The 288,358-nt window shown below is 36.8% G+C and overlaps 1 protein-coding gene and 1 pseudogene across 1 annotated transcript; both read left to right on the top strand.

Moving 5' to 3' along the window:
• Positions 1–106,745: 106,745 nt before the first annotated feature.
• KIF21A (kinesin family member 21A) lies at positions 106,746–187,791 on the top strand. Its single transcript, XM_047066342.1, has 38 exons — positions 106,746–106,792; positions 117,047–117,269; positions 117,404–117,586; positions 118,985–119,134; positions 119,825–119,959; positions 120,771–120,938; positions 123,286–123,401; positions 127,407–127,602; positions 127,999–128,188; positions 128,561–128,624; positions 133,647–133,850; positions 139,416–139,454; positions 143,524–143,614; positions 144,025–144,142; positions 144,537–144,725; positions 145,149–145,348; positions 146,414–146,521; positions 150,353–150,421; positions 150,516–150,730; positions 150,882–151,035; positions 151,566–151,760; positions 152,430–152,531; positions 153,316–153,481; positions 153,957–153,977; positions 158,670–158,730; positions 159,085–159,139; positions 161,834–162,048; positions 164,604–164,708; positions 166,105–166,233; positions 168,550–168,588; positions 169,284–169,295; positions 172,705–172,841; positions 174,777–174,957; positions 176,909–177,073; positions 179,117–179,234; positions 180,683–180,853; positions 182,147–182,346; positions 187,698–187,791. The coding sequence occupies exons 1-38, from the start codon at positions 106,746–106,748 to the stop codon at positions 187,789–187,791; spliced, it is 5,025 nt and encodes a 1,674-aa protein (XP_046922298.1).
• Positions 187,792–210,071: 22,280 nt separating this feature from the next.
• LOC124501883 (60S ribosomal protein L23a-like) lies at positions 210,072–210,519 on the top strand (annotated as a pseudogene).
• The last annotated feature ends 77,839 nt before the right edge of the window (positions 210,520–288,358 follow it).

Genomic DNA, 288,358 nt, shown 5'->3' with positions numbered 1-288,358 from the left:
TTTTTAATGTTTATTCATTTTTGAGAGACAGAGAGACAGACCATGGGTGGGGGAGGGGCGGAGAGAGAGAGAGAGACAGACAGACAGACAGAATCCAAAGCAGGCTCCAGGCTCTGAGCTGTCAGCACAGAGCCTGACAAGGGGCCCAGACCCATGGATGAGATCATGACCTGAGATGAAGTCAGTGGCTTAGCCAACTGAGCCACCTAGGCACCCCCAGTTCGTGCTTTTTTGAATGTTGTTTAAGAAATTCTTCCCTGAGACCATGAATATTACCTTCTATATTATCTTCTAAAAATGTCCATAATTTTGCCTTTTATATTTACGTCTTTAAGACACCTGGATTTATTACTATTATTTTTAGTATGATGTGACATAACAATCCACTTTCACATTTTTTCTTATTCACAGTTTTCGTAGTACTTTTTATGGGAAATTCCTCCTTTCTCCACTCATCTCCACTGTCATTTCTGTCACAGATTAAAGGCCTACAAATTGTGGGTCTTTCTTTGAAGTTTGTAATCATATGTTTCTTTCTCCTCAACAAAAAATTGTGTCTGTTTATTGCCTATATACACAGATGAAATTGGCTTTTTTTTTTTATTTTTTTTTTAAAATTTTTTTTTTCAACGTTTATTTATTTTTGGGACAGAGAGAGACAGAGCATGAACGGGGGAGGGGCAGAGAGAGAGGGAGACACAGAATCGGAAACAGGCTCCAGGCTCTGAGCCATCAGCCCAGAGCCCGACGCGGGGCTCGAACTCACAGACTGCGAGATCGTGACCTGGCTGAAGTCGGACGCTTAACCGACTGCGCCACCCAGGCGCCCCTGAAATTGGCTTTTTTAAAAAAAAAAATTAACATATGTTTTCACTCTCATGTGGATCCTGAGAAATTTAACAGAAACCCATGGGGGAGGGGAAGAAAAAAAAAAAAAGAGGTTAGAGTGGGAGAGAGCCAAAGCATAAGAGACTCTTAAAAACTGAGAACAGGAGGAAGGGAAGATGGCGGCGTAGGAGGACGCTGGGCTCACCGCGCGTCCTGCTGATCACTTAGATTCCACCTACACCTGCCTAAATAACCCAGAAAACCGCCAGAGGATTAGCAGAACGGAGTCACCAGACCCAAGCGCAGAGGAGAGGCCCACGGAAGAGGGTAGGAAGGGCGGCGAGGCGGTGCGCGCTCCACGGACTGGCGGGAGGGAGCCAGGGCGGAGGGGCGGCTCGCCGGCCAAGCAGAGCCCCCGAGTCCGGCTTGCAAAAGCGGAGGGGCCTGACGGACTGTGTTCCGACAGCAAGCGCGACTTAGTGTCTGGGAGGTCATAAGTTAACAGCTCTGCTCCGAAAGCGGGAAGGCTGGAGGACAAAGGGAGGGAGAGCTGCGGAGCCCCCAACGAGAGAGCTCAGTTTGGTGGGGAACAAAGGCGCTCGCCAGCGCCATCTCCCCGGCCCATCCCCCAGCCAAAATCCCAAGGGAACCGGTTCCTGCCAGGGAAATTGCTCGCTCCGCGCAAACACCCAACTCTGTGCTTCTGCAGAGCCAAACCTCCGGCAGCGGATCTGACTCCCTCCGGCTGCCACAGGGCCCCTCCTGAAGTGGATCACCTAAGGAGAAGTGAGCTAAGCCTGCCCCCCCTGCCGCCGTGCACCTTGCCTACCCACCCCAGCTAATACGCCAGATCCCCAGCATCACAAGCCTGGCAGTGTGCAAGTAGCCCAGACGGGCCACGCCACCCCACAGTGAATCCCGCCCCTAGGAGAGGGGAAGAGAAGGCACACACCAGTCTGACTGTGGCCCCAGCGGTGGGCTGGGGGCAGACATCAGGACTGACTGCGGCCCCGCCCACCAACTCCAGTTATACACCACAGCACAGGGGAAGTGCCCTGCAGGTCCTCACCACACCAGGGACTATCCAAAATGACCAAGCGGAAGAATTCCCCTCAGAAGAATCTCCAGGAAATAACAACAGCTAATGAGCTGATCAAAAAGGATTTAAATAATATAACAGAAAGTGAATTTAGAATAATAGTCATAAAATTAATCGCTGGGCTTGAAAACAGTATACAGGACAGCAGAGAATCTCTTGCTACAGAGATCAAGGGACTAAGGAACAGTCACAAGGAGCTGAAAAACGCTTTAAATGAAATGCAAAACAAAATGCAAACCACCACGGCTCGGATGGAAGAGGCAGAGGAGAGAATAGGTGAACTAGAAGATAAAGTTATGGAAAAAGAGGAAGCTGAGAAAAAGAGAGATAAAAAAATCCAGGAGTATGAGGGGAAAATTAGAGAACTCAGTGATACACTAAAAAGAAATAATATACGCATAATTGGTATCCCAGAGGAGGAAGAGAGAGGGAAAGGTGCTGAAGGGGTACTTGAAGAAATCATAGCTGAGAACTTCCCTGAACTGGGGAAGGAAAAAGGCATTGAAATCCAAGAGGCACAGAGAACTCCCTTCAGACGTAACTTGAATCGATCTTCTGCACGACATATCATAGTGAAACTGGCAAAATACAAGGATAAAGAGAAAATTCTGAAAGCAGCAAGGGGTAAACGTGCCCTCACATATAAAGGGAGACCTATAAGACTCGTGACTGATCTCTCTTTTGAAACTTGGCAGGCCAGAAAGAATTGGCACGAGATTTTCAGTGTGCTAGACAGAAAAAATATGCAGCCGAGAATCCTTTATCCAGCAAGTCTGTCATTTAGAATAGAAGGAGAGATAAAGGTCTTCCCAAACAAACAAAAACTGAAGGAATTTGTCACCACTAAACCAGCCCTACAAGAGATCCTAAGGGGGACCCTGTGAGACAAAGTACCAGAGACATCACTACAAGCATAAAACATGCAGACATCACAATGACTCTAAACCCGTATCTTTCTATAATAACACTGAATGTAAATGGATTAAATGCGCCAACCAAAAGACATAGGGTATCAGAATGGATAAAAAAACAAGACCCATCTATTTGCTGTCTACAAGAGACTCATTTTAGACCTGAGGACACCTTTAGATTGAGAGTGAGGGGATGGAGAACTATTTATCATGCTACTGGAAGCCAGAAGAAAGCTGGAGTAGCCATACTTATATCAGACAAACTAGACTTTAAATTAAAGGCTGTAACAAGAGATGAAGAAGGACATTATATAATAGTTACAGGGTCTATCCATCAGGAAGAGCTAACAATTATAAATGTCTATGCGCCGAATACCGGAGCCCCCAAATATATAAAACAATTACTCATAAACAGAAGCAACCTTATTGATAAGAATGTGGTAATTGCAGGGGACTTTAACACCCCACTTACAGAAAAGGATAGATCATCTAGATACACGGTCAATAAAGAAACAAGGGCCCTGAATGAGACATTGGATCAGATGGACTTGACAGATATATTTAGAACTCTGCATCCCAAAGCAACAGAATATACTTTCTTCTCGAGTGCACATGGAACATTCTCCAAGGTAGATCATATACTGGGTCACAAAACAGCCCTTCATAAGTTTACAAGAATTGAAATTATACCATGCATACTTTCAGACCACAATGCTATGAAGCTTGAAATCAACCACAGGAAAAAGTCTGGAAAACCTCCAAAAGCATGGAGGTTAAAGAACACCCTACTAACGAATGAGTGGGTCAACCAGGCAATTAGAGAAGAAATTAAAAAATATATGGAAACAAACGAAAATGAAAATACAACAATCCAAACGCTTTGGGACGCAGCGAAGGCAGTCCTAAGAGGAAAATACATTGCAATCCAGGCCTATCTCAAGAAACAAGAAAAATCCCAAATACAAAATCTAACAGTACACCTAAAGGAAATAGAAGCAGAACAGCAAAGGCAGCCTAAACCCAGCAGAAGAAGAGAAATAATAAAGATCAGAGCAGAAATAAACAATATAGAATCTAAAAAACCTGTAGAGCAGATCAACGAAACCAAGAGTTGGTTTTTTGAAAAAATAAACAAAATTGACAAACTGCTAGCCAGGCTTCTCAAGAAGAAAAGGGAGATGACCCAAATAGATAAAATCATGAATGAAAATGGAATGATTACAACCAATCCCTCAGAGATACAAACAATTATCAGGGAATACTATGAAAAATTATATGCCAACAAATTGGACAACCTGGAAGAAATGGACAAATTCCTGAACACCCACACTCTTCCAAAACTCAATCAGGAGGAAATAGAAAGCTTGAACAGACCCATAACCAGCGAAGAAATGGAATCGGTTATCAAAAATCTCCCAACAAATAAGAGTCCAGGACCAGATGGCTTCCCAGGGGAGTTCTACCAGACGTTTAAAGCAGAGATAATACCTATCCTTCTCAAGCTATTCCAAGAAATAGAAAGGGAAGGAAAACTTCCAGACTCATTCTATGAAGCCAGTATTACTCTGATTCCTAAACCAGACAGAGACCCAGTAAAAAAAGAGAACTACAGGCCAATATCCCTGATGAATATGGATGCCAAAATTCTCAATAAGATACTAGCAAATCTAATTCAACAGCATATAAAAAGAATGATTCACCATGATCAAGTGGGATTCATTCCTGGGATGCAGGGCTGGTTCAACATTCGCAAATCAATCAACGTGATACATCACATTAACAAAAAAAAAGAGAAGAACCATATGATCCTGTGAATCGATGCAGAAAAGGCCTTTGACAAAATCCAGCACCCTTTCTTAATAAAAACCCTTGAGAAAGTCGGGATAGAAGGAACATACTTAAAGATCATAAAAGCCATTTATGAAAAGCCCACAGCTAACATCATCCTCAATGGGGAAAAACTGAGAGCTTTTCCCCTGAGATCAGGAACACGACAGGGATGCCCACTCTCACCGCTGTTGTTTAACATAGTGCTGGAAGTTCTAGCATCAGCAATCAGACAACAAAAGAAAATCAAAGGCATCAAAATTGGCAAAGATGAAGTCAAGCTTTCGCTTTTTGCAGATGACATGATATTATACATGGAAAATCCGATAGACTCCACCAAAAGTCTGCTAGAACTGATACATGAATTCAGCAAAGTTGCAGGATACAAAATCAATGTACAGAAATCAGTTGCATTCTTATACACTAACAACGAAGCAACAGAAAGACAAATAAAGAAACTGATCCCATTCACAATTGCACCAAGAAGCATAAAATACCTAGGAATAAATCTAACCAAAGATGTAAAGGATCTGTATGCTGAAAACTATAGAAAGCTTATGAAGGTAATTGAAGAAGATTTAAAGAAATGGAAAGACATTCCCTGCTCATGGATTGGAAAAATAAATATTGTCAAAATGTCAATACTACCCAAAGCTATCTACACATTCAATGCAATCCCAATCAAAATTGCACCAGCATTCTTCTCGAAACTAGAACAAGCAATCCTAAAATTCATATGGAACCACAAAAGGCCCCGAATAGCCAAAGGAATTTTGAAGAAGAAGACAAAAGCAGGAGGCATCACAATCCCAGACTTCAGCCTCTACTACAAAGCTGTCATCATCAAGACAGCATGGTATTGGCACAAAAACAGACACACAGACCAATGGAATAGAATAGAAACCCCAGAACTAGACCCACAAACGTATGGCCAACTCATCTTTGACAAAGCAGGAAAGAACATCCAATGGAAAAAAGACAGCCTCTTTAACAAATGGTGCTGGGAGAACTGGACAGCAACATGCAGAAGGTTGAAACTAGACCACTTTCTCACACCATTTACAAAAATAAACTCAAAATGGATAAAGGACCTAAATGTGAGACAGGAAACCATCAAAACCTTAGAGGAGAAAGCAGGAAAAGACCTCTCTGACCTCAGCTGTAGCAATCTCTTACTCGACACATCCCCAATGGCAAGGGAATTAAAAGCAAAAGTGAATTACTGGGACCTTATGAAGATAAAAAGCTTCTGCACAGCAAAGGAAACAACCAACAAAACTAAAAGGCAACCAACGGAATGGGAAAAGATATTTGCAAATGACATATCGGACAAAGGGCTAGTATCCAAAATCTATAAAGAGCTCACCAAACTCCACACCCGAAAAACAAATAACCCAGTGAAGAAATGGGCAGAAAACATGAATAGACACTTCTCTAAAGAAGACATCCAGATGGCCAACAGGCACATGAAAAGATGTTCAGCGTCGCTCCTTATCAGGGAAATACAAATCAAAACCACACTCAGGTATCACCTCACGCCAGTCAGAGTGGCCAAAATGAACAAATCAAGAGACTATAGATGCTGGAGAGGATGTGGAGAAACGGGAACCCTCTTGCACTGTTGGTGGGAATGCAAATTGGTGCAGCCGCTCTGGAAAGCAGTGTGGAGGTTCCTCAGAAAATTAAAAATAGACCTACCCTATGACCCAGCAATAGCACTGCTAGGAATTTACCCAAGGGATACAGGAGTACTGATTCATAGGGGCACTTGTACCCCAATGTTCATAGCAGCACTCTCAACAATAGCCAAATTATGGAAAGAGCCTAAATGTCCATCAACTGATGAATGGATAAAGAAATTGTGGTTTATATACACAATGGAATACTACATAGCAATGAGAAAAAATGAAATATGGCCTTTTGTAGCAACGTGGATGGAACTGGAGAGTGTGATGCTAAGTGAAATAAGCCATACAGAGAAAGACAGATACCATATGGTTTCACTCTTATGTGGATCCTGAGAAACTCAACAGGAACCCATGGGGGAGGGGAAGGAAAAAAAAAAAAGACATTAGAGTGGGAGAGAGCCAAAGCATAAGAGACTGTTAAAAACTGAGAACAAACTGAGGGTTGATGGGGGGTGGGAGGGAGGGGAGGGTGGGTGATGGGTATTGAGGAGGGCACCTTTTGGGATGAGCACTGGGTGTTGTATCGAAACCAATTTGTCAATAAATTTCATATATATATATAAAAAAATAAAGAGAATGAACAATAAAAAAAAAAACTGAGAACAAACTGAGGGTTGATGGGGGGTGGGAGGGAGGGGAGGGTGGGTGATGGGTATTGAGGAGGGCACCTTTTGGGATGAGCACTGGGTGTTGTATGGAAACCAATGTGACAATAAATTTCATATATTGAAAAAAAAATTTTTTTAAATTAACATTTATTTATTTTTTGAGCGACAGAGGAAGAAAGAGCATGAGCAGGGGAGTGGCAAAGAGAGAGGGGGACACAGAATCTGAGGCAGGCTCCAGGCTCTGAGCTGTCAGCACAGAACCCAATGTGGGGCTCGAACCCACGAACCATGAGACCATGACCTGAGTCGAACTCAGATGCTTCACTGAGCCACCCAGGTGCCCCTGTAATTGACTTTTTAATAATGATTTCTAACTAGCAAACTTATAATAACAATTTTTTGTATAGATCATTTTATGTTTTCAATAGTGACAATCATCCACAAATGATAACAGTTTTATTTCTTTCTTTCCAATCTTGATACATTTTATTTCTTTTTCTGGCCAGATTGCAGTGACTATAACCTCCAGGACCATGCTGAAAAGAGCCAGCAATGGGAATCCTTTCCTGTTTCTCATCTAGCACCATTAAGTAGGACACTAATTGTATTTTGTGTGTTTTGTGGAAATCTGTAGATATATTTCATATTATGTAAGCTCCTTTCTCTTCCTAGTTTATTAACAACTTTTATAAAAAATGATTGTTACATGTTATATAATGCTTTTTTAAAGCTACTGTGCTGAGTAAGTTTTTCTTCATTAAAATTTTAATATAAATAATTAGATATTCTAATATTGAATGAACTTTCTATTCCTATAATAAAATCAACTTTGACTTGATATATCAACCTTAATAATATATTGTAGGTCTAAATTTGCTAATATCTCATTTAGGATTGATTCTTTAGTCAGGAGGGAAATACAGGCTATAATTTCTCTCTCTCTCTCTCTTTTTTTTTTTTTTTTTGCATTCTTCTCTGAATTTGGTATCAAGTTCATACCATTTTCATTAAAGAGGTTAGAGAATGTTCCATTTTTTCTACTTTCTGAAAAGTTACGAATAATCAAAATTTTTTTAATGTTTGATAGGACTTTTAAAACTATCTGGGTCTAGAGTTTTCTTTATGAGACTATTTTGATCCAGTGATTGGATTTCTTTCATTGCTACATGATCATACACATGTTCTGTCTTGTTCCAATATAACTATAGAGATTTCTAATTTAGATTGGTAATTATATTTTTCTAGAGATTTGTCTATTTTATATGTATTTCAACTTTTGTGCCATAAGGTTGTTTAGAATATTTAAAAATATCTGGTATTATGTTTTATTTTGTTCATTTATTCATTCCTAATACTTTTAAGTTATGCTCTTTATCTATTTTTTTAGTTTTTTAAATTTTAATTCCTATTAGTTAACATACAGTGTTATATTAGTTTCAGGTATATAATGTAGTAATTCAACAATTCCATACATAACCTGGTGCTCATCACAAGTGCACTGCTTAATCCCCAATCACCTATTTAACCCATTGGCCCACCCATCTCCCCTCTGGTAATTTCAGTTTGTTGTGTGTTATTAAAAGTCTATTTTTTGGTTTGTCTCTCTCTCTCTCTTTTCCCTTTGCTTGTTTTGTTTCTTAAATTCCACATATGAATAAAATCATATGGTATTTGTTTTCCTCTGACTTATTCAGCTAGTATTATACTCTCTAGCTCCATCCATGTTCTTGCAAATGGCAAGAGTTCATTTTTTATGGCTGAATAATATTCTATTGTGTGTATATGCCACCTCTCCCTTATCCATTCATCAGTAGATGGACACTTGGGCTGCTTCCATACTCGGTGTTGTAAATAATGCTGTTATAAACATAGGGGTGCATGTATCCCTTTGAATTAGTGTTTTTGTAAATACCCAGTGGTGCGTGCGATTGCTGGATCGTAGGGTAGCTGCATATTTAACTTTTTGAGGAGCTTCCATACTGTTTTCAACAGTGGCTCTGCCAGTTTGCATTCCCACCAACAGTGCAAGAGTGTTCCTTTTTCTTCATATCCTCACCAATACTGTTTTTTTCTTGTATTATTGATTTTAGCCATTCTGACAGGTGTGAGGTGGTTATCTCCTGGTGGTTTGATTTGCATTTCCCTGATGGTAAGTGACAATGAATATCTTTTCATGTGTCTCTTGGCCATCTGTATGTCTTCTTTATTTTATTTATTTTTTTAATATTTACATTTTTTTTTAATTTTTTTAACTTTTATTTATTTTTGAGACAGAGAGAGACAGAGCATGAACGGGGGAGGGTCAGAAAGAGGGAGACACATAATCTAAAACAGGTTCCAGGCTCTGAGTTGCCAGCACAGAGCCCGACGCGGGGCTCGAACTCACGGACCGCGAGATCACGACCTGAGCCAAAGTCGGCCGCTTAACCGACTGAGCCACCCGGGCGCCCCATGTATGTCTTCTTTAGAGAAATGTCTGTTCATGTCTTCTGCTCTTTTTTTTTTATTATTATTATTAAAAAAAAACAAACCAAAAAAAACCAGGCACCTGTGTGGCTCAGTCGGTTAAGCAACCAACTCTTGATTTTGGCTCAGGTCATGATCTCATGGTTTTGTGAATTGAGCCCTGAATCAGGTTCTGCATGCTGACCATGTGCAGAATCTGCTTGGGATTCTCTCCCCCTCCCCTGCTCACACTCTCTGTCTCTCTCAAAATTAATAAACTTAATTTTTTTTAATTTTTAAAAAATATTTGAGAGAGAAAGATAGTGCAAGTGGGGAGAGGGGCAGAAGGAAAGAGAGAGAATCTCAAGCAGGTTCCACGCTGAGCATGGAGCCCACTGCAGGCTTGATCCCACAATCCTGGGATCATGACTTGAGTCAAAATCAAGAGACGGATGCTCAACTGATTGAGCTCCCCCCTGTGCCCCTCTTCTGCCCATTTTTAATTGGATCATTTGTTTTCTGGGTGTTGAGTTGTATAAATTCTTTATATGTTTTGAATACTAACTATTGGATACATCATTTGCAGATAATCTTCTCCCATTCTGTAGGTTTCCTTTAGTTTTGTTGATTGTTTCCTTTGCTGTACAGAAGCTTTTTGTTTTGGTGTAGTCCCAATAGTTTATTTTTGTTTTTGTTTCTCTTGCCTCAGGAGACACATCTAGAAAAAAGCTCGCTATGGCTGATGTCAAAGAGGCTACTGCCTGTGTTCTCTTCTAGGTTTTTTATGGTTTCAGGTCTCACATTTAGGTCTTTAATCCATTTCAAATTTATTTTTTTGTATGATAGAAGATCTGGTTCAGTTTCATTATTTTGCATGTAGCTGTCCAGTTTTCCCAACACCATTCGTTGAAGAGACTGTTCTTTTCCCATTGGATATTCTTTCCTGCTTTAGCAAAGATTAATTCACCATATAGTCATGGGTTTATTTCTGGGGTCTCTATTCTGTTCTGTTGATCTATGTGTCTATTTTTGTGCCAGTTCCATGCTGTTGTGATCACTACAGCTTTGTAATATAACTTGAAGTCTGAAATTGTGATGCCTCCATTTTTGCTTTTCTTTTTCAAGGTTTGCTTTCATGGTCTTTTGTGGCTCCATACAAATTTTAGGATTGTTTGTTCTAGCTCTGTGAAAAAATGCTGGTGGTATTTTGATAGGGATTACATTAAATATGTAGATTGCTTTGGGTAGTACAGACATTTTAATAATATTTATTCTTCTAATCCATGAACGTGGAATATCTATTTCTTTGTGTCAAATTCAATTTCTTTCATCAATATTTTATAGTTTTCAGAGTACAAGCCTTTTACCTATTTGGTTAGGTTTACTCCTAGGTATCTTATGGGTTTTGCTGCAATTGTAAATGGGATTCTCTTCTTAATTTATCTTTCTGCTTCTTCATTATTGGTGTATAGAAATGCAGCAGATTTCTGCAACAGATTTTCAGGATATGTTGATTTTGTATCCTGCAATCATACTGAATTATCAGTTCTAGCAATGTTTTGATGGACTCTTTCAGATTTTCTATATATAATATCATGCTATCTGCAAATAGTGAAAGTTTTACTTTTTTCTTGCTGATTTGGATGCCTTTTATTTCTTTTGGTTGTGTGGCCCTTTATCTTTTTGAGTAGAGCTTGTCAGTTGTATTAATCATTCCAATTTTGTGCCTAGCTGTCTCAGTCATTGGAGCATGTGACTCTTTTTTTTTTTTTTTTTTTAAATTTTTTTTTTCAATGTTTATTTATTTTTGGGACAGAGAGAGACAGAGCATGAACGGGGGAGGGGCAGAGAGAGAGGGAGACACAGAATCGGAAACAGGCTCCAGGCTCTGAGCCATCAGCCCAGAGCCCCACGCGGGGCTCGAACCCACGGACCGCGAGATCGTGACCTGGCTGAAGTCGGACGCTTAACCGACTACGCCACCCAGGCGCCCCTGGAGCATGTGACTCTTGATGTTAGGATTGTAAGCTTGAGACCCATGTTGGGTGTATAGATTACTTAAAAATAAAATCTTAGGGGCACCTGGGTTGCTCAGTCGGCTTAGGTCATGATCTCACGGTTTGTGAGTTCGAGCCCCGCGTCAGGCTCTGTGCTGACAGCCCAGCGCCTGGAGCCTGCTTCAGATTCTGTGTCTCCCTCTCTCTCTGTTGCTCCCCCACTCATGTTCTGTCTCTGTCTCTCTGTCTCTCTCTCTCTCTGTCTCTTTCAAAAATGAAAATAAAGATTAAAAAAATTCTTTAAAAAATAAAAATAAACAAAATCTCAAAAAAATCATTCCAATTTTCTCTTTGTTGATACTATTTTGTTTTCTATTTTCATTTGTCTATTCTTCACTGTATTCTTACTTTTACCTTGAGTTTACTATGTTCTTTTTTCTTACTTTTACCTTGAGTTTACTATGTTCTTTTTTCTAATTAGTTAAATTAGAAATGCTTAGAAAATTGCTTTTAAAACTTAATTTTCAAATTTTCTTCATCTTAACAAGCATTTAAGACTATAAATGTACAAGTTCTGATAAGTAGTTTTTATATTATTCTTCTCTTTTCATTATAATATTTCCAAATATCTATTAGAAGATTTTTTTAATTTATAAAAGTTTCATATTATTTAAATTATAACTTTGCTATTATTTTCTTCTCAATTGAATAATAATATAAAAATGGGGTATAAGATTTTAATTCTATCTTGGTTTCTTAAAATGGCATTAATTGAACAATTTATTATTTTTTTTTAGCTTTAATTATGTTTATTTTTTTCTTTGCTCACCATTCTTCTTGTATCTCAAATATTTCTGGGATCATTTTCCTCTCTCAAGTTTATTTACTGAGTTTCGGTAGAATAACAAAGACAAACAGATGATATTAAAAGTAGAGGAAAGAAAATCCAGCAAACTTAGAAAGGAATGACCATTAGATTGACATCTGTCCCAAGAGTGATACAAAAACCAAAGGATATTGGAATGATATCTTCAAAATGTCAAGAAGAAACTTCTAGCAAATTCAAAGTTCTGTATCTCAGTGGAAATATCTTTTAAAAGTAAGAAAAAAGACAAAGACATTTCAAACCAAAACTGAAAAAAAATTACTATAAACAGAGTCAAGATAACGGCTGAACATTTCTGTTAATTATTAAAAGTCATACATTTTCAGGTCCAGGAACCAAAAGAGCATAAGCAACATAAATCAAAATCGATCCAAAACTTTCTCATTCTTTCTAATCATTCTAGGTCCTAGAATGGAGCATATACAAGCCTTTTTCACTCTAAACTTCACATCTCTTAAGATATCTTTAACTATATTTCATCTCTTTGTCTCCCATGCTACGTTTGTGTTATTCTTTTAGATCAATTTTTCCAAGTCTAACCTTTCTTCAGCTAGGCATAACTTACTATTTGATCTATCCACTGTGTTTTCAATGTTAATTATAAAAACTTACATTTCTAGAGTTTCTGTGTTTGCTCCCTTTCAAATCTCACTAGCCATTTTCAAGTCTTTTTTTCTTCTTGTCTCCTATTTTCATTTGTTTGCTATTTCTTGAAGTATATCAAGCATGGTTATTTTGTATTCTGTGTCTGATAATTCTGTAACTGCAATTATTGCATATCGGATTTTTTTTTAATTGTTGGCTTAGAGTATTATGGATCATATAGGTGGAGCTCAAGTTTATAATTAGGAAATTTCAGGTGAGATACATATTTTTTCCCATTCTATTTAGATCCAAAGATAAAACATGTACAGATGGTCACAATCTCACATTGTGTGATGAGTATCATTCTTTCCAGATCTTGCTTTTAGGCAGAGTTTTCTCCTATCTAATATTTCTCTGTACTCAGACTCCAGATTTCCCTCTTGTTCCTCATACAGATGGGTTACTAAACCCAGGTCTGTCCATGGTAATAGACAGATAGTCTTAGGGCCAATACCACCTCCAGTTCTCTTTTATGCCCACAGATTGAAACTTTGTTTCTGGCCTCAGTTCAACCCTACATTTAAGTTTAAAAAATTTTAAATACAGGTTTTTTTAAAGGCTTTATATTTTTACTTATTTATTTTTTAAATATTTATTTTTGAGAGAGAGAGCAGGGACGGGGCACAGAGAGAGGGAGACACAGAATCTGAAGCAGGCTCCAGGCTCTGAGCTGTCAGCACAGAGCCCAATGAGGGGCTTGAACTCATGAACCATGAGACCATGACCTGAGCTGAAGTAGGATGCTCAACAGACTGAGCCACCCAGGTGCCCCAAGGCTTTATATTTTTAGAGCAGTTTTAGTTTCACAGCAAAATTGAGGTACAGAGATTTCCCATATATCCTTTACATCCATACATGCATAGCCTTCCCTAGTATCAACATCCCACATGAGAGTGGTGCATTTGTTACAACTGATGAACCTACAAGAACACATCATTACCACCCATATTCCATAGTTTGTATTAGGGTCCACTCTTGATGTTGTACATTCTAAGAGTTTGGGCAAATTTATAATTACATGTATCCACCACTATAATACCATACAGAGTATTTTCACTGTTCTAAAAATCCTCTGTACTCTGCTTATTCATCCTTCCCTATCCCCAACCCCTAGAAACTATGATCATTAATGTCTCCATAGTTTTGCCTTTCCCACAAAGTTATGAAGTTGGAAATGTACATTATGTAGCCTTTTCAAATTGGCTTCTTTTACTTAGTAACATCCATTTAAGTTTCCTCCATGTCTTTTCATGGCTTGATAGCTCATTTCTTTTTAGCACTGAATAATATTCCATTGTCTGGATTTACCACTGTTTATCCATCCATCCATCCACTTAAAGACATCTTAGTTTCTTCCAAGTTTTGGCAATTATGAATAAAGCTGCTATAATATCTGTATACAGATTTCTGTGTGCACATAAGTTCTCAATTCCTTTGTGTAAATACCAAGGAGTACAACTGCTGGATCACATGAGTGAGAGTATGTTTAGTTTTAAGAAACCACCAGACTGTCTTTCTAAGTGGCTCTACCATTTTGCATTCCCTCAAGCAATGAATGAGAGCGCCTGTTGCTCCACATCCTTGCCAGCCTTGCCGTTGTCCGTGTTCTGGATTCTGGCTATTCTAGTAGGCGTGTAGTGGTATCTCATTGTTTTCATTTGCATTTTCCTGATGACATGTGATTTAGATCATCTTTTCCTATGCTTATTTGCCATCCGTATACTGTACCTTCCTTGGTGAGGTGTCTGTTAAGGTTTTTGACTATTTTTTAAATTGGGTTTTTTTTCATTTTGTCGAGTGTTAAGAGTTCTTTATATATTTTAAATTAACAGTCCTTTATCAGATGTGTCTTTTGCAAATATTTCCACCTGATCTATGGCTTGTCTTCTCATTTTCTTTATGTTATCTTTCACAGAACACAAATTTTTCATTTTAATGCAGCCTAACTTATCAATAATTTATTTCATGGTCACATCTTTGTTCTTTATCTCTATGTAAGTTTTTAGGATGTTTGATTTTTCCGAATGGGGATTTATCAGAGGTTTATCACTGAACTTCTAGTACACCATACAGCCAGAAACATAAATCCTCCTGACTGGATTTTTCTAGGTAAAGTCAAACACTTGGCTCTGTTTACATTAATTCTAGTGGGCAATAGTCAACTTCTCTCATTTCTATCACCAAGCTCTACTCCTGTCCTGTAACACTTGTTCAGCAGGTTTCTGTAGCTCAGTAAGTATCAAAGTAGGCAGGTGAGGAGGAAAGGGAAAAAGACTATATAGCATGTAGGTCCTTCTCCTGCAAGACACCCCTATTCTCAAAAATTACATTTCTTGATGCACTTCTTATTTGGCTTGTTATAAGACAGAAGTATACATAGTATTAATGCTCTTAAAAGAAACCTTCACTTTCCAATTTCTCTAGCCTTCTCATATATAGGCTGGAAATAGGAGATGGCTATAGAACTACCTAACCATAATCTACATAGCACATTGCTTTCGATCACTTATATTTTTCACCTGTGATTCTCAGCTTTGGGGCCCTAGTAGAAACCAGGAGAAGAACCTTTCAAGGTAAAATATATATGCATTCACACAGCAGTATGAGTATATATGTATAGCTCATCTCTGAAAGTCAAAACATAAAACAGATAATTGTGGCTATCTCTGGGAAATGTGAATACTGAGTTGATAGGAAGGGCTATTGCTTTCCATCATATCATTTTACATTGCTTAATTTTTTTTACCATGAGCATCTTTCAAGTTTATTATTTAAAATGTCTTGAAGAAGACTCAACTTTTAAAAATTATTATTTATGAAGAAATGGGTCAGTTTTATCAAGAATTGTGAGAAGTAAAAGGAGATATGTTTTATTTATAAAAGTTCATTTACCAGACAGTTATTGTCCATTTACTTATGTGTTAAACACTGGGAAATGTAAAGATAAATAAGTCCCACAAAGACAACTTACAATTTAGTATAGGAATTAGACTTGTACGTAAATAATTCAAGGGAGTCAACCACTGCATTGAAAATGTGAAAAGTGAGTGTGTCTGAGATTTCAAATTAGAAAATATGTCTGTTCTGCACTGGAAATTCTATTCCACAGGTAAACCTTCTGTGTCATAAAGATGTTGAAGGATGGCACAAAAACAGACACATAGACCAATGGAATAGAATAGAAACCCCAGAACTAGACCCACAAAAGTATGGCCAACTCATCTTTGACAAAGCAGGAAAGAACATCCAATGGAAAAAAGACAGTCTCTTTAACAAATGGTGCTGGGAGAGCTGGACAGCAACATACAGAAGAATGAAACTAGACCACTTTCTTACATCATTCACAAAAATAAACTCAAAATGTATAAAGGACCTGAATGTGAGACAGGAAACCATCAAAACCCTAGAGGAGAAAGAAGGAAAAGACCTCTCTGACCTCAGCCGCAGCAATTTCTTACTTGACACATCCCCAAAGGCAAGGGAATTAAAAGCAAAAATGAACTATTGGGACCTCATGAAGATAAAAAGCTTCTGCACAGCAAAGGAAACAATCAACAAAACTAAAAGGCAACCAACAGAATGGGAAAAGATATTTGCAGATGACATATCGGACAAAGGGTTAGTATCCAAAATCTATAAAGAGCTCACCAAACTCCACACGCGAAAAACAAATAATCCAGTGAAGAAATGGGCAGAAAACATGAATAGACACTTCTCTAAAGAAGACATCCGGATGACCAACAGGCACATGAAAAGATGCTCAACGTCGTTCCTCATCAGGGAAATACAAATCAAAACTACACTCAGATATCACCTCACGCCAGTCAGAGTGGCCAAAATGAACAAATCAGGAGACTATAGATGCTGGAGAGGATGTGGAGAAACGGGAACCCTCTTGCACTGTTGGTGGGAATGCAAATTGGTGCAGCCGCTCTGGAAAACAGTGTGGAGGTTCCTCAAAAAACTAAAAATAGACCTACCGTATGACCCAGCAATAGCACTGCTAGGAATTTACCCAAGGGATACAGGAGTACTGATGCATAGGGGCACTTGTACCCAATGTTTATAGCAGCACTCTCAACAATAGGCAAATTGTGGAAAAAGCCTAAATGTCCATCAACTGATGAATGGATAAAGAAATTGTGGTTTATATACACAATGGAGTACTATGCGGCAATGAGAAAGAATGAAATATGGCCCTTTGTAGCAATGTGGATGGAACTGGAGAGTGTGATGCTAAGTGAAATAAGCCATACAGAGAAAGACAGATACCATATGGTTTCACTCTTATGTGGATCCTGAGAAACTCAACAGAAACCCATGGGGGAGGGGAAGGAAAAAAAAAAAGGTTAGAGTGGGAGAGAGAGCCAAAGCATAATAGACTCTGAAAAACTGAGAACAAACTGAGGGTTGATGGGGGGTGGGAGGGAGGGGATGGTGGGTGATGGGTATTGAGGAGAGCACCTTTTGGGATGAATCCTGGGTGTTGTATGGAAACCAATTTGACAATAAACTTCATATATTGAAAAAAAAAACAAAGTAAAGGTCACTTAATACCAATATCACCACAAAGAGAGATAATATATGGCTGAATGAAATCATTGCTGTAGAGTATTGAGTGAAATTATATATAGAATACAAACCAAATGTTGACATCTGTATGGCACATATATGAAGGAGAAGGGCTTGACAATTTTATTTTGTTACAGAAAATCTATGCCATTAATGGATTTCCCTTTTATTGTACAAAGAGTCCTTCAACATCTTTTTTTTATGCTTGTTTTCTCTTTTCCATTGATTTTATTTATTTATTATTATTATTATTTTGCAAATATCTTTTCTACTTTGTTCTTTATAAAATAATTTGCTGGTAGTTCAGTGCTTCTTATACCTGATTTCATAGGTTTCTTAGCCAAGATGTGGCTTATAAATATTTACTTAAAAAAAAGGAAACTTTAGGGGCACCTGGGTGGCTCAGTTAGTTTACGTCCGACTTTAGCTTAGGTCATGATCTCATGGCTTGTGGGCTCCAGGCCCACGTTGAGCTCTGAGCTGATAGCTCAGAGCCTGGAGCCTGCTTCAGATTCTGTGTCTCCCTCTCTCTCTCCGTCCCTTCCCTGCCCGCACTTTGTCTCTCTCTCCCTCCCTCCCTCCCTCTCTCTCTCTCAAAAAAAAAAAAAAAAAAAAAAAAAAGGCAACTTTATGGAGAAGGTAAATCTTTGGAGATGGTTTAAAGTGGGAGAGAGCCAAAGCATAAGAGACTGTTAAAAACTGAGAACAAACTGAGGGTTGATGGGGGGTGGGAGGGAGGAGAGGGTGGGTGATGGGTATTGAAGAGGGCACCTTTTGGGATGAACACTGGGTGTTGCATGGAAACCAATTTGACAATAAATTTCATATATAAAATAAAAAAAAATTTAAAAAAATAAAAAATAAAAAAAATAAAAAGATCAATAGTGGGGCGCCTGGGTGGCTCAGTCGGTTAAGCATCCGACTTCAGCTCAGGTCATGATCTCGTGGTCCGTGAGTTCGAGCTCCGCGTCGGGCTCTGGGCTGATGGCTCAGAGCCTGGAGCCTGCTTCCGATTCTGTGAAACCCTCTCTCTCTGCCCCTCCCCCGTTCATACTCTGTCTCTCTCTGTCTCAAAAATAAACTTAAAAAAAAATAAAATAAAAAGATCAGTAGTTGTCAGGGGTCAGGGAGAAGAAAGGAGCAATAAATAGGGGAAGAATGGGAGTTTTAGGCCAGTTAAACTATTCTGAATGATACTGTCATTATACATTTCTCAGAACAAAGAATGTACAATACAAATGATCCCTAATGTAAACTCTGGACTTTGGTTAGTAATAACGTATCAATATTGTCTCATTGATTGTAACAAATGTTCCAAGCTAGTGCAAGATATTAACAATAAGGGAAACTGTGGAGGGTGGAGGAGGTGTATGGGAACTCTACTTTCCACTCAATTTTTCTGTAACATAAAACTATTCAAAGAATAAAATCAATTAATTAAAAAAAATAAAAGGCAACTTTAAATTTAAGTTGTCCCTGAAGTGTTGTGTGCTGCTTTAGATACAAATGCTTCCATTTAATAATAAAAGGCATCAATGTTGCCTTTTTCTGCGCAAACCTGATTGTATTTTAAACAGAAAGGCTGCCAATCTCTTCTGAAAGTTTGATAAAGTGTATAACAACTTTTGCGCTGGTATCTAGATGTAAATGGATAGCTAGAGCAATACAATTTACTTTTCCTATATGCAGCATCAAAATTCCTATTCTCGGGGCGCCTGGGTGGCTCAGTCGGTTGAGCATCCTACTTCAGCTCGGGTCATGATCTCACAGTTTGTGAGTTCGAGCCCCAAGTCGGGCTCTGTGCTGACAGCTCAGAGCCTGGAGCCTGTTTCAGATTCTGTGTTTCTCTCTCTCTCTGCCCCTCCCCTGTTCATGCTCTGTCTCTCCCTGTCTCAAAAATAAATAAACGTTAAAAAAAAAATTTAAAAAAATTGCTATTCTCACATTTGAAGTTTAGCTACTGGTATAGTCACCACACTCAAATTCATTTGTCCCAGCATGTAAAAATTCCCATTCTAAAGAGACTATTTTGGAAGATGTCATTTTCACTTTTTCTCCCATAAAGCCTGTTGGAAACACATTTCTTCTAAAAAATCTTCTCTGACACCACACTTTACTCAATCACTACCTGACTTTCTGAATAGTCCTTACTCTTCTCTTATTTCTGACTTCTCTTTGCAACTAGAAATAATAGCACAAATCCCTTACAGGAATACTCGCTTTTTTTTTTTTCCCAAATTTTTTTTAACGTTTATTTTTGAGACAGAGAGAGACAGAGCATGAACAGGGGAGGGTCAGAGAGAGAGGGAGACACAGAATCCGAAACAGGCTCCAGGCTCTGAGCTGTCAGCACAGAGCCCGACGCGGGGCTCGAACTCACGGACCGCGAGATCGTGACCTGAGCCGAAGTCGGACGCTCAACCGACTGAGCCACCCAGGCGCCCCAGGAATACTTGCTTTATTATGCTTCACAGATTTTTTTTTTCTTCACAGATTTGTTTTACAAATTGAAGCTTTGTGTCAATCCTGCATCAACCAAGACTAATGCTGCCATTTTTTCCCAACAGCATTTGCTCACTTCATGCTTCTGTGTCACATTTTGGTAACTCTAAGCATATTTCCAACTTTTATATTTTTACACTTGTAATGGTGATTTGTGATCAGCGATCTTTGATGTTACTATTGTAATTGGTTTAGGATGTCCCAAATTGCACACGTATAAGACAGCAAACATAAGAAATGTGTGTGTTCTAACTGCTCCATATTCCCTGAGACACAACAATATGGAAATTAGGACAATTAATAACCCTACAACGGCCTCTCCGTGTTCAGGCAAAAGAGTCACACGTCTCACTTTAAACCAAAAGCTCCAAATGATTAAGCTCAGTGAGGAAGGCACGTCAAGAACTGAGACAGGCTGAAAGCCAGGCCTCTTGTGATGAACGGATAGCCAAGTTATGAATGTAAAGGAAAAGTTCTTGAAGGAAGTTAAAAGTGCTACTCCAGTGAACACAAGAATGATAAGAAAGTGAAACAGCCCTATTGCTGACATGGAGAAAGTTTGAGCGGTCTGGATAGACGACCAAACTAGCCATAACATTCCCTTCAAAGGCCAAAGCCTAATCCACAGCAAGGCCCTGGCTCTTCAATTCTGAGAGCTGAGAGAGTTAAGAAGCCGCAGAAGAAAAGTTGGAAGCTAGTAGACGTTAGTTAATGAAATTTAAGGAAAGCCATGTCTGTAACAGAAAAATGCGAAGTGAAGTAGCAAGTACTGATGTAGAAGCTGCAGCAACATTGAGACAAGACCCTCCACCAGCAAAAAGGTTATGTGTGGCTCACTGAAAGTTCAGAGGATGGTTAGCATTTTTTAGCAGCAAATAAAGTATTTTAAAATCAAGGTTTATACATTGGTTTTTAGGCATAATGCTATTGCATGGTTAACAGTATAGTGTAAACACAGATTTTATACATACTGGGAAACAAAAGAAAATCATTTCACTGGCTTTATTGCAATATTTGCTTTATTGCAGTGGTCTGGAACTGAACCACAGTAACTCCAAAGTATGCCTGTACTTTGTGCCAGACCCTCTGTGTGCTAAGCATTTTACTTACATTAATTTAATCTTCAAGGTGACCCTTCCTAGTAGGTAGTGTGATTTCTAATTTACTAAAACTGAAGAAAGCCAGGACTATGAAATAGGTTTTGTACAACACTATCAGTCTTCTGCTTTCAAGGACTTTAGTGTAATTTTGTGTTTGGCTTGTACTATTTTAATGCGAACCCCCTTATATGTTGTTGTACTATATTGTAAATTTAAATCCCTGCCTATGTGCATGTTGTATAACTCCAAGAAAATGGTCAAGTCTGAAGATAAAGCACGGCGAATCCTTTTTCTCTTACCTAAAGCTTCCCTTCTCCAATGAATTCCCAGCCTTGTATTTAGTCCTCAACAAATACTGACAACCATCTCTCAAACCATTTTTTAAAGTGTTTATTTATTTATTTTGAGGGAGGGGGTAGGGGCAGAGAGAAGGGGAGAGAGAATCCTGAGCAAGCTCTGCACTGTCAGCCCAGAGCCCAATTCAGGGCTTGATCTCATCAACCATGAGATCATGACCTAAGTTGAAACCAGGAGTTGGATGCTTAACCACTTAACCAGCTGAGCCACCCAGGTGCCCCTCTAAAACCATTTTTTTAGTGCTGAGCACTATTCATGACTTGGCGCTTTGTGTGTCTGTGTGCTCATTTAAAATTTGTCATTGCAGCCAAATTGCCTTCCAGAGAGGTTGCTATCAATTTATAGGTAGTATAGTGTAATGGTTAAAAGCATTGACTTGGGAGTCACTAAATGTGCAACCTTGGTATAAATCACTAGATTGTGCTGTCCTTCAATTCAACTGTAAAATGTGAATGACAATATAGCAGCTACCCACAGGGTTACTGGGATGATTAAGGGAGTTAACATGTATGAAGACTACTTGGCACATTACAAGAAGTGTATAAGAGCAACTAAACCATTGTTGGCACTTGAGATTCTATCAGAATGTCATTATTGTTATTAACAACCTGATGGGTATAAAATTCTGTTGACTTATTTTTTTTTGAAATTATTATGCAATGTATTTAAACAAAAAGATCTAGTAATTGTTTTATTTATTTACTTATTTTTTATTATTTAAAAATTGTTTTAAATTTTTTTTAATTTATTTTTGAGAGACAGAGACAGAGCATGAGCAGGGGAGGAGCAAAGAGACAGGGAGACACAGAATCCGAAGCAGGCTCCAGGCTCAGAGCTGTCGGCACAGAGCCCGATGTGGGGCTCAAACTCAGGAATCATGATCTGAAACAAGATGCTTAACCAACTGGGCCACCCAGGCGCCCCAAGTAATTGTTTTATTTTGCATTTTCCTAATTACTAGTAAGGTTGAGCATCTTGTGGTTTTTTGTTCGTTTCTTTGTTTCTATTCTGTGAATGATCAGTTCAGAGCCTTTGCTCATTTTGTAAAACATGTTTTATGTTTTCATACTGATTTGTGTTTTAGAATACATTTGGGGTACTAATCCTTTGTAATAAATATAGCAGTATTTTTCTTTAGTTGTTACTTATCTTTCAACTTTGTTCAAGATGTCTTTTTGTTTGCAGTTTTAAAATTTTATGTACTTACGTTAGTTAAACTTTTCCTTCAGGGTTTTCAATTCATGTCATATATTTTATGTTTTCTTCAATATTTACACAACATGGTTTTTTATATGTGGGTATTTAATACCCTAGGAATTTTTGTGAATGGGGAGAGGGAGGCCCCAGCCTCCCCGCCCCCACCCAAATGGTTAAGTATTTCCACATGAATGATCTGGAATTTGACCATCTGTCCAGGCTTGAGTGCTTGCATTCCTCATCCCTCAAAATCTGCTCTATTGCTTCTGTAGTGACTTCTTCAAAAAAGTAGGGTAGATAATCTTATCAATTCTTTCTTGGCTTTAGTTTTCCACCTTGCATATGGAAACTGACCTTGAGGAAGGTTGTGAACATCAAGCTGAGTACCATTGAAAGGCAGCTTGAGATGGGAAGGTGGTGAGTAAGTAGGCAAACAAGTCATTGTTTTAGCTTTGCTCCCATAAGAAAGTGCATAGATCAGGAGGTTTAAATAACCGTAGTTTATTTCTCACATTTCTGGAGGCTGGGCAATCCATGATCAAGGTGCTGGCCAATTTGAGTGCCTGATGAGAACTCTCTTTCTGGCTTGTAGTTGGCTGCCTTCTTGCTGTGACTTCTTTGTGCACAATGGGAGAGAGAGAGAGCAAGCTCTCTGGTGTCTTCTTCTTCTTCTTCTTCTTTTTTTTTAAGTTTATTTATCTATTTTTAGAGAGAGAGCATGAGCACACAAGCAAGTGGGGAATGGTAGATAGAGAGAGGAAGAGAGAGAATCCCAAGCAGGCTCTGTGCTGTCAGTGCACAACCCAACACGGGGCTCAGTCTTACCAACTGTGAGATCGTGACCTGAGCTGAAATCAAGAGTTGGACACTTAACCAACTGAGCCACCCAGGTACCCCTCTGGTGTCTTTTCTTATAAGGACACTAATACCATCATGAGAGGCCTACCCTCTAAACCTAATTATCTTTCAAAGCCTCCATCTCCAAATGCTATTACACAGGGGGTTAGGACTTCAATATATGAATTTGGTGGTGGTGGGGGGAGGGGTAGATATAAACTTTCAGGCCATAACAGTCATTCTTACAGGTCAGTGGGTCACCTGTTGGTCATACCTTTCTATCTCAGACAGCCTTCAAGGCTGGGTTGATTTCAAAGGAGGGAATGAATGTCCTCTTGACATTTCAGAGAAACCTCACACAGACTGGAGATGCTGCCATTCTCTTAGCCCATCAGAAAATAGAAGGTGTGCTACTTCTGTGTGCCCACAGTAATTGGCCCAGTGTAGACAGCATCACCTTAGTGGATTTGGCATTGCCACGAGGCTCCACTTTCCAGCAGGAATGGCATATGGCATAGTGCCCATTATGGCTGGGATATCAAGGAGCATCATACCCATTGTCATTCACAGGTACCAGCTGGATTTCCCTCTCAATGTCCATCTCCTCCAGCATCAGATTCATGCTGAATACCACACACTCTGGTGACACAGTAGGAGCTTCATACACATGGTCTGGGCACTACCATCCTGGCCTTGGCCTCCACCTCAGGCATGGAGTCCCACAGGAAGGTGGGGGGCCCCAGCCTGTAAAGATATTACATTTTAAAATTATCCACCGACCAGTAAAAACAAAACAAACTAATTTGGTATTTAGATTCATTAAGAAATTAAAATAATTACGGGAGCCTGGGTGGCGCAGTCGGTTAAGCGTCCGACTTCAGCCAGGTCACGATCTCGCGGTCCGTGAGTTCGAGCCCCGCGTCAGGCTCTGGGCTGATGGCTCAGAGCCTGGAGCCTGTTTCCGATTCTGTGTCTCCCTCTCTCTCTGCCCCTCGCCCGTTCATGCTCTGTCTCTCTCTGTCCCAAAAAATAAAATAAAAACGTTGAAAAAAAAATTAAAGAAATTAAAATAATTAGAAAATATTATTACTGATGTATGATGTTGCCAAATGAAAACATCACATATGCATTAAGTAGGAGTATAAGGAGCTATAAGGAGCAACAAAAGATAGTAACATATTATGGTTCATATGTTAGCACTCTTTTCTGTGTAAACTCATGAAATTTTATTTATATTTAGCATTTGCTTCTAAATCTAAACTCTCAGGTCAGAATATGATAGGTATTTGGTGTGGTGAAATTTTCCAACTCTTTTTTGTATGTTATGCTGAATTGTTTCCTAAATTTAAACATAGCAGAATCAAAATAAAACCCATGGGCACATCTGCATACCCTGTGCATGCAGTAAAGGCTACTGCAACTTAATTGATAAAGCCATGCTCCAAGAAGAGCGGCTAGTGTTTCCTTAACTGAAGTTCATGTTCATTAATATTTGGGTTTAAGCAAAGTACCATTCATTCATCCTTTTGCTCAGTGAATACTTATTGAGCATCTACTTCATGCCATTGCACCATAGCAGGCATTGGGCACAAAGCAGTGTACAATATACATGGTCCATGACCATAGTCAAGTCTGTGGAATTTTCAGCCAAATAGGAAAGAACAAACACGCGTAAAGAAGACATGGACTTTTACAATACGATTTCACTCATATGTTGAATTTAAGAAACGAAACAAATGAACAAAATAAAAAAGACAAACCAAAAAACAGTCTCCTAACTAAAGAGAACAGACTAGTTACCAGAGGGGAGGTGGGTAGGAGGATAGGTGAAATCGGTGATGGGGATTAAAGAGTGCACTTATCATGATGAGTACTGAGTAATGTATAGAATTGTTGAATCACTATGTTGTACACCTGAAACTGATATAATAATTATACTGGAATTAAAATTTTAAAAAGTATTTTAATTAAAAGATGACATGGATTTGTTAAAGAATAGGATTGTGAATGTGATCTAGGTGAAAGCAAATTTGTACAGAAGGCTTAAACTGTATCAGGGTAAAGTAATACTGAAAAGGACACAGAAATTTCTGGTATGGAGATGGCAAATAGGGTGTCTTAGAAACATAGATATCAAAGTATTCTTTAAATTTAATTTGGAAACCACACTATGCTGTGGAATCCTTTTCAGGTTAATACAAGTAGTAAAAAACATTGTTTTTGCAAGAGATTTTTTAGGAAAATGCATGCGTATATAGCTCATGACAATTGTTTAATTTTTATTTTTTAAAGTTTATTTATTTATTTTGAGAGAGGGAAATCCCAAACAGGCTATGCACTGTCACTGCAGAGCCTGATGTGGGGCTTGAACTCAAGAATCATGGTATCATGACCTAAGTCAAATTCCAGAGTCAGGCACTTAACTGCCTGGTTTTGTTTTGTTTTGTTTTGTTTAAACCAAACACTCAGGTGCCTGGGTGGCTTACTGGGTTAAGCATCTGACTCTGGAATTCAGCTCAGGTCATAATCTCAGGGACATGGGTTCAAGCTCTGTGCTAGGCTCCGTGCTTACAACGTGGGGCCTGCTTGGGATTCTCTCTCTGCCCTTCTCTGTCTGCCCCTCCCCCACTCATACTTTCTCTCTCAAAAAATAAATAAATAAACCCCAAAACAAACAAACCAAACACTTAGGTAAGTATTTACAAAATATCAATGTTATAAAAAGGATTTACAGATAATTTGGTAGCTGTTCTGGTGTTTAGACACTGACGTCGAGATGAATTGAAGAAAGGCAGACTGGAATCAGAGATACCATTTGGGAAGAAAATATAATAGGTTTGACAATTGCTTGATGTTTGAGTTAATAGTTTTCTTTATGTCTTATAAATACATAATTTATATATTTATATTTTAATATTTAATAACCAAAATATGTGGGCACTTCAAAAATTTTACTAAAGTTTATGTTCTTTTAAAAAATCATATGAGTGCCTGGGTAGCTCAGTTGGGTAAGCATCCGACTCTTGATTTTGACTTAGGTCATGATCTTATGGTGGTAAAATCAAGCCCCTCATGGGGCTCCATGCTGGGAGTGGAGCCTACTTAAGATTCTCTCTCTTCCTCTCCCTCTGGTCCTCCCACCGTGTGTATGTGCATGTACATGTGCTCTCTCTCTCAAAAAAAAACAAAAACAAACAAACAAAAAAAAACCCCAAAAATAAATAACATTAACAAATAAATAAAAAATCATAACTTATTTTTAGGCGTGCCTGGCTGGCTTAGTCAGTAGAGCACGGATGGAACTCTTGATCTTGGGGTCGTGAGTTCGAGCTCCACATGGGTATAGAGATTACTTAAAAAAATAACTTTTTTGAAAAACTCATGACTTGTTTTTAGTAGAATACTTCCCATATGTAGTATTCTATGGTTTACAATATATGAGATATTAGTAACACAGTAACTTTTCACCCTGTCAGGAATATACATCAGGAAAGGCAAGCATTGTCTTTCTTCCCTCCTGCCTTCCCTCCTTTTTCTTTCTTCTTCTTTTTCTAATGGCTTATAACCCATAGAATAAAATAAATATCCATAAGTCCATGCCTATATAAATAAATAATGAAAGAAAGAAATTAATGGGGCAAGCGGGCAGCTTTTCCTTCTAGTAGAATTCCAATTAATAAAAATAGAAGGAAAGATGGAAATAGAAAATCACTATTAGGCAAATATCCTAGTGATTATTGTAGATAAGAATCATTGACAGATTTTAAAATTAGTGGATGAAAGTATAAGAAAAAAGATGATCATACTGTCAACACATCTTCCCATATTTATAATCACAAAGACAAAATAATAATTTTACGGTGAAGAAATCCAGCAGACAACCACCTCAACCACATGATCAAAGTCAACATCAAAGTGGTGCTGTGGACTGAACTGCATCCCCCACAAATTCGTATGTTGAACCCTAAACCCCACTATGACTGTATTTGGAGATAGAATCTTTACTGAAGTACTTAAGATTAAAGGAAATTCTAAGAGTAGGGCCTTGATCTGATGGAATTAGTGTCATTAAAAGAAGAGATATCAGAGAGTTTATCTCTACACAGCACAAAGGCAGGTGTCTATAAGCCAGGAAGAGAGTCCTTACCAGAAAATGATCCTGTCAGACCTTGATTTGGGACTTTTAGCCTCCAAAACCATAACAAAACCAAAGTCTGCTGTTGAAGCTGCTGGGTCTATGGTATTTTGTTAGCACAGATTAAGACATATTGATAAAACATATTGGCATCATGCACCTCCTGATAGGATGTACTGTGAAGGCCACAACATCACTTCTCTGGTATTATTAAAGTGTCATTTTTCTTTAATAATAAACTCAATCAAGTCTTGAGAAAACATTAGACATACCCAAATTGAAGAACATTCTACAAAATGCGTGTGTGTGTGTGTGTGTGTGTGTGTGTGTGTTTATCTTCAGAAATCTACCACTTCTCACTACCTTTATTGCTGAGCCTGGCCCAAGTCACATCATTTCCTGCTGAGATCATGGTCATAGCCACCTAACCATCTCCCTCTTTCCAATCTCTAGCTTCCCTAAGTTTATTTCCAACCCAGTGGTCAGAGTGATCCTACTAAAACATAGTTAGCTATGTCACTACTTAGTTCAATATAATCCACTGGCATCCTATCCCACTCACCAATTTTATGCCTTGAAAGGTCTGCCCTCGATGATAATCTGGTGATCATCTGGCCTTTTCTTCCCTGTACTAACCCCTCCCTTCTACTTCTCTAACATCATCTCTCAGTGTTTTTTTCCTGGCTCACTTTGCTGCAGCCATATTACCCACTTGGTTGTTCCTTAAACAGGGTCAGGTGTGTTTTCACCTGAAGGTTTTTGCATTTGCTGTTTCTTCTACCAGGGATGCCTTTCCTCCAGTTCCCCCATGGATCATTTCTTCACTTCTTTCAGGTTTTTCTCATGGATGCCTATTCATTCATACCTTTTCTGATTATTTTCTTTAAAATACAAAACATTCCTACTACCCAAGCATTGTGTATACTCCTTTTCTTCCTATAGCATTAGTCACCATTAAGTATGTGTTACATTTTACTGATATTGTTTTATCTTTCTCTCTTCTAAAAATGAGGGCAAAAGTTTTTGCCCACTTTGTTTTCTGCTAGATCTCCAGTGCCTGAAATAGTGTTGCACATAGTTATTGAATAAATGGTTGCATAGATGGGTAATAATTGCCATCTAGATTGAATTTAAGCCATGAGGGAAAGTGTAAAAAGGAAAGGAAAGAGGACCTTGCAACATGAATTGGGAGTTTGAAGATTTAGAGATCAGGAAGTGAAGGCCTGAAAAAAAAAGTCTAAAATACCTGAATGAGTGGCCTAGCAATAGAGAGTATCTCTGGGAAACAAACAAACAAATGAAAAAAAAAAAAGCAGTTAACTCTTAATTGCTATTTGGAATTCAAGGGCAATGTTTCCAGAAGACAGATTTTGGTCATCCATAAACATTTACACACTATCAAATCATATGCACACAGTATCTACTTTTTAAAAACTTACAATCTAATGGGAAAGACATCTTTAAAACATAAATTCAAAGTAAATTAATAACCTTAATTATGCCTATGTACAATGTGAGTGTATAAAAGGGGCCCTTGGTCTAATCTAAGTGTGAGAGCATAAAGAAAAGAGTCTAGGGGTGCCCAGCTGGCTCAGTTGGTATTGTGTGCAACTCTTGATCTCAGAGTTGTGAGTTCAAGCCCCATGTTGGGTGTAGAGAGTATTTAAAAATAAAAGAGTCTAAGACACTTTCAAGATTGGGTAGTTCTTCCAAATAAACAGGGGTAAAATGGAGATAAAATGATGAAAGTTTTTAAATACAGTGTCATTTAGGCACTAAAACACTTGTTGAACTGATGTAATGACTTACAAGTGGAAATGGAACTTAGGTTGAATCCTTTTTGCATCTTCATTATGAACTTCTCAAAGACGTAAATTATCCCCTTGCCTTCCCATCACCAATTCTTAGTTCCCTGGACACCTAGCTTTTCTTTCCCCTCTTCTACCACAATTATTCTCTATGGTTACAATTAGTTGTGTTGACCTGATAGATCCATTGATTCTTCTTCTGTCCTCGTTCCCTTTGGTTCCTCCCATATCTCCATTCCCATGTTCTACCTACCCTTTGACAATCACTTTATCACATTACTTCAGCCCAAATTCTCTTTCTTCTCCCAAAATGAACTCTCCCTTCCTTCCACCCAACTTGCCTATTTCAGCTAATAGTACTATTCTCTCAATTGTCTAGATTTAGGGATATTTTGGAAAACCACTTTATAAATTCATAATCTCTGATTGGAAGGACCCTCTAAGACCTTTTATTTTATTTTTTTATATTATTTATTATTAAAATTTTTTAAGTTTATTTATTTTTGAGAGAGAGAGAGTGCGTGCGCGAGCCTGAGCACGAGTGGGGGAGGGGCAGAGTGAATAGGAGAGAGAGAATCCCAAGCAGGTTCTGCACTGTCAGCATGGAACCAATGTGGGACTCGAACTCACAAACCTTGAGATCATGACCTGAGTCGAAATCAAGAGTCGGACACTTAACTGAGCCACGCAGGCATCCCCTACGTTACATATTTTATGTTTATTTATTTTTGGGAGACAGAGAGAGAGTGTGAGCGAGCAGGAGAGGGACAGAGAGAGAGAGGCAGACACAGAATCTGAAGCAGGCTCCAGGCTCTGAGCCATCAGCACAGAGCCTGATGCGGGCAGGGCTCAACCCACAAGCTGTGAGATCATGACCTGAGCTGAAGTCGGAGGCTCAACCTACTGAACCACCCAGGCGCCCCATGCTATATATTTTTAAATACTACCTTTGTCTTATCACTCTTTCACTCACAAAGTTTAAATGGTTTCCTATTTTTTATCAATCAAACCCTTCTGCTTTCAAGATTCTACTCACCTTATTTCTCTTGGTGTTGCAACACACCTTCTTTGTGGTGTATGCATAAGCAAGTGTGTTTAGTGCTGCCATTATCTTTTGCTAATTTAATGCACACTGACACCTTAGTGTGTCCATATCTCTTTTTATCTTTATTCTTGACATCAGTAGAAAGAAGTAATTTACTTACGTATTTATTTTAAAGTTTGTTTATTTATTTTAAAAGAGAAAGAAAATTCCAGGCAGGCTCCAGGCTGTCAATGCAGAGCCTGACATGGGGCTCAATCCCACAAACGGTGAGATCATGACCTGAACCAAAATTAAGAGTCAGGCACTTAATCAACTGAACCACCCAGGTGCCCCCAAAGAAGTCCTTTAAATAGTAATTTTGAGATGTCTTTGGAGTAAAACTTGAGTTTAACAACTATTTTCCTGTCAGAAATAGTTCCTAACAACTATTTTCCTATTTCCCTTTGGACTTCTGCAAAAATTGGAGGAGTAGCTTGGGATCATAAAACAAACACAAATGTCACCAGTTCCTTCTGTCTGAGGGGGGTCTTTCCTGGTGGAGTCCACTGTGAAATAACTGTTATCAGATTAGATCAAGGAAATGAGAGTCAAGTTATATACTGATTTAGGCAAAGCATCTTACAACGTAACCTGTGTGTTTTTACCTAAAAACCACTGATTCTACCAAATAGATATCTGTATAAGGAAAATTGAGAGATCTACATGTAAAGACTTTGTATTCTCTTATTTAATGTGTTGTTGTTTTGAGGGGAGATAAATCTAAGCACATGTTCATTGCAGAAGTTGGTGAAATACTTATCATATAATTGTAGATTATAATTAATTTTAACTTCATATTTTGCTATAGGTTTTCTGAAATACAGTAAGAATGAAAAACCTAGAGCTTCATTAATCTTTTGGTTTCAGGGTATCCAGAGCCATGAGAATTTGAAAAATATCCAAGTGGAGGTCACACGAAAAGAAAATGGTGAGAAAATAGAAAATGAAAGCAGCAAATTCAGTTAAGAGATATGAAAAAAAAGTGGTGGTATTGATGGATAAATAAAAGAGGAGGGGTAGTAAATGGTGAAATGTTCTCATATAAAAATAACTAATAAATTATCTTTCAGTGATTCATTTCTATAATATTCCCCCCCCCAAAAAAAACCCCACAAAAACACAAAGAATGAATGACTATCCCAAAATGCTTATCAAGTTGAGTCCTGCACAGTTAGAAAAAAAAAAAAAAAACACACTCCTCTTAACGAACTTGGCTCAAGACTTTGGCTCAAGACCAGCATGACTTAATAGCTGTAATTTGCATTTGAATGCAATTAACTGGGCCAGTACTTTGGGGTAATCAAGCTGTGTGCAATACGCGTAAGCTGCAAGCTCAACAAAAGTCCAAAGCACTGGAGAGAAATCTTTACTCTTTGAATTTCCCTTAGATTTGGAATCCTGGTGCAAGCCCTTAAACACAGTTTTAGATTTCAGAACTCTGATTTTAAGTGTGGACACAGAAATTTAACTTTTCTCTACCTGTTTATTCTTAATGAAAAGAAATTTAGATACTCGCCATTAGTTTTCCTTAGAAGAAGAATTTCACTATTTTTATAAAAGTGATTGATGTTACATTTTAAGAATTTCAAGCAATATTAAAAGGTACAAAGAAGGAAATGAAAAAATCCCTCAAACCCACCCAGAAATGACTCCCAGTACTCAAAATAAACATAAATGAGAAAAATGTGAAGAAAATGTGTAGTTAGTTAAAACTTTGATTTTTCTAGTAATGTTATGAGTCATTAAAAAATAAATTTACAAGATGTGAACAAACTCCTTTTATCATGAGGTTAACTACTGTAAGTATTTAAGCTCACCTTGTGTTACTTTGCAGTATATGTTCTTCGTATGCAAACACTTGTACTGTAGGCTGAGATTTTCTAAGCCTAAAGAATAAAAAGTATAGTGAAATTAACAGTGAAGAACAAAGAACCCAGAATAGGGAGTCGAGATATCTAGATTTTAAATGACCTCTGCCAATTGGGTAGTGTACGTGTGCGTATTGGGGCAGGTTGGGTGTGGGGGTGGGGAGAAAGACAGTGGGGGAAGGGGCGGCAGCTGGAGGTAGTGAGCGATTCTTCTCTCAGGAACTGTTTCCCTGTCTGTAAAATGGAAGGGGTGTACTAATTGTAAAATGTTCTCCATCGCCAAAGTTATAGAGCCTAGCTTACATTCGCCACTTTACAGAAACTCAGGCGCTCTGGTTTTCTTCCTGATAGTTTGAATGTAACCTTTAATAGACACTACAGTTTGGAAATAGTCTCTCTGAGAACTATAACCAGTAGGCAGCAGACTATCTACAATGAAAACTTGTTCTGTGTTGAAATCAAAGCATAGCATACCCTTCCGGGAATCACTTATTTGTTGAACAAATAAGTACTGGCTGCACTCTTGAATTTTCCACAGATTCTGCCCTTTTAGTAATTTACAGTCTAGTTGAGGAGTTAAAAAGTGATCATAACAATAACAAAGACATTAATGAAATGTGATGAAGATCTGAAAGAGGAAAAAATCATACATCTGGTGCAGAGGCAGAGTGAAATCACAAATAGGTTGAAGAAAGGGTGATTTTTGAGTTGGGCCTGAACTATAGATAAGATTTTGACAGATAGTTGTTTGTTGAGAAGGCTTCTGTTTCCTCATATGTTACATGGAGGTGATAACTGTACTCAGCCTCTAACGATGAAAGAATTATGTAAAATAATGCATGTTAGTCACTTCACACATTACAATGGCATGGTATGAGAGTCTCATAAACGCTTTCCATTGTTATTAATGAGGAAAATCAATAAAACAAAAAGAATCACTAAAGGAAAATTGGTATTTCTGATTGTGGTATTAAGGGTTGGTTTCCTAGAGACTGTTTTCAAAAAGATTTCTGAGGAGATGGCTGTCTAGGCATGCTCTTCCAAAGCTGGTTGTTTGCACATAAAGTTGTAATCAGAACTTTTTCTTTTAATCTTTCTGCTAGCAGCAAAAAGGAAGAAGCAAATAACTTTTAATGACTGATTAGAATGTGAAAACCAGAAAAACACTGGGTAGATGGCCTAGAGGGAAAAAACTGGTGAGACAGTTGCTCTAATGCATGTTGTAGCTTCTTTTTGGCTGTTTACTGTGTGCTAGAATCTTTCTTCTGAATGTACCTTAGACAGGTGCAGCTGCAGCATCTGTATCTGTTTCTTAAAACACTTCGTATTACAAAGATATTTACCATAAAATTAGCTAGTTTTACAGGGCACTTATTGTGAGTTAGTGCTGTGATTAACATACGATACAACTCTTTCAATCTCCAAAACAACTCTATAAGGTGAAAAATACATTGCCTACGTATAAGAAGCTGAGACTTAGGTCCCATATCTTGCCCAAAGTCACTTAGTCATTCAGCTTATCTTTAATGATCCATATTATGTGTCAGACACTGTTGTGGGACCTACAAATACATGAGTGAATAAAACAGAAAAGAGGGGTGCCTGGGTGGTTCAGTTGGTTAAGTGGCTGACTTTGGCTCAGGTCATGAATTCAAGGTTCATGGGTTAAGATTCTCTCTCTCTCTTCCTGCTCTGCTGTCAGCACAGAGCCCACTTTGGATCCTCTGTACCCTTCTTTCTCTGCCCCTCCCAGCTGGTTCTCTCTCTCTTTTAAAAATAAACATTAAAAAACACATTAAAAACATTAAAAAAAAAAAACCCAGAAAGGTCTCTGCTATCTTGAAGCTCATATTCAAATGGAGGCAGACAGCAATACAAAAAAATTATCAACAAGAAAATATAACCTAGTGAAAAGGGCTATGAAGAAATAAAATAGTGATATGATAGTGAATAACTGGGGGTACACAGTGCTGGCTTCATGGGTGAATGGTTAGTGCCCTCACACAAGGCCCTGGGCTTAGAGGGCCTTTGCTATTAATTTAATGCTCTACTATCACTGTCTTTTTTAAAAAATATATATATAGTTTTTTTTAAGATTATGTATTTATCTCTCTAAGAGAGAGAGAGTGCATGCACATGCAAGAGCAAGGGAGGAGCAGAGAGAGAGGGAGAGAGAATATTTCATGAAGGGGTCCAAGCCATGAACTATGAGATCATGACCTGAGCTGAAACCAAGAGTTAAACACTAAACTCACTGAGCCACCCAGGCACACTATCTACTACCACTGTCTTAAAATGCTTAATAATTTTATCTTTGGATTTGTGTTTCATGAGGGAGATCTATCTGATAAAAGACTAGTGCATCTGGGTAAGTAGAGGACATAAGGCAATATCCATGTCCTCCATTCTTTGTGGCACCATTCTCCTATAGCTTTTGTGACGTCCTGTGAGCATAGAAATCTGGTTGATCTATAATGTGTGGGAGTTTGGTGGGATTCAAAGCCAGTATGAGTATGAGGTAAACATGTTTTGTGTGTATAAGCAGGGATGCTGATACTGTGAGAGGCTATGCTTCCCTTGGACCAGAACTTGCTTCAAATAAAAAAAAGAAAGCAGTGGCATTCTAAGAAATACACTGACCAAAGAACCCTATCATATTCTTTCTTAGTCATCACTTCCCTGTGGCTACTATTAATGATGATGTAAAAGGAAAACAAAGACAGGGAAAAGTAGTTCCTCTTCCTTTCAGTTCTTCCTTACTCATCTGTAAGCCAAAGGTAGAAAGTGTTAGTAGAATATAGATGTATCAACAAGTGAAATAAAAAAAGTTGAGTTCGTTTTGTGCAATGTTTTCACAGTTAAGAATGAAATTCATATGCATGTATGTACTACACAATAGGAACTGTATAATTTTGATAATTCCACATGTGAGTTAATTGCTCTATTCATAGTTAAAGCTTTACATTGCACAATGTAAAGATGAATGGTAAAATTAATGTTAATAATTAAAAATTTTAAACTTTTCTTTGTGGAAAGTAACATCAAATAGCAAATAAATACCATGACAAGTTGAGCAAGAGCTCAGAAGAAAGAGCTTTATATTTTAACATCTTTTTTTTTAAGTTTATTTATTTTGACAGTGAGAGAGAGAGATAGAGAGAGAGAGAATGCATGAGCTGAAGAGAGGCAGAGAGAGGGAGAGACAGAATCCCAAGCAGGCTCCACACTGTCAACACAGAGCCCAACATGGGGCTTGAACCCATGAACTATGAGATCTTTACCAGAGCTGAAATCAAGAGTCAGACACTCAACCAACTGATCCACCAAGGCTCCCCTGTATTTCAGCATCTTTTTTTATTTTTTAAATGTTTTTATTTATTTTTGAGACAGAGAGAAACAGAGCATGAGCAGGGGAGGGGCAGAGAGAAGGAGACACAGAATCTGAAACAGGCTCCAGGCTCTGAGCTGTCAGCACAGAGCCTGATGCAGGGCTCGAACTCACAGACTGTGAGATCATGACCTGAGCTGAAGTCGGACGCTTAACCGACTGAGCCACCCAGGTGCCCCAAGTATTTTAGCATCTTTAACAGAATTTTTATATTGCTTTTCTAACAAGATGCTCTTCATTTTCATTTTGCATTGGGACATGCAAATCATGTAGCTGGCCCTTGTGGGGGTGCTACCTCAGATGGGATGATCAGGAGAGGTCTCTCTGAGGAGAAAAATTTAAGTTGATACCTAAAAGTTCAAAAGGAGCCTACCATGGGAATATTTGGGGAAAGAGCATTACAGGTAGAGGAAATTAGCTACCGCAAAGTCTCTAAGGCAGGAGAGAATTCTTTGTGTTGAAGAAACAGAATGAAGGCCAGTATCACCACAATGTAGTAGTTACAACTTAGAGTAACAACCGATAATGTTAGGGGTGCATGGTTGGCTCAGTTGGTAGAGCATGAGACTCCTGATCTTGGAGGTTCTGAGTTCAAGCCCCATATTGGACATGGAGATAACTTAAAAAGTTTTTTGTTTTGTTTTTTAAAACCCACTGATTAAAGAGAAAGAAAGAAAGAAAGAAAGAAAGAAAGAAAGAAAGAAAGAAAAAAGTAAAAAGATAAGGCTAGAATCTGGAGAGGCCAGAGTGTGAAGTGTCCTAAAGTCTAGAAGAACTTACTCTATTTCTGTTACGTAGCTCTTGGAAGGTTTCAGGCAGGGGAATGCTATAAATGACATATATTTTATTTTATTTATTTATTTTTTTTTTCAACGTTTATTTATTTTTGGGACAGAGAGAGACAGAGCATGAACAGGGGAGGGGCAGAGAGAGAGGGAGACACAGAATCGGAAACAGGCTCCAGGCTCTGAGCCATCAGCCCAGAGCCCCACGCGGGGCTCGAACTCCCGGACCGCGAGATCGTGACCTGGCTGAAGTCGGACGCTTAACCGACTGCGCCACCCAGGCGCCCCTAAATGACATAGATTTTAAAAGATCACTCTTTCTGCAGTGTGGAAGTGAGAGTGGGCTCAGGGAGACCATCCTGAGTGATCTATATCTGAAGAATTCCTCACCCTTGCAGAAAAAACTCATCATACTTTTGTTACAATTTCTATTATCGCACTTATGGATTTCCAAATTTGTTTTCTTGAACTAGACTGTAAGATCCTGGTAGACCTGACTGCCTGTGCTCCTCGTAGACACTACTTTCCACTATTGCTGGCATATAGCTTTACCACTAATTCTGTCTACAGGCATTTATTAAATATTAGTTGAGTAACTGAAATAGGATTTAAACTATACTATGGTAAACAGCTCTTCCCTTAGAGTTTTCTTCAACTTAAGATAATAAATTAGGTGAGCTAAGATGTAAGGGGTTAGATAGCAGCTAGAAAAGAATCTAAATTAAATACAAAGATAATTTACAAATTTGGAAATTTTGGGGAAATGACTCAATCCTCAAAGGAAATTTTAATTTTTATACTGCTTTTTCCTGAAACAGAGCAGAAAGCTACAGCTGTTACTGGTGCTACTGTTTTGGCCAGAAATTCTAGCCTGATGGGTTGGAACTGAAGCTGGGTTAATACATATTTTGATTGGTTTGCATGCTATGTAAATGTGGTGCTGAATTTGTTGTTGATGCTGTGAACTAAGGAGTTTTCACATAAAGGTCTGATTTTTCCTTATCTCTTGAGAAGTAACAAACATACAAACAAAAAGCTTGGCAGCATTGGGTCTGCATTCCAGCAGGCCAGAGCTGGTGATGGCCACTGTCTTTGTAAGAGGCCTGGTGTTCTCTATTTTATCAGTCCTTACTCTGCCTGCTCAGACTCATGTTAAGTGACCTGCCTGGCTATTGCTTGGTAGAATTTGTGTTTGTGACATCTCCTACTGAGACTTATGTAAGCTGGTGCTATTTTAATTTATTTTTTAATGTTTACTTACTTTTGAGAGAGAGAGAGAGAGACAGACAGACAGACAGACAGAGCATGAGTGAGGAAGGGGCAGAGAGAGAGGGAGACACAGAATCCAAAGCAGGCTCCAGGTTCTGAGCTGTCAGCACAGTTCCCTCCGCGGCCAATGGGAAGCTCGAACTCATGAACCCGGAGATCATGACTTGAGCTGAAGTCATGGGGTTAACTGAGTGAGCCACCCAGGCGCCCCTTAAATAAGATCTTTTGGGGTGCTTGCATGGCTCTGTCCGTTAAATACCTGACTCTGGATTTTGGATCAGATCATGATCTCATGGTGGTGAGATCCAGCGCGGTGTCAAGCTGGGCTCTATGTTGGGTGTGGAGCCTGCTTAAGATTGTCTCTCTCTCCCTGTACAGCTTCCGTGCTTATGTGTGTGCATGCTCTCTCTCTCTCTCTCTCACACACACACACACACAATAAAGAAATAAGATTCTTCTAAAAGGTCTTACATTATTTATATTTCTCTTTAGTTTTCTTGCTAAATTTGCTTGGCTTTAGTTGCCTTCCTTTGCAGCGTTTATCAATCCAAGAAGCAAGGAAGCCAATCGAGAGCCACCCAGTCCCACCTGGGACTGCCAGGGCTGGAGGAAATGGTGCTCTGGTTTGTTAATAGATACTGAGGGGAGGACAGGCTCTCTGGAGGGCAGAGGAGAGCTTTGCCACTAATTTAGTCTACAGAAGGATACTCCCTATCTCTGCTCTCTTTACCTCCTAGCCTTGTGTCTGTTAAGACTCAGGGGTATGGAGGTTTAGGGACAGAATACCTTTTCAAACTATACACAATGATATATCACACAGGCCTTCATTTAAGGCCATTACACGCGTCTTGTTTGTCCCAGAGTGTGCTGCCTCCTCTGACCCTTGCTGCTGGATCTCTGCTGGCTAGGGTGACTGGGTGTGCGAATTTAGGATGTCAGTACTTGGGGCTGTGTCTTTACTGGGAAGGTGCCATTTAATCTATTACACTGTTTTGTACGAACCCGCATGTTTATTTAGAGAAATGTATGGGGCAGTCCACAAAAGATACTCTGTGGCGAAGCTAATAAAGGCTGTTGCTACAGAGCTATCTCAAGGCATGTGGAAGCACAATAGTCACAAGCAGAAACCACAAAGGCTCAATGTTGATAGAATCCCGGGATTGGGAGGTGCTTTTTGAAGGCCAGGAAGGGGAGAAAAAAAAAAAAAAAGGCAGCGTGTGAGGATTTACTACACAGCAGGTCTTGGTGGATATTCAGTTCTGGGAACACTTGGTACCAGGGTGCAGTTCATTTACTAGCGTGCACATGACTTAACAGAAACGCATTCAGGAGTCTCGGAGTAAATCGTTTCCATATTCCACGCGGGCTGGTAAACGGCCGACGGACTGCAGAAGAGCCCAGCTGCCCAGACAGTGGCCAAACCGGGGAGCCGGTTTAGCACGAACGACTGACTCCCGGGAGAGAGGGCGATCCGCGGGGGGCTGGGGAAGGGGGTCAAAGTCCAAGCTGGAGAGAGGACAATAAGCCTAAGGGTGGAAACAAAGCGGCCCCAGGGTGGCAGCTGACCGATTCCCGGCGCTGCGCTGCTGCTCCAAGCTCAGACTTTTAGCAAAGGCGCAGGGCGAGCACCCGCAGCTGCGTTCTCCCAGAAGAGCCTAGAAGGGCGCACGGGCTCGTCGCCCTCGGGCGTGGGCAGCCCGCGGCCGGCATCCCTCCCCCCGCGCGCCTCCCTGCCCAGCAGCGCCAGGCAGTGCCCGCCGAGGGCAGGGCGGGGCGCAGGCCGGGGGAGGGCGAGCTGGGGCCGGGCCGTGCGGCCGCCGCTGACGCAGTGCGGGGCCGGAGCCCTGAGCGCCCAGGCGGGCGTGGAGCGTTTTAGCCCGGCCGCCCGCAGGCCGCGTCCCCACCGGAGGGGGCAGGGCGCACTTACCGGCCGTCAGGAAGCCGCGGGCGGCCTGCTGGCTCCGCCGCCGCCGCCGCCGCCGCCGCGCTCGCCTTTCAAGCGCGCCTCGTCCCCGCCCCAGATCCTGGGGGGTGAACGGGGGAGAAGGGGCGGGCGTCCGCCAGTCGCGAATCACCTCCTCCTCCTCCTGCCTCAGCGCCGCCGCCACCTTTCCATTCAGTCGCCCAACATGGCTGGAGCGCGGCGGAGGTGAGCCGGTCGCCCCCTGCCGCTCCAGTCTGCGAAGCCCGAGCGCCGCGGCTCCGGCGGTGCGTCGGCTCTACGGTGCAGAGGCCCAGGGGCCCTGCTGTCGCCGGCCGCCAGCATGTGGGGCGCCCCGGACGAGAGCTCGGTGCGGGTGGCTGTCAGGTGAGGACCGACGCGGCGGCGGGAGGGCTGCGGGTTGGCGGGCTGAGGGCGCGGCGAGGACGCGCTCTCGTCCAGGGCAGCCGTGGCCGCGGTGCCGAGACCTGAGGGGGCGGTCTGGCGGGAGGCCGGCGTTTGGGTAAACTGAGGCTGCGTATCCCCGCCGGCAAGGCGCGCGCGGGGAGACCCTGCAGCCCCCGCGCCGGCGGCCTTTGCAGGTAGCGGGCGGCTGCGCGACGCCGGGTCCCCGGGGCGCCCAGACTGCGCGGGGGTGGAAGCCGTCGCCGCCCGCCCCCGCCGGTCCCGCACCAGGGGAACAACCGCCTCAGGTGGGGCCGCCTTGGGCGACGGCCTGGCCGGCTTCGCCCGGAGGAGCTGCCTCGGGGCTGGGCTGCGGTGTTCTTTTTATTATTTAGAGAATGTCTGTCCTACGTGTACGTGCAACTCCGGCCTTCTGAGGCTGGAGACAAAGCATCAGACTGACAGCGCTTCCGACGCAGGGTTCTAGATGCCCGAGCAGATGGAAGTCTCGTCAAGCATCACGGAGACACGCGTAGCACAAGCGTGTGGGTGTAGGAGACACATCTGGCTGGCCTGTTTGGCGTTGGAATGGGAATTCTCTGTAAGAATTACATTTCTTGGTGTCAGGCCTGTAGAGGGAAGAAAACTCTTCAGCAAGTGGAATACATGGGTGACTGGGTGTAACAGCCTGACGTTAGGCAGGGTGGATACAACACAGCATTATACACGCCTGGGTGTGAGCTTTGAAATACCAGATACATCAAAATTGTATTTTGGTCAACGACAGATGCACGAGTATCGAATATAATTTAGACTGTTTTGATACATATCAAGAGGCAGCGCTCTGACAGTTGCTCACGGAAAATTGCAACATCATCACTGAAATATTAATGAAGCATTCATGGTAAAATAAGTGCGTTGCTTTCACAGCTCTCTGATGGTCTACTGTGAATCCACTTCTCTTTATACTTTGAGGGATTATAAAAATTTTTAAACTTTGAGGGATTAAAAAAATTTTCCTCGGAAAATTAATTGAAACAAAATCTGCCATTCATGGAGCCTTTCTGGAAAGTTATTTTAAAAATGCTGTCATGTCAGCATTATTATTTTAGTGGCAAATCTTGGTTAGGCATAGAAATGGCAGTTTTATACACTTTGTGTCTTTAATCAATTTACAGAATAACATGTATTTTTATTTTATTTTATTTTATTTTATTTTATTTTATTTTATTTTAGTTATCTCTACACCCAACATGGGGCTCAGACTCATGACCCCGGAGATCTAGTGTCATGCTCTTCCAACTGAGCCAGCCAGGAGCCTGAGAATAACATGAATTTTAAAGATTTTTTTTTTTTTCTCTTACAGATCAGGAAATGATCACCCATGGAGGTGACAGTTTTATGACTGTTTAGAATCACCTGTTTTAAAGCTTTTGGAGTTTTAATTTGGCATTTTTGGTTATTCTGGGACTACTTATCCAATTGTTGGATTAGTTTATTTCTCCTAAATACTGCTGCTACCTCTCTTTTGGCCTTTTAATACTCATTAATGACTGTACCATGGCAGAAACCCAATAAAAGGCAGTTTTGTTAGCAGAGCTGGTGGAAGAGGTGAAGAAGGAGCATAAAATAGTAATGAAAACAGAAAATTAGGGTGTAAGAGAAACCATTTTTAGAGATTTAAGGTTTTTGTCTGAATTCTCTAAAATATCATAGGGCGGGTTATTTGCCATGCTATTAAATCTGCCGCTTGCACTGGAGGTGAGCAGTCACGGGTGACCCTAAAATACAGTTGACAGATAAATAATTTATATTTGATTTTGGTATGTATGTTTGCACTTTTTAAGTGGTAAGCATGGGTCTGTTTGGGAAAGGTTTATAAAAATGTTAACAACTTGGTAAGCTGCATTGTGAAGGTCCTTTTGTTTCTTTTTTCCATTAAAAACACTGAATAGATCCACTCTCTAAACTTATTTTGCATAGGGTAAAAATAACTTATGTTTTTATAGCACTTTGGTATTTATAAAGTGCTTGGAGACATATATTTTCATTTACAGCAAATATTTGTTGAATGCATATCCTTATCTCTGATTATCCTGATTCTGAGCTAAAAACAGGAATAATTCTTGGACACATACCATGTGCTAGGGTCAGTGCTGTTAAGATGTTTTATATCATGTAAAATTTCATTTATTTGCCATAACAGTCTTTGATTTGGGTTCTGTTATTATGACCATTTTACAGATGAGACACAGAAAGATTAAGAAACCTGCTTAAACTAGTAGCTACTGATGGAACCAGCATTCCAAGCCAGACAGCTTGTCTCTACAGCCCAAATTCTTAGCCATTAAACCCATATAGGTGAAAGGCAAGAACATACTTCACAAAGCTTTATTTAGCTTGAGGTCCGTTGCCTTTTTTGGGTTCTAGTTCAATTACAAATGAGTGGCTTTGACGAGTTATGCATACCTTGATATTGCTGGAAAAGATAAAACTCAAAAAGAGAGGACCTGAACTTAGTTAAAATATTTCCCCAGATTGTCTTTAATCTTTACAGTGTCCTCCAATCCTACCCTAGTTTGTGACAGACTTCAGCAGCAGGATAAGTAAATCAACACACAGACAAAAATCAACAGACATTTGACCTGCTTTTCCTCTTCAATGAATAATGTAATAACAGGTATAGGAGACTGACTCTACTGTGAAATGCAGAAAGTGTCCTAGAGGTTCTTGTGTTTTGTTAGAGGAAGAGACTTATCAGTATGTTAAAGCTGATGACTCTATTTTAAGATTTCTCATAGTAAGTGCAAGGGTCCTATAAAAATTTGGGGAAAGGAAATGCAAAAGAAAGTTTCTTATTTAGGGAGAATATTTTTTATTCAATTTCTGAAAATGGCTTTTACCTTCTGAGGTATTTTGCAGGGTATCTTTCATTGTGGTGGATATAGATTCAGATAACAGCCCTACTATTCAACCCATGTGGCTTTTGAGCACTTGAATCATGAGTAATGCTACTCAGGAACTATCATTTTCTTAAAATTAAAGAAAAAAATTACCTGAGAGAGAGAGCGCGCATGTGGGCATGCACATGCAATTGGGGGAGGGGCAGAGAGAGGAAAGAGAGAATCCAGAGCAGGCTCTGCATTGCCAGTCTGGAGCCTGATGGGGAGTTCGAACTCACAAACCAGGAGATCATAACCTGAGCCGAAGTCGGATGCTTAAACCAACTGAGACACCCAAGGCACCCCATTTTTAAACTTAAAAAAATTGGTCCTTGATTTAGTTTTTGGGTAACTTTTGAATATTCTTTTTTTTTAATGTTTTAATTTATTTTTGGGAGAGAAAGACAGGTGTGAACAAGGGAGGGGAGAGAAAGAGGGAGACACAGAATCCAAAGCAGGTCCACAGAATCTGAGCTGTTGGCTCTGAGCTGTCAGCACAGAGCCTGATATGGGGCTTGAACCCACGAATTGTGAGATCATGACCTGAACTTAAGTGAGTTGCCCAACTGACTGAGCCATCCAGGCCCCCCTTGAATATTCTTGAAACAACTTGGTTATATGGATCTACTTTTTTAACTTTAAGTTTGTATAATTTAAATACTTACAAAATATTTCTGGTAAAAATTTAGTGTCATAATGACATATGGTATAAGTATAATATATACACTGGATTTAAAAGATTTAGGGGCGCCTGGGTGGCGCAGTCGGTTAAGCGTCCAACTTCAGCCAGGTCACGATCTCGCGGTCCGTGAGTTCGAGCCCCGCGTCGGGCTCTGGGCTGATGGCTCAGAGCCTGGAGCCTGTTTCCGATTCTGTGTCTCCCTCTCTCTCTGCCCCTCCCCCGTTCATGCTCTGTCTCTCTCTGTCCCAAAAATAAATAAACGTTGAAAAAAAAAAGATTTAGTAAGAAAAAATGAATGCAAATATGTCAATAATCTTTGATTACATATTAAAATTATATTTTGATATATTGAGTTTTTAAAATTAATTTATTTGGAGAGAGCCTTGCGATTGGGTGGGGGGGAACAAGGAGAGGGAGAGACAGAATCCCAAGCAGGCTCTGTGCTGTCAGCACAGAGCTCTATGTGGGGCTTGAACTCACCAACCATGAGACCATGACCTGAGCCAAGATCAAGAGTCCGATGCTTAACCAACTGAGCTGCCCAGGTGCCCCAATATATTGAGTTAAATAAAATATTATTAAAATTAATTTCATCCTGGGGTGCCTGGTGGCTCAGTTGGTTAAGTGTTCGAGTTTGGCTCAGGTTCTGATCATGTAGTTTGTGAGTTTGAGCCCAATTGGGCTCTCTGCCGTTAGCACAGTGCCTGCTTTGGATCCTCTGTTCCCATCTCTCTCCACCCCCTGCCCCTCAAAAATAAATAGACATTAAAAAAAAAGAATTAATTTTATTTATTTATTTTTCCTTTAAAAAAATGTGGCTCCTAGAAAATTTAAAATTAAATAAATGTTGTGCTCGCTTCGGCAGCACATATACTAAAATTAAGTAAATGTTGCTCACATTAAATTTCTGTTGGAGGCGTGACTGAGTGACACAGTTGGTTAAGCATCTGACTTTGGCTCAGATCATGATCTCACAGTTCAAATGTTCGAGCCCTGCATTGGGCTCTGTGCTGACAGCTCAGAGCCTGGAGCCTGCTTCAGATTCTGTGTCTTCCTTTCTCTCTCCCCCCCCCCCCCCACTCAGGCTCTGTCTCTCTCTCTCTCTCTCAAAAATAAATAAACACTAAACCATTAAAAAAAATTTCTATTGAATAGTACTGCTCTATAATTTAAAAAATGTGAAAGAAGTACAGAATAAAACTAGGGTACATCAGATATATATAGAAATAAATCATAGCCACCCCATCATAGACTAACCACACCCTTAGATCAAGAAATTCCATAATAACTAAGGTGTCTTTTTTAGATAGACACACACATACACACACACACACACACACACACACACACACACACACATACGACTTGATTTAAAGGTAACATTACCGCCCCCCCCCCTCCCTGCCAGGGTACATAGGTGTGGAAAGATACTGATTATGGACTCAGTATGGTAGCCGAAGTCTTAGAAAATGTGGTAAATTAAATGGATGGCTTAGGTAGATGTCAACAAAAGTCAAAATGATAAGATCAGTTAAACATTTTGAATTCTAAATTTAAGACATTATCAGATGATGTGCCTTTTTCCCTTCCCTGTCTATGAATGCTGATTTAGCAGATTTGAAGCTTTTTTCCTTTTCAAGAACTTTAGTTTGCAAAATATGTCAAGGGTTGGACAAAAATAGAGATACAGAGAAGACCATTGTGTTTTTGTGTCATTGTCTCTATGGTTGTGAGTTAAAATGTCTTTGTTTGGCTTTGGCAGAGAGCTGTACATATCCTTGACAGTCAGTTTGGATAGTTTGTAATGTAGTCTAATTGGGTTTCAATTTGCTGTGTTTTTACCTTACTAAAGCAATTTTAAGAAGTGGCATTACTCAGCAGGCTTATGATTGGTTGGTTGCACAGTTAAAAGCTCAGTTTTAGGTCTGTGAGTGGCACTGATTTCCAATGTGACCTCTCTGCACTTTTCTTTTTCCACATGCTGAGGTGGCAATGTAAAGGTATTAAGAATTCTAAGAACTTTGCACATGCAGTGTATTAAATATGTGATTTTGTTGTTGTTGGTTAAACTGTTGGCTCTATATTGACAGGAAGGAAGTATTTTAACATTTCAAACTTGACTTTCCTAATAATATGTTTACTTTGGGTACTCTTTGTTATTGAACAGAAAACATTTAGTCTTTTGTGGTCACTCTTTCCCATTCTGGTTATAATGAAAATGTACAATATTTTACTTAATCTACATTAAAACTCTATCATGTAATCTGTACAGATACCCTTTCCCCTGTTTTACAGATGAACAAATGAGATGAAAAAAGGCACTGGGTGACCTTTTCAAGGTTTCTTAGCTATTAAATATTTTTGTTTGTTTTAATTGAGAAATAATTCACACATATATTAGTTTCAGGTATACAGCATAATGATTAGGGGCACCTGGGTGGCTCAGTTGGTTAAGCATCTGACTCTTTGTTTTGGCTCAGGTCATAATCTCACAGTTTGGTTCGTGATTTGAACCCCACATCTGGCTCCTCGCTGACAGTGGGAAGCCTGCTTGGGATTCTCTGTCCCTCTATCTCCCTTCCCCTGCTTGCTCTTTCTGTCTCCCTCAAAATACATAAATAAATTTAAAAAATTAAAAAAAACACATAATGATTCAATATCATTGCAATCACATTGCAAAGTGGTCAGCACTATACGTCTAGTTAAAGTCTCTTATTTCTTTTTTTTTAAATTTTTTAATGTTTTATTTATTTTTGAGACAGAGAGAAACAGAGCATGAGCAGGGGAGGGACAGAAAGAGAGGGAGACACAGAATCAGAAGCAGGCTCCAGGCTCCGAGCGGTCAGCACAGAACCCGACGCGGGGCTTGAACTCACGAACTGCAAGATCATGACCTGAGCCGAAGTCGGATGCTTAACCGACTGAGCCACTCAGGCGCCCCTAAAGTCTCTTATTTCTGTTCTTAAACGTTTTTCCAAATGTTTTCAAAACATTTCATCTACTAATTTCAAGGTAATAAAGATCTTTCAAGCTGAAATGCTTATATACATGTGAGGTAAATTATTCCAAATAACTTAATATTTAGAAAATATAGAAGTAGATAAATGAGGCTTTTAGAAATATTTATTTTATGGAAATAGATGATTTTCTGGTGTTTGATCATTTGTTTATTCCTTTCTTCATGTAACAAGTGTTTATTAAGTGCCTACTATGTGTTGGGCACTTTTTTTTTTAGATCTTATTTTTAAGTAATCTCTACACCCAATGTGGGCCTTGAATTTACAACCCTGAGATCAAGAGTTGCTTGCCCCACCACCTGAGCCAGGCAGGTGCCCCGTGCTGAATACTTTTCTAATTCGGGGGATATGCAGCCCATATGACATACTTGGTCCCTGATTTTACATCCCTAACAGTACAAGTCTCTTTAAAAGCACAAAATATGTTGGAACTAACACAAAATGTAATCAACGGTATGAACTAGAAAGAAAGACAATTGTTGCAGCTTAGTTTTTATTTCTCCTTTATTTTTTATTTTTATTTTTTAAGGATTTTATTTTTTTAAAGTAATCTCTACACCCAATGTGGGGCTTGAACTTACAACCCCAAGATCAATAGTCATATGCTCTACCAACTGAGCCAGCTGGGAGCCCCTCTACTTTATTTTTTTAATAGCATTTTTTAGTTACTGCATTCATTAAAAACAGTGATTTAAAAAATGAAAGGTGTGCCCTGATTCCAAAGGTATTTCATATGAAAGGTGAACTTCAAAGCCTATGCATTAGGGAGATTTTATTTATATCATGTCCTACTTGATAAAATATGCATGCCCCACTTTGTATGTGTCTTTGTATGTCTTTGTAGTTGGATTAGGAAGTAAGGGAAATGAAAGAAAGGAGACCAAAGAGCTAGTAGATGATGTAAGTTGAAAGTCAGTGAAATTATATTTACAAATATGAGTTGATATTATTTCTTCAGATAGGGTTTATTCAATTTATGAAGTATGGTAGACCTGTTTGTTGTTTGGAACTCCATGAAAGTTCAAGTTTCATGTCTAATTATTGCTACCCTTTGAGCTCATACCATCATACCTGCTAATTGGTTAATATTTTGATGCATAATTATGGGGTAGAGAATGATGCACTAGAAATTCCAGTTTCGTGAAACCATGAAAGCAGAAATTATCTTGGCAGTTAATTTCATAATCTTCCCAATCTTCCAATTCTCATCAATTTCTCTTCAAAGATGTGAACTTGGAATATGCATTATAATGGATGTTTTCCCCCAAGATATGTTACAACCCACTTGTGTGACTCTGATTTACAAATGGTTATTTTTTGTCAACATTAGACATGACCTTCATCTCAGCTTCAGATTAGGAAGGAAAACACAAAAATGAAAAGGGATGTCAGATAATAGAAAGTATTTGTATATGGTATATCATTAGAATAAGTTTATTCAAAATGAAACAAATATGTTTGTTATTTTCAACATTTCTCTCTGGGAAGCGGATTTGTGAATTCTGTCTTTCAGCTTGGTTTCCCAGTGGATTAACTATTAATCTTCTCAGAGTGTTAAAATAGTTTTCCTGTAGCTCAAGCTTTATTTGAAGTAAATGACAGCCAAGCCAAAGAGACAATTGTTGTGACACTGTATGGTCATTATGAGATCCTTCTGAATGTTTAAGAATTGTATTTGAAGTTCCTTTATCCTTTGTTTTTTGAAATTATTAGACATTTATATATGGAAGATAATTTGTAGTATGTCTATGATTATTGAAAAAAATAGATTTTAAAATTGAAAGGGCGTAAAAGGACTAGCTGGTTGAGGCCCCTTCTTTACAATGGTTTAGACAATAGAGGCCCAGAGAAGTTGAGAAAATTGCGTGAGCTACCACAGCCTCTCAACTGTTCTGTTTATTAGTTTTGTAGATTTTCTAGATCTTTATGTTTTTGTGGCAGACATGTTAGAAATAGATTAAGTTTATATCTTAAAAACTACAGTTTTAATCCCTTAAGTACTCCTTATAAAAGTTCACTTGACATTTAGATGAGTTCCCCCATTCTTAGTGCCCATTATTTTTGCTTTATGATGGCCTCAATTCTAGAAAACTAGAACAAGTGTTTCTAAAAAGGACCTGTGAAAGGCAGAAACAGAGGGACTCCTGGAATAGAAATTCTGGTCTATATTTTGGGGTTCCTGGCATATTTACATGTGAAGAAATGCCAGAACTGGGTTATTAAAATAATATGGACTGTCTTCAACATTCATAGGTAGCACATTAGTGCTTTAGCTACAACCACCAAAGGATAAGTGTGTATAGTCTAATTTGGAAATAATGTTCAACATGGAAATAGGATTTTGTGAATGCTAGGCACATAGCCTTCTCCCCCTTCCCTCCCCTTGGTTCTTAACACTTTTTTTTCTTTTTACTCCAACATACTTACGGATTATAGCACATTCCAGTAATAATGGCAGACTCACTATGAGCAAGATGGTTGGAGGGTGGCATAGGGTAGAGGTAGGGTTGGATCATGTGGGGGGGTGAAATGTATTTATTGGAACCTGGAAGTGGAAATGGAACTAGAAATCTGAGTGGTTTAAAAAGACCCCCATTTGAGTATTACTTCACTTGATAGGTGGTTCTTAAGCTTTTTTTTTTTTTTTTTAAATTTTTTTTTTTTCAACGTTTATTTATTTTTGGGACAGAGAGAGACAGAGCATGAACAGGGGAGGGGCAGAGAGAGGGAGACACAGAATTGGAAACAGGCTCCAGGCTCTGAGCCATCAGCCCAGAGCCTGACGCGGGGCTCGAACTCACGGACCGCGAGATCGTGACCTGGCTGAAGTCGGACGCTTAACCGACTGCGCCACCCAGGCGCCCCTTAAGCTTTTAAGTAATATCTCATCCCTTCCCCTCTTTATTTTAGAAGGAAATAAAGGATACAAAACATTTGGACCATAATGGAGGCCTATCATTCAACAGATGTCTGAAGTCCCACCTCTACATGAAATCTTTCTACACTCCCATGCATAGAAATTTCTGCCTTTTTTTTTTTAATGTTTATTTATTTATTTTGAGACACAGAGAGAGAGAGCATGAGTTGGGTAGAGTCAGAGAGAGAGGGAGAGAATCCCAAGCAGGCTACACTCTGTCAATACAGACCCTGATGTAGGGCTCCATCTCACAAACCGTGAGATTGTGACCTGAGCCAAAATCAAGAGTCAGATGCTCAACTGACCCACCCAGGTGCCCTGGCCATAAATCCTCTTTATATGAGTCTTCTCTCTTTCCCTCTAAAATTGCCATGAGAGAGATATACACCATGTAATTTTCACTGTTGAGCATTGAAATGTTCCCCAAACTCACAGGATATTTAATGCTTTTTAAAAGAAAGTGCTAATGTATTGATAGTATCATTATAATGGAACATTTGAAGGACATTGCGGTTATTGTAATGAAACAAACAGATATCTACATGTCTAGATTGGAGTGAAGGTCTTTCAGGATTTAACCCCACGGTCAGGCTACTTAGGTGACTATTCACCCTTGTCAGTGTCTTCAGTAAGAGCAGGGAACTAAGGAAATTGTTCACACTTGATTGTGCCCCCACCATGAGCCCAAGCAGGGGCTAAATCAAGGACAGCTCAAGGTTTAGTCCCTACTGTTTGGATCTCTTAGTATGTAGTAAAATATTAGTTTTTGAGATAGAATTTGACATTATTCTCAACTTCGAGGAGCTGTGTCTGTCACTTAGCATTATGATATTGTAGTTTTCTGAATATGATGAAGGACATATTTTGTCAGAGTAGTTATTTGTATTCTTTTACACAGTTACATAGTCATTTTGGAGTTGTTTTAAATGAGAGACTTTCAGCAAGCAGGAACGATAAACCTTGGAGAGGGTCAAGCTGTAGTTAATAATTAGGATGTGGTATGTTGATCACATGGTGTAATGAGGCATAGGCCATCTCTACTCTCAATTGTATTCTTTCTAATCTTATTTACTTTTTAGATCAAAATTCATTTTTTTATTATATAATTATTAAATGTCCACTGTATACTGGAATCATGTAAGTTGGAGACAAGGTAATATAATAGAATGAACATGGGGTGGTTAGGAAGTGTTTTGGTCTGGACACTAACCAGGGACAAATTTGGCTTTTAGTCAGTAGTTATGTACCTATCTAAGTGGACTTGAAAAAGGATCAAAGGAGCCAGTCACGTGAAAACATTTGGAAAATGGTTTTTACACAACAGAGGCAGGAATATTATTAGAGATGAGTCTGATATAGCCAATGATGGGCATGTTGGTTATATTCTAAACTCTAGCAATTGGATTAGTCATTCCCTAATGTGTAAAGTGCTTTATATGTGTTTATATCTGTTCTTTTGTTTTTTGAGCGTGTCTGTGACTTGCACCACTACGAACGGTCCAAAAATGTATATAAATACTTGCAAAAACCTTTCCTTGCCCAATCTTCTAGTTTCATTTTGTTTTCAATATGTGCATCACATACCATCCTTCTCTGTCTTACCAAATTCCTTCTTTTATAGTTTAGTAAAATCCACCATTTTTATTCTTTCTTTTCTCTTCCCACACAGACTTTCAGTTGGTATGGTTTTGAGTATTTTGTAGTTACTGCTGAGATTGACAATAGTATTGAGTTACATTTTCCACTAGTTATTTAACCTAATATAAGAGGATGATGACTAAATTGGTTAATAAAAATGTGAATTTTCATTTTGAAATGGCTTGCACTAGATTTTTGAAAATGTTATTAATGTTTTCCTTGCTTCCTCGTATGAATGTAGGCAACAGCGCACTAAACCAGACTATGGATTAAAGGGTGCTAAAAAGGGTAAACTAAGTAAAAAGACCAGAAATAATAATAACACAAAATTTAAAAAATTTACATTTTCTCTTAAATTTTGGCACCTAGAGCTAATGGGGTAATGTACTTGCAGTATTCATTGATAGAGCTATATGAAGACTTAGCTAAAAACATTTTAAAGAATACTGTTACATAGAAGCAGGAAATAGATCTTGCAAGCCTAGTCTAGTGATCTTAAAATCAGCTTTTCATTTCATAAGTTATGTTTATTTGACTTTTCTCCCTTATTGTTTTCTTCTTTTGTTTTAAAGTTTATTTATTTATTTTTTTTACTAACCTCTACACCCAATGTGGGACTCAAATTTATAACCCAGAAATCAAGAGTCACATGTTCCTCCGACTGAGCCAGCCAGGTGCCCAGTTTTTTTCTGTTATTGAAATAATATAATCACATTAGAAAAACCATCTAGGAAAAGATGAAAAAAAAAAATCAATCACAGTTCACCACCCTGATCTAATTACTGTCAATCAGCATTTTGGTATATTTCTTTTTAGTCTGTTTCTGTGGATATACTTTTATAGCCTGATGTTTACCATTTTAGAGTATAGCATAAGAATTTTTACATGTCCTTATATCAAAGAAGGGCATTTTGAGTAACATGTTTAAGTATCATCTACTGTATTTTAGTGTTTAATATATATTAAATTCCATATATAAAACAGTAATTTAATTGACAGGCTTTTGTTGTCTAATAAGGATGTTAATTTCATTTTTTTCTAAGAGTTGGCTCTGCTTTATGATTCCTGGTAATGTTTTCATTTCTACTGATAAGCATAGACTGTACAAATGACCATTTTCTGGAATTGAAGGGGAAGGGTAGTGCTGCCCATCCACAACATGGTTAAATGTTGTGGCATTGAGGATGCTTTTTAGGAAAAGATATCTTGATTTATAACTTTAATTTTTCAGCTATATCTACAGCAAGATATAATGTATTAGGGTAATACAGATATTCATTGAACACATTGGTCTAAGCCACTGATGGTTAATCAAACACAGGTCCGTAACCATTCCATGTTTCTTGAAAAGTAGTGCATTTCTAAAGTACTTATTTTGCTTTTGCTCACCTCAGTTTAACACAAAACACTTGCTTGAGCAGCCTGTTGGTCACCTAGTCTGCATCTGTCCTGCTCTAAAATGGAACTTGTCAACTGCTGATTAAACATGAGATTACAGATTTCATTCCTGGTTATTTGGCCTGCCATTTAAGGTTCTTTAATCCAAATGTGACATCTGTGACATTTTCAAGTATCAGTTTAGGCAATACAATATGATACTTTTGAATTTTAGTTTGCCAACTTGCCCTTAGATTGGCAACAAATTCCATCTGTCCTTGATTATATTCTTATCTTTAGTTGCTTAAGTGTAATTGGACCTTCTGTTACCTTTGTAGCAGATTCAATTCTTGTCTCTGAGTATAGGGTTTCTTTAGTCATCTTTGGTTCTTAATTTTGTATTAACTTGGTATAGCCAGTCATAATTTTATTTATCTTGTGTATATGTTCTATGAGTGCAGCTTTTCCACATAGAGTAAGTCAAAGACTTCTGATGATTTTGCACTTTTAAATTTGAGTACATTTTGACATCAATTCTGTTGTCTCATTTTATGTTTCAACAGTAGGGTTCTACCTCATTCTATTTAAAAATAGACATAAAGAAATGATGTGTTTTTGAGTACTGTGGGTATTGGTGATCTGTAAGTTCAGTTGACTTCAGTATAATGCTAATAAGGCCAAGATTATGAGTTTTATCCCTGGATGGACTTGTGTGCTTTGCTGCTTTTTAATGTAAACTTTACTATGACAACAAATACTTCTGTTCAGAAGCAGCAACTGGTGAGCATGAATCAGTACAAATCGGTTAACACTGATGAGAATTATTTAACCATGTTCCAGAATTTTCATCCCCCTTATTAGGTCATTATGAGTGAAAATATTTTTATATTTTCAAATAAATATAGGAGCTCAATAAATATTGTTATAGTCAAAGTCTACACAGGCTTAATAAGAGAAAATAGCACTTACATGTTTGCTGTGAAAATTAAATAAGAACATGTATATAAAACCCTTATACTACTGGCACTTAGTAAATAAATGTTTTATGAAGAGTAGACACTACTGTTATTTTCGTTATAATTATTTTCTCTGCTTAGTACCTCTGAGTTTCTGGGTCAGTCCTAAATAAAGCCACAAGTAAATCAGAGCAGTGTTGTTTGCCCCACCTTAGTCTGAAATTTGTTTTGCTGCTCCAATCTTATATGCTGTGCTTTTAGGGTCATAGCTTTCCCTGTAACCTATTTTATTTGTCCAGACTTGACTTCTGTCTTGGTTTCCTGATTTGTATCCCTTTTCCTATATCTTGAATCCAAATTTGCTTAAGTGAAATTATTGAAAGCCTTCTTGTCCTCTTTTTTTCAAGTGAAGTTTCCTTTAACTCAGGTGGGCTTACTTGATTCTACTTGCATATACACGCTGACACTGATCAAGCCTGGGTTACTTCTGGCCCTTAACTTCACTTTCATGTCATCCAGGCTGGTTGTCCAATTTTCTCTCTTACCCCATGCCAGCCTGGCGCCTAGGTATTTTTTGAGACAGACTTCACTTGAGATCAAGAAGCTGTGATTTTGCCATGGAATTGACATGAAACACACACACACACACACACACACACACACACACACACACACTCCTCAAAACATAAAATCCACTGAGGAGTTGATGAATCTGGCTAATGTGGTATAAAATATATTAATGTTAATAGACAAAATAGATATTTATTTTTTTGTGATTAAAAATTTTTTTTATGTTTATTTTTGAGGCAGAGAGAGAGAGAGAGAGAGAGACAGAGCACGAGTAGGGGAGGGGCAGAGAGAGAGGGAGACACAGATTCCGAAGCAGGCTCCAGGCTCTGAGCTGTCAGCACAGAGCCCGATGCAGGGCTTGAACTCACCAACGGTGAGATCATGACCTGAGCCTAAGTCGGTTGCGCAGCCGACGGAGCGACCCACATACTCCAGGTATTTATTTCTTAACATCAGCTGATGAAGATATTGTCAACCTGTCTGTATGACATTTTGGTTAAAAAACTTATATGAATTTGTCAAATATATGAAATTTTGAGTCCTCATCTGTGGCTTTATTGTCATTTTGTAGTGGAAAATTTTGTTCACCCCTAAACTGTACCTACCTATGCATTAATATGAAAATGGTTCTGTTCTATTGCTGTGGCCATATAATATATGCATAATGACAGCTTAGCATCTCAATTTTTGTTTGTTTATTTATTTGCAGAGAGAGAGAATGAGCAGGGAGGAGTGGAGAGAGAGGAAGAGAATCCCAAGCAGGCTCCATGCTGTCAGCGTGGAGCCTGATGTGGGGCTCAAACTCACGAACTGTGAGACCATGACCTGAGCTGAAGTCTGACACTTAACCAGCTGAGCCATCCAGGTGCCCCAGCATCTCAATTCTGATGAAGCAGCCCATAGACTGTGTGTTGGGCTAGGCCAGATCAATGGTATACACTGTAATTGCTTAGTACAGGACTGGCATATCTAGGTCAATTGGCCAGTGCTGTTTCTCACAGCAGCTTCACTGAAGTGAGATGGGATGGGAAGAAGAATGTGTGAAAGCGATCAAGGGAACTGTTTCTTGAAATCAGGTAGCCATTGTGGTTCTCAGTAGCCCTGCACTCTCAATTAAAAGCATCATGGTTCTTTTAATGGTTCTTTTAACCAGTGCCCTGTCTTATCCCAGTATCCATCAAGGATCTGCCAAAACCACGTGATATCTCTTTTTCTAGCTTCATATTCCTTATTAATTTTGTCTTTTCCCTTCACTCCAAGCCTGCCTTAATTTTATTTTCCTTTGGGGCATGGCTTATTAAAAACAGCATGGATTTTAGTGTCACAAAGATTTGAGTTCTAAATTTTAGGACAGCCACCTAAGCTTTATGAATCTTAGTTTTCTCATCTATAAAATGGAGTTAATACCTACCTTATAGGTTGTTAAGATTATATGAGTGTTATTATTTTTTTATATTATTTTTTTTAATGTTTATTATTTTGAGAGAGAGAGGTAGAGCACAAGCAGGGGGAGGGGCAGAGAGAGAGGGAGACACAGAATCCAAAGCAGGCTCTAGGCTCTGAGCTGTAAACACAGAGCCCGATGCTGGGCTCAAACCCACAGACTGCAAGACCATGACCTGAGCCGAAGTTGGATGCTTAACCAATAGCCACCCAGGCACCCCAAGATTGTATGAATGTTATAAATGCCTTGCATTTAGAAGTGTTTAGGAGATGTTAGATTCTCTTTTCTCTTATAGTTTTCCCTTTCTCCTTCTTCCTCCTCTTCCTACCACCTCTGTTTTTCTCTCTCCATCTATCCCCATCTCTATAAATTTCTGTTTTCCTCTTCTAGGTAGGACTTGTAGTGACTAACCACAGTTTCTTTTCTAATCACCTCAAGACAGGTATAATTTCATTGGTGAGCTCTTGTTTATAAAACTCCACCTTCATCTTGGTTTCTCTATCTATGAAATAGAGATAATAAGAGTACTAATCTCATAGGGTTGGTATGGGAATAAATTGGCATGTTTATAAAGTACTCAGAATAATGCTTGGCATATAGCAGGTCTCAGTAAGTGTTAGTTGTAGTCATTAGCTTGCAAAAATTTATTTCTTGAACAGTGATGTTTTCAAGTCATTTATTATGTGTGTCTCTAAAGATAAAGAGAAGAGGTGATGGGGGATAGATATAGGGAGAGGTTGTAACTTCCAATTATAAGATAAATAAGGTCTGGGGATCTAATGTATAACATAGTGACTGTAGTTGATAAAACTATATTGTATAGTTGAAATTTGCTAAGAGTAGAACTTGAAAGTTCTCATCAGGGGTAAAAAAAAAGCAAATATGTGTGGTGATGAATGTGTCAATTAACTTGATGGGGGAATCCTTTGAAGTGTACACATACATCAAATCATCACAATGTACACTTTATATATCTTACACTTTTACTTGTCAGTTGTATCCCAGTAAAGCTGAATAAAAAGGATGATAATAGTGTGTTTATATTAGATGATATTGACCTTGATATTACCAGTAGAAGTTATCAGCATTGTTTTTACATGATAAAATGGATGTCTTAATTTGTCTTTATGAAACGTTAAGTTGTGAAAGTCAAGGCTGAGATAATTATGCTTTCTTGACGAGGTTGAATAAAATATTTTTAGAAAATCTTTGTCCTTTGTTGGTATGTATACTAATGGAATGACATTCCTTTCTTGTTTATCTTTAAGGACATGGGAATACTGATTGATTTCCAAGTGCTTACCTGGCAAGGTGAGCTGACTGACATGTTAATCCTTAAACCTCTTAAATACATCTCTTGGCATATCATTAACCCAGGCACAATTCTACTTATACTGACAGTATTTACTAAGACCCCAAAAATGATCCAACATTCATATACACACTTATGTATAAGCTCTAAGAGAACATCTATTTCCATGTCTAACGTGAAATAATTGAAAGATTTGATTGAGGCAACAGAATTCCTTTGCTAATTAAACATTTTTTGATTAAGTTTTTTATTTTTATAGTTTATATTATGAGACCAATCATTTTGCATATTTTTAAATTTAATAACCATGATTAAATAAGAAAAAATAAATTTGTGACTCTTTTTAAGACCTTACACAATAATTAGACTTTTCTTGTTTATACAATACTAGCTGCTTAAACTTTCGTAGTTTTGTTTGCATTGAAAAACAAGTTTTTGAGTGATAATGGCATGAACAGAGTTTGAAACTTAAACAATCCTGAAAATAAACTTTACTTTTTAAAGTTTAGAAAAACAAACTTGATTGAACTGGTAAAATAAATACCTTTTTGTGTCCTTTACAAATAGATGTACTGTGAAATGAAACAGTGTGGTGATAGATGAACTTAGAAAATATGTGGTAGAAAGTAAGTGGGATGTTGAAGATGACTAAGACAGCCCATTTGCTGTCTTTGACAAGCATAATCCTCCAAATATTAGCTATTAAAATAACGATCATAGAGTTAGGAATAGAATAATATAACTGAGGATGAATATTCTCCAAAATCATCAGATTCTGAACCCTCATACTATAAAAACAGATACTTATATATCTGAGTTTATTTCTGTACATTCGGATGAGAAACATGCTATTTACCTGAAAAAAGAATGCAATAACAGGAATTTCTGTTTCCGAAAGCAGTCCTCCTTTGTGCTTTTTTTTGTACTACCAAATACGTTTATTTGCACATTACATAATTTCCCTTTTATGATTGAATCTTTTAAAATGAACTTTGGTGATGAAAGTAATACTTTTGGACTTTGAATTCAGCTCTTTTCTGTTCCACTGACTCACTCTGAGGTGGCAGTGTGTAAAAGTAACCCTGTGGAAAAATAACATGACACTTCTCTATGACTCAGTCCCTCTACATGTATATAGTGAATTATACTTCTGCTGAGTACATTATAGCTTCTTTGTAAAGTGCCATTAAAAGTGTAAAGCCAAAGCTATTGCTCCAAGCTTGTTTTAAGTACAGCAGAAGTTACTTAAATGTATTTTGATATCTAAAATGGAGGAAAATGGGGTGCCTGGGTGGCTCAGTCGGTTAAGCGTCCGACTTCAGCTCAGGTCACGATCTTGTGGTCTGTGGGTTTGAGCCCCGCGTCGGGTTCTGGGCTGATGGCTCAGAGCCTGGAGCCTGCTTCTGATTCTGTGTCTCCCTCTCTCTCTGACCCTCCCCCGTTCATGCTCTGTCTCTCTCTGTCTCAAAAATAAACGTTAAAAAAAATTAAAATAAAATGGAGGAAAATGAATTTGTGAAGATGGTAAGTAGCTACCATCACTGATCATTCCAATTTAGTTTGGCTCATATCAGTTCAATATATTTCAATTTATTTCAGTCCCAGTTATTAGTTGTTGAGTCCCACTAAAATCGAGTGCAGTGCAAACACTTTGCTTGGCCCTGGGAAATCCAAGATGAATTGGAGGGGTTTTGCCCTTGAGGAACTCAGTCCAGTTAGGAGAGTCTTGCGTGTCCTTATCAGATCTGATGGCTGTCTCATAAAACATGCCAAAATGAAGTGTGAACACATTATGTGCAAGTTATTGGAGTATTTTACCTCAGTAGCCATTGTAATCACAATGGCTCACTTTTTAAGACAGAAAAATGACTCCTTATTTTCCAAAATAGTAATGTAAGCTCTTCAATCTTCTAATCTTTTTTTTTTTTTTTTTTTGAGAGAGGATGTGAGTGAGTGAGGGGCAGAGAGGGAGAGAGAGAGCCCCATGCAGGCTCTGCACTGTCAGCGTGGAGCCTGAGCTCACCCAAAGCAGGGCTTGAACTCATGAACCATGAGATCATGACCTGAGCTGAAGTCAGATGCTTAATTGACTGAGCCACCCAGACACCCCTCCAATCTTCTAATTTTTAACATAGCTCTATTGGTTTATTTGCTTTTTTTTTCTTTTCCTCTGTGCTTATTTTCTCTAATCTTTCCTAATTGTCATACTAATTCCATTAAAAAAATCCCTCTCCATAAATTTCTTCCTAGTTTCTGCAGTCATTATTTGCAACTGCCTCTCCACACATAAAAGTACATGACTATACACGCATGCATGCATGTTCACACATATACACATATCTTTTCCCACACAGTTAGTTAATAACTAATCCATTCAGAGAGGCCAACTTGGATCTAAGTGAGGCAGGAGGCTTCTATGGAAAGTGCCCTAAAATACTCCATTTCTGAGAATAGTTTGAATAAGATTTTAAATCTCTTGGTTGTGTATCTTTTCCTTGTGTGTCCGCTCCATTAATCCTGGTGTTCTGTGGGTAATAGGCTGTGTTTTTTCCTAGGAGACTGATGATCTGTTTTATCTTTCAAGATCCAAAACCTGAAGCACTTTGAATATTTAATATTGGTGGAATTATAGACTTCTAGATGTCCTTGGCAACTCCATTTGTTATTATCCAATCTTCTGTTAGATACACCTTTCATAGTAGCTAGCTCTTGTTATAAGGAAGTGGCAGAGATGATTTCCTAAGAGAATGGACTGTGACATTAAGAGACTTGATCGAACCTGATTCCTTTCCTAGTTTTTAACCTTGAGTGAATTGTTTAAACTAGCTGGTCTCAATTTCCTCATCTGTACAAGATCTTGATACTATATAGCTCACAGAATTTTTCTCTTCTAAGGGTACCTTTACTGACTAATCCTACCATATTCACATATGTAGCTATAACTTATGGTGTATGATAGATTGCTTTGTAAATAGTTGTATTTAGTGTCTTGGGTTTATATTGTTTTTTCTTTCCTCCTAAATGGGTATTTAATTATTTAAGAGCAAAGATAGACTTTTATTTATTTTTTTGTCCTCTGTGAAGTGCTTAATACATCAGTATGAATGTCAGATGTGGTTCTTTTTTTTTTTTTTTTTTTTTTTAATTTTTTTTTTTAACGTTTATTTATTTTTGGGACAGAGAGAGACAGAGCATGAACGGGGGAGGGGCAGAGAGAGAAGGAGACACAGAATCGGAAACAGGCTCCAGGCTCTGAGCCATCAGCCCAGAGCCTGACGCGGGGCTCGAACTCACAGACCGCGAGATCGTGACCTGGCTGAAGTCGGACGCTTAACCGACTGCGCCACCCAGGCGCCCCTCAGATGTGGTTCTTAACATCAGAGGGAAAACATAGCATAGTCTTGATTATTCTTATGGAATCTTTAAGTCAGTTTGTTAAAAAATATTTGATTGCCATTGAGGTTGCAGGAGGGTGCTCTGGGTGTGGAGGATATATAGATCCTTCTTGAGTTACGATGGGGTTACCTTCTGATAAACCCATCATAAGTTGAAAATATCATTAAGTTGAAAATGCGTTGAATATACCTAATTTACCAAACATCTTAGCTTAGCCTCGAATATGTTAAACATGCTCAGAAGACTTACATTCGCCTATAGTTGGGTAAAAGCATTTAACACAAGGCCTGTTTTGTAATAAAGTGTTGAATATCTCCTGTGATTTATTGAAAGTGAAAAACAGAATGGTTGTAAGTGTATCGGTTGTTTGCCTTTCTTGTTGTGGCTCTCTGGGAGTTGCAGCTCACTACAGCTGCCCAGCATCATGAGAGAGTATCATGCTGGTATTGCTAGACCAGGAAAAGATCAAAATTCAAAATTCAAAGTACAGTTTCTCCTGAATGTGTATCACTTTTGCAACATTGAGAAGTTGAAAAATTGTAAGTCAAACCAACATTGGGTGAGGATAGAGACAATAAACATAAAAAAATAATTTCACATGTTGATAAGTACTATACAGAATATGAAACAGTATGCTTGAGAGTAATTGGCTTTGTCTGGGAGGAAACATTTGAGTTGAGGTCTGAATACTGAGATGTGAGCTATGAGGAAGATCTGAAAGAACATTCTAAGCAAAAGCCAGTGCAAAAGCCTTGAAAAATAAGCTGGCATGTTAGTGGAATGGGAAGAAGAACAGTATAGCCAGATATAGCTAATAAAAGAGGATGGAGATGTAACTGAGAGGTAGGCAGGAGCCAGATCATTTAGGGCCTTGGAGTCTAAAATGGAAATTTTGGGCTTTCATTTTAGTTGCGAAGGTGATAGATAACTTTCAGTAGAGATATGACATGATCTGATTTACCTTTTAGAAAGAAAAGTGGTTGCTACGGAGAGGGTGAACTATGTTATAAGAGAGTTAAAAATGCAAGCGGGAGACCAGTGAGAAAGCTGTTAATGTGTTACAGGAAAGAGATAGAGGTGACTTGGACTAAACAGTAGCAGGACAGATGGTGAACAGCAGATATGGGGTGTATTTTGGAGATAGAGCTGTTAGGAATTGTGGATAAAGGGTGTGATGAAAAGACAAGAATTAAGTAGATTTTCAGGTTTGAAGCTTTGAGGAAAAATGGATTTTGGAGAAAGTAGTTCTACTTTGGTTGCTATTATGCTTATCAGACATCCTAATAAAGATGTCGGGTAGGCTATTATAGAAGTATGGCTCACAAGGTAGATGTCTGGGCTGAAGATAAACTTTTAAAGGCAATAGTGTTTAAATGGTTGAAGCATGGGACTGGATGAGGTCACCTATGAAGAGAAAAAAATTTGGAGAACACTTGTGGGGAAAAAGCCCTGGACACTTTAAAATTTAGAGGTCAATAAGAGAAAAAGCTCTAGTCAAGGAGATTGGAGACAAGTAGTCAGTGAGGTTAGAAAAAGCAGGGAGAAGTATGTTGTACTAGAAGTTGGGCAACTGTTTCAAATGTTGCTGGGAAGTCAAGTAAGATGTGAGCAAAGAGGGACCGTTGGCTTTGTAAGAGGTAGGTTATTGGTGACCCATAGGGTCTGTTTCAGTGGATTGCTTGGTTGGAGCAGGATGTGAGATGAGGAAGCAGACACCCTGGAATCAGTAATACTTTTGGAAGATGTTGATGTGAATGGGAGCAAAGAAATGAAGCAGAGAAGGATAAGGTTAAGGGAGGATTATTTTATTTTATTTTATTTATTTATTTTTTTTCAACGTTTATTTATTTTTGGGACAGAGAGAGACAGAGCATGAACGGGGGAGGGGCAGAGAGAGAGAGGGAGACACAGAATCGGAAACAGGCTCCAGGCTCCGAGCCATCAGCCCAGAGCCTGACGCGGGGCTCGAACTCACGGACCGCGAGATCGTGACCTGGCTGAAGTCGGACGCTTAACCGACTGCGCCACCCAGGCGCCCCAAGGGAGGATTATTTTAATGGGTGATGATGAGCAATGCTTATGCCTGATGAAAATCATCCAGGAGAGGAAGGAATTGATAGTGAAAGAGAGGAGATATTTGTAGGAGTGAAGCCCTTGAGAAGGAGACTGAGGATGAGATTGGAAAGAGAAAGTGGAAAGAGTGGCCTTAGATAGAATCTGGGACACTTTGACTTTAGTTGTCCTTTAGCAAGAGGAAAAGCAGAATTTGCAGATATAGATGCATGTAGTGAATATAAAGATGCGGTAGTTCTTTTCTGACTGCATTCCCACCCCCCCCCCCCCAGAAATGAGAATGGTTTTAAAGAGGTCAAAGAACTGTCACTTAAGGGATTTGAAGTTGCCAAGAATGCTGATAGAAGTAGTGGTGAAGGGGATACTGTAGACTGTAAGTGAGAATAATGGATGAGGCAGTGTGACAAGGACAGCAATAAGGGATGTTGAAGGGTGGTAAGTTTTGATGACATGTGCTTTAAAGAAGATGGGATCTTTGGAAGAGGAAGGAGAGACAGGTTGGGAACTATGCTAGAGAGCAAGAAGAAAACTCACCTGCAGGCAACAACCTATATGTGGTATGAAAGGAAAAATTAGCCTTACTTGAGGGCATATCTGTGAAAGCCACATCCTCAGGGAATGGGCAGGTGAGGTTTTAGGTTGAATTTTCAAGTCTAAATAAATGAACTTTTAAACACTGTGGTAGAAGCAGATGTTCTAACTTCTAAACACATATTAACTCACATAATACTCACAATAATCCTATAATATAGGCACTATTATCAGTTGCACTTTATAAAAAAGGAAATTGAGCAATTTGCTTAGGGTCGCACAGGTATAAGTGACAGGACTGGATTTGAATTAAAAAAAACTTGGTTCTAGCCAGTGTTCCAGATAAAACCACTTGTCTATACTGCTGCTGCTGGACCATGATTTTCAACACACAGTTGAGGTGTGTTCAGGAAGAAAGTGAGAGACACAATGGGGCCAAATTAGAGGCTATATAGAGTGTTGAATGAACATATATTTTTTCCTTTTTAAAGGTTTGTTTATTTTGCATGTGCATGAGTGGTGAAAGGGGCTCAGAGAGAGAGAGAGAGAGAGAGAGAGAGAGAGAGAGAGAAAATAGCCTGATGCGGGGCTCCATTTCACATATGTGAGATCATGACCCAAGCAGAAATCAGAAGTCGAATGCTTAACTGACTGAGCCACCCAGGTGCCCCTTGAATGAATATTTTTGTTTTGAAAGACAATCTGGGAAATTTAGACTTCTGATGGTGACTTTAGAGTTTGATGAGCTTTTTCTATATCTTAGAGCATCTTGAAGATTTTAGATAGCTGATTTTGCTGTGGTTTAGAGATGTTTTGCTAACTAAGAGAAAGTGAGTAATGAAAATTTTGAGTTATCTGGTGACACCACCGAGAGGAGATAGAAGGGTAATTGCTGAGCTATATTCTGGTAGCATTGGCCTGCCATGTTACGGTCTTGTAGAGAGCTTGAGTGAACATTATATTGACTAGGTTGTCTTTCCGGCCCTGAAATTCAAGCATTTTTGTAGTTCTTGTCATTTAAAATCGTTAAGGCAACTTCTTTTGGCTACAAAATTTGGAACAATATTATTGACACTAAAAAAAATGATAGAAGTTGATTTTTATTGTAATAGTAAAAAAAAATCATATTTTGTCACCAAGGCTACTTGCAGAATTTTGAGCAGTTTATTTTTTCTGATTGTAAAAGTGTTATCTATTCATTTTAGAAAATTTGTAAGAATTTTACCACCCTGAGAAATGAAAACATTTTATTTCTGTCCCTTGTATTTTAACATAATCTCATTCTTCATGTAATAAAATAAATTATTGATTCAGTTTTCCATCGTATTTTATTTCACTTCACATTTTTCATTTCATGAATGTTTCCCTAGGTTATTAAGTTATCCTTTTCAAATCTGATTCTGAAAGACTGTGTGTAACTGATTTGTTGAGTGGCTGCTTAGCGCTTTTTGGAGAGTTCTCCTGGCTTTTACTAGCTGGCTCTTATGCCCTCAGATTCTTTGTAGAGCCTCCTGAGGGCAGTCTTCTTGCTAATGGGGTTGCATTCTGTGCCTGACATTTTGGGAATGCTCTAGCTCTTTTCTTACTCTCCTTGTATATTTCTAGTCTGTGACAGTGAATGTCTGTCCTGGTCGTAGTCAATATTCATTTGCAAAATTTCTATGAAATGGCTGATTTTCTGGCCACTCTCTTTTTTGTCTACTTGGGCAATGAGAAATGCCATGTATCTGTGACTTGTTAACAGCGAAAGTGCAACTTGCTGGCTCAGTTATTGCTCTCTAACTTTTTTTTTTTAACTTCCTGTCTTCAGACTTTTCAGGTGTAAATATATATAACTGGAATTCAGAGGACATGCATCAGATTTTCCCAGAAACTCTCTCACTTTGCTCTGGGTGGACACTCTGAGATGGGACTGTGCTCTCTAACATAGACATTTTGAGATGTGACAGTCTGCATTCTGCAGAAATGAAATGCCACAGTTGCATTCTTATAACTCTTTAGTCTCTGTAAGTAAACAAATCCTTGGACTGTGTCCTCACTTGACTTGATAGAGGAGAGACATTTTACTTCCCTATACTGTAGAGAGGAAATGAGAAAACAGTGTTCTCTCTGCTTAGGGATTCTTAAAGTATTTCCACCATGAATCTTTTGCCTTATCATATATAGCCCGAAGATGAGTGGTAAGGACTGATAGTTGAAGGACCAGTTTGGTCACCTGTTGGTAAATGCTGTGGGGATGTGGTTAGAAACTTCTCTTGAGGTTTGTAGTTGAAATTATGAGATAACAAGAAAAGTCCAATCCCTTATCTTTTTTTTAACTGCTAGTATTTTGCTATATGAGTTAGTAGTTCAAGTAACTTCATAGTAAATATTGCTGGTCAGTATGGCTCCTTCATAGAGGAGCTCCAATCAATCTCCAAGGGAGTGGCAAAAAAAGAGGGACTGTTTATGCTATAGGAATGGAAAGTAGAAGACCTGGGGTTCAGCCCTGCTTCCACCAGTAACTGGATGAGTTACATCAGGCAAATCACGTATTTTCTCATGACCTTATCTTTATTTTTTTATTTTATTTTATTTTTTTTTCCAACGTTTATTTATTTTTGGGACAGAGAGAGACAGAGCATGAACGGGGGAGGGGCAGAGAGAGAGGGAGACACAGAATCGGAAACAGGCTCCAGGCTCCGAGCCATCAGCCCAGAGCCTGACGCGGGGCTCGAACTCCCGGACCGCGAGATCGTGACCTGAGCTGAAGTCGGACGCTTAACCGACTGCGCCACCCAGGCGCCCCATCATGACCTTATCTTTAAAATGCGAGAGACTAAAAGATTTCCAAGATTCCTTCGGGCTCTGAAACTGATGAACCAGTTTCCAAGGCATTCTTACTGTTAGAACCACAGCACTCTAGGAACTTGTCAACAGATTACCCATGGAAATGGAACTTTTGGAATAGAGTCAGTACCATATTATCCCATCCCATCCCACCCTATCCCATCCAATCCATTTATTTTTTCATCAACTTATTCATTTAACAAATACTACTCTATATACTTATATGAACCCAGTCATTGCACCAATTTCATATATGAAGTAGATAATGTACCTTTTTTACTAAAGAGGGGAAAACAATCACAGTTTGAGAAACTGTACTTAAGCAAATAACAGATAAAATAATAGATGTAGATTCTAAATGTAGTTTCTGGCACATAGTAGTTGCTCAACAAATATTAAGAGCAGTTAAACCAGTTAAACATATCCTGGGGGCTTCACTAATTATGCCATATTATTGCTAAATTCTTGGTGATTTGTGGGTCTCTTAGTGCATTATTTTTTTTTTAATTTTTTTTAACGTTTATTTATTTTTGAAACAGAGAGAGACAGAGCATGAACGGGGGAGGGGCAGAGAGAGAGGGAGACACAGAACCGGAAGCAGGCTCCAGGCTCTGAGCCATCAGCCGAGAGCCCGAGGCGGGGCTGGAACTCAGGGACCACGAGATCGTGACCTGAGCTGAAGTCCGATGCTTAACCGACTGAGCCACCCAGGCGCCCCTCTTAGTGCATTATTAATATAATGTAATTATGTAACATCATTATCATCATATACATCATATACATTTAGCTATTTGCTCTTACTTTAAAACTAGACCTTTTACTTATTAATGACTAATTCTAATTGATTCTACTATAGATGCTTGAGTATTCACTTATTGAAGAACATTCTGAATCAAATGGCTTTGGTTTATAATTTCTGTTGGTTTTGTAGTTTTCCAGTATTTCCCAAACACTGATGGTTTATATGTTCAGGTGAAGAATCATAAGATATTAGGATCAACAGACAATGAACTCATAGAGAACTCCAAGAAACTGTATTGTTTTCACATATCAAATATCAAAGTTAAAAGAAGGAGCATTTAGAGGCCCCTGGGTAGCTTAGTCAGTTAAGTGTCCAACTCTTGATTTTGGCTCAGGTTATGATCTCATGGTTCATGAGTTTGAATCCCATGTTGGGCTCCCCGCTACCAGTGTGGGACTTGCTTGAGATTCTCCTCTTTTTTCTCTGCTCCTTCCCTACTCATGTTCTCTCTCTCAAAATAAATAAACTTAAAAAAAAAAGAAAAGAAGAAGCATTTGCATTGTTGGAAGAGACTGATCAACAATGCGTGCTATGTTTTTCATCACTCAACATGTCACTTCATGTATGTGGGTCATTCCTATTGAATTACTAACTAGGCAGGCTTCAGAAGTTACTAAACCTCTTTGGCCAGATATAGATTAGACTGTACAAAACCAATATTTTATGAATGCTGTTTGTTCACTTAAATGATAGAAACAGAAGTTGGTCAAAGAGGGGCCAAATTGTGGTATAACTGAGGTGGTACAGCCTTATCATTTTATATTCACGTATAGATGTGTTGTTGTTTCTGTCTTTTATATCTACCCCATTTTCCCTCCCATTTCCTTTGCCACTACCTTAGTTCAGGTTTTAAGTTATTTAATGCCTCAGTGATTACAGTTGTTTTAGTTAACGATGTAGACCAGTATCACCATTCCAAAGAGCAAACCTTCCTTCCAAGATGTTCTGACTCAAATCTAGAGTGATTAAAGATTGTTTTGTAGTCTGTTGCCTTTACAGAACTTAACAGGTGACAAGATGAAGGAAGCAATATGTTTTCCTTGTCCACTACATTTGCAATGTAATACAAAGGAGTTTCACAGCTTTTTTTCCCTTATGAGTTAAAAAAATAGCTAGCTGGTATATTTTTCATTCTTTGTTTCAATATATAAATGGAGGAAATTTTAGTAAAATCTGTAAAGATGCAATTGCTGATATTAACAAGTATAATCATGACTGAACAAAATTGTATCCACTTGAGAATTTTATGCCATCTTTACATGGTTTTAGTATTGCTAATGTTTTATTCATGCTTATTCCCCCCCCCCCACACACAATTTAATGCTTTAATAATTTGTCATTACCCTCTCTCTTAACAGTGTATCTTTTGGTAATTAGGTTTTTAAAATTACCTCCTTTTCATTTACCCCTACTTGTACCAAATCCTACTGTGTTTTTCTCATTAATGCCTCATATTGCACTTATCTCCTCGCCTTCCTCCTAGCAATTCACATTGCCTTCACTCTAGTTTTGGTCGTTACTATTTAATTTACTTTGCTGTGGTCTCTTCACTATGATAGTAATAAGTAACATTTGTATGGTTCCTTGCAGATTAGAGAGTGAGTGAATGCTCATGTTTTCTTACTTGAGCCTTCTAATCAGCTTGTTGTTATTCCTATTTTCAAGATGACAAGACAGACTCTGATAGTATCAGAGAATAGTAAGTATAACAGCAGGTATTAGAGCCAACTTTCTTTCTTATGAGACAGAGAGAGGGTGCAAGTGAGCGAGAGGCAGAGAGAGAGGGAGAGAGAGAGAGAGAGGGAGAGAGAGAGAGAGAGAATCCCACACAGGCTCTGCACTGTCAGCTTGGAACCGGAAGCCAGGTTCCAGTTCACCCGAATGGGGCTTGAGCTCACCTGATACAGGGTCATGACCATGAGATGAGCCAGAGTTGGATACTTAACTGACTGAGCCACCAAGGTGCCCTAAAATAAGTCTTCTGATTTTTAACCACATGTTCTTTTTATTGTGCCCTCTGCCTTATCTTACATCCCTCTCCAGTCTATTTCATTGCTATCAGATTGTTCTTTCCTAAACCATTTCTTTGAACACATCCATACAGACCTCATTGTCTTCTTGCCCCTATGTATTTTTATCTTTTGAAGTTAGACTACTTAACACTTGCAGATTTATCATTTTCCTAGATGCTAAGACAGATCCTGTTCTTAAATACTAGGCCATCCTAAAGCTGTAGTGGTTCAGAAGTTCAGTTTTGTCTTGTCTTTTTTCTGTTTTCATTTCTGATACTCAGTGTATAAACTTTTTTTTTTTTTCTGTATGAATTAAACCCTTTATTACTAGGACTTCCATAGCTCAATTCCAGGAATTAAACTTGTGGCCCTGCCTTGTATCACTATTCCAATAATTTATACTCTGTTTTGTTCCTCCATGTGCTTTAATTACTGTCTTTGTTTACTGCTGAGTTCATCATTGAACTTTTCCTTGAACTAATATCGACAACAGAAACAACACTTGTATTCATAGATGTTTAGCACAGACCCTTGTATATAGCAAGGGTCTTTATTTTATTCATAACTGGGTTGTCAGTATCTAGAACTGATTAATTCAGAAGAGACCTTCAATAAATGTTGATTGACTATATTTTTTGTAATAAAATAAACATATATATTTTTTCTTTTAAAGAGAGAGAGAGAGCATGAGTGGGGGAGAGGGGCAGAGGGAGAGAGAGAATCTCAAGCAGGGTCCATACTCAGGGCAGAGCCTGACATGGGGCTTGATTCCATGACCCTGGGATCATGACCTGAGCTGAAATCAAGAGTCAGACGCTTAACCTACTGAGCCACTCAAGTGTCCCATAAGATAAATCTTTGTCATTGAGTCTCTGACACCTGCCAGTATACTTTCCCTGATGTTGACTGTATCTGTTTAGGTTTCTGTTGCTTGACATCATATTTCTAATGCTGTTCTCTGTCTACTGCTAGGTCTACTTAGGTGCACTTGCCTTCATTCATGGATTTCTTCCTATTTCATGGTGCTGCTGACACCCCCTGATTGTCAAGACCCTGTGGATCTATTTGGTTTTTAGATCTTATGTTTAGCTGGATCACGTGTTTACCAAGCCTGTGTAGAATTCTTTACTAGATACTTAAAAGCTTTCAAATTGTTTATTTATTTATTATTTTTTAAATGGTTATTTATTTATGTTGAGAGACAGAGTGAGAGAGAGAACCCCAAGCAGGCTCAACGCTCAGCATGGAGCCTGATGTAGGGTTGGATCTCACAACCGTGAGAGATCTCGACGTGAGTGGATATCAAGAGTCAGATGCTTAACTGACTGAGCCACCCAGACACCCCTCTAATTGTTTTTTTTTTAAATAATTTTCTGTGTTTGTGGTACATAGTTGTCAACCAAATACCAGCCAGCAATTTTAACAGTGAAATACCAGAGACAGTGATGTAATAGCAGTTAATGGTCTCATAGTGATCATTTTGGTCTGCTTTCTGCACAACTGCACTTTTGTAATCAAATAAACTGTAGGGCAAGAGAGAATAAAAAGGACAGTTTGTTGAAGCGTAATCTTTATATTACCATCCCTAGCAACAGGAAGAATAATTATGTTTAAATCTTGATATGAAATGTTTTAAGTGTGTAGAATGATTTAGAATGTTTCTGTTAAGATATAAAGAAAAAGAAAAAGTCAAGTCAAATATCCATGCTTTTCTTTTAACGGAGGTTGAGCTATATCCAAACCAGTCCCCAAAAGCAATGCTAGGTTTTAATTTAATGTGGTACAGAAAGATAGTCTTATACATTTTAGTGTGTTATATATATCATGTTAGTTTTCTTTGAAGGTTCTTATACAGTGGAATTTTAATTAAGCTAGAGTACATCTGAACTCTTTGTGAAATCAAAACGTGTAGTATACTTATGCCCATTTTGTGGGTGTTGGTGTAACACTTTTATTAGCGTCAACAAATAGATTTACTATATTTGTTTTATGGCATTTTGTTGATCTTATTCATCAAGACTGTCAAATATTACATTTTCCTATGGGAAAATACTTTTATGAGATATTTACATTTTAATATAGCTTTAATTCCATATATCGCATTTAATGGTCTTATTTATCATTATGGCCACAAAAAAAAAAGACATGGCCTGAATATATTTTTATATCCTGCGTTATGTATGTAATTTTGTTAGTTTCTATTTCACAATAGTTTGAAGTAATTTCACAGTTAGTTTTGAAGTAATTTGAATTAGTGATTTGTTGTAGGATTTCGGAATTATTATCCATCAGAACTGATTTTATTCTCCTAGAACAAGAAGTGAGGTATGACAGTAGTCATCTGTTTGGACCACAGTTTCTTCTTGTTCCTGAGGAACCTCTCTTAGCATTCTTCATGGTCAAAGGACCCAAGGATTAGACCCAAGGATTATGTGAATAGTATTGAATAGGTAGGAGCAGGAGGGAAGAATGGACCAATTATTTCCAAAATGGAAGTAAGAAACTGAAGCTTGCAGTTTATCTGTTTAAACTAGAAACAAAGGTTTTTAGATACTACATGGTCAAGATAATAAAATTTTGCACCTTCCCAGGTGTCATATTAACTTTTTAAAAGAAGTTTAGCAGGCACCTAGGTGGCTCAGTCGGTTAAGCATCAGACTTTGGCCCAGGTCATGATCTCACAGTTCATGAGTTCAAGTCCTGCATTGGTCTCTGCACTGACAGCTCAGAGTCTGGAGCCTACTTTGGATTCTGTGTCTCCTTCTCTCTCTGCCCTCTCCTGCTCATGCTCTGTCTCTCTCTCAAAAATAAATAAACATAAAAAAATAAATAAGAATCACTGTAAGTCAGAGCATTTAAACTTCAGTATGCATTCCAGTTACTTGAGGATCCTATTAAATAGAGATTTTAATTTAGAAGGTTTGGAGTGGGACCTGAAACTCTGCATTTCTTTTTTTTTTTACTTTTGTTTTAATGTTTATTTTTGAGAGAGAGAGAGAGAGTGTGGGCGCAAGAGTGGGGGAGGGACAGAGAGAGAGGGAGACACAGAATCCAAAGCAGGCTCTAGGCTCTGAGCTGTCAGCCCAGAGCCTGACATGGGGTTCAGACCCACAAACTGCGAGATCATGACCTGAGCTGAAGTCAGACACCCAACCAACTGAGCCACGCAGGCGCCCCTGAGACTCAGCACTTCTAATGAGCTCCCCAGTTGATGGTTTATGTTGATGGTCCATGAGCAGCAAGTCATAAGGTATAGATGAAGTAGTTGTCATTCTTATTGAAGAATTAGTATTTATACACCTGAGGTATTTAAACAATACTTCAAGATAAGATGTGATTGAGAGGTAAAGGGGCACGGATAATATGTGATCTGAAAGTTGAGGGGAAGTTGAGATCTTTAAGGATTCCTTCATAGCAGGGGTGCCTGGGTGGCTCAGTCGGTTAAGTGGCCGACTTCGGCTCAGGTCATGATCTCACGGTCTGTGAGTTTGAGCCCCGCGTCGGGCTCTGTGCTGACCACTCAGAGCCTGGAGCCTGTTTCAGATTCTGTGTCTCCCTCTCTCTGACCCTCCCCCGTTCATGCTCTGTCTCTGTCTCAAAAATAAATAAACGTTAAAAAAAAAAAATTAAAAAAAAAAAAAGGATTCCTTCATAGCAAAGGCAAGGTTTAAGTTGTGTCTTGAAATGAGGCAGGAATGCGTGGGAAGGGAAAAGGAAAGGCCTTACAGAGTAGGGGAGCAATGTCAGAGACAAAGATGAGTATTAATGAGGGCAGTGACATTTCAGAGCAGGGAGAAACATTCTCTCTTTCACCCTCCCGCCAAATGTTTAAGGTATGTATGAGAATTTTATGGGGAAGAGGAAGCTCTGTAACTTGCTTACTTTTCCAATATTTAGGAATTTTTAGTTATCTGTGTTGTTAATTCCTAGTTTAATTTCACTGTAGTCAGAGAATATACTTAGTATGACTTCAGTTTTCTGCAATTTGTACAGACTTGCTATATGGCCAGCATATGGTCTGTTTCAGTAAATGCTCATATGCATGTAAAGAAAATGTGTCCTGCAATGGTTGCATTTAATGTTTTATAAATGTCAACTAGGCCAAGATAGCTAGTAGTATTGGTTAAATCTTCCATATCTCTACTGATTTTTAAAAAAGAATCTGTTAGTTATGGGGCGTCTGGGTGGCTCAGTCAGTTGAGCATCTGACTTTGGCTTGGATCATGATCTCACAGCTTGTGGGTTTGAGCCCCGCATTGGCCTCTGTGCTGACAGCTTGGAGCCTGGAGCCTGCTTCGGATTCTGTGTCTCCCTCTCTCTCTCTGCCTCTCCCCCGCTCACAGTCTGTCTCTCTCTCTCTCAAAAAATAAATAAATATTAAAAAAAAATTTAGGGGCGCCTGGGTGGCTCAGTCAGTTAAGCGTCTGACTTCAGCTCAGGTCATGATCTTGAGGTTTGTGAGTTCGAGCCCCATGTTGGCTCTGTGCTGACAGCTCAGAACCTGGAGTCTGCTTCGGGTTCTGTGTCTCCTTTTCTCTCTGCCCCTCCCCAACTTGTGCTCTCTCTATGTCTCTCAAAAAATAAATAAATGTAAAAAAAAATTCTTTTTTAAAAAATCTGTTAGTTAAGTGATGTGAATTAACATTCACCAACTATAATGAATTTATTGATTTTCCCTTTGTTGTGTCAAGTTTTGCTTTTTATAGGCATTAGGGTTGTCATATTTTCTTGTTTTATTGATCCTCGTATTAGTTTTCTAATACAAAGTATTAGAAACAATACTTACAAGATACTGCTGTAACAAGTTGACATGGCTTAGTATCTTAAAACAACACAGATTTATTAATTTACTCTTTTGGAGCCAGAAGTCCAAAATGGGTTTCACTGGGCCAAAGACAAGGTGCCCTAGAGGCTCTAGGGGAGAATTTTTTTTTTTTTTTTAATTTTTTTTTCAACATTTTTATTTTTTTATTTTTGGGACAGAGAGAGACAGAGCATGAACGGGGGAGGGGCAGAGAGAGAGGGAGACACAGAATCGGAAACAGGCTCCAGGCTCCGAGCCATCCGCCCAGAGCCTGACGCGGGGCTCGAACTCCCGGACCGCGAGATCGTGACCTGGCTGAAGTCGGACGCTTAACCGACTGCGCCACCCAGGCGCCCCTCTAGGTGAGAATTCTTTTCCTTGCCTTTTCTAACTTCTACTTCTGTAGTTGTGTTGCTGGGTTCATGGCCCTTCCTCCATCTTCAAAGCCAGCAGAGTAGCATCTTCAATCTCACATGGTCTTTTGTCTTATAAGGAGTCTTATAAGGTAGATCATATCTACTTTACCTAATGCAGGACATCTGATATCTGATAATGCAGGTTAATTTGCTACCTGAAGATCCTTAATTTAGTCACATCTGCGAAGTCCCTTTTGTCATACAAAGTCATGTTTTCATAGATTCCAGGGATTAGGACATGGACATTTTTGTTTGTTTTTAAATGGGATAGAAAGATGGTTTTATTTATTTAGTTATTTGTTTATTTTAATCTTAGAGCGAGCGAGAGAGAGAGAGCACAGGGGAGGGGCAGAGGAAGAGAGAGAGAGCGAGCACACAGGTGAGAGGGGCAGAGAGAGAGAGAGAGAGAGAGAGAGAGAGAATCTTAAGCAAGCTCCACATTCAACATGGAGCCTGATGCGGGACTCAATCCTATGACCCTCGCATCATGACATGAGCCGAAATCGAGAGTTTGATGCTCAACTGACTGAGCCACCCAAAAGCCCCAAGGACATAGACATTTTGGGGTTGGCATTATTCTATCACAATCCTGTAGTCATTATGAGATATTCCTATGTATCTTTAGTAATCTCTCAACTTTACTTTATTTGCTTGGAATTCATTGAGTTTCTTAAATCTCTAAGTTTATGTCTTCCAAAATTTTTAGATATTTCTTGGCCATTATCTTTTCCAATATTGCTTCAGTCTCATTTTCTTGTTCTTCTCTTCCTGGGACTGTGGTTACATGTATGTTATGTATTGAGAATGTTCCACATCTCCCTTATATTCTGTTCTTTTTTCATTCTTTTTTTCTTTACGTGCTGCAGATTGGGTATTTTCTATTGATCTGTTTTGATCTAGCCAGACGTCTTATGTGCGAGCTGTTATGAAATCTATTCAATTAGTTCTTGATTTCAGATATTATGTTTTTCATTGCCAGAATATCCATCCCTTTTTCTAGATTCAGATTCTCTCTTGAAATTCTTTCTTTTCATCCATTTTGTTCATCTTTTCTTCTTTTTCATATAGTCATAATAATTATTTTAAAATTCTCATTAGCTAACTATAACATCTTGATCATCTGTGGATTTGTTTCCATTATCTACTTTTTTTCTCTTGATAATTGGTCACATCTTTCCTTCCTCTGTTAATATGTCTTGACATTATTGACTTTATGCCATATATAATGTGTATAAGACCAATAGAAGGAGATGTTTGTTTTTTTGGAAGAGAGCATGCGTTAGGAAATATTGATAATCATGGTGAATAGTATAGTAGGGACATAAGGACACCAGATAGCTGCCTGTGAAGGAATGAGTGGGAAGTGTATGTTAAAATAATTGGTAGAGGAGCACCTGGGTCTCTCAGTCGGTTGAGCATCTGACTTTGGCGCAGGTTATGATCTCATGGTTTGTGGGTTCGAATCCTGTGTTGGGCTCTATGCTGAAGCTTGGAGCCTGGATCCTGCTTCAGATTCTGTATCTTCCCCTCCCTCTACCCCTTCCCCACTCATGCTTTCTCTCTCTCTCTCTCTCTCAAAAATTAATAAACATTAAAAATACAAAAAATAAAAATAAAGTAAAATAAAATAAAATAATTGGTAGAATAGAGCTAAATTGTGAAGTTTTCTCTAGAACTTGCTGAGAGGTTGAGTAAGCTGGGTGACCTTGAGTAAGTTACTCGGCATCTTGGTTCCTTAGCTTCCTCTTTAAAATGAGATAACTATAGTAGCTATCCAGCAGAGTTTTTGTGAGGGTTAAATGAGTATGTCTGGCAGCATAGTAAGCGTTCAATATGTATTGGCTATTATTTGAGGACTGAGAATAGACTATTGAATTGGTTACATGGTAGTCATTAGTTCATTTGTCAAGTGGATTTTTAGGGATTGTTGATGGCAAACACCTGAGTTGAGGAAGTTTGGGAAAGAATAGGGAATTAGAGACAGTAAGAATAGGCCACTGTTTTGAGATTGCTATAAAGGGGATTTTTAAAATGTGGTTGCCAGAGGGGCACATGAGCTTAAGTGATAGATTTAAGACATCATGATAATAATAATTATTATTAATAATAGTAGTCTTCACAACAACTCTATAAAGTAGGTACTGTTTTTACCCCCATTGTAAAAATGAGGAATGTGAGACATAAGAGAGGAATGCAATTATAAAATGTTTGTGAACTGAAAAAATCTAGTAGGGAGGGAAGAATTCAGGAGCCAAAAGGGTAATTCCAGGAATAAAGTTGTTAAGTACAGTAGTCTCCCCTTATCCTTGGTTTCACTTTCTATGGTTTTAGTTACCTGTGGTCAACTGTGGTCCAGAGGCAGATGATCTTCCTTCTGACAGATTGTCAGAGGGTCAGTAGTAGCTGAAGGTCAGTGTGCTACATCACAACACCTACATCATTCACCTTACTTCATCTTATCACGTTGGCATTTTATCATCTTACATCACAAGAAGAAGGGTGAGTAGAGTACAATAAGATAGTTTGAGAGAGACATTATATTCACATATCTTTTATATTAAAGTATATTGTTTTTGTTTTAAGATTTTAAGTAATCTCTATACCCAACGTGGGGTTTTGAACTCACAATCCCAAGATCAAGTCTCATGCTCCACCAACTGAGCCAGCCAGGTGCCCCTCAAATTTATTGTTATAATTATTCTATTTCATTATTATTCTTATTAATCTCTTACTGTGCCTAATTGATAAATTAAACATTATAGGTATTATTTACAGGAAAACACATAGTACACATAGGGCTCAGTACTGTCTATAGTTTCAGGCATCCACTGGGCATCTTGGAACTTATTCCCATGGATAAGGGAGTCTACTGTAGGTGATAAATGATGGAATTCAACCTACAAGTGCAGAAATTGACCTTTGATAGAAACAGGGAATGTGCATTCATTTTAACAGTATTGAAAGCAAAGTATGAATAGATTTGGGAGTGGAGAGATACTTAAATTTTATTTCCATAGCTTGTATTTTCTCACTGAGGTAAGAAACAAAAGGATTCTCTGTGAGTGGGGTTGGAAATGGAGAAGAAGCAGATGGATCACTTAGACCACAGGCTTTGTCCTTCAGAGGGGGGAGTCAGCACTTCGGGCAACATAGGTGGCTTTAGTGGGAGGTGAGTGTTCATTGGGCATTTAAGTGTGTGTAGATGTGAAAAGGATAATCATTTAGCATCTCTTTGGTTTCAGTATTGTGCTTCTTTCATCCAGAATCTTTGAATTCCTTATCTGTGGGTTCTACTTCCCGTGCAGTTGTGTGGGTAGAGATATGAATTTGTCCATTTTCTTCTAATGATATTACAACTTTACAGTCATCTTAAATGAAGTATAGTCATATTGTAATGACCTTGAATTGTTTTCATTTTAATTTTATGTACAAAATATATTGTTTTAAAATTTGTTGAAACTTAAAATATTAATAGTTTTTTTTTTTTTTTTTTGAGGGAGGAGCTGCTGTTAGTGAGTGAATAGTAGTATTATTATTTTCTTACAGGCTATTTTCTGTAACTACAAATTTCTTTTAGAATTTACAAAAGGTTTTTTGAGTATTCTAAGCTTTCTTTGACTTGAACATGAAGGGTGGCCAGGAAGGACATAGGTAAAAACATGCTTTACATATAAACTAAAGGGGAGACTTTTTGTGTGTGTGTGTGTATGCGTGTGTGTGTGTGTGTGTGTGTGTGTACATATATATATATGTATGTACACACACATATGTATATATACATATATATATATGTATATATACATACACAAGTTAGTGACATATTTGATATAATGATGGGTTTGCAACTGTCCTGTTAGTATTTTGTCCACTATTGAGTGAATTTAGTATTTTTCTGATTGCATATTTTTTTCTTATGGCATAGTTAAGAATGACCAACTCTGTGCTGTCAGTCATTTTAGTGAACAGGCAGCCTTCTGTTGCAAACAGAGAAACGTCTGTTAGTAAGAAACATGCAACAATAATGTGGGGCTTTTCTTAGTAGTTTGTTTTGGAACTTTATATACACTTTTATAAAGCAGCTGCAAGGAAAAGTGTGTGTAGGTTTTTGTTTCTTAAATGTTAATGTAAGGAATATTTAAAAACCTGTGTAAAGCTTTCAACAGTGCTTTATTTGACTGTTACTATTTAAATTTTTTCTGCATTTCAGTTTTATTAGATGGTGACCATTTTACATAAGATCCTACATATTTTTTTTTACATAAACAAATATATACTGTTTATATAGACATTACTAAAAATGTTGCAGTTATTTTGGTAAAGATTTTTTGGACAATTCTATATATATTCCTAATCTTTTGCTTTTTAAAATAGCATTTAATATTGAAGACAATTTAAAAAGTAAATTCTCATCTACAATTTTAACACAAAATAGCTTTAAATTCTCTATTACATGTTTTAATGGCATCCACTATACATTTTTTTAGTTAAAAAAAGGCCTTATGAAAATTTAATTTACATAGGTATAATTTACTTAACACTACATTTGAAATTTGTGTTTGCTCAGTGGGGAATGTATGATATTTGGAATAGTATAGCTATTGTTGAAATATTATGTAGGTATTGCTAATTTTATATTCAACTTGTCAAGAACTCCTAGGGGTGCCTGGGTGACTAAGTCAATTAAGCATCCAACTCTTGATTTTGGCTCGGGTCATGATCTCATGGTTCATGAGACTGAGGTCTGTGTTGGGCTCCACACTAACAGCTTAGAGCCTGCATGGGGTTCTCTCTCCCTATCTCTCTGTACCTCCCCTGCGCATGTGTGAGTGCTCTCTCTTTCTCTTTCAAAATAAATAATACACTTAAAAAAATCTTAAAATTCCACTATTTTCTTTATATTATATTTATATAAAATTCAATTTAGGAACATGTAAAAAGTTTCATTATTGAAACTATAGAAAAATATTTGTATACTATTGACAACATAGTTTTATATTGTCATCTATATCATGAAACATGATGATAGTATTACATTTCAAGGAGTAGTTAGGATTTTTGCTAAATTATGTTATCTCAAGGGAAAGGAGAATTTTTATATTAATGGCCCCAAATGCTTATTGCATATTTCTCAACTGCTTTTGGAATGTGTTTTAGTTATGAAAAACAGTAACAACTCAGATTGTTTTTACCACTGCACAGGGTAGTGAAACTCATACCTAGAGAGTGTTATCCTTTCTTAATTAAAAAAATATTTTTATGAGAGCTAGAAATGCAGTAATTATTCTTTGTGATGTTTTATTTTCTAATCAAGAGAGTAAAGACAATTTTTGTGTGTCTTGATTAGAAAATAAAACATCACAAAGAATAATTTCTGCATTTCTTATCTTATTTGCTAGTAAGGTTAGAAGGATAAGGTGATCTTTCACTATAGTTAAGTGGCTCTTACATTTTTATTTTTTATTATTTTTTTTTAAAAAAGTTTATTTTGAAAGAGAGAGAGAGTGAATGCGAGTGGGGGGGGGCAGAGAGAGAGAGGGAGACAGAAGATCTGAAGCAGGCTCTGTGCTGAGAGCAGAGAACCCTGTGTGGGACTCAAACTCATGAAACTGTGAGATTATGACCTGAGCTGGAAGAAAGATGCTTAACTGACTGAGCCACCCAGATGCCCCAAGTGGCTCTGACATTTTAATGTGTGTAAGAATCTCCTGAGTGCTTGATAAAGTTGTGGATACCCAAACTCAGCCCCCCTAGAAATTCGGTTTTACAAGTCAGCATATTTAACAGGCTCCTAGATGATTAGGATGTATCTGGTCCTTTTAGAAACTTTGGCTAAGTGTCTATTTCTCAACATGAACTCAATTGCCATTAATATTAATTGCAGAATTAACTTGTTTTTCATTAAATCTTCAACACTGGTCTTAAAAGTTGTTTTAAAAACTTACATGAAAGTATTTGAGCTATTTTAATAGCTTTGGAAGTTAATAAGTTCTCATGTTTTAGGTTATTACATTATGCATTTGTGTAGAATTCTACAATTGAATAAGGACTATTACATCGTTTGCCAGTTTATCTTCATAACAAGCCTGTGAAGTAGGTAAAATAGGTATTATCTTCATTTTATGTGTTAGGAAACAGGCTAATGAACATTAAGTGACCTGTCCTAGGTCATGTAGCTAATAAGCATCTGAGCTTGACTAGAATGTAAGTCGAGTCCTAGACCAGTGCTCTTTCTATATCACACCATGTAAGATATCTAAAATTGAAAATTAAAAAAAGTGAATATACTTTTATGTGTATACACTTATTACATATGCATATATATCATCAGACATTGTTAAAGTTTTCTATTTAGAAAAATAAACATACTGATTAAATTTTAGCATATTTTTAATAGTAAATATGTCTTATCTTACAAACTCTACACTGTGAGTTGGGTAGGGGCATGGATTATGTGTTATATATCTTTATATTCTAATTGTCTAGCTTACTCTGTTGCACAGAGTACTTAGATGTTTAAGTGTTTGATGAATGAATGAATTGATAAATGAATGAAGGACCTTTAGGCTTTTGTGTCAAGGGGAATGTTTGAAGGTTTTTGATGTTCTTGAGTCATGAATACATGGTGGTGCCAGTTCTCACAGATGTCAAATAGTGCTTAATGAAAAAGCAAAGCAATCATAAGATGGCAGTATATATATATATATTTTTGTGTTGTGTTGTGGAATATTTTGGTCACATATGCACTCCCAGTAATATATTGTATGTTACCAGGGCAGAACTAAGTTTGCATTAGAGGTAAAAGGAGTTCCTTTTATTTTAGAAATATTTCAAAAACCCTTAGAGAATATCTGAAGAAAATGTTTCTAAATCTGACAAACCTTTAAACTACCATTATAACTTTTCCCTTGCCTTTTTTGATAGAAAGAAATAGACCCACTTCCTGCTCTTCTCAAATAGTTTTAATAGTTCATGAAGATTTCCAGCATTCTGGTATATGTCTAATAGAGATCCTTTTGTGTTACATAAAATAGAATGTCTATAGTGTCATTTCCTAAGTGTATAAAATCTCCTGAAAGGTACTGTTACCTTTCTTTCTCTAGAACCAGATTGTTTCTTATGCCAGTTATTCAGAATGTCCAAATACAGTTTTTGTGGGCTGCTAGTTTTGTTTGATTTTATTTTTGTTTTATCTATGTATCTCTATATAATTTTTTGTTTATAAGTAGGAGGAATAAATGAATCAAATATACTTGGTCTATCTCTCTGCGTATGTGCATAGTTGTATATTTGCAACTCATAACTAGCTTGACAAGGAAGTATATTAAATGAGTAGTTCAAAGACATTTTGGATAAACTGTGGTTTTCATGTATTTGGACAGTTCTCCTTTTTTTATGTTATGTATAATTGATATGTACCTTTATTACTAATCCTGAAATCCCATTTCCAAAGGTAAGTGTCTACCAAAATACCTTATCTTGAAAAACGTTTGAGAAGAATTTAGGAATAGAAAACACTTTAAACACTCCTCCAGAAGACATGCTTTTGACTGATATTCTGAGTACTGGTTTTGATTCAGCATTTGGCACTTCTCCAAGTATTCCTCTCATGCACTCTCAAGTTCTTTGAGTTGTTTCAATAAGTATTGGTAGAATCATGGGAACTTGGCTTTACTGTTGTTAATAGCATTATATTTTGAACACCCTTTAATCCTTGGCATACTAAACTTCATCTCAGGCATTTTTTTTTTCAGAGTAAGAAATGTTATTCAGAAATTGTCTTTATAAATAGGATAATTGGGCAAAGAATGTATTTTGAAAATATTTTGAAATTTTTATTTAACACTCTACTATTATTTTTGTTTCTTTTGACCTTGAAACAAGTTTATGTTCCCATGTTCTGCATGCGAACTTTCAGTTCTGAAAGTTATAGCTTTCTATTGTCACAATTATTCCTTACAAATGTTCTGTTTTTTCCGTTCATACTAACGACATTCTCCTGATTTCATTTTGACAGTAATTCCCTTTGGGTTCCTAGAGCATGTTTTTTATTCCTTTTGCAGTACTTATTTTATCTTGCATTTTTAAATAACATCTGAATTCTCTGAAATGCAAGCTCAGTGTGGATAAACTCTGGTCTTACTCATTTTTGTTTCTCACCAATACCAAACATAGGGCTTTTCAAAAAGTGGGTGCTCAAGATTTATTCTTTTGAATTAAATTAATCTTTTAGTCTCGTTTCCATGAATATAATTTATAAAAACCTCTTGTTTCCAGGAACCTCTGTAAAATCTGGACAGACAATGGTTTTCTCCTTTGGTATCATCAACCATTTTCTGCTTTAGATTTTTTGGTCCTGATTTCTTTCTTTTTTTCCTTCCTTCCATCCTTCCATCCTTCCTCCTCTTCCTCCTTCCCCTTCTCTTCCTCTCCTTCTTTTGTTTTCTTTCTTTCTTTCTTTTTTTTTTTTTTTTTACTAATTTAAAAATTTGAGTATAGTTGACACACAATGTTACATTGAGAACAATGGAGAACAACTTTAAAGTCTTGGGCCTGTGGGCTTTTACTATAACCAGGAAGAGCACTTTATTGTATCACATGAAGTCTGCTTTGTTTCTATATTACTGTTGTTACTTGTTAGCAAAAGAGCTTTATGTCATTACTGTACACACAGTAAATGCAATAAATATAGAAGTGATAAATGATGCTATTCATCCCTATTCTTTACTTTTGATTCCAGTAAGATTTAGAAAAATTAATTGGGGTGGGGTTACATTAGAATATATTTAAATTTCTTTAACTTCCATTAAATAAATGCATTTTACATTTAGTTGTCAGAAATGTGAAACCTACCTTACAGAAGGGCCAATTAATTCCTTACAGGTGATTGCTAAGAAAAAGTGTGATTCTCCTTGCCTTTTATATACCAGTCATATTAGCCTAATTTTGTCCTAGTAGAAAATTTGACTTTTTATTGCTGAAGTCATTGCAATTTTTATGAAGGATATTTACACATTACAGATGAAATCCTTGTTGGTCATGTGACTTGAGATAAATTCCTTCATCTCTCCAAGTTTCTGTATCCTTGATAGTAGATTGGAGGCACCCAGATCAGACTCTTTATAGGATCTGTCTTCTTTTCCTAGCCTGGATTAATTTTCCTAGTCATTGGTTCCAGTGATGTCTCCAAGTTTTCTATTTCTATATCTTGTCTCATTCCCCTCTGGTCCAGAGCAAGCAATTATTAAATCATCCTATGATTTCTAAACTCCCCTGGAACCCTCCTATGGAGCCTTTGTGCTTATCAGACCTAGAATTAGGACAGGGTTTGGCTGCCTTACAATCAAAGGATTTAGCATTCCTTATTTCCTTCTCCTGCTTTATATGTTGCCTTAGGCTGTTCCTGACCCATTACCCTGAATCCAAGCCTGTTTAATAGTGAATATGCACATGTCAGTAGTCCTCTTGACAACCACAAGAAGTATAGGTACCTTTAGCCTTATTTTAGAGACAAGGAAACTGAGGTACAGGGAGATTCAATTACTTGCCCAGGTGCACGGAACTGTGGAGTGGCAGAACCAAGATTCAATTTTGATCATTTAATCTGACACCAGGGTTCATGTTCTTCACCACCTCAGTATGCTGACACTGTCTGTGCACAAAACCCATGTCTTTGATGCACACATACTGACTGTAGATTTTCTGTGTTTTTTTCCCCCTCCTGAATAGATAATTTAGTGCAGATCAATATCTGCTTTTGATAGAATACTTTTGATAGAATACTTCTTAAGAGAGTCTCTTAAGGTATTTAAAGACCTAATTACCTTCTTAGAGAACAGTCTCCATGATTGTAGCGTTTCCTGCTGCCTTTTCAAGTGCTTATTTTTATTGGCCCCATGTAACTGGGATGTCTCATCTAGAACTTACAAAGCCAAGATTCCCATTAATTTAATAATTAATTTAATAAGGAACATAGATTATTTACAGAAAACGTATAATTCTTTTCATTTCTTATAACTTTTGTTATTATACATATGTATTATAGAATGTTATGAAAATACAAGGAATTAAAAAGGAAGATTAAAAAGTGTCCATATTCCAGGCCAGAGAATACTACTGTTTGATAAGTATTTACTTTAGACAAACACACATACATATGTGCCATATATCTAATTTCTATTTTCATATTTTTTACTCAATTGTGGCAATTAAGTAGATACTTTGTTTTTATCCTATTCTTTTTAAAAGAAGGTTATTTCCATTTATGTTGCCAATGCATTAAATGGATTTGATAGTTTCTTATTTGGTAGTATCATGACCAAGATCAAATTTTCCTATTTTAGTCTTTATGACATGTGTCTTTCTATTCCACATATTCATCATTTATTCAAGACAATAATCTTGGATTTTCCCTTATCACATTTTACCTCTAATCCATAACTAATTCTGTTGGCTTTATTTTCTAAAATATACTGTATTCAAATAATTTCTCTTTACCTCCACTGTTGCACTCTGGTCCGTGTCACTGCCAGCTCCTGCTTAAATTATCATAGTACCTTTTAAATTTATCTCCCTGCTTCTTACATTTCTCTACACAGTAACATTTCTAAAATAGAGTTGGATCATGTCACTCTTCTCCTCAGAACCCTACTAAAGCTTCCCATCTTACTAAGGGTAAAAGCCAAAATCTCTGTAATAGCTTACAAGGTTCTACATGATGTAGTCTCTACAGATTTGTTGAACTCCTACTCTCTCCTTTTTTTCTCTCTTACTCTGTCCCTGCCCCATTGGCTTCCAGACTGTTCTAAACTGCCAGGACCACTCAGCTTGAGGGCCTGTTGTTTGGGAAATGGTAGTCTCCCAGGGCAACACCAGGCCATCTATCTATCACAGAAGTAATGGAACAGAAAGGCTCACAGGGCCAATTAAGATGCTCAAACACATGGTTTATTAAGTCAATTTAAAACACACTATGAGAGGTGCCTGCATGGGTCAGTTGGTTGAGTGTTGGACTCTTGATTTTGGCTCAGGTCATGATCTTGCGGTCATGGGATTGAGCCCCCACGTCAGACTCTGTGCTGAGCATGGAGCCTGCTTAAGATTCTCATTCTCTCTCTCCCTCTCTCTTTCTCTCCCTGTCTTCCTCTCTCCCCCGTTGACCCCCCCTCAAAAATACACACACACACACACACACACACACACACACACAGTACACTATGAGAAAGAAGGGGAGAAATGGGATAAAGTTAATACACTTAAGATAGGGCACAAGTGAGTGAAGGACTAGATTCCCTGAATTTTGGAATACACAGTTTTCATGCCTTTTCTCTCTCTGCCTTAACAGCAAAGAGGACCAGAATTGAGGTAAGTGAGAGGCCCAGTCAGGTAGAAGATGTTCTGGTCATACCACAACACGTACCTGCTCAATCAAAGAGACGCTGGGGTGAGCATGCCTGGCCTTAGCTCTAGCTTGCCACTTATCTTGGTGAGCAGCTGTGGGTTTTATTTTTGTTTCTTGGGGAGAGAACATGTAGGATAACTAAATTAAGACCTCATATATATGTAGAGTGCCTCTTAAGTCTCATGTTTATTTATTGTTCATGAATATTTAATACATCAGGTATCTCATTATATATAGAACCGCTTTTTTTTTTTTAAATGTTTATTTATTTTTAGGGGCACCTGGGTGGCGCAGTCGGTTAAGCGTCCGACTTCAGCCAGGTCACGATCTCGCGGTCTGTGAGTTCGAGCCCCGCGTCAGGCTCTGGGCTGATGGCTCAGAGCCTGGAGCCTGTTTCCGATTCTGTGTCTCCTTCTCTCTCTGCCCCTCCCCCGTTCATGCTCTGTCTCTCTCTGTCCCAAAAATAAATAAACGTTGAAAAAAAAATTTTTTTTAAATGTTTATTTATTTTTGAGAGAGAGAGAATGTGAGCAGGTGAGGGGCAGAGAAGAGGGAGACATGGAATCCTAAACAGGCTCCAGGCTCTGAGCTGTCAGCACTCTGCCTGATGTGGGGTTTGAACCCACAAACTGTGAGATCATGACCTAAGCTGAAGTCGGATGCTTTACTGACTGAGCCACCCAGGCACCCAAAGAACCTCTTGAATATTGGGGCTTATTGCATATTTAGTGCCTCATGAACTTAGGCATCTTGGTCCTTCCATTTCTATCTTTTCAGACACATGCTCTGCTTACTATTTCTATTTATATGTTTAACATGTCTTGTGAATTCTGCCTATTTATTATTTATTATTACTTATACATTTATTCAACTTCTGTAGCAAATTAGATATTCTCACAAGCAAGTGTATACTATAGGACCTCTATATGACCTCTACACTTGCTGTTCCCTCTTTTATCTGTAACACTGGTCCTCCAGATATCTGCATGACTTCCTCTCTTTCTTCAAGGCTTTGCTCAAGTATTATCTCAAATGTCATCTCACTGATAGGCCTTCTCTGACTACCCTATGTAAAATAGCAGCTTGCTTGCTCCCTCAACCTCGACTCTGTTCTCTTTTCTGCTTTAATATTCTCTATGGTCTTTGCCACCATTACACATACTATATACTGACTTCTTCCTCACTATAAGCTACTTGAGGCTAGGCACTTTATTTTATTCAGTGCTTTTTCCCTAGTGCTTGGTACCTAGCAGTTGTTCAGGAGGTATCTGTTTAATAAAAAAATGAATGGAGAGCCAAATGAATCCATGAGGAGTCACTTAAAATAGTGGGTGTCTTTTTCTTCATTAACAAATAGTGTAGGCATAAGGAAAAGTTTTTTAAAGGCCATTAAACTAGTAGCCTGGTTGTAAAGGAACATTTTATAGTATGAGAGAGTTAAGAATATATAGTAAATATCCTTTCTTAAAGTTTACTTGAGAGCAGAAAAATGATTAATTTTAGTCATTATTTTGAAACTCTGGTTCCATGATAAATCCATTAAAGAATAATTTTTGTAATAGTTACTATGTATTATGTAATAAGTATTTATGGAATTTATGCTTTTTACAAAACAAGCACAAGGAATGGATATGAGGATTAAGTATTTCCTATATGAGAAGAAAGATTCATTCAAGAAACAGGAAAGGATAATGTATGATAAGAGACAGTTTTGCATAAAATTAGTCATAGAATCAATAAATGTTGTAGGAGTTTAGAGAAGGAAAAGGTCAATGTGGGTTAGAGTGCTGGGGAGCTCACTGTATGGACTGGGGAGGATGGATTGGATTTGTAGAAAGGGGAAGTGTATATCTGATGGAGATAAGGAAAAAAGATGCTGAAGTCTTTCATAACATGAATTTAAAGAATTTGGCTTTTATCCTATCAATCCTATTTTTGTTGAATCATTGGAAGTTTTGAAATAAGGGAGTAACGTGATCAGATATATGTTTTAGAAATACAATAAAATGAGTGTTATATGGAGAATGCATGGGGGAGAGGTGGTAGCTCCAGCAAGAACAGAACTAAGCAAAATAGAGAAGAGTGTTGTAGTAATTCAAGAGAGATGATGGTTTTCTTTTTTTTAATTTTTAAAATTTTTATTTTTTAATATATATTTGTTTTTGAGAGACAGAGACAAAGTTCGAGCAGGGGAGGGGCAGAGAGAGAGGGAGATACAGAATCAGGCAGGCTCCGGGTTCTGAGCTGTCAGCACAGAGCCCGATGCGGGGCTTGAGCTCACAAACCGTGAGATCATGACCTGAGCCGTAGTCGGATGCTTAACCGACTGAGATGATGGTTTTCTGAACTCAAAGAGAGTTAAGTGGGATTTTTGTTGTTTTTGTTGTTTAACTTTTGTTAATATTGTTCACGCAATTTATTACTTTCCTCTTTTGACCACTGATAACCTTCGTATAGGTCTCTGGTGTTGCATGTACTGCAAAAAATTGCAACTATTTATTTTCATGCCTCTCATCCTCTACTAGTTTATAATCATCTTGTGCCCCAGGGAATCTAGCTATGCTCAGAAAATATAAGACAAATACATGAGTTTAATGAACTTAGGCTGTTAGGTTAGGACAGGATGCATTTAAGCTGGTTTCCTTCTTAAATTTAGCTCTCAGAATGTTAGAAGATGCCAGTCTTAAATTGGGGGATAGTCAATGGTTATTCACATAAATACATAAAGTAGTTTGGGTGATTGGCACAAAATAAAAAGGAATTTGCATTTTGATAATGTTTATAAAGGCATATTGCCTACATTTCAACTGTCAAATATGTCTCGTCTTCTTTCTCTTATAGTTCATTGGTGCATGATTCCACTTTTATCTCAGTTGTGATAATGAGATGAAAAGTTTTATATAGGGAGAGTGCTAAAATAAGCAAAATATGAGACTTAATGTTTAAATATAATGGAATAAAAGTAGGCATCCTGCATAGAGCAATAATTTTTTAGTATTTTGTCTTGGAATTTTTATTCTATCAGAAACGGTTCTTTGATGACTCATATCATGGATAACCCTTGGGCATAGCAGTTTGGTATAAACCCTTCTGATATCAGAGCAGAGATTAAAGTCATTGCCTATTAGAAGTCTGAGGGGATAGACTACATATCTGTAAGTACAAAATACATAATACATATATATATACACACACATACATATATATATATATTTTTTTTGTTTGTTTGTTTTTTGTTTTTAGGCTCTTTAAGTACCTCTAATGATCTGATTTAGCCTCACTATAACTTGAGGAGATGGGCAGACTACATGCTGTTTGTTTCTATTTGACAGATAAACTTATTTCTTTATATCTTTGTGCATGACCTCTTTTTTTTTTAATGTTCATTTTTTAAATTTATTTTGAGAGAGAGAGAAAGAGACAGAGAGAGCACAAACAGGGGCAGAGAGAGAGAGGGAGAGAGAGAATTTCAAGTAGGTTCTGCAGAGCCTGATGTGGAGTTTGATGGCATCATGGTGAGATCGTGACTGGAGCCGAAATCAAGAATCAGATGCTCAACCAACTGTGCCACCCAGGTGCCACCATGTTGTCTTTGAAAGAACTTCTCTGTGAACTCTCATGTGATGCTAAAGATGACCACTTTATTATTTTTTTTATTTAAACTTTTTTTTTTTTTTAATTTTAGAGAGCACAAGCTGGGGAGAGGGGCAGAGGAAGAGAGAGAGAGAGAGAGAGAGAGAGAGAGAGAGAATCTTAAGCAGGCTCCATGCTTAGCATGGAGCCTGACTTGGGGCTCGATCCCATAACCTTGGGATCATGACCCGAGCCCAAATCAAGAGTCGGTCGCTCAACTGACTGCCTGAGCCACCCAGGTGCCCCATGATGGCCACTTTAAACAGAGATTCAATGGCCATTTATTTTAACGGTAGTTTTTAAAATGTAGAGTATAAATTTTCCAAAATAAAATACATATTTTGAGTAGTGTGTAGAACACTGTTGGTACCATAGATAAGAATCTGTCAGTTGCTTTGGATTTACAGCTAAAATTTCAGTTAGAAGAATCCTACTTAGTTGTTAATTTGACTTGTGGTTACATAAAAGCCTCTTGGGATACAACTTAAAAGCCTGGCTAAGAGTATTGTGTTAGATTTGTGTGGGTGGTTGTGGTTGAGGCAGAATTTTATATGTCATACTCCAAAAACTGAGGAATTTGTTCCTTACTTCATCTAACATTGTGATAAGTCTGTAAGCTCAGTACTCAGCTATTTACATCTTTGTGGATTGTCCTTGCCGTTAGATTATTTTTGCCACCACTTAACTTGCTATGGCCATGTGTGAAGACCTGGGCTCCTTATGGACCAGTAGATCCTAAATGTTAATTTGCCATTATTCAGGAGAACTGATGAAGATGTAGATTCTAGGGCATCACTCTAAGGGTCTGTTTAGTAGATCTGCAATGAGGCGCAGGAACATATTTTTCACTTATTTAGCAAATATTTGAGTACTTAACAGTATGTGCCAGCAACTGTTCCAGGTGATAGGGATGTGTCAGTATTTTCTTTCTGGAAGCCTTCTTGCCACTGTTTGTGTATGCATGTGAGTGTGGGGATCACAGATGGGAAAAAATAAATAATATAAAAAATAAGCTAATTCAATGGTATATTAAAGGGTGTTAAATACTGTGGAAAAAACAGAGTTGGTTAAGTGGGTTAGCAGTTTGGGAGTGGCACGTGTGGTTAGGTATGAGAGATGGAGGTGGGAGTGCAGTTTTACCAGCTCTCATGTTATTCTGATATGTATTTGACCATACATTGCAAAACACTGTTGTAGCCATTATAATTTAAAATGATAATTTAGGGGCACCTGGGTGGCTCAGTTGGTTGAGCATCTGACTCTTGGTTTCAACTCAGCTCATGATCTCATGCTTCGTCGGGTGGAGCCCCATGTTGGGCTCTGCGCTGAAGCCTGCTTGGGATTCTCTCCCCACCCCCCTCTCTGTCCCTCCCTCACTTGTACTGTCTCTGTCTCTCAAAATACATAAATAAACTTAAAAAAAAAAATAGGGGCACCTGGGTGGCTCAGTCAGTTAAGTGTTGGACTTCAGCTAAGGTCATGATCTTGCTGTTTGTGGGTTCAAGCCATGCGGCAGGCTCTGTGCTGACCACTCAGAGCCTGGAGCCTGCTTCAGATTCTGTGTCTTCCTCTCTCTCTGCCCTTCCCCCACTTGTGTTCTGTCTCTTTCTCCAAAATAAACAAACATTAAAAAAAATAAAAATACAAAATAAAATGGTAATTTAATATGATTTCCTATGAATGAATTGTGGTTCTTCAAATTAAAAAACAATATTAAGTACAAGTTGTGAATTATAAAGAACTGAAACATAAGTTTTAACAGTTATAGACCATAAAATTCACCCAATATAAGTGTATATAGTTTAATAAACTTTAGTAAATTTGTGCAGTTGTGCAACCATTACCATAGTCCATTTTAAAAATGTTTCCACCACCCCAATTTGTGCTTGTTTGCAGGCATTCCTTCCTTACCTCACTCCCAGGCAAATCACTGATCTGCTTTCTTTCTCTGTAGTTTTGCCTTTTCTAGAAATTTTTTATGTATGGAACCATAATATTTAGTCTTTTGAGTCTTGTGTCTTCATTTAGTGTTCTGTTTTTAAGGTTCATTCACATTGTTGTGTGTATTAGTACTTCATTCCTTTTTATTGCAGAGTAGTATTGTTTTGTAGGGAGATACTGCACTTTATTCACCAATTGGTGGATATTTGGATTATTGTTAGTTTTTGGCTATTTTGAATAATGCTGCTGTGAATATTTGCACATGTTTTTGTGTGGACATATGGTTTCATTCCTATGGAATGGAATTACTGGGTATATGTTAAGGGTATACTCAAATTTTTAAGATGTTAGTTTTCCAGAGTAGCTGTACTGTTAAATATTCTCACCAGCAGTATATGATGGTTCCAGTTTCTCCACATCCTTGTCAACTCTTGGTCTTGTTAGTCTTTTTGATCATAGCCCATCCTGTTGGATATGTAATGGTATCTATCTGTGGTTTTAATTTGTGTTTCCCTAATGACCAGGGATGTCAAGCATCTTTTCCTGTATTTATTGACCATTTGTATTTCTTCTTTAGAGAAATATTTATTCAGATTCTTTGCCTATTTTTAAATTGGATTCTTTATCTGCCTATTTTTGAGTTATAAGACTTCTTTTTATATTCTGGATATTAGACCCTTATCAGATATATGATTTTGCCAAACTGGAGGTCATGAAGATTTATCCCTATGTGTTTATTATCTATTCATATATCTTCCCATAGGATATATTTTTAGAAAGGGAAGACAAAACCAGGTATGATTAGGAAATATAGACAGTAATTCATACTTTTGAATTATGGTGACACTAAACTAAGATTCCTTTTTTCTTGTCATTGTACCCCTCCAAATCCTGGACTTGAGTTGAAAATTTTTCTCAGGACTCCCCTCAAATTTATTTCTTGCTATTAACCAACTCTGAGGATGAATTCTGTAGTTAAGATAGATTGGAGTTAAATGCTTCTTAGGCAGTATGATCTCAGCTTTTCAGCTCTAATGACTTTCTATCTCTTTTAAAGAAGCAAGTAACTTCCTATATAGGCTGGTTTATCTACATAAGGAGAGGTCTTACAATGTCCTCTCGTTTTCTGTGCCAGACTTTCCTCTGTTTATATTTTCTAGTGAAATAGAATGATTATTTATATAGACTGAAATTGATTTTTTCTTTGATATTTTTCCTCCACATCAAGTAAACTTTAATGATTTACTTGATGTGGAGGAAAAATATCATATATCATATCATATTTTATCATAGTGTATCATATCACACCCCACCCCCCACCACCACCCTGGTAGGCAAAATAATAGTTTCCCCAAATGTCCAAGTTCTAATCCTCAGAACCTGCAAATAAGTTGCATAACATGGCAAAGGATAATTAAGGCAGAAGATGAAATATTAAGGTTGCTAATCAGCTGATCTTAAAATAGAGAGGTAAACCTGTATTATATAAGTGGGCCCAGTGCAATCACAAGGGTCCTTAAATAGGGAAGAGGGAGGCAGAAGAGGAGGTCAGAGTGATGTGACGTGAGAACTGGACAGCTGTTGCTGGCTTTGAAGATGGAGGGAGAGGGCTCTGAGTCAAGGAGTATGGGTGGCCTTCAGAAACTAAAAAGGGCAAGGAAATTGATTGTCCCCTAGAGCCTCCAGAAAGGAATGCAGCTCTCCTGGTGCCTAGATTTTAGACCAGCGAGACCCATTTTGGATTTCTGACCTACAAAACTATAAGATTATAAATTTATGTTGTTTTAAGCCACAGAGTTTGTCCTAATTTGTTACATCAGCAATAAGAACACATACACCCCCTTATTAATTATCTCTAGGGTAATGACTTTGCATTTATATGGCAAATATGTATCACCTTTCCAGGAGTCTAATTTATAATTTTGGGTAAGATTGTTTTATATTTTTATCATATAAACCCTTGCTTATTATGTTTATTAATTGGAAATGAAAATATACTTATTATCTTAGTCATACTTAACTAGGAGCCCCTCGACATTTTAAATACAATGAGCACAAATCTCCCAAACAACGAGCAAATTACAAAAGTAACATGTTCCTAAACTAGGGTGGGTTTCCAGTTTTAAGATCTTGGGCAAGTCTCTTAATCTCTCCTAGCTTGAATTTTCTTCTTGGTAAAATGAAGGAATTAGAATAAACAATCTTTCAAGTCGTCTCAAGTTCTATGATATGATAATTTAGTGCACATGTGTATGTATGTGTATATCCATACAATTACTCTATTCTTTTACCTTTTTAATTGAGGATTTGAATGTCTCCCCTTTAGGGATGTAAAAATATAAAGTTTTGTTTAGTAGGATGAATTATTGAATTGTTCATTTATTTAATTCTGTTTTTATGGAGTTTTGACTATTGCTTTCTACTGAAGATAGAAGATGAAGAGCCTTTCTGCTCTTGGGGATCTCACGGTATCATGGGGGGAAAGATACTGCTAGACAGCTCTACTTAAAGTGCTGTGGAAACACAGAGAAAGGGTCTTTTTTTTTTAATGTTTATTTATTTTTCAGAGAGACAGAGAAAGAATGCGAGTGGGTTAGGAGCAGAGAGAGAGGGGGACACAGAATCCGAAGCAGGTTCCAGGCTCCGAGCTGTCAGCACAGAGCCTGATGTGAGGCTCGAACTCACAAGCTGTGAGATCATGACCTGAGTCGAAGTCGGACGCTCAACCTACTGAGTCACCTAGGGGCCCCCAGAGAAAAGGTCTTAACCCTTAGGAGGTCTGGACTGGCCTCCTACAGGAAATGGTGCTGGTCAAGAAGGGAGTGGGTGGGATGGGTGCCTGAGGATGGGTATTTGAAGCAGAGGATAGAGCATTTCTAAAGCAATGGAGAGAGAGCGAGCCTGAAGTGTTGGAGAGTGGAAATACATGGGTCAGGGATGCTACTATTTTTTAATTGAAGTATAGTTGACATACAATATTATAATAGTTTCAGGTGTACAACATGGTGATTCGACAACTCTATACATTATACAGTGCTCACCATAAGTGTAGTTACTGTCTGTCACCATGCAAAGTTATTGCAATATTATTGGTTATATTGCCTATGCTGTACTTTTCGTTCCCATGACTTACTTATTTTATAACTAGAAGTTTGTACCTCTTGGTTCCCTTCACCTATTTTGCCCATCCCCCGCCCCTCAGGTGCTATTAAGATATTTTAAATAGGAAAATTGAACATTTTTGCACTGATGTTTTTAAAAGGTAGGCATGTGAGGACAGTTTAAAGTGTATAAATATAAGGTGGGGAACCTCAGTGGCTTAGTTGGTTGAGCATCTGACTCTATTTCAGCTCAGGTCATGATCCCAGGGTCATGGGATCAAGCTCTGTGTTGGGCTCTGTGCTGACTGTGGAGCCTGCTTTAGATTCTCTCTCTCTCTCTCTCTCTCTCTCTCTCTCTCTCTCCTTCTCCCTCCCTCCCTCCCTCCCTCCCTCTCCCTCCCTCCCTCCTTCTCTCTCTCTCTCTGCCCCCGCCCCCCACTCATGCTATCTTTCTTAAAAAAAAAAAAAAAAAAGAAAGAAATTGTGTGTAAGGTATACATCAGGAGGGAGATGGGCAGATTGGAGAGTGAGAACAGCGAGAAGATAGTTGGCTATTGTCCACATGAGAAAGGACATTCACCTGAACTAAGACAGGAACAGTTAAAATGGAGGTAATGATTTCAAAGGCTTTACACAGACAAAATGAACAAATCTTAGTAATGGATTAGATGTGAAGTGGGTGTGAGAGAGAAGGAATCTAGGATGAGTCTGGGATTTCTCATCAACAGGACTAGACATTGATCTCAGAAATGCAGAGGTGTGTGAAAACAGTATGAATAGTATTGGTCATATTGAGTTTGAGGTGCCTGTAGGATATCTGGGTAATTTGACAGGCCTACAACTCAGGGATGAGATTGGAATGGAGGTAAAAATTTAGGAGCTATAACTACATGTAAGGTCGTTATAAGTGTCAAAGGAAATGACATCCGAAAGTGCCAAACAGATCACTTTACCTAATGAATAAGTGGTAGACCAAGTTCTCCTAATTTTAACTTGGGTGCTCTTCTGGTCAATGAAGTATATTCCCATGACCAAATCACAGAGGAGATTTAAGTAGTAGTTGGGGGTTGAACTTACATGTCTTTGAAATCTTTTCCAGTCCTGAGGATGAATGAGTTAACAAGTATAATATGTGTAAAATAGTGCCTGGCACATATATGGATCACATAAGTGTTTGTGATTATTCTGTAAATCTGTAGAATCTTTGTAGTTTCTGTTAATTTGGATACCAATACTATTTAGGTGTATCAATACTGTTTGATTGTAAAATGCATACAGAAAAAGCACAATTAGCCATTATTTTATTTATGTCTTAATTTTTGTAAATAGGTTTGCCAAAAACAGTAAATGTGATTGCTTGGATAGAATTTTTACAGTTTCTTTAAAGATCTGGTTAAAGAAAATGAAGTTTGAATTTAACTGAAATTCAACAGGTTTTTTTTTTTTTTTTTTTTTTTTTTTTTTTTTGCTTAAAAAGGGCAAATAGACAAAGACTGAAATTTGACATAAAGATGACATTTGTATTGCAGGCTGTGCCACATTTACAGAAAATTTGGCTTAGGAAAAGTGCTCTTTGGCTGCCCCTAAGCTTTGATTAGCATATGAATGGTGAAATGAAAAAAAGATGAAAGCAAGCATTCACAATGAGGAGGAAAGGAGGACTAAAGGATTTCCTGCAGATTGGTTACATATTGTAGATACGCCAGTCCTGGAAGATGCCTGCAGGAATCTGGCTGGCTACTACGCAGAATCCAAGCTGTGATGCTTGTTCTGCTGTGGTGGGCTCAGTGTTCCAGTTAAAAACACAGCCACTTCTATATTTCCTTGTTCTTCATTGATAAAGTTGGATGGTACGTTGGGAGGATTAAATGAGATTATATGAAATAACATGAAAATTCAGTACAGTGCTAGATGCATTGTAAAATGCTCAACCTGGATTAGTGCCCTTTTCTCTTTATTCCACTGTAAGCACTGTGATAGTTAAAATGCTCTTTCTTTTCTCAAATTCTTTTGGGGAAAGTATCAAAAAGATGCCTCAATTAGTTTAATGTTGCCTATGTTATTAGCCTGTGTTTCCAACAGAGTCTGAGGCAAAGTCGAGGAGTTCATGCTCTACCTGAGTACAATCCCAGGGTAGCAAAAGTGAGGGGGAAAAATGAAGCAAGGCAGCCAAAACAGGACAGCAAATACATAGTGCACATTATTCATTTGTAAATATGGACATGTCACCGGGTTTGTCTCTGGATAAGCCATATGGAAACACTCATTTCAGAATAGTCTGTTGCAGAGAAGAAAGGAGAATAATGTATCTATTTCTTCTTCCTGTCTCTTGTCTGTCATTGGTCAACATTTGCCCCCTGTCCTACGGATTTCTGTTCTTTAGCCCTCTTGGCAGCTGCTGGGAAGCCACATACATGAAAAGTATTATGTGAACTATGAAACATTAAACACCTATACTTTTAAACTGTTTTTCTTCTTGGACATTCAGGAGACAGCAATATGCATATAAGTGTTTATTGGATAAATATTAAGTAACTAAATATTAATCTGTATGATAGATTTTTTCATTTACAGTTATTTTGTTAAAAATGGAACAAATAAATGAAAAGTCTCAATTCAAACCGACTCAAACACATATGTATTAATACAAAATTTATATATTGAGAAATGCCATCTTAACAAATTAGTTTAAGAATTCCCAAATTTTATAATTCAAAGCATTCTTACTGTGTTTACAAATTTCCATTAGAGAATGCATTTCATTTCAGTGAGGTTTCAGTATGTTTAGAGTTTTCCTAATTTTAAAAAAAATAAGTGGTAATTTAGCATTGTATTTTAACTACTATTATTATCTTGTAGCAAATGGTTTTGCAAAACACAGAATTACCATAGTGAGTCACAATCTAAATTAGCGGTTTAGGTGGAGTAGGGTTTTACAGCTATTCTCTGTGTCTCTACACATATCTAGGCATTAAACTGAAAAGTTCTTTGTCATAGTTTTATAAGCATGTGTAAGTTAGCATATAGGCTTGACTGCTAGAACAGAGATCCCAAACATCAGCTGTTTTACGATATGCTAGTTCAGGGTGAGGAAGGAATCTGCACAGTGTTGGGGACCCAGGCTGCTTCTATCTTTTCACTTTGTTGTCTCGAGGATATTGATCTCATGCTTATGGATGGAAACCACCATGTTTATATCTCAGCAAATAGCAGAAGAGGGAGGACATGCTCCTTTATTTTAAGGTACTGACCTGGAGGTAGCACATATCACTTTTTTGTTTGTTTGTTTGTTTGTTTTTTCTTTTTGTCAGAATTCTGTCATAGTCATATGTACATATGTACATAGTCATATGCAGTAGCAAAGGAGACTAGGAAATGTAGGATGCCATATACCTGGCTAAAATTCCTAGTGCTATGGAAAAAAGAAAACATGGATTTGGGGAGATAGCTAACAGTTTCTGCCACATGCACTCTCTCTGCCAACCATGAAAAATGTCCATTTCCTTTCCAACTGTCATACCTGGATGATGTGCAGTCAGTCCTTTCTCTCAAGTTCTGATACTATTTCTTGTCATTGGTGTATCTGATCTGAAAGCTAGTTTATCTGCCATCTGCTCACTGCCCAAATGCACATCCAATATACAATGGTAAAGTCAAGGCAGGGTAATACATCCAAAAGATACTGGTAGAGGAAAAGCAGGATAAGACACTCCATTTGGAAAAGGGGAAGATTGGAAACCCAATAGTCACTCTGCAACAGTCAAATCCTGTGTGTAGGAATCATGAAGATTTTTATCCTGGTAGTTGAAGAAGTTCTTTGTTAGCCCTCCTGGCAAGCTTATCCCCTGCCCTTGGGGAGGAAATCACTTATTCTCCAAGATTTCTGGCTTTGTCCTTTGGGAGATTGTTTATTGTCTGTTATTGCCCATGGCCAGATCTAAAGTGGGCATTGAAAAGTATATCCTTTTCTTAGGGATGGATAGCTTTCTAAGCTGGCTTCCTGCTGGTGCAGGAAAAAGAGCCCAAGGGGTTGTCATTGGATTGAGTAATTATAGGCTTTTACAGTCCAGGTGTTATGTGTGTGTAATACATACCTTCAAAAACGTATTGGATTTTATCCCTATTTGCGGTGATTAGTTCCAAGTGAGAGTAACCATAGTCAAACATTAATCAAGACATAGTTGTGTGCATTGGTTTGTTAGTTTTTTCCTAGCTAAGAATGCTGGATTTTATTTTATTTTTGTGTATTTATTTATTTGAGAGAGAGTGAGGGAGCACGCATGCATGAGTGGGGGAGGAGCAGAGGGAGAGAGAGAATCTTTTTTTTTTTTTAATGTTTTTATCTATTTTTGAGACAGAGAGAGACAGAGCATGAGCAGGGGAGGGACAGAGGGAGAGGGAGACACAGAATCTGAAGCAGGCTCCAGGCTCTGAGCTGTCAGCACAGAGCCCGACATGGGGCTTGAACTCACGGAGTGTGAGATCATGACCTGAGCTGAAGTCAGACACTCAACCGACTGAGCCACCCAGGAGCCCCAAGAATCTTTTTTTTTTTTTAGTTTATTGATTTTGAGAGAGCACAGAGCCTGACGTGGGGCTCGACCTCACGATTTCTGAGATCATGACCTGAGCCCAGATCAAGACTGAGACATTTACCTGACTAAGCCACCCAATAGCTCTGGGAGAGAATCTTAAGCAGGCTCCACCCCCAGTGAGGAGCCCCATGAGGTGCTTGATCTCATGACCATGAGATCGTGATCTGAGCCCAAATCAAGAGTCAGATAGATGCTTAACCGACTGAGCCACACAGGTGCCCCATTGTACTGAAATTTAATTGTTGGCCTTTGTGCTCTGTAAATCCTCCAGTTTCTAAATCAAGGACAGTTACCTTGAGGCTTAGTGAGAAGGTAGTATCCTTAATATCTTCTTGATTGGCATACTGGCTCTCATTGTCTGGCTGTAAATTCTTGAGTCTCAGGTTTATATCAGCTTAGGCTGTATATTCTAAAACTCATGTTTACCTGTGTTTCTTTGGAATATAAAAGAATTTGGCGTTTAAACCCCAGGAAGCCCCATTTTACCAGACCCTCAGTCAGTTGAGATTTCAAGCTATAGGTGGTGTGAACTTTTTTCTGGAGACCCGAATTCCCTTCCACATCTACTTCATACTGTGTTATTTAGGCTTGAGCTTATATCTCTTGAAGGATTTTGTTGAAAGCAGCGAGAAATAGCCAGTACTTGCTAACATTCCCAATCACTTCATTCAACCTAGAGACTTGGTTAGTACTTTTAAGGTACTAACATTGAAGATGGCAGTTCGACTAAATGTTTTGCTGTGTCATGGCAAGAGTTAGCTGCTTTTTGCTGTTTGCTCACCATCTGCTGTTCAGCCTCTAAGTCAGTGCCACACCCCCCCGCTTCTGCTGGAGTGGGCATCAAATTCTACATTAGTTAGGACATAGGTTCAGGTGCTCCAACAAAGACCCTAAATTATAAGGGGCTAATCAAAATAGGGGTGATTTCTCTCCCAGTTTATAGCCTGGGCAGAAGTAGCCCAAAGCTAAGTTCTATTGTGTTGGGAATCCAGGATTCTTCTATTTTCTTGCTCCACCATCCTTTGCGTGTTGCCCTTGTCTACATGATCCAACACAGTGCACCACTCGGATCACTTCTGTATTCCAGCCATCGAGAAGGGAAGGAAAAGAAGGGAAGTCCCATCTCTTCCATTTAAGACTCTATTCTTCACGTTAACCATAAGTTACAGCCACATCTAGCTGCAAGGATGCTTAAAATATGCAGAATATCCAGATAAAAATTTTATTAAGAGTAAAATGTTTCACTAATAAGGAAAAAGGGGAAAATAGGTTTTGGATTGCTGTTAACAATTTATGCCACAAAATATAGACTGTACATTTGGATCTTAAAAAAAACAAGAAGACCAAAACTCAAACCAAACAAACGAAAACCAAAAACTTTTATCACTCTATCAAAAATTAATAGTTGGATAGTGTAATATAAAGTACAATACCCTAGTCATCAGTGTCTGACTGTATGGTATATAAATTTAACCTCCTTTATAACAATTTAGTCTGTAGTTTGACTTCCAGAGGCTACAGTGGATATGCTCATGTGTATCACATTTGAGACTATGTGCTTAACAATTTATTTCTTCACCTGGGAATTTTTTCCCTCATTAATACTTAATGAGGTATGAAGTACAGAGTAGACCTAAAATAGCATTGAGTGTCCAGCATTTCCACCAGTCCCCTAACTGCAGAGAGAGAAAATGTGTCATATACTTTCAAGTGGGAAATTTCTTTGATGGAAGCCTCAAGTTTTATCTACAAAATCGGTAAAAATTTTGTATTTTACTCCATTTCATTGCCCGTTCTATAAATATGCTTGTTTTTAATATAAAAATGTGTAAATTACTTATTAAGTTTACCAAAGATAAAGTTGACAGTCCAGGAAGATGTACAGTATTTTTCCGGTGTCTTTTATGTTGACGCTTACCTCCCGGGTGTGTATGAAATAGTTGGGAAATTGGGTACTGATATTTATTTATTTTTTAAGTGTTTACTTATTCTGAGGGAGAGAGAGCATGAGAGAATGTGTGAGTGGAGAAGGGGCAAAGAGAGAGGAAGAGAGAGAATCCCAAGCAGGCTGTGCCCTGAGCCCAATGTGGAGCTTGATCTCACAAAGCATGAGATCATGATCTGAGCCAAAATCAAGAGTTGGATGCTTAAACAACTAAGCCACCCAGGAACCCCTTGGGTAGTTGGATTTATAAAACGCACACTAAATACTTTATTTATATTCATTGGCAACCATTGATGAAATGAAAAAATAGGGCTACTGGAAGCAGTCATTTTCATGGCTGCTCCTTTCTTGTGTCCTCTTCTTCCTATTCCCAGTGGTTGTCTCCTCAGCCCTCTGTTTTCACATAGCTGATTCCTCATTCTTCAAGTCTCTAATCAAATGTCACATTTTCTGAGAAAGAACTTTCTTAACCATGGCAGAGAGACTCTAATGTGACACCCAGTGATCCTCAACTGCTGATGTTCATGTCTTTCTGTAATCCTTCTGCCTTAGTTCAGGAAGTGCTTGTCACTTGTTTTAGGCAGTAGAATTTGGCAAGGGCAATGGGATGTCACTCCTATGACTGCATTATGCTATATGAAACTTGGTTTTAGCAGACTGGAGCAAGAAATTCTCGTGGTGGTTTTGAAGCAACAAGTTGTCATGTTGTGAGAAGACCACCCTGCTAGGACCTAAGCGTGGAATTTAGGAGCTGAGAGCTAGTTATCTGTTAACAAGAAAACAAGAACCTCAGCTGCAAGCAACTGAATTCCGCCAACAAATTGAATGACCCTGAATTCTAGCTAAGAACATTGCCCAGATGATGGCTTGATTTCAGCTTGGTGAGACTGAACAGAGGCCCCAGTCTGGACTTCTGACTGACAGAAACTGAGAGATAGTAAGTGTGTATCATCTTGGTCCCTAAATTTATAGTAATTTTTTACACAGCAATAGAAAATGAAATATAGATGTTCAGAGTTCTGTGTTGCTTGTGGATTTTTTTCCTCCACATCCTACCTCCTGTCCTGATGGGTGTGGCTATTAGTGTTTGGGGCAACCTTGTCCAAGGATCGTGGCGTGGGAAATGCAATCCAGAATAAAATTTATAAGCTTTAATATCTGTTGAGGTGAGAGCTGTCTGACATCATCCCATGAACCACTGATTCTACTACTGTAGTGTGAAGCTGCTTGACTGTGTAATGTCTAGAAACCTAAGTTATTAGGAATCACACTTTAAAAGAATTCTGTTACATCTCTACAGGTAACATGAGAAGGCTCTTTAGAAATGATAGATCTTATAATCATTATTACAATTTATTTTATTTTATTTTTTTAAAGTTTATTTATTTATTTTGAGAGAGAGAGAGAGAACACAAGTGGAGAGGGGCAAAGAGAGAAAGGGAGAGAAAATATCAACCAGGCTCTACACCATCAGTGCTGAGCCCAATGTGGGACTCGAACTCATGAACCCTGAGATCATGACCTGGGCCAAAACCAAGAGTCAGTCGCTTAACCGACCGGGCTCCCCCAGGTGCCCCTATTAGGATTTACTTTAAGTGAGAAACACTCTATTAGTAGAAAAGCACATGTTCCTTTGGTTGATTCCTTTTACCTTTTATTTCTTTTTCCTCAAAATCCTACCTACTTAAGAGACCTTTTAAATATCTTCTCCCCCCTGTCATGACTCTCCTTCCTTCCCTTTTCTAATTTGGGGTAATGTCTTCCACCTATTTTATTGTTAGGCTTTGAAACTCAAGAGTCCTATATCAGCATTACCCGTAGGTTATTGGAAATACAATCTCATCTCTCACCCATACCCTCATCATCAGAATCTGTATTTTTAGAAGTTCCCCATTTAACTCATGTATAAAAGTCTGAGAAGTTGGGCTGTAAGCCTCTTTTATGGTCTTTAATTTTAGTATTTGCCTCATTTCTTGCATTAGGTGATAAATTCCCAGGTGTCAGAAACCAAAGTTATTCATCTTTATTTCTCCTGCAGTGCCTACCACTTACATACAGAGGTGTGGAAAATAATTCACACAATAAATTATTTGTTGACTTGAATCAACTCTAGGAAGTGTTCTGTTTTCTGAAAACTTTTAATTCTTATAGTTTCAAATATCTGTTATTTAGGACATCATTTTGTTGATAAAATGGGAACCTTTCTAATCTACTTACAGATATTAGAACTTTGCAGAGAGGGGGATAGCTGATGGTTTAGAGAGCTCATTGTGGTTCAGAAATCTCTAATGACATTTTTATTCAATTGTTTCCTCAGAATGCACGAATGTAGTTCCCAGCTCTTTTAGTATCCATGCTAATGGATGAGATTTAGTTATTTCTCTGACCTTCAATTCAAAGAAGAGGATTAAGTGCATTCTGTGCATTTATCAAAGATACTTTAGTCTCTACTGTTTCTCTCTTACATTCATGAGCTAGAATATCTGAGAGAAAGCCAGCTTTCCTATATACCTCTCTTGCCCACTAGCCAGGGACCTTTTCACTTCCCTCTGATCTTGTTCTATGCCCTCTCAATTTTTTTCCAAATACAAAATAAAGGTAATAGACAAATTAAACTGGTGAGAATTGAATAGGGAATGCTGTTTGCATGTTTCATTGCTGATACTTCATGAAAAAATATAAAGTTCTATGATAGCTGGATTTCTAAAAACAATCTGTAAAAAATGAAGCAAATGTATAGAATTTAACTATTAGAAAGATAATTTCACTGATAGGTAATTTTATTCCACATGTTAATGTATGGGGGTGTGTGTGTGTGGGGGGGGGTTTGTTAACTGTTCATTTTTGAGGACTGCTAAAATAACTTTAAAAAAAAAGTCTCTTTATATTCTGAGTCCCAGTGAGACTCTTTCATGGTCAGTCCTGCCTCATAACACTTAGCACGCATAATAGTTTAAGATATTAGAGTTGTTTCATAGAGTGAATCCAATCTCTTAGTCAGTGTAGGCTTCTATAACTAGGTACTGTAGGCTGAGTGGGTTAAACAACAGATGTTTATTTCTCACAATTCTGAAGGCTGGAAAGTCCAAGATCAAGGTGCTAGTGGAAGGCCCACTTCCTGGCTTGCAGACAGCCATCTTCTTACTGTGTCTTCAAATGGTAAGGAGAGAGAAAGAGAGCTTTGGTTTCTCTTCCTCTTGTTATTAAGGACACTAATTTCATTGTGGGAGCTCCACCCTCATGGCCTCATTTAAATCTAATTACCTCTCAAAGGCCCCACTTCCCAATACCATCCCACTAGGGACTAGGACTTGGACATTAGAATTTTGGGAGGATACCATTCACTGCATAGATACAGTATGACAATAATTAAAAACAATTTTTTTTTACATTTATTTATTTTTGAGAGACAGAACACAAGTTGGGGAGGGGCAGAGAGAGAAGGAGACACAGATCCGAAGCAGGATCCAGGCTCCGAGCCATCAGCAAAGAGCCCAACGCGGGGCTCGAACTCTCAAATTGTGAGATCATGACCTGAGCCGAAGTCGGACACTTAACTGACTGAGCCACCCAGGCACCCCTGAAAATAATTTAAAAAATCTAAGGCTGCTGGGGTGCCTGTGTGTCTCAATTGGTTGAGCGATCACCTTCGGTGCAGGTCATGATCTCATGGTTTGTGAGTTCAAGTCCCACATTGGGCTTACTGCTGTCAGCTGCTATAAGTGTGGAGCCTGCTTCAGATCTTCTATCCCCATCTGTCTCTCTGTCCCTCCCCAACTCAAGATCTTTCTCTAAAAAAAAAAAAAAAAAAAAAAAAATCTAAGGCTGCTGAATCTGTTAAAAATGCCCCATTGGAATAAAGTCTTTTTTATTAAATACAAGGTGATTGGAAGTTAAGAGACATTGGTAGACTTGCCCTCTTGAACACGATTCATGTTTTTATTTTATTGGCAATCATATTACCTGTAATTGTTCTTGGAATCATCACAATATGAAGTTTTTAGAATTTTAGAGCTGATGCACAAGGGAGCTTTAGGATTATCTAGTTCATCTCTCACTATATGTAGGAATTTTCTCTACAGCATTGGTTTTTGAATTTACTTTTTGAACTCCAAATTATCTTTTTCTTTATAAAATAAAATCTTATAAATAAATAAGGAGCCAAATCTGCCATGTTTTTAAAAAAATGTTTATTCATTTTTGAGGGAGAGAGAGTGCTCACATGCACATGGGGGAGGGACAGAGAGAGGGGGATGTAGAGGATCCCAAGCAGGCTCTGTGCTGACACTAGAGAGCCCAATGTGGGGCTCAACCCATGAATCGTGATTTCGTGACCTATGCTGAAGTTGGATGCTCAACCGACTGAGCCACCTAGGTGCCCCTGAATCTGCCATGTGTTTTTTTTTTTCTCTTTTTCTTTTTTCATGTTTGTTTGTTTGTTTGTTTGTTTAGAGAGACAGAGAGCATGAGCAGGGGAGGGGCAGAGAGAGAGGAAGAAAGAAAATCCCAAGCAGGCTCCACGCTGTCAGCTTAGAGTCCAACATGGGGCTCAGTCTCACGAACTGTGAGTTCATGACCTGAGCTGAAATCAAGGGTTGGATGCCCAACTGACTGAGCCACCCAGGCACCCCTGAATCTGCCATGTTTTAAAGAAAGTGATGAATGACAAAGGTTCTCCACCCTATGTCCACACATCAACTTGAAGTCCTTCAGGCAGAGGGACTGAAAATCAAGAAAGGCAATTTATTACAAAGTTGGATGATAAAGCCAAACTTAATACATTAGAGTCAAACTCCAAATGCATAATTTTAAAGACATTTGCTTCTCTGAGTAGTTATAACAAACAATGGACACCTTGAAGCTGCTTACTTCTGATGATAATGAGGGCTTGGTTTTCATAGGCCTATTTTCAGAGGAGCCCTGATTTCATGAAGGAACCTTAGGGGCTACTATGGGTGGGGAGCCTAGTGGTGAGGAATTCCTGGAGTACTTCTAGTAGAAGTGACTTCATTATATATTTTTTGCATATTTGGCTTTAAGACTAAGATTATGTTTTGGAGGAGAGTAGGTGGTAGAAGTAATGGCATTATTATGTGTGTATATGATTTGAGAAGCATAGGGTGAGAGGGTCTACTACCAAATAAAGTATAAATATCACTGCTCATCATTGCTTCCAAAGTTTGGTGCTAGGCTGGCATTGTGTTACAATCTCTTGGAAGTTTAATTAACATATTAACTTATTAATTTAAAAATATTAAAAGTAAATAGTCTATTTTCATGTACTAACTGATTTGGTCAGGATCTTGGTGGGAGACAGATGACACATTCAGACAAAATGATTGGGGGAAGTGTGGTAGAGGATGGGTTGCACTAAGGAAACTCTAAAGGATAAGGCAGTACTCTGTTGTGAGCAACACCTACTGTTGTAGATGTCCTGATAGGAGTTGTGGACTTTGGTAAAGGAACATGGCCCACCAACAGGATCTGGTAGGAAGGAACCAGGTGAATGAATACCTTGACCTCATTCATGCTGTACAATGTCCTATTGGCACCTCCCACTGCTAAATTGCACTGGAAGACTAAGAGAAGAGAGTCTGTTGTTGTAGCTCATGAAGTTTAGTCTCCTAGGGCACAGAGTATGGTGAAGATGGATGAAGAATTGATCTGGAGAAGAAGACTAAAAGACATTTAGCAGAGATCCATTGTGGCTTTTGTGTGCCTTTTGGTGGCATCTTTCATCTTGCAGAGGGTGTTCCTTTTAGAAGATAATGTTTTAGTTTGGATGCTTACTTAGGTGGTGTCATAACATTTATAAAACATTCCTAAATTCTAGCCACTTTTATCATCCTGGTGCTTCTCTGCAAAGATCTATGTATGACTGGGAACAAATGCACTTCCTGTATCTTTGTCTTTGCTTTGCCTGAACTGACTTTTCTTTCTTCTCAGCCTGGAAAATTCTAATCTCCTCTTAAAATCTAGGTCAAATATAATTTCTGCTGAAGCTTTTCCTGTAACTATCGTATTCTCTTCTGACTAATCTTTATTCTATTTCTCCTTTGTATACAATATTCCATTGAGCACATACTTAATTTTCTTCCAGCTCTTTTTTTTTTTTCCCCTCTCTGATAGCTACCTTTCTCAGGTTTTTGATCTTGTTTTTAAAGTCCTTGCTTTACACACTGTTTGACATTTATTGGGGATTTGTTGACTCAAAGAAGTTTTCTGATATTCTTGGGTTATAGACATGCTACCATGGACAGCCACCAGCAACAACAGAAATTTGATGAGCACTTTGAACAGTAGGTCGGTGGGTCATGTCATCACTTAAAGTGTCCCTTTTCCTTACTCCCTCAGTTTGTTGGAGTAGAAGGTCTTCAATTTTGGGGATAGAGGCTAAAGAAGAAAGCCCAGATTTTCTAAAAGTATTAATTACAGTGATGTAGAGGATTAGACTTTTCTCTAAATCCAGAATTTGGCTACTTTCTTCTTTATTTTGTCAGCCTATGTGCACTATTTTACTGTAGTTCTCTGAACATCTGACTGGTACTTAGCAGAGAAAGTAGCATTTGAGGCTTCCCCTTATGAAGTACTAGTTTCCTCACTTATGAGAAAATATTGTTCAGTGTGCTGTATCCTTAGTTGAATCATAGGGATGAAAAGGTATGAGACATGGGAGTGGAAGAGAAGTCAGTGTTCCGTCATTCTTCCCCGCACCCCCCCCCCCCCCCACTTTCTTTCTCTAAGTAGCCAGTGGGGAACTGTACTTGAGGGAAATAAATCTTTGTTTTTCTAAGTGGCATTGCAAGCCAGAGACTGAGTAGGTTAGTCTAGGAATTGCAGCTCCAAACATTAATGCATATCTTTTGGTGTTTCTGAGTGAGAATAAACGAGTCAGGTGGACCACACAGAGATGAGGCCATAGGATACATAACTAATTATACAGATTAGGATAGGATTTCTGAGTAATTTTTAAAAGTGATTCATCATTAATGGATTAAAAAGAAATGAACTTCTCTCCATTTCTTCCATTCACATAAGAGTATACTTCCTGGTCCAGGTACATACTGCTGTGCTTTATTGTTCTTAAGCATTTTACAGAATTAATCTCTTTAATGGAATTACCGAGGTGTGTTTCTTTCTTGAATGTCTTGGAGAAATACCTTTCTTCCCACCAATTATCACTGTAATTTAAGATCCATTTCAGGAAGGGGAACTTCTTTTTGTGGACCTATGTTACTTATTATTTATGCCATTGCCTGATCTCTTAAGAAAACAATTCAGCAAGGCCACAGATGGTCTACAAGTTCCTATGATTTGTCAGAAACTCTCTTCTAGAACAAAAGGTAGAGGGTTAGAGTAGACTCTTTGTTAATGTGCGCATACTAACTGGAATGGAACTAGGAGAAGATCAAAAAAGGGACCAGAAACTCCAGTGGCTCTGCTGTGGTGGCAATAGGATAGCTGTCCTGATATTTAAGAAATGGAAGGGAGGAAATTAGTAAGTTATAGTTAACAGTAAAATATCAAATTGGACACTGGTAAGTAGCATCCAATATAATGATCATCCAAAACTCTGACAAATGAGAAAAAGGCAAAGGATCTGAACAGTAGACAGATTTATTGGTGTCATGTAAGAAGAACAAAGGTGTTAACAAGGTGCCAAGTGTGCTACTTACAGATAGCTGTGAGTAAAAGAGCTACACAAAGTGGGAATCAGGTCAGATTATTGAGTAAACTGGAGAACTACCACTATCAACTGGGGATGAGATCAGAATAACTCAAGCGAAAAAAAGAAGAGATAGTTTACAAAGACATTTAGGTAATGGAAAAATTTGTCACATTTTTGAAACTGCAGATTAAGGACATCAGTGTATTCTGACAGAATAAGAGGTTAACAATGGCCAAATGCAGAAAGGAAGACATTTGTGTGTTATTTCCCTTCTGTTTATAGGGAAAAATAAAAATACCTTGACCAGTTAGGAAAAGAAAGGCTTATTTGTTGTGATGCCTTTAATAAAACAGAGACAGAGGGATAGAAGAGGTAAGGGATAAGAGAAAGTCTGGAAGGTACTGCAAAACTACTTGTGTTTAAAAATAGAGGTTTGGGGTATATGGGTGGCTCAGTCAGTTAAGTGTCTGACACTTGGTTTCGGCTCAGGTCATGATCTCACGTTTCATGAATTCGAGCCCTGCACTCTGTGCTGATGGTGTGGAGCATCACTCTTTCTTCCTCTCTCCCTGCTCCTACCCCACTCACACTTTTGCACTCTCTCTCTCAAAATAAACAAACTTAAAAATAAATTTAAAAAAATATAGGTTTGATTGCCAGCATGTTTGGACTTAGGTTAATGAGTGATGTTAGAAAAAAAAAAAAATGGTGATGGCACAAGTCCTAGGGAGTATAAATTATAATGGCATACATTTATTTATGTAAATCAGCACCCTTCAGTAACTATAAATCATTGATTAGTTGTTTGTCAACATTGTAGTCACTAGCATTTAATCAAATTTAATTCAGAACAAGACGAAAATGTATTATAATAATTTATTTCCCCTTTTTAAAAAATATTAAGATCAGGCTTTAAATTTTTTTAATGTTTATTTATTTTTGAGAGAGAGAGAGAGAGAGAGAGAGAGAGAGAGAGAGAGAGAGAGAGAGAGAGAATATGAGTGGGGAAGAGGCAGAAAGAGAGGGAGACACAGAATCTGAAGTAGGCTCCAGGCTCTGAGCTATGTCAGCACAGCCATGAGATCATGACCTGAGCCAAAGTCAAACGCTTAACTGACCAAGCCACCTAGACGCCCCAATTTATTTCCCCTTTTTAAAAAAGCCTGTTACTCAGGAACTTGGTTCTCTTCCATTCGGATTGAAGTTTCTTTATTGGCTATATGGAGATAGTAAAAATGATGGTAATATTGAAAGGATAAAAATTCCCATTTTGACTTCTGTATGACATGTTAATATGAATAGCAGGATAATGAGGCTTGGTTATTTATTGCTATGAAAATGTTAACTTTAGGGTTATGACTTTTCATTGCAAATGGAGGTATAACATTATTTAGCTTGATTGTCTTTGAATAGCAATAGATATTTGTATATTTGTATGTATATGTACACATATATATCCAGGTCGTGTTCACTGATGCATTATACCTCTATTCCTTACCTAATAGTTTTACATTTAATTGTTCTAAAGACTCAAGGCATCCACAGGGCGTTTTGAAAAATATGGCAATAGTTTGGGAAGCCTAAGAGAAAATCATGCATACCACGTTGGAAGGCTCAAATGGATTTAAAATGATAAAGGTGCCTTACAAAGGGACTGACCTGGAGAATTTTCAAGTGGTGCTGTAGCAACAATAAGAACAACACTTTATCTGTACATAGACTTTGCCACATATTATCTCATTTGTTCAACATTCTTTGAGGTGGATATTACAGTCATAATGGTACCATTTTTTAGGTAAGGAAACTGAGGCTAAGTGAGTGACTTGCCAAAGGTCCTAGTTAGTACGTAAGACCTGTGAAAGTCTGAGATTCTACCCTATTTATAAGTTAACAAACTAGTCTGTTACTGTGTCATGTATAGTGGCAGAAGCCACACATTCCTGAGTTAGGACAGAGCACTGTAAGCTTCATGATGATTTGAACTGCTTCTCAATTCTCCCGCTTCCTCAGTTCATGGAGGCAATGCAGGTAGGCCTGTTACATGGATGTCTTGCAAGCCATAGGGCTTCATTGATTTGATAGTAAGCAGGAGCAAACTACCTCTTTGTCCGGTGGAAGATATTATCCCTAAAGGTTGCTTGCAGTAAAATGCAACTTTGAGAAATGATTCTTTTTTTTTTTTTAATTTTTTTTTAACGTTTATTTATTTTTGAGACAGAGAGAGACAGAGCATGAATGGGGGAGGGGCAGAGAGAGAGGGAGACACAGAATCGGAAGCAGGCTCCAGGCTCTGGGCCATCAGCCCAGAGCCCGATGCGGGGCTCGACCTCACGGACTGAGAAATCATGACCTGAGCTGAAGTCGGATGCTTAACTGACTGAGCCACCCAGGCACCCCAAGAAATGATTCTTAAAGAGAGCAGTCAGGCTCTTGTATTCTTGGCATACCCAGCAAGAATGTGCAAGGATGCTCTGGTCTCATGGTGGATTGCCTCCTCCAACAGTATGTGGCAGAATTAAACTTTAAACTCCATCTTTTTGAATTTGATGACTAAAATTCTAGCTGAACAGGTAGCAACTATAGGCCCCTCACTCCCACCCCCATATATTTATCTTCTTCTTTTTTGGTCCTATCAAGAACATCTTGAAACTAGTCCTCTTGGCTTATTTGATATACTCAGTTACTGAAACCAGTTATTGTTTCTATGAAGGTAGGAACAGAAAACAGCCCAATTTAAGGAAAACTTACTGGTCCTAGTTTCAGAATCTCCCCTAATCTTTACTAGCTACTGCCACTGCAAGGAGCTGTGTTTTTGTTTTTATGAATGAAGTTCCTTGTTCCTATGGCACATGTATATTTGCTATAAAAGTTGAAGGGAATGATAGAAACCATAAAGAAATAAGGAACAAGTGGTGTAACTAATGGTGGATATAGGGGAAGAAAAGGTTGTTTATTGATACTTCTTTTAAGTCAGGATTTTGCTTTCTTTTAAAGTTTATTTATTTTTGAGAAGGAGAGAGAGAGAGAGAGAGAGAGAAGCAGAGAGAGAGAATCCCAAGCAGGCTCCACACTATCAGCATGGAGTCAGACACAGGTCTTGAACTCACAAACCATGAGATCATGACCTGAGCTGAAATCAAGAGTCAGACGCTGAACTGACTGAGCCACCCAGGTGCCCTAGGATTTTACTTTCTTAAAGGAATAATTAAAATAGAATTTGAAGTTAGAAAGGACCTTACGGATATTAAATCTAGGTTCCCCATCTTATAGATTAGAAGATTCAGACATAGAATGGTTGAATAACTGTTCGAGATCAAGTTTCTAGTGACAGAATAAAGTGACGTAGCAATGTTATTGTGATAGTCACATGCCTGGTAGTGAAATGTTCCCCCCTTAACTAGACCAGTTTATAGGATTCATTAATAAATGTTTGTTACATTACTTTGTTTTTATAATAGAAGAAGACCTATTATCTGTCCTCAATTCATTTACTAGTAGAGCGATAAGAATTCAATTTGATAGCTACTATTCTAAAGTCATGCACAAATTGCATAGATTAATTCAAGCTTGGGGTGGTCAGGGGAAAGCTTTATAAAGGTACAGATGTTTGAGCTAGGTCTTGAAAAATGGTTTCTGTGCAGAGAGATGGAGGTTTGGCATTCCAAGCAAAACAAAAACCACATACTTTGAAATGGTGAATGAAAGTATATAAGTTGATCAAGAAATGATCAGTGGTTGGATGTAGCTGGATGTAACTAGAATTGAAAATGGAATGACAGGTAGAATATAGATTAGGAAAATATTAGATACCATGCTAAATAACTAAGACATTATGGGGAGGAAACACTGATATTTTAAAGGAAGTTGGCATATGAGGTGCAAAAGAAAAAGATTGGTCCAGTAATCAGAATGAGTAACAAAAGGAAGAGATGTTATAGAAGCCAACTGCAGATAAAGATTTGAGAAATATGATATATGAAGAGTAACAGAATATGCCACCCCAAAGTATGCCACTTTGACATAAGGATTATTTTGAGTGGAAGGCAATTAAAAAAAAAAAAAAAGCAGACAGAAGGAAAGATCTCTGCCCTCCTCCTATTTGTCTAAAAGCAGGAAATAAATTTGTAAAGGTTTTCCCCCACCCCTCTGGAACAGGAAGGACCAAAGTTAGTCACTAGAAATGGTAGCACAGGAGCCTACATAACAAACTTAGCTAGTTAGCCCTTATCTTCCATTAGTTTCTTCATACTCTCCCACTGTTTGCTGTCCTAGAAACTCAGTCCTTTTTCCTCTGTTAATATGCTATATAAGTCCAAGTTCTAACCACTCTTTGAATTATTCATCACTGAGTATTTCCATGTGTATGCATAATAGATATGTAAATAAACTTGTTTGTTTTCCCTTTGGTGACTACCAAGGGGAGTAGTCTTTTCTCAGTCTAATTTACAGGACTGCAGCCAGTAGAACCTAAGAGGATAGAGGGAAAAATTTTTTTCCTCCCCTGCAAGTTGTAAATAGGGTCAAATGTTGAAGAGAGGTGAGGTAGGATGAAGACTAAAAAGGGTCCACTTTATTTAGAAATGAAAAGTACCTCTTTCCGAGCAGTTTCAGGAGAGTGTGAGAGCAGAAGCTAAAAGGCAACTGTATGTCAAGGGAAAAATTTAGATGTGGGAAAATGGAGATATTTGTTCATGTACTTTTATCTTAAAACTAAATAATGAACATTTGTATCATATTCTGTTTCAAGCCTTGAATTTTTACAACTAGGTACAATAAATTACTTTTCTGTTTTCTGTATGGCTCTTCATGGGTTTTCCCTTTCAGACCCACCCATTGGTCATTGGTCCACAAAGGATAAAGGGTCTGTACCTCATGCTAAGAAAAAAAGCACATTCTCTAGCAAAACTGTAACTATTTTCCATAATTGCCTTACTCTGCCTACATTCATTTCCAATGCATCATTTTTTAAAAAAACCTAAATAGAGATAGATCATCTCTATTAGCAAATTAATATTATAGGTAGAACCCACATGATTGTTGGTCTTTATAATATAATCTTGCTATATACTATGAGAATATCTTACTCTAATTATTTATGACATAGGTTTTATGCATAATTGTTTTTCTTTAAGAAGCAGTTTCAAATGTTATCTACTTATATAATACACATTTTGAAAAACCTGCAAGGCCTTGTTACTATTTCTTAGTGTTAATGTTAACCAAAATGTTAACACTGATTATGTCTTAGTGTTGGGATTAGATGAATGTGTTTAATGTTCTTATTTTTATATAAAAATACTAAGAAAGGAGGTATTTCAAAATATTTAATAAATGTCAGATTCTGTTTTTAGTCTGTTATTTCCCAGAAGGGTTGATATATTTTGTTTATATATAATTTCAAATTATAGTTTTGAGATTGAAGTTTGTAGCTGGGTAAATTTCAAACTCTTCACATTATTAAAGTAGGTGAATTGGCATGGGTTAGAACTTCATGGGAGAATTCTTGACTTGAGTATAAATTTAGGGAGTTGTAGAGTTTAAAATACTAATATCTGAAGGGGAATTGAAAGGGTGAATATATTTCTAACCTTTGAAGTATAGTCAACCTCCAATTGTCTACATGTGTAGGAGACTATCCCCTTCTAGGTGGGAGTTTCTCAGACTTGCCAGGAAACTGCCATTTGCCTGGATCCAGCTGAAAAGAATTCCACCCAACTTGGTGGTTTTTAAAACCACTCTCCCCTCCCATGCAAATGGGTGGAACTGCACATCATTCATGCTTCAAACACAATCCTCCTTGCCATTAGCAAGGATAAGAATCAGATGAATAGAGTTTAGGAGATTAAGTTCTGAATGGTATTGACATTCTAAAATTGGCTGTCATATCTGCAATTCAAATAGCATTACATTCCTTTGTTATGTTAAAATGAAATTAAAAGTATCTTAATAGCCAAATAAGTTAGCCTATGGTTATAATAATTTACTTAAAATTAATGAGGCACTGATTTCAGATAGTAGCCCAGTGCTCATTTTCATTTAGACAGTTTGTGTTTATTTTTATCTGTTTTATTACATGGGATTTGTTAAGCTTCACAGAACTGCTATAAAGAAGGGAGAGAGCAGAGTCCTGGGGGCATGAGGTCTAGAGAGAAAGCCTGTGTTCATGTATGACTTTATGTTGGAATGCAAGGAGCAAGAGCTTTCCAAAGATGTGAAATTTAAATAGAGACTGAAAACATGTGATGTTCAGGCTGGAAAAGGAGTTAGGAATTGAGAGGCTGGGGAAGTGTCCAGGAGAAGAGAGCAGTATATTTGAAGGTAGAGAGAGCATAGCTTGTTAGTAAAACTGGTCAAAAATAAGCCATCACTGCCACCACTATCGACAACCAAATCCTTTATTTCAGAGATGAAGCATGGCAAGAGGAGAGACCGCAGAGGGATTTAGGGATGCACTGAATGATTTTAAGCAAGGTCAACTTCATATTTTACAAATATCACTGATATTGAAACATGTAGAACAGATTGGTGGGGGAAAGAATTGACATAGGCAGGCTAGTGAGGAGACTTGCAATAATCCAAGTAAGAGATAATGGTGGTGTTGATGGGGAAGGAAAGAAATTGGTGGGCTCTTAACTATTTCAGAGATAATTAATAGTTCTTGGAGATCAATTAAGTAGATGGAATAGGAAAGGGAGAGTAATTGAGGTTGACTCTCCTGTTTTTAGCTTGGCAGCAGTCAGGATGGTGATTCTCCCAAGGAGGTTGGGGATTTTGTTTCAGTTTTCATACCATGATTGGATGAAGTAAGATAGGAAAAAAAGAGTTTGGAAAGAAGAGACCACTCATCAAGAAAACATGGAACCAGGAAGCCAAAGCTACTACTTACTACATTAGCTGTTTTTGGTTGTAGCTTCATGTAAGAAACCCCTTTTTAATTTGTTATATCATTTTATTTTTATAGCAGTACATAAATATTATTTTCCTTTCCCCCTTTTTAATAATACAGTATCCTGCAGTCAAATAGTGTTAGATCTAAAAGAAACCTTGGAAATTATAGTTTCTATCCCAGGTGAGGAAATTGAAGCTCTGAGAGAAAGACTGCATGATAGCTGTGGAGTGACAGAAGTAGTTAAATCCAGATCTTCTAATGGCTACTCTCTTGTTCTTTCTACAGTATCTAGCCAGCTCCATGTTGATTATTGTGTTCCATTAAAACAAATAAGTGAAATTGAAGACTTGATGAAAGAAGAATAGCATTATCACAGAGGAAAGAAAAAAAATACATAAATGTATTGTTAGCACATTTTTTTTTTTTGTAGTATGGAATTCTATTTTAGATAACCAAGGTTGCAGAAATTCAGTCCCTTCTCATTATTATCTTCCCTATCATTCCATTGACCTTCTATCCTGATGAACCTGAAAGGGTTAAAATTTAGGCAATCTGGACTTATGTTTTGTTTTATTTCTATCTAATAAATTGATGAGCCCATTCCACTTCTATTGACCCCATTTAAAAAAAAAAACAAAAACAAACTCAGATCTCAAAAAATAAGAATGTGGAACCAGATTCCTTTAAAATCCTTTCTTTGGTCTGTCTTTATCATTTTATGTTTTCCATTGCTGGTTGTCTTTACTTTCTCCTTAAACTGCTTCTCTTTCATCATGGCAAATAGGAACCTTTTAAAAAACCTAGGTACAGTAAGTCAGTGATGTATATGTCCAAGATAGTCCCTTTTATAGATTAAATATAATAGGGCCATATTTTGGTTTGTTCTGTTAGCAACATATCACCATCTTTACTTTTCTTCTTTGAAAATAGGCCTTGAAATCAGAAAGAGAAGCAGAAGAGGAGGGTCCTAGAATCTGGAGCAGATGGGGGTGGGTGTCGGGTGGGTATAATGCTGTGGTTTTCCCAATAGTGGGAGGATACCCTAGGAGATGTGCTTGATGATTCACTGGGTTTTGGAGAGAAGATAGTGGAACTTCTCTTTGTATTCCTTTTTAATTTCTTTCTTTACAAAATTCTGCTTTTGTGTATATCATAATACATGATATATCAATACAGTACATGCATATCATTTATTATGAATATATATACATATATATTGTGGGAGTGTGCTTCAGGATGTTAAGCTGACAGAAGGAAGTGGTTAAATAAGTTTGGAAACCATTGGTGAGGAATTTGCAAAAAAGACAAGTGAAGAGCATCAAGATAAAGATTATATTTTTAATTTTTCACTTTTGGGTATTGTCTTCCCTGGAAATAAAGAGAAGAAATTTAAATCAAAAACAACAAGGCACAGCATTTTGGAGGCAGAATTTATTTAACTGAGTCTTTACCTATTACAGAGTTATGGAAAAGTGTTCACCCACAAAAGTATTTAATTTTAAGATTAATTTTATTCTTGTTCATGATTTTTGGGGATTGTCAAGTAACTCATTCTGAAATAGACTCAGTATAATTTAATTTATTTAAACTTTTCAACTGAAGGAACAGTAGTAGATTACATTAGTGTTTTAAAAATATTTGGCTGGGGGCGCCTGGGTGGCTCAGCAGGTTAAGCGTCCAATTTTGGCTCAGGTCATTATCTCCCAGTTCGAGAGTTTGAACTCTGCGTCAGTCTCTGAGCTGTTAGCACAGACAGATCATGTCCCGCTTCAGATCCTGTGTCTCCTTGTCTGCACTCCCTCACTTGTGTTCTGTCTCTCTCTCTTTCTCAAAAAATGAAATGAAATGAAATGAAATGAAATGAAATGAAATGAAATGAAATGAAATGAAATGAAATGAAATAAAATATTTGGCTAAAAATTTTTAAGTCCTCTTTTTTCCAGTTTTTTTTTCCAATTCATTTTAATTAATTTTTTTCCTGATTATTTCTTACAGAATAAGACCACAACTTGCCAAAGAGAAGATTGAAGGATGCCATATTTGTACATCTGTCACACCAGGAGAACCTCAGGTCTTCCTAGGGAAAGATAAAGCTTTTACTTTTGATTATGTGTTTGACATTGACTCTCAGCAAGAGCAGATCTATACTAAATGTATAGAAAAACTAATTGAAGGTTGTTTTGAAGGATACAATGCTACAGTTTTTGCCTACGGACAGGTAAGTACCAAATTATTTTCATAGAAGCTATAACTTCGCAGAAGTGTCAGTTCAGTTGTGTTTTTAGTTTTGTTTCTTTAAGTTATATTATTACACTAAGTATGCATTTTTCTTTGTTCTGTTCTTTTATTCAGACTGGAGCTGGAAAAACATACACAATGGGAACAGGATTTGATGTTAACATCATCGAGGAAGAACAGGGTATTATTTCTCGTGCTGTTAAACACCTTTTCAAGAGTATTGAAGAAAAAAAACACACTGCAATTAAAAACGGGCTTCCTCCTCCAGATTTTAAAGTGAATGCCCAATTCTTAGAGGTAATCTAAGTGTGTCATTAGTTTCCTTTTACATCTTATCCTTAAGACCATAGCCCTTATGATTTTATACTCCCAGTTTGTAGTATAGTATTTGACACTTAGTGCTTGATAGATGACATCTGAGTAAACTAATAGGTAGTAGTAATAGGTAGTAGTAACAATAGATAATAAGTAATAAGTATTCATGTTAGTATTAAAAATTATAAACACTTGACCAGTGTTCATACAATAAAACAATTAATATTGTTTATTTCAGACTCTATCTTATAATTACTGTTATACTGTAGGTAGGCTCACAAAGCTCTGGGAACTCAGTGACTAAAAAGGAGGGAAGGTGTGTGGAATAGTGAATTCAGGCTGTAGCACTAGCTGGGCTGCAAAAGCTGGTATTCCTGCTAGGATGTCCACAGATTGGGGCAGGTTTCGATTAATTTAGGGCAGTCTACTGTGGTGGGAGGGACATGACAGTAAGAGGACATCTAGGATTTGAGCACTATTGCAGATAGGTGGATGGCAACATTATAATTCTAGGTGCTCGGTCCAAAGAGGGTTCTAGTCTAGTTCTAGTCTAGATTACCTGAGCTAATCATTTTGATCATTAATTAAATTGTTCAGCATTATATAGCACAAAATAGAAAATGTAATTCAAATTTAACATCAGTTATCTTACTGCTGGTTTTAATGGACATCCCAATTTAGTAAAAACTAAGAATAATGTAATTATTTACATTATATATTTCTGCGAAAAGAAAGGTAATAAATGGAAAACAAAAAGACATAGCGTTCTTGTGTCTTCCCTTTCACCCTCCAAAATGTTGTTAGGCATTGTGACTTTAAGCATATCATTAGAAAAATAGGTGTATGAATCCTCTTCTAAGGTTGTGTTTCAATCTTCTTAGCCACTATTAATACAGAAACACTAATATTGCTGACCTTGGAAAAATACTAAGTGTTAATTTTTAGATACAGTAAGAAATGTGGTAGGACAACAGGAAATATTTTTAACTGAAGTAGTAAAAATTCTTAAAAATTTCCCTAAGCTTAGGATTTTTCTGCATTTGGTATTTCTAAGTTTACTTGTATTTATAAATATTTGTTTATCTCTTGCAAATGATTAATAGATCATTTTAGCTAGTCTTCAACTCATTAGTCATGATTAAGTCATTTACTTTTCTTACTCTTATAAAGAAATCTGGCACTTATTTGTATTTGTAATAATAACACAATTTTTTGTGTGTATTATATTTATTTTATTTATTTATTTGTATTATTTTTATGTGTTATTTTGAAGAGGTGTTATTATGAAGACATTCTAAGATATGTTTGAAAGATATGCACTGTATGTTAATAACCATGAGGCAATTTCTGCTGAAATTAAGCTTATAATATTTTTTGTAGCTATATAATGAAGAGGTTCTTGACTTATTTGATACCACTCGTGATATTGATGCAAAAAATAAAAAATCAAATATAAGAATTCATGAAGATTCAACTGGAGGAATTTATACTGTGGGAGTCACAACACGTACTGTGAATACAGAATCAGAGGTGACATTTATGTTAAAGTTAAAATAGAGCATATTTAATTTTATTTGATATCAACTTTATTGCTAGTTTGCTTAAGATCAGGATATGAAATTTGTATCCTTATATGTAATATGGAGTTAAAGTCTTGTCTTCTTTTCCAATATTTATATCCAATTTATATCAGGATTTTATTATATAAAATGTCACGGTTATGGTAAAGTCAGTACATTTATCATAGCATCAAAAGAATCTAAGAGAAAGTTTTCTTTCACAGAGAAAGAGAGTTAGATCATTGAAGGTGGACAATGAGACCCCAATTTTTTTGTACCTTTTGCTGCTACATATGTAGGACTATATCATGGTTCCTAAAGGGAAACTATTAAGAAAAATTACAGAAAAAATATTTCAGGAGAGGATATAGAAGGGCCTAAATAATTCAAGTTGTTGCTCAGTTTGTTCCAAAGTGTTCTTCTGTAACAGTTTTGGAATAGAAGCTGCAAATGTCAGCAAATGACAAACAATGGAATCTCAGTGTTTTCTCCTATTAAAAAAATAATACACTATTATATTATAAAGTTCAGCTCAAAAAGTGCCTGTAACTGAAATAATATGAAAATCATATGGTAGGTTTGGGACAGTAGCTCCGATTTCTGATCATATGGTATCATGTTTAAAGATTGTTCAAATAAAATCTGTCTTTCCCTTTTCCAGATGATGCAGTGTTTGAAACTGGGTGCTCTATCCCGGACCACTGCTAGTACCCAGATGAATGTTCAGAGCTCACGATCACATGCCATATTTACCATTCACTTGTGTCAAACCAGAATGTGTCCCCAGATAGATGCTGTGAGTTTTTAGTTCTAATTTCTTAAGCTTGCAGGCTTCGTTTTCCTAAACATCCACATAAATCCCAGGAGAGTACACTTGAACCAAATTTAGTTTGGCTAATTGTTCCTTTTCCTTTTTTTAATTTTTTTAAATTAAAAAAAATTTTTTTTTAATGTTTATTTTTTTCTGAGACAGAGAGACAGAGCATGAGTGGGGGAGGGGCAGAGAGAGAGGGAGACACAGAATCCGAAGCAGTCTCCAGGCTCCGGGTGGTCAGCACAAAGCCCGATGTGGGGCTCGAACTCACAAACCGCGAGATCATGACCTGAGCTGAAGTCGGACGCTCAACCTACTGAGCCACCCAGGCGCCCCTAATAGTTCCTTTTCCTAATAAGATGTCTTTGATCCTATTCAAACTGAAGCTGGCCAACTGTGTAAGATTTTGAAATAAAAAATTGGTATGTGTCTGCAGAAACCGTAAAGCAAGCTGTGGCTTTATGGTGATGGATGTAGTCATCTGAGACCCTTTCCTTTTGAGGACTGTGTATTACAGGTTTCTCTTCATCAACATAAAGCCTCAGTTCGTATCAGCTGGTTTCTGATTGTCAAGCTCCTTTCTACCTTTGTCTAGGCTTCTAATTGCCAGTAGATTTTTTTTTGCACTTACATTTATTTGGCTCTTTGCCTATTTTTGAATATTATATGTATTAGAGATATATTTATATTTAACTTATTTAATATAGAATATGTTTAATGAGGGCAAGGTGGGGTTGGAGGATATTTACTGTCACATTAATAAAATATTTTTTATTATATTCCTCAATTGCAGGAAAATGTGACTGACAATAAGGTGATTTCTGAATCATCACAGATGAATGAATTTGAAACCTTGACTGCAAAGTTCCATTTTGTTGATCTGGCAGGATCAGAAAGACTGAAGCGTACTGGAGCTACAGGCGAGAGGGCAAAAGAAGGCATTTCCATCAACTGTGGACTTGTAAGACTGAGACTACAGCTTTGTGTTGAGAATATATCAGGGCTTTTCTATTGTCCTTTCCCCTTTTGTAATACATAATACCCAAGTGGAAATCCTTCATGCACTGAGCTGAGAAATGAAAGTGACAGTAAACTTATAAACTTAGGAGTAATGTACTGAATTCTGATCTCCTCACATTATAAGCTTTTTTTCTTCAAAACATTGCTAATTTTCAGGGCGCCTGGGTGGCTCAGTCAGTTAAGTGTCTGACTTCGACTTGGGTCATGATCTCACAGTTTGAGAGTTCAAGCCCCATGTTGGTCTCTGTGCTGACAGCTCAGAGCCTGGAGCCTGCTTCAGATTCTCTCTCTCTCTCTCTCTCTCTCTCTCTGTCTCTGCTCCTCCCTGATTCAGGCTCTCTCTCTCTCTCTCAAAAATAAACATTAAAAAAAGATTAAAAAAAAATTTAAAAAAAACATTGCTAATTTTCATGTGTGTAAATTTAGTGGGGTTAAGTTTTATGCCATATATGCAGAAAAGAATACATATAGTGAAAAATGATTTTGAAAATTCTTCCCACCTTTAGGGGCCCCTGGGTGGCTCAGTCGGTTAAGCGTTAAGCATCCGACTTTGGCTCAGGTCATGATCTCACAGTTGATGGGTTCTAGCCCCATGTCGGTCTCTGCTGACAGCTCAGAGCCTGGAGCCTGCTTCTGAATCTGTGTCTCCCTCTCTCTCTGCCCCTCCCCCACTTGTGCTCTGTCTCTCTGTCTCTCAAAAATAAATAAATTAAAAAAAAATTAATTCTTCCCAACTTTAAAAATTTATTGTCAAAATTAATATTTTAATATTCAGTATTAAAGTTTTTGCTAACATTTATGACAGTCACTTTATTTTGGGAATTACAATCAATTTTTTTAAAGTAATGATTGTTTTGAAAATGAGAACTTCCCTAGATTATATAGGAATTAGTTTTAATACCATGCCACCTAGTGGTGTTTTTGGTTGCAAAGCACCTTGTGTGTGCTAGCATAATGCTTGTGTTATATGGAAGAAAAAGTTTTGATGGCAGGTTTTTGTATAATAAATCTTTTCCTGTTGACTTCATTATAAAATGGACATTTGTTCCTGTATAAATGTAATAGCATCCCTAAATTTCTGTGATGTAGACAGCATCGGGTTCTGTGTTTTCTGCATTGTTTCTTTCCCTCCCTTCCTAGAGCTGGGGACTCCAATCAAATGGTCCTATTTTGCTAGTGATTGCAGCCCCTTGGTGTGGAAATTAACAACCAAGGCTGAGTAAAGAGAGCCAGACCTCCAAACTCCCAACACCCAGCTTGATGCTTCCATCATATGGTTGAATGTTGTGTGAAAGGGAGTCACCTGGATCCTGGACTTTGCGTATTGATCTGAATTTCTTAGGAAATAAATACATAGTGGAATTGCCATTTGTGGGGTCAGGAAAAAACAAAAGTCGTTGATCTCTTTTCCTGTTTAGGCCACTGAAGCATGTTCAGATATATCTGGTAGAGTTCCAGTGTGGCCAGTGGTTAAAACTGAAGCTTCTCTGGAAAAGGGCCTCTAAGACTCAATGTAATTAATACTGATGTTGGTCTCTGCAGGATCCACTGGCCCTGACAAAGACATGGTTATGGCTCTTTGCCTTACTGAAGGCGGGTGTGACCAAAGTGGAGGATAGTGCTTATGCTGTAGGTGCTAGTTTAGTTTTAGTGCAGTAAGAAAAACAGTAGGAGCGGCAGGAGGTGTGACTAGACAGTTCAGTAATTTGACCTACTTTTAAAATATTGGGTGCTTAGCACATAGATTCATTGTATTTCTTAAGACAGCTATACTTGTGTTAGGAACACCTTGTTCAGAGAAATCATACTGATATTTTTGTTATGGTTAAAGAAGATTTTGTTTTACCATAAGGAAGCTATATTACAATAAGAACATTTCATGAATCTGTTGAACTAACTAAACACTTTATTTCTTCATTGAGTTGAGAACAACTTGAAACATGAATTGACAATTTTCTGGGGATACAACCTGATACTCTTATAATTCTAGGGATGGTTATTCATCACCAATTTTATAGCATTTCTATTTTTAAAGAAAATCTCTGAGTAGAAGTTTAAGTATTTGTGAGTTATAGGTATATTATAGTCTAAATTTTGAGTGGTGTCAGTTTTTAGTAGTTAATATAGAAAACTTGGAATTATACTTCATTTTTCAAAATTCAAATGTGAAACAAAACCAAACATAGATGTTCTCAGTTCTGTCTCTGCATTATTCTCTATAAGCTTTTTTATTTAAAGGTGTTATATTTACTAAAATGTTATCACTTTTTTCTCTCTCTCTGTTTTAGTTGGCACTTGGCAATGTAATAAGTGCACTGGGAGATAAGAGCAAGAGGGCCACCCATGTGCCCTATAGAGATTCTAAACTGACAAGACTGCTGCAGGATTCCCTCGGGGGGAATAGGTATGCAAAAGTGATTATCCTCCATATTCCTGAATTTCAACTACTCATTAATTTTAAAGTAAATTTGTAAGATGATTTGTGACGATCGTTTTTATTATAAAGCAAATTAATAGAATGAGGAACTAATAATTTGTAAGTACCTAAAATGCGTGAGTCCTTTTGTATGTGGTTATTTCACAGAATCCTTAATAACATCCCCTGAGGTAGTGTTACTGTTCCTATCTTACAGAAAAGGAAATTGAAATCCAGAGAGGTTGAGTAATTTATTCCAAGTCACTTGGCTTGTAAGCCTAATAAAATTTTGTTGAAAAGTAAATGCTGTCTTCTAAGTAATTACAAAGTAATTAAATACTGATACTTTTTACAAAGTTTTCTAAAATTTGGTATTTCTTTACATGTGGAAAGCCTGTTTTAATGTTAATTGAATGAAGTACAGGATGTTTGCTGTTTATTAATTTTGCCAGTATCACTGATATTCCTTTTTCCATACTTTGCATCATTCTGATATGTTTCATCATCATTCTTCTGGTAATTCATTCCTTTTCATAAACATTAACATGTTTGCTTTACAAGTGGAAGCATTTTTGGCATTTCAGATTAATCATAGTGTAAATCAACAAGTTACAGACAACCACAGTGAAGCTTCAATGTTTTCAATGGTCTGACACATTTATTGGAAAGATCATTAGATGCTGTAAAATGACCTGGTAATTAGACTTGCAAACTTCATTTTTGAACAACTGTTATTCAGAGAGTTTTGATAATGTTAAATCTATGTAGATTTAGGAGTAAAGTTTTGTTTTATAGAATTCAACAGTATTATTTTTATATGTCTTCCTTTTATGTAGTGTTTGCATTGTCTTAACCTCATTTGTCTCCATGCATATTCTGTGTATGGGTGCAATATTGCTTCCTTTGTTGTATTTTTCTTTTCCTCTATATTCTTAGGCTGACCTTTAGTATCACTCTGGGTCTTAAGACACCAGTTTTTGTTTTTTCAGCCAAATAGAAGTTTTTCAAGTTTGCTAAATTGTAGCTCTTTCCTATATTTATTTCTTAGCTGTAAAACAAAGCGGAGATGATAAATGTCCTCCCCTTATAATTTTCAGTACTTTCAAGTACTTCAGTACCTCTGAAACTTTGCTTGCCCTGTAAGCAGTCTGAGATATTTGCACTGTGGGCCTTGAATTCCTCTGGAATTTCAGATTGGCTGCAGCTAAATACAGATTGGCTACTGTCTCAGATATCCCCCACCCATTTCCATACTGAGTGCTAACTCCAGTAGAAAAGACCCCTTCTAAGTCTATCCTTAGTGAGCCTCAATTCCTGCTTAAATTTTTGAGGTTGAACTTCTAGTAAAAGCATTATATTTTGTATAAGGCTTAGTGAACAGAATAACTTTGTTTTGTAAAGTTTGTACAAATTACTCTTTTTAAAGAATGTTTATTATTTATTTCTTTTGAGAGGGAAATAGAAGCCGGGGGAGGGGGGGGGAGTGGAGAGAGAGAATCCCAAGCAGGCTCTGTACTCTCGGCACAGAGCCTGATGTGGGGCCAATCCCATGAACAGTGAGATCATGACCTGAGCTGAAATCAAGAGTCAGAATGTCAATCAACTAAGCCACTCAGGTGTCCCTGTACAAATTACTTTTAAAGAAAAATTAGATCAAAGGTATTTTGGGAATAAGTTGCATCTATTTATGTGTATAATTTAGTGACTTATTTTTTTAACCAAAGCTGGCTTTCATAAATTTATAATGTTTAATATAACATTACCACAAATTTATAGGAAAAATTTTGAAAAATACAGAAAAATATAAAGAGCAAATGAAAATAAATTATATTTCTATTACCTATAAGTAACTACTGTTAATACTGTGATGTATTTCCTCCCTAATGTATATGATATGACATGATAAAATAATATATAAGATATATAACATAATAATCTATTCAAGTGATATGGTTTCCTTTAAAACAGAGTTGTGGTTTTATATAAACTTTAAAAATAAATAAGTTTAATGTTTTCTTTGAATTTTTCATAGATACAACCATTCTTGAAATTTGTATCTTTGGGATTTTATTTAATATGTGATCTTTTCCTTATATAATAGATCTTAGACCCTCTCATTACTGGTTTTCACCGTTCTTCTTGAGCACTTGATCCCAGTGCTTCTTAAAATATTTGTGAAGGGGACATTCTTCTATCCCACTCCTCAATTTGTGGTGGGTTAGTACTGTTCATGATTGTACTCAGCTTGCCCATTTATGACTTACCATGTATGTTCAAACACACTTGAACTCCATTCAATATACCATCATTGATTACAGCAAGTTCAAATGTTGTAAAAGTCTAAAATGTTTACTCTCAATTTCTTTATGTATTGTGAACATGTAACAAATAATTTTCATACTGGCACTGAACTGGGACTGCACTTCGAGTAGTCATGCTCTCTAATCAGTGTCTGTAACCATCACTCTTGCTTGATTACCTTATTTTCTTCACCAAAAGAAAGAGCTAGAGATGCACAAATTGTTTTAACTTTCTGACCTCCAACAAGTAAACATTATGTGTATGTGACACACATCACAATTACTAATGACTTACTAGGTTCCAGTGTTACACAATGTATACTGAGCAACAAACCTTGACCCTTATCCTTTAGCAGTTTAGGGTCTAAGGATTGGGGTCTATCAAATTTAAGTAAAATAATAATAAAATCAACAAAAAAGAGATACACAAAGGATATGAAGAAAAGAGAGTAGGCTGAGGATTGAATTCTTGGACTAGATGATACCCGAGTTGAATCTTGAATAATAGTAAGAGTAAATAAGGATGAACAAGCATTGACAAAGGGAAAGAGATAGGTGGAATGGAGCCCGTTATAAAAGGTTTACTATGAGTGCTATGTTGGGATTTATAGGGGAAGGTGGGAGTGGAAGCAGACCAAGAGGCTACAGGTTAGAATTGATAGGCATGCATTTCCTACCCAGGTGGGTGAAGTAATTCCTTAACTGCAGTTCCTATACATTTTCCAGTGAAGTGTTTATTATAATCGCCATGTCTGTTTCATTGACAAACATAATAGCTGGGCATACCAAGCATTTCACTATAGTATTATTTGGTTGGCAAAGTAATTCATCATGACCATAAAGTACACTTTTCCATTTTTTTTTTCTGTGTAATCTAGCTGCAAACTCAAGGAACTTTGACCACTCAGTTACAAATGAGGTTTTATATTGTAAAACATGTGGATATACTAAATACTCTTCTTGTTCAGATGATAGTATTTTATGTAAATTTCTTTACTAATATAAAAATCAGTATACCAGTGATTAAATAAAAAGAATAAAAATGGGGGCACCTGGGTGGCTCAGTTGGTTAAGCATCTGAGTCTTGATTTTGGCTCAGGTCTTGATCTCATGGTTTGTGAGATTGAGCCCCACATAGGGCACTGTGCTGACAGTGCAGAGTCTGCTTGGGCTTCTCTCTCTCTCCCTCTCTCTCTCTCTGCTGCTTCTCCACTTGTGCTCTCTCTCCTTCTCTTTCTCAAAATAAATAAATATTGAAAAAACCACTGCAAGTAAAAAAAAAGAATAAAAATATAAAATCCTGAAGTATGAAGTAAGTAATGAAATAAATGATTTTTGAATGTTACTTGTCGTATTACGGGTAGGTTGACTTTTAGAACGATTTGCATTGCTTCAGAAATATTTTGTAAAGAGGTGTGAAATATATGCACTTATACTTTCTCAAAGTATTTTGGGTAAAAGAATGATAATAAAACCTCATTTCCCCCAATTTTACCTAAGTAAAAAATCTTTTTCCTTAAGATAGTCTTAAGGCATGAGGGCTTTTAAATTTGTTTTTATTTTTAAGGTAGTAGTATCAATCTTTTGGTATCCTAAAGAGAAAATACTATTCAAATGGCAGGATATTAAAAAAAATGCTTATTTCAGCATTTTACTTTTATCTGTAAACCGAATTATTCTTTTTAACTTTCAGCCAAACAATCATGATAGCATGTGTTAGCCCTTCAGACAGAGATTTTATGGAAACCTTAAATACCCTGAAATACGCCAATCGGGCTAGAAATATCAAGAACAAGGTGATGGTCAATCAGGACAGAGCTAGTCAGCAAATCAATGCACTTCGTAGTGAGATCACACGCCTTCAGATGGAACTCATGGAGTACAAAACAGTGAGTGAATGGGTTTGACTTTGCATTTTGTGGTAGATCTTGCAAATGCAGTGGTGTCTTTTTGTGATGGCTTGTACATATATGTCTCTGGAGTCTCTTGTCTATCAAAATAGTGACTTCCTTACTTTTGGAGATCAAATTCTTTAGTTTTCCTTGTGGGTGACCTTTATGATTGTTCAGTGTATCAACCTGACCAACCTCTTGTTTCAAAAGCCTTCTTATTTCATCACTTTCTTTAGTGACAAATGTACCACAGAGGGATGTAATAGAGGGAAAAAGGCCTCTTTTGCCTTGAGGCTGCTAAAACAAAAGGGCTCTTCGTTGTAAAAGTGCTTAAACAAAACTCTTGTATGTTTAAGACCCCTCAACAAACCAGGAAGTGTTTTCCTTTTCTAGGGTAAAAGAATAATTGACGAGGAAGGTGTGGAAAGCATCAATGACATGTTTCATGAAAATGCTATGCTACAGACTGAAAATAATAACCTGCGTGTAAGAATTAAAGCCATGCAAGAGACAGTTGATGCATTGAGGACCAGAATCACACAGCTTGTTAGTGATCAGGCCAACCAGGTTCTTGCCAGAGCAGGTATGTGTGGAAAATGGGATGAATGAGGGATTAACTCTTGGAGAGCAGGGAATATTCTTTGTGGTCATTAATTACTTGGAATATTTAAAGTAGAAATATCAAACTGTGTATAAACAGTCTGAGATTTTAAGTTAAATACTTAATTTGTAAATAATACAAATACAGATTGTTTCTTGAAGAAACAAAATGTACCCTTTGCTTTAATAATATTATTTTATTGTCTGCTTATGTCATTAAGAGTAGGAAATCTGCTGTATGAATTGTATATTAAAGCATTATTGTTTTGTTTCCATAACTTTTCTTTTCTCCTATTCTGTTTTGTTGAAGTTTTTAATTTAAAGGAAATTCTAAAGTTCATATTTTATCTTGCAGGTGAAGGGAATGAGGAGATTAGTAATATGATTCACAGTTACATCAAAGAAATTGAAGATCTCAGGTGCAGTTCATGTTCTTAATATGTAATGCACATGTTTTGGGCTTTGCAGTGTAGCAGTATTGCTGTGTGTTAAGCATATTGTTTAGTAACTGTTCACAGTGATATCACAGCCCTTTGATGAGGTTAACTTTAGGAGAATAGGTACTTATCTTTCCCATAATGTTATATTCCAAACTGCTTTTCTCCTTCCTCTTCCCATATTCTCTTTCTATATTATCCTCTTCTCGTTGAGAGCTTACCCAACCTGACACACAGGATGGGCATAACTCATATCTGTGAGGTTACCTTTGGTGCTTTCACTCCCTGTGCCTCTTTCCCTGCCATTTGGGAATGGTCAGCATAAATAAGTCATTTCTAATTTTTTAAATCTGTTATTATTCTTGTTCTTTTCTACTTCTCCAGCTGTTCTTTGTGTGTGACTTATTGAATCCTGACCAATTTTCCTGCCTCTCTAGTACACACAGAGGCTCCTCCAACACTCAGTTTCTACAACATAGTACAAATGCTCACTGTATGTGAGGCACCATGCCATGGACTGAGCAACTATGACATTAACAAGGAGTTTACAGTCTAGGTGGGGTGACTTACATAAATAGTAAGTGGAATGACAGAAATTAGTGAAAAGAACACCCATGCCTGGTGTGGGAATGTGGAGAAGACCACTGAATTCAGACTTGGGTACTACAGGTCAGAAAGCAGGTCAGGGACACAACTCATTTCTATAATATTTTCAGGTTCCATGGTCCGCTGTGATGGCTGAGCTACTTTTTCTTGAAGTAAAGCTCCATGGAGAGCATCTAAGGAGCTCAGATCTCATTTCTGCTACCCACTTGCAGAAAATAACCAAGTGACCAGACCAAGTGGATATCATCTTTCACAGACACCCTAACACTGTCCCATCTTGTATTCGTGTGTTCTTTCTCTTTCCTTTGAGCTGTTTTAGAGATTCTCAGAAACAAGTGCTGTTTCCATTGTTTCTGCCGCCACAAGGCACACTGAATCCCTTAAGTGTTTTAAAGAAGTGAAAACAGAGGTGCCTGTGTGACTCAGTTGACTGAACATCTGACTCTTGATTTTGGCTTGGGTCATGATTCCGGGGTTGTGGGGTCGAGCCCTGTGTCAGGCTCCGAACTGAGCATGGAGCCTGCTTAAGATTCTCGCTCTCGCTCTCGCTCTTGCTCTCCCTCCCTCCCTCTCTCCCTCCCTCCCTCCCTCCCTCTCCCTCTCTCCCCCTCTCCCCCTTTCCCCTTGCGTTCTCTCTTTCTCTCTCTAAAAAAAAACGTGAAAACAACTAAGATATCTGACGTGGTTGTAAAGTTACTCAAATAACTGTTACTTTTATTTGGTAAATATGTATCTCTAAAGTTTACCTTTTTGGTGGAGACTTTTGGGGCATTGGGTCCTAGGTCTAGTCAGTAGGTAATCTGGACTTATAGTTTCTATCCTGTGTTGGCAGTGCTCTTTCTTGCCTATTTCCCAAAACTTTTTTTCTGATCTCACTCTGTAGACCCCGTCTTTACCATTCCTTGAGACATAACTGATATCTCTTTGAATTCTTGAAGATTCTCTTTCTCTTTCTAGGTTGCTTCTCTTTATCTGTTTTATTTCTTTGGCACTGGTCAACTGTTAAGGCTAATTCTAAGCTCTGGTTCTTGTGCTCTGTTTCTTCTTCTCCTCCTTCTTCTTTTTTTAAAGTTTTTAAAATTTATTTATTTTGAGAGAGACAGAGACAGAACAAGTTGAGGAGGGGCAGAGAGAGAGAGAAAGAGAGAGAAAATCCTAACAGGCTCCATGGTGCCAGCACAGGGCCCGACGAGGGGCTCAAACCCACAAAACTATGAGATCATGACCTTAGCTGAAATCAAAAGGCAGGTACTTAATCAACTGAGCCACCCAGGTTTCTTCTCTTCTAAGGACATATCTAACCTAGATTTCACTTTAAGACAAATGGCTTGACTAGTGTCATTATTTCCTATAAAACAGAATCATTTCTACTCCATCCAGTGGCTAAATACAACATCTAATATCTTCCTTTTTTAAACCATTCTTTAAGCCATTTAGAAAACAGAGATGACTCTTAGGCTCTGAGTTCAGTGATCAAATCTTTCTTGGTGTAAGTTAATAGTTTGTTGTGCTTATCCAGAATTCTTTGATGGCTCTTTAATTAGGTGTATCCCACTCCTGAGGGTAGTCTTCTAGAATTACAAGACTGCAATTTACAATTTAAAAATAATGGATGTATGGAATAAGCATAAATGAGCTTTGAATTTAAATGAGATTACCTGGGTTGATATTTAAGCTTCTATTTATTAATAAGTGTGTGACCTTAGGCAAGTTACCTAACATCTCTGAGCTTTAGTTTGTTCATCTCTAAGAATAAAGTAATACTTGCTAGTCTCCAGGAGTTATCATAGGGCTCAAATGAAAGAACAGGATTTCACAGTCTAACATGGTCCAAGTTCTCATACCGTGTTTTTTCTACTAATTCCAACTCTAATCCATATTTCTTTCAAAACTTTTTCTTCAGAAGGCATTTATTCACAACTCCTTTAACATAATGCACATTTATGTTGATGCTTTGCCACTTGGGAATGTTTATATTTTATATTTTAAATTTTATTCTAGTTGTAAAACAATACTAATTTCCTTCTAATAAATTTACATGTCCCATTAGTTGTAGTGAAATAATAATGGGTACTAATTAATTAATTCTTGGTTTTGGGGGGTTTAAAATTTTTGCAGAAAGTTTTGAGAAGATAAGAAAGTATAAAAAAAAGTCATCCATATTGGTACCATCTGGTAGATCTGATGTTAACATTTTGATATATCTCTTCAGTGTTTTTTTCAATTCATTCTTTAGCAAGATTGACATCAGGGTAGATATATTCCTTTGCTATCTTTTCTTTGAAATGTGACAAGATATTATGAACATTTTTAAATGCTGTTAAATAATTTTTTAACATGATTTTTGCATGATTCCATGAGGTACTATTTTGTCATTGTAATCGATTTATTTAACTAATCTCCTATTTGATAATTATATCATTTCCAACTTTTTGATAACAATAGTTATTATTCATTAAATACATTATCATTCTGGTAGGGAAATGTATTACTTTCATTCCCATTTTACTAAGGGAAGAGTAGAGGCTTTAAAGACTAGTAGTCCATGATCAAGTGAGTTACAGAGCTGAGATGCAAACCCTCTGTCTGCTCCTTCCTAAAGGGGTCCGTATACTTCCCCTTATGACTGACTGCTTGGTTTCCTATTAAATGAAATGCAGGCAGCAGGGTGGGTTGGTGAGTGGGAAGACAAAGAGAAGGAAAGAGAGAGTTGCTATAAAAAAAAGCCCCAAGGAAACTTCTGCTAATGTGTCATGGGCTTTGTGGAGTTGGTCCCTAAGGGGTTCAGCTTTTATCAGTACAAGCATTGAAGAAGCATTGAGTATACGCCCACTACTGCAAACCTTAGATCATTACAAAAAAGAACTTGTCCGATTATTATAAGAATGAACCGATACAAGGTAGGACATTATTGATAGCTAACTTATTATATTTTCATTTATTCTTAACATTCATTATTATGTACCTGGGCTATATTAAAAATACAGAAAAGTGTAAATTTTGACTTTGAGTTTTTATAGTTAAACTGGCTTCTTATAGTTAGGTTATGCTCTTAAATAAAAACATGACACCATCATATTCAGAATTTTCCTTAAAATAACTTTGAGATCATTTAACCTGGAAGTTTGTACACAGAAACTTAACCATTTTAAAATATTGTATTGTTATTCTGCTCACATATGACACCAGACACTGATTTCAAATATATATTCACTGACGTATGTACACTGTATTTATAGCTGAATTCAGCAGTCATGAATAATTTTGGTAGACAGTGAAAAAGCACAGAGCTGACTATGTCTTATAGAGCTTACAATTGCAAATTAATCTAGCATATTTCTCTGAAATACTTGAATATAGGGTAAAAGTGCTTTGCAATATAGTTTTGACACAGATACAGTAATAGTACTTTCTCCTTACAGCCCTGTGTCAATCACCCTTGTGCCAAATTGACCTTGGAAATCTATTATATTGAAGTAGATAATTATATTCTGGATCGTTTAAATGAAATAGAAATAAAGGACTGGTCTAGTGGACTCTGAGTCCCTTTTTGTTTCAAGAGTCCAGCTCTTTTAGAATCTCATCATTCTGTGTTTTTTTGCATATTACTGACAGAACATACATTATTCTCCTGTCATTGTTAGAACTGCTTGAACAAACAAAAGAATGTTTTCAATTATCAAACTCAGGTTTCCTTGGAGATACCATCTTTTCCCACACCATGTTTAGGAGCCAGATGTCTTTCAGCCAGTTAGGGGGAAGTTCGACTAACTATTCCTTACAAAGATTTGGAAATGCTATTATAGCATGATGAATGAGGAACTGAAAGAAGGGGGACCATGCCGCTTGTAGATTTTAAGTTTAAATGATGGGTTGACAAAGCAAGGTCTCTAGTGCCTACTGGCCAGAATGCAACTAATCTCATTACCATTGGCACTTTTGAGCACTAAGAATGTTATTTCCAATTTATAATTACTTATTCAGGGAATTAAAAAAATCCTAAACATTAATGTTTGTGAGCACATTTATTTTAAAAAATGCTAGCTTGTAGCAATGTTGAAATACATTTTGGAAAACTTTTTGGCATACAAAACAGCATATTTAAAATGTTCCCCAATCAATTCCTAGAGTAGTCAGATTCGTAGAGACAGAACGTGTAATGGTGGTTGTGAGGGGCAGGGAGAAGAGGGAGATGAGGAGTTAATGCTTAATGGGTAGTTGAAGAAGATGAAAGAGTTTGAAAGAGTTCGGGAGATGGATGGTGGCCATGGTGGCACAACAGTGTGAGTTACTGTGCTGCAGAACCATACACTTAGAAACACAGGTGGTAAAGTTTATGCTATGAATTTCATTACTACAATAAGAAATGTTTCTTGTTTAAATATTTTTATTCACTAGGGCAAAATTATTAGAAAGTGAAGCAGTGAATGAGAACCTTCGAAAAAACTTGACGAGAGCCACAGCGAGATCACCGTATTTCAGTGGATCATCAGCTTTCTCTCCTACTGTGTTGTCCTCAGACAAAGAGACCATTGAAATTATAGATCTAGCTAAGAAAGATTTAGAGAAGCTGAAAAGGAAAGAAAAGAGGAAGAAGAAAAGGTAGTGTTATAAAATCACTGTTATATGAATCCCTGTTTTTCTTACTTTACAGAATATCTTAATTTGCAATTACAGTGAGTATACATAGTTTCACAGTATATTAATGAAAGAAATGTCATTTAAATTAGCTGACAATTGCAATGATATACTTTTAATTGTTTATCTCTACTTGTACATAAGAAAAATAAGTTTAATTATAATAATATGGTAGATTTTTAGACTATGACAAGGTAAAATTTCTATTAGAAATTATTTTATTGTTTTTGAAATAGCTGCTTTTGCATTCCACTCATCTTTTCTGCAAAGCTTGTTCTACCATTACAACTCACTGTTTTCATTTCTTTCTCATTTTCTAATGCAATTAAGTAGTCTCCTGGATATAATCTGATTCCTGTCTAGATTAGTTTAACTAAAGGCTAAACTAATCCATCAGACTGTCATTTAATGTCATTTGGTCTCTTCAGTATTTTCTGCAGGGCTTCTAATTTGATTATGTCAAAGTTATTTATGCTATTTTAGGCTTTTTGAATCTTTCAGCAAGGAGTCACTCAGCTTTTCACCACTGTTCTAGGCTTTCTTTTCCTTGCATCCTGATAATATCTTCCTCTGAAACCAACTGGGTGCAAAGAAGAGGAAAATAAAAATTTGACCACTTGTAATGTGTGGGTGGTTAAATAGTCACAAATTCTTTATGTGTCTACATACTGATTCTGTGGTGCAGTCACATTACCTACTAAACATATTTTGGATATGCCAGTCAAATTAATTTTAAGCATTTTTGGCTAGATATTCAAAAGTGGGCACAGCTATCAAATGGTTTGTTACAAGAGGCTTGCTTTGTAGAATTATTATTGACATTTAAACTGCTTTGCTCAGTCTACTTAGAAATTTTTTAGGCAACCAGGCATTTCTTCCTTGAACAGTCAGTTGACTAAAGTAATTGGAGGTTTAAATTTTTCAAATTAATTCTGCTGTGGTGTCCTTGAGTTAAAAAGGAATGATTTGAATAATGAAAACAAGGAGTTACACATTTATGGTTAGGAGGCATTGCAACTGAATTTGCATTCTTAAGATACTAATGTCTTAATAGGTGTTTTTCATGGATGACTGATTATGGCAGCATTAAGATACATAATGATTAGCTTTAATGCAAGGCTGTTAAAAACAAAACCGTGATCACAGAATTATATGATCCAACATACTGCTTGAGTGAAAATGGGGCTTTTGCTCATGACTTACTATTTTCTTGTATAATTCAGTTCTATAGTTGGTCAAAATATCAAATGGTTTGATTTGTTTTTAAAGGTCTTGGTGGTTTGTGTTCATAAATAGTAACTATAAGCAAGGTCTGTTTCTCAAGGTCATGAGCTGATTCTGCTCTTTCGTTTTGAGGTAAATTTAGAGATGTTACCATAATCACCCGTTTGGTATGAATAATGAAAAATAGGGATCCCAATAGAAACCTAGGTTGTTTTTGACATGTTTATAGTGATCATAGGTATCCTAAAATAATACTTCTGATAGAGGTTATCTTTGTGACAGTGCAGGGCAGTAAGCATTTTGATTATAGTACTGGAAGAAAAACATTTTATTATTAAGATTTGTCCCTGTTGCTTTTAAGATAAAAAAATTAAACAGCTGTTATTTCAAATTGAAAAATTGATAATTTCAGTGATTGTGCTAGATGTAGTAATTAGTATGATAAAAATAATAGCAGATATTATTGCTAAGAAGACCTCATCGAACAAATGTATTTAAACATAAGAACCCAAGTGAAAAAATAAGTAATTTTTTAACAAAAAGTGATATGAGATTAAAAAATTTTTAATGGGGAAAAAAATTAAACTGGATAAAGTAAATTTAGAGGTAGTGCCTTAATTACCTGTGGGGGGGAAAATGAGTGATAGCTTAGAATGAGAAAAACAAATTAGTAACTCATAATATGATACTTCAGAAAAGGCTTCATAAAGCATTTTCATATACATGCTATAATGTGTCTTTGTAGAACTAAAACCTACATAATGTAGTATGAACCTAGAAAGGAAAAATTTTCTTGAATACCATAAACTGTGTGAAAGCCTTTAGAACCAATTTATACATTTATATTTATATATATTTATATCCATATAGTAAATTTAATAGTTTTTCTTACCACACTCCATTCAAACCTTGTTGTGGATTTAAACATAAAAATGAATACTGTTTTACTTAGCTTGATTAAAGCATTTCGTTCATCATTGTTAACTTTGCTGTAGATCCCAATAACTTTTAGGTTGCATGTAATACAAATTCCTATTTTTAAAATGTAGGCAAGCTGTCATTTTAGCTAAAGGGTTTGCTACAGGTTGAAACAAACAAATAATAAACAAAGAATTCCAGAAGTATTTAGAATGACTGCAGCTTTACTGAAGTTAGTGTTTAGTCTTCTATAGGAATTCCTTGGAGACAATAGTTCCTGTTTAGGTGTATTGATTCTGATTGTGTTGTTTTACATCCTTCATATTTATTTTATTCATCAGAGAGAGCATTGTAAAATTTGGGTTCTGCCTCAACCCTACGTACAGAATAAGTTCATTTAAAAAATTCTTTGGAATTTGGGACTAATTTTTTCTCTAGAAAATGTTATGATGACTCACATAAAGTGATTTTTACCCATTTTGTAGTGTGGTAAGAGCAATTCAGAAGGGAAGAGGAAAAGGAAAAAAATGGAAAAGAAACTTTCTCTCCTTTCATGGATGTAGGCAACCTTTGGAGGAAAAGTGTGAATTTGTGCCTTAGCATCCTTTTTATTCCATCTGCTGACCCCCTGTGTCCTTATGCTACCTGCCTTGCTCCAGTCAGCTCTCATGTAATTCTGCCTCACTCCAAACGAACTATTTCCAATTCCAAACCCATCTACTTCCTTCTCTCCTCCCCTTAAATTTACATTTGGTAGCAAAGCCATCTGACTAAAGGCATCCGTGCCAGTGGAGTGACTTATAACCAATAAGCCTCTTTTTAAGGATGTTTGTAATTTTGAAAGAGGAACCATTAATTCAAATACTGAGATTTTGGACAGCAACCTCATGAAGGGAAAAAAAAAAAAAGATCGAGTTATGTAGGGAAGATTTTTACCCTCTTTTAGCTGAGAGTTTCCAGGATCTATCTGGGGATTCACTTATGGGTTCAGATTTCCTACGCAGTCCTCATTCTCATAGCTGCTTTCTTTCCTCCCCACTAAAGCCACAAATTATTTAGAAGCTCCATTTCTTTTAATTTACTGTGTTTTTTATTTGTCAGTTTTTGGTTGTAGTGACTATGGGGCCTCTGATAAAAGTTAAGTGTTGGTAGGAAGAGTGGTAGCTGGGTTATTTTTATGTCAGAAACTGCATTTATGTTCAAGGAGGATGTCATAAGTCCCGTTTTACATGAAAGTTTAACTTTCTTCTGCATCAAAGTCTTTATCAAATCTACAACTAGCTAATATCTGGAGGTTTAAGGTTTATTCTTGTACCTGTCTGTGCATATTTTCTATTGAGCTATAGAATCATCCATATGTATAGATAAGGGAGTGTAACAAAATCAGGTAAATAATTGAAGAGACTGTATTACCTATTTTTCAGTAACATAAAAGTTAAAATTGTTGGCAAGGTTTGTCATTCTCTCTCTCTCCTCTTTTTTTAAATGTTTACTTACTTTTGAGAGAGACACACACACACAAAGCATGAGCAGGGAAGGGGCAGAGAGAGAGGGAGACACAAAATCTGAATAGGCTCCAGGCTCTGAGCTGTCAGCACAGAGCCCAACACGGGCTCTGTTGACGAACCATGAGGTTGTGACCTGAGCCGAAGTCGGACACTTAACCGACTGAGCCACCAAGGTACCCCTCTCTCTCCTCTTTATGGAAGAAACAGCCCTTCTCCATGTGATGGAATGAAATGAAGTAAAAACTCCTTTAAATTATGGAGAAATATCAGATTATTATTTTTCTGCCCCTCCACTGTCTTTTGAACGATTTGTCACAATGTTCTTCCAAGTAACAATTGAAGAGGCATCCAAAGTTTATCTACTTATTAGCTCATGTCATCCATACATTTTAATACAGTCCTCTTGTGTAAGGTAAACAAAAATTCTGCATATTAAACACAGGAAATTTAAGCTCTTTGCCAGAAAACCATATCCTTTGAGCCACAGTGGCTCATTTTCATCAGTATAAGACTAGATTAGGCATTATTCCCCATGTTTTTGGATATCTAGCTTTAAATGACTTGAATTATAAAAAAAAACTTTACTAATTCATCAGACTGCATTATCCTTGTGTTTAGTGGTGTCAGGTTGAAACTCTAGAAACACATAGATTTCTTAGGTGATGGCTTTATTTTCCTTTTTCTAGCCATTATACTGGAACTTTTGATCCCTATTGAATATCACTCTAGAATTTTTTCCCAGAAAGATTGCTAGTCTCTTCTTATAATCGCAATATATAAGTTGATTGTGAAAACCAATCGCAGGTGCAAGCACATGAAAATAACTGGCTTGATGAAATAATTTATACTTAAGACTCAGTCTCTTCATTTAAAAATATTGATGATTCTGAAAAATATATTTGGAATTCTGGTGAGAAGTGTGCTATATCAAGATTGCTATGTGCTTAATCAGAGCCTAGCACATCTACCTTTTTGTTTATATGACAAATATTGGTATTCAGTACATTCCATTGAGTAAAGACCCCCAATTCTGTGTATTGGGTATTGTTTAAATTATATTTCAAAGGTTCTAAGTACATAGTTATAATTTTTCTTATACTTTTCTGATTGAGAAACAATCTTACTAATGGAAAGTACTGCATTCCCCATTTTATTGCCACCTTTGCCTTAGTCCTTTTGATAGTTTCTAATTATTAGTACAGTGATATGACATTTTATTTTCATTTAATAAAATTACAGTTTTCACTGACATCATAACAACCATATTCATTTGACTGTAACACCATTTCATATATAATTTTGAAATAGAAATTTTTTTTTAGATTTAGTGATGTTCACGTGTAGTATATTAAAAATAGAAAAGAAGTTTTAAACGTAGTTTTCTAGTATGTAGCATTAATGGTATTTTCATATTATGGTAGAAAGGCATTACTTTTTGACGTTCTTTTAATGATGCCATGAAAAAGTCTTCTGTGAAGATTTAAAAGGAAGAGGATATCATTGAAAGTAGGCTTTTGGGGGGAAGCTGAGAAAATCGATCCATTTTAAAAAGATTTAAAAAAGCAATGGCATCCAAACACTCTCAATACTTACCAAGTTATATAAACTGAGACTATGCATTTAATTGCTGAATAGCTTCAACTGATAGTCTATATATTCTTCTTAGATATAATGCTGCTTGTTTTTCTACTTACTTTTTATTCATTCAAAATGTATTGCCTTTTTACTGTGTATTGTCCTTTGATGATATCTTTTAAAATTTATTTTAAAGTCTTCAAGCTCATGTATCATTTTTACCTTCTTACCACTTTCGCTTTTTACTGTCTGGTTTGTCCTTCATTGGCTTGGCCTTCCAATACTGTGCCTCGTGATTTTGAAGGCTACAGAAACTTGAGGAAAGCAATCGAGAAGAAAGAAGGTTGGAATATTTCCCAGGTTTTTTATTAAAATGTCATTTAAATACTTAGTTGCCATTCACAAGGAAATGTGTTATAGAATTATAGATTGTTTCAGACTAGATTAGCTTGGTGCTCCTAAAATTAATGATGATTTTATAAAACTGACAAATACACCAAATGTATTTTTAAAAACAGCTTTTTAAGAATAAAACCCTCACAAGTTACATGGATTAAAATTCAGGCAATTTCATGTGATTTCAGAATAAATTATCCTAATTATGATAGTGCTTAATGACTTACCTTTTTTAGGTTAAAAATGATGCCCTCCAAAACTCACCATTGACTTTCAGAATATATCTTCCAGAAACTTGTGAGCAGACTGGGAACTTTTAATTGGGTGGGAATTGAGATTTTGTTGCAACCCATGCTAAGTCACAGGTGGATTTTTCTCTCCCTCTTTCTTATTTTGTATAATATTTGTATATACAAATGTATTTGTATATACAAATATAGATGTATTTGTATATATGAATATTTGTAATATTTGTTGTTGGAAAACAACATTAAATGGCAACAAAGCAAAAGGAAACTATGGCATTACTACATATAAGCTATCCAAGACATTCTTAAGTTGAATTATTAAAACAAGTGTTGCTTTTAATATGTATTTGAGGTGAGTGTCAAAATGAGATATTTTCTTTTCTCATTTAAGTTTGAGCAAAATTTAGACGCACATTTCTGAACTTCTTATATAATAAAAATTTGCATTTTAGTCAGTCAGAATTATAGTTATTTAAACCAGGATCAAGTAGTATTTTACTTATCATAACTTCTCTTCATAGATTTTTCTGAATAAACCTCCAGATTATATAATCAAAATGATTAAGAAAATAATATTTAAATATTTTAGAAGCACCAGTTTAGAAATTTCATCTCTTACTTAAAATAAGCTGTTTGAGAACTTTTACTATGTAATCATCAGTTATAGTAATATTTTAAATATGAAAACTTAAAAATTATATTTTATTGAAATTATTTAATAGTTTACATCCCACAATTATATTCTACATATTATATAGTATTCAACAATACCTATAATTTATTCTATAATTCTATAACTTATTTAAAGTATTTAATAATGAGAATATAACTCTAATTATAAGTTGTACTAGAACTCAACTAATTAGTATATTTAGAACATTATATTTGTCATTAGAATTAGATCATGGCATTAAAAATGTGAGATTTCTTCTTTTTCAGAAGGTCAAAATAAAATACATGGTTAAGGTATATAGAAGGAGTCTTCCGCCTTAAGATATTCAAGTCCTTTAAGTGTCTTTAGTGAGTAAAGTTTGTTTCCAAGTTTTATATCGTCCTTAAAGGATAGCAAAAACAGAGCAGTTTTGTGCTCTAGGATAGCGCTTTTCGAACATGAATATACATACAAATCACTTGGCTGGTTTGATGAAATGAAGATTCTGATTCAGTTAAAACTGAACTAGAGCCTGAGATTTTGCTTATCTAATAAGCTTCTCAGTGATGCCGATACTTCCCTGAACTTGAAGCATAAGATTCTAGAATACTGATCTGCAGTCAAGACACTGGTTTTAGTCCCCTTGAGTGGATTAATTTCCCTACAACACAGCTTTTTAGGTTGTCAACAAGAATGTTGACATTTGTTGTCAAATGTCAAAGAGGCTAAACCACATGATCACTAGTGTTCCTTCCAACTCCAAGATTCTGATTCTGTGTAACATGCAAACTTAAATTTATCTTTCATTGCTGCTTAGATAGTTACTTTAGATATCAATTTGTCTCACTTTATTGAGGAAAACTTGAATATTTGTGGTGCAATAATTATAAAGCATCAACTTATATTTTAAAAGCTTAAGCCTTAAGTGGTATATAAAGGTAAATTAATAATGTAAAGTTATAACTCCTGATCTTTCTGTATCAGAATTGGTATGAATAGCTTGTAATGTATGAGTTAACTTTAAATATAAGTGAAAAGTAACATTTGCTGGACACTAGTGACTTGGAGAAAATAGGAGGGTTAGAATAAAGTGGTTATCTAGCTATAAGCCTAAACCTGAGTAAAAGAGAATTTGGGTTGCACTTTATGTAATGAAGTGGCCACCAATAACAAAAATCGTGTGCTGCAACAGTTACAGGTGAGTAAGGAAGGCTGCATAGGGGAGAGACTGGGGAATGCTGATAAGAAAGGTCTTTCCAAACACATTCTCCTGTCCTGGCCTTAACCTTAACTTCAAGTATAGTCTGAGTACATGGTACTGTCCTTTGAATGGGATGATGGATGAAAGGGAGTTTCCTTCTAGATTTTCAGTTGGAACTGCATGATAGAAAATCAGCAGTCCTAGTATAATACAAGTGATGTAAGAGTAGTTCCGTATCATCAGCATTTTTCTCTAGCAAAATGATTTAACAACATTCATGGAACCCTGTTATAGTTTACTTGATTTCTTTCCAGCTAAGATTGTTTTATTGAAATTTCTACTGGTAGTTCCTTCTCACTCTAGTGACATGCTGTCTTCTATGTATCTTTATGCATCTTTCAGTTTATGCCATCAGACTCTAACATAATTAGTGCATGAGATACACAGAAGTGACAAACAGAAGTTCTCATGTAGAGTCATAGAGATTAATATATTTAACACTTACTGCACATTTATTGTGTGCATCCCTTGGGTATGGGGGACATAATGCTGAGTCAAACAGAGATGATCCCTGCCCTCACAAGGCCCACAGTTTAGTGGGGAAGATAGAAATTAAAGAAGTAATCACATAAAAAAAACATAAATTAAGAACTCTGAAAAGTGCTTACAAAGGAAAGTATTTGTCTTACTCTGAATACAAAAGTATCTGTGAGAATTCAGACCTAGGGTTAAACATTACAGTTTAATAATAACATAGCTTAAATGAGATTAAACTTTTAGCCTAGAAGCTAAAAACAAGTCCAGGTATTAGGGCAGTTTTTTAGTGTAGCAGAATATCTGAAAGAAATGATAGTGGTTCCAAAGTTATTTTGATACAGTTTTTAAGCTGTTTCAAGGGGAATTTTATTGGGACAATATTGCCTTTTGAGCATTTTTTTACTCTTGATTTAAAAATGTTACAGTAGCACAAGAAGAAATCTTTTGCGTATAGATTTACTTCAAGTTTACTTTCTTAGTATTATTTAGTTTGATTAAATGTGTGAGTCTAGCAAACAGAAATGTAACTTCTATGTATAATTGACCATGGTTGCTAGGCCATAAAAGAGTGGGTTAAGTGTGAAAAACTTTGCTCACTGTAGTGTGCCCTGTCTTCTTAGGGCCACCAGGGCTGAGTTAGTTTAGCTATAAACATCACCTAACGTCAGTATGTAGTTAGAGCTGTTTAGTACCAGAAGACTGAGGAAGAGGCTTCCATTTGTATGGCCAGTCTTGTGGCAGACCCTGGTATTTCCTAGTCAGTCAAAGGTTAGGCTGAACTTCAGACAGTTTTGATGTGCAAAGACCCATTTTGGTGAGAACATTTTAAGAAGAGTCCTGTGCTGTAGATATGGCATATGAAAAAAGAGCCTGTGCCATTACTAGCGGATGCAGCCAGTGTAGACAAACTTTGGTGCACAGATTTATTCTGGATCTTTAAATTTATTCTTAAATGTATCAGGTCACCAATAAAAATGCTGCTTCTGTATCTTTGTATTTAGATGGGAAAAGTCATATATTTAGATGAGAAAAGCAAAATATTTGTTTTGATTTCCTTTGAATTTAAATCATCTACATTCTAATTAATTGACTGTTACTGTGACTAGTTCTTAGCTGTCTCCTCAGATCTCATACTCTAGGGGATAATCTATTCCTCAGTGTTTCTAGAAAATGATCTTTTTCCCAATGATAAGTCACTATGGCTGGAATGGCAATTTCTACTTTCCTCTGAAGCATCAGACATAACTTTGCCCAAATGATAAACTCTTAGTTTATTTCCATAAGTAATTGATGGTTTTTAAAATCTGGGAGACAAAAGTGAACACCTTTCCTCTCTACTTAAATACTGTATCTTTTTGTTCCTCTTTTTTTTTTTAAGTGTGGCTGGTAAAGAGGATAATGCAGATACTGACCAAGAGAAGAAAGAAGAAAAGGGTATTACAGAAAGAGAGAACAATGAATTAGAATTGGTAAGTATGAAAGAATGAACTTGTAAATTTCAGTCCTTGAATTTAGCTTATTTATGGTTGCCGATAGCTACTAATTTATATGTAGAAAAGGGAAATAGTTATCATGCATCCATTTTAAACTATTTGCTTAAGGATTTCTTTTCTTCAGAAATGTGAGCCATAAAATACTGGCAACTCTCAATTTTGTGCAATGTGAAAGCATTGTGTGTGTGTGGATAGAATACTGTGAGAGAGAAAACACAATTTTATTTAAGACAAATTATGTAATACCCTTACAAGTGTGGAATGAGTTTTGAAGTACTGAAAGGTGAAATTTGTATACTTCTGTATTTTGTACTCTGGAAATCTAATGAGGTAATCAGTTTGTTTTGCTGATATTGGACTATTAATAGTCACAAATCACATTTTAGGAAGAAAGTCAAGAAGTGAGTGATCATGAGGAGGAAGAAGAAGAGGAGGAGGAAGAAGAAGATGACATTGAAGGGGGTGAAAGCTCTGATGAATCAGATTCCGAATCAGATGAAAAAGGTACTTGCTGTCTAGTGCAAGGACAAAGATTCATTTGGGGAATATGTTTAAAATTTGGGGAGAGAACATTCTCCATTTCCTTCTTGATGAAGGCAGCTTTTACAACTGCCAACCTGTGTATCCCCTTCCAGCCTCATGTTTCTGCCCTTACTGGATTTAGTCACTATGTGATTTCCATTCTTATTTAGTACAAATAGTATCTGTTGTCACTGCTTAGTGTGAACGCTGTTAATTTACCACCTTTTCGTAGTTTTGGGGTTACCCAGGATATTCTCCTTCTAGCTGCGAAGTGAATGCCTGGATGTAGATGCTCGTTTTCATGCTCTTGCTCAAAAGCTGGAATTATGATATTGTTGCCTATTGCAGTATGTTTATTTTCTTCCTTTATAAATAGCCAATTATCAAGCAGACTTAGCAAACATTACCTGTGAAATTGCAATCAAGCAAAAACTGATTGATGAACTAGAAAACAGCCAGAAAAGACTGCAGACACTGAAAAAGCAGTATGAAGAGAAGCTAATGATGCTGCAGCATAAGATTCGGGACACTCAGTTGGAGAGAGACCAGGTGCTCCAGAATTTAGGTAAGAATTACATTTAATTCTAATTAAGGTTCCAATTAAATTGCCAAAATGGATGTTTATCATTGCTTCCCTTAGAAGAAAGAAATTACATTAGCAGCCACATTAAATATGAGTTTGTGTCATGTTAAATATTGCCTATTTTTTTTCATTTTGATACCTATCTAGGCTATTTAATTATTTTGTCCAAAGTTGTGGCTGATTGCTTTACTGTCTTAATGCTGGAAACATTTATTAAATTAAAAAAAAAAAACTGTTAAACAAGTTGAGAGTAGATAATAAAACAGAGAGTAATTCAAAGATACCCTGGCTTCTTGAGGTTTGTGTTTGGGAGGTAGTTTTTCTCTAAGGTCATAAGTTATAAATCTGTGATGTGAAAAATCTGTGTCTCACAGAAACAAATGCAAATATCCTTTGGTCATTTAGGCTCAGTGGAGTCTTACTCAGAAGAAAAGGCAAAAAAAGTTAGGTCTGAATATGAAAAGAAACTTCAAGCCATGAATAAAGAACTGCAAAGACTTCAGACAGCTCAGAAAGAGCATGCAAGGTTGCTTAAAAATCAGTCTCAATATGAAAAGCAATTGAAGAAATTGCAGCAGGATGTGATGGAAATGAAAAAAACAAAGGTACTGACTGTATTTTGCATTAAAATCTGATGTTGAGGATATTTGTTTCATTTGGGACAAAAAAATTATTGTGATTCTTTCCATATTCAATAAAAGGGTAACCGAGTCTTACAAATGATGTACTTCGTTTTGGCAATTAGAAGTTGCTTCCTGCACTCATCCATTATCAAAACCTTTCTTCAGAGTAGCTGAAAATCATGTGGTTGAAAATAGGGCTTCTTTTGACTCTGATGGATATCTCTCCTCCTGAAACACGTAAAATATTTTAAACATGAAAAAAAATCATTAAAAATTACATAATGGACACTATATACACTATCTTAAACACTACAGTTATATGGAAAATCTCCTATGTATTCCTTTTTGATCATCTTCTTTCCTGAAGAGGTAACAACTATCTTGAATTTAGTGTTTATCATTTCCATGCATAGAAGAATACACATTGTCTTCTCTTAACAAAACAGAGTATGTGAATTCTGATCTGTTATCTGTTTTTTCTGTGGGATGAATTTTTCTTATTAACATTTGGTGTGAAAATCAGCAAATGTGAAAATGATTTAGGAAGTTTTAGATTCTTATGTTGTGTCTTTGCTGAGGACAACAATAGCTAAAATTATTAGGTGCTTACAATATGCCAAGCATCATTATAAGCACTCTTCAGGTATTACTTGTTAAATTCTCAAAATAGTATAATGCCACAGAACTGTTATTTTTTATGTATATTTTTTATATATGAGAAAATGAAAACCTAGGGAGGTAAAGTAATTTGTTCAAGGTCACACAGCTACTGGTAATAAGTACCAAAAATTCATTCAAATTATAGAACAATTGAACATTTATATAAAAAGCATAAAGCACTAAGCAATTTGATAGGAATGTATTAGAAAAGTTATTAGAAAAAGAAATGTACTAATCCCACAAAAATAAGAATTGACCATTTAAAATGTGCAACAAAACTCCACTTGTTTCTGTTAAGTATTCAGAATTCTAACTGCTTGCTTCCATTAGTTTATTGAATGTTGTGATAGGGTAACTCCAATAGATGTGTTTACCTAATTTTTTTAGGTTCGACTAATGAAACAAATGAAAGAAGAACAAGAAAAAGCCAGATTGACAGAGTCTAGGAGAAACAGAGAGATTGCTCAATTGAAAAAAGATCAACGTAAAAGAGATGTGAGTGGACTTTAACTTTCAGTTATATACAAATCTTGTACATTGAACAAGCTTGTTTAGTAAATGGAAGAAAATTTTCTTATAACTTTAACTATTAAATGCAGGTTAAGGACAATAAGCATAAGGACAATAAGTATGCATTAATTTAGTAATATGACAGTTATTGTATGGATTATAGTAATTCAATATACAAGCTTATGAAAAACAATATAATGTTATTATAAATTTTGTTAGAGGCTTATATCCTAGATGATGAGATAGGAGAAAATGGCAAAGATATAATTGGTTATCTCTAGGGAAATCAGGTAACTACTTATAGTCTTGTATAAGATAGTGATTTTAGGATGGTTCCAAAGACAGTTTCACCTAGAGAGTCTTAGAGATGTTCCTGAATAATAACCCAGTTTCACTAGAGGTGGCTTTAATAAGAGCGCAAAAGTTTTCATATTCTTTCACTCAAGAATCCTGCTTCTTCCATGAACTCAGACTAAGAAAATAATCTAAAATAAGAAAAATTGTTATGTATTAAAATCTTTAATCTAGAGTAATTTGTAATAGTGAAAAACGTAAAAACAACCAAGATACTTGACAGTATGGAGAATAGTTAAATAAATTATAGCCCATCTCATTTAATAGGTTATTATTCATCTATTGAAGATTAGGATTTGGAAACTGCATATAAAATGAAAAATGACTGTGATTTAACATTAAGCATAAAGTAGCATTTCATATATGCATGCTTGATTAAATGAGGGGAAAATTTTAAGGATATATACCAGCATGCTAACTGTAGCTGTGTCAAGATTTTAAGTTATAGCCTATTTGTTTTTTATTCTTTCTAAATTTTGGCAATATGGTTATTTCTTTTTTTTTTTAATGTTTATTTTTTTAGAGAGAGAGCATGAGCACAGTGGGGTAAGGGCAGAGAAAGAGAGGGAGAGAGAGAATCTTAAGCAGGCTCCACACTGTCAGCATAGAGCCCAACATATGACTCAATCTCATGAACCATGAGATCATGACCTGAGCCAAAATCAAGAGTCAGAGGCACCCCAGCAATTTGGTGTTTTCATTTATGGTGGTTTTTTTTTTTTTTTTCTCAGAAGAAGAAGAGGCCACCGTGGTCTTTTCTCCATTGTTGGTTAGGTTTCAGCTTCTGTTCCTTTTTTCTTGCTCAACTTTTTCTAAGTCCTCCCTGGAGAAAATCTGAGCATACAGCATATTTTAGAAAATAGAAACCTACTTTGGGAAATAAAAAGAAAACTTAAGGAGATAGAAGAGAGTAATGACAGAGAAAAGTAGATATTTTCACAAGATGACTTCTGTATTAAGGCTATATTTCTTTTTTTTTTTCCTATTAAAAAATTGGCATATATTCGTGAGCCATAAAGTTTGCTCTTTTAAAATTTTTTTTTTTTCAACGTTTATTTATTTTTGGGACAGAGAGAGACAGAGCATGAACGGGGGAGGGGCAGAGAGAGAGGGAGACACAGAATCGGAAACAGGCTCCAGGCTCTGAGCCATCAGCCCAGAGCCTGACGCGGGGCTCGAACTCACGGACCGCGAGATCGTGACCTGGCTGAAGTCGGACGCTTAACCGACTGCGCCACCAGGCGCCCCTAAAGTTTGCTCTTTTAAACTATACAATTCAAGGTTTTAATATATTCACAGAATTGTGCAACAATCATTGCCATCTTATTCCAGAATATTTTTTATCAGTCCAAAAAGTAACTCCATATCCATTAGCAGTCACTCCCTATTCTTCCGTCTTCCTGGCCCTGGCAGCCATTTTGGTATACTTTCTGTCTCCATGGATTTGCCCATTGTAAATGGAATATATGATATATATAGCTTTTTGTGTTTGGTTTCTTTCATTTAGCATGATGTTTTCAAGGTTCATCCATGTTATTACATGTATTGGTAGTTCATTCCTTTTTATGACTGTATGGATAGAGCACATTTTGTTTTTGCCTTCCTTAGTTGGTGGATATTTGGGTTATTTCCACTTTTTGGCTATTTATTTTTAAAGTTTTTATTCCAATTCTGGTTATTTAACATACAGTGTAATATTAGTTTCAGGTATACAGTATAGTGATTCGACACCTTCATATGATACTCCGTGCTCATCAAGTGCATTCCTTAATCCTTGTCAGCCCCTTCAGTCCCTTCAGCCTATTTCAGCCCCTTTCCCCAACTCTCCTCTGGTAACCATCAGTTTATTCTCTACAGTTAAAGAGTCTGTTTCTTGGTTTGCCTCTCTCTCTCTCTCTTTTTTTTTTTTCCCTTTGCTCATTTTTGTTTCTTAAATTCCACATATTAAAGAAGGAAATCTTGCCATTTGCAGTGACATGGGTGGAGTTAGTATTATGCTAAGTGAAATAAGTCAGAGAGAGACAAATACCATATTTATTTCATTTTTAATGAAAACTTTTGGATGACAGGAATAATTTCCTTATAATGTACTGTACTTATTTCTTTACAACTAATTCGTATGAGATAGAGTAATATTGCACAATTAACTACTAGTATGGAATTTTTGAATCTTATTCTACAACATAGGATATATGATCTATCCTATATATATGATATATATGATATATCCTATATATATGATATATATGATATAATATTCTGTTATAAAGATACGAGGCTGGCTAGTCACATACAAAGCTAACATTCAGACTCCTTTGCCCTTCTACTTATTTCTTTGTGTGCATATTGACTCCCTTTCTAAATTGTTTCTTGTCATACTCGTCTTCGAACCCTTTGTACCAAAAATATGAATGAGCTTGAGATTTGATTTTGAATAAGAAAAAACTTAATTTAGTAACAAGTTTCAAACCATTTGTTTATTTTAATTTTTGGAAGTTCATTTACTTAAAAACATTTATTAACTTTGCCTCTATGTCAATCATTGTTGTAGGCAATGAAGATACAGCAGTGATAAGATAGTGTCCGTTTCTCAAAGAATTCTCATCTGATGACATAGGACTATGCATAAACATGAGATGAACGATCTGTTTGAACTAGGGATACAAAACATGAAGGTTATTTGGTATATCACAGAATTTAAGTCCTAGAAGGGATGTTTGTGATTAAGTCCAATTCCTAAGCTTTGCCCAAGATCACAGAGTTGAATAAATGACAGAACCAAAACTAGGATCTGTGTTCTTTTTCAGTCCAAAATTTCTTCCTAAATTATAGCCTTATAAAATGACTTAAAGTTGTTTATAATTAATTGTCTTTATCATATAGAGTACCTAAAAGCAAATTGGTAACCAATACCGACATGTTTTATTTTTCATTTACTTTACCCAACATAATATTTCCGAAGTTCTTGTAAAGTGCTAATACAATTAATATATGTTTTCCCTATATTTAAAATGGAGTTAATAATTACTGATATATTTTAAGGTGACTTTGTTGGAAATATTCTAAGCTGTGTTTCTTCCTCAGCAAAATTAAATGTCTAGCAAAAAATGAAATGATACAATATTTGTAAGGCATTTAGAAAAGCACTTGTATATAGTAAGCACTATGAATGTTTCTTAAATAAAATTGTGGCACAGAGATAACTTCATTTTTCAGAAAGAAGTGGCTGCATCAGTATGTATTTTTGTTTATTGGAATAAAATATTCTTATCTGTAGTAATGGATGCAAGGTCGTTTTTAGCTCAGATTTTGCTAAGAACTGATGGGGCATCTGTTAATGCAGTAGTAGGAAGTATTGGGGCATATGTTAATGCAGTGGGATGGGGCATACGTTAATGCAGGAGTAGGAAGCATTGTATCTTTCAGTTTAGTATTTTAACTTACTCAATATTATTTTTATAGCATCAACTTAGACTTCTGGAAGCCCAAAAAAGAAACCAAGAAGTGGTTCTTCGTCGCAAAACCGAAGAGGCAAGTTGATCATTTGGAGGAAACATCTGGCTTTGAGATACGTGATGTATTTCTGTAGACTAAAAGAGTGAGTCTATCTCTGTTGCACTTTCAGGTTACAGCTCTTCGTAGGCAAGTGAGGCCCATGTCAGATAGAGTAGCTGGGAAAGTCATGCGGAAGCTGAGCTCATCCGATACCCCTGTTCAGGACACGGGTTCCAGTGCAGCTGCTGTAGAAGCAGATGTATCAAGGGCAGGAGCCCAGCAGAAAATGAGAATTCCTGTGGCAAGAGTCCAGGCCTTACCAACGCCCACAACAAATGGAACCAGGTCAGTACAATTCTTTTGTTCCTTCTGACATAATCTTTATGGCATTATTACTGAATGTTGGACTTAAATGAAAAAACAGCTTATTTTTTGGCATACAGTCAAATAAACATATAAGTAATAATTATGTTTATCTGTTTTTATATGGTTATAGAAAAAAATATCAGAGGAAAGCGTTGACTGGCCGAGTGTTTACTTCCAAGACAGCTCGCATGAAGTGGCAGCTTCTTGAGCGCAGGGTCACAGACATCATCATGCAGAAAATGACTATTTCCAATATGGAGACGGATATGAATAGACTCCTCAAGGTGTGGAAAACAGAACATAGATATGTTCTTTCTTAGCTGACTGGTAATTTTAGGTTTCCAAATTTGATCCCTTGGTACATTAATCCTTACCAATTTCTCTTTTTTTCTTTCTCTTTTTTTGTGGGTTTTGATCGCATTATGTGTGAACAGATGAACATCATTTCTTTTTTGTTTTGTTTTGTCTTAATTGTGGTAAGAAAAGACAGCACGAGATTTACCCTCTTAACCCATTTTTAAGTGTACAGTACAGCATTGTTAACTATAGGAACAGTGTTGATTAGCAGATGTCTAGAACTTATTTGAGTAACTGAAACTTCATAGCACCCCTCAATTCCCCCCAACCTGGCCCCCGGCCCCTGGAAACCACCATTTTACTTACTGCATCTATGAGTTTGACTCTTTTAGATACCTTATATGAATGAAATCTTGCAGTACTTGTCCTTCTGTGACTCACTTATTTCATTTAGCATAATATTCTTAAGGTCCTGGATGAATATCATTTCTTAAAATCCAATCTGTTTTTTCAATAGCAACGGGAAGAACTCACAAAAAGACGAGAGAAACTTTCAAAAAGACGAGAAAAGATGGTCAAGGAGAGTGGAGAGGGAGATAAAAATGTGGTTAACATCAATGAGGAGATGGAGTCATTAACCGCTAACATAGATTACATCAATGACAGTATTTCTGATTGTCAAGCCAACATCATGCAGATGGAAGAAGCAAAGGTTTGTAATTGTAAAAAAATGGTTAATGGCTTAAGGAAGATGTTTTTGTATTTTTAATCATGAAAAGCACTTTGAATTTTTATATCAAGGAATTTTCTATTTATGGATTTACTATGATTCTTAGGTTTTGCATGAATATCACTCCCTGCTTGCTCTCCAGATTTCTTTGCTGGTTTTGTGATATTATTTATTGTTTATAAAATCAAAAAGAGGGGCGCCTGGGTGGCTCAGTCGGTTAAGTGTCCGACTTCGGCTCAGGTCATGATCTCACGGTCCGTGAGTTCGAGCCCTGCGTCGGGCTCTGTGCTGACAGCTCAGAGCCTGGAGCCTGTTTCAGATTCTGTGTCTCCCTCTCTTTCTGCCCCTCCCCTGTTCATGCTCTGTATCTCTCTGTCTCAAAAATAAATAAACATTAAAAAAAATTTTTAAATCAAAAAGATGTAAAAACGTATATCACTTATTAATCCACCTTGAATTCTTAACTGCTCAAATGTGTCTTTTCTTTTCAACTAACCCATATGTTTCTTGGAGTAGGGATCATATTTTACATTTTTCTGAGGAGTCTTATTAACTTACCCAACACTATCAAGTAAATAAATGAGACAACAGACTTTTGCCTCTGAATATATTCAGCTCAAAATAATGTTCGTCTATGCTGATTTGATGTAGGAAGAAGGAGAAACATTGGATATCACTGCGGTCATTAATGCTTGCACACTTACAGAAGCCCGATACCTGCTGGACCACTTCTTGTCAATGGGTATCAATAAGGTATGATCTAACTACACCCAAATAATGATTAATTCATTTTGTTTATCTTTCATCAGTGACCCTTTCCTTTATAATAGGTAAGAAGGGTTTTTTTTTTTAACTGAAAAGTATTTTTTTTACCTTTCTTTAGAGTTAAGAAAAGTCAGGACTATTTAGATCAATTCCATTAGCTTGTCATCCATTGTGCTTGTGTATTAGAAGAGGTAAACAACTTAAACAAGAAATAATTCATCTTTTGCTTTAACAAAGGAAAAATGAAAAGAAAAATCTCTTGGGGTGCAAACAAAGTTGGTATCATAACTTTGGTTTAGTATTGATTTTTCACAGCTCAAAAAGAAATCTGAAAGTAAAAAATACAGTGGTGCTTCCCTCCTCTTTGAATGTAAATGCATTAACCTGTCACCTGTAAGAATCCTAAATATTGAGGATGATAATGATTTCTGACTCCCCTCCCCCCCCCTTTTTTTTGCCACTTTGGGATGGTGCTAGACCCTTTATTTTATGTTCTCCCACTTAATCTTCACAATGTGCTAGGAAGTAGATATTATTAATATCATTCTGCATATGAGGCAACTGAAGTAGGAAGATAAGGTAATTTGCTCAAGGTCACCAGGCTAGTAAGCGGAGGAGCTACAGTGAATCAACGTCTATCGGATGTCAAAGTCCATATATCATATGCATTTGTTATTTGATACACATCTTTGTATGGAAGATTCTGTTATGTATGACCTGAGATAATTGTTGTTGTTGTTATTATTATTATTATGTTTTGGGGTTGTTACAGGGTCTTCAGGCTGCCCAGAAAGAGGCTCAAATTAAAGTACTTGAAGGTCGGCTTAAACAAACCGAAATAACCAGCGCTACACAAAACCAGCTCTTATTCCATATGTTGAAAGAGAAAGCAGAATTAAATCCTGAGCTTGATGCTTTACTAGGCCATGCTTTACAAGGTAATTCGGACTAAATTTCTGTTAAACAAATTGCATGGTAGCTTTGCTCTTTGAGAATGCTATACTATACCTCTTTCCCCTATTGCTTGATTGAATAGATGCTATATTTATTCATGCTTTTAATAATTATTCCTTCTTTAATTTGCATGTATAAATTTGGGGGGATTTAATTATTGTCATTCCAAGAAATGATTACCAACTTTAAAAGGCTTATTTAACCTTATTGAGCACTTAGTTTTTATGAATAAAGAGGATCAACCAAGTTTCTGAATTGGTTATTTAAAATATTAACCACATTTCATTACTTTACTCTGCATATCTAATTGCCTTAAAAAATAATAAGTGTTTTCTATGGCATCTATTCTACATATCTTATAAATGGTGCATAATCTTGTTTTATGTGGGAGTTCTTAACATTGGATCTGTTTTGATTGGAGTATTGCTTTTTGTTTCCTTTTTGCTGTTATTTACACAGATCTAGATAGCGTACCTTTAGGTAAGTATGTTTAGCTTTCTGTGTACCCTACAGCTGCATGAATTACTAATTGTTCATGTACACTAATTGTGGTACATCTTATGTTTAAAATTTTTATTGGCAGCCAACTGGTTTTTGCATGATCTTTTTGAAATGTATCCATGACCACAAACATACTAAGTCTTTTGTCTTTCCTATACATTCATTCCTGTTTTAAAACCTATTAGATTTTTAAAGAAGTATACTTTAGTTAATTTTGTCTTTTAGTTTTTGACCTCCAGCTGTGACTCCAGTTTCGTAAGCCTTTCTTTCTGTTTCTTGTAGGAAAAAATGGAGTATACATTTCTTTTTAATTTTTAAATATATCTGTTAACTTGCATCTGTTGTTTTAACCTCATAACTTTCCTTAGCATATATCTTTGGTATATACTTGTCTTTGGTATATATTTGCTAGATTCTCAGCTATTCTTAATTTTTGTAAAATTAAATACATATATTTTAACATTGTAAACTGAAATTATTCAAAGCATTCTATATGAACATATTGAAACAATATTTATGATTATAATATTTTCAGATTAGAAGTGGCTTTAGAGATGACCAAATATAGAGATTTTCAAACCTTCCCCTTGCCACTACAACCTTGTCATGAACTACACCCACCCATTAATAATGTCTCTGCTCCTCTCAATGATGATACACATGAAGGACCAGGAGTATCAGGGCAATTTTATTACTTGTGATTTTTCTGAATGATTATTTTGGAGCAGTTTTTATTTAATTAAAATTTTTTTTCAGAATCTGATCTGATCTTTTTTTTTTGTAAGCACACAGCTGCCAAAAGTGTTCTAAACGCTTATCCTTAAAGGAGAGGAATGTAATTGAAAGATTAAATGTACTTACCTTTATGTGTCAGTAGAATAAACATAATCTATACATCTGAATTTGTTTTAAATAAGATGTTACATAAATAAAATACATGAGTTATTTGATTTTTTTTAGATGTTTATACTGCATGTTAATCTCAAAGTATTTTCTTGAGATCAACTGCATAATATAGGTATGGAAAGGCTGATACTTTTAAGCTGCTTAAACTATACCAAGTACAGGTAGAACAAATAGGATTGGTTATATCCTAACCAAGACTGTCAAAGTTCCTGGATTATAACTAGGATTTTTGCCATTCCATGTCTTATCAGGCATGTTTCTTCTGTTTCTGTTCTTCTTCCTCCCTTTCCTCCTCCTCCTCTTTGTTCTTCTTCGTGGTCCAATCTATAGTAAAAAGTAAATTCTCTTTGTTTGCGTAAACTTTATTTATTTAGTTATTTTGAGAGAGAAAGAGAGAGGGAGAGACAGGGAGGGAGAGAGAATGGGGAGGGGCATTGTGAGTGACAGACTCTCAAGCAGGCTTCGCACCAGCAGCACAGAGCCCAATGTAGGGCTCAAACCCACACCATGAGATCATGACCTGAGCTGAAGTTGGACACTTAACTGACTGGGCCACCCAAGTGCCCCTAGTAATAAGTAAATTGTTATTTACATCCATTGTCTCTTTTAACTTGGAAGAAAAGTGTAAGTGTCCTCCTTGATATCCTTTAGTGCAGAAGATATTGAACTGCTAATTTGATGAGCAGTGTTATTTTTTTTACAACTTTCAAACAACTTCCATTTGTCTATGGCTGGAGAAGGGTCTGAATCAGAGAGTGGAAACCCATTCAGCTGATGTAACCTGTGTCTCATGGCTGAAATCTGTGCTAGGGATGGGGGCCATAGTCTAGCCCAGAGGTGCTTAGAGGAAAAACACAGAAAGAGAAAAAAATGGAAGTTAAATCCACAGAAGCTCGAGAGTCCTATAAACTTTGCTTTAAAAACATTTGCTTAGCTCCAGTTTTACCTCAAACATCAGGCTGAGTGTTTGGATTCAAAGATGAATATGACAGAAAATCTTTCCCTCATCGACTTGATGCCTTACTGGGGGTGACAGACAGAGTATGATAAATTCAGTGAGGTGATTGAGATATGTATAGGGAGTTATAGGAAGAGATAGTAGGGTCACCCAACAAGAATGGAGGAATTGATAAAGGCTTTTCTGGAGGAGGTGACATTTGAACTGAAACATAAAGGAAGAAAAAGAGTTAGCAAGGCAAAAGACAAGGTGGAAAGGGCGGGGGGGGGGGTTGCAGAGAAGAGTCCCTCTGGGCAATGACTAAACTAAAACATTGGGACTTAGCCACAGTATTGTGTGCCTGAGGCCTTCAAGCAGGTTGGTGCCCTGAACAAGTACATAGCATAGAATGATAGAACATAAGACCAGAGGGTGAACCATGCCAGCATCCCTTTCTGATAAACTTGTACTTTTGTAGCCTTTGAAGAACATCTTTATTATCCTTTTCTTTTTTCCCAACCTATGTTAGGATCCCTAAGACCTCCCTTATCTTTGAGACTTGCTATGAAGACTCATGGGGCTTAGCATGTGGTTGTTTTTATGGCAAAGATCCATGAGAGCAGTGTAGGAAGGATACACAGCTAGATCATAAGGCAAAAAACCACAGATGTTGTCTGGAGGAATCCATGTCTAGTTTTCCTTATGATCTTTCCCTTCTATGGGACATAATACAGAATTCATTTCCCTCTAGAGTGAAAATGCAGCAGCATGTGCACAATGTTTATGTCCAGGGAAGTCCCTTGTTACTTAGCACCTGAAGCTTTTCCTGGGGACTGGTCACATAGGTTCTATCTGTCTGGGATTCAGGACTCCCAGAAGGAAAGCAGGAGTTTAGCATAAGCCATATTGTTTGTGCAAACAACATAGGTACAGTAAGTACCTTCGGTAGCTAACTAGTGACTGGGGATGCTCTGAGAATCAAGTTTCCAGATGCCAGACAAAGTCCAACTTTGTAAGCAGGCCATTCTAAGGATAGTAGTGTTTGGGCTGCTATGTTAACTCTTTTCTATACACTATTTTTTTTTTTTTTATAACTTTTAATAACTGAAAAAAAAAGACTTGAAAATACCTGGTTTACTTCCAGTGATGTGACACTGCTCAACTTTACACTGATACAGATGAACTTCAAGGCATTCGGAAGTTGCAAGTCTCTGCCTTTAGCTTTAACTTTCTGGCGTTGAGAAAAGAAGCTAGTATTGGGCTGGATGTGTATTCTCAGAGTTACGAGTACAACAGTGAGGTGTTAGTTTGTTCTATTGCCCAGATGACCATAGTGCTCAGACTAAGCTCAGTCCAGCAGAGGAGTCTGATCTGGTGACTTTCCTGGTGGGGGCCTCTATCCTCTGGCCAGGTTGGTCATGTCAAACCATAATTATCTCTAAATAAGTCATACATGCATAAGCAGGAGCTAAGTTTTTACTAAGCACTCATATGATGTTTAACATACTAACTGGTCTCACACTAACTGGTTTCTACAAGAAAAACACTGGCAAATCTTAGCCAGCCTTTATGCATGGGAAAATAAAGATTAGGTTTGTCATTTCTTTATAACCTCATGTTCTATATTATCAACTAATGCAGTCACCTTAACATGCAATTATCACGTCTGTGAAGCAAGTCCTTGAGCCTCCCTCTAGTGGTAGGCTTTGAGGTACACATTGCCTTCAAGACCACCATGATCTTCACTTCAGAAAGTAAATTCCCTTTTACGGGTCCTAGATGGGCTCCATTTTAGATAATACTATCACGTATCAAGTATTACTGAATTTCTATCAAAGTATCTGCTAAACAGTGAGGAAGAAAGGGAACATCAGAGAAAGGAATTAGTTGTCCACAGTCCACATGCACAAAATTACAAGTTAAAAGGGGATAAATCATATATATTTTTGATTAACATATGTTATTTATAGTATGTTTGCTTTTGTAGAATGATTTTATAATAAAATGTGTATATTTTAAAAACCTGCACCTATGTTAGGGGCTCACTGACATTTTAAATAGTTTACTTTCAGTGGCTGTTTGATTTATTGACTTCCTACTAGTTTTACTTGTTTGCTTTTTCTCCTCTTCTTTACTAGTCTGTTACAGTTGTTCTGAAATAGTGGTGATTTACTTGTATTTATTTACAAAACTGTTGCATGTGAACCTATTGTTTTTGTCTTTTATGTACATATGAATGAGCTGCATGCTGATGTGTGACTTCTGAATACCTTCACACATACACACACACACACACACACACACACACACACACACACCACTCTCTTACTCTCTGCTTGAAAACAAAAATAAAAATAAAGGAAAATATTTAAGTAAATTGACATATTAAAATATAGCAAGTATGTCTACCCCTATATAGTTTTTGAAGTTGGCTTAGTACATTAAAGGGAGCTCATGCAACATTTACTCTCTCTTGTATTTTACTCTGTGGGTTTTCATATGTTTGGATAGCATGGGATAAATACATACTCTGAAAAATATATACATACTCTGATAAACACATGATCTCATTTCCATCCTGTGAATGTTGTTCTTCTATATTTTATGATTCAAACTTGTGGTTTTTCTATTTTGGACCCTTTTTCTCATTTTAGGACACATAATCAAAGGGGTTTCTTAGAAGTATTTTTCTACATTTCTATTTGGACTCAGTTACAAAAACCAAAGTGCCCATATTGAGATGTTGATATTTATTATAGCATGGGGATTGCAGTCACTCAAATTGTGGCATGTGGATAATACTTAGATTTTGGACATTTTTTTTTTAGAAAATGTAGAGGATAGTACTGATGAGGATGCACCTTTGAACAGCCCAGGATCAGAAGGAAGGTAGGAGAGCCTTTAGAAACTTAATAGATTTTATTTGTTTCTGTAATTTTTTAAATACTTTTATCTTGTTGCTTCAATCAATTATCATAAAACAAATAATTTTGAATTTTATGGCTAAGTGAATAGCACTAGAAATAGTATTATGGAAACCAAACTAAGTCATACTTAACCACCACAAAAATACCGGGATATTTAAGGAAAGAAAATGAATAATTTTGTGATTCATTTTGATTTTAAATATTGTCTTTTTTGCCCTGTAGACCTATAAGATGTTTTCTATCGTTAAAAACATAGAAGACAGCGTTTTCTATAAGTCCCCTTTTAACCCATGGTTAATTATTTATTTGCATCTAGCACACTATCTTCAGACCTTATGAAACTTTGTGGTGAAGTGAAACCTAAAAGCAAGGTAAGGAGAATTGAAAATAACAGGTAAGCATCCTTCCCCACAGTTTTCTGTTATCACTAATAAACACATAGGCCTCAGACCCTTAAGAAGGTTAGCAAGTTGGCATGCTTTTACCATCACTCCCGTGTATAACAACTTTAGTTCTGTAATTACCATATTCTCCTTTGAAACAAACATTATGTCAAAATATTTCTCCTTTGTGGAACTTGTGCTTTACCGTATTATTGCACTTCTTCCACTGGAGAAGCTATGATTATGGAGACCAATTCTTATTTTCTTCTAGGTTTTTCCTGAAAGTTTCATTACTCATTAAGGAAGTTATGTGGTAATTTATTAAGGTCACCTAAGTTTCCTAATAATTATAAAGGAGATTGTAGACCCTGTGGTGGCATACAGCATAAATTTGCAAAATTTGTTAATTGGCAGGAGGTTTTTGAAATTTTAACATTTAGTATCTTCTTAAGTGTATCACATATATTTTGTTAAAGTAGTATCCTGAGGTGGTTTGAATAATAAGCTAACTCTTAATCATTAATTAGTTGTATTAAAAACTAATGAGACTATAATGCATATTTGTATAATTAAAAAAAATATCAATGCCACATGCTGTTAAATGTGTAAGATATTTGGTATGTTTCATATTCAGTGTTGGTAGCATTTGATACTAGATGAATTAACTAACCATCTTTAGATGTTTAAAAACAAAGAATTCTTGTAGTCCTTAGTAAATATTTGTTAAATGGATGGAAAGAATCAGGACCTGAAAGAATTAACACTGTGCAAATGGGTAAGACAGAGTTAAGGCCCATAGTGAATAGTCAGGTAATGCAAATGAATAATTTGGCTGGATGTAATGAGTAGGGGTCATTGTGATTACCTGACGAGGACATGCCTCACCTAAGCAAATAACCACCACTCAACTCTTGCTCATTTTTGCCATGAGGATTATAGGCCTAAGACAACTAGATCTTCTATTTTTTCCTAAAGAAGCCTTAAATACAGATTTTTATGTAGAATTTCCTGATCTTTAACACACTGGTCAAGCCAATCAAAAAAACATCTCCAGGCTGTATTTATGATCCTTGAGCTTGGTAACATATGGTTTTATTTTATTATTCTAAGTGACTAAGCAGAAGTTACTCCCACACTCAAAGAAAACATTCTGGTATGGTTTGGATCCAGTCTTAGGTAGAGGTGAAAATCTCTTAAGGTCCTGAATGTCTTTCAGGCCCTGTGAAAGCCTAGATATTCATGCCCTTCTGGGACACCAGAGAGAGGTGTAAAGTGGTGCTCTAAACATTATCTACTGAAGGAACCGCTACAGTTTGGAATTCCTAAGAAAAGGATTCCTCCCTACCTTGGGCTGTTGGCAGTGAAGAGAACTGAGAGTGTAAAAAACGCCGGAGAGTTTTCTTTTTCCAAAAATTTTCTGAGGTGCCACTTACTACCCTTTTGAACTTCATTCAAAGATGCCTGAAAGGATCTCATATCATTTCTGTTTCTTTCTTTTTTAAATTTATTTATTTATTTTGACAGAGAGAGAGAGAGAGAGAGAGAGAGAGAGTATGAGCATGCTTGCACGAGCAGGGGAGGGGCAGAGAGAGAGGGAGAGAGAGGATCCCAAGCAGGCTCCGTGCTGTCAGCCTGAAACTAGATGCAAGGCTCAAACTCATGAACCGTGAGATCACGACCTGAGCCAAAATCAAGAGTCAGTCGCTTAACTGACTGTTCCACCCAAGCGCCTCTCATTTATTTTCATCGTTGAAAAAGTAAAGTTAACTGTATACGTTAAATAGGTATGTACTAGCACTATGCTATGTACAGGGGAAATAAAGATGAATAAAACAGGGTGTTTGCTCTTTAAAGGCTTATAATCTGGTAAACACCTTGATTATCCATCAATACCTTAGTGATAATAACAACTGAACAACAACAGGGTAGTCAGTTCATTTTCAAGAGTAAGGAAAGGAATTTGTATAGTGAATTTAGATTCTAGGAAAATAACCTTCACTTGCCTAACCGTGCTACTAAAGCTCGTGTAGGCTCGTGTTGAATTATCCAGCAGGCAGGTTAAAAACACAGCTAATGCATCAGGAGAATGGGGTCACAAAAACTGAGAAGCAGACTTAAAAAAATGATATTAAAATAAAATTTAAAACAAAGTGATATTAAATGAGCATCTGAGCATGGGGTAAATCAGAATTTAGTTGAGCTTCCCTGCAGTTAACTTTTGGTTTAATTTCTTCTTTCTTTTTTAAAAAAATTTTATGTTGAGGGAGGTGGCCATGAGTGGCAGGGTAACATAGTCATATTGGTGGCAAGTTGTTTGTTTTTGAATCTGGCTTTGCCACTTACTAGTTGTGTGACTTTGGGTAAATTACTTAGCGTCTCTGTGCGTTAGTCTCCTCATTGGTGAATTGGGATAATGATAGTACATACTAATGTAATTAAGTGTTCGAACATTGCCTGGCATACAATAAGTATTATATAAATATTGGCTATTATTATGGCCTTTAAAGGTCTCATATGGCTATAGCTCTGGCTTGTCACTATCTTACATGCTATGTTTGACACTTGCTAGGAAATGACACGCTAAATATTTTTACCTATTTCAAACTAATATTAAATCTCTATTCCCTAATCATCTCTGCAAAAGTTTGCTTCTGATTGCTTTTCCTTCCATTCTCTGACTAGGCCCGAAGGAGAACCACCACTCAAATGGAATTGCTGTATGCAGATAGCAGTGAACTAGCCTCAGACACTAGTACAGGAGATGCCTCCTTGCCTGGCGCTCTTACACCTGTTGCAGAAGGGCAAGAGATTGGAATGAATACAGAGACAAGTGGTACTTCTGCTAGGGAAAAAGAGCTCCCTCCCCCATCTGGCTTCCCTTCTAAGATAGGCAGCATGTAAGTCTGGCCCAGCTACACTAACTTCCTTTTCTTTGGCTTTTCTTTTTCTTTCTTTTTAAAAATTTTTTATATGCATGTTGCTAATTTCTTATTTCTATTTTTTTAAAATTCTGTAAACAAGATCTCCGGTTTTCAAAGGAATTTCTGTTAGGTGTTATCTCCCCTAATTTTTTTGACATTTGAAATCATTTAAGATGAGATGTTCTTTGTTCAATTCTATTGCTTGTTTCTAAGTTTTAGGGTCATTCTTCAGGATTATAATTTTCATAAAGGCTGAGTTGTGAATTATAGACAAAATTTTTTAGGAACACTTAAATCAGGTAGTTATATCTATAAAACCATCATACAAAACAGAAGCTTTAAAACATCTTTTATTTGCTTTAAATGAACATGATTTTTCGTTCTAAGAGTCTGGTCAGGATAGCAAACCTTTGCTAACCCTATAAGGAAAAAGAAATATCAATCACAAACAGTCATTTTAAGGCTTCCTAATTTTTTGCCTTGAAGTACTTGCCATTGCATGTCTGGGATGAGTGTATGCACAAAATATTTTTTTTGTATTGTTAAAGCTTTAAAGGAGGTAATATTCTCTTTCCCATTTATGTAATATGAACATTCTATTCAAAACAACTATTGTCTTGAGGATGAAGATTTCCCAACTCAGGCTAGTATGTGTATGTATGCTATGTGTGTATGTGTGTTTGGACAGTTATATTAAAATTAGATCATTCACCAGCAAAGTTTTTTTTTTTTTTTTTAATGTTTATTTATTTTGAGAGAAAGAGAGAGAGCACAAGCAGGGGAGGGGCAGAGAGAGAAAGACAGAGAGAATCCCAAGCCGGCTCTGCGCCATCAGCACAGAGCCTGATGTGGGGCTCAAACTCATGAACTGTGAGATCATGACCTGAGCTGAAATCAAGAGTCGGATGCTTAACCGACTGAGTCACCCAGGTGCCCTTGGTAAAGAGTTATAATAATATTTTTTTTGCCGTAATCCTCACATATGATCTACCAAATGATTTATGGAATGAACGCATTACTGCATTGAGGAATATTGCCAAAAAAAATGGCACACATTACATGACTCTGCAAATAATAAAATATAACAAACTTTCCCCCTTTGAATATCTGTTTCCCATAATTTCCTTTTTTGTTTTGTTACCTTTTTTTAACTTCCTTCATTTTATGAAGATATTTCTGCCATCTTCCATTGAGTAAGCCCATCTGCTACCTTTAGATCCAAATGTAATTTTAATGATGACAACTTTCTTGCATGTGCTTGATGTGGCCTATGTAATTAACTATTGGATTTGCTGATAGAGATTGCTAACCAGTATAGCTTATGGCTTCAGTGCTTTTTTGATAAGATGACTGTTAAAGAAATGCTTTTGGTGAAGGTAATGATATAAACAGAACAGATTTTAAGAATAGATTGAGTAGAGACTTTTGGAACTTCAAGACTTAATCTATGGCCTGGAATCCAGATTCAGGTAATACCTTCTTTTTGCCCTCCCCCCACCCCTTTATTTTTTTCATTTTTTAAGTGTATCCTTTATTACAGGTTGTAGAATATATGTTTTTGACTGTGTCTCTTCACATGATTTGTTCTCAAGTGTTCATAAATTCAGACACTTGTGTAATTCTGTTCAAATTTAAGACATTCTCGGTGTGGTAACTCTTAATGTCATTACTGCATGACTTTAATTGCTTGATGTAAAATAATTTACTTAAGTGGCCCTTATGATTTAACTGATGAAGGATTTTTGAATTGTGATTTCTTGTGGTCAGAAGTCAGGGACATGAAATTTAAATATTTAGTTTTACCATTCTGGTAATTGTACATTCTAATTCCATAGTGTTTTCTTCTTATTAATATAACTAGTCAACAATAATAAAAATTCATTTTTTAATCAGAATCTATTATCACATACACAAAAATAATAGTCTTAAATTGTTGATTATACAGCCACTATTCAACATTTAAAATTTATAATAAGAATGTTTTTATTACTAAAATTTATATAGCTACTAGGACCTAAATATTAGGTAAAATTATTGTGTGTCATTTGTGTGTGTGTATGATTACTGGTAGTACTGTTTTTGACTGTGTCTTAAGTATTATTTCATTAAATCTCACTGTTTCTCATATTTTGATATTCTAATATTTTGTGTTCTTATAAGATTATAAAGACAATTTTTTCCCAACTGTAACAATTACAATCAACCTAATCATTTATGTTTAAAATCAGTTATTGATTTTGGCCATTTGGCAGTATAGCATTGATATTTACATTCAAAGATAATAGGTTTGCATATATTTAATAAGATTGCCAATTTAAAAGTTAAATATACAGGTGTCAAGCTTCCATCAACTAAAATTACCCATGTAATATATTCCTATCATAGTTTTGTTTTTTTGTTCCCGGGTAATACTCTTTCTCAAGTTGCAGTTATTGATATATTAAAAATTTTAGTTTGAAACTCTGCCAGACAAACTTGTATGTATATATTTAATAAAGTTTGATGATTAAAAGAGGCTTTTTCTATTTTAGTTCCAAACAGTCATCTCTATCAGAAAAAAAACTACCAGAGCCTTCCCCTATAACCAGGAGAAAAGCATACGAAAAAGAAAAATCAAAGGCCAAGGAACAAAAACAGTAAGTTACTTATACTAGATTACATAAAATCTCTGGTGCACTTAGATGCTAAAGGACAACAGTGAAATTATTTTCCACATGCAGGCTAGATCTATGGTTGTGACTGATTTGACTAATCAAGACGATCAAGTCAGCTGTTGGTTTGGCTCAGTGTTTCTTGGTCACACACATACCTGTAAACATATTTGAACACTTGTCCCTAATCATGTATTCTTATTTATTTTCCAGTTATTTGAGCATATCATTGTAAAAAGTTCATGTACACTTGAGATGAAGTTTAGTGAATCTATATTTCAGATAGTCTTCTAGAAAGATTTGAAATTGAGTTTAACTGATAAAACTGACATTGACTTTACCTCTGTAAAATAGCTGACAGGAAACTAGTGTTCATCATAGGGTGTGTTAGTTGTACCATTTTCTTGCTGTTCTTTTACATTTAATTTTTTTTCCTGAAATCTCTTAAAAGCTGTTTGTGTGTTTTGTGAGGGTTAATTTACTTAACAGTGCATAGTATAATCTGATGATCCACTTAAATGGGCATTTATAAATTGCAATGTCACAACATGAAGCTGAGTGAATGGATGAGAGCCACTGAAACCTCTCTCCCTTGTGGCACACCCACTCCTCCCTCAGGTCACCTAAGGTGCTACATGCGACAGGTAGATCTCTGACATGGCCTTGAGGGAGGGAGAGTTTTGGTGCCAGTCTCCATTTAAATATTAGTAAAGCTAATTTCTTTAACATGTAAGTAAACATAAAAAAGTAGTTTTCATATATTTTCTGTACCCAAGTGGACAATCTTATACCATCCTCTCTCCTGTGCCGACATGCACACTCTACTTTGACCACTGGATTAGCTGACTTGAATGTCGTGGACGTTCTCCTTCTAATCATCCTTGCTTCCTGTACTTAAAGTTGTAATTTTCCTATTTCTACTGGATTGAATGTCTCAGGGATATTTGGGAGATGGGGGATGGAGCAGATAAGTAATGTAAAAATAAAAGTGAGTAAATCTTGGAAAAGGCAAATCAGTTTTAAACACTCTGGCTCTCTTTCCCCTGTACTCATCTGTAAAGTGAGTAATTTGGTTTTAACTCTAAAACTGTAATTATAAATTTGGCTTGGTTTATTTGTATTGACTGTAGATTTCAGCAGACAAGTTTTTCCTTAGTGCCATCTTGTGGGCAATGTAACAAAATCCAGTGGAAAAGGTTTTTTTTTTTTTTTTTTTTTTTTTTTTTAATTGTTCAGAGTGTATTTTATCTTACAAAAAAGGAAGAGAGGAAGAAGAAATTCTCTAATGAAAAGCTTTTTTAAAAAAGCATGTTTCTTATAACATTCCTAACAAATCATAACTGATTAAAACCACCTATTTAATGTTCTTTTTTTCTTGTAGCTCAGATTCTGGAACCTCAGAGGCTAGTCTTTCACCTCCTTCTTCCCCACCAAGCCGGCCCCGTAATGAACTGAATGTTTTTAACCGTCTTACTGTTTCTCAGGGAAACACATCAGTTCAGCAGGATAAGTAAGTCTTTATGGAAAAGAGCCCCTCTATTTATTACCGTAGTCTGAACCTTTCAATAGAGTCTGCAGAACACATTTAGCCATCTCTTTGTGTGGGAGATGAAGTCTGACTTGTGAACTCTGGCCATATTTGATGTGTTTTTCCAACAGGAAATGAACAATATAGAAAAGATTAGAGAAAATTATTTTCCTGCTGAACATTTTTCCCTGTTGTAGATTTGCATTGCTAAACTTCCAGCACTTGTCTTGCCTTTTCATTTCTATGTAAATTAGAATTCAAATATCTTTGAGACCACTCTAAGTTTAAATTTGTTGGGATACTAAAAGCCTCTAGTCCAGATAGCCTGAGTTGAAAAGAGGCAACTTATTTTACTTTCAGTGCATATAACAGCTTACAAAGTCCATTGTTATATGTGTAAAATGTTGTTAGCATTTGGTGGTTTGACACAAATCCACCACAAAAAGTCAGTAATAAAATAAAATAAAGACAGCTCGTATTTGGGTGGAGGGGTTTAGGACTGAGGTGGATTGTGGAGGAAGAGAAGTTGGAGGCTTGTGAAAATTATAATTTGCATTAAATTTGAAGTGAGAAAGTATTCCCACATCGAGCCAGAATCTCTCTTGCAAGAATTCATACTAACAGTCCTGCCATAAAATATTTATTAACTCTGACTTATCTGCTTTGATTTTGAATGGTAGCATAGTGGATGTATGCACTTCATATCCAGTCTCCCACCCCTGTTGTTTTCAATGCTGTAATCTCCCTGTGTAGATCAACAATTTCTGAGATTTGTAGGATGCTATTTAAGATCTGTCTGGCATGTTCAGAACATGCCAGATGTCTCTGTAGACTTAGAGAAGCACACATTTTGAAAGAATTTTTAATCTGCTTAATGTATGGACAAAGTTTTTAAAGTTAGATTTTAATATAGTTTAATCAGTAGATGATCTACCCTTTAAAGTGATCTAGATAGATAAATATTTCATGTTATTGAAAAAATTCTCTAACATTGTTAAGTCATACCTTCCATTTAATTGAGAAAAGAATAGAAGAACGTTAAGAATGCCTTCGGGAAGTCCATTTTCACTAGTGATATGAAGGTTTACTAAATTTTGTCTGTACATTCACAGTCATAAAATTTTGTCAGTATTTTGGTAATTTTGACAATCTAGTCATAGTTTTATATTTTCTACTGAAATATTTTATAAGCTACCAGTAATTTGACGCTGTTGTCATCTCTATAAGCTAAAACTCAGAATAAGTGACTACACGTTCAAAGACTCACCTACCTTTGAATCACTTTCTTTTTGAGGCTAGCATATTTCACCAGCTGGAAGTAGATCCCATAGATAGTTTTTGGTTATGTTCCATGTCAGTATTCACTCTGTTCTTTTCCCCAAGCCTAATAAACAAACTGAGTAGATTTTCTTTTTCTTTTTTTAAAAATTTATTTATTTTGAGAGAGAGAGAGAGAGAGAGAGAGAGAGAGAGAATGGACAGGGGAGGGACAGAGGGAGAGAGGGAAAGAGAGAATCCCAAGCAGGCTCCATGCTGTCAGTGTGGAGCCCAATGTGTGGCTCATTTCCATGATCCATAAGATAATTACCTAAGCTAAAATCGAGAGTTGGGCACTCAACTGACTGAGCCACCCAGGCACTCTTCAATAGGTTTTTATAAGAACCCAACTTATTGTCAGTCGCGGAGGTTTCAGGGTATGGTTGACAGTAGTGGCTCACCTATTTTTAAAATCTCACTAAAGTCTCATATTACTAAGGGACTCCCTCATTAGGAAACTGTTTTTGAGATAAGTCAAAATCAAAGGTTATTGAATTCTGGGTAGTTTGCTTTCCATGTAAACATAAAATGCATTTGTGCAGTTTCCACATTAGAATCTAAATCCAAAGTAATTATCAAGATGGATAAAAATTCATTAATAGCTGTTTAAATGGGAAAAATGTTCTAGTACTAATCAAATTAAATAGAATCTTAAAGTGATGTATTTTACTTACTTGATATTGTTCCTCTTCGGGGCATTAATTTTAGAAGTGAGGAATAATAGGTTTTCTGTGGATTAGTAATAGAAAGTTTTTATCCCACCCAAAGTCTTAGTAGAAAACATAAGAATCAAATATATTGCTAGATACAGCTGTATATTTGCAGATATCCAGTGCAAATAGAAAAGTGGGGCATTCACAATAAAGGAAATGTTCGCTATATTCCTATTATTCATACTGTCAGTTTTCAGTTCAGTCCCAGTGTCTTTACCTGTTGACATCTGTGTTCTTTTTCCTCATAATTCTAACTCTTTCACTGTAGGTCTGATGAAAGTGACTCCTCTCTGTCGGAAGTACACAGGTACTTTCTTTCTATCTTTCCTACATTCTGGCATTTCACTGATGTTCTAAAATGGCTTCTGAGAAACTATAAGCATATCTCACTTTTGTATGCATAACCAGTTGTAAACCGTATAAACATACTAATATTTTTAAACATATTAATTTTAATATATTTTTGTCATCCCTTTTAGACCAAGAACTGGCAAACCTTTTTTGTATACTAGCACAGAAAGTTGTGATGCTTGTTCTCTGTCTATAATCTAAATCTTTTATTTGAAATAATTTAAGTTCTATGAATATTGATATCATTGCTCCTCAGTGATTAAATGTTTCAGTCTTTCAAAACGTGGGAGGTAAATAAGGTATTTTTGTTGTTGTTATTGGCTTAATGATTATAAGTAAAAAGTTTATGGAAAGCTTTGTGATGAAGAAAAAAAGATATGCAAGGGGGGGCACAAAAGATACTATGATACATAAAATATAAAAAGAAATAGAAACTAAAGGAGCTTTTCTAAAATAACAAATATATTTTTACTGATAGATGCTGTTTTAAAGATAACAATGTTGAATTTTTCATGTTGTGGGTTTTTTTTTTTTCTTTTTGGATCCTTAATTTCTCTCTTTCTATCATTTCTTCTTTCCACTTATCATTTTGTCTCCTCTCTTTTTGCACTTGTTTCTCCTGTTTATGGCCATTTTGCTGATCATCAGTAGATCCTCCAGAAGGTAGGCAGAGGAAATTAATCTCATTTATTACAAGACTTTACTGATTTGCATGGAACAAGAATAAGCTTTTTTCCCCCTTCAACTCAGGTTGTTTTACAACTTTGCAATATATAACCTTAACTTAAACTATTTTAAAGTTGATTTCTATATTTCAGAATGTGAATAGATTAATTTTAATATTAAAAGAAATACTATGGATGTATGTTTCCAATTTCTGTATTTTTCTATTATCTTTGGTATAAGGTAATCTCTACAAAATATTAGTACTAATGTTGTGAATACTGGAGAGCATTTTTCAGTATCTAGTAAAATGCTGTATTTAATTATGAGATTATTTTTCTTCAGAAGTCTGAAAAATCAATGATATTAAAACATATAAAAATGAAAAAAGGCATCTTACCCTCCAAAATTGTGTCATACATAAGTCACTGGAGGCAAATATTTACTTTTGTAATGTTACAAACTTTGACATGACAGACTCTTATACCCTAGGCTGGTCACATGGATTTTTTCTTTATAATCAGCTTATTGGAATATACATACATACATATTTTGTTTGAGAAGTAAGAGTAGCATCTGACTGTGCATTAGATCAAACCTTTTGAATATTTGAAGCTATAATTCTAATTCGATGGCTTCAGTTCATAGATATGAACTCATATCAGTAGGATTTCAAAACAGAGATTCAGACTTTTGGGGGAAGTTTTGCTTCTGTTTCAGTTTTAATTTGGTTAACTTCTTAGATTACAAACAAGTTACCGAGCATTAATTTCAAGAATTGACACATGTATGCAAATAATACATTGGACTTTGTAATTACATATCCAGTGGCAACAATTCCTGGTGTCATTTCTAGTGACGATGAACAACTTCTACTTTTCAAAATCATTAATAACTACTCTAAAAATAAAGTTTGTTTGTTTCTTTTAGCCCTGAGCTTATATTTATCTCCTAATGTTTCTATTCATCAGCCCTCTTGAGCTCTGCCAGAATTAATCTTCTGGAATTAATTAATTGAATTAATCCATGCACATCTCTTTTTGTGTGCATATGACAGCTCTTTAAATATTCAGTGCCTTAACCTACTATTGAATCCTTTCCAATGAATGTTTTCCTATCAGTTCAGTAGGTCTAGTTTCATTATCTGCTCCTTATATGATGTAGTCTACAGATCGTTTTGCTTCTACTATTTTTGAAAATGTCCCAATTTTTCAGTGTTTAAAATCTAGCATCTAGAACTCAACCTCCTTCCAGATCCCTCAGCAGAATATAGTAACTCTATTATGTTCTTTCTCCTGAAATATTTACTTCTATTGAACACGTTATTGAAAGTGCTTATAGAAGAACCATAAATTGTTGATTCATTGATCTTATATTCTATTAAAAAAATCTCTTTGGCTATTAGTGTGTGTGTGTGTGTGTGTGTGTGTGTGTGTGTTTGTGTGTGTGTATTTCAATTTATTTAAACTGAAATAAACCCAGAAAGAAATTCAGCCATTTCTCCTACCTCCCACTTCCCACCCTTACAATTACCAATCTATTCTCTGTATCTATGAGATGGGTTTTTTAATGTATATTTTTAAGATTGCGTGTATAAGAGAGATAATATGGCATGTATCTTTTTCTTATTTCACTTAGCATAATGCCCTCTTTAGCTTTTTAGATCTAGGCTACTATTAAGGCTTTTACTACTTGAAGCATTTTGTTCTATCTTCTACTTAAATTTTATCTTTAAATTGTATCCAATGATTATTTTAGTGTTAAGTGGGTACTTAAAGCAAATAAATTTTGTTTGTCATTTTCCTAGGCAATACATACCAGTGTCCAGTTCTTTAATATATCAGTTTAATATATATGCCAGCTCCGTTTTCTGTGCTAGAGAAATATTGACTAGATATTGAAGACTTCTTTGAAATTGACAGGAACATTGACACCTTAAGTGTGCCTCTCCACCAATGGAACTACCTTACTCCAACTGTTCTGTTCTTACCTACCATGTCCACAAGGATATCATTTGAAAGGCTTAATGTAATGGACCTTTTTGGAGTCAACATGTGTTATGAATATGATATTTCTCTAATTTGCTATTAATCCTACAAAGAACTCCCCCCATGAGATTAGTGTTACCTCTTATTGATGAGCATTTATTTTTAAGTGTTTATAATGATTTGTTCAGTATTTCCCTTTGTGAGACTCAACAAGAAGTCTTACCCATCTGTAATTCCTGAAGTCTACTTTTTCCCCTGCTTTTTGGAAAAAGAGGCCTACATGTTTTGTGCCCCTTATTGATCTTAGTGTACCAACAATGATTTTTGTGTCAACAATGTTGTATCCTTCCAAAACCCTGTGATATAATGATTTAAACACAGAAATACTTGAATTCAATGAATAAGTCTCTATTGTCAGTTCTAACTTATCTTGGGCTTACATTTCTTCTTAATCATTTCTGCCCATTGCATCTTGAAGATTGTTCTCTTTCATTGAGAAGGTGGAAAGAAACAGTTTTATTTTATTCCTGTTATTTGTTCTGATATTGTGCCATCTATTTTATATAATGGACACATTTCTACATAATAATTTTTCTTCCTGCTCTGAGCAAAGATATATCCAATTTATATATTTATTATGTTATAATTCACTCTCATCTTTAGTCTTCTCAATACAACTATTTCAATTCAGATCTTAAACTGTCTTAAACTCCTTTAGGATAGGGACAATGTTTTGATAAACTTTGCATTTCCATAGTGCATAGCACAAAGCATAAACTCCAGAAATATTAAACTTATGAGAAAGTTCCCTAAATAGCCTCACTGTTCTTTTAAAGTCCCATTCTTTTTTCTTTTTTTAATCTTCTTGGAGACTATTAGAGTTTTTTCTTTTTTTTTTGATACATTTGAGCCATTCTCCCTTTAGAATTTCTGTGTATGTGATCATTCCTATCTTTTTTCAAATTCACTTGAAAAATTTTTTTCAATATTTTAGGTGATATGTGTTATACTTTCTCCAGAATGTTCTTTTTGACATAGAGTCATATTTCAGCATAGCAGAGTCACACTTCCAGTTATCCATCATTTATACTTTCTTATTTGTCAGAATTCACTCTACTCAAACAGCTCCCAATATTACTTCATTCAGCTTTGAAGAGAATTTGTTGATAAGATGATCTGTGTGCCATAGGCTTTGCTCTTTGCAGAGGGCAGCTGCTGACTGATGCCTCATTAGTTGATGCACTCCATCACTACTGTTACTATTTCACATTTTGTCTCTGTCCTTTTGCTTTAAAAAGAGACAAAGGAGCAGTCTGAGTTTTCCTATTAATTAGTTAGAAAGGCTTCTTAAAGTCAGGAGAAAAATAAAATTAGTCTCATGATATAGCTACTTAAGTAAATCTTGTTTTTCCCCACCTCAGGGGCATAATCAACCCATTTCCTGCTTCAAAAGGAATCAGAGCTTCTCCACTGCAGTGTATTCACATAGCTGAAGGGCACACAAAAGCTGTGCTCTGTGTGGATTCTACTGATGATCTCCTCTTCACTGGATCAAAAGGTACTTACTAGTGGTTGTTTCAGATGGATATTTAACAGATGAAAAAAAAATGATTACATTTTAACAGGCTTAAAAGAATAGTCAAACTGCTTAATACCCATAAAAACCTGAGAAATAATTTGGTTCAACTCCTGAATTATATAAAATCATTGCATAGTTGGGAAGAAAGTAAAACCTCTGTTGATGTTATATGAATAGAATGTTGAGAAAATACATCTCCCTTCAGTAACTGAGCACTTAATGTATGCAAGGTCCTGAGCTTAGTAATACAAGTTATATAAAAAATGACAAAAATGTACATCATTACAATGTACATACACTGTGGTAAAGAGAATAAGATGGGTAGGAAACCATCATTTCTTGAGCACTTAAGCGTATGTCAGAGACTATGCTGGACACTATACAAATTATATCTCATTTAATTCTCATGGTAACCCCAGTGAGATACATGTTGCATCCTCATTTTACAGATGAAGAAACTGAGGATTCAAGAAATGAAATAACTTCAGGAGATAAACTTAGTAGTAAGTGGAAGAATCAGGATTGGAAACCCAGGTCTACTCATCTCCAAACCTGTATTCTTAACCCCCTTTGGTACAAGTGTAGGCAACTGGAAATGAATTACAAATGCTTTGAAGAGTTAAATACTAATCTTTTTGAGGTTTCTGAAAAGGGAGGTTATGCCAACCTGTGAGACATAACAAGGCTTTGACAGAGGCATTTAGGAGGAACCTTAAAGGATGGTTTGGATATTGACAGGTAATGATTGACAACCAAGATTGTAGAACAACATAAGCAGAGACATGGAGGGGAAAGTGGGGTATGTTTGGAAACTAAATCCAATTGGTTGAAAAGTAGAATACAGCTGACCCTTGAACAACATGGGGGTTAGGGGTGCCAACCCCCTGCACAGTCGAAAATCTGCATATAACTTTTGACTCCCCCAAACCCAAACTACTAATAGCCTTCTGTGAACCAAAGCCTTACCAATAATATAAACAGTTGATTAATAAATATTTTGCATGTTATATGTATTATATACTATATTCTTACAATAAAGTAAGAAAAAAAATGTTACAAAGAAAATCATAAGGAAGAGAAAACACATTCATAGTATTATACTATATTTTTCAAAAATTTTGCATATAAGTAGACCCTTCAAACCCATGTTGTTCAAGGGTCAACTGTAATCATAAGAGAAGTGATGGGCAGTAAAGCTAAAAAGGTAGGAAGGAAGCAAGTACAGGTTTGGGGAAGCTAATAAATGATTTTTAGCACTTAGGGATGTTACAAGACTCAGTTTAATCAGCAAGCATTTATTGCTCATTGCATATAAGGAAGTGTAACATATCTAGCTAGAACTTACGAATTGTGAATAACGGCAAGCCATTCTCCAATTAAAAAATAATCTGCACTGTGAAAAATGTACTTTTATAATTTAAATTTATCTCCAGAATAATTATATATTTGATATGTCAGAAAAACAAAATAATTAGTTTATAATTATGTTTTGGGGTCAAAAATAAAACCATCTATCAGTGACCCCTGGAAAAGAAAGGTATATGTGTTTATGAGTGTAGAGTGCTGTGAGGCGGTGAGAGTAAAGAGGCTGATTTGGGAATGCCATTTTAAATTCAGGGGAAATTTGAAGCAAGACTCTTGTGATATGACTATTTCAAAGTTTTATGTAATTATTTTTTTTAATACCACATAATACATACACCAGCTATCCCTTGCTTTCATCCAATCCTTTATATGTACTTGGCCATTGAACTTGATGCAGAGGGTTGATGTCTGTTGCAGCTAGTGGAATAATTACTTTTTTCTTATTTTATTTCATTCTTCAAGGGGAAAGATTGTTAAAGTAATTTTTATTGTTAAGAGAACCTAATTTAGTTCATATTGACAGTATTTTCCTTTTCTTGTTTGTTTTAGATCGTACTTGTAAAGTATGGAATCTGGTGACTGGGCAGGAGATAATGTCATTGGGGGGTCATCCCAACAATGTTGTATCTGTAAAATATTGTAATTATACAAGCTTGGTCTTCACTGTGTCCACATCTTATATTAAGGTGTGGGACATCAGAGATTCAGCAAAGTGCATTCGAACGCTGACGTAAGTAATTTAAAGACAAATAGCATAAGGGCAAATAGTATAACATATATAAAAAGATAGGACTATGAATACATTTTTATTTATTTATAACTGTCCAGTTCCAAAAGGATGTTAAAATTAGGACATAGATAATATAACAGGGAAAAACTATTGAGAAAATGAAATATAGGAGCCTGCTATTAAACAGGAAGGAATAAATTGCATTTGATCTGTGACTAAGTATATATTTCATATTCCTCCCTCCCAAATACTAAGGTATTGCATTTTCATAGTATTTATTACTTGATGTAATATTGATTTACATTACTTGCTTCAAATGAATACCACTCTGTGGAAAATGGCTAAAATCACCATTATAGATAGTTAAGAAGTACTTGTAACCTTTACTTATCAGGTATTAAATAATTGAGAGTTTTTTGTTTGTTCATGTTAGAACCTATACTGCTTTTGTGTGAGCACAAATTCCATAACTGTAGGTTAGGTTGGATAATTGGAGGATGAGTTTGTTTTCTGTGTCATTATATGTCTTTAAAATAAAGAGCAAATAATGATTCTTTTTTGCTATAAGATCGATGAACAGTTTTACATAATTAAAATTGGGGTGAACTCTTTAAATAAAGGGAGCATAGGAAAGGGTAATTTTTATAATTTGTAGAGGAAATATTAACTCAAGTCCTAATTTGTATTTTGAGAGCTACTAATTAATTTATTCTACTAAACACAAGTTTCTTGAGGGAAATTTCATAGAAAAAGGAACACTGTATCTTAGAAATCTGCCAATCCAGTTGACTCACTAAAGGCAAATTTAAAAAGATTGATTATAACTTGATATTTTAGAAGTTAGCTGAGAAAATGTTTCAAAATTTAAGAATATATCTGTCATTTAGAATTTATCTGAGGAAATAGAAATAAGTTATGTTTAAGTCTTTAGCACTTGGAAATACTCCATATATGATTGGGTTAGAGTAAGCAAAAACTGAAAATGGTTTGAAAAATTCTCATTGTCTTTAATTCAAAAGGCACACTTAATAAATAAGAAGAATATTGGTAGGCCTGGCCCTCGGGGCGTTCTGGAAGCTATAGGAAAATGAATTACCTTTGTGGCACTGTATCATTAGTTGAGTTTTTTGTTCTTTATCTTTGACATCTAATCTTTTTTTTTTTTTAAGTTTATTTATTTATGTTGAGAGAGAGAGAGAGAGAGAGAGAGAGAGAATGTACCAGCAGGGGAGGGGCAGAGAGAGAGAGGAAGAGGGAGAACCCAAGCAGAGCCTGAAGTGGGGCTTGATCTCATGCATTGTGAGATCATGACCTGAGCCCAATCAAGTTTCCGACACTTAGCCGATTGAGCTAGCTAGGCACCCCAACATCTAATATTTTTTGAATGATATTATAGTCATCCCTAACTCAGGAATCCCTAAGAATTCTGGAATTCTTAGGTTTATAATAGGTTTACAGATGAAGAATTTTAAGCCATTGGGGCTCCTCGGTGGCAGAGTCGGTTAAGCGTCTGACTCCACTCAGGTCATGATTTCACGGTTTGTGAGTTCCAGCCCCGTGTCAGGCTCTGTGCTGACAGCTCAGAGGGAGCCTGGAGCCTGCTTCATTCAGATTCTGTGTCTCCCTCTGTCTTTGCCCTTCCCCTGCTCATGATCTGCTTGTCTCTCTCTCTCTCTCTCTCTTCCTCTCAAAAATAAACATTAAAAAAAAAAAAAAGAATTTTAAGCCATTTCATCTTGTTTTAGTTATTCATTTATTCACTTATTCATCAAATGTGTTTATAAGTACCAGCTATGTGTGCATGAGGTTTCATGCCAGGTACTGTTCACACGGTGACCAAAGGGCACAGAGCTTGTTTTTGCCCACAGCCAGTTTCCTAGGAATTCAAGGAACTGTAAGCTGAACTCTTATCCAGGATTGTGACTTTTCCCTTTGTTTTGTCCCTGTTAAGGTCTTCAGGTCAAGTTACTCTTGGAGATGCCTGTTCTGCAAGTACCAGCCGGACAGTAGCTATTCCTTCTGGAGAAAACCAGATAAATCAAATTGCTCTAAACCCAACTGGCACTTTCCTCTATGCAGCTTCTGGAAATGCTGTCAGAATGTGGGATCTTAAAAGGTAGAATTTTTAAGAGAATGTATTTCTTATATACGGCAAGTACAATTTTCAGGCATTAATAACGTATTAGTGCATGTAAAATCTAACTTTATAACCCCAGAAGTTAATGTAAAATAATAGGCTTTTCTGTTTGGCCCAACACCCCTAAATGGCTCTTCTCTTCTCATTAGCAAATCCAAAAATTTCCTTTCTTTTATTCTCCATCAATAGAAAGAAAGTATACGAAAGAAAATAGCCTCTCTTAATATTTGTCTACAATTTGTGTTGTTTACTGGGAAGAGATCAAGATTCTCATTCTGTTTCACCAGGACGTTTGAAAGAGTTTTTTGTTGTTGTTGTTGTGGTTGTTGTTTTGGGGGGAGGGGCAGCATCACTTAAACATTTTATATCTCAAAATTTTTAGTTTATAAGCTTAAGTTAATTACTGGGGGCATAAATCTTTATAGGGGTTTTATGAATATAAAATGTATATAAGAGATTAAATATTAATATAAAATGGGTAAAAAATGATAAATTGAAATGTAAGTTGTTATATCTCTGATTTGGTTTTTATTTGCCATGAAATGTGAGCTTTTATCCCTCAGTTGAGTGTTTATTTTAGCTTCTTTTCTAGTTCTTAAAATTTTGGCAGCAAGGGAATATTCATTTATTAGTTAAGTATTTTTTCAACTTCAATTCTGGCAGGCACTGCACCAAGACTATGGTGGGTGCTGGGAATAAAGACTGAGCAAGACAAATGTGGTGTCTACCTTCTTAGAGCTCATTTTGTAACGGAGGATAATGGCCATTAAACAGGCAATTATAGGATACTGAGTGAAGTTTGTAATTCAGGTAATACAGCGTGCCTCCCATCTAGAGGGATTTGTCAGTGGTAAATAAAAAGGATATTTTAGAAACTGAAAATAACTAGTTATAACTTGTAATATGTTAACACATGACTGAGAAAGAATAATAAACATAATTTATAGATAAATAGATGAGAGAGAAAGAAGAAATACAGTCATGAGTCTGCTTTAGAAACAAAATGTAGAAAACTGAACACAGTGCTTGTTTGAGAAAATGAGAAAAGAGGTGAGTACTTGGTTTATTCTTGAAGATGTTAAAACTTGACTCATAGACAAAACACCATGGAGGAAGATACCCAAAGTCATGACATGAGGCAGAAAAGGTAACAGCTTTTAAAAATCTTTACACTCTCTGTTTTTGCTGAAAAGTTAGGTCCTTTGAAAGCTGATTTCAGCAATGTGATTAAATGTAGATTTATCATAAAAAAGTAAGAAAATAATTTTCTAGAAACGAAACTCTTCAAGTTAAATATGTCTTTGTAGTCCAGCAGTTTGATTGAGGTAGGACTATGAAACAAAGGTTCATTGTCACCCCCTGACAATTAACATCACACATTTTTCTACAGTCACCTATATGTCCTGGTCATTTTCAGTCCTTATAATAACTGATGAAATGGACCACTTACTTTCTGACGTGCATATATACATATGTGTGCATAAGTATATATATGTGTGTGCATACATGTATATATGATTGGTGTACATATTTGTGTATGTGTATATGCGAGAATATATGTGTTTTATATAAAGTAATCTTACTTTTTCCATATTTTTATTGATTGTGTAGTCATGTAAGTGATATAGTTGTTTTAATCAAATTCCAAATTGAACCTAATAACATTGGTCATATATTTTAACATGTTCAGATATTTAACAGATTAAGGTTTATCTGGACTTAGGTTGCGTTTAAAATTAGTCTTTAGCAAGTTTTGCTGCCATTTCGTTTACTGTCTGAATGACATCAGTAACTTTGGAATAACTTATTTAGGATTCCTCACACTTCAGTCATAGAATAGGTTAGGTTGGCCATATTTTGACCCTTAATTTGAAAAGAGTTGCATAGAGGTGGAGCTAAGTTTAAAAAAAAAAAGCATTAGTGAACAGTTTCATCAAAGAATGTAGATTATTTACGTTGGGGCTTAACCTCAACCCATTAAGAAATATTTTCAAACAAAATTATTTTTCTTTCTTTTTAAAGGTTTCAGTCTACAGGAAAGTTAACAGGACACCTAGGCCCTGTTATGTGCCTTACAGTAGATCAGATTTCTAATGGACAAGATCTAATCATCACTGGCTCCAAGGATCATTACATCAAAGTGTGTATGATAGAGTTGTTGAATTATATTCTCCTATTAAATGATAGATATGAAGTATCAGATGCACCTAAGACCCTTTGCTCTTAATCAGTTTTCTTTTTTAACAATCCTATCCTTTGCTTTTTCTTCTTGATCTTTTTCCTCATTCAATAGTTCCTGATTTTATTGTGTTATAATTCAATCCCATTTTCTCATTTTTCATAGAAGATTGTTTTGGAGGGATTTTAATGATGTTTGGCTCAGTCATCCAGCTAATGCTTAAGTCTCATTGTCACCATCTTTTACACTGAGTTTAGTATGGTCTTCAGATTTTATGAAATTAGCAGATGAGGGAAGATGCACAATTTGATTCTGGAAAAGTTAAATTTGAGATACTAAGTAAGAGAAGTCATCCTCCTATAGGCAAGTAGGCCATTTCAAAGGCAATTCTAGAACTCCAGATAAGTTATGACTACACATGCAAGTTTGGGAGCCATTTGAAAGAAGCAGATGTTCAGGAGTTAGAGTAGTTGATATGACCAAAGAGACAGAGGTTGACAGGACTCAGCCTTGTGAATTCCTGTAGGAACCAATAGGAATAAAAAGAGAATGCAGTAACAAAGGAGATAGGAAAAGTATAACTACTCTTTTTGGAACCTAAGATTAAGAGATGAGAAGTGGGTTAGTGACACGAAAATAGAGTGGTTAAAATGAGAGTATTGTGTATTTGGTAGACTTGAGTATTTCTGTCTGTTTAGGAAGCAGGCCCTTTGGAGAGGGAAAGTGATGGGGGAAGTGGTAGTAAGTGATGGAGGTGGTAGGAGTTAGAACCATATCAAAGTGATGGAGGTGGTAGGAGTTAGAACCATGTGAACGCTGGGAAGCAGGAAGCACACGTTAGCATCTAAAAAGAAGAGAAGGGTAAGAGAATGTTTGAAAATAAAAGGAAACTTTTGAAATGGAGGGAAGAGTACAGAAAGTTTATTTTTGATCATGCGACCCTTTTCAGGAAATCATGAGGTCAATAGCTAAGAGAGATGATGACAACTGAGTGCAGTAGAAGGTTTAGAATAGCAACTTTGAGGGGAATTTGAGATGACCACCAGGATTGCAGAGCTACATTATAGTGCCTAAATAACAGTCATATCATTTTTCTGACTTTCAACTGGATTGATATGTAGTATTTTTGTTATTGAACATATAGTTTGTTCACCATACATGAAAAAATTGGTTGCCTTTCTAAAAAGCCTATAGACATATAAGCTTGTGACATATAAGCAAAAGTAGCATGAATATAGGGCCTGGGTTCTTCCTGAATCATTTATACAAGGTTAATTTAGTTAATTAGTAAAATATTGTAACAAGTCATATCTGGTTAATATACATGTGTATGTGTTTCTATGTATGAACACATATAGGTGCTTATTTATAAGTTAAATAGGATGCCCCCCTTTTCTCTCCTTTTTTAGATGTTTGACGTAACTGAAGGGGCTCTGGGAACTGTGAGTCCCACCCACAATTTTGAGCCCCCTCATTATGATGGCATTGAAGCGCTAACCATACAAGGGGATAACCTATTTAGTGGATCCAGAGATAATGGAATCAAGAAATGGGACTTAGCTCAAAAAGACCTTCTACAGGTAATGTAAAACCTTTCATGGGATGAAGTGGGTACTTCAAAGCCACCAGTAGTCTATATAAGACCTTGAAGAACCTCTCAAAGAGTGTTTCATCTTCAGCTACCAGGGGTACAAATTATGAGAAGGGCAACGTTCAATATTGAATAATACCTTCTAGATAAGAGTAGTTGAAAACAAAACGAACAAGTAGCATGAATGTCAATAGAACAAACTTAGCAACAGATGAACATATTGCTTTCAAAAGCGTTCTTTAAAAAATTTTTTTTGATGTTTATTTATTTTTGAGAGAGAGAGACAGAGACAGAGCGTGAGTTGGGGAGAGGCAGAGAGAGAGGGAGACACACAATCTGAAGTAGGCTCCAGTCTCTAAGCTATCAGCACAGAGACCGACATGGGGCTTGAACTCATGAGCTGTGAGATCATGACCTGAGCTGAAGTCGGACGCTTAAACTACTGAGCCACCCAGGAGCTCCTCAAAAGCTTTTATAGATATACATTCATGGTTGTGACTTTTATATTATTCATATAAATATATTTATACCTAAATGTCATATAATTTGAGTGTATAAGTATTGTTTACTCATTATGAAATATATGCGAGCTCTAGTTTTCTACAAAAAGCTTTGGGCTTCCATGTTCTCTACTAAAGGTTGAAGGCAGTGATTTTATGAAGCGGTCCTTATTATCTACATACCAGGTTGTAGTTTTCAAACTTGTTTAATTAAATACATTTTGGAGAAAGGTGAGATACTTAACTCCCATGAAGAGAATGTGATGCGAAAAATTCTGTGTACTTTCTGGGTCTTTGAGATTCTTCAAGACTTTTAATATTATAAGTTTTAATATTGATAACACTGATAATAATTGAGGCAAATTGGAAAGCAAATTGCAAATTTATTTCTTTAAATCGTTAAGAATGATTGCATAGAAAATGATTTGTGGGGCACCTGGGTGGCTCAGTCAGTTAAGTGTCCGACTCTGGCTCAGGTCATGATCTCATGGTTCGTGGGTTCAAGCCCCATGTCGGGCTCTGTGCTGACAGCTCAGAGCCTGGAGCCTGCTTCAGATTCTGTGTCTCCCTCTTTTTCTGCCCCTCCCCGACTTGTGTTTTCTCTCTCTGTCAAAAATAAATAAAAATTTAAAAAAAAAAAAAAAGAAAATTTCTTTATGGCTTCCAGGCCATTGAGTGGTCTAAATATTGTTTTGTCAACAAATGTTCGAAACTTACTTTGGTGTGAAACTGTCATTTTGGAAGGCTCGTCTTCAGCGGCTTATTTCTCTTTCTTTCTCCAGCAAGTTCCAAATGCACATAAGGATTGGGTCTGTGCCCTAGGAGTGGTGCCAGGGCACCCGGTTTTGCTCAGTGGCTGCAGAGGGGGCATTTTGAAGCTTTGGAACATGGATACTTTTGTGCCAGTCGGAGAAATGAAGGGTCATGATAGTCCTATCAATGCCATATGTGTTAATTCCACCCACATTTTTACTGCAGCCGAGTAAGTTTTTCCTATGTGATTTTTTTCTATATTGGCTCTTTGTGTTCAGATTTAATAAATATTGTAAGTTGTAAATAACTGGAAACATAGAACACATGAAACCCTTTTATTACAGTCATTGTAATGTCTATTTAAGATCTCTTATTCATATTTTCTGATTTGCACCTTGGTCACTGCATTTAATCCCAAGGTTACATGAGAATAGTGTTACTTCTGTATTAGCACTCAGCTTAACTAGCAAGTCTGATGCTAGATGTTCCCCTGGTGATTTTAATTAAAAAAATCATTTATAGGTGACTAATTCCAGAAAGTCAACAAACTTGCTATTCTTCTCATTTGGAACAAATCATTTAAAAAATCTCTGTTCCCCTTCTGCCTCTGTTTATAGTACAGTTGACTCTTGAACAATGTGGGCTTAGGGACCCTGACCCCTGCAGAGTTAAAAATCCAGATATAACTCTGACTTCCCCCAAATTAAATTAAGAATAGCTTACTGTTGACTGGAAACCTTACCGATAATATAGTCAGTTGACACATATTTTATATTTTATATGTATTAAATACTGTATTCTTACAATAAAGGAAGCTAGAGAAAAGAAAATGTTATTAAGAAAATCGTAAGGGGCGCCTGGGTGGCGCAGTCGGTTAAGCGTCCGACTTCAGCCAGGTCACGATCTCGCGGTCCGTGAGTTCGAGCCCCGCGTCAGGCTCTGGGCTGACGGCTCAGAGCCTGGAGCCTGTTTCCGATTCTGTGTCTCCCTCTCTCTCTGCCCCTCGCCCGTTCATGCTCTGTCTCTCTCTGTCCCAAAAATAAATAAACATTGAAAAAAAAAATTAAAAAAAAAATCGTAAGGAAGAGAAAATACATTTATAGTACTGTGCTATGTTTATTAAAAAATCCACATGTAAGTGGACCCTCATAGTTCAAATCTGTGTTGTTCAAGGCTCAGCTGTATAAGTACATAGTAATACTATCTGGTTCCTCCCTCTTAGGAAGGCTGGATTCATTTGCTTATTTTTTCATTCATGATGAATCTCCAAAGTTGGGCACTGTTCCAGACTCTTGGGAAGACCTGTGAACAAAACAGATCCAAACCCCCAGTTTCATTCTAAGGGGAAAAAAAGACAAGAAATAAGTAAAATATATTATACGGTGACAGGTGCCTAGGAAGAAAAATAAAGCAGGGTACAAGGAAGAGAGTATTGTGGGGAAGGAGTTACACAATAAGGTGGTGGGTGAAGGCCTCTCTGAGTAAGTGACATTTAAGAAGACGCTTGAAGGAAGTGGAGAGTTGTTGTGACCATAAAAATGACATAATATGTATATAAGTAATTTGGAAAGGAAAATATATATACCCTAATGTGAGGCATTGGTTTCATTCAAATAAAATATAATGTCTCATGAATATCTATCTTGAAAATCTCCTTTTGGTCATTTTTGCACATTTTAATTTAATCAGAACACCTTCTTGATTCATCTATCTTAAATGTATGATTACCTTGACTTTATTTTGAAAGCTCTGCTCTTTGTATGGCATCTCTTCTTATTTGTGCTATTTTCTTCAAATCCCTCTTTTCATTTAGATTTACTTTCTCATTTCTCCAAAGTACTTCAAAGTTGATTTATTTTGTGTTTTTCTAAGGTGCTTACCTTTGGTGCTTCATTGATGTTATTTCCAAGATATATTACTTTCTCAAGACTCACCACTTTTGTTTATTCTCTTGGAAACTTTCTGTGTCCTTGGTAATTTATGGAAAATAACTGAATACCTCCCAAAGTTGTGGGACACATAATATAAGACTATAAAAGTATTATATATCACTGAGGTCTGGTGGGTGAAGTATGATGTTACTGTAACACCTCTCTTCCACAATATAGTCTTATTTTTGAAGAACTGAACTTTTTCTCAGTATGTCCATGGTGCACCAGATGCAAATGTATTTACTATGTAACTTAAAAATCAGGAAAATAGCCAATAAAGTCAGAAAGGCTATTTTCAAATTAGTTCCACTTATTTGTTAATTAGCACACACTTGTATAGTGCTTAGTATTTACCAGGCATTGTTCTAAGTTCTTTCCAGGCATTAATTCATGTATCTTCATAAGAACTCTAGAAGGTAAATATTATTATAATCTCGATTTTACAGGTGGGAAAACTGAGGCATTTTATAACTTAGTCCTTATATAATAATTCCATCATATCTGATATTTCTAGATTTGTTGCTTTTTATTTATTTATGTATTTATTTATAAATCTGGATCTGTAGTATTGATTAATTTTTCTTATGATTATGGGGCTCATTTTACCTGTGTCTTTTTTGTCAAGTAATAGTTTACTGGATGTTGAACATTATATTGTGTTTTAAGATCTGGATTTTGTTGTATTCTTCTAAAGAGCATTGGACTTCGTCAGGAAGTTAAGTTTCTTGTGGTTCAGCTTCATCTTTTTGAGACCGATTTTTAATTCTTGGATTTCTACTGAATACCATAAGTGTTTGATGATATCTCCTTACTGATCAGAATGTGAACAGCTCATAGCCCTCTGTGGGCTCTGGGAATTGTTCAATTTATAGCTCACTAGTAGATGTTTGTTATTGTTGTTGTTGTTGTTTGTTTCTTTTTGTTTTTTGGGTTTTTGCTTGGCCTTATAATCTTACTCTACTCATGGTGTAGCTTAGTATTCACAGACATTAGTGGCTCTTATATAGATTTATGGAGTTTTTTTTCCCACAGCTCCATAGTTCTGCATAGCTCTCTCCTCTTCTCTCCTCGATCCTGAAAATTCCAACTACTCCACATCCCCCAGGTTTTTATTTCTATCTCTTCAACTTAGTGCTTCTGTAGTTTTCTGCTTGAGTTCTTCCTCCCTGGGAAGTGTTTCCAAAGCAACAGCCAGGGCTGTCATGAAGCTCACCCCTCTCCCTTTTCTCAGGGACAACAGCCCTGTACTCCCCCATGGTCCAGTATCTGAAAATAGTTGTTCCATATATTTTGTCAGATTTTTACTTTGTTTGCAGCAGGAGAGCTAACCTGCTTCAAATTACTTGGTTATGACTAGTAGTGGAAATTTGATAATTTCAGACTTAGTATGTCCTAAACTGAAATCCCAACCTTCCCAGGAAACCTGCCCTTTGGCATCTCTGTCTTCTCTGTTGATCAGGCTAGATAGAGACTTTCATTCCTTCCTTTCATACTCCATAGCCAGTCCTTGAGCAAATCCTGTTGGTATTCTACCTTTAAATTATATTTGGAATCTGACCACTTCTCACCATATCTTCTAACTCACTGATTTTAATTGCCATCAGCTCTTGGATTACTACAAGAACTGATTATTACTAGTAGCTCCTAAACAAGGTACCTTGTTCATATGTAGTCTACTCTCAACACAGAAGCCAGAATAATCCTTTTAAAACACAGATTAGATCATATTCCTTCTTTGCTCAAAACCTTGCATTGGTCCCCTATTTCACCTAGAGTAGAAGCCATACTTAATGTGACCTTGTGAGCATCTGTTATTTCTCTCACCTTCCTTTTAGCACTTGCTCTTTCTAGACTTGCTCCTTGTTTTGTAGTCCCCAGTAACCTCTTTACTGGTCCTTGAACACATCACCTCATTTCAGCCATAGTACAGAATGCTCCCTTTGCCCAGAATGCTTTGCCTTCAGAGATCCTGACTCTCTTCCAATGTCCTTCTTTCTCACTAAGAGTAACCTTGCCATTGTATTTAAAATTGAAACCCTTCTATCACCTAGCACCCAATTCCCTTTACCATGCAGTCTTTTCTTTTTCTATAACATGGATTACTTTCTAATAAACTTCATAATTTAATTATTATGATTTACTGTCTATCTTCTCTTGTTAGAATGTGTAAGCTACAACAGAAGAGGGTTTTGTTATTTATCTGTTTGTTTGTTTTTAAGAATTGTCCCAAGCACCTAGAATATTGCCTGGAACATAGCAAGTTCTCAATAAGTATTTGTTGAATGGATGGCTGAATAAATGAATGGGTAGATGAGTAGGTGGATGAAGGAACATATCCTCTTGCTGTTACCAATATACATATATTGGTATGTATACATATACAATATGTATATACATTATTGTATATACATATACATATATTGGTATGTATACATATACAATATACATATGCTGTGTGGGTTGGTGAGAAGACTATTATTTTCCCCCAGTTTTATTGAGATATAATTGAAATACAGCATTGTATAAGTTTAAGGTATACAGCATAGTAATTTGACTTACATATATTGTAAAATGATTATCGCAATAAATTTAGTTAACATCTATCATCTTATATAGATTCAAAAAAAGAAAAAGAAAGTTTCTTTTTTGCTTGTAATAAGAACTCTTAGGGAGAACAAAGATTATTGATTAAAAACTAGAAAGCCTGGATCCGAGGCTCACCTCTGCCATTTACTATGTTACATTGGACAGGTAACTAAACTCTCTTTATCCTTGAAATGGACTGCATAATCTCTGAAATGCCTTTTAACTATGAAATTCTATGGAAACTCTTTCTTTTAGCTTTGACTTTATTAGATAATTGGAGAAAAGTAACACTCCCTTAAAGCTATGAGAAATATAGTAAGAAATATGATTGTTTAATGACTATTCCCCAGTACCCACATGGTGGGTGAACAAAAACAAGTTTTCTCAGAAACACTTTGAATCTTCTATGTTCCATGATAGTGGAGTATTAGTCCACTTCTCAGTAGCCTCTTGCTTTTTCCATGGGCTTACGCTGATTTCATGTGAACATAATTCTGACTCTTGCCAGAATCACCAATTCCTGGAATCCCTGCTCCAATCTCCTCCCTTCCCAGAAGCCTTACTGTAACCTTACTCTGGGCTGTTGTGCCTGAAGATCTCTGACCAATGTTGTATCGCGTATTGTTTTTTGAAATAATGAGTGCAGATCCAGTGTAGTGATTAGGAGGTGGGGCCCTGGAACCAAACTGCCTAGATCGAAATCTTGGTTCTGTCATGTACTTTGTAATTTTGAGCCAATTACTTAACCTCTCTGGACCTAAATTTGCTCATCAATATAAAGGGGATAATAGCATTATCTATCTCTATGGTAGTTAAAGAGAATTGAATGTATTTATATATAAAGGGCACATACTAACAATGCCTGCCATATAGTAAGCCCTTGATAATATGAATTATTTTTAATATTATTATGTGTATCTGTTTGATATACTTATGGGACAATGTATATTTTTACTTACATATATTAAAGTCCTCCTCAGAAAATGTTTTCACAGTAATTCTAAAAGCTATTTCTTTATCTTCCTGCCTCTTTTCACGTGTTCATTTTTAATTTGTTCCGTAGTGATCGAACTGTGAGAATTTGGAAGGCTCGCAATTTGCAAGATGGTCAGATCTCTGACATAGGAGATCTGGGGGAAGATATTGCCAGTAATTAAACATGAGTGAAGATAGTCATAAACTGAATACTGTGATAATACTCTGTACGTTCATATGGAAAAGTTGCCTAATAGGCGAAAATTTATGAATCGGATTAACTGGAAAATATATCTGAATCCAACTGCTGAATATAAATGGTATTCTAATAAAATTGTGTACTAGCCTGTGTGCTTAATTTTAATATCTCCCAAACATATATATCCTATAATTGGTATACTGCTTGATTCACACTTTATTGTGGCTGGATTTTTGTGCCTAGCTATTAAAAAAAACCTTAAAATTATTTGAATTGTAAGATGACTGCTTTTGTGACAGAAAACCCCCAGAATACAATGCAACCCATTGGTAATTCGTCGTATAGTCTGTTCAGATGATTTATATATTTAAACATACTGGGAATGTTAGTCAAATTGTGGTCCGTCTGCCTGATATTTATATCAGTCTATAGAGGGTTCCCAAATTTCGAAGCTCTTTTAATATAATGGAAAAAAATAAGATAGGAGAATATGATTGATGATTTTGCATAAGGTGGAATTGACCGTCCTCTACTAACAAAAAATGTTAAACAGTTTGTGTTAAATGTTGATGTTTACTTGTATTGACCAAAGTTTTACAGCTGTGCTATATTCTGTGCTCAGGACTAAAATGCTGTTAAATTGTTTTATTAGTGCTGTGCATACATTCTGCGATGGAAGACAATTTTGATGTCCTAACAGAAATATATTTTGATCTATTTTCCTATGGAGTTGTTTCTATTATCACCTTTTAATTTCATTTTTATTTAATAGTATTTCCTTCCCCTTTTATCTAATTTTTTTATATGCTGCTAAATATATTTTAAATACACTGTGTTTGCAAACCTTGGTAGTTATGAGAGCTCTATCATTTGCGGTGGGAAAAGGTATGTAAATAAGTAGATTGTAAAGAATGTCTTACCTTGTAACTGTATGAATTTTTAAATGCTGTAGATTGGATTTTGCAAAAGGATGTATAATTTATCGGTCTGCTCAGAATATTAATTTGTAAATTCTGCAAGTTTAATTTTTATGTAGATGGTATAACATTTGAAAATATTGTCTTGTGATTTTTTTTTTTTTCCCTTTGAGTATATTTGCTTGTAAATGAAAGCTTAGCTCCGGCTTCAATAAACATGTTGCTCTGAATTGTTTTTATTCTCTTGTCCTTTTTCTAATTATGAAAATTGTTAGTATTTGTAAAACTTTGTTTTATCTGTGTGTGATATAAGGAAAGGCATTTTTTTTGTTATCCACTTCATATGCAATCCAGTTTTTGCTCATTAGACATGATATATTCTTGAATAGTTTGAATCATAACCTACTCTTGATGAACCAAAGGAACTCACTATTGAAAGAATTAAATCAGGAATGCCTGGGTGGCTCAGTGGCTTGAGTGTTCTACTTCGGCTCAGGTCATGATCTCACTGTTTATGGGTTTAAGCCCAGTATTCCGCTCTCTGCTGTCAGCACAAAGCCTGCTTCAGACCTTCTGTTCCCTCCTCCACTCTCTCTCTCAAAACAAATAAACTTAAAAAAAAAAGTAAATAGTTGAATCAAACTATGTAATTTAGGCATGTGAACATAGATGGTAAAACAAAAATTATTCCCACAAATATTAGGACAGTAGTGACTTTGGTTATCTGGAGAAGAAATAGAGAGGGTGGTCACTGGCAGGTATTGTAGGAGGTGAGTTGGGAATGTAGAGGGGGGTGTGGAGGTGTTTTGGGGGTCCTAGAAATGTTCTACTTCTCAATCTGGGTCCTAAGTTAAACAGTACATGTATTTCTCTTATTTTATGTATGTGTGCTATACTTCACAATGAAGTATATATTTCTTTTGTTTTAAAGAAGGGATTTTCCTGTAAAGAGGAAATCAGCTACTTTGTAATTTTGCCTCCTTTCCTGGAGGAAAATACTATGATAAGACCTGAGAGACATTTTTAGGACTATTTTGAATTTCAATACCCTTAGAGTGTTGTTTTTTTTTCCCCCCATAGGACTATTGCTCAACCATTCATTTGACAATTTATTCAATAAATGTTTATTGAGAATGCCCTGGGCCAGGTACTAGGGACAAAAAAATAGCAAGACTGAGTTGATGCTTGCCCTCTGAGTGGAGAGAGAGAATAAATGTAGCACTTACATAACAGCTTGGTAAGTGCTCTGACTGGAAAGATCTGGGTGTCTTCACGCCTATTAGAGGCCTGACTGCAAGGCCAATTAGAGGTCTGTCATAAGGTCCGAGCACCGTGTGTGTTTGTGCAGAACACGAAGTCCGATGTCTGTTTTACCTTTTAAAATGCTTAAGGCTCAAAAGTAAAACATAAAAAAAATAAATAAAACGCTGAAGGCTCAGCTAGAGTTGATCTGATTTAAATAGTTCAAATGAATATGTAAAAGAGGCAGTCCTCTTAAAAGACTTTCATTTTGAATTATGTTGGGGGAGGTCATCTAGAGGACATGACCTCTGATTGACCCAAGAGCTAGATCCGGGCAATCAGACTCCCCAGCCGCCTCCCCAGTCCTTGCAATGTTATGTTTTGCCCACGTTACCGCAGCCGGAGCTGTTTCTGTGTTTCAAGGACATAGCCTTGAGAGAGTTACGTGTTGTTGAGACTCTCTGCGTGATATTGGCGACTGAACCCAGGTAAGGCTTCTACGTAAACTTAAGATTCGGGCAGGCAGGTGTGGCGATCTACTCGTCTTGCGGCCGCCAGAGACAAGCCTCGTAAGTAAATCCCCTTGTTTCTTAAACCTGCTACCTACCAGTTTGGAGGGGCCGCTGCGTTCTTCTGTCTCTCCTGGTACTGGGGCTAGTTTCCCAACCGGGAAAAAAAAATACCGTTAATCTCTAAAGAGCTCATCCAGAAAGGTTAGCAATAACTCTTTTTAAAAATATTTATGTATTTTTTAAAGAGAGAGAGCACAAGCGGGGAAGGGGCAGAGAGAGAGACATACGACCTAAAGCAGGCCCCAGGCTGTGAGCCGGATATGGGGCTTGAAGCCAGGAACTGTGAGATCATGACCTGAGCGGAAGTCTGCCGCTTAACTGACTGAGCCACCCGGACACCCGTTATCGCTAATTTTTAATACAGTTAAAATAGCGCTTCTAAAATTTAAAAGTGGATTACTCTTATGTATGAAATATACGCCATGTCCCTCAAGAATAGTGTCTTTTTTTAGAAGCTAACGTTTATTTCTTCTTTCAAATCCAAATCTTTTTTAGCTAAAGAATAATGACACTGTTTTGCATATTACTTATCTCCACATTTATTTCCCAGCTGATATGGAATCTTTTATAAAAATTTAAATTAAAATTATCAACATGTAACAATTTTTCTGTACTGCCGTTTGTAATTTTTCCTAAGCATTGACTGCACCTTACTTCAAATCAGTTCACATTCTCTTTTTAACCTCAGAATTGGTTGTGTTATTGCTGTGTTGGGGATTTGATTTGCCAGTTACTCTGCAGATACTGATGGTTGGGAATTTGTATTTGCAAATCATGGATATAAAATGTACAGATTGCTCTGTATGAGCATCATGGTACAAAATAAGAGTTATCTATCCTATTTTATAACCATAATGAGATGCTCAGCCAATTTTAAAATGTCAGACTGCCATTAATCTCCCTCTTTTTAAATGAGGTTAATAACTGTAATAACCAACGTTTATTGAACATTTACTTTCCCCTTTGGATGACCCTGAAATGGGGGTAATCTAAGATGTCAGTGAGAGTCAGAAGCATCTGATTTCAGAGATATTTAATTGTGAAAAAGTGTGCATGCTGGAATTTGTGAAGGACAGTATTGTGAGAGAATTTGCCAGACAGACAAAAATAGTGACAAATGTACAGTACATTATATATGGGAGATAATATGACTCCTTTTAATATGTTTTTGTGTACGTTGGACCTGAGAAAAGCAAAGAACACGTTTGTCAGACTTTCTTTCAGCTTGGGTTGCACATTTAACATGGCTCTCCCACCAGGCATATGAACCAGGCCCAAGGTGGAGTAAGAAGGAATCAGGGCCTCTGCAGTATAGTCATAGAAACCCTCGTTTTCCCAGTGGCAGCAGTGACAGGGCCCCAGCATCTGGCACTAGCTGTGGGTGTTGGGAGGCAGGACACAGGGCACTGCTCCAGCCGAGGTGGTTCCTGGAATCTGCAGTTGGGGCAGTGGATCCCTTGTTCAGTTCCTTGTCTTCTTGATTGTAGCAGAGGTAGAAAGTGAGTGGGCTAGTTCTTGGTGGGGGGTAATCTGGCACCTACTCACAATTTTGTAAGCACCCACCTCCCTTTTTCTGCTTTCTGCTTAAACTAGCTACAATGGTTTCTGTATTTGCTACTGAATTCTAAAAGATACACTATCTCTTTTTCTTTGTGATCTGTGTTTTAAAGTATTTCTTCCATTTTTTTTCTGGATGCTAATCGTTAACCTACATAATTGTTTGTATTATCATTTTTATTTATTTTTATTTTATGTAATAGTTTTTGGTTGCCTAGAGGTTTTAGGTGTTAATGGAATCTCCTTAAGGGCTATTGTTATTGTTTGTGAAACTCATGGTCTTCTCTAGTCTGGTAATTCTATTTTGCTAGGAGCCCCATGAATTATTCCGCATTGTCTTCCTTCCTCCAGTTGTTTGGTCCCCCTTAGGTGTGGTGTGCTGTTCCTTTGTTTTGCCCACTCAGGGTTCTGTTGACCCTGGGTGGTCGGGACAGGCTAGTGGTGAGGACAGCACTCTGCTCTGGTAAACCTGCAACTGACAGCAAATCATCTGTCCTCTCTCGGTGCCCTGGGAAACCCCTGCTCTACCCGTCTCTCGGTGTTAGCCTTCCTTCCCTGCTGTCTGTAGCTCCCCGATGTTTGCCTGGCCTGGAAGATTTAGCATGCCTCCCAAGGCTACAGCCATTCAGTGGTGTCGCTCTTCCTCGGGGGAATCCACAGTTTTCCTAACGTCTTCAACAACTCAATCAGACAGAGCGGCTCTTCAGGCTTTCAGAGCTGCCTGGTGTTTTACTGGAGAACCAAAGCAGGGAGTATCAGAGAGACAGTTTCATGCATCCTCATCTATTTTAACCATTTAACACCATCACTGAAAAATATCCAACAAGTAAAAATAGGCTGATGGGAAGCCTGATTTCAGTAAGGACTGGGTTCACCTGCATGAAGCAGGAACCTGACTAGTGTTTATTATCCTCAGATTAGACTATTAGACTGTTCTTGTATGTAGTAGTCTCTGCTGAAGGCAGGCAAGTAGGAGTGCCTTCACCAGCCTTGGGGAAGAGAGTAAGTGGCTGAGGATATTATAATTTTCAGCTACTTTGGCCATTAGCTGAAGGATCCTGAAATACCTACCTTCTTATTTGATGAGTGCCTCATCCCACTGTGTTCCCACCTTCTTTTCCTTAGGCCTTCTGCTCTGACTTCCTCCAATGCCTTTGCTTGCCTGTGTGTGTGTGTGTGTGTGTGTGTGTGTGTGTGTGAGAGAGAGAGAGAGAGAGAGAGAGAGAGAGAGAGAGAGAGAGAGAGCTGTCAGTTGTTGATAGGAATCCCCACGGAGAAAAAATGCTCCATGAGAATTACCCTGATACGTGGTGTGGGTGAGATGGAAGATCTTAACCTTTTGAAACTACTCAGTACCAGCTGAGGAAATCAGGAGGACTCTGGGTAGTATCTGGCACAGACTTCTAATTTCTCCCACTACCACTCTCCTGCTTACTTTTAGTAATAAAAACCTGACGATTTCAGCTTAGCACGTGACTGCCCAGCCAGAGGTTGCATTTCCCACCTGATCTTGTGGTTATCCATGGCTATATGCTATGTTTCTGGCATGTGATTTAAGGGGAAGTGATGTACTGGTCTTACTTTTTTAAAAACTAGAGTGGTTGGCCTTCAGTTTGTCCTTCCCCTTTTCACTGACTAGGATGTGGAAGGGGTGACGATGAACCAACCTTGACTGTGCAGATGAAGACAATATCCTGGGTGAGTGATGGTAGAACAGCATGACTGAATGAACCTGTGTCCTTGATGGCCTTGCGGAACAGAGCTTCCCCTGTCTTGGACCACCCGTCGGCCTTTATGGCAGGGGTTGGCAAATTTTTTTCAGTAAAGAGATAATAATATTTCAGGCTTTGCAGGCCACATGTTGTCCCTTTCACACATTCTTTGTTTTTTAAACAACCATTTAAATTTGTAAAAAAATCTTTCCTAACTTAAGGACCAATGCAAAAACAGGCTGGACACTGAATTTGTCCCAAAGACTATAATTTGCCAACCCTTGCTTAAGATTGTTGCATAGGAGAAAGACAACTTTTTTTTTTTTTTGGAGTTACTGAATTTTAAGATCTTTTATAATGGAGTCTATTTGTATGGCATATGTATCTATGTAGTTAATGATTTAAGAAAATATATTCTAGAATAGATTTGCTGCAGAGAGGGATGGCTACTAGGGCTATCGTGTGTGGTTGTGCACACTGTGCACTGCACAAGACAAAAAGATGACATTTATTTTTAGATATAAGTTTATATATTTGTTACAACATTTAGGGTAGATGGCAGTAAATCATTTTGTTTTAAGGATATAAGAATACAATGATAATTTTCAGCATATGAAACTAAAAAGTATATTTAGGAAGACATTTTTTTCTAATTTGAACAAGGGTGTCTGTAGCCTAGTAATAGACACCCCTAGTGGTTAATTATTTGACCTCTATTGCCTAAGATTAACACATTTCTTATTAAGTAAGGTCGATTTAAAAATAATATCTTCCCTTAAAAATATTCCTTGCTCAGGAAACTGGCTTCATGTCAGGTTTCATTAAAAATTATAAATTTTAGGTTCCACAATGTTTTCTGTCACATATGCCTTTTTAAAAATAAACAAATGTGCTAAAAAAATAGTCAACTATTTAAATGGAAGAATTTGGACAAGATTCCATTTTAACCTTTTCTCTAGGACTAATAACCCATTAGTTTGTGAACAATTGAAATTTTTGTTAAGATTTTTGCTATTATAGAGATTTTCTTATGTTGTCCCGGGTCTGGTGAAGTAGCATGGCAGCATTGGGCACGCTGTCATTGCTTGCTTTCTATCATTCCATCCACAAAGATGGTTAGTCTACAAGTGTGCACTTGGACAGTGTGTGATTGCTATACTTGTTTGCCTGCTCCCCCACACCTGATGGAAAAAAGGAAAATGAGAGTGGAGTGTAAACATATAAAGGATCCTAAGTCTGGATCTAGTGAACATTTGCCATTCTTTTGGATTTCTTGGCACCTTTGAACAATTTTCTCTGTTAGGGTATTCCCACCTTATGAATTCCTTCTCACTTTCGATACCAGTTACTCATTTCCCCTACCTCCTTTTGTGGGCCAGGGTGGCGTGTGACTTAGACTTGGCTCATTAGAGCCACTGACAACAGACTTTGGATTGGAAGCTGGTGACCCAAAACAGGTGGCACCTGGCAGAATCCCTGTGATGGAGGTAATGGGAGCTAATGCCAATTTCCATGGAAGCACTGGAAGAGGCTGCAGTGTCCATATCAATAATACAAGCCATGGGGTTTGTGCCTACTGGGAAAAGAGGCAGCCAGTTGTGAGGTTTGATTCTAGACATGGTTCTGGTTGCATGGCCCCCAAATCTCTGACTTCTCTGGAAAATGATACAATCACCTAATAACCTCCAGTATATTCCTTTTCTATTTCAATGAGCTGAGTTGGTTTGTATGATTTGCCACTAACAACCTCTACTTATAAACTAGGTCATAGCCCAAAACAAATGATGATCTCTTGGGAACTGAGTTTCTCATTTCTGGAATTGACACAGATGTCAGTAACAGAACGCAAATAACTATAGACTGTTTTCCTTTTCCTGATGAGTTCACTTTAAGTAGCCTTACCTATTTCACATTCCAATGAGAGACTCACAGAAAAATCTCCAGAAAGGGTCTGAGATTCCAGGTCCTTCAATAATAAATGTTTTTCTTTTTTACATCTCATGGATTATTAATATGTTTTGACTGCTAAAGGAAAGCATGTCAAGATCACTGTGTCCTTTCCTAGATGACTGGCTGTTTAATTGAGAATGAATGCATGCACAATCTCTTGGCTAAGTGCCTTTATTTAGTATGATTGCTTGTTTGCAGTAGTTGATAACTCAGTTTTCTGTAAGTAGGTCAGGAAAATCTTGTCCTTTTGTATCCCAAGTAAGCCAAAAGTTGTAACTGGATTTTTCCTGGAGCACGTCATTTCTGCCTTACAGAAAATATGTCATAGGCCAAGATACTCTCTCTGTTTCCTGGAACGAGTCTTGGTAGTCCATGTAGGGTGAGAAATAGCCAGCTGCCTCCATCACTGTGTGAGCAATAACTTTGTGACAGCTCAATTGAATAATTAAAGCTTTCTACCTTCAGGTGGGAAAAAAAGTAATATCTAGAAATTGTTGTGCATTGCATTTGATAAGAAATAACGGGCATTTGAAAACTATTTGGCTAGTCTCTATCTCTTGGTGTCCTGAAAAGTCTGTCTTATTAAATTAAAACAAATTTTAAATATAACCTAATTTAGAAAGGAGAGATAGTCTCAAATTGGGCAGACTCTAAGACATTCACACATTACATTTTTGTCAAACTCTAACTCAGGAGTTCATTTTACACTGCATAGTCCATGTGATTCAGGGAAACCCCCTGTCTTGTTCTGATTAGTCTAAGCTGATGCTTCTGCTTTAGCATTTGCCAGTCAGAATCACCTGGAGGGCTTGTTAAGGCACAGATTGCCTGGTCACACCCCTAGAGTTTCAGATGCAAAAGAATTTGCATTTCTAAAAAGTTCACAGAAGATACTGATGCTGGTGGAGGGCCCACACTTTGAGAAGCACTAGTCTAAGTTGGTTCTGTTCTTTGTAGTCGTTCAGGAACCTGAGATAGACCCACCAAAACCTGGCATTCTCCTGGCAATGGTTATTGATCTAGGTGAGGACTACTGACCTAGTTCCTGGGTCTGTTGAGGGGAAAGATTAATATGCTGTGACTGGAAAAGCTCAGCACACACTCCTGCTGGAACGATTTAGCAAGCCTGTAACTTCACCTGCTACTGAAAACTATCTCTGACTCTGAGGGAATCCAGCTTTGGCATGACTACAGTGTTCTGAATGTCAGAGCAGGCCAAAAACCTGGGACTCCCCATTATGTGAGATGATAAATATTCATATTGATAAACGTGTCTGAGCAGAGGTTTCTTTCCAGCCCTTGAAAACACCCTAATTGAAAGAGTGTTATCCAGGGGCACCTGGGTGGCTCAGTCAGTTGAGCATCTGACTTTGGCTCAGGTCATGATCTTGCAGTCCGTGAGTTCAAGCCCTGCGTTGGGCTCTGTGCTGACAGCTCAGAGCCTGGAGCCTGCTTTGGATTCTGTGTCTGCCTCTCTCTCTGCCCCTCCCCTGCTCATGTTCTGTCTCTCTCTCTCTCCTTCAAAAACAAATAAATATTTAAAAAAAAACTGTTATCCAGGACAGATGTCTCTATACATGCAGTTAATTTCGAGGCAGTTTGAAGAAATTTGAGGAGTGGATAAGTAGAAAGTTCCATGAATGTTCTTTGGTTGAATGCCTTGGATTGGCTTTTATCTACCTTTATCTCAGATACATAGAAAACTGAAGGTTGTTCTCTCTTTCTTTAAGAGGCAATGCTTGAATTTCAGTTTAGAGAGGTGGCAGTGAGGGATAAAAATAGGAAGGAGAAGGAGAAAGAGAAATCCAGACAGAGTAATGAGTGATAAACCGGGGGCCAGATCATAACAAACCCTGCATGTCAAGTTCAGGAACTTGAACTTTGGTCCTCCATGGTGAAGTCAACAAAGGCTTCTAAATATGGTAATGACAAATTTCTCTGGTGGTGCTGTGGAATGGATTGAAAGGGATAGACATTGCAGACATAAAAACTCCCAGGAGGCTGAGGGAATAATCCAGGTGAGAAGTTTCGAGGGCATGAGGTAGGCAGCAGCTTTGAAAATAGAGAGAAACTCACGGTTATGAGAGATAAAGGTCTGTAAAGAACCATTGGGATGTGGGAGTGGGAGAGGAAGGGAGAAGAGTCCCGCAGGTCTGCTGTGGGTTTGTTGTGTATGTAGTGCCAGGATAGGACAGAGAAAAATAAAAGCATAAAGGTCACCCTCGACACCCTGCTTCCCATGTGTCATGTCTGCTCTTGCACCCAGTCCCTCACACCTCAGCTTTCCTCCATCTCTGCTGCTGCTAACCATCAACTCTCTGAGGTGGGCTTCTGTTATATCCCCCTCGTTAGTTTCCTCTCCTCCACTCTGATCACCCTCCAGATTGTTCTCCAGAGTGATATTTTCCAAATAAAATTTCACCTCAGTCATGTTCTGCTTGGAACTGTTCAAAGGATTTCTGTGATTCTCCGGGCAAAGACCAAGGGCTTTGGGGCTCTCTATGACCAAGGCATCCAAGCACATTAGTCTTTGTTCAACTGTTCAACCAATCTTTGCACATGGTGTCCTCCATTTGCTCGATTAATTCCAATTGATCCATCAAATCTTATTTCAAGCTTGAATTCCTTAGGAAGTCATCGTTCCTGACTGTGGGACAAATTCCTTTACAACAAAGAGCTATACCCCCTTCTTCACATAACTTACATGAGTTTGTAATTACTTACTTTGCTTATTTGATTTGTGTGCCTTCCTCTCTTGACTTCCAACTTCTTGAGAGAAAGATTTGATCTTGTTCACCCTGTGTCTTCCACATTTAACACAGTCCCTGCCACATAATTGGAGCTCAATAAATATTTGTTGGATGAAAGAGTGATTCATTTTGCGAGCAAGAGTGTGAGTTTTGGATGTTAGAGACTGCGATGCTTGCAGGAAACGAGAAATAGTGCCTAGCAGCTAGTTTTACAAGAGGACAGGTTTAAAATATCAAAAATGAAGTTGATAATACTCAGTTGAATATTGGAAATTTGCTTCATGGCTTTGCTCACAAATGACCAGTTAGCAGTGTTAGCCTAATTCACCAATGAGATTTTTTTTTTTTACTGAAGTAATGAAAACAAGATTAAGTGAATATTTTATTTAAAAACTGCTAATAACGTTGTCAGATATTTCATACTTCTTAAATGTAAAATTTAAGTTTAAACACTGTACTTCTGTCATTGAAATGTTTAAAAATGATGAGAAAAAGTCCTATTTTCAAAGAATTGCATAAATGATTTCAAAATGTGAAAGCCAAAGACTAAAGAAGAAAAAAATAACCTTATCCTCTCTACTAGAAGTTATTAGTGCAATGATAGGGAGAACTTCAAATGAGTTAATTTCTTCTATTCCATTAAGTTTAGTGTGGTTTTGAGAAGCATCAAGGAGATGATGAGGATGCCAAAAATCAAGAGAATGATTACCACAGGATAAAAGCATCATGAAAAAGGACATTTTCCTGTGTGCTCATGTAATATTCATAAGAAATTAGAAAGTCAGAGAGAAAATGTTATTTAACATTACTGACAATGGATATAAAAGAGTTGTCAACATTTGAAATCTTTAAAAGTGATTTTATGAAAAAAATGTTTTGTTTTGTTTTGTTTGTTTTGTTTTGTTTTGTTTTGTGGAACTCATTGCTTGCACAACACAAGGAGCACTAAAAAAGTTGGCAATGGATGAGGGCATACTCAAGTAAATTAAGAAAAATAGTGCTGATGCATTGTCAACAGTTAATCATCAAGGATTTTAGTGAAATTTCCACAAGTGAGTGAATGTCATTTTAGCAATCACTTTGCAAGTGAAAAAGAAATAATATTCTCACATATGAGGTGTGTGCTATTGATTAGTATCAAAATAGTTAACTGTCTGATACAGTGGAATGGCTAGTGATGAAATAGTACAGAAGACATAACTAATATATGGAAATCCCATCACATGATAAAGTATATATTCAGTCAAATTCTTAAAAAATTTTGGAGATCATAACCTTTGCTAAACAATGGGGAATAGAAGATGGATCGGGAAAAAAACAGACCATGTAGAGAAGTTATGTGGTAGATCTCTAAGGACTAAGATATTAAAACTTAACAAGTAACTAAAAAGTTTTTAAAGTCAATACGTAATTTTAACAACATAGATTCATGTAATTCTGCCTTAAAAATGTACATACTTACAAGATGTCAACTCTATATAATATTTTTATTGGAGTATAATTGACATACAATATTGTATTAGTTTCAGGTGTACAACATAGTAATTTGACATTTATATACATTATGAAATGATCACCAAATAAATCTCTTACCATCTGTCACCATATATGGTTATTATAATATTATTGACTATATTCCCTATGCTGCACATTACATCCTCATGACTTATTTTTTTTATAACTGTAAATTTGTACCTCTTGATTCCCTTTACCTATTTCATTTACCCCTCCACCTCCCTCCCCTTTGGGAACCAACAGTTTTCTTTTCTCTGTATTTATGAGTCTGTTTCTGTTTTGCTTGTTTGTTTTGTTTTTTAGATTCTACATAAAAGTGAAATCATATGGTATTTGTCTTTAACTTATTTCATTTAGCATAAGACCTTCTAGGTTCTACATGTTGTCACAAATGGCAAGATTTCATTCTTGTTAACGGCTGAGTAATATTCTGCTGTGTGTGTGTGTGTGTGTGTGTGCGTGTGTGCACACGTGTGTATGTATCCCACATATTCTTTATCCATTTGTCTTTCAATGGACTCATAGGTTGCTTCCATATCTTAGCTACTGTAAATAATACTGCAGTTAACAGAGGAATACATATATCTTTTCAGATTAGTGTTTTTGTTTTCTTTGGTTCATCCGTTTCACCCAGAACTGGAATTGTTCGATCATATGGTAGTACTGTTTTGAGGAACTTCCATACTATTTTCCATAGTGGCTGTACCATTTTACATCCTTACCACAGTGCATGAACATTCCCTTTTCTCCACATCTTTGACAATGCTTATTGTTTTTATTTTAGTGGCCATGATACATGTATTTTTTGAAGCCTACAAAATGCACAGTGAAAATATAGGGCTTAGGGGGGAAATAGACTACTCCCAACCTATGGGACTTTGTAATGAAAGCAATAACTAAAACAGTTATAATCCTAGTAACCAACAGAAGCCCAAAGACCTCTTTTTTAGCATTGGCCCCAGAATCCCCCCGTAATCAAACATTTGCAACATTACACTCTGGTGCCCTTGACTTTTCTTTTGAGAGGTGTGAACTTTAGGGCTTTTGCTTTTAATAGCAATTTCATCAAAACTAAAAAACTGGTTCACAGTATAGCTTTCTCATTAAGTTTTTAAAATAGCATGGAAAATGTCTTTGTAGCATATTTTATGCCTGTAGCTTCACCAGGTAGCCAGTGAAAAGGGTTCTAATCCTTGAAGCCAGTAAATCAGCCACTATTTACACCAAAGGAAGGCCCTGCTGTGGAGTTTGCAGTTTTTATCATAAATCTTCATATTGTGCTAAAGTTTGTCTTTTTAAAAATCTGTTTTTATTTATTTTAAGAGAGAGAAAGCACACATGAGCAGGGGAAGGGCAGAGAGAGAGAGGGAGAGAGAATCTCAAGCAGAGTCCTCGTTGTCAGCACAGATCCTGATGTGGGGCTTCATCTCACGAGCCTGTGAGACCATGACCTGAGCTCAAATCAAGAGTTGGCTGCTTAACCGACTGAACCACCCAGGTGCCCCATGCTAAAGTTTATCTTTAATTGTGAGAAATTAATTGTAAAATACATGTGTGAGCCAGCACTACTTCCTTGTCATACTGCCACCATTCTCCATGGTCTACCTGATATGAGATAATGCACATTAAGGAATACAAGTTGTAGCAGGACAGGTTGGTGTTTTCAATTGGTTTTATTACTTTTTTCATAATTGCACTGCTTTACTGAAAGTCTTTTCAATTATAGTATGTGGTTATTAATGCTGTAAAAAGTAATTTGATTTCTTTCCAAACAAGTGATTATAAAGTCTATATTAGGTGCAAATTCTTATATAATGATAATAGTATGCTTTGGACTCAAGATTGTTAAACTTTCCTGCCAATATTGGCCAGCATTTTGAATGCTGGTTTCAAATGAGTTTATTATGCTATTGAGTTTTTTAAAATTTTTATTAAGTTTTTTATTTTAATTCCAGTATAGTTAACTACAGTGTTGTATTCGATTCAAGTGTACAATATAGTGATTCAATAGTTGTTTTCATCACTCAGTGCTCACCATGATTGTGAACTCTTTAATCCCCACAACTTATTTCACCCCCCCTCCTGCCCCCCTCTAGTAACCATCAGTTTGTTCTTTATAGTTAAGAGTCTGTTTCTGGATTCCTCTCTCTTTCTCCCTTTTTTTCCCTTTGTTTCTTAAATTCCACACATGAGTAAAATCATGGTATTTGTCTTTCTCTATTTTACTTATATGCTATTAGGTTTTTAAATTTCATATAGATCTTCAAATCTAATCACCTTATTTATTATAATCCAAATGAGAATGATAGATTTCTAAAACAGTGTCTTAAAGCCAATGTTTAGCTAAATACTGCAAAGAGGAACACTAAAAATCCTCAGTGAACACTTTTAAAATAAATTACATAGTCTTGTGGTCTTTCCTTTCCAACCTTTAATGTGATTGGTGTCATTTTTTTGCAGTTTAAGAAAGAACTCATTTAAATTTTCAAATATATCTGAAAATTACACATCCTATCATGAGATTATAATATAAATTTTCATTTTTAATTGATCGAAAAGATTAATAATAATACCAAATAGTAAACAAGGTATTTTTAAACAGCATTCTTTGGAGAGCCATCTTACTCCTATATTCAAAAGTTCCCTTAGCTATTACAGCCAAGAGGTAGTTCAGCAGACTAGAGTTGTGTTTTTCAAACAGTGGGTTCCAACACTTCGTAGGTTCTGAAGTCATTTCAGTGGCTTCAAAACAATTTATTTTTAAAAAAGAAACTGGATAACTTATTAATAGCATAGAAAACATCAGAGAGCATCTTTCTTAGTAAAGGTAATCTTTTAAAAATTAAGTATTATGTATGTTTGTTTCTGGGTATATTTCCTACAGTGGGTCATGGTCAGAAATTTTATTGACCTAGAGGATACTGTGTATAGAACCACAGATAGAAATCAGATTACCTAGAGAAAGAGGAGACCTAATCAGAGAACTTACTGATGATATATCTGGTGAAATGAGGATTCTCAGCTGTCTGGTTAGAGACTTAGACACCCAAGACCCAGGTCATGACCTCCATATCTGTGGGAGCTGAGTTGAGACCACCTTCTCTTGAGATTTCCCACTATAATTTGCACCAATGAGGATATTAATGCAAAGTCATATGACACCTGTGCTACTAGGCAGTAATGAAAATACTCTCACTAAACCTCAGTTTAAAAATGGTTTGTTGGAGCACCTGGTTTGCTCAGTCAGTTAAGTGTCTGACTCTTGATTTCACCTCAGGTCATGATCTCATGAGTTCAAGCCCTGTATTGGGGCTCCGCATCTACTGCATGAACCTGCTTTGGATTCTGTGTCTCCCTCTCTCTCTGCCCCTCTCCTGCTCATGCTCCCTGTCTATCTCAAAAATAAATAAACATTAGAATAAATAAATAAATAAATAAATAAATAAATAAGTAAATAAATAAATAAAAATGGTTTGTTAATTTACAGTCTTATCTAACAAGGAGCCTATTCAGTATCCTTGATTTACGAAGTCATCAAAATATTAAAATGTCAACATGCAAGGAAATTACCAGTGACATAATTTGATTAACATTATCCAGAAAATATACTTGATAGTCACCTGTGAAATTTGATGCCCTTGAGAGTTATCTAGCACAGAGATATATATTCCTATCAATTTTTCTTTTTATCAAAATCAAATAGTCCCTTGGGAAAATCTACCAATTATATCTATTTTGTAGTTGTTCTGTTTTTAAAGACAGAAAAAGACAGTTTATTGCTGAATAAAGATTATGACACAAGATTATTAGAGTAATAAAATGGCATCTCTGTATATAGGACAAACTTGATTATTAATTTGGGGTTGTATATGGCCTTATTTATATTAACATTTGAGAATACCAAGTATTTACCTATTGAGTCTTGCCACGAAGATGATTGTATCTGTAGGAAAACATGGCAAGAGATCCTTCATTGGAGCTTGTTATTTTACCTGAGGCATCTGCCTCTTTTCTCTCTCATAGCCCTGCTACTTATATTACATAATGACCTTAACTGTACGTGTAAACATGCCTCAGAAGAACTCTGGGATGCTGATGGGAAACTGAGGACACTTACACAGATGTGATCTTTGTAAGGAAAGTTCTGCCGGGGTGGGGTCATGAACCATGAGATTGTGACCTGAGCCAAAGTTGGATGCTTAACTGACTGTGCCATCCAGGTGCTCCATCATCTTCTAGAGATTTTTCTAAGCCAATGCTGTCTGATAGAAGTATGGTGTGAGCCACATCTGTAAGTTAAAATTTTCTAGTAGCCACATTAAAAAAGTAAAAAATAGGTAAAATTAATTTTAATAATGTATTTTATTTATCACAATGTACCCAAAATATTATTTCAATGTGTACAATACAGAAATCAATGAGATACATTGCATTTCATTTTTATGCTGTTTTAAAAATCTGGCAAATATTTATACCAACAGCACTTCTCAATTCGGATTTTAAATTTTCATTAGAAATATTTTATCTGCATTTAGACTTTATAAAGCTTACAGTTGACAAAGTAAATTCACAGTATGCCTGGTTGGCTCAGTTGAAAGAGCTTGTGATTCTTGATAAGTTCAAGTCCAAGCTAGGTGTAGAGAATACTTAGATAAATAAAAGTTAAAAAAAAAAAGAAAAACTGAATTGATGTATCCAAGTTGTTCCAAACATACTTAAAAGTTTTCCCTTGAATTCAGTATCAGTTTTTCAGTTTAAATTTAAATTGACTAAAATAAAAAATTCAGTTCCTCAGTTGCACTAGCCAGATTTCAAGTGCTCAATACCACACATAACTAATGACTACAGTATTGAGACAACACAATTATAAGCAGTGGTGACCTTAAATTAACTCCTCTAGGAATGGATTCCTCTGTTATAAATTTAGAAATGAGAGTTTATATTATATGAATTTTCTTTCAGAAACTAACCTAAAAAGATGAGAGATGAAGCTTCCTACTCTTTTTGACATGAGGAAGGCAGTGGAATTAGAGGGAATTAGGACTGACCTGGGTCACTGGGGCAATTAGTCAATCTATCTATACCACTGTAATGGAGATTATAAGGGTCTCTACCTCTCAGGTGGTTAAGCAGATTGACAAAGGATGTGCTCAATACACAGGTTTTTGTTGTTGTTTTGTTGTTGTTTTGTTTTTAATTAAGTAGATGGTTTGTACTTCAGTAAATTAATTGGGCATATAAATGTTCTTCCTTCTTCCCTATTTCCATTTTTTTCTTTGTAACTGAAATCTAGACCTAGTTGTATCATAGAAATTAGAAATTATTTGACTTACTGCAGAAATTATTTTAGGAATAGAGAGATCAGGGAACTATTCCAGTTGTGGATGAAGAAAAACAGCTGCATTTTCTTCCTGCCTATATTGATATATATTTTTTTTAATGTTTATTTATTTTTGAGAGAGAGAGACAGGCAGAGCATGAGAGAGGAAGGGGCAGAGAGAGGGGAAACAGAACTTGAAGCAGGCTCCAGGCTCCGAGCTGTCAGCACAGAGCCTGACTCGGGGCTCGAACTCACGGACTGTGAGATCATGACCTGAGCCGAAAACCAAGAGTCAGATGCTCAACTGACTGAGCCACCCAGGCACTCCTTTATTTTGATTCTTAACAGTTCTTTATTAGAGTAGTATAGGTTTATAAATAAAATTAATTTACCCATCAGAGGGTCATGTGATAGTTAAACAGCAAAATGTAAGTATAACTGTGATACAATTAAATGATATGCCAATGATTTATTAATCAATGATTAAATATACTCAAAGCTTGAACTGAATCAAGCTCTTCCAGAACCTGAGGGCATGGGAGGAGGGCGTTCTTACAGAATCTGAGGAGCAGTGGCCTCTCTCAAGGTCTAGCTGCTTCTGTTTGGGCTCCCAAACAGCTTCTGTTACTCCCAGCTGTGTGTGAGCCCATATTAGGACCTATCAAGTGAAGGGACTGCTTTTATCTTCCACCTGAGGAAGAACTCTTGGATTCTGATTCTCTCCTCGGGTTTGTTCATCATGTGACTTTACACAGGGCTTTGTTTGTCAATCTGTTTGTCAATGGAGAAATGATAAACTGAGAGTCAAAGCTGAAATTATGCACATATTAGGCATCTCTGTTCGTCTATTCATTCAGCAGTAATGTTTTCTAGGGATATAGAAAATGACTCTCACATAATTCTCTCATTCTCACAGAAGTTCTAGCTTTCCACAGGCAGGAGAACAAAAAAATATAGTAAAGCATTATAGGTATGATAGCCAATTCTACCTGGTCCGAGGTGGGGTGCCAGAGAAATGATTCATAAAAGAGGGGATCTCGAGAGTCTTGAAACATTATAAATGCTAATGCTGCAGAGAGGGGTAGGGGTGGGGAAGGGCAGTCCAAGCAGAGCCTGAGGCCAAAGCCAAGAGACTCGACACCATGCAGTGTGCTCCAAGGAGCCGTAAGTCATTGGTCATGGTTGAAGCCTAGCTTTTGCATATCATGCCAGGAAACAAGAATTTCATCATGCCTAGTGAAAGAGCCAACAAAAGGTTATATGCTGGGGAGTAGCAGGATCTAACTGGTGTCTAGAAATATCACTCTGAAAGCAGAGGAGAAGATGGATGGGAAGTATATCTGTTCCCATAAGACACTATATCCATCGCAATAGCCCAGGCACAAGAGGATGGAGACATATGAATGAAAGCCTTAGCGATTAGGAAACAGAAAAGGGAGTTAATTTTCACGTCGTCAGTTATGTAAGAAATACAAAAGAAATACTGTGCTCAGAAGTTTAAGGTTTACTTAGAGACTTCACTCACTCATGAAAAGTTTGATTCTCCATTCTCTGAAATCCTGACTCAGTAAGTATGGGTGGTGCCTGGGAATCTGTATTAAGCAATAACAACAACAAACTCTCCAGATGATTCTGTTGAGCAGCCAGGATGGACATCCCCAGGCCTAAAAAAATAATTCTTGAAGTTGAAAGGAGTCATATCAGAGTCATTGGAGGAGGCTTCTTCTGTGAAAGTGGTTCTTCTACTTTTTTTACAATGTCCACTTGGCAGAGGGGAAAAAGTGCCCTGAGGCTCTCAGGAAAGAACTAACAGGTGTTTTTGCAAATTGGCTGAATTTGTGCAGAAGCCAGCTCTTTGTAGATTCATGAATTAGAGCTCCCCATAAAATGTTAATAGTGTGTTAATTTTAGTTTATGAATATAAACTTTGGTCTTGTCCTAAAGTGACCACTGGTGTTTTGTCTAAGCCCATATTAACTGAGAAATTTCAGCCTCTCAGGGTTACTATCCTGAAGACATCTGATGAGGAATTCCAGGTGCCTGAGGCTGTTTGAACCAGGGGTTGAGAGATTAGGGAGAGGAAAATGATGTAAGATAATAACACAGTCCCCAGATCCCATGACCTTTTAACTTGCACATTTCTAGGGAGTCAGATTTTTGCTTGATAAACTTTTGGCAAAATTCTCAGGAATAGATTTTAGTATTTCCACCAGAGGGCAGTGATGTCTTCTACAATGTTAGTGACTGTGGTTAAGAAAATTTGTCATTCTTTTTTTGGACTTGCAGTGGGTGTGAGTAGGAAGAACTGATTAATTCTGACTGCCCATGGTCATTAGGGTGGATTTGAAGCCAAATTCCAGCAGAACACAGAGCAGGGAAGGTTAAATAGCATCTGCAGAACTACGGAGTCTTTTAAACCAGAGTGACTGCTTGATTAAATCAGTTGCCACTGTTGGTTAAATCGAATAGCTATCTTAAGACTCTGAAAATTCATAATTCGTGAAGCTCCTGTCTAGTAGCCTTAGGACTCAGATTTGGCAAGAGTTATGGGTCCCATGAAACCACAAGAAACAGATTCATACTACAACAGAGGACAGGGGAAAATTGCTTCTGAAGAACTCATACTCTTAATGGCTTCGGGCTCTGTCTGTCACTAATTCCACCTTAGCTTGTTATGAGAGATTCAGCTGCTGGAAGAATGAAATGATATTTCCACTGGGGTAATATTAATGGGCATGGCCATTAGCAAGACTGAGGAGCAATCCCGGTGTTATGGTAGAAAAATGATTTCAGAATTGGGGGTAGATATTTGGATGCTGGTGGTACCCTTTTAATGATAGAGGACCGTCACTTACTATAATGGGTGTGGGTTAGGATCCTAAAATGTGTGTGTGTGTGTGTGTGTGTGTGTGTGTGTGTGTGTTCCTGGCTCTGCCACTAAGTGTGTAATCTTAACTAAGTCAGTTGTCCCCTCTGGTCTCCACAGTCCATACCTGTAAAATGAGTCAGTTTGTCCAGGTAAGCTTTTAGAATCATCACAGCTATAAAATTTTAAATTCTATGAAAACACAAATCTATTCCTACTTTAGGATTGAGCTACCATCTGGACAGCTCAGAGTGGCTCTGTGGAAGAGGCTTTTAAGTATGGACACGAAGTGGGGGACCCTTTACCAACTTTATCCAGCAGCACAGATTTTGAATTTTAGTCATAAAAGAACATAGTTCTTTGCTATATTCAATGGGCAAAGACCTGGGAGAAATGGATGATATCAAGTTTCATCTAGAAGGCATTAGTACATTTATTTCCACCCCATTACTTTACAAATGAGGAAGAGGAGTCGAGCCAAGTGTCTTCAAAATTCATTCATGCAGACACTGTTCTGGGTGGAGATACAAAAGCAAACAAGGCAGACAGAGTTCCTGTGCTCTTGAGCTTAAATTTGAGCTGGAGAAGAGCTAAGTGTACAGTGTTGAGGATAGTGGGAGATCAGAGGGCAAAGTAGAGGAAGAAGAAGGCAAGTACGAAGGTTCCATTTCATCTAGGTTTTCTGAGAAGGCCTCTCAAGAAGACCATTTTGAACAGTGTCCTCAGGAAGTCACCTGGGGATTGTTTTAGGTGCAGAGAACAGTGAGTGCGAAGGCTTGGGGGCAACCCAAGAATAATGTGCAGAACCAGGATTTGCTCATTCACTGGCGCATTCATTCACTCGTTCAACAAACACTCAGTGCCTGCTCTGTGCTATGCCCTGTTTCTGCCCCAGGATTAGAATCTTGAATTAGAATTCAAAAGCATTTGTGTTCAACCACCTCAAATACTGCCTCCCTGATATAGTGTACTTTTCTTCAGCACCCACTCTTTGCTGGGTACCTTGTAGGCATTTTGTTGAAATTAATCTTCAAAACAATTCCATGAGACTGTTTTGTAAAGAATAAAAATAAATATACTAAGAAATGAAGAAAAATGGAACCTAATGTCATTTATTTCAGTATGTACTAAGTTAGATGGAAAGACTCATTCCTTTGTCTTGTGAATAACTGCTATAAGTTATCAAAGTGACTCCGTTGATATTATTCAGTTAATTCATGTGGATGTTTACTGAGCTTCTACCTTTGCCTGGTGTGGTATTGGAAAAATGAATAAAGTAGGAAGTCACACCAAGAATTGCAGTAAGTTGATAAATCTTCTAAGTGTCCGGGGGAAGTAAGAATGAACACGGTGGCAAGAGGATCTAAACGAAGAATCTGAGTCTTCCTGGGGGAAGGCAGGAAAAGCTTTATAAATCAATGAAGCCTTGGGCAGGAAATTGAAGGTATTGTGCCACGGGGCCATGGACGCATACCTTCAGCACTGTGTGAAGCAGGTACTTTAAAGGGGTTACTACGGGAAAACTTACAAGCAGAGAATTGTTTGTGCGGTAAAGCACAATCTTCTGCTCTCTCACTGACCTGTAGTTTAGTCCAGTGCTAGGATGCATACATGATGGCTTATGTTCCAGTTTAAAGAGGTTCCAACCCTGTAGGGTCAGAGGAATGGAGGACATGCCTGCGACTATGTAACAAGGGGTGAGCAAATGATATTGTTAGAAAGGGGACCCTCAGAGGCCTAACAGCTCTTGTTTTCTAGACTTTTTGTATGTTAACCCAGACCCCCTGAGACGGCTCTCTGTTAATCTATCTGAAGGGGAAGGAGTGAATCTGCAGGCCCATCAAGATCTGTCTTTCATGAAGATGATACTGAAGGTGACGAAGGAAGCCCCTACCCCTTGCTTTGAAGGTCAGAAAGTGGTGCTGAAAGGCATCCACAATCCCACAAAAAAAGAAGATATGCAAGTTACCTACATTCCAGTGGCCCAAGACACTGCGTCTTCGAAGGCAGCCCAAATATTCTCAAGAGAACGCCCTCAGGAGAAACAAGTTTGACCACTTTGACATCATCAAGTTCCCCCTGACTACCGAGTCAGCCATGAAGAAAATAGAAGACAACAATACATTTGTCTTCATTGTGGATGTCAAGGCCAACAAGCACCTAATCAAACAGGCTGTGAAGAAGCTCTGTGACGTTGACATGGCCAAGGTCAACACTCTGGTCAGGCCCGATGGAGAAAAGAAGGCATATGTTTGACTGGCTCCTGACTATGATGCTTTGGATGTTGCCAACAAAATTGGGATCATCTAAACTGAGTCCAGCTGGCTAAATCTGAATTTAAACTTTTTCACCATAAAAAAAGGATCTGTCTGTTTTTGGATGGATGAGTAGGAGTGTAAAGGGGCAGGAGGGCATTCCTGAAAGAGGGAACAGTATATTTAACTGGAGGAAAACTAGAAACCATGGTGTGTTTAGAGAACTGCAGATATATTGTCAGGATTATACAGTGTGAGGTAGGTGGGAGATGGGCCTCAGAAGGCGAGGGGCATCTGGAAGGGGGATTCTAGAAAGGTCACCTGAAGAAGCATATCCAGATGGTTGTTTTTTTTTTTTTATTTTTTATTTATTTTTTTTTTTTAAATTTTTTTTTCAACGTTTTTTATTTATTTTTGGGACAGAGAGAGACAGAGCATGAACGGGGGAGGGGCAGAGAGAGAGGGAGACACAGAATCGGAAACAGGCTCCAGGCTCCGAGCCATCAGCCCAGAGCCTGACGCGGGGCTCGAACTCACGGACCGCGAGATCGTGACCTGGCTGAAGTCGGCCCCTTAACCGACTGCGCCACCCAGGCGCCCCTCCAGATGGTTTTATATTTCGCGTTAAGGTATTTAAAGTTTGCATTTTAGGCCAGCAGAGTCAGTCACATACCCTATGTGAGTGATGTGAGCGGTGGTGGACTGTGGTGGCCTGGGATCCAGGGCATCACCATTCAATGGGAAGTAGGTGGCATTCAGCTCCATGTGGTTACTGAATGTGGAAATTTGTGTCCAGTGTTACCAGAGATTTGGATTTTTCAAGCTGAGCCATAAATTTAAATTTGTACACAAAATATTCTCATTTTAATGTTGGAAACAAGTTCAAATTTACTTAACAAATAAGTGGTCCAAACTGAACATTAACTGGATTGGTCTCTGGTTTCTGATCCTTGCAGGGGAGTGAAAGGGGTGTCATGTGAAATCTTAATAGAGTAGCTGATCAGTTTTGGTTTCTAAAGGGATTATTCTAGATGACTTAGTCAGTTAAACCTCCAACTCTTGATCTTGGCTCATGTCATGATTTCACAGTTTGTGAGTTTGAGCCCCAAGATGGGATCTGTACTGATGGTGTGGAGCCTGCTAGGGATTCTGTGTCTCCCTCTCTCTCTGCCCTCCCCCACTTGTGCGCTCTCTCTCTCTCACTCTCAAAATAAATAAACTTAAAAAAATAAAAGGATTGTTCTGGAAATAATAAGTAGAATAAATTGAAGAAGGATAGGATAGAATCAAGAAGAGTAATAATGAGGCTTTTGAAATAGAAATTGAGGAGCTGAACTAAAGCAAAGGTAGCAGGGATGACGCTAAGGGATATTTAGAGGAATTGACAAGATTTGGTGACCAGTAGGAACAGGTGTGAAAGAAAAAGGAGTATAGGATGACTTTTAGATTTCTGATTTAGATGGCTAAGTAAATGATGTTTGCATTCATTTAAATGAGGGGCTGACACTGGTTTACAAAGCAATATCCAGAATTCTTCCTGCATATATTGAGTTTGAAGTGTCTGTGGGACATCTAAATGAAGACCTCATGGCAAGTTTGGTGAATTCTGAAGCTTGGGGAAAAAATCGATTGGGATTACATATCAGAGAGTCATCAGTGAATGGCTCGTATACATCCTTTCAACAAATATCAATATTTTACTTCAATATTTCAGGCCTTGTGCTAGGTGCTGGGGTTAACAACACACTGGGTGTGTGCTCCTGAAAGGTTCAGTATGGTGAAGCAAGCAGATGGTAAACAAAGAGGCATACAAATACAATAAATACAAATTATGGTAAATGCTATAGAGGATATATGGTTCATATGAAGATCAAATGTGATATGGGAAAGATATAGAAGTCACATTGGTCACCCTAAGCCGGTGGCTGAGAGGAAGCCAACATGAAAGGAGAAATAGATGGTCTTTTGTTCAGAGAAGCTCAGTCCTTAGGGCTGGAGGAGAGAAGAGTGAGAACAGCCTGGAGATCGCCCCTGCATACTAGACTGGTAAAAGGAGAAGAATTTGAAATACTGGAGTGACCCAGTGCTCAGTCTTGGGGTGTTTCTCTTTTCTATCTTCACTCACTTTGTGATCATCTGGTTTCATAGCTTGAAATGCCATGTATGTCTTATGATCCCTAAATTTGTATCTCTTGCTCAGACTTCTCCCTTGGATTTCAGACTCATGACCCTACTGACTGTCACCCAACTGCCATGCACACGTCGATGTCTGATAGGCATCTAGTGTGGGACATGACCAAAAGCAAGCTTCTGACATTCTGTGATCCTCTCTCACTTCACCCTACCCAGCCTGAGTCTTCCGCATCCCAGCAAATGACAACTCCATTCTTCAGTTGCTGTGACCAAAAATCAGTGAGTCTTGTCGTCTCCACCTAAACGTCTTATCCTAAATCTAATTACTTCTTGTCACCTCACTGCTACCACCTTGATCAGGACTGCTAATATTTTTCATTTGGAATATTGCAATGGCCTCCTAACTGACCTTCTTGCTTTAATTCATGAACTCCTTCATTCTATTTCAGTAGAGAAGCCAGTTATCCTATTAAAAGACAAGTCTTCTCATGTCACTTCTTTGTTAACCACCCCCCTCCACCCCCGCCATGGGTTCTCACCTCAGTTGGGGTAAAAGCCAAGCTCCTTCCAATAACATACAAGGTCCTATATTATCTGTCCCCAGTTACTTCCCTTTAGTGAGTTCCTACTTTTCTCCCCCATGCGCATTTGGCACCAATCACCCTGGTCTTCTTGAAGATCTTCTTCTTTTTTAAGTTTTTTAAAAATTATTTATTTTAAAAAGGGGGTAAGGGGCACGGAGAGAGGGAGAGAGAGAATCCCAGGCAGGCTCTACACTGTCAGCCCAGAGCCTGACTCAGGGCTTGATCTCACAAACTGCGAGGTGCCTGTTTCAGGGCCTTTGAAATTACTATTCTCTCTTCTTGGATTGATACTCCCCCAGAAATCCACATGGTTTACTCCCTTACTTCCTTTAGGTTTTTAATCAATACCCAATATCCACTTTTTCTGGCTATTTTCTCTAAATTTACAACCCAAACTGCTTATCCCACCTTCCCTGCTTTATTTTTCTTTTTCTTAGCAGTTATTTTCCAGTATTCTAAATATTTTATTAATTTTTCTTTATCTCTCTTTATAACGTAAATTCTATGAGATCAAGGATTGACTGTTTCATTTACTGTTGCATCCACAGAGCCTGTAAGAGTGCCTGGCACATAAAGACCTTCAATAATGATCTTCCAAAGGAATGAACATAGGGTTAGGGACCAGCATGAGAAACCATTTCAAGGAAAATTCATTTTCAAGGAAAGCTTAGCTGATAATCTCCAGTGAACAGAAATACCAATTAAGATAAGGACTGAAATATAGACTTAGGGGTTGTCCAGCAAGAGGCTACTAGGAATCTTAATGAGAGAGGAGAGGATAAAGGTTATTTGAGTACCACAATCAGAAAGGGCATGAGGAAGTAGAAGCAGGGCATGCAAACCTTACCTGTGAACCAAGGTAGGCAGTTAGGGAAGTTGTTGACTAGAACAGGACAAGAGAGTCTTGAGGTCCTAATGTTTCCTGAATGTGTGAGATACTGTTCCTCAGGTTTTTAAAAAATATTTATTTTTTATTTTATTTTTTTTGTATATGAAATTTATTGTCAAATTGGTTTCCATACAACACCCAGTGCTCATCCCAGCAGGTGCCCTCCTCAATGCCCATCACCCACTTTCCCCTCCTCCCTACCCCCCATCAACCCTCAGTTTGTTCTCAGTACTTAAGAGTCTCTTATGTTTTGCCTCCTTCCCTCTCTGTAACTTTGTTTTCCCCTTCCCTCCCCCAAAGTCTTCTGTTAAGTTTCTCAGGATCCACATAAGAGTGAAAACATATGGTATCTGTCTTTCTCTGCCTGACTTATTTCACTTAGCATCACACTCCCCAGTTCCATCCACGTTGCTACAAAAGGCCATATCTCATTCTTTCTCATTGCCAAGTGGTATTCTATTGTAAATATAAACCACATCTTCTTTATCCATTCATCTGTTGATGGACATTTAGGCTCTTTCCATAATTTGGCTATTGTTGAAAGTGCTACTATAAACATTGGGGTACAAGTGCCCCTATGCATCAGCACTCCTGCATCCCTTGGGTAAATTCCTAGCAATGCTATTGCTGAGTCATATCTATTTTTAATTTTTTGAGGAACCTCCACACTGTTTTCCAGAGTGGCTGCACCAATTTGCATTCCCACCAACAGTGCAAGAGGGTTCCCGTTTCTCCACATCCTCTCCAGCATCTATAGTCTCCTGATTTGTTCATTTTGGCCACTCTGACTGGTGTGAGGGGGTATCTGAGTGTGGTTTTGATTTGTATTTCCCTGATGAGGAACGACGTTGAGCATCTTTTTATGTGCCTGTTGGCCATCTGGATGTCTTCTTTAGAGAAGTGTCTATTCATGTTTTCTGCCCATTTCTTCACTGGATTATTTGTTTTTCGGGTGTGGAGTTTGGTGAGCTCTTTATAGATTTTGGATACTAGCCCTTTGTCCGATATGTCATTTGCAAATATCTTTTCCCATTCTGTTGGTTGCCTTTTAGTTTTGTTGGTTGTTTCCTTTGCAGTGCAGAAGCTTTTTATATTGGTGAGGTCCGAATAGTTCATTTTTGCTTTTAATTCCCTTGCCTTTGCAGATTACTGCAGCTGAGGTCAGAGAGGTTTTTTTCCTGCTTTCTCCTCTAGGGTTTTGATGGTTTCATGTCTCACATTCAGGTCCTTCATTCATTATGAGTTTATTTTTGTCAATGGTGTAAGAAAGTGGTCTAGTTTCATTCTTCTGCATGTTGCTGTCCAGTTATCCCAGCACCATTTGTTTAAAGAGACTGTCTTTTTTCCATTGGATGTTCTTTCCTGCTTTGTCAAAGATTAGTTGGCCATACTTTTGTGGGTCCAATTCTGGAGTCTCTATTCTATTCCATTGGTCTGTGTGTCTGTTTTTGTGCCAATACCATGCTGTCTTGATGATGACAGCTTTTAGTAGAGGCTAAAGTCTGGGATTGTGATGCTTCCCGCTTTGGTTTTCTTCTTCAATATTACTTGGGCTATTCGGGGCCTTTTGTGGTTCCATATGAATTTTAGGATTGCTTGTTCTAACTTCAAGAAGAATGCTGGTGCGATTTTGATTGGGATTGCATTGAATGTGTAGACTGCTTTGGGTAGTATTGACATTTTATCAATATTTATTCTTCCAATCCATGAGCATGGAATGTTTTTCCATTTCTTTGTATCTTCTTCATTTCCTTCATAAGCTTTGTGTAGTTTTCAGCATACAGATCTTTTACATCTTTGGTTGGGTTTATTCCTTTGGTTGGGTTTATGATTCTTGGTGCAATTGTGAATGGGATCAGTGTCTTTGTCTTTCTGTTGCTTCATTATTAGTGTATAAGAATGCAGCTGATTTCTGTACATTGATTTTGTATCCTATGACTTTGCTTAATTCACGTATCAGTTCTATCAGACTTTTGGTGGAGTCTGTTGAGTTTTCCATGTGTAGTATCATGTCATTTGCAAAAAGTGAAAGCTTAACTTCATCTTTGCCAATTTTGATGCCTTTGATTTCCTTTTGTTGTCTGATGGCTAATGCTAGAACATCCAACACTATGTTAAACAATAGCAGTGAGAGTGGACATCCCTGTCGTGTTCCTGATCTCAGGGGGAAAGCTCTCAGTTTTTCCCCCATTGAGGATGATATTAGCATGGGCTTTTCATAAATGGCTTTTATGATGTTTAAGTATGTTCCTTCTATCCCGACTTTCTCGAGGGTTTTTATTAAGAAAGGATGCTGAATTTTGTCAAATGTTTTTTCTGCATCAATTGACAGGATCATATGATTCTTAACTTTCTTTTATTAAGGTGATGTATCACATTGATTGATTTGCAAATGTTGAACCAGCCCTGCAGCCCAGGAATGAATCCCACTTGATCATGGTGAATAATTCTTTTTATATGTGGTTGAATTTGATTTGCTAGTATCTTGTTGAGAATTATTGCATCCATATTCATCAGGGATATTGGCCTGTAGTTCTCTTTTTCTGCTGGGTCTCTGTCTGGTTTGGGAATCCAAGTAATGCTGGCTTCAGAGAATGAGTCTGGAAGTTTTCCTTCCCTTTCTGTTTTTTGGAACAGCTTGAGAAGGATAGGTATTATCTCTGCTTTAAATGTGTGGTAGAATTCCCCAGGGAAGCCGTCTGGTCCTGGACTCTTATTTGTTAAGAGATTTTTGATAACTGATTGAATTTCTTCACTGGTTATGGGTCAGTTCAAATTTTCTATTTCTTCCTGTTTGAGATTTGGAAGTGTGTGGGTGCTTAGGAATTTGTCCATTTCTTCCAGGTTGTCCAGTGTGTTGGCATATAATTTTTCATAGTATTCCCTGATAATTGCTTGTATTTCTGAGGGATTGGTTGTAATAATTCCATTTTCATTCATGACTGTATCTATTTGGGTCCTCTCTCATTTCTTTTTGAGAAGTCTGGCTAGAGGTTTATCAATTTTGTTTATTTTTTCAAAAAACCAACTCTTGGTTTTATTGATCTGCTCTGCTGTTTTTTAGATTCTGTATTGTTTATTTTTGCTCAGATCTTTAGTATTTCTCTTCTTCTGCTGGGTTTCGGGTGTCTTTGCTATTCTGCTTCTGTTTCCTTAAGTGTGCTGTTAGATTTTGTATTTGGGATTTTTCTTGTTTCTTGAGATAGGCCTGGATTGCAATGTATTTTCCTCTCAGGACTGTCTTCACTGCATCCCAAAGCATTGGATTGTTGTATTTTCATTTTCATTTGTTTCCATATTTAAAAAAAATATTTAGTTAATTATTTTTAACGTTTTTATTTATTATTGAGAGACAGACACAGAGTGTGAACAGGGGAGGGGTAGAGAGAGGGGGAAACATAGAATCTGAAGTAGGCTCCGGGCTCTGAGCTGTCAGCACAGAGCCTGACACGGGACTCAAACTCACAAACTGCGAGATTGTGACCTGAGCTGAAGTTGGTCGCTTAACCAACTGAGCCATCCAGGCACCCCTCCATATATTTTTAAATTTCTTCTCTAATTGCCTGTTGACCCATTCATTCTTTAGTAGGATGTTCTTTAACCTCCATGCTTTTGGAGGTTTTCTAGACATTTTCCTGTGGTTGATTGCATGTTCATAGCATTGTGGTCTGAAAGTGTACATGGTATGATGTCAATTCTTTTATACTTATTAAGGGCTGTTTTGTGACCCAGTATGTGATCTATCTTGGAGAATGTTCCATGTGCACTAGAGAAAAAAGTATATTCTGTCGCTTTGGGATGCAGAGTTCTAAATATATCTGTCAAGTCCGTCTGATCCAATATATCATTGAGGGCCCTTGTTTCTTTATTCATTCTCTGTCTAGATGTTCTATCCATTGATGTAAGGGGAGTATTAAAATCCCCTGCAATTACCACATAATATCAATAAGGTTGCTTATGTTTCTGATTTATTGTTTTATATATTTGGGGGCTCCCGAATTCGGTGCATAGACATTTATAATTGTTAGCTCTTCCTGATGGATAGACCCTGTAATTATTATATAATGCCCTTCTTCATCTCTTGTTACAGCCTTTAATTTAAAGTCTAGTTTGTCTGATATAAGTATGGCTACTCCAGCTTTCTTTTGACTTCCAGTGCATGATAGATAGTTCTTCATCCTCTCACTTTCAATCTGAAGGTGTCCTCTGGCCTAAAATGAGTCTCTTGTAGACAGCAAATAGATGGGTCTTGTTTTTTAATCCATTCTGATACCCTGTGTCTTTTGGTTGGAACATTTAGTCCATTTACATTCAGTGTTATTATAGAAAGATAGGGGTTTAGAGTCATTGTGTTATCTGTAGGTTTCATGCTTGTAGTGGTGTCTCTGGTACTTTGTGGTCCTTGCAACATTTCACTCACAGAGTCCCCCTTAGGATCTCTTGTAGGGCTGGTTTAGTGGTGATGAATTCCTTCAGTTTTTGTTTGTTTGGGAAAACCTTTATATCTCCTTCTCTTCTGGATGACAGACTTGCTGGGTAAAGGGTTTTGGCTGCATATTTTTTCTGTTCATCACATTGAAGATTCCCTGCCATTCCATTCTGGCCTGCCAAGTTTCAGTAGGTAGGTCTGCTACTACCCTTATGTGTCTACCTTTTTATGTTAAGGTCTGTTTATCCCTAGCTGCTTTCAGAATTCTGTCTTTATCCTTGTATTTTGCCAGTTTCACTATGATATGTTGTGCAGAAGATTGATTCAAGTTACGTCTGAAGGGGGTTCTCTGTGCCTCTTGTATTTCAATGCCTGTTTCCTTCCCCAGGTTGAGGAATTCTCAGCTATGATTTGCTCAAGTACACCTTTGGCCCCTTTCTCTCTTCTTCCTCTGGAATTCCTATGATACGGATACTGTTCCATTTGATTGCATCGCTTAGTTCTCTAATTCTCCCCTTGTACTCCTGGATTTTTTTCTCTCTCTTTTTGTCAGCTTCCTCTTTTTCCATAATTTTATCATCTAATTCACCTATTCTCCCCTCTGCTTCTTCAATCTGTGCTGTAGCCACCTCCATTTTATTTTGCAGCTCATTTATAGCATTTTTTAATTCATCATGACTATTTTTTAGTCCCTTGATCTCTGTAGCAATAGACTCTCTGGTGTCCTCTATGCTTGTTTCAAGCCCAGTGGTTAATTTATGACTATTTTTCTAAATTCTTGTTCTGTTATATTGCTTAAATCGGTTTTGATCAATTCATTAGCTGTCGCTACTTCCTGGAATTTTTTTTGAGGAGAATTCTTCCATTTTGTCATTTTAGCTAGTTTTCTATTCCTTATGTGTTTTAAAAGCTGTTGTATGCTCTGCACCTGCGAGTGTTGCTATATTAAAGGAGGGTCATATGCTGTCCATGGCCTGGCCCTTCAGGAGGTGTTTTTTCAGGGATTGTTACTTGCTGTCTGTTGTTGTGACTTTGGTTATTTTATTACCCTACTCAGTAATATTTTGGACCCTCCACCAGATTTGCTTTGATTTGTTTCTTGGAGTAGCCCTGTAAAGGAAAACAGATAGACAAACAGGAGACAAAAACATGCAAAGACACAAATAAATAACACAAACAAATAAAAACAAAAACCTAAAGACTAAAAACAAAAAAACAAAAACACCGACTACAAGTAAAGAAGAGGGTGGAAGCGGTGCTGATGGAAGAGCACATACAAAGAGAGAAACGATGGGGGGGGGTTTGGTGAGGGAGAGAATAAACGTTGATTAGGCAGAGACTAAAGGCTTAATCCAGAGAGAGGGAAAGGAAAATAAAGAAGGAGGTGGGGAAAACGAAATGAAGATAAAGTTACCCAGACTGAGAAACTATATGGCTTGATTATTTCAGAGAGAAAGGAGTTAAAGAAGGAGGTGTAGAACATGTATCAAGAAAATGGATTAAATATGTCTCTTTAGACAGACCAATAACCAGAGTAACCAGCCTAGGGGAGGGAAGAGATAAGGAGGAGAAATGGGGGGGGGACGGAGAATATATCTATATATCCAGAATTGACCTAGAGTTAATCCAGGCAATGCTGCATGGCTTGTAGGTAGCAGCTGTCCCCGTAGAGTCTGTGCCGCTCCAGTGGATATGCAGTTACCCAGTGCTAGGGGGCGTGGTTTGGTGTTTTCTGAGCCCACCTCTGCTATGGGCCCTGGGAGTGATCCCTGAGGACCTGCCTTGGTGGTGGTGGTGGCAGGGAGAGTGGGGGAAATGGTGATACCCCAGTCTCTTCTCCACGGAGTCGGACTGGTGGACTCAGTTTGAGTCGTCTTCACTGTGCCATGGGTGCAGATGTGGTAGTCCTTCTCTCTGCTAACTCCCCTGACCCTGCACTTGGCTAGGATTGCACTCTGGCACTGGGGAAGCGCCTCTCAGTGCAGCGATAAGTGGTCCCGGCTGGCTTTGTCTTTTCCCACAGCACTCCAGGGAAACGGCAGCATTTTCCTCCTGCAGACTGTGCCCTTGGCCAAGCCACTGCACCCCAGGGTGGGGTGGCAGACTAGGCATGTTCTGTGCTATCACACAGCCCTCCAGAGACGGAACCACTTTCTCCAGCTGTGGACTGAGACTCTGACCTACCATGGCACCTAGGCCTGGCTCCCCTCTTCCCCAGGTACACAGGCAGGGAGCTGGCCCCTGTCCGAAGAAAGCCCCATGGTTAGAGTTCGGATCCCTCTCAGTCTCAGTCCAAGGTCTTTCTCCTGTCCAGATAAGTCCTGTGCTTCCCTAGCTGCTCTTTATCCTTCCTTTGTCTCTCTACAGAGGGGGTCCCTCCCCTCCATGCCCATGCAGCCTTTTTTTTTTTATCTCCCCCAGTTCGCAGTTACCCACCTATCTTTTTTCCAGCTTTCCCATTTTCTTCCTAGTGGATTCAGTCTCTTTTCCTCCCAGGCTCTGGTGTTCAAAGTCCTTTGGCTTCTACACTTCTTTGAGAGACCTGGGAAGTATGGATTCCCCCTGCTTCTCCGCCATGTTGGCCTCCCACTCTATTTATTTTTTGGGAGAGTGCAAGCAGGGGAGGGGCAGAGAGAGGGGGAGAGAGGATCCAAAGCAGACTCCGTGCTGACATGCTGACAACAGTGAGCCCTGTGTGGGACTTGAACTCATGAACCTCCTCAAGATCATGACCTGAGCTGAAGTCAGATGCTCAGTCAACTGAACCACCCAGGCACTCCACTTTCTCCATTTGGATTGTCCTGGATTTTATGATTACCTAAATTCTCCAACTTTTTACCTGTGGTAAGATAGGAGGGGATCCCTGAGTGTTTACAGGGTCCAACTCTCTCACTCCTATTTCTTATTGAGTATTTCAGAAATACATTTCAGAACTGAACTGACTGTGTTCAGTTTAGTGCTTTAGTCTTTGATTATCCTCCAATTTTGTCAGCATAGAAGTATCATCTTCATGATAATGTTGTAGCCCCTCAAGCTCCTTGTCATGCTCCTTTGGTGTTTCCCTTGGTCAGAGCTCAAGGGTTTTGCCTCTAGCGTTCTTTGTTAAACTGAAGGACTTGACTTGGATTGATTCAAAACCTAAATTTAAAAAAATATAAAATCAATTACCTTTGGACAGTTGCTTCTCAATATCTTCTGCCAGAATTCCCGCCCCCCATATTGGTCATTAAAAGTCATCTTCTAAATCTTGATGTATCAAGATGCATACTAAATAAAATATGATCAGACTGCTTTTGTGGTCTATTATAATTTAATTGCAGAGTTTAACTGACTTTTGTTTATTCTTGTATTTTCTTTATATGTCAAATGCCTCATCTGTGTATGCTGTGCTGTACTGCTTGATAATAGGCTCTACATAATAGAAATCCATTATGTTCCTCAAAGGAAATTTAAAAGCTGTTCTCTAAGGAGGAGAGGGAAACCCAAGTAGGAATTCAATCTCTAAGAATCAGCATGTATGTTTTTTTCCAAAGAAAGAAAGAAGAAAATAAATAAAAGGTAGAAAACTAGACTTCGGAAGTGTAGTTTCATGCTGCTGCATAAAATGAAACCCATATGGGAGAAGACAGACTGTCAGTAATCCTATGGAGCAGATGGGATTTTGTTCTTTCAAGTGAAAAAAAACCTGCATCTTTATTCCCCAAATATCTTGAAGTTGAGGTAAGCAAGGTTTATTTTCACCATCATCATATTCTATTTCAGACTGGTATTTCTAACAATCGCTAGACATCAGCAGGAAACTCTTAAGGAAATTAGCATTAAATGCAAAAACTGTGTCATCCATGCCATAGGAAACACAGATATATTTAAAAAGTACATTTACTCTTGGTTTGCTCTTTTATTTCTTCAATTGATTTCCATTTTCTTTTCTCCTTTTTAACTGATTCAAAAATTCTTAAATAATGAAAAGCAATAAATTTTTGTTTGCCCCTGCCTACTATCCAAACATATACCTTGGGGGCAAAGTCTTTTCATAATTTCTGTTTTTATCTTTTGTTGATTACCTCAAAAAGAAAATATGATTACATCTCTGTTTTTACTTTATCAATAAATATTTATCAATTTAGATAAAAGTGTAAATTGATAACATGGATTGGTTTCCACTGTGAAAGTGGAGGCTTTGGCTCATTTATTCCCTTCTGTGTTTTTGTCTGGTGGTAGTATTTGTTTTAGTTCCTTAATTCCTTAACTTTCTAACTTTATTTTTTTGAGTTTATTTATTTTTGAGATAGATAGATAGATAGGTAGATAGATAGGTAGGTAGGTAGATAGATAGATAGATAGATAGATAGATAGATAGATAGGGAATCTCAAGCAGGCTCCATGCTCAAAATCACAAACTCTGAGATCATGACCTGAGCTGAAATCAAGGGTCAGATGATGCTTAACCAACTGAGCCACCCAGGTGCCCCAACTTTGTAACTTTTGATAGTAACTTTAACTCCCTTTCTCTTGTTCTATTTAACTTCCATAGGGTATCTTGATGCCCCACTAGGTAAGATGAAAACATTAGCATCCTCCTCCTTTTGTCCGATCTTCCTCCCTTCTTTATGATCTTCTTTGTGTCAAGTAGGATTTTGCTTTTATATTGTCAAGGTTATTATGATTTTCTTTCTGTTCAGAAGCCACACCCGAGTCTTGCATGTTTTGTCCTTATGTTAAATCCAACGCTGGACAATGATGCAGAAAATATTATTTTACAACAACAAAAATAAAATTCAATTCTTGAGTAGAGGTTGCTAAGAATTACTTCTCTTCTATTGCAAAGATGTGGTCCCAAGTATTTAAAATAATGCTGCATTTTAGTTTTGTTTTATATTTAAACCTTGACATTTTTGTAGTGCCTTTCCTCCCCCATTTTTGTGGTGTTTCTAAATGTTCTTTTTTCCTAGCATTTGTCTTTGCCATATACTTATTTGTATCTGGTTATATTTTATGGCAATTCTGTTTTTCCTTAGGGTCCTCCCTCTCAGCGCTCTCTTAATTCCCCTAGGTCTCTGGTCAGTTTGGGACTTTACCTCTCCAGCCTTCCCATTTATCTCCAGTTTTCCAGCATCCTTTGACTGTCTTTTCATTTATTGATTTAGAGTAAATCCTCAAGTAACTTTTTTTTTTAAGCTTATTTATTTTTGAGAGGAAGACAGAGCATGAGTGGGGGAGGGGCTGAGAGAGAGAAGGAGACAGAATCTGAACCAGGCTCCAGGCTCTGAGCTGTCAGCCCAGAGCGTGACTCAGGGCTTTAACTTGTGAACTGTGAGATCACGACCTGAGCTGAAGTTGGATGCTTAACCAACTGAGTCCCCCTGGCACCCCTCCTCAAGTAACTGTTTAAGAAAAGGTAGAGACAAAGTAAATTTTCTGAGAGTATTCTAACTATGGTTATCAGGTGCCATCACACTTGTTCATTAAATTGACTTGTTACAGAAGTTTTAGTTGAATATATTTTTTTCCTCAGAATTTTGGAAGTGTTGTCTTACTTTCTTCCTATCATATTTTATTGCTGACAGAAAATGTAATGTCCATTTAATTTTTGTCACTGGAAACAACTCGTATTTTCTTTGGATATTCACTTTGTCCTTGATGCTCAGAAATGTCTTTAAAATGTATTTGTATTCTTCCATTTCTATTTAGAGTCTATTTTAGTGTAACTATGTCTGTCTTCTTCAGTTCTGGATATTCTTATCTATTATTTCTTTGAAAAATACCTCTCCTTCATTTTGCTCTTCTCTTTTTGTGAGACTTCCTCAGAAAGTCCTAGTCTAGTGTTTGGAACTTCTTGGAAAATCCTATTTCTGTTTTCCTCATATATCTGTCACTTTGTCTTGTTGCTATGTGTCTTGGAAAATTTCTGGGACTCTATTTTCCAGGCTTTGTTTTTAATTTTTTACTTGTTACTTTGTGCAACTTATAGTATTCAGGAATCATTATCAGGATACTATAGTATATAGGATACAAAGACTAGAGACCACATTCTCATCTCTCTCCCTTTACAAACTGCACTGTGTAGGGACATTCCTTCTTGTACTCAGACTATGAAATATTAGGATTCCTGGTTCTATAAGAGGGAGGACATTTGTAGACAGTAGGAGAGGAGTCTACATTTATCCATTAATAAATTTAGCATCTCTCTGGAAGCATTACATAGCATATGCCATATCTTATACCCATTTTAAAATGACTTTCCTAAAGCCCAACAAACAAAATGATCATCATTCATCCATTTCTTTTTTAAGCAAGCTAGCCAAGTTTTTTCTGATTATGGCTTGTATTTGCTAAGCATTAAACTTTCTTTTAAAGACATTAAAATAGCGGCACCTGGATGGCTCAGTCGGTTAAGTGTCTGACTCTTGATTTCAGCTGAGGTCATGATCTCACGGTTCATGGGATCCAGCCCCGCATTGGGTTCCATGCTGACAGTGCAGAACCTGCTTGAGATTTCTCTTCTCTGCTTCTCTCTCTGCCCCTCCACCCCCTCAAATAAATAAGTAAACTTAAAAAAATAAGGGCATTAAGATATAAGAAAGGCTTTTATATTTGCCCATGATTATCATTTCCATTTCCCTTCATTCATTTATGTAGGTCCAAGTGTCCATCTGTCATCATTATCTTCTGTCTGAAGAACTTTCGTTAAAGTGTGTTGTAGTGCATGTCTGTTGACAAAGAATTCCCTTCGTTTTTGTTGTCCAAAAGAGACTTCATTTCACCTTTGTTTTTGAAATGTATTTTTGCGGAGTAAAGAATTTTAGGTCAAGGTGTTCTCTCTCCCTCCCTCCCCTTCATTATTTTAATTTTTTAATGTTTATTTATATTTGAGAGGGGGAGGGGCAGAGAGAGAGCGAGACACAGAATCCAAAGCAGACTCCAGACTTTGAGTGTCAGGACAGAGCCCGATGCACTTGAACCCATGAATAGCGAGAACATGACCTGAGCCAAAGCTGACCGGAGACAAAGTGGACACTCAACCAACTGAGCCACCCAGGTGCCCCAATCCCCTTCATTATTTTAAAGATGGTTTCTCCAGTGTACTCTGGGTTGCATGGCTGCTGGCCAGAAGTGTGCTATCATTCTTGGCTTTATTGTTATTCTTTTTTGTTCTCAAGCAGTTACTGAGGTTTTTATTTGTCACTACTTTCAACAACATACTACAATGTGCTGATATGTTTTTTTCTGATATGTTTTGTATGGGTTTCTTTGAATTTTTTTGTCACTGTGGGCTTATAATTTTCACCAAATTTGGAAAAAATTCCAGCCTTTTTTTCTTCAAGTATTTTTCTCCCCACCACTCTTTCTGGGACTCCAATTACACATATATTAGAGTGCTGTATTGCCTAATAGCTCATTGAGCCTCTCACCCCCTCCCTCCAGTTTTTTCTCTCTGTGCTTTAGTTTGGATAGTTTCTACTGACATGGCTTAAAGCTCACTGATCTTTTTACCTGCACTGCCTAATCTGCTTTAATTCCGTCCAGTGCATTTTCCACTTCAGATATTTCTTTCTGTATCTAGAAAAAACCTTTGGGCCTATTTCATAGCTTTCATTTCTCTTCTTATCATGCTTATGTTTTCCTTTACTTTTTTGAAAATCAGGATCATATAGTAGCCCTTTTAATATCCTTCTCTGCTAATTCCATTATTACTATAATTTCTGGATATATTTTTGTTGATGAATTCCCCCATTTTGGGGCCATTATTTTCTTACCTTATAATCATTTTTAAATCTAATGGTAGACATTGTGGGTTTTAAAGTCTTGATTGCTGTATTTTGTTGTATTCTATTAAATATGGTGTTGGCTTATTTTTCCCCTCTCATAACAATTTAAGTTAATTAGAATCGGTTACATCCTCTCAAGACTTTTAAGCTTTGTTAAGGTAAGTCCAGGGAAGTCTTTAGGGCCAGTTTAGCACCATTACTAAAGCTATATAGTTTTTAGGATTATGCCCAATGTGTGGTCCTGTACAGGCTTCCAGAAATGTTGTGTCTACTCTTTTTTAGTAATTCTTTCCCTGGCTTCAGGTAGTTTCTTCTTACACATACACTGGTCAGGTGAAGACCTGCCCCCACCCATCTACAGATCTCTAGGTCTCTTTCCTTGTAGTTCTCTCCTCTGTTTCATTGCCCACAACTTCTAGCTGCCCTCAGCTCTCTGAACTCTGATCTCTGGATCTTCAATTTGTAAGATTATTGGACTCTCAGTATCTTCCTTTTATTCCGTGGCATGTAAACTGACCCTCACCAGTAAATTGATGCAGTTGTAGGGCTTAACCTTGTAGGTTTACTTTCTCTGAGGGATCACTGTCCTGGGCTGCCTGTTTCACATGTCTGAAAACTGTTTTTCATATATGGAGTCTGTTTCCTGATTGTTCTGTGTGGGGCCCTTTGATCTCTGTACTTTCACCATGGCCAGAGCAGAGGATCTTTACTCCCCCTTCTTAAATTTACTGTGGACAATAAAGATTGTGTTTTATCCCCAATTTTTATTTCAAGCCAAACCTGCCAACAACCCAGTTAGAAATTGATGCTGCTCTTTACGCAGACTTCTAGGAAGTCCTTGATACTTTACACAATTGATGGATAGTGCAGTTGTCTTCAAGCATACGGTTACCCTGAACCAGAAACATTCAAACCTGCCTAGAAAGACTGCCGTGTGACAGTCACATGTTCCATTTGTGTTATTGTTAGTTCAAAGAAGAGCCTGTGGATACCATTAGATTTCCCTCTCAGAAATGTACGGATGAGCATCCCCATCTAGGAGCCTGTCAAGAAACCTGTACAGTGAGCGCCAGGGTCATACAGGGCTGGCCCACAGGTCTCAGGGCTTTCCAACAGATGACCAAAATGACTGCCCATAAGGGCCAGCCCCATGAGACTGCAAACAAACTGTTTTCAGAATTTTTATAAATAACTTTTCCTTGTAACATTTTTGGCTTCAGCCTCAGTGTTGTATTCATATAATTTTGTTTTACTTTGTATTTTTATTTGTTATGATCACTCAAAGCAAAAAAAAAAAAAAAGAAAGAAAGAAAAAAAAGTGTTTTTTCCCTCCACTCTATCATTTTTATATCTTTTTTTTTTTAATTTTTTTTTTCAACGTTTTTTATTTATTTTTGGGACAGAGAGACACAGAGCATGAACGGGGGAGGGGCAGAGAGAGAGGGAGACACAGAATCGGAAACAGGCTCCAGGCTCCAAGCCATCAGCCCAGAGCCTGATGCGGGGCTCGAACTCACAGACCGCGAGATTATGACCTGGCTGAAGTCGGACGCTTAACCGACTGCGCCACCCAGGCGCCCCTCATTTTTATATCTTTAATCATTTGATCAAAACTCAACAGTTGAAGAGAAAGGTCCAACTATTTTTTTCTCCATCAGTTGTAACATCCCCTGCCTGATATCCAGATATGCTTATCACTTTATATGGTGAGGTGTTTCATTGCAAACCAGAAACAAATACAAATACTATTATGGAAAAAAAAATCTAGCATCTGGGTAGCTCAGTCAGTTAAGTGTCTGACTTCGGCTCGGATCATGATTTCACAGTTCGTGGGTTCGAGCCCCACATTGGGTTCTGTGCTGACAGCTTGGAGCCTGGAGCTGCTTCAGATTCTGTCTCCCTCTCTCTCTACCCCTCTCCTGCTCACGCCCTGTCTCTCTGTCTCTCAAAAATAAATAAACATTAAAAAAATTGTGAAAATCTAGCTTTCAAAGATTGACAGATACATAAAATTAATAGAAACAATAAATGCTATCTGATTTATAAGTCTGGTATTCATTTAAGGAATCTCATAGAAGAATAAATATTTTTCCTTTGTAATATATTTGACATTTGATTCATTTGGGGCGATATGATTCACCTATAGGGGCCTAGCAAAGACTCCAAACAGCATCCATACCTGCCACTGGCACGTTAAGCATCATTGGATCTACTGGCTCATATGGCTGAGTAGCAGAGAATCTTGCATGGTAGCCTGGACCTGTTGTAGAGCCTTTTCTTGTTCAGGCCTCATTTAAAACTGACAGCTTTGGGGCGTCTGGGTGGCTCATTCAGTTGAGCTTCTGACTTCAGATCAGGTCATGATCTCACGTTCCATGAGTTCGAGCCTCACGTTGAGCTCTTTGCTGACAGCTTGGAGCCTGGAGCCTGCTTCAGATTCGGTGTTCCCCTCTCTCTCTGACCCTCCCCCGTTCATGCACTGTCTCTCTCTGTCTCAAAAATAGATAAACATTAAAAAAAATTTTTTTTTAAACTGACAGCTTTTCAGGTCATTCAGTAACCAAATCTTGTTTAGAAATAATCACTCTTTGATTGCGTTGCCAAAAAAAAAAAAAATAGTATGAGGACAGATTCTGCTTTAAAAATGCATATAATCAGTGGTCTTGGTAATTTTCATAGAGATAATGCTTATTAATGGCAAGCTTTAATTGTCATAGTACTCATTGACTACCTCTTAATTTCTTGTTCTAAAGTTAAATACAATTCTCATTTTGCTGAACAACAAATTGAGAGTCTTGTCATATCAATGAATTCAAAATACACCTTTATCATTTGTTTTAGATTTATATTTTAATTTATTCCTATAATAAATTTATATTTTATAATAAAATTTTTATTTTAATTTATTATTTTATATTTTAATGATCATTATGTTTTAATGATTAATATTTCAGTGATTTGAAATTTCATTTAAAATTTCTTCTTTCAGTTGCAGCTGCTGACCCCATATAAGAGGTGAGGTTTTTTTTTTTTCATTTCCTTTTTGTTAATTGAAAAATAATTGGCATACAATATTGTCTTATTTCCAGGTATACAATACGATGATTTAATATTTATATACGTTACAAAATGGTCACTGCAATAAGTCTAGTCACCATCTGTCACCATACAAACTCATTAAAATATTATTGACTATATTCTCTATGCTGTACATTACATCCCCATGTCTGTCTTACTTTATAATCGGAAGATTGTACGTCTTAATCCTCTTCACTTATTTCATACATCCTGTCATCCCCTCCTCTCTGGGAACCATCAGTCTGTTCTCTTTGTATGTGAGTCTGTTTCTGTTTTGTTTGTTAATTTTTAAAAAAATTTCACCTGTAAGTGAAGTCATACAGTATTTGTCTTTCTCTGTCTGACTTATTTTAGTTATCATAACACCCTCTAGGTTCATCCATGTTGTCACAAATGGCAAGATTTCATTCTTTTTTAGGGATGAGTAATATTCCAGTGTGTGTGTGTGTGTGTGTGTGTGTGTGTGTCTATTCAGATCCTCTGCTCATTTTTTAACTGGATTATTTGTTTTTTTGACATTGACTTTTATGAGTTCTTTATATATTTTTCATGTTAACCCCTTATCAGATATATCATTTACCAATGTTTTCTCTGATTCATTAGGTTGCCTTTTCATTGTATTGATGATTTCCTTTATTGTGCAGAGCTTTTTAGTTTGATGTAGTTCCGTTTGTTTCTTTTTGCCTTTGTTGTCCTTGTCTGATGAGACGGATCCAAAAAAATGTTGCTAAGAAAAATGTCAAAGAGCTTACTGCCTATGTTTTCTCCTAGGAGTTTTATGGTTTCTAGTCTTATATTTAATTCTTTAAATCCATTTTGAGTTTATTTTTGTATATGGTATAATAAAGTGGTCCAGTTACTTTCTTTTTCATGTAGTTGCCCAGTTTTCCCAACACCATTTATTGAAGAGACTGTCTTCTTCCCATTGTATGTTTTTGCCTCTTTTGTCATAGATTAATTGACCATATAAATGTGGGTTTATTTCTGGAGTCTCTGTACTGTTCCATTGGTCTATGTATTTTTTTGTGCCAGAAAACAAGTTCTTAAATGGTTGATTCCATCAACGAGAATTGGAAGTAATAACTGAAGAATAATGTTGCACATTTAAATTATTCTTTCTTTAAAATATCTACCTTTTTAAGTTCTTAATTTGACCATTGGCTGTGTCATATGTCTGGAGAAACATATTATCAGAAAAGAAGAACTATTAAAATATGCATTTTATTTTTCAATTAGGTTAAGTCAGTAGAACTTTTCAATTAGTTCTATATATGCAGATGGTTTGGGTTGTGGTGATTTTTCTTTCTAAAATCTTAGTTAAAATGAGTGTGTTAATAATTTTCACTGATACTTGAGAAACTTAAGTGGATATTTTACCCCATATTACTAAATATCCTAACATCCAAAAGTTATCAGAATAATAATATCACTAATATATAAAAGGCTAAGTTAATATTGTTCATTCTGTATTGCTTTTTATAATGTATTATCCATTCATTTGTTCATTCTTTTTTTTTATTCATCTATGCCTCATTTATTGCCTGCCTACATTGTTATTAACCTGAGCCAAGGAAAATATGTTATTTAAGAGAACTGACATAATTTCCCAAATTTCAGTTTCTCCTAGGATGGTCAGATAAAATATAAGATCTCCCATTAAATTTGAATTTCAAATAAACAACAAATAACTTTTTGGTATAAATATTTCCCCAAATATTACATAGAACATATTTATTCTAAAAAAATGTTGTTTATGTAAAATTCAGATTTAACTCACTATTTTGTATTTTTATTTGCTAGTTCTGGCAGCCATCGCTGGTCTGATTATTTAGGTCATCCACAGCTTTGAGGGAAGGATAGCATCTGAGAGGCAGTCAGCACAGTGACTTCCAGTTTGGATCAAGCCAGATTCAGATTCCAGTAATGTCTTGGAGATTTTGAGTTATGGTAACTTGAGGGAAATTATTATTTTTTCATATATATCAAAAGTGAAAATAAAGATCTTTTTATAGCGTTGTTGTAATGGTAAAATGATATAAATTATAAGAAGCTCATCCCAGTGAATTCAATAAATGATGATTCTGTTATGGTGGTTTTAGGCTCATGATTTGAATCTACTGAAACACATACATATGTATCTGTATGTATATAAAAAAGCAAGCCTAAAAAATGTTTAATAATTGCATCTTTGTTTTCCTCTCTGGTTTTTCTCTTGGCAAAGTTCTTGCTTGCACTCTTATTCCCCTGGAGCTTACCCCCAAACTGTATGTTAAGCTCCAGTTTAACAATTTTAGTCCAACATTTTCAACTCCTTATTGGATATCTTTCAGGATTTTTTGAACAAGGATTTTAGACTCATCAGATCTATTTACCAAGCTCTAGTTACCATAATTCCCCCCAAAGAACCTATTCCTTATTAAATTTATAGCTTGTTATTTCCATTTACATATCTTCTACTCCAGCAAAACTAATCAATCTGCAGTACATGTTCTGTCCTTCCAGAATTGTTTCATCTTTATAATTCACTTTAACTCCAACTTTTCCATTAAATGTTTCCCCGTCTGCTCAGTTGGAAGTTATCTCTCCCCCCATTGAACTCACATGTACTTTACATATGTCTTCATTATGGCTCATCATTTTGTATTACATTTATTGAACTGTTTGTGTCTCCACTCAGTCTATAAGCTCTCTATGGGACAGAATCTGTTAATTTAATCCTTTTATCCACAAAGAGGCTAACAGAGTATCTTTTACATTGTAGATATTTAATAGATTTTTTAAAGGTTTATTTTTTTTCATTTTAGAGAGAAGGAGAGGAAGGGGAAGGGCAGACGGAGAAAGAGAGAGAGAATCTGAACATGGAGCCTGACCCAGGTCTCTATCCCACAACCCAGGGATCATGACCTGAGCCGAAATCAGGAGTCAGTCGTTCAACCATCTAACTTACCCAGGTGCCCCTTAATAGATGTTTTTTTTTAGTAAACATGTAGCTATCATCAGACACTCATTTAAGAGATGCTAAATAACACAGACAATAACTGAGATGCAAGATGTGGAAACTCCAAGGTTAAAAATGAACAAATATAGGAAAGTGAACAGGAGTACTATCTGTGACACCTTTTCTTCCCTGTCTCCCCTTGGGTTGAGATAGGAAATCTGGCAATGTCTTTAATTGTGGCCACTTTTTCCACAGAGATATCTGAAGCAGAGAGAAAATTTGGAACTTTATTCTTTGGGCTTAACAGAAGCCGAGGAACTAATAATGGAGGGGAGGCCTCAGCAGAAAACCTGGATTGCATGGCACCTACAACTGCTTAAGTGGCACCTACAACTAGTAAGTGCCACCATACTGCTTTCTCAGTTGAATTTCCACCTCCTTAATTCTTTTCAATTGCTCAGGACCAATTAGTTTTGTAGATCAGGTCAGTATAACAACAAAAGACACCCGCCTGCTTTCCCCAGTGATACAGGTTTCCTTCTGTAATAGCCACCTTCTTCCTTTGCTTGGCTATTATAGATAGCTGGAAAGACAGCCTAATACTGCATACTCTGTGACTCACAGTAGGGCATGTTTGCATCATCAGCTTTATGAACCTTGCTTTCCCCACTGCTGAATTTAGAAAGTCACTCTTTATAGAGAAAAGAGAAATATCCCTTCCCAACAGGGATTACCAGTTATTGACTTAGATTTTACTTGATATTTGTGTCCTTCGGTCTCCATGGCAGCCAGCACTTTGATGTAGAACCTATAGTCAACAAAAAACCCTTCATTTGTAGCAGAAACATTTTTTTATTGAAAAACTAGAATTTTTCAAGAGTGATTCAATATTTCAACAGAAGTGTGGGTTTAAAGCAGAGCTATAAAACTATTATGCCACAGTGCAGGTAGAAATTATAAGCTATATGTTATTATTGATTAAATTTATTTCTCCCTAGTTCTAAAGTTCAAGATGATTCACTTGATGTTTGAATTGGGTTTCTAGTACACACTGGAGATAGAAGCCTTTGTATTGCTCAGCTGTCATGTTAGAGTCTTAGAATCATAAGAGAATTGGGGTTGGGGGCACCTGGGTGGCTCAGTTTGTTGAGCATCTGACTTCAGCTCAGGTCATGATGTCATGGTTCATGGGATCAAGCCCCGTGTCGGGCTCTGTGCTGACAGCTCTGAGCCTGGAGCCTGCTTCAAATTCTGAATCTCCCTCTCTCTCTGCCCCTATCCCACTCACACTCTGTCTCTCTCTCTCTCTCTCTCTCTCTCTCTCTCTCTTCTTTCTCTGTCTCTGTCTCTCTCTCTCTCTCAAAAAAAAAAACATTAAAAAAAAAAGAATTGGGGTTGGAGAACTCCCTTTAGAGTTCATACAACCATCTTATCTTGGGTTACAGTTATAGACACCAGGCCGCAGAAACACTAAGAGAAACACTGGCCCAAAAGTGAATTGTTGAAATAAGTCTAGGATTGGCCTAACTTCCAGTGTTGAAAGAACTTCCACTATGGCCTCAGCTGCCATCTGACCTTTGGAGAACATCCTAGTTGAGCATACGTATGTTATTTTAGCCATCAGGTACTGCCAATTTCTTTTGGTTAAATGGGGCTTGAGCCATATTTGTATTGGGGTTGAGTGTTGTCACTCAACATGACAAGTGTGCTGTTGTATTGTTCATGAGCAAATGCCAGAGACATTGTTGTCGATATAATCCCTTTCCAAGTTGTAAAACTGGAGGCTTTTTCCCATGTGTTTGTGATGACCCACTCACCACAATGATAGGTGGTAGAAATGGCCTTCTGATACATTGCAGATAGCTCTGTCTTCATGGAAGTAACCTCATTAATACTGGCGGAATCTTTTGGCTTACTTAGGCTTATAATTCAGGAACGTGTACTCTTGTGCTGTTGTGAAGAATAACGTTCAAAGGTTACATACGGTTCCTGCTCTGAAAAGGCTAATTTTAACATGGGATAGGATTAAGGAAGCTTGAAGATGAATGAGGATGAATAATGTGCTTTGGTAGCATGGAGGATGGAAAAAAGGATTAACTGTGAAAAGCGGATCAAGAATGCCTTCAGCATGGTGGATGTTTTGAAGCTTGGAGATGCTTAAGTTTGAAAATGATGTCAAAAGGGTTAAAGGAGCTCATTTCGGTTTGGGGAAATATTCCATAAGCAAAAAGTTGCACATTTTTTTTGAGAAAAGGGCAGTAAGACCAGTGTGGCAAGTAGAGGGAGGAATTGTAAAAGTAATTTTATAACATCCATACATACACACAATACATACATTCCCTATATCAGCTCACATACATGAGAGAAGTGGAGTGGTTGGACTAACCTGTAGTGGCTCATAAGAAGTGGTTGTTCAATTTTCAGGATTTTTCTGAGCCAGTTGTGAAACACAGCTATTATTAAAAATTATACAAACTTATAATGAGATGAACTATATAAAGAACAAAGGTTGTGTATATTCAAGATGTATCAATTCCTAATGATTTTACTACATCTACTTCTGAAGTTATTTGTATCTGTTATGTCTCTATAACGGAGGAAACACTGTGTGATGGTATGGTACCCTGCATCTCTTCCCAACTCCATTTTCAGTGATACCATGTTGGTAGCTTAAAATCTGCCCCCTGTGGGAGTATTTACACCACGGAAATTGGCAAAGCTAAAATCAGGGCTTGACTTATTGCTTTGTTGATCTAGATCTAAGAATGTAATGGATAAAATGTTACTAATGCAGATTAAATGTAAAAGCGTGTTGTGTCTGTATCTACTGTTGTGTGGTGAACAGCACAAAAATTGAGGGAATATTCTCCCAGTTTTTGAAAACCATAGTTCAGTTCAGCAAAGAAGCTAATGAAATGAGTGGAATTCCAACATGCATTACTGTTTCACTTTTTTCTTACCTTTAACAAAAATGAAATTATATGTATATCCAAATGCAGACATGGATAGTAATCAACTCTTTATTTGTAATTTGAGTTAGTCAAATCAAGGACGAATCACAAATATAGGCTAGCTCTGGAATCAAGATTTTAGCAAGAGTCAACAAAAGCATTATTTGAGAATCAAATGGCCATATAGAATTTACAAACAAATTGTACAACTTATTATTTACAAACTGTATATTTTATCCTTTGTAGAATTTAAAATAAGCTATATATATTTATGTATGCATTTTTATTTTGGAGAGCTAGTTAAACATTCACCATTACATTACTGGCAAAGAGAGTGAATTAGAAGAGTTATGTGCTTTTCATTTAAATAGCAACCTTTCAGCTTTTGTACGGGTCAGCCAAACATATCAAATACTGGCAGAAATTTCTTTCAAGATACAGTTTTAAGTCATTCATTAATATGTACAGAATATTTGGACTGGCTTATTAAAGACAAAAAAATTTTCATTTATTTTATGAAATAATACATGAAGTCAGATTGTTTTAATAAGATTCATGTTCATATTTAGAAATTGATTTTTCTTTGTGAGGTGTAGATGACTATTCAGTAAAGAAATGGAGCCTTGCAAATGGAAACAATATACTATCTCAGGGTTTTTTGGTCATACTTGTGCAAATTTTGGGGAGAGGTCTTTGGAAGCTTTTGTTGAATTTTGGTAAGAGAGTATAATTTCTTAAACATTGTTTTATCTTTCATGAAATTACCAGTAGAGCAGATGAGGCAGACAGGGACCATAAAACACTGGGTTTTTTTGTTTTTTTTTTTGTTTTTTTTTTTTACAGAAAATACATTTTTAAGGAAAAATTTAAATACATACGACATGAGGCAGAATAGCACAATGATGCCACTACCTTCCCATCATCCATCCTTAACAATTATAAAACTCATAGACAATATTGTTGCTTCTCTACCCTACCTTCTATATTAGAACAGTTTGCATAGCAAACCATGGATCTCTTCTACCGTCTTACCAGAGCATAATGGAGCATTTTTTCAAAGTTGGGATGCTTGATAAAAATAAAAGAATCTTAAAATGCTTTCTGATATATCTCCATTAAAAAAAAGCGATGTAAAATTATATAGCTTAGCAAAAAATTTTTACAGTTCTCTGGATTTCAGAATCCTAGCATTTAAAGGAAATAAAGAATAGAGCACTCTAATTTCTTAGGTGCTCCATCCATACTTAAGAGTCCAAATACTGCTTATTTTCCCTTTATAAATGTTTTCTTGTCACCTTTTAGGCAAAAGATTAATACTGGCATATCTCATTTTATTGAGCTTTGCTCTACTGTGATTTACAAACTGAAGGTTTGTAGCAACCCTGTGTTTAGCAAGTCTATTGGTATCATTTTTCCAAGAGCATTTACCTGCTTGATGTTGGTGCCTCATTTCGGTATTTCTGGCAATATTTGAAACTTTTTCATTATTGTTATATTTGTTGTGGTGATCAGTGATCTTTGATATTACCATTGTAACACCATAATTGTTTTCGGTGCCATAAACCACACCCTTATACAGCAGCAATTTCAATTAGGCCAATTAATAACCTTAAAATGGCCTCTAAGTGCTCACGTGAAAGAGTCACACAGCTTTCTCTTTAAATCAAAAGCTGGAAATGATTAAGCTTCATCAGGAATGCATGTTGAGAGCTAAAACAGACCAAAAGCTGGGCATCTCTTGCAGCAAATAGTTAGCCAACTTGTGAATGCAAAGGAAGTTCTTGAAGGAAATTAAAAGTGCTACTCCAGTGAACATGTGAATGATAAGAAAGCAAAATAGCCTTATTGCTGATATGGAGTGGTCTGGATTGAAGATCAAACCAGCCACAACATTCCCCAGAGTGAAAGCCTAATCCAGAGCAAGGCCCTAACTCCTGTCCATTTCATTAAGGCTGAGAGAGATGAGGAGGAAAAGTTATATGGTAGCAGAGGTTGGTCCATGAAGTTTAAGGAAAGAAGCCATCTCCATAACATAAAAGTACAAGGTGAAGCTGCAAGTTATCCAGTAGATATGGTTAAGATAATTAATGAAGGTGGCTACACTAAACAACACATTTTTAATGCAGATGAATCAACAGCCCTCTGTGGGAAGAAGATGCCATATAGGTTGAGAGAAGTCCATGCCTGGCTTTGAAGCTTCACTGCCTGACTCTCTTAGGAGTTTAATACATCTGGAGACTTGAAGTTGAAGCCAGTGCTCATGGAGTATTCCAAAAATCCTAGGACCCCTAAAAATTTTATTCAATCTACTCTGCCTGTGCTCTGTCCATGGAACAAGTCCTGGATAACAGAGCATCTGTTTACCACATGGTACTGAATATTTTAAGCCCACCATTGAAACCTGCTGAGAACAAAAGATTTCTTTCAAAATATTACTGCTCATTGATAATGCACCTGGGTACGCAAGAGCTCAGATGGAGCTGCCCACTGACACAACACCCATTCTGCAGCCATGTATCATAGTAATTTTTAATTTCAAGAATTATTACTTAAGAAATACCTTTTATAAGGCTATTGCTGCCATAGATAGGGGTTCCTCTGATGGATCTGGGCAAAGAATATCGAAGATCTTCTGGAAAGGATCCACCATTGTCAATGTCACTAAGAACATTCATGATTCATGAAAGAGGTCAAAGTATGAACAGGAGTTTGGAAGAAGTTGATTCCAACCTTCATGGTTGACTTTAAAGGGTTTAGAGTTTTAGTGGAGGAAGTAACTGCAGATGTGAAAATAGTAAGAGCACTAGAATTAGAAGCAGAATCTAAAGATGTGACCGAATTGCTTGCAATCTCATGATAAAACTTCCACAGACAAGGAATTGCTTCTTATGGCTGAATAAAGAAAGTGGTTTCTTGAGATGAAAACTGCCCCTGGTGAAATGCTGTGAAGATTTTGGAAGTGATGACAGGGATTTAAAATATTACATCAACTTAGTTGATAAAACAGTGTCAGGGTTTGAAAAGACAGATTCCAATTTTTTAAAATATTTTTTTAATGTTCATTTATTTTTAAGAGAGAGAGAGAGAGAGAGCATGAGCGGGGGAAGGGCAGAGAGAGGGGGAGACACAGAATCTAGAGCAGGCTCCAGGCTCTGAGCCATCAGCACAGAGCCAGACGTGGGGCTTGAACTTTTTTTCATTGGGTATTGAGGAAAAATATCAATACATGAAGCAAATGGAATGATATGTACTCAAACACAGTGAGAACTTACTTGTTTGAGGAAGGTTTCTCTGACCCCATACCCTTGGGATTAACCTGGAATTCATACTTTTTCTGTATATTCCCAAGACACATCTCCTTCCTTGCTTTTAAATAAGGTTGTGATCTCTGAGAGTTAAGGCACTTTTTTTTTTTTTATTCATCTAGGTATGTGCCATGAATGTTAAAGGATGGGAAGGTGAGTGACTAGTGTTGGAGGATTTATTCATTGTGCCAATAAATGATTATCAGTCATTCTTCCTATATAGCTTGACTTGCTCATTCTAGTTCTATTCTGTTTTCCTGGATGCAGTACTGATTCTTAGCAGCAAATACGTCCTTGAAATGGATGAAATTCTCTAGCATACACACTAGAACCATGGCTTCTCCTGAGTGAGAGGACTGGATTTTGGAAAACAACAAAGGCTATGGAAGTGGCAGCCCAGTACTTGGATCCAGGAGGCACACGTCCTTATCCCCATCACTTTGGATTTCCCTTTTCTCTTAAGCGATCCTATAGATCACTGGTTCTCAAGTGTCATCCCTGGGCCAGTAGCATTACTATCACCTGAGAGCTTGTTGGAAATGCAAATTCTCAGACTGTTTCTCAGACCCATGTAATCAGAAGCTCTGGGGATAGGACCTAACAATTAGTCTTTTAACAAACCAAGTGATCTGACGGATGCTAAAGTTGAGAGCCGTGGTACCATGTTCTAAAATGTCTACCATGTCCAAATAGGTTTGAGTAATGCTACAAGTTTATATCTCATTGAAAATCTGCAGAGTTCATTAGCAAGTTAAAGATCAATCATTCTGTAGTAGGAAGCCTGATTAGCCTAGCATTTCTATTTGCTAACATTATTTGGCACAGAAACCATAAAGGAGTTGACATTACCTAGCTCTCCTGGAGTGAGGTATGGCTGGGTTCATCCAGTGAAATGTTGGTGGGAGTAGTATGTACCACTCACTGGCCTGGTCCCCCACTACCTTCTACAGAAGATCTTCCTTGCTTTTTTCCCTTTGGCCAATGCGTTGAGCAGTTTTGGAAGCCACATGTTGAAGACAGTATTATCTCTATAAGATGGGTCTTCAAATGAGATCCCATCCCATCTCCCCATTGGAATTGCCTTGGATTCTTTGAATGAGAAATACGCTTCTGTTACGTTTGAGCTGTAAGTGGAGAAATTCCATCTATAACAGTAGTTGCCAAGGAGATATAAAATTAACTTCTGTGCTTCATTGCCATTGGTTCTAACTTGATGAAAGAAGATGAACTCTTAGAGGGAAGACTCTTACTGGGCCCAAGGACTCTTTCCTGATCCATAAGCAATGGATCTTATTTTAACCAACTGCATACAGACTTACAGATTTATTCTTTCCTATCTAGAATGTTAGCTTTCATGCTTAATTACTTATAGTTATCATGAATGCCCTTTTCTAGAGCTCAAAACTTCCTGATTTTTCTTCCTGAATGAAGTAACTATTGAGCAAATTTCTTTACTAGCGTGTAATTACTTGCCTAGTAAGTTAACAGACTCGACTTTGGGTATATTTATTTTAAATCAGCTTGTTTATTTATAGTTCTGGAGATCTTTGTTTTATTCTTTGATGAAGCCATCATACAATTTTGGATTGATTTGTTACAAAGTCTAATACAGAAACCTATTATCATCTCATCAAAATGTACAAAAGAAACACTGCTCTAGCTATCGCAACCTTTACATATGTGATTGGGGTAGGGTGGCAGATAGAAAACTAGGTTTGAGTTCTTGCTTTATTATTAATGACTTTGAATAAGTTACTTAACGTTTCTGAGCCTTTATTTTCTTTTTTATAAAAAGAGATAATACTACTTCATTGGCTCATGATGAGGATTAAGAGTACGACATGCTAGGAGCCAAACATAGTAACTAGTGCTGGAGGTGCTCCAAGTACTCATCTCTCTGATTATTTGTTGAAAAAGAATTTTTTGAATCAAGACTGGTCTTCTCAAACTTGACTGACCTAAGCAGTTACTTTAGGACTGGTTGTGTCTCAAGATTCATTTTTTTTTTAAGTTTATTTATTTTGGGTGGGGAGGAACAGAGAGAGAGGGAGTGAGAGAATCCCAAGCAGGGTCTGCACTTTCAGCATGAAGCCCCATGCGGGGCTCAAATCCATGAACCATGAAATCATGACCCGAGCTGAAATCAAGTCAGACACTTAACAGACTGAATCACCCAGGCCCCCCTTAAGATTCATTTTTGAGATTCACATTATTACTTACTGTTTTGGCAGTTGGTATATTTATTGAATGATTATTTTTTTCCAGTCATCTTGTAAAAATGGCGAATTCTGTACCATTTACTCTGATACATGAATTTGATGAACATGACTTTATTATTTAAGCAAGCTATGTATTTTATTGGATGTAGATTTTTCAGCAATTAGTCACCAATGGTTGTGTATTTAGTAGAGAGCTTTGTAATGGAACTTTACTTTTCAAATTCCACTCTTAACAAGGGCAAATATGGCATGCATGTCTGTTTATTCACCCGGCAACATTACTCTTTTCTTCCTTGTGAAGAGAACTCCATTTTGTTTGAGTGGTAGTGTGCCAGTCTCATGCCTCCTTGCCAGGGACCGAGAGGGGTTGGTGCCTCACCATGTTTTAGCCCAGAATCTGTAGAGGAAGCTTACTAAGTACTTCTGAGAAAGACTTTTTTTCCCCCAGTAAAGGGATAAGCTATGTAAGGAAAAGCCCATTTGCCCTTGCTTTGTCCTTCCTCCCTGGGATGCTGTGATTTGAGGACATTTTATCTTCACCTTCAGTAGCCATTTTGCCACTGAAGCACATAGCCAGCAAGATTAAAAGCAGCAGAATGGAAAAATACAAAGAACCAATGTTTCCCTAAGCCATGGAATCACTTCCAGAACCAATAACCTCCAGATCTCTCATAAACAATAAAGGTGCTTGTACTTCTAGCCATCTTTGATCAATTTTCTCTCTCTTGGTGCAAAAGCAATACAATCTAACTGCATACAGCACGGATAATGGAAATGTGTTTATAAAAGGTGCCAAGAATTTAATGCCAGGAGGCATTTTGCTTAAGTGTATTTGTATTTAATCAGCCATGGTAAAATTTTTGGAAATTCCACTAATGTTTTCTAGTGGTCTGCACTCAGACCATACAGTCATGCTCTTTCATTTTCTACTAACAGTTGGTATTCAAATAGACGCTTTCTGTTTTTGGAATTGATACTGGATCTCATTTGAGTAGATATTTAAATGATAATAAACCCTCAAGTAATATCTTATATAGGTGTTGCAGACATTTGATAGCTCTTCTATTTTATACGTGCCCGAGAGTGATTTTAATATGCATGTGGTCTTCTCTTGAACAGCAAGACTGAGTGATATAATTGCCTTGTAAAAATGTAAAAAGAAAGCAAATTTATATGTTAATTTCACCTTTTCCCCATCTATAATTTTTATTAATTAGAACACAGAAATTTAAAATCATTTAAGGGTTTGCATTTCATTTTGAAAAGGAGACTTTGCAGTAAAACATCTGAATGAAGGTAGCAACATATTAAAAATTTTATAATTTTCTTCCCTTTAAAAACAACATATTAGACCTCTAACTAGGATAACCAAGGGAAAAAAAGAGAAGATACAAATTATAATATCATAAATGAAAGAGACCCATTATTACTGATCCCATCAGCATTAAAAGGATGATAAAGGAATATTAGGAACAACTCTAGGCCCACAGCCTTGATAACTTAGATGAAATGGACCAATTTCTGGAAAATAACACGAGACTAGGGAAAATAGCAGTCATTTGAATATACCTATGTCTTCAGAGGCACACAGTAGTTCAGTAGTTTGTCCCTACTTTAATATTTGGTGCCTGACCAGCAAGGTTGCCATGGTCACACATTTGTGTTAACATAACATTTGAATTTATGAAGTGAATAGAACTGGCCTCATGTAATTTATTTCTTTTGTAGGTTTTCTTAACCTGTGCTTGACAGAGTTTTGCATGGTTGAGTATGTGGCATTGTGTAAACATATAAGATGAATATAATTTTATATGCAATTTATAAGCAACTCCATGAAATCCTTTGGGAGAAAAGCATTAACATTACTGTATAGTCAAACGTCGTAAATTCCTGGACACCAGAGATGTTGGGATTAGTAAGTATTTAGTGTTAGTAGATCAATCACTTAGTTAACGTGTGAATAATAGAGAACTTAAAACAGAGTGAGTTAGTGTTACTGACTATTTGTACTTAGATTATTTTTTTTCCCATCACCACTATCCATGTCTTCTTTTGACCTTTTTGACTGTTGAAGGAGTCCTTCCTTTTTGCATGTTTTGTGGCATCACATCTAAAAGTATTGTACAGCATTGCACAGATAGAAATATATCTATGGAATTTGAATTTAAATTGTCTTCATGCTGCTAAAATGTCTCATTATATTAAAGCACAGAGAATGGAAGGACACTTTGAAAATTCACAAATTGTGTTCTAGCCCTTGGGTCTCAAGTTAATCTTTCCCCTAGTCTACTGAGCTATAATTGACATATAACATTGTGTAAGATGTATGATGTGACCATTTGGTACATGTGTATATTGCAAAATTATTACCACAATAGGATTACTTAATACTTCCATCACCTCACATAGTTACCTGTGTGTGTGTTGTGAGAACTTTCAAGATCTACTCTCTTAGCAACTTTCAAGTACACAACACAGTATGGTTACCTATAGTCATCATGGTGTACATCAGATCCCTAGAACTTAATCATCTTGTAACTGGAAGTTTGTGCCACCTTTATACATTTGCCCAATACCTTGCCCCTGGAAACTATCAATTTATTATCTCTTTCTGTAAGTTTGATTTTTTTTAGGTACCGTATACAAGTGAGAGCGTATAGTATTAGTTTTTCTGTCAGACTTATTTCCCTTGGCATAATGCCCTCAAGATTCGCTCATGTTGTCACAAATCATACGATTTCCTTTTTTTTATGGGTGAATAATATTCTGTTGTGTGTATATATATATACATTTTCTTTTACATTCATCCATTGATGGACACATGGGTTTTTTCCATGCCTTGGCTATTGTAATAAGGCTTCAATGAACATGAGAATGCAGATATCTCTTTGAGCTCCTGATTTCATTTCATATATATATATATATATGTATATGCAAAGAAATGAAATCTATCTATCTATCTATCTATCTATGCAAAGAAATGAAATCTATATATATAAATCCAGAAGTGGGATTCCTGGGTCACATGGTAGATCTATATTTAATTTTTTGAGGAACCTCCAAACTGTATTCCATGGTGGCCGCACCCATTTATGCTCCCACCAACAGTGTACTGGGGTACCCTTTTCTTCACATCTTTGCCAGCACTTATCTTTTATTGTCTTTTCGTGATAGCCATTCTAACAAGTGTGAGGTGAGATCTCATTGCAGTTTTGATTTACATTTTCTTGATGATTAGTGATGTTGAGGATCTTTTCATGTGGCTATTGGCCATGTGTATATTTTCTTTGGAAAAATGTCTATTCGGGTCCTTTACCCATTTAAAAATTGGATTATTTTCCTTTTGCTATTGTAGGAGTTCCTTATATATTTTGGATATTATTCCCTTATCAGATATATGATTTACAAATACTTTCTCCTATTCTATAGGTTCCTTTTTCTTTTCTTTTCTTTTCTTTTCTTTTCTTTTCTTTTCTTTTCTTTTCTTTTCTTCTTTTGCTCTGCAGAAGCTTTTCGGTTTGGTACAGTCCCACTTGCTTATTTTTACTTTTGTTTCTTATGCTTTTGGTGTCATATACAAAAAAATCCTTACAGAGACCAATGTCAAGGAGGTTTTTCTCTGTGTTATTCTTGGAATTTTAAAGTTTCACGTCTTATCTTTAAGTCTTTAATCCATTTCGAGTTAATTTTTGTGAGTGGGTGTGAACTAGGGGTTCAATTTCATTCTATTGGATGTTATTATCCAGTTTTCTCAACACCATTTATTGAAGAAGACACCTTTCTCCATCGAGTATTCTTGGCTCCTTTGACAAATATTGACTGTATTTGCATGGATTTATATCTGGTTTCTAGATTCTGTTCCATTGGTCTGTGTGTTGATTTTTATGCCAATTCGGTACTGTTTTGATTAATGTAGCTTTGTAATATATTTTGAAATCAGGAAATGTCATACTTTCAGGTTTATTCTTCTTTCTCAAGATTGCTTGGGCTGTTTGGGATCTTTTGTGGTTCCATACAAATTTTAGGATTGTTTTTCTATTTCAGTGAAAAATGCCATTGGAATTTTGATAGATACTGCATTGAATACATAGATGACTTTGGGTAGTATGGACATCTTAACAGTATTAATTCTTCAAATCCATGAACACAGAATATCTTCATTTATTAGTGCCTTCTTCAGTTTTTTCATTAATGTTTTGTTGTTTGCAGCACGCAGATCTTTCACCTCCTTGGTGAAATTTTGTGTATAGTAAGGTTCTGTATGTTGTGTATATTTGTATATGTTGTAGTAAGTCACTTACCCTATTTAGTATCAGAGACCATGTTTGCTTCTACATTAAAGTTGGAAGGGAAATAGATGATTTTCACGATTCTGGAATGAGTAGATTAACAGCGATATTACAACTTTGCATGAACAACAGAACAGGAGATAACCAACAGAATGGGTTGATCAAGAAGAGTTTGGGGAAAGAAAATGAGTTTAATTTTGAATATGCTTTGTTAGAACAGTGATTTTAAAGTGTGGTCTCTGGACAAGCAGCATCAGCATCACCAGGAACTTTTTGGACACAGATTCTTGGTCCCATAATAGACCTATTGACTCAAATTCTGGGGATGAGCTCAGCAATCTCAGTTTTAACAAGCCCTCCAGGTGATTCTGAGACACTCTCAAGTTGAGCACCACTGAATTAGAAGAATCTATTGCTCACCGCTATTTATACATTTTTAGTAGTTTGGTGGAAAGAAAGGTTTAGAGCACTGCAGCAGGCTCATGTGGGAGATTTTGGAGTAATCAGCCCATGGGAATCCATAGAGGTTGGTGAGGATGTCTGGAAACAGTATCTAGGATGAGAAGAACAGAGTACCAACAGAAGGTAGCAAGAACTTCCCCAGCACAAAAACATTAAAGGAAGATGATGGTGAAGTTATTTTTACATGAGGGCTGGACAGTGATGCAGAATTTCTGTCTGGTTTCCCTAGTCTTAATTGCAGCCTTACCTCCTATACCCTAGAATCTAGGAAACTACAAATAAAGTAGTAGTGACATGAAAATATTTGTATGGGAAGGTTTTTTTTTTCCCATTCTGGAAAACTAGATATGCGAAATACATTATGGTTTGTACAGGGAGAAAGAAACTGTTCTAGATTTTTATTTCCTTGGTTTTATCCACATGATGAACCATTTATTGTTTTAGATATACTTTTCAAGCCTAGTTTTGTTGGTTTGTTTTGTTTCTATGGTAATGTTTCAAAGCCTCTTGAATCTGAACTATTTTGTATTACTTTTCTAAAACTGTCAAGCCAATAAATAGACTCAGTAGAAGACAACTGTGAAGAAGTGGTATTAATTATGTCTTGATCATTCTCCACTCACGTTTCTTGTGTTCAGTCTCTAGCCATTCAGTATGCTCATTATGCTTGAGTTCCTCATATACTCAGACTACATTTTAATCATGTTACGTAGAAGAGCATTTATGTTTTCAAAAATTTATGTTTTTACAAATATGTATACAATATAAATATTCTGGATTATTCCAATGACATCACCAAGCATGTTCTATTGCTATTTGTGTCAGTGTTTTTAAAAATTTTAATTTTCATAGGAATCACATGGAGATAATATGAAAATGCAGATTCTTCATTTCTAACAAACTCCTAGATAATTCTGATCCTGAGTCCATGTACCACACTTCGAGTAGCAAAGCTTCAGATAATATATGTTGAGATGCATCAATTTAATGGGATAGTCTGAATCCATTAAAGGGAATGAGGCCAGAAATGAAGAAATCTGCAAGATACGCTGTTTAAATGAAAAAAGCGGGGTGCCTGGGTGGCTCAATTGGTTAAGCATTCAACTTCGGCTCAGGTCATGATCTCATAGTTCGTGAGTTCAAGCCCCGCATCAGCTCTGTGCTGACAGCTCGGAATCTGGAGCCTGCTTCATATTCTGTGTCTCCCTCTCTCTCTCTTTCACTGCTGCTCACACTCTGTCTCTGTCTCTCTCAAAAATAAATAAACATTAAAAAAAATTAAATGAAAAAAGCAAAGTGAAGAATTGTATATCTTATGATTCCACTTGCATGTTTTCAAGGAAGTGTATTTATATAAAGAATATTTCTGAAAGAGTGTCTAAGAGACTTAACTAGAGATCATATTTGAGGAGGGGCAGTGAGGATCTGGGGTATGAGGGATGCTTTCTTTTATGGAATATAACCACATTTATTTTTGTTATAATCAAGAAATATTTAAAATACACAGAGGTGTGTAGAGCATATTATAAAGAAAACGAACATGTTATATTTAAAAAGGATTTGGGGGGGCATATTTGTTTCAGATTTTTTCCCTTTAGCATATATCATATTGATGAAACAACTGCACGTGCTTCTTAACAACCCTTTTAATCCCAATCCTGAGGTACCAGTCTCCTTAGATTGGTATGAGTTTTTCCCATCCACATTTTTATAGGTTCATTGCATAGGGAACTTTAAAGTATCTGTTGGTTTTGTTTTAAAATTTTACATAAATGGGGTCATGTATTTATTTTTGAATTATTTTCCGTGTGAGTTACAGCTTTTTCAATAAAAACTTTAATAAAAGGAACAAAATCACAATCAACAAAATAGGACTCTCAAAATGATGTGCTGTAGCTCTATTGTAGGAAGTGCACTGGATCAGGAACCAGAGGTACAACCTTCAGGTAAGTTGCCACTAGGCACGTTATGACATTGGGTGAGTCACTAGATCTCTCTAGACCACAGGTTTCTAATATGTGATCTAGCTGCTCCCAGGTCCCTTTAGCGGTCCAGTTATGAAATATTCCAATACATACTTTCTCTACTGTCACTTTATAATTGACTAAGCCCTCAAACTGTCATTCAGATTCCAGGAAGCCAGTTGGGTGCTGATTTGGCTTCACGGATTGTAGATTTTGACTGAAGCTCTCACCTCTGGTTAGGTGACAGTCAGACAGCAAAGAGAGGATACAAATGTGAGTGACAAATCTGCCTGACAAAAGTGTTGGGAGATGATGTCTTCCAGCCTAGACCCTTTTGTTTAGTACTCATGGATGGAGTATTTTTTCAGATTGAGCTGTGACAGATTTCAACAGTGGCAGTGAGTACTTTGGTTATCACTGGTTTTATCGCTATCACTGTCACCTTTGTAAATGTTTTCTTGGCTTAAATATGTTGAGGCTGTGAGACATGGAAGGCAGTTACCCACCAGGGGGGCCTCCTGCCTGCCTTGGCTAGAAGGATGAGAAGAGTGATTAGAGGGTCCACAGTAGCTTCTCACCCGTTGTCAGCATTCATTTGAAAGGTGTGAAAACTGAGAAATGTTCAAATCCGAGATTGTGAGATCAATAAGGTTGCTAAGTGAATGTTTTGGAGAGAAGTTTGAGTTCTGAAAAGGATTAATGGTATTTGTTACTTTCTGAGATGCAGATCTTAGAGTAAATGTTTTCTAAAATATTAGCTATGGAAGGGGCGCCTGGGTGGCTCAGTCGGTTGGTTAAGCGTCCGACTTCAGCTCAGGTCACGATCTCATGGTCCGTGAGTTCGAGCCCCGCGTCGGGCTCTGGGCTGATGGCTCAGAGCCTGGAGCCTGCTTCCGATTCTGTGTCTCCCTCTCTCTCTGCCCCTCCCCCGTTCATGCTCTGTCTCTCTCTGTCTCAAAAATAAATAAACGTTAAAAAAAATAAATAAAATATTAGCTATGGAAGAGAAAGTATTTCATAACGTCTTTGCCGGAAAGAATGTGAAAGACTTCACCTCCCATTCAAAGTGCAAAAATTAAACCCACAGATGGAGAATATATTTTCTTGAATAAAAAATTTAGTAACATTCATTTTATGGATACAATATATCTATAAAATGTGACAAACCTCTTTGAAACATAAATGTCAATTTAATGATGCCAGATACTTTTACCTGCTATGGTTTGCACAAACAAACCTTCTTCTCCTTTCTCTCTCTCTTTATATCATAGGGACTCCTATGATATAAATGTTATTATGCTATATGGAGTTGCTGAGTTCTCTAAGTCTACATTTGTGATCTAATATTTTTGCTGCTTTTTCTTTTCATTTTCATTACTTTCCTAATTTATCTTCCTGTTTTTTAGAGAGAGAGTGTATGTGTGCCCAACTGGGAGAGAGAGACAATGGGAGGAAGAAAGAGAGAGAAAGTGAGAATTGAAAGAGAGAGAGAGAGAGAGAGAGAGAGAGAATCTTAAGCAGACTCCATGCTCAGCACAGAGACTGACATGGGGCCTAATCCCACTACTTGGAATCATGACCTGAGCTGAAATTAAGAGTCAGATGCTCAAATGACTGAGATACCCATGCACCCCAATAAGAATTTTTCAATATAATTTGTTCTTCTGCAATTCTATGTATTTATGCATTTAAAAACTCTTCTAAGAACAGGTTGCTATACCAGAAAAGTCCCCACTAGGAGGATATTACAGGCCAATATCTCTGATGAACATGGATGCAAAAATTCTCAACAAGATACTAATAATTGAACCCAACAGTACATTAAAAGAACTATTCACCACTTTCAAGTGGGATTTATTCCTGGGCTGCAAGAGTGGTTTAATATCTGCAAATAAATCCATGTGATACACCACATTAATGAAAGAAGGGATAAGAACCATATAATCCTCTCCATAGATGCAGAAAAAACATTTGATAAAATACATCATGCGTTCTTGATAAAAACCATCAATAAAGTAGTTATAGATGGAACATACCTCAACATCATAAAGGCCATATATGAAAGACCCACAGCTAATATCATCCTCAGTGGGAAAAAAACATAGCTTTTTCTTTAAGTTCAGGCACAAGACAGGGATGTCCATTCTCACCATCACTGTTATAATGCTGGAAATCCTAGCCTCAGCAATCAGAAAACAAAAAGAAATAAAAGGCATCCAAATTGGTGGATAAAAGTCAAATTTTCACTCTTCTCAGATGACATGACACTCTATGTGGAAAACCCAAAAGGCTCACCCAAAAATTTCTAGAACTGATACACAAATTCAGCAAAGTCACAAGATAAAATATCAACATAGAGAAATCTGTTGCATTTCAATACACCAGTAATGAAGCAGCAGAAAGAGAAATCAAGGAATTGATCCCATTTACAACTTAGGAATAAGTTGTAAGATACCATAAGATATTTAGGAATAAACCTAATGAAAGACGTAAAAGATCTATACGCTGAAAACTAAAGAACAGTTATGAAAGAAATTGAAGAGGACACAAAGAAATGGTAAAACATTGCATGCTCATGGATTGGAAGAACAAATATTGTTAAAATGTTGGTATTACCAAAGCAACCTATACTTTCAGTGCAATCCCTGTCAAAATAACACCAGCATTTTTCACAGAGCTGGAGAAAACAATTCTCAAATTTGTATGGAACAGCAAAAGACCATGAATAGCCAAAACAGTCTTCAAAAAGCAAGGCGAAGCTGGAGGCATCACAATCCCAGACTTCAAGCTACATTACAAAGCTGTAGTCATCAAGACACTATGGTACTGGCGGTTAAACAGACATATTGATCAATGGAACAGAACAGAAAACCAGAAATGGGCACACGACAAATGGGCAACTAATTTTTGACAAGGCAGGAAAGAACATCCAGTAGGAAAAACACAGTCTCTTCAACAAGACTGAACAGCAACATGCAGAAGAATGAAACTGACCACTTTCTTACACCATACACAAAACTAAATTCAAAATGGATTGAAAACCTAAATATGAGACAGGAAACCATCAAAATCCTACTGGAGAACACAGGAATCAACCTCTTCAACCTTGGCTGTAGCAACTTCTTACTAGACATGTCACTGAAGGCAAGGGAAACAGAAGCAAAAATGAACTATTGGGATCTCATCAAGATAAAATCTTCTGTAAAGTGAGGGAAACTATCAACAAAACTAAAAGGCAGCCTACAGAATGGGAGAAGATTTTTCACAAATGCCATATCTGATAAAAGGTTAGTGTCCAAAATCTATAAAAAACTTACTAAACTCAACACCAAAAACACAAATAATCCAGTTAAGAAATGGGTACAAGACCTGAACAGACATTTCTCCAAAGAAGACATCCAGATGGCTAACAGATACATGAAAAGATGTTCAACATCACTCATCATTAGGGAGAAATATAGCAAAAACACAGTGAGATACCACCTCACATCCATCAGAATGGCTAAAATTAACAACACAGGAAACAACAGATGTGGTGAGGATGTGGAGAAAGGGGAACCCTCTTATACCCTGGGTGGGAATGCAAACTGGTGCAGCCACTCTGGAAAAACAGTATGGAGATTCCCCAAAAAGTTAAAAATAGAATTACCTTATGACCCAGTAATTGCACTACTAGGTACTTACTCAAAGGATACAAAAATACTGATTTGAAGTGGTACATGCACCCTGATGTTTATAGCAGCATTATCAACAATAGCCAAATTATAGAAAGTGTACTCATCAACTGATGAATGAATGAAAAACGGGGATGTGTGTGTGTAATGGAATATTACTTGGCAATCAAAAAGAATGAAATCTTGCCATTTGCAACAAGGTGGATGGAGCTAGGGTGTATTATGCCAAGGAAAATAGAGAAGAACAAATATTATATGATTTAATTCATATGTGGAATTTAAGAAACAAAACAGATGAACATAGGGTAAAGGGAAAAAAGAAGGAAGCAAAACATAAGAGACTCTTAATGATAGTGAACAAACTGAAAGTTGATGGAGGGTTGGGCTAAATGGGTGATTAAAGAGGGCACTTACTGTAATAAGCACTGGGTGTTATATGTAAGTGATGAATTACTAAATTCTGCTCCTGAAACCTATATTACAGTACATGTTAACTAACTAGAATTTAAGTAAAAACTTTAAAAAAAAAGGAAGGAGGAGTTTCAAAGACTTTGTGGACATATTTTTAAAGTACCATAATGAAATATTACTCAGCCGTAATAAAGAATGAAATCTCACCATTTGCGACAACATGAATGGAGCTACAGAGTAGTATGCCACGTGAAACAAAATCAGAGAAAGACAAATACCATATGGTTTCACTCATAGGTGGAATTTAAGAAACAAATGAACAAAGGGGAAGAAAAGGGAGAGAGTAGCAAACCAAGAAACAGACTCTTAACTACAGAGAACAAGCTAATGGCTACCAGAGGGGAAGTGGGTGGGGGATATATTAAACAGGTGATGAGGATTAAGGAGTGCACTTGTTGTTATGACCAGCAGGTGTTGAAGTGTTGAATCAATATCTTGTACACCTGAAACTAATATTACACTGTATGTTAGCTAACTGGAAATTAAATAAAAACTTAAACAGAATACCATAATAGTCAATCAGTCAAAGAGGTCTAAGAATCATAAGATCAATTATAAGACTGCAGTGAAGCATAACTTTGTTAAACTGTCCTTTAATTTATATTAATTTCCATAAAAAATCACTGATACTAACTAATATTGGTTTAGGACTCCATGTACTGGGTACTGCACTTGGCCTTTTACACCATTGATTTTATCCTTAGCACAATTCTAGGAGGCAGAACCACCTATTAACAAGTTTCAAAATTAAAATGCCATAAATTATAACATGCATCCTTGTTTTATGTATGATTAAGAAAGAAACAAAAATGCCAATTAAACCACAGCACAGTGCCTCATTTATTTGAATTTGTACTTTGTCCTTATTGGAAGTACTGATTCTAGGCCTATTTAGAACCTCCCCCCACCCCCAACTTTGGTCATATATGACTCCTGTGCACACATAAAAATTGGAAAACGTAAGTGAAAATAAATTGGTGTTCCTAAAACGTTTTCACATTCATCATCCTATTCTTATGAAACATTGACATTGTTGCTTCCTACCAGAGGAATCAGCCTTGCATTGATTGTAGGTCCCATGCATGCGGCCCCATGGCTGGTATAGTTTAGCCTTGAGGTTATAGCCATTGTATCAACCAACCACTTTGTTTCAGATAAGTATAGGATCTTAAGTTATATTTCCATGTCCTGTTCAGATGCATATTTAGTATTCTCAGGCTCTGAACCACAAATTCTTTCTTTTTGGGTCTTAGATCCTATGTAATTAGCCTATATATTGCACTTTACTGGTTAAAAACAAGTTTTCCTTTAATCTGTTCTGATTTATTCTATGGGTTTTCATCAAATTGTGCCCTAAAATTATATTAATAAATGTATAGGAAATTTTCATTTTCCCAGTATATGTTCGTTATTTTTCTGATGTAGGGCTTTTCCCTCCTTATGAAGTACATTTTCTTTGCTACAAACACCCATCCATACGAGGTAGCTTCACCTTCTACTTTTGCTAATTTTGTTTTAATAAAGAACAGCCCCAAATGCTTTATTTGTATTTAATTTCATCTCTTTATGGTGGGCATTCCCCAGCATATCTCTTTTAGCTAAGGAATTATTCTATTTTTAGGGAAGAGGATAGAGCAGGGAATTAACACTTCCCAATATTACATCAAGGATGACTCTTACACAACTAACTTCATCTGATCGACCATTAGGCCTGCTCAGCTTCTTATTTCTCCAAATTTTACTATTTTACAAGTAATCAAATTCAAAGGCAGTTACTGCAAGATATAAAAAGTTTTGACCATCAAATAGAGAAATAAAATTTTCATGCAAATAGAGGTTTCTTCTTGTAAAATTGTTTTCACCATTTAGTTTGAGCAATTATAGCTCTTTACATTTCCTAAGCAATTACAGCCATGTGCATGTGCAGTGATTCAGTTCCCACTGAATCATGATGAAATGGAAAGCAAAAATGAAAAGAACAAAACTAAAATTCTAAAAATGGTGAGCCACCATGTTTCTCTGAAGCTGGTGGGGGGTCTAAGGATGCTCGTGTCTCCTCATCAGATGATCCTAGGTAACGGGAAATGGGATATATGAAAGCTAACTGTGCCCTTCCAAAGCAAATCATGGTGGAGAGTAAGTGCCAGCAGAGATGGAAAGTTGGCTTGGTTCTCTAAAGCCCCTGGAGTGGATGGAAATTTACCAGGTACCTATAGCATTGTTCTAAGAAGAAGCTTCCAGTAAGAGCATGGAGAGTGGCATAAAGGACAGGCTTTGGAGACAGACATACCTGGGTTAGGGATTTGCCTCATCATTTTCCAGGTGTTTGAGATAGAACAATCTTCTCAAAATTTCAAGTGTGTACGCATTACCTGGGGACTTAATTAAAATGCAGATTCTGATTCAGTAGGTCTGTTGGTAGGGTTCAGAATTCCACATTTCTATCTCCTAAAAAAATGCCATTGCTGCTGCTGTGTCAACCACTCTTTGAGAAGCTGTTTACTTCTGAGTTTTAGTTACCTCCTCTGAAATTTAGAGAAATGGTATCTGATTACACATTTGTGGCTTTGATTATAAATAGTATGTGTGAAGGATGCCACACAGTGCTTGGCATATCATACGTGTTCAAGAAATGATACTAATATGCCATTTGATCAGCTTCAAATATTTTGCTGATCTAAGCCAATGAACAATTATACCAGGGATGTTCCTATTAGGTGTGATAATACCAAGATTTAGCTAAGCAAGCTTGCATTTTCATATACATCATTGGATCCATTTAAAAATGAATGACTGTTTAGCTACCTGAAGAATTTTGGCTTCCTTTCCCTCCCTTCCCTTCCCCTCCCTCTTCCTTTCAACTTCCTTCATTTATTTATTTATTTAAGAGCACAACATAGAGTCAGAGAAAAAAAGCATGAATCAAACAAAAGATAGAATTTTAGCCACTAATGTCACTTTGGGCACTTTTAGAAATGAAGAAATAAAAGTGGCTGTGATTTTAGGTGTGTTCTTCAAACAAGTTAATGTACAATGCATTAGAGAAATTTACTTGAAGTCAGTGGTGCTGACATCTTGAGAAATAGACACAATGAAGCAACAGAAGAGTTTCCAGATTCTCAAGGCTATTTATCCCTGTTACAAAAATTCTTTGTATCTCTTTTGCATTTCAACAGTCTAAAGTTTTACCACTTTGTGGCATTTCTTTGGTAACTGTTTCTGATTTTATAAAGTTGGGCTTTTGACATAATTAGGAGTTCTATTCTGGTTAAAGTACAGGAGTCCTGCAATTACCCACTGCATTCCATGGTAATTATCTACACTTGTGCCTTTCCCCCCTGTGTGGAGCCAGTGGCCTTATTATGATATTGTAAGGGCTTAAAATGTTTTCTCAGGAGGATGTGGCTATGATGAGGCCGGCTCCCCTTCTCTGCAGGTGACAGAAGATTAAAATGTCCAGATTACTCTGTCATTGTTTGCCCTTTTTGGGCACATCCTGCAAGTGGCTTTAACTTCAGTTGAAGATTTTGTGAGCAGGTGAAAATTTTAGTAAAGAATGCCACACATGGTAAAGTGATAAGGCAATGTTTCATAATAAAAGATGTAAGAGTTATGTATTCCTTGAGCGGGTAGTTTTGAAAACTAAATAGGTTAAACTTTGATTTTTCAGAAACAACTTCTCTTAAAAATCTAGTGAGAGCAACTCATTTTCTTTACAGATAATCTTGAGGTAGGTTCAATGAAGTTTGTAATTAATATGACACAGCACTCCTTTCCTAAGTAGCTCAAAGCAATTTTGTAAAATGGATGATTTACCTTCAAAACTTCAGATACAACTAGAGAAATTCCATTATTCGCTCAGTTTTGAATGTGTAGAAGAAGGGGAAAAAAAGCTTATGCTGGCCCAGATTCAAACTAGCTTTAGATGCATTTGTGCCCTGGATTCTTCTGGTTGTTTCACTTAGTTGTCAATGAAGGATGTTGGTATGACTAAAGGTGAGTGTTTTTTTTTTTTTTTTAGAAACCATTAATTCTCTTGATCCTATAATATGGCCAAGAAGTTAAATAAATTAACCAAAAATAAATAAATAAATAAATAAATAAATAAATAAATAAATAAATAGGCATCTTCTATGTTGCAGGCATTGGGTTGATGTTGGGGTAAAGCAGGCCAGCAGGAATCCAACATGGTTCCCATCCTCACAGACCTTGTGGTCTGGCAGAGCAAGGGATGCCAAATTATCATGGATTGGGAGATTCTTCAGTTTTGGAGTTAATACAAAAGTAATTAAAGCTTTGGGTGTGAATGAGACTGGCTGGAGAGGAAGTCCTCAACCCTTAGCTGCACATTAGAATAATTTATGGAGCTTTTTGAAAATTTAGGCCTTCTCCTTAGACCATTTCCTGACCATTGATGTTTTTGTTTTGTTTTGTTTTAATGTTTATTTAGAGAGAGAGAGAAAGAGACCACGAGTGGGGGACATAGGGATGGAGACAGAGGATTCAAAGAGGGCTCTGCGCTGACAGCAGAGAGCCCAATGTGGGGCTCAAATTCATGAACCCTGAGATCATGACCTGAGCCAAGTATGAACACTTAACTGACTGAGCCACCCAGGTCCCCCCTTGATGTTGGTGTTTTTAAAAACTCCCCTGGCGATGCTAATGTGCAGCCAGAATTGAGAACCCTTAATCTAGAGAGAAGTTAAAAAAGGCAGATAAATCCCAGTTATTTATTAATAATTAGATTAAAAAAACATTTTGAAGGAGTTGACATATCATGTCTTAAGTATTGAGAAAAATTATTTAATTTGTAGGAGAAAGGAAGGGTTCCCTGCCACCTCTTGTCTTCCACCTTGCATTATATGTGTAAGGTAGAATTTTTACACTCTTCCTCAAGCATCAGAATGACAAATAAGCCTCATACGTCCCAGAATGAGCACTGTTTAGATGGCACTGGGTACTGTTGAATTTTGATCAGTGTAAGGATCAAAACAACCCTAGAAACATCACAAGGAAAATTTTCTATGCATGGTGATAGATGTTAACTAGACTTATCATGATACTCATCTTGTAATATATATAAATGTCAAGTCATTCTGTTGTATACCTGAACTAATATAACGTTATATGTCAATTATACCTCAACAAAAAAAATATACCCCTGGAAAGACATGTCTTTCCAGACGTGCCTGACTGTTCCTGCTCTTCTATGGCAAGAAGATATTTGGAGTTGCACTTGTCTGATTATAACACATTCTCTTCCCCGATGTGTTCCTTCCTCCTTCACATTTCAGATTTTATACCCATCCATGAAAGACTCTGCTGGTATTTTATTTCCGGATTAATAGGTATTATCACCTATGTACAAAATCCACAGCAGGACATAATTCACGTCTGAATTTAAAGAACTCCATGTTCGACTTGATAAGTATCTTTTATTCTGAGTGTTTACTACTGTAATAAGTTCAGGAAGTGAGGAGGGAAGAGGGAAGGAAGGGAACATTCTGACTCCCACTCTCAAGTACTGATTAAATAGCAAATATGTATTGCATGTTAGAGCAAATAGTGTTTAAGAGTTATAATGTATGTGAAGAAGGCTTTTTCCCCTGTCCTGTGGAAGCAACTTAATTCAGAAGGGCAGAGATGAGTGTCTGCCTTTCACTTTGGGCATAACTAAAGGCTTAACACCCCATTTTATCTCCTAAAATCGTCTGCAGTTTTTCTCCTCCTTGCGCCGTTTTGCTTTATCCAACAATGTGGACTCTGCCTATCGCCCTCCAGGGTGCCACCACTCTGATAAAGCGTCTCTTTCTTACTCGGGATTCTACCTCACAGAAGTCCCAGAATGCCATGTAAACACTCTCAAGTATTTATTTGTTCTTCTAGGTCGCTTTTGTCTCCACAACAGAACTTGACCTTTTTCTGGCTTCATGTGATTAGCAGCTTTGCTTTGGGATGTGAGTGGCCAGGATCCAGGTTGTCAGGCCAACTTGGAGGACAGAGCCAGAGCCCTAAAGGATGGCTAGGCCTGACATTCACAGTGCAAGTTGGACAGAGGAATCCAGGAAAAGATGTTCACCCCCATCTTTTTGTTCACCTTACCAGGCCTTGTGCTAAGTGCTTTATATAGATTGTACCATGAAATCCTCTCACATTATGACAAAGGTTCTCTTATAAACTCCAGCTTGATCATGAGCAATATAAAGATCATGAAGCATAAGGTCCCATAGCTTCTACATGACAGCCTGGATTCAATTCTAAGTCTGGCTCCAGAGGACATCATACATCCTACAGTCAGAGCGTGTCAAGTCAATGTCCAGAAACCTCAGCTGGGTGTAGGAAACAGGATCTGTGGCTGGGACTTGTGTTGAAAAATCCAGCAGATGTGGGCCAATGACTTTAGACAATTAAAGCATGCTTATGTTCTATTTAACACAAAAATTTATTTTCCCCTTACAAATTGAGACCTTCTTTTAAATTTTACCCTTTCATTTAAATATTTCAGGAAAAAAGCAGGACAGACACATGCATCCTAATCACATAGCACTTGGTGCATTTAGGTTAGCACTAAGTATAACTTGAGGCACAGGAAAAATACAATTTTAATGTAAGTAAAGAATTATAAAAAGAATTTTCCTAAATAATTATTTTTGTGGGTTCCTGGGTGGCTCAGTCAATTAAACTTCTGACTCTTGATTTAGGCTCAGGTCGTGATCTTAGGGTTCGTAGGTAGAGCCCCACATCAGGCTTTGTACTACTTTGGATTCTTTCTCTCTCCCTCTCTCTCTGCTCCCCCCTGCAGCTTGTGTATGCTTTCTCTCTCTCTCTCTCTCTCTCTCTCTCTCTCTCTCTCTTTCTCTCTCTCTCTCAAAAATAAACAAATAAGCTTTTTAAAAAAAGTTATTATTTTTGTGGTTACTCTGAGGAGTCAGCTTATAGGAAGATTGCTTTTGTAATAATCAGTAAGTATTTTACTACTCTCCAAATCTTGAGCATTTCTGTGACATTTTAGCTCACTAAGTTCACTTCAGACATTAAACCAAATATGGGTATCTTCTCCAGTGATGACTAGAGTATACTACCATCAATAAGTATAGTCTGGTTAAGTTGCAAAATGTTGGGACATATTAGTTAGTAGGTCTGATGTAGACAGAAATGGTTTTGGTCTAAGTAGCCTTCATAGTAATGTCCTAGTTAGTGGGGGATGCATTGAGTTCTATGACAATGTCCTTTAGAATATACTGTATCTCTATATGACAGTCTCTGCTATAAAGTCTTGTTATAGGGAAATGAAGGAAATAAAAATCATTGATTATTTTTTTCTAGTTATGATCCAATTGTATATGCTCATAATAACTCAGCAATTCTTCTAGACCATTGCAAACTATGTTCTCTAACACTCAAGGACTCCTTGGAGGTTTTTGTTTTTTTTTTCCCCTGCCAAGCTATGGTGGAAACTTTATGTAACAGATAAGAATCTGTTCTGTAAGTTGGAATTCCATAGTAATATTTTACTTAAGAAAAAATAAATCTACAGTAGAAAAACTCTGAAACCACTGATACAGATCATACTTCCCCAGATCATTATAATATTTGATATAGAGCACATTTTTAATAATATTTGCCATAGACAGATGACAGTAGTCATTTCCCATTTACCTAGAAATTTCATCATTTTGTTATAAAAAGATTATTGTTACAGCAATTAATACTATGGATTAATATGAAAGATGTAAAAAAGAGTTTCTGTTCTTTACGAGTATACATATTGAGAGGGACAAACTGAAGAAGAAATTTTGGTCTAATATATGTTTTAAAATGAAAATTGGCATTTTTTTTCCGTGAAGGATCAGATAGTAAATATTTTAGGCCTTGTGGGTCGTATGGTCTTTGCCACAAGTACTCCATTCTGCTGTAGTTATATGAAAAGAAAGTGACTATTAACCAATAGTAAGCAAATGGGCATGGCCAGAATTGGTCTGCGGGCTGTAGGTTGCCAGCCTAAAAAGTCAATGTTAATGGAATATACGTGGGGTAGAACAAAAACAAACAAGTGGTCATATTTAGCGATGATACCGTTTTTTAAAAATGCTACAAGACAGATTTTAGTGATTACACATAGAATTTTAGAGAACAGTTCACAGTTAATGTTTGGTTATCTTGTGATTTTAGGTTACACACTTTTAAGATTTCCAGGATTTTTTTGATGTCTCTACAGTACTTTGCATACTAATTTACACATTTAAGAATTTTTGAAATGGGTATTCACTTTCATTTCATCCTTAACTATCACTAATCAATATTTGCCTGCACTGACATTATGCCCAGGGTTTACTTGGAAGGTTAAGAAACTTTTTATGTTTTTCTAGTCACAGACAAAGCTGTTTTCTAGAGTGTAGTCCTTATAATTTAGCTCAAATACATTTTGCTTATTTTAGTGTCTTTATTTAAGATGGTGGACAGTGAAGTGGTAATTTATTGCTTTTAGATAGATGTCCAATTTTCTTATTTTTTTCTATGTTAAGTTTGTTAAGTTTCTATGTTAAAGAAAATGATTTTCCTTTCCAATATTTTACTTTATTTACTATGTTATACATATTGTCTGTGACTTTAAGTATTTTCAAAAACTAGCCACCAACATTTCAAAAGCATATTAAAATGACCTTACTAGAGGATTTAAAATCTTATCTATGATTTCAGAAGCTAAAGCCTTGCTTTTTAGTAAATATCAGAATTACTGGGGAAGAGTATACCTAGGAGCAAAATTATCAATGAATTCTTCAGTTATTAAAAGGTATTCAGTAGTGCTTAGAATATTAAAGAATATTTGTGCTTTAAAATTTTTAAAATTGCTCTCTGTCCCCTTCCATAATACCATCAGCTTCAAATAGAGCTATTTTCATGCACCAATAAATAAGAGGCTATATTGTAGCCCTTCTTGTGGACAGTAATAAAGAATGACCTGGGGGGGTGTTTTTACTATGTGCCATACAGAGCAAGATTGTGGAGATAATCTCCGCTTGAGATATATATCCTCAAATACTACTAACTGAAGAGCTGGGGGCTACACACAGTTGAAGATGGGTTTTGGTTGGCTTGCATAATGTTTTTTTAAATTTTTTATGACTTAAAAATATGATTTGAAAATCAGGTGATCTAAAAAATAGGTTAGTCTGGTAGAGATGGCTTATATTTCTACATGGCCACAATGGGATGTAACTGAGAACAGGAACACCTGTTCCTTTCAGGTGTTGCCTGTTTTCATAGGCACTGCCATTCACACAGAGGTTGCCTTCACTCCAACATTCCTCTCTCTTAATCAAACAAGGTCTCCACATGATCCTGTGGAGGCATATACATTGTCAGCCTCTAATCAGGATCCAAATCTTAGACCTGGTTAGTTCAGCATCAGATGCTGTTATCCAGCCCTAGTAATCCACAGGGATCTATTTGTTGTGTCACTCTCTTTGGATGCTTACTGTGTGCCAGCACCATGTAAGAATTCATAAGCCAATCCCGTAAGATGAGCATTGTCATTGTCCCCATTTCATAGAGGCAAACTGAGGTACCTGGAGGTAAAGCGACTTGCCCAATGTCACTGGGAAGTATGTGGGGTGGGCAGCCTAGGCCTGAGGCACTGTAATAATAGTCTTAGCAATGGTGGAAAGTAATTTCTGTTTTTCAATCATTTCTTTCCAGAGACATACCTTCTCAAGCTCTAACTACCTCAAACAATGCAATTTTGTTTTCTGTTAACACTGATTCCACATGAAATGTTGTTTATAGAATTGTTGTTTATAGAATTTATTTTTTAAAATATAGAATTGATTTTCACACTAATCAAATTAATGTATACATGTAGCTTAAAAATAAAATTTCCAGTCCCTACTCCTGAATGGAAATTGCCTCAGATATTTACATTTCTTACATTTCTGAATCATTGACTTCCTTTCTGGTAATTGAGGATTGAACCTTTTACTGGATCTTACCCTCATTTCCTTCTTCCTTGTTTCCCTGAATAATTATGTTGTATTTTTAATTATAATGTTTACGTTTTTATGACTGCAGACATTGCTCATTAATAACTTAACACTGTACTGTGATCACACTTTCATTCTCTTAGAATATTCTTACCCCTGAGGTAATAGTGCCTATTATTCATTTGATCAATTTTCTATACATTTTGGTTTTAAAAATATTTATTTATTTTTGAGAGAGAGAGAGAGTGAGAGAGAGTGTGCATGCAAGTGGGGGAGGGGCAGAGAGAGAGAGAGGGGGGCAGAGGATCTGAAGCAGGCTCTTCACTGACAGCAGCGAGCCTGATGTGGGGCTCATACTCATGAACCCTGAGGTCATGATCTGAGCCAAAGTCAGATGCCCAACTGCTGAGCTACCCAGGTGTCCCTGTTGTTGTTTCCTTAATGCTCCACCAAGCCTTTATACGTTTATGAACTTTTAAAATAAAAAAAAATTAATGTTTGAGAAGGAGATCTTACATTTTAATCTTTCTATTGAAATATTTGTTTTGTTTATCATATTTTACAAAATGATTACTCTGTCTTACCTGTTTCTTTTCCATCCATCCCTGTTCTAGTTTGGTGGGAATGATACCTTCTCATTTCTCCAACGATATGATAATAGGCTTCTCTCTTCTTGAAATGTTCTTCTGTATTCATTGTTGTTATTTCCTTATTCATTGCTCTTATTTCCTTCAGGTCTGTTTTTTTATCCCTCTTTGTTTTGGCCTTTCTCCCTTAAGCTAAAGTCTTTCCTCAAGTGTCTGTTTGGTGGTTCCTTGGCTGTCCATTCATATTTAAGAGTGAAGTCTTTGGAAGATCTGTCAATGGAGGTGGGGTTTGTTGATTAGCAGCCTTCATTGCAGGGTTGTCAAGAAGCTTGCCAACCTTGGGGGACTGGCTCATCTCTGAGGTTCAGTTTCTCCAAAACAGAACCAGGCTCCTGCACATAGTCACAGCTGTTCTGGGAGCAGGTCTGAGCAAGGAGGCTGAGATTCTCACTGTTCATTATCACAGTATTCTCTCAGTTCCCTTGTTGTTAGCTTGGCTCCTCATTCCAGTTCTAAATGTTGCCTGGAGTCCCTGTACATAGAGATAAACTTCGACTTCATGTGAGAGCTGGAGGAGCAGGTGTAGACGGAGGAGGCCTCCCCTAGCCAGCGGCATTAGCATAGCTGAATAATACGTGGTTGATAGACTTAGGCATTTTCATTGCCTTACAGAGGGAACCACAGGTATTAGTTGTGGTGCCATAATGGTGAGTTATAGCACTTCAGATGCAACTGACTTGGGGCATACCAGTTACAATCCATTGTTATACAATCATGACTTTTGAGTAGAACCATTTATCTAGAGCTATACGTTTGGAGAACTTCATAAACTCATTTTTTAAAGAAATCAGCATGAAAGAGAAGTAGAGCATGAAACATGATCATGGAAACTGACTGCCATACCTATCACTAAATTGTTGAACAGTGTTACATTTTACTTGGTTGCATTTATTTGGCTTTGGTTTGTCTGGAGACAGAATGAGTATAAACTTTGACTAAACAATATTCTGAAAAGAAAAGCAACAACAAAAAAATACGCATCTAGAAATAGATCTGCCAGTTGTAGCTTTGGTGGTGAACATAATTTTATATATTTGGAAAATTTGCCACATGGCAATAAATTAATACTTTTATGCTACTCATAGAACCCCCCCAAAAGTTATAACTCCCCAAATTATTTTAATATTATTCTATTAATATGCTGTCTCCTATTTCACAATAAAAATGCAAGAATTCTATTTTTAGTTCCAACTCAGCATTGAAAAGCCTCCCTTCAGACACCACCACCCACATCTATGCTCTCCAAGAACTTACTGATTGCATCTGAATTATGTTGCCAGTTGGAGTCCTTAAATAAGAATAAAAAGTTTCTTTAGATATATACTTTTCTCAATATGAAGAAGTATAATTTCAAGTCTTTTTATAACTTAAGGGTAAGAATAACACTACTTTGAAAATCTGAACTTAATGAAATAAAAACTATGAAAATTGCTTACCAGAAGGCATAAAAATAGGATCCACCTCCAAAAGGCAAAAAGGTCTTTACCGAGTGTATTCACTTGCTAGGGCTGCCTTAACAAAGTAGCACAGACTGGGTGGCTTGAACAACAAAAATGTATTTTCTCACTGTTTGCAGGCTGGAAGTCTGAGACCACTCTGTCTACAGAGGTGGTTTCTTCTGAGGCCTTTCTCCTTGGCTTGCAGATGGCCATCTTCTCCCTGTATCTTCATATTGTCTTCCCTCTATATGTGCCGATGTCTTCCTTTTATGACACCAGTCATGTTGGATTAGGACTCACCCTAAGACTTCATTTTAATTTAATTACCTCTCTAATCTATCTCCAAATAAGTTTACATTCTGAAGTACTGAGGGTTAGGACTTCAAAATATGAACACTGGGCCTAGGGCACAGTTCAACCCATAATATCAGATTACAAATGGAGGTACTAACCCTCAGTCTCTTCTATTCCTTAACTTTTTTTCTCAAAAGGCAAAGAGGTATTTGGATTGAATCTGTCAGTCAAAACAGTAAGTTGTGTGTACTGTCTGATTTAGATACAAGGTTTGTAACCAGGCTTAACCAGATGTGGAGCCACACCATTTACTCAGCACACTCCATGGTGAATGAGAAGGGCAGTAATTACTGCATTCCCACCATGTGCTAAGTACAGTACTTCCATATATATTATAAGTACTTCCATATATATATATATATATATATATATATATATATATATATATAAAATCTGTCTGACTACTCATAGCAATCCCATAGTGAACGTTTCACAGGTGAATAAACCAGAAGTCAGAGATGCTAGGCAATTTTCCCAAATTTGCACCACTGTTAAATGGTGAGACTTGAATTTGAATCTCTATCTGATTCCACAGACCAATTCTTTCCATTATTTTATACTGCTAGATTTGGCCATTCTCTATATGGACACACTTTAATCATATGAATCAACTTGGTACTGACTCTGATTGTGACAAAAGCAAAATGTAAAGGAGAATGTTTAACAAACCAGTGAAAATGTCTCGTATTTGCATTCATAAATACAAGTACACTGCAGGGCAGTATTCAGGGATTGAAAATCTTTAATGATATTGTGAGCATTATGACACTAAATCATAACTCATAAGAGGAAGTAATTTAGAAGTGTAATTAAAATGCTTAAACTTGGCTTTAAAAATGTTTTCATAAAATGTGTGCAATAATTTGTATTCTCAAGCCCTTACCACAGAGTGTATAGTTATTTTTTTAATGGGCTTTATTTCTTTCAGTGGTTTTAAGCTTACAGAAAAAATGAGTGGGAAATACAGATAGTTCCATATCTCTCTACTCCCACATCCAATTTCCCCAAGTAGTAACATCTTTTTTTTAACTAAAATTTTTTTTAGTTTTTTATTTTAACTCCAATATAGTTAATATACAGTGTTGTATTAGTTTTAGATGTACAATACAGTGATTCAACAATTCTGTATATTGCTCAGTGCTCATCATGATAAATGTAGTCTTTAATATCCATCACCTATGTCACCCATCTCCTCACCCACCTACCCTCTGGTAACCATCAGTTTGTTTTCTATAGTTAAGAGTCTGTTTCTTGGTTTGCCTCTCTCTCTCCTTTTCCCCCCTTTGATCATTTGTTTTGTTTCTTAAATTTCACATATGAGTAAAAAATTATATGGTATTTGTCGTTCTCTGACTGGCTTGTTTCCCTTATCATTACACGCTCTAGCTCTGTCCATGTTGTTGCAGATGGCAAGATTTCATTCTTTTTGGTGGCTGGATAATATTTCATTCTGTATGTATACCACCTCGTCTTTATCCATTCATCAATCAGTGGACATTTAGGCTGCTTCTGTGATTTGGCTATTGTAAATAATGCTGCTATAAACACAGGGGTGCATGTATCCCTTTGAATTAGTGCTTTTGTATTTTTGGGGTAAACATCCAGTACTGTAGTTACTGGATTGTAGAGTATTCCGTTTTTAACTTTTTGAGGAACCTCCATACTGTTTTCCACTGTGGCGGCACCAGTTTGTACTTCCACCAGTATTGTGCGAGGGTTTCTATTTCTACACATCCTCTCCAACACTTGTTTCTTGTGTTTTTGATTTTAGCCATTCTGACAGGTGTGAAGAGATAGTGTGGTTTTGATTTGCATTTCCCTGCTGAAGAGTGATGTTGAGTATCTTTTCATGTGTCTGTTGGCCATATGGATGTCATCTTTGGAAAAACTTCTGTTCATGTCTTCTGCCCAATTTTTAATTGGATTATTTATTTTTGGGGGTGTTGAGTTGTTATATGTTTTGGATACTAAACTTTATTGGATATGTCATTTGCAAATATCTTCTCCCATTCATAGACTGCCTTTTATTTTTGTTTATTGTTTCCTACACTATGCAAAAGATTTTTTTTTAAATGTTTATTTATTTTTGAGAGAGAGAAAGAGAGAGAGAGACAGCATGAGTAGGGAGGGGCAGAGAGAGAGGGAGACAAAGAATCCGAAGCAGGCTCCAGGCTCCGAGTTGTTAGCACAGAGCCTGACACGGGGCTCAAACTCACAAACTGTGAGATCATGACCTGAGCTGAAGTCAGACACTTACCTGACTGAGCCAGCCAGGCTCCCCAGAAGATTTTTATCTAGGGTGATGAAAAGAAAGGGATTTTGGATGGAGAGGATAAAATCACAATAGAGACCTAGTTATCTGTTTTGAAGTATGGGGGTAAAATTTAAGCTGCTGTAGGTAAAACAGCCCTGTTCTCTTTTTCCTGAAGTCCTGTGATTAAAGGCAAAAAATAAGCAAACCAACAGTAAAACTCCATAACATTTATTTACAAAAGATATAGTTGTAGGCTAATAATTTAGGAAGTATTGCTGATATTAGATTTTGGCATTTTACCAAAGATATAATGATAAAACTAATTTGTGCTGCCATATACAACCATAACATGCTATCAGCATTAAAGTTAAATGCATGTAAGAATTATAAAAATAAATATTAATATGTTCCCCATATGAGCTTATAGCATAATTGTAGCAATTAGGTTGTTTCAGTGATAATGGAGTTTTCATTACATGCTACATTAGAGGAAGGATTCTATATTTATTAGTGAAATTGTTAATGTGACACAGCTTGATATTGACATAAACAAAGATGAAGATTTGAGCGGATATTTAGGGGTGAATGCAAAGCTTACTTAGGGATATTGAATTGGATTCATCCCATGGCATTTTACCTTTTTTCAGGGATCAAAATGTGAAATACATTGCAAGTCAAGTAAAAAAATTCCCTTTGAAATTATAAAAGATTATTACCATATTTTCTGAATGAGAGAATAATTATAAACACACACAAGTGTACTTGTATAAACATGAAGAGCTGAAATCCAATGTATTCTTAAATTCAACTGGAAAAAAATACATGTTTACTTTCCTGTTATTAATTATTATCGAAGGCTGCAGAAAATGACAAAACTAACAAACAAAAATATTAAAGAATGGTGTTTCCTAAGTTTGTGTGTGGATGCAAATTTTGTGTAATTCCTAAGAGGGAAATTAACCTATAAACCCATTTTATCAAAGTACATGGGAGCATCAAACCGTATTATATTCAATAATTCTAAATAGGCATTTCCCCAATCTACTGAATGTTGAATTTCATACTGGTAAGAGGTAGTGTATAGTATGGGCCAGTAAGAAGTTATCTTTCTTTTTGGCTAAAGCAGGGCTTGTTGTGATGTCACTGAAAAGCCTGCCCAGACTTTGTGGTCTAACCCTCTCAGAGAAGGGAAAAAATATGGAAATTATCAGCCTTCTTGAAATAGTCTGAAGTATTTCTGGGAGTCCTTGGCATATGGATCGTCCACTGTGATTTGAACACTTTGTGGACCTTACTTAAATGACAGTAATTTCTAGTCTTGTATTGATGCAAAAGAACTGTTAAACCATTGTTGCCATCTAACATTTTTTTTTGCAATGATCCACTATTGTGTCAACAATTAAAATATAGGGAGAAAAATATTCAAGAGTCATTATGCTCCAGAAAAAAATTGAGAGACGAATGACACAATAAATTTCACTTCACCCAATGTATTTCAAAAAAAGTCCTTCTTTTCAATTGGAACAAGAGAGATTGCTATTATTTTTCATTCAATGCTAGATATTAGATACTCTTTGGTACTTTACTCTGCCACTCTTACGGCCCTAGAAATACAAAAGCTTATTCATGTCTGAGTAAGTATTCTATTGATTTCATTCTAGTCTTTTCTGGTTTTCTATAAAATAGATCTAGATGGCCTTGATTAATCTGTACAGTCATTTGAAGATGGTACACAGGCCAATTAGAAGACACTTATTTGTAAAACTGACTATACTTCACAATCAATGAGCACTTACTGAGTAATTATACTATGGAAAACAATATGGTAAGTAGCGTAGAGCATAAAATAGAAGTATATGATAGTCTAATATCAGCAAAGTGGAGAAATTAAACTAACATGAAGATTTGGAAACCAATATAGAAGAGTATAACTAAATTATAATTCACTAATATAGACAGCAAATAGTGTAGAAATTCTCAGAAGGGAGAGATCACTATGGATTGGAATGGGGAGTGTTTAGAAGGAAAGCAGACTAGAACTGGATTTGAAGTCTGTTTAGAATTCAGTTTGGTAGGAAAAAAAAATAGTCCATTTAATTATCCAACACTTCTTTGACCAGATGTAAAAATATAAATTTATATACTGTCAGGGAATCCATATCTGTAACGATTTTTATTATATAGTAAATTACTTATATGTTCAGATGTAAATGTTTTGGCAGCATAATTATTCAGAAAATACTTGTACTATATTCAAGTATTTGTGAAGTTTCTCATTATAGGCACTGATTCAATTCTTTTACTTGAAAAAATGAAGAAGAACTATCAAAGAAAAATACACTATTATGAAATAATCTCAACCAAGGCTCAATTCTCAGACACTATCTCGTCAAACCAGTAAAAATAGAAGCATAAATATTGACAGAAACAGCAATTATTTCTGCATATAGTGTCACACGTATGTCCCTCCATGTATGTTTCATGTCACTGAACATAGTAACCTTGTGAAAATTATGAATAAAAACTTACAGAACTAGTTTCTTTAAAGTCTTGATGTTATGCAAAAGACAAGAATAGCTTGAGATAGAATTTCCAGTGATGGCAAAACATACCAACTCCACATGGCTTTCTACAACTTAGATGGACATGAAAACATATATTCTGGGCAACTCTGTTGGATGCCTTGAAAAGTTTACTTGGTAACCATTAAGGCAGGATACAAAAAATGCATGTTTAAGTAAAATGGTTTGTTAAAATGTCAAGGTGAAAAAACAGTGATACCAATTAATGTGTTCAAATCTGTTTTAAGTTAATACATGTTTTAAGTAGATATTTTAAAATTTTATTTAATTGCAATAAGACAACATAACTTTTTTTGTAGGTGACCCCAATAAATGTCACTAGATCACTTCCAGGATGAAACCAAGGCCTATGGAACAATGAGTTCTCATTTTTAATGCCAGTATATTTAATTAATAATTACACATTATTACCCAAAAATTTGTCACACCAGATGTAATTTCACCTTTTTGTCCACTGGGCTTCGATTCTTGTTGAGCAGCCTGGATATGCTTAGTTAAGGTTATGTCCACAAAGCATTTTATTAAAACCAGTGATTTCTCACATTCAAAACTAGATTCATTTAAGATCCTGAGTTATGGAATAAATAAAACACATTCCTTTGGGGAAGAACAACAAGCATCAAAGAAGAGGCAAATTCTAGAATTTTATGCTGCAATGATATGGCTTTATCTTTTAGAGCAGCCTACATTTATTTTCATTTTGTACTTAAAATGAATCCAGAGGTATCATGGCTGAATTTGCTTTTTATACTTTTGATACAAATATCAAAGGTCATATTTCTATAGTTATATAGAGGTTATATTTCTATAATTATAATTTAATTCTTCCTTTGATCAACATATACAAATAGACTAAAATATATTTAGTTTCTGAAATAACCACAAAATAATTTTAAAGAAATCCTATTTTGTATTAAGGAATAAATACTTACAGCCAATTGAATTATTTCATATCTTAAGACAACAAGGAATCCACTTCTGCAAATGTTTCAACTGCTTCATCTGGTCTTTTCTGAATAAACCTTGAATGGCAATGGCTCAAATCTGCTTGGTTCTTCTGTTCCATATAATCATCTTGCAGACCTCTAAACAGAATTAGGAGACAGCGTATAAATGCAATCTGCGGTAGGGGGGATTAATGATACAAAGGGTGAAGGCAAATGGATACACACCTTTTGTACTTTTAATATCCCCCCCAACCCCACCACTCCCCCAAAACAGAGAGGAACGCTTTATAAGTCTGAAATGCTGACAGATCTATAAAGATTTTGTTGAGAAAGCGTTAGGATTCCCTGAAGCTCTTAAAAATATTTTCATGGCTGAATTGCCACAGAATCCTTTTGTACTCCACTTAGTTTTGAAAAAGCTTTCCACTACCAGCATCCTGGAACTGAGATCAGACCTTTACCGAGGTTAGGGTTCAACCAGTGTCATGTATCTGAGGTTAACGTGGACTCTTGCCTTCATGAGATAAGGTCATTTGAACTGTTGGTTGTTTACTGTAGTCATGCTATGAAAGACAGGACCTATGGCCCAAAGAGGAAACTGTTTTTATTTTTTTTTTTTAATTTTTTTTTTCAATGTTTTTATTTATTTTTGGGACAGAGAGAGACAGAGCATGAACGGGGGAGGGGCAGAGAGAGAGGGAGACACAGAATCAGAAACAGGCTCCAGGCTCTGAGCCATCAGCCCAGAGCCTGACGCGGGGCTCGAACTCCCGGACCGTGAGATCGTGACCTGGCTGAAGTCGGACGCTTAACCGACTGCGCCACCCAGGCGCCCCAAGAGGAAACTGTTTTTAAAGGAACCTATCGGCAGTGTTTGACTATGGGCAATTCTGATTTATTTTTTTTATTTTTTTTAATTTTTTTATTTTTTTAATTAATTTATTTTTTTATTATTATTTTTTTAATATATGAAATTTATTGTCAAATTGGTTTCCATACAACACCCAGTGCTCATCCCAAAAGGTGCCCTCCTCAACACCCATCACCCACCCTCTCCTCCCTCCCACCCCCCATCAACCCTCAGTTTGTTCTCAGTTTTTAACAGTCTCTTATGCTTTGGCTCTCTCCCACTCTAACCTTTTTTTTTGGGGGGGGCAATTCTGATTTAATACTCTCATCAAAACTCAGTAAAAATGTTCGAACATATTTTCAGTGTTTTCATATTTACAGAGCTCCTTCCATGTACTTTATCCTGTCAAACCCATACATTTGCCCTGAGAAAAGTATTGGTACTTCCAGGGATTACATTTAAAATATCTAATCAGCAGGGCAGTAAGTAAGAGTAGAAGGTGGCATGCTAGGCAGATGAAAAAGTGACGAGGAACGAGACGGTGGGTGTGTGTCCAAATTTGAAACAGTGGCAGATAAACTCCTGTGGAAGAGCTGGATAGTGGAGGGGCTGGTCAGCCACGCCATGTGGGTTTTAACCTGGCAGTAATGAAGTTTTTAGAGAAAGTACATGATTAGATTTGTCCTAGAAAAATCATTCAGGTGTCAGTATTAAGAATGATTTTATTGTATTTTTCAAAAAATGTTTAGTAATTTATTTTGAGAGACAGACAGAGAGAGAGAGAGAGAGAGAGCACATGAGTAGGGGAGGGGCAAAGAGAGAGAGAGGGAAAGAATCCCAAGCGGGCTCCACCTTGTCAGTGTAGAGCCTGACATGGGACTCGATCTCACTAATGGTGAGATCATGACCTGAGCTGAAATCAAGAGTTGGTCACTTACCCCCCACCCATGGCCCCAAAGAATGATTTTAGAAGTCCAATAATGGAAGTGATTTTAGTTATCCAGTTCAGAAATGAAGGCCTTAGTCTAGTTATCAATGAAGATAGTGTCCTCTATATTTACACAAGACTTATTTGGAAGATACTAGGGAAATAGAGTTAACACATTTTGGTAATTGCTTTTGGGTAAGTGGGGCAAAGGAAAGGGAAGAGTCAAAGCTAGCTTCCAGGTTTCTGACTTGGGCAACTGGATGGATGGTGGTATAAATCATGAAGCTATGGAATAGAGATGAGACACCAGGTTAAATGGAGAAACAAGTTCAGTTGTAAACATATTGAATATATAGGCATATAAATATGGGACAAAATAGAGTTGTCTACCAAACAATTCTCTCTCTCTCTCTCTCTCTCTCTCTTTTTTTTTTAAATGTTTATTTACTTAGAGTGTGAGTGGGGAGAGGCACAGAGAGAGAGGGAGAGAGAAATATCAAGCAGGCTCCATGCTGTCAGTGCAAAGCCCAGCTTGGGGCTCAAACTCACGAAGCGTGAGATTATAACCTGAGCCAAAATCAACCAACAGAGCCACCCAGGCACTCCCCTACCAAACAATTGTTAATGTAGGCCTGTTTCATAGGAGGAAGACAGATTGGAGGTGTAGCTTCGACAGTTTCAGAGGAGAATAGGTGGTTGAAACCACAGAAGTGAAATGGATAATAAAAGAATATATGGAATAAGAAACAAAAAAGTCCGATGAAGAAGGCCTAGTGAGTACTACTACTTAATAGTCTCTTAATATACTTATGAATATATTAATTATTACTGGTTAAAAAAGTCTGTTTTAATTTTTTCATACCTTGAATGTTAATTACTTTTCTCACAAGCCCATTGACATCCTAAGAGTAATTTCTTGATTTGCCCTGTGTGGAAAAGCTTGATGAACTCTCTGAAAATGAATGACTAATTACTTAATTTCATAATGACATGTTGCTATTAAAAATATAATTGAAATATATTTAGTAAACGTACGTTTTCAATTAATTACTTGATCCAAGCAGTTTAGAAAACCTGCTGTGTCCTTTTTCCAACACTCTCTGATCTGCTGTCTGCCTCCAACACTCTCTTGAAGCGCCTCTTGTCAGGGTCACCAGTGACTTTCATATCTCCAAAGCTAATGAGCACTTTGCCATCATTAAGTTATTCACTCTCTCGGTAGCACTGGAACTTTTTACTGTTCTCTTCTTGAAACTCTTTCGTATACATGTTTGTAAATTCAAGGATTACCTCTGGAGAAGGATGCTCAGGAGACTGGTAACAATGACTGATTTGGAGAGGGACATGGGAGGCAGGAGGAATTTCTTTTCACTGTGAGGTCTTCTATACCTCTTGAGTTTTGACCATCTGTGTAGATCATCTATTTAAGAAAATGATACAATTTTATGGAAACAATTTTATACAAAAGTCTAAGAAGACTTAATTGCCTGAATTTCTATATAAATTTAATTTCTATATAATATGCACTTTAGTCACTATATGGTAGAAATGAAATATAAATACAATCCTAAGATTTATTTGGTGTTTCTCTCACTATGTTTTAGATTACCTTTCTGTTGTTATGGGTGTAATAATTTAGGTCTTTTGATTCTAAGTGAAAGTTTCTGTTTAGAGTGTCTTATCCTTCTTTAAGTGTTAGATCTTGTTTCACAAAACAAGAGGTCCTAAGATGGGTAGTTCAGGGTTGATTTGGTGGCTAAACAATAGTATCAGAGACCCAAACTCTCTCCATGTTTTTATGGCAATATTCTTAATGCCAAGTGTTCTGTTATTATGTTTATTGCCTTATAAACACAAATGTCTGGCTGGTCCATCTCCAGGCCTTGCCTGCAGGAGAAGAGCAAATGGTAAAACATATACTGATGAGTTGATGTCTTTAAAAAAGTTTTCCTGGAAGCACCACTGTGTAACTTCCATTTATAACTCTTTCCATAACAGTGTTACTTGGTTTTGTTATGACTTTGTTAATTAACATTTGTTAAGTGGAGCACAGGGTGCCAGATGGCAAATCATGTTTCAATAACACATCATAAGAGAAATTGAAACAGAGAAGTTTATTACTTACAGGGCCTGGAAGAAGTACCTAGCATACCTCCAGGAACCACACAGGAGATCACAGCAGAGTACAGATGACAGAGGGGCAAAACCTGGGTCACTGCCTTTTTTGAAAGGGTCTGTGCTTGAAGTGCTTAAGGGTTCCCAGGCCAGGGCCAGATTGGTCAATTCAGACCAGAAGAGTGGGGTTTTGATAAGACCCGTAAGGGATCTTATGTCTTATTCAAAGGGAGCATAAGGCAAACAGGCACTGGAAGGTCAGGGAGGATGATCACAAGCCATTGGGAAGTTGCATCAGGAAGTAGCATTTGCCCGTGACTCTGTTTGCTGCTATCTAAGCCTTGCACTTGCATAAGAGGGCTAGTGTCAGTGTAAGGGCCCTGCAGCCTGCTTAACCAAACAACATGGATGCCAAGGCAGCAATACCATGAAGTAGCTTAGCTAAACTCTCAACAGACTTTCACTTGATACAAAGATGACTGGGGAGCTGAGTACTATTACTGGGCATATTTCTGTCCCCAGACTCCCCCTACAAATGAAGACTCAGATATTAAGGAAGAAAGACATTAAGTTGGCAATAGCCATGCAGCAGAGTTGGCTCATTATTAATTAATTCATTATTTATCAAGTATAACAAGAATTTTTCTGGATCCTGGAAATAGTACAGAAAACAAAATAAGACAAATCTTTTTCTCAATGACATATGATTGACATAACATTATATTAGTTTCAGGTGTACAATGTAATGAGTCAATATTTGTATATAAATTTATCACCACAATATCAACATTATTGAAGCAATGAAATATTATTATTAGAAATGAATCTGTATCATCTATTTTATATATAGGAGTTCCATGTACCATTTTTGTGTAATGTGTATTCAAGAAGGTAAAAACCTAGAAAAGTGAACATAGTTGTAAAGCTGGCTTTTACCTGGGGGAATTTTCTGAACCTGAGTGAAATGGAGTTTAACTTAGCCTGGCCTGGCCTGGTGGTCATGAAAGAAATGAAGTGAAGACGTAAGCCCACCCAGTATGGAGGATCAATATTCAAGACTCCCTTGTACCAATATAGGACTTCAGGTGGCTACATGCCAAGTATAAAAGTGAACTAGAAATAAATCTGCTAACCCCAAACTCCAGGTAACTGAAAGCAAAATTATCTGTCTTGAAACTGAATACTAAGATAAGTGGGGAAAAATTTTCTCTGAGAATGCATAATTATAACTCATTCTCAGTTGGGTTTTCAGCCCTCAATTCTCACTATTTGAGTGGAAAAAAAACCATTAAGAATGCCTTAAGACTAGAGTTTGTGGTTGGTAGAGCCTGTAGTCACCTGGCAGAAACAAATATATATCCTCTCTGAAGAAATTCCAACTTTAAATCAGGTCCCAACAGATTCTCAGAGACAATAAAGAGTTTTAAAAACTGTAAGGTTATAGGGAAAAAAAATTACAGAAAAAAAAAAAGACTGAAGAATGAAATTGGCCAAGACTTCAGGTACTGGAATCGTATTTGATATATTTGAAGAAATGAAAGAAGGGAATCAAAATAATAAAAAGCAAAAGGTAATTTCAAAAATGAACTTCTAGAAAAGAAGACATATTAAATAGCATATGAGACCCATTTGAAGGTAGAAATTACAGGACTGGAAAGAGACCTGCAGGAGTTATCCAGACTGCAGAACAAAGAGGCAATGGAATGGAAAGTGTGAACAGAGCTTAAAAGGTATGGAGGGTGAAAAGAGGGGAGGGGCGCCCACACAAAAGGGGGAGCACATTGTGGGAAGAGGGGAATGGCGGGTGGAGTAGACTTGTCCAACATACATTTAGTTGGTGTTTCAGAAGGAGAAGAGAGGGAGAGGAGGGAAGATGCATCGTTTGAAAAGATAATGGATGAGAATTCTTCAGAGTCCATGAAAGGTATCAAACCATAGATTTAAAAAAAAGCCTAGTTACCCCAAGCAAGGTAAATATGAGAGAAATCCAGAAAATCTACACCCAGATACATTATGGTGAATCTGAAGAATGCCAAAAACTAAGAGAAAAGTTTAAAAGCAACCAGAGAGAGAGAGAAAACACACACACACACACACACACACACACACACACACACACACACAACAGATTACTGCCTTTAAAGTACTATAGCTACAATTAGAGTCAGAACTGGCTTCCCATTGGCAACAACAGGAACAGAAGACTGCAGTGGTCATTACAATGAGTGAGGAAATAAACAATCATCTAGAATTCCATTCCCAGTGAAAATACATTTCAAAAGTAAGGTAACCAAAAAACAAAAACCAAATGCCGAGAGTTTGCCTCATACAAAAAGTTCTGTATGTTTACTTCAGGCAGAAGGAAAATGACCTCAGGTGAAAGTTCTGAGTAGCAAGAAGGAATGATAATAAAAGAAAATATCAATAATGCCAAATAAGCATTGACTGTGTAAGACAATAGCAATTATATTTTATAAATTAAAACAAAATTTAAAACCAAAATACTTGACAAAAGAGCATATATATTTAGAAGGAGTCATCAGAATTAAAGATCTTTGTTCAGAGGTCAGTGAAAACACTGAATAAATTTCAATGTTGATAAGTTATATTTGCATGTTTAAATTTTTATGCAAAGAAAAGAAATGGAGTTACAACTTAACTAGTTTCTAAGTAGATTGCCCATTCCACTAGCCTAGGCTACAGCATTCTGATTTAAGCCTTGTTTATGTTAAAATTTACATATCTTAGCACAGAATCTAATGTACAAGAAACAATTTCCATGGTCAAATTTTGACTGCCCATGTATAGAGAAAGTTGGAGTGAGTCAATGTCTCATCTATCACTACTTCTCTGATAGCCTGATTTTCACAGGACTTTGTTCCTTCACACCTGTCAGGAGAGGATATGAATAGCATAGCCTCTAGGAATACACACTGGTTTTTTGTTTTCTTTTTGTGTGATGAAAACTTGATGCTTTAATATTACAGTGAAGATAACCTAGGATTTACAAGTGCTGAACTTTTTGTAATGGATTTCTCAAATGCCTGTTTTAATCAATGGTTGGCAAAGACCTCTAGGTAATTATTTCTTCATACTTTATATTCTCTTTTAAATGGTCTGTTCCTCATTTGATGGGGAAAAAGCATACATAAGCTAAGTAAGCTCTCAGAAATCATAACAACACTTACAGTGTTTATACGGCATTTTATTGTTTTCAGAGTACTTAGGCAAACATTGTTTCATCCAGAAAAGAATTTCAGGAAGTAGAAAAAAAAAGATGTTAAGCTTATTTTCAGGAGTTGGAACTACAGGTTAGAAAGATTAAGTGATACAGGTAAATTCACACAACTTGTGATTGACAGGAGTGAAGAACCCTTCTGATTTCTAGCCTGGTGCCTTTACTACTCAAGACTCTTCTAAACAAAGTGTTTGCCACATTAAGGACACAGACACTCAGCTTTGAAAATTTTGCACTGAGAAGTTCGTATTTGCATGTCTAGCAGATTCTGAATAGGAGAGAGAGAGAGAGATTTTGATATGCCACTATAGGAAACCAAAATCTCTTTTTAGTTAAAACATTAAAAAATACATTTAATGGGAACATTTCAGATTTTCCAAACCTTAATATTACCTTCACAGTGTTAGATTGTATGCGTTATGTAGCACATAAGGATAAGGTTTTTCTACTTAATAGTATTTTATGGTAGCACTATAGGTTAGATATAGTGGTTTTGTTTGGGATCAAACTTCATTCAAAGCCATATTCCTACGTGTGGATTTACTTTATCTTTTTCCTTTATAATCTGTCACAAAAATATTTTGGACCTGAGCACCCATTTCTCAGAAGCTGAACATTTCTCATGAGAGAAAATTGTTAAAAAAAAAAAAACAACAACCTCAAAAAACAGTTAAGGAGGGGTTCCTGTGTGGCTCAATCAGTTAAGCGTCTGACTCGATCTCAGCTCAGGTATTGAGCTGAGGTCTTGATTTCAGGGTCATGAGTTCAAGCCCTGCATTGGGCTCTGCCCTGGGTGTGGAGCCTACTTAAAAAAAAAAAAAAAAAAAAAAAAAAGAAAGAAAGAAAAAGAAAAAAGAAAAGAGAAAGAAAAAACAAAAACGGTGGGGAGACAACTTAAGAGTTGTTGACTAGAATTTGTAGATATTTAATAATTCATCTCAATTTTGTTTGTCTCTAAAAATGTTTTTTTAGTGTTTACTTATTTTTGAGAGTGGGAGAGATACAGTGCAAGCTGGGGAGGAGCAGAGAGAGAGAGGGAGATACAGAATCTGAAGCAGTCTCCATCCAGGCTCTGAGCTCTCAGGACAGAGCTCTACGTGGGGCTCGAACACATGAGCCGTGAAATCATGACCTGAGCCAAGGTCAGATGCTTAACGGACTGAGCCACACAGGTTCCCCCCAATTTTGTCTTTTATGTACTACTCAAATTCTCTGGCATTGTTACTTCTTAAGGCTTAAGTGAGAGTAGATTGGCCCAAAGCCTCACTCTGAAGCGGCTGATGCCCTTGAAAGGACTGTGATTAGTATTGTTATCCCTTCTTTCTTTACAAAGCCAGTCTAGAGCTGTATTCCCTGTAACATTTAAGAATAAATTAAGTTCTAGCCAATGAGAAACCTTTTGAAACCAATCAATGAAGAGTCCATCTCTGATAAAAATTATAGCTTAAAAACTTACCTTTACCTCAGGTTTTTTTTTTAAGTTGGAAATGCAACTATGATTTTAGTTCCGTATTCTCTGAATTTTTAAAAATAAAGACGTATGTTCTGTGAAAATCAAATAATTCAGAAACCTTATGGTCATAAATTAGTTTCCTGGCCACTCCTCATCTCCATTCCCAACCCTGCAGTCAACATTAAAACAAAAACAAAAACAGCCTCTACTCTTTTAAGTTTCTAGTGATTTCTTCCTGAACTAAAAATATCTCTATTTTTTGAAACTGTCTATTGATTCCTCCACAGTAAAAAAAATAAAGCTGTAGATCACTTATATGACATCTTCACTCTCCTCTTCTGCTCAGTGTTTCAGGGTTCACTTATTTTTAGCTCCTAGATTGGTTACTTTTGTTAACTTGAAATCACATACTTCTTATTGTTCCATCTATTGTGGTCTGTGTCTTAACTCTCTTGCTCTGTGGAAGGATGTAAAAGCAGTGCACCTGTCCTTGTTTCTGTTTGCCCTCCCTTCTTCTCTTTCCACCTGCCTCTTTCTAACAGCTAGAATTTCAGTGTTTCATCTTAGAAATTATTACCGTTTAGATTGTACTCTCCTACTCTAGTAGAGACTTCTTTCATGCTTTGTCCACTTGGTTGACCTGGAAAGTGGACAATTTGTAAATGGCATGTTCATTGTTAATAACCATGTAAATATTGTTAACTGGCCTAGGCAGTGTGTCAGTGTTCGAGTCCCTTAATTACCAGCGCAGTCCTGGCAAGATCAAATACATTCTCTTTTCTTCTACTTTACCTCTTGCTTAAAAGTCCTATTTTTGTTTGCCTTATATCTCACCCACAACTCTCATGATGGTTTAGAATGCCCCAGTGGAGAAATTTCTAACTGCCTACTTTCTAACTAAAAAATGTTTCTAGGTCTTCCATTATTTCTATGCTGTAAATTATACTTTTTGTTTCACTTTCTTTTTTCCTGAGTAGTTTGCCATCCCACACCAGTCTGAATCAGTGGTTTAGCTATGCCTGCTGCCTACCTGTCTTCTTAGGACTGTTTTCCTGAATTAGATCCTAACTTCCTTTAAAAGGATCTCTGTTAAAGACAGCTATTTTTTTTTCTTTTGTAAGAATTGAGTTTTGATTTTAAAAAATTGATAACTTATCTTGATTTGTGTTTTAAGGTAACACACTTTTGAAAAAGGAAACAAGGTACTGAACATTGGCTGAGGTCTGATTTATTTGCAAATTTTAGAGAAATGTCTATGGTAGCCTTTGCCAGTTGATGTTATCTGGAGTGAAACATATTCATTTACTTTTCTTTCATCAGAAAATTTGTTACTGCACTTAATTATATAATTACAAAATGAAACATCAGTAAATAATGACTTTTCAGTAACTATAAATGAAGTGCACTTTTGTTCTTTGCTTGAATTCATTATTTGGCTCAAGAAATTTTAAATAAGTATTCCTTTCCATAATCCTGCAAAGTAAGTATAATCTCTATTGTATATATGGGGAAACAGGCTAGGAAGGTTGTTATATAACATATCCCCAAACAACTGTGTAGTTAGTAGCAAACTATGATTAAATTCATATCTAGTATATTCTGTTTCTTTTTTTATAGGCAAATCTTCTCGTGGGTGGTTTTTCCTGGGGATGAGTAATAAAGATAGAAGACTATTCCTTGCCCTGTTACAATGCACAGAAATATTGAAGCATGTTGAGAAATTTCCAACTGATATAATTACTCCTCTAGAGTTGTCTAAATTTTTCTTAGTAGTGTAGATAATTAGACATAGAGAAAGTAGATATTAAACTCTGAAAGAACACAGGTCTGAGTTGAGAGATTTTAACTTGGTTAAGAATCACAATAGGATCTTTAGATAAAATTTCCAAAGGAAATTTTCATGACTTGATTTTCAAACTTAGAATGATATTCACATTCAGATCTCCACATTAAGGGAAAAAACTAAAGGATGTTTATTTTCTTAGGTAATAAAGAGACACATTGAAAAGTCACTCTGTGCTTAGTGCCCATGTGCCACTATGTAAGATAATTGTTTCAGTGGAGTCCTTTCCTATAAATGAAAAATATGGGTTTTCTCTAGGCCAGTGACGATAAAAATCAAACATAAACATATGGCCCCAAATTTGAAAGAAAACAAAACTAAACAAACAAAAAAGATTATTGAAAGTTTAGAAAGGTAGTTTATATATTGTTCACATTCCGGCCTTGGAAATATTATTCTTTAAGAGAAAGTTATAGGTAATAATGGAGTGAAGGAAAGGAATCTGTGTTCAGATATATTCTGTTTTAGCTTGAAAATATTAAGCCCTAAAAAACTTACCATATGGACCTTCTGGAAAATTAGCACAGTCCCCAGATTTTTGACATTGTCTTCCCAGAAGGCATCACTGCAGTCATTATTAAATTATCTCTTTAGGTCATCACAATTCAGTTTCCCATTCAATATGACCTTCTCCAAAGTTACAATGATAACAGCATGGTATTTGTAACAAGTGGCTAGTTAAGACCAAGCCTATAAGCAATATGGAGCACTTGTAGAAATACCATTATCTGTTGAATTTCAAGAGGTTCTACCTGTTTACATAATTTTAATAAACTTAATGAAATCTAGCTTGCTTCCAGAATTGAATTATTTGAGCCAAAGATATACATACCCTATAAATATGGCATATGAAAAGCTTAGTTTTCAAAAAATGTATTGTAACTTAGAAGCTAGTATATTTACCACACAAGTAATGATATATTTTTATTGTGGCAAATAAAAGAGAAAAGAGAAAAACAAATGGAGTACTTCAAATTTCTCAAAGGTGATCAGGATTTCCAAAGAGAAATCTACTATATCTAAAGCTTTCTTCCCACAACTCATTTTATAATATAAGTTATGAGACTCTCTCATTCCATCTCTATGTGTCCATCTCTTAGTTTGAGTAGTATGGATGATAATTCCTAAATTCACTATTACTGAATTACTACTATGTTTATTTACTCAGGTAGTGTTTGAAGTATTCCTAATACATGAAGATTCAATGGTGATCAAGTTGTCATTCTACCCTCTGGGATCTTTTTGGTTCAGTTCTTTATTTCCCCCAGCTTGTGAAATAAAACAGAGAAAAATAGGGAAGAAATAGGGGTTTGTAACAAAGACCAATGATTTTCTTTTAACATCTCAGATCAAGATCCTGATTCTGATGGAAGTTTTCAAGTTCTTGATTGGTTAAACCACTCATTTCTAGGATAAGGGCATACAGTTTATTCCTTGAAACTTTACAAAACCACTTTGTACTGGAGAAAATTTTGTACTGATAATTAAGAAAAATGTATATATCAAATGTGTTCTAAGTTCCTGGGAAATAGAAGGAAAAAGAACCACACTTTTATAGTGGTGATCTTATAAATGGCACAGACTTGTTCTAACAACAGTGTGTAATTAAATTATTTTCACCATTTAAATTTGTGTCCATAAGAAATGCAGCATTTGATAAAGTTTGCAAGATAAAATCCCTCATAGATTATTCCTTATTTAAGGATTGTAAATGGTGTCTTCAGCATGTTAGTTTTTCAACTTTAAAGTACCTAAGGACAATCACTTCATTTTCCTCTCTTCAAAAATCTGGTATTTACAGGCACCTGGGTGGCTCAATCGGTTAAGCATCCAACTTCTGGTTTAGGCTTAGGTCATGATCTTGCAGTTCATGACATCAAGCCCCACATTAGGCTCTGTGCTGACAGCACGGAGCCTGGTTGGGATTGTCTCTCCCTCTCTCTGCCCCTCCCCCTTCTCAAAGTATATAAATAAATAAACTTAAAAAATAAATCAGTGGTACTTAGGAGTGACATCAATGTCATGGCAGCATGAGTCTTTCCATTTATATTGCCCCTTCAGTTTACAGCCAGTGGGACATCCATAACCCAACAGAAGTTCCTCAGCAGGGCAGGCTATGACACCGCAGGGATCCATATGTCTGTGCACCTGAGAGTGGGTGGGTTGGACCTCATAGAGGTGAGGGACAGTGGTGGAACTGGGGTAACAGTGGCAGTGACTACACCTGTGACCCCAGTGGCACAAGCAACAACGGCAGCACTGGTGACCCCTCTGACAGAGCAGGTGGGAGTTGGGAAATGTGCACTCCCAAATATAGCCAGCAGATAGTTCCAGTAAGAGAAATAGAAAATTTGTGCTGTCTCATCACTTGCTGGAAAACAAAAGAAAGGGCTCTAATTCCCAAACTGTTGAACTGTTAAAATCAGACAAAGCTTTACCCGAATTAAAACTTAGTAAAGTTTTACCCAAATAAGAAAGGTTCTCATTATTTCAAATGAACTATCAGAGGCACATTTCATTAAGCACCACGAAAAATCATGGTAATATGGTGTCACAAAAAGAAAATGACAATTCTCCAGCAACCCACATTCAACCTTATGGAATATTGGAATCTAACTGATAGAGAATTCAAAATATCTGTTATGAAGAAATTCAACAAACTACAAAACCATTTAAAAACATCAGAAAGGCATTTCAGTGAACTCAGGAGAAAAATGAATGAACAGAAAGAATAATTTACCAAAGAGATTAACATTGCAAAAAAGAACCAACCAGAAATTCTGAAGTTGAAGAACTCAATAAATGAGATGAAGAATGCATTAGGAAGCACTGGAAAAAGAATAGATCAGATGGAAGTGAGAATAAGCACTCTGAAAGGCAGAATCTAGAAATGATTCAGGTGGAATGGGAGAGAGCTAAGATCTTTTTAAAACTTTTTTAGGTTTATTCATTTTGAGAGAGAGAGTGTAAGTGGGGGAGGGACGGGGGTGGGGGGGAAGGGAGAGAGAGAGAGAGGGAGACACAGAATCCAAAGCTGGCTCTAGGCTCTGAGCTGTCAGCACAGAGCCCGAGGCAGGGCTTCAACTCACCAGCAATGAGTTTATGACCTGAGCCAAAGTCAGATGCTTAACCAACTGAGCCACCCAGGTGCCCTGAGCTCTAAGATTAAAAAAAAAAATTTAATGTTTATTTATTTTTGAGAGAGAGACAGACAGACCATGAGCGGGGAAGGGGCAGAGAGAGAGGGAGACACAGAATCTGAACCAGGCTCCAGCCTCTGAGCTGTCAGCACAGAGCCCAAGGCAGGGCTCGAACTCACTATCTGGAGATCATGACCTGAGCTGAAGTCAGACACTGAACCAACTGAGCCACCCAGGTGCCCCGGATCTAAGATACCAGAAGGAGAAGGAGGTATTTAGAGAAATAACAGCTGAGAACTTCATGAACCTGGGGAAGTAACTAGATACACAAATCCAGGACGTTAATAGACCAGCTTATTATCTCAATGCAAAGATACCCTCTCCTAGACACATTATAATGAAGTTGTCAGAAGTCAATAATGAAGAATCTTAAGGGCAACCAGGGCAGTCCTGGAAGAAAACATGCAGAAGAAGCTCATAGTTATTGGTCTCAGCAATGGTTTTTTGAACATGATGCCAAAAGTGGAAACAAAAGCAAAAATCAACAAATGGGGACTATATCAAACTCAAAACCTTCTTCAGAGCAAGAGTAACAAAGAAAACAATGACATGGCAGCCTAGAGAATAGAAAATGGTTTTGCAAATCATGTATTGGATAAGGGGTTAATATCCCCAAAATATAAACTCACACAACTTAATAACAAAACCCCAAACAATCTGATCAAAAAAATGGGCAGAAGAACTAAATAGACATTTTCCAAAGAAGACATTAAAATGTCAACAAGGCACATGAAAAGATGCTCAAAATCACTAATCATTAGGGAGATGCAAACAAAAACTACAATCAGATATCATTTCATACCTGTTAGAATGGCTTTCATCAAGAAGATAAGAGACAACTGCTGGTGAGTATGTGGTTAAAAGGAAACCCTCATGCACTGTTGGTGGGAATGTAAATTAGTCCAACCACTATGGAAAAAAAAGTGGTTGCTCCCCAAAAAATTAAAAGTAGATTTTCCATACAATCCAGTAATTCCACTTCTGAATGTGTGTCCAAAAGAAATGAAAAACTATTGCACAGAGATACATGCACACCCATGTTTATCACAGTATTATTTACAGTAGCTAAGATATGGAAACAATACAAATGCCCCTCAATGGATAAGTGAGTAAAACAGAAGGAGGAGGAGGAGGAGGAGAAGGAGAAGGAGGAATGGAATATTATTCAGCCATGAAAAAGAAAGATATCTTGCTATTTGAGACAACAGGGATGTTCCTTGAGCACATTATGCTAAACAAGATAAGTCAGAGAAAGACAAATATTGTATGATATCACTTATATATGGAATCTAAAAAAGTCAAACCTAGGCATCTCTGTGGTTCAATCTGCATGTTTGGTTGTTACAAAAAAGTCAGGCCTATTGGGGTGCCTGGGTGGCTCAGTCGGTTAAGTGTCTGACTTCGGCTCAGGTCATGATCTAGTGGTTTGTGGTTTCAAGGCCCAAGTTGGGCTCTGTGCTGACAGCTAAGAGCCTGGAGCCTGCTTCGGATTCTGAGTCTCCCTCTCTCTCTTCCCCTCCTCTGCTTGCACTCTGTCTCTGCCTCTCTCAAAAATAAATAAACATTGAAAAAAAAAAGTCAAGCCTATAAAAAACCAAGGAGTAAAACAGTGGTTACCAGGAGATAATGGTGGGGGGGGGGGATGATATTGATGATGTTTAAAATACAAACTTGTAAGGAGCCATACATACTTGTAAACAAGTACTTACATACTTGTAAACAAGCCATGCATATCCAATGCACAATATAATGAATACAGACAATAATATTCTACTGTAATGACATAATGTGGTGAAGATCACCTCAATTGCAGTCATAATATCTAAATATTTCAAAGTAATACACTGTACATCTTATATTTATAAAATGTAATGTCAAATTTATTAAATAAGAAAATGTTTCCAATAAACACTTGAGATAATAATCCCAATGCTAAAAATAATTTAAAAAGTAAAATTTTGAAAAAATTGAAAAAAATTAACAGTACTCAATGCATACAGTTCCAAAACTGGGAGATTAAGATGGAAGTGTCCAGTGTCTAATGATAATACCTATGCAGTCAATAATACTTTATGAATGAAAGTTATTATTTATAACTGAAAACAGATGTGGCCAGGTTCTCATGGGAAATCTCTAGAGATATTTTGCCCCTGTGACCACATTAAATCAGGAAATGACACTTTGTCACAGCCTGAAAAAGCAAACCCAAGCCCAGAAGGTTTTAACAAGGATTACAGGTTACTGAGAATGTTGTTGATAGATAGAGGAAAAAATATATAATATTATAGCCCACTTGACAATACATGGTCAAAATTCCCATTAAACATTTTCAAACTCCTTCTTTAGGAATTCTTCTTCAGCCAAAATCCACCTCAACCACGTCTATATCCAGCTGTCTTCAAGCCTCTCTTTCTTTGCTGCTGCTAACAGCCACCTCTTAATTCCAGATAGGCTCTTGTCCTACCCTCTCTCTAGCTTCTTCTCTTTTGTGTACTCCCATTTATCACTGAGTTCAGCAAGCAAGGCATCCTCTCCAGGGTCAACTCACTTTAGCAGATAGCAGGGGATTGTATATTAAAACAAAAACATACAACTGTTTTTTGTTGTATTTTGAAAGATTACAGCCATTATCTTTTTTGACACATTAAATAGAGAAATGTGAGCAGAAATGAAAATTACATGAAGGTGACATCAGTTGGAGTTATTTCTAGTCTCATTTCGTGTAGGGCATGATAAATTTCAAATGGTCTCCTCTGTGGGAAAAGTATTTCAAACCAATTTTCTTCATTTGCCGGGCAAAAGAAAGCATGGTATACTTTTCTTCTGTGGGCTAATACAGAAAGCAACTACACTTCAGTTTTCAAACCAATAAATAAAAAAAATAACTCATTAATTTGAGGGTAACTGGTACCAAAAACCAGGCACATCTGTGGAATCTTTTGCATACTCTCCCATCAGTAAGAACTGAAATTCAACTCAAATTAATTTTAGCAAAAAATGGGGGATTTATTAGAATAACATTGGGATAGTTCATGCAGTTTAAGGAGCTCCTGGAACCTGACAACACTGGGGAAACTCAGGACTTGAACATTGGAGTTGACCCCCAGGATTCTCCCGATTTTATCTTCCATTTATGCCATATCTTGGATGAGAATATGACAGCCAGGAGTTGTGGGGTCACACCTGTGTCCCAACCAGGGAAGGAGGCCCTACTTTGCTAATTCCACTTTAGGAAAGGGCCACAGATAGCCTCTGATTTGCTCAATTTGTTAGCAACCACACCTGAGCCAGTCACTGCAGCAAAAAGTAAAGATGCAATGCTTATCTCCGGCACACTGTCACCTCTGCAGGGAGGGACTCCCTCTACCCAGGAGAGGCAATAGCACTGGGTAGACAAAACCATAACTGACAGAGCAGTGATTTTCAGGATAACTATCATTTTATTTATTAATGGCTTGAACAACATTGTTTTTTTTTAATTTTAAAATATAATGCAAAACTGATTTTTGGTGTGGAAAATATGGAGGAGTAATTTTTCAATGTGGTATACATGACTCTTTTTACTTTACATCTCAAAGTGGGCAAGATTGGTATAAATTTTGTATAATGCATGTTGAAATGATCATTGCCAAAATCACACTATTCTTATTTGCCTTCTTGGCTCCATCTGTCTTTTCCTGCAAAGAGAATCTTGTTCATGTTAAAATAGATTATTTCTTGAGGCTCTAATTATGTATAAGGGGAAACACAGCTGTGAATTCATCATTGTCATTGAAGCTTCCATGTATTACTTTATAAGTACACACTTACATAGTATGAGCTGCCATACAGACAAAATAATCGTCAGTAATCCTGACTTCTGTTATGGTTGCCACTGGCAAAGATAAATTTGTAGGTGGCTTAGACATATGCATATGTAGATAAATTTAGGTTCATTTGAGAGTAATGATAACTCTGGAATCCTATGCTTAAAGTATCGGCCAGAAGAAGCCATTGGGTATCTTGGATTTGTCTTAAGAATGATATGCCTTTAAAGAAGGATTCTATCAGGGATTCATAGGATTAAAAAACAATGCTAACAAATTAAGCAGCAAAGAAGGAATCTCTACCTGGAAAAGTATATTTGATTTTTCTTTAAAAAATAAGTAAATTAATTATTAAAATTTCCCACAACTGACACTTAATTGGGACAGAATTTGAAGAATTTTTCATTGCTCTCAGCAAAATACCATAAAAAAGAATGGCCTTTATATTTTCAAAAACTCATAACAGTGCATTAAATAATAGCGACAGTAATTAAAACAATAAATTAAAGGAAAAAGGCAAATAAATCAATTCTGTTTAACAATTCTTATGTCCCATGCATTCTGGTTGGTACATAAATTTCTTATCTTGACCTAACATGTATCTGAGAGCTATAATTCCCCTTTCAAGGATATGGGGGATGAAGCCTTCAGAGATTAAGCAATTAGTCAAAGAAACACACCTATTAAGAGCCGATGTTTTCACATCATACACAGAAATGAATTGAAAATGGATTAAAGACTTGAATGTAAGACTTGGAACCATGAAGCTTCTAGAAGAAAACAGGCAGTAAGCTCATTGACATAAGTTTTGGCAATGATTTTTTGAATGTGTTATCAAAAGCAAAAGCAACAAAAGCAAAGATAAATAAATGGGACTACATCAAACTAAAAAGCTTCTGCACAGCAAAGGAAATCATTAACAAAATGGAAACGTAACTTATTGAATGGGAGAAAATATTTGCAAATCATGTATCTGATAAGGGGCTAATATACAAAATATAGAAAGAACTCACATAACTCAATAGTAACAACAAAAAATCCAATAAAAAATAGGCAGAGGATCTGAATAGAGATTTTTCCAAAGAAGACATTCATATGACCAA

The sequence above is a fragment of the Lynx rufus genome, unplaced genomic scaffold (assembly GCF_022079265.1).
Source record: "Lynx rufus isolate CCGP_SWC_20201006 ecotype Redwood Valley unplaced genomic scaffold, mLynRuf1.p SCAF_7, whole genome shotgun sequence".
In the NCBI taxonomy this organism is placed as follows: Eukaryota; Metazoa; Chordata; class Mammalia; order Carnivora; family Felidae; genus Lynx; species Lynx rufus.
The sequence above is the reverse complement of the archived record's forward strand: the minus strand, read 5'-3'. Positions and strand labels throughout refer to the sequence as shown.

What these genes read in the sequence shown, in the direction of transcription:
- KIF21A (XM_047066342.1), top strand. Translation starts at nt 106,746, where the DNA reads ATGGACAGCCACCAGCAACAACAGAAATTTGATGAGCACTTTGAACA. An exon ending in CCAGGTGCTCCAGAATTTAG is followed by an intron (nt 144,726 to 145,148) that starts GTAAGAATTACA and finishes TTGGTCATTTAG; the next exon opens with GCTCAGTGGAGTCTTACTCA. An exon ending in TGCAGATGGAAGAAGCAAAG is followed by an intron (nt 151,761 to 152,429) that starts GTTTGTAATTGT and finishes GATTTGATGTAG; the next exon opens with GAAGAAGGAGAAACATTGGA.